At 37.2% G+C, this 288358-nt stretch overlaps 2 protein-coding genes across 2 annotated transcripts; one reads left to right on the forward strand and one right to left on the reverse strand.

The window, feature by feature from the left end:
- Positions 1-50238: 50238 nt before the first annotated feature.
- Positions 50239-211864, reverse strand: NBAS (NBAS subunit of NRZ tethering complex). Its single transcript, XM_005521850.3, has 52 exons — positions 211413-211864; positions 207024-207078; positions 206356-206392; positions 204547-204624; positions 203577-203624; positions 202437-202480; positions 201894-202027; positions 201114-201247; positions 200892-200990; positions 196498-196636; positions 195055-195120; positions 191470-191598; positions 189567-189630; positions 188085-188278; positions 186720-186977; positions 185827-185952; positions 184406-184557; positions 183521-183655; positions 183165-183243; positions 182376-182480; positions 181957-182093; positions 167348-167431; positions 166770-166923; positions 165257-165442; positions 164118-164291; positions 163032-163165; positions 162228-162290; positions 161449-161571; positions 159886-159988; positions 157413-157636; positions 154964-155076; positions 151658-151771; positions 144549-144662; positions 143497-143654; positions 142058-142156; positions 134973-135140; positions 134270-134383; positions 133911-134034; positions 128847-128923; positions 128172-128309; positions 113841-114070; positions 110755-110865; positions 107572-107822; positions 105226-105560; positions 95514-95732; positions 95062-95264; positions 88232-88321; positions 85806-86001; positions 70873-71012; positions 65761-65905; positions 59807-59935; positions 50239-51004 (listed from the first exon to the last, which is right to left on the reverse strand). Exons 1-52 carry the CDS (start codon positions 211554-211556, stop codon positions 50729-50731), a joined length of 7146 nt encoding a protein of 2381 aa, XP_005521907.3. The 5' UTR covers positions 211557-211864; the 3' UTR covers positions 50239-50728.
- Positions 211865-213641: 1777 nt separating this feature from the next.
- On the forward strand, positions 213642-233468 carry DDX1 (DEAD-box helicase 1). Its single transcript, XM_005521849.3, has 26 exons — positions 213642-213702; positions 215637-215688; positions 216559-216622; positions 217147-217176; positions 217409-217505; positions 219010-219057; positions 219175-219258; positions 220512-220595; positions 221032-221108; positions 222346-222418; positions 222527-222603; positions 223287-223401; positions 223900-224038; positions 225073-225133; positions 226282-226380; positions 227020-227109; positions 227710-227898; positions 228920-228971; positions 229404-229550; positions 230226-230317; positions 230851-230923; positions 231371-231443; positions 231569-231611; positions 231839-231934; positions 232692-232812; positions 233141-233468. Exons 1-26 carry the CDS (start codon positions 213687-213689, stop codon positions 233269-233271), a joined length of 2223 nt encoding a protein of 740 aa, XP_005521906.1. The 5' UTR covers positions 213642-213686; the 3' UTR covers positions 233272-233468.
- Positions 233469-288358: the final 54890 nt, after the last annotated feature.

Consider the following 288358-nt stretch of genomic DNA (forward strand, 5'->3'; position numbering starts at 1 on the left):
ATATGTTGCCCATGTTAGCACACAGTGGAAAGATGGACAGGGGTAATATTAGAGAAAACTGAGAATTTATATTCACATCCTAACAGAAGTTCCAACAGGACAGAAATCATAGGGTAAATTACAGCTTCTGCTCCTTGGATGGAATGCAGTTGCCATGCTCATAATCTATTCCATGGTGATTCCCTACACCCAAAATCTGCATCCACAGCACCTGCTATAGGGGATGGAACAGAGGGTGAAGCAGAGTGGAGACCTGTCTGTTCTGGAAGTGAGCTGTTGTGATTTGACAAAGTAACAAAATTATAAAACTAAAACCTCTGGTTTCCATCTTCATATCTTAATTATCTTTTTCTTCTCCTTCTCCCTGCATGCTCTTTCTCAGTTCAAAATAAACTTTTTCTTAATCGTGGCAGATTGATTAAATTGATTGCTGTGTTTTCCTTTACCCTGTTTCTAGTGGAAAGGAGATCACACTCTTTATGTGCTTGTAAACAATAAGTTCTACTTTTTCCTTACTTTCCCCTCATAAAAGCTTATTTTCTCATTCCTTCAGCTTGTGCACGATAGTGCAATATAGAAAAACAGGGCACAACACAGGAAGTCTTCTCTGTAAGAAAATATTTTGTGCATTTACCATCTCCATTCCTGGCTTAACTAATGCCTACTAAAGATGCAAAAATAAAAGTTCATTTTCAGAGCTTCTTTCGGATTAATGAGTACTCCTTATAGGAATGCTTTTTCTGTAAGCATCTACATATGGACCAAGTCTGATGCCACAGAAAGGTAAATTAGAGGCAAACTCTGTTTCACTTCCCACGGCCTGCAATAACTTGCTTTAAGGGAACATCTGCCAGAGGATGGAGTCATGCCTCCTTCATGGGCTAAGCTTGCTGCATTTACCACAGACACAGACTAACAATCCCTGCCACTACCACCACACCATTCTATTTCAGGGTACCACACCACTGTTACCTGTAAAACAACAGGAAAATGCAGACTTACTGTGATAACATCATCTTTGCATTTAGGTTTTTGTAAATTGTGAAAACTAAGGGTTTCCAAATGTTGAAGTTTTACACTCTTCAAGTGATACCTGCATTTTCTTTAAAAAACAAAACAAAACTACATTTTCCACAGTTTTCTATCTTTTGCTGTAATTTAAGAGGTCTGTTTCAGACTGATAAAATTGGAACATTGCTAAGTGTGAGTAAACATTTCTGTTCAAAATTATCAAATACTCATAGCATATCTTCTGGAACTTTTGACATTTTCTATGTAGGGTAGACTGAGATCAGGAATCAGGAAAGCATTTCTTTGGCTCAGATCTAAGCCAAATAAGTATAGAACTTTGTTAGTTTTGATTAGGGTTCTATAATGACAGAAAAAATATTCCTGGCAGACAAAAAAACTATTTTTTCTGGTTTTTTCTCCTACTCAAAAATGGATCAAATTATTATGAAAAATGAAAACTAAGTTATTGATTCATCAAGCAAATTTGGCTCATGAGCAGAGTCTTGAGCTAATAATTCTGAATTGTCATTTATAGAAATATATTAGAAAGTTGATTCACTTGAGTAGCAAGAAGATGGGTTGTGAGGTTAATAGTACATAACAATATGTAACTATATATAAGTACATGTAAAATAATTCCTGGCAACATCTAATGTGAAGAAAGGGCAGAATTAGGAGGAACAAGTTTACCTTATTCAATGCCAACATCTCATTTCAAGATTACTGCATTTTCAGATAAACTATAGGTCAATGAAAACACAGTCAAAAAAAAAAGAGTTCCTGATTTGAAACTTTTCGAAGTGACTCCACCTCAAGAAATGAACATGAAACAACACACTGTTAAAGTCTGAATACATGTATGAAGAAGAATTTGAATAGGTAGTCAACAACTGCTATTGATTAAATTGTATGCAAAAAACAAACAAGAATAAAAAAATAAGATAAAAAAAAATTTGTCCTTGAAAACCTGAAACCCAGCACACTGTGTAACGACAGATGAAATATATCAAGACCCCTGACAAAATGTTATGTGTATTCAACCCGTTTTTTTATATAAGGCCAGGAAAGCAGTGAGCTGAATCTCATATGGCTCCTGTCTGAGCTTCTCTTCAAAAGCATCTTTAAACATTTGCTTAGCTTCAAATACTTTTATAGAATTCATTATATTGTGTGACTCATGCATGTGCTTAAGAGTCTGAATAAAAATCACTTTAAATATGTGCTGTGTTTGACTAAACTGGACTGTAAATGTATCTGGTGTGACTGTAAATGTATCCCAGTGGGAAATAGAACCTGGCAAGATTGTTAATTAAGGTCTAAATTAAACTAGTCATCTATGTTTCCTTGTTGCTGGAGACATGATTGCTCTCCAGAGGTGATTTTTTATCTCAGCACAGAGCTGTTCCATCTGGACAGGTTTAGACAGACACATAATTTTGAGAGGGCTCCCATGAAGACAGTGCAGAGCCAGGACTGATTTAAACACGCTGCCTCAGGGTCCAGCAGGAGACTGCCAATACCAACATGGACAATGTCCCTGCTTGTCGTGTCACACTGCTCCTGCTCCCTCAGCAAGACCAGGAATGTCTCCCGTCTGCTTGCATACACGAAAACCAAGCAGTACAATATTATTGTCCCTCCCAAAAATACATATTCTGAATTGCTTCTTTTTAGCACAGGTTGATTCTCTGAAATATTTTGAAAAAGAGGACAGTAGGCAGCACTTCATGACTAGAAAGAAGTTGGAAATAAGAAATTATGGAATCATTTAAATGCAAAAAGGATGACTTGGGAGTCATCTTCATCCCCAGCAGGCTGCCAGCTCAGTCTGCCACTTTTCATGGAACTCAGTCTGAAAAGTAAATTTTCCTCCTAGTCATAGTTTTGACAAACCAAGTCTCTTGTTTCTCAGTGTCAAGAAATAGTAATTTTTTTCAAATACTCAAATACATAAATAATTACAACTTCTTAAATAAAATATAATTTAATATATAAAGTTCTTGGTTTTGAATATGGACAGTGTAAGATACAAAACTTAAGATAATTCAAAAACATTTTTACTACTTTCAGTTCAGATAGTACCATAGAAAAACTGATGCATCATTTTTCAAAGAGCCTATTTTTCTAAGAATTAATGGACGTGAACCTTTTCTCAGATGTAGCAAAGTTTCCTTCAAAACAACAATCATGCTAACAGGAAAGGTCACCTTCACTTCAGCCAGAGATTAAGTATAATTTATTTCTTTTTTCTTTCATTACATCCTGATTAATTTATATAAGCTGATGTTGAGGAGTTATGGTTTGGCGTCTGCATGAGCATGAATTTGTCTCTCAAAATATACAGGATAGTCAGAAATTTTTCTTTTTAACAACTACCTGTTAGCACTTAACAGCTTTTAACCTTTAAACAAGGAAAGAACCTCAAATTAAAATTAATTACTTCTATCCTACAATTTTTTTTTCAACTCCAAGCCTCCATTTCTCTCTTCCTCCTCTGCCTTAGTTGTTTCAGTACAGCTATTTACTTAGCAAGGAATATAAGATTTCATTCTATTTGTCCAGTCTACATGCCTTTGAAAACAAGGAGCCAGGGTCAAGGTATAGATCACTGAAGGAGAAAGCTGGATTCTCGTCTTAGCTTTGCCTTGACAGTTTGTGAAATCTGTGTAGGATTCACTGAAGTTTATTTTCTGAAGGTATAAATGGAAGAAAAATAACCCTGATTATTTTCTCAAGTGCTTTTGGGACTTAGAAATGTGAAACGGAATGTTAGACTGTGACATCCACAAAAAATATTCTTGATATTTCTGTAATCTCTGTAGATACAATAAAAAAGATATAGTTTGATATGAACAAATATCAACAGATCAGAAACATTTTGCATTATATGCATATAACTTAACAAAGCAAGTAATATTTCATGCTGATAAATATTGAAGACATTTTGAAAATTTGAGTTATCGTTAATTTGAGATTCTTCCACTAACCAGAAATTGTGAATTTGTTTAGTCATTAATGGAATTAAATTTTAAAAAATATTTCTAGGTTTTACTTTGCTGAGATGCTTTCATTTTGTCATATTTTCTTTTAATACTGCAGGCTGATAAATATCATGTTACCTTGTTAACCATCATATGCTCATTACACAGATAATTATTTCAAATGTTCATGTCAAACTCTAGATTTCTTATTTTTCAAAACATAGGAAAGGGAATGTAGCATGCCTAAAAAAATTATTCCCCAATCTGGACTCTGTGTAGCTCAAACAGTCCTGATTGTCCTAGGCTATGATATCTGGCCTTTCATCTCTTATAAAAATATGGTCTAAATTCTTGAACTGGGACATGATTCTTCTCCAAACTGTAAGAAACCTCAGGAATTCTCCATCCAACATTCATTTATGCTCTTTTCTATTTCAAATCTCTCTCATTGGATCACTCTGTTTGCTGGAAATTTTCCACTTGTGACTTTCTACTGTGACTTCCATAGGAAGAGCCCATTATTTAAAGATAGCAGACACTGGGACAAGGATGTGAGTAGGGACTAAAACAGCTCAAATTAATCACCATCTCCTCCATCCCACCTGCTACAGTGAGATGAGAAGACATCAAAAATATTATTTCTCTTTTTCTGGTGTAACCAGTTCCAAGTTCCTTGGCTAGGAGAAAACAGTTTTGGTGCAAGGCTGCAAGAAGCGGCAGAGTCAGGGGAATTGCTGGAAACAGGCTGCAGAGGAGGTGTACGTAATAGAGTCCTTGAAGAAAAATTCTCATCCTCCCCAAACATAAAGTGAAGTTGCTGTGGATGAAGTTTGAGTGGGAGAATGGAAAGTAACCTCATTGATGGGAAAGTAGAGGAAACACTGGGAGTTGGACTGTGAGAATTCTCAGAGGACTGTACTGCACTGAGGCCACGGTGTGCCTGAGGTCAGGCCCAGGTCAGTTCTGTGAGGGAACAGGGAGCAGTGGCCATCACTCCAGAGGAGGCTGGATGTCAGCCCAAGGCATGCTGAGGTCCAGGGAGAGGCAGGTGGGAGGATGACCAGGGCAAAAACATGCAAGACGCCCAACAGAGACATTTGAGAAGAAGGGCCCTGAGAGAAGCTTCTCTGTTGGAAAAATTCATTAACCTTCACCACAAATTATTCACTTAGCCCTGAATTTAATCAGTAACCTTTTACTACACCATAATATAGGAACAATAATGTTTAAATTCTGTTATGAAGCCATATTCTGGTGTGACCCTAAGCAAAGTAGAGTGGATATTTAGGAATATCACCAGGTAAAAATTCACAGATATTTCAAGACACACGCTTTAAATAGTTGACACTCATTAAAAATATGTATCTGTATATTTCCATTTTGAAAAAGATAAAAGCATCAAACAAGTTACTGATTTAATGTTCATTCAAGTAATTTGTTAACAGAATCACAGAATACCAGGTTGGAATAGGTCCTCAAGAATTGTCTGGTCCAAGCTTTCTTGGTAACAGCATGGTAAAATCTTGGATTAGACAAGATGGCCCAGCACCATGTCCAGCTAAATCTTAAAGGTGTCCAATATGGGAGAATCCACCACTTCCCTGGAGAGATTATGACAAGGGCTGGTTGTTCTCACTGTGAAAACTTTTCCCCTTATGTCCAATCAGAATCTCCTCGGGGTTAACTTGTACCCATTACCCCTAATCTTTTCCATGTGACTCCTTCTAAAAAGAAGTCTCCATCTTCTTTGTAGCCACCTTTTAAACAGTGGAACATGGTGCCAAGGCCTGCTCTAAGTCTTCGCCCTTCAGGGGTGAGCACAGCCAGATCTCAGTCTTTCCTCATGCATCAGGCTTCCCAGTCCTTGGATCATCTCTGGACCCCTTCTCTGGACCCTCTGCATTCTGTTCACATCATTTTTGTACAGGGGGAACAAAAACTGAACATAGAGTTCCAGATGTGGCCTGACAAGCACTGAGTAGAGTGGGATAATGCCTTCATTTCTGCTGGTGATGTCACTGTTGATACATCTTGTTGACTTTCTTTGCTGCAGCAAAAAATAGGTTTTTTTGCACTTATTTTCCAAAGTTTGTTAGGTACTAAGATGATGTTTTCAAGACATAAAACTTCCTCTCTGTGATATAATCAGATATTTACCTCCTTCTCCTTCCAGCTGATAATGAGAAGTCCTAGCCTCTTGTTTATAAGACCATCAAGGCAATTACATGACAAAACTTGCAGCCACTAGTAATCATACTCTTTGTAAACTGTAAAGCATTCAACTATATGTAGAATTGGCTTTAATTAAATATTGTCAAAGGAATAGATTTTTAAATCACAAACCCCACAGCATGCAAGGAAATACAATCATGCTTTTCTAAACAAAGGCACTTCATGTCAAATTAATTTCTTTCTAAATAGATTAATAACTGCCCCTTCTGTACCCAATTATATATACCAGACTATGCATAGGGGAAATACATACAGAACAACACAAAGAAAAAAAAACAACAGCAACAAACAAAAGCAAACAAACAAACAAAAAAAACCCCAAGAAAACAGAGAGAGATAAGGCTAACCAACTACTTACATAAAAATGAATGATTATAAAAACTGAACAAAACTCCCATTGTGCCAAGATGGATATACTATCAAGAGATTAATGAGACATAAAGCCTTTCTCTATGAAATCTCTTTCAGAGCTGGTTGTCATGACACTGGACCATCTAAAAAGCAACTAAAAATCTTTATTAAAGGCATCAGATTACTTATGTGAATAGAGTTGGAGCCTCAGTTCATTCCCTAATGGACTTGTTACTCACAATATGTAGAAAATATCTGAAAAATCAGGTGGAATTCCCTCTCATCCAAAAGCACATCTCATACTATTCTTAACTTTAAACAGTTCCTCTTTTTCCATCAGTAGCTTACTGTCTGATTTTATTCGAGATGCGTCAAACTCAAAACAAGAGTGTTTATTACATATATAAATATTTATGTCATGATTCACACAAACTCCCCAATTTCTTCTTTATGCTGTTCTTTTACACTGTACATGAGACAGGAAAACAAACCTAGTCCCAAAGCTGTCCAAGCTAAAGGCAAAGAACTATAAAACTTAAGTAGGGTGGAGACCTTCTACAACACAGTTGCAATCTGCAGTTCTCTTCTTTAGGAACAGGGCAAAGAAACAGGAAAGAAAAATATGCTTCACTTTGGGGAACACAGGAAGTCTCATAGAAGTCTACAGCAGCTATCTAAAGTAGTTCATAAATCCCTGGCAAATTATTGTGTTCTCTGCACAGATTTCTTCCTGTATACAGTCACTCCTTTCTTTATGACTATATGCTTGTTTACATAGCTAAAACTAATATTAATGAAAAACAGTTGTTCATGTTCTCAAGTGACTAAAAAGAAATGTCAGATTTGTGCTAATCTGCACAATCTCAGCTCTTTCCCTTTACATTTTTATTCTTTTCACTGAGTGAGGCAGGTATTTTGTTAGGGAGAAAAGACTGGTGAGTGTATATGTAGAGTTCATAACATACTCTATACTCACACAGATTCTGAACTGAAACTGGGAAAGGTCCAAGTAGATGTGTTCATTTTCTAGTTTTTGACTGCTTGTCTTTACAAGCCTTCCATCAGTGGCAAGGAGGCTCTTTCCCTAAAAGAGAGGGTGTGGTTCTGGTGCCAGTTATAAAAGAACCCAACCCAGTTTTAAGGAGCTTCTGATGTGATGAAGATCATTCCCAGGGAACTCCTGTAAGAGAAGCTGAAGCTGAAGCTCTCCTGATATGAACATCAGGAACAGATTCAATCTTGTATTCACTTTGTCCACTCAAACCTCAGTCCCATGACAACTGTTTTGACAAAGTTCTGGTGCAATAAATTTTGTTACTACTGCTTTTGAAGTGGTCTGTTTCAGGCCTATAAATGTGTCTTTCTTCACTATTGTTCCATTAAACTGCTAAACCTTTCCTAGAAAATGCAACTGAAGAGGGAAAGGTAAATTTCTAAAGTTGCATAATTGAATGAATACAAGGCAGTGAAAATACATATGAAAGAAACCACAAAATAAAGCTTGAGATCTTTCTCCCTTACAAATGTCAGAAGTTCAAAAAAATCTCTTAAGAGATGTCAAGTTCTATAGAGGCACAAGAATATATTCAGGAACTATTAATAAAAACACACAAAAATCTAATGTAAATTATTCAATTAAAATTAAGTAGATGAATGTATAAATTTTCCTCATTTCTGCTCTAGAGCTTCAAAGCAGATTTCAATTTCATTATAAAATTCAGGTTTTCTGCCTTACCTAATGATGGATTGCATTACATGTGATGAGGCACTGAGCAGCTGTATCATTCACAGATAGACAAGAAAACATCTGATGACCATCTAGAAAAGATTTATTAACATTTTAAGAATATATAAAAGCATAGAAGATAGTCAGGACTTCAAGTCTTCATCCAAGGTGGATCAACATCTTTCTTCATTACAAATCCATAGGAAAAATAAAAACATACTAAAAACATCCCAGTTTTTGGTGGGTTTTTTACCCCCACACACACTCACACAAAAGCAAACACCACCACCTCCCACCCACCCCATCCTTTTACAACCTATATTTAATTCAAATAGGTGCAAATAGCTGCTACTGACCATCTCAGATGCAAAGGAAAAGAGCAGGATCCTATACTGGAACCAAGGTCTGTAGGCCTGCTGAGGATCTGTGTGAGGGGCTAGTAAGGATTTACCAGTGAGCAAATGAGCACTTGTGAAATATCTTAAAGAAATGTGCTTTGACTCTTTAATAGATAGATCCTGCTTATCCAGTAAAATATGTCATATATAATTTATTTTTTAAAAAACTTTTAGCCGTATTTCTTTCATCCTGTATTCTTCATATTTCATTTTATTTACTCCCTGTGCTAGTGAAGCAGCAAAAATATTATTAGGTAAAAAAAATGCTAAGAGAAACATTCACTCTCACTGAAAATAACATTGAATTATAGGTTATTTTCAGCCTACAAGAAGCTGATAAAAAATATTGTATTAGGGAAGATAGCAGCATATAAGCAATGATCCTAAAATTTAAAATGCTAAAAAAATCTGGTAAAAAGTCAACCACCTACTACCTTGTAAACAACAAATGAGCATTTTTAAAACCCAGCTTGTTATTCAACTAATGTAAATTATTGGCTTGGACCAGGAAACATATTCCAATTAAGAACTGTCACATGGGATTTCCAGCCACTCTTTATTTTTTTTTCAATATTACTTATGAAAACAAAAGGATCATGTATTTTTAGAGAAAGCACATATCCACAGCTCTTTCTACCTAGTCTTTTCTATGGAAATAAGGAGTGAAAATTGGTCAATGCTAAAAGTTATGTTCATTCAGTAATGAATCCAAGAAATTCATACTCAGCATATCTTCAAGTTATGCTTCCCACAGAAAACACAATCCACCAAATTCACAGACTTTAGTTAAAATGGTGCAAAAACAGACCTGAAAAACTTATCTAAGCCAACAACTCTCAAATGTTTTCTTTTTTTAAAATAATTCAGTGGCAGGAAATCTTCAAAGTTCCCAGGAGATTTATTCCACTATTAGATTATGGTTACAGTTCAAATATTTTTCCAAAAGTGTAAACTGATTTCTTTCTTGCTGCAACTCAAACAGATTATTTCTTGTCTTATCTACCCTGAATCTGTAGAAAAGGTCACCTCCCCTGCTTTACAACAATTCTGTGTAGCTGTGGGCATTAACTGCATCCCCATTCACAGTCTCAGTCATTCCTGCACATATCAAATGTCCTTAACCACCTCCTGCTGGTCTGTATCTTCCCTGAATTCCATTCCTACCCAGAAAAGAACCATTCCTGGGAAAGGCTTTTGAGTAACAGCCAGTGCAGTTATATCACTTTACAGATCCATATCTGCAGCTAGTTGTTCCCATTAATTTACAGTACCTTGTGCTGTCTTGAAAAGCTTTGTCTTATTTTCATATCATATCTCCAGTCTCTTAAGACCTGTTGAATTCTAATCTGTACTTCAAAATAATTTCATTATCTCCCAATTTCAGGTAGTCTGAAACAATAATTGAAGTGGTTAATAGAAGTACTTAACAAGACAAGAGCTAGATGACTTACATTTCCATTAAAAAAAATCACAAAAAACAACAACTAAACAAAAAAACACACCAGCATGAAATTTCTCTTTCTTTATAATTGTACAATCCCTTTTTCACCCACGCTATACTACTTTCCTCAGCAATGTCTCAACAGCTTTTCTTGTAAGTAAGATGGGTGAAACAGTGCCAAAACCTTTTCTGAAGCTAAGATGTATCATATCTACAATTTATTTCTGTAGAAAGGCCTCTTACCTTCCAGAATTATTGAGGAAAGTGAAGATAAGTGTCAGGTTTATAATCCCCCTTTCCTTTTCCATTTCCTACTTCTTCAAACTTGCACACTATATTTATCTGGTTTCAGTTTTCTGGCATTTCATAAACCTTTCAGACATTATCAGTGAGAACACTTCTGAAACTACCTCAGACAGTGCTTTACAAATACTCAAATGAAAGAGTTTTCCAAGGGATTAATTATTTTTTAGGGTCAATATGAGAAATTACACTTTAACAAAAAAAACACTGCAACATTAGCTCCCATTCTGTTTCTCTGTGTTCCAGGACAGATGGGTTTAATGCCCACTTTATGACAGTCAGGCACTGATCACAACAGCATGTCAGGACCATGGTAGCTCATAGAGACCTCTCTCTTGCAATTTGGGTTACACAGAAAATGCGATGGAATACAGGAAAAACTCAGGGAAAAATTATGTTAAATGAAACGTCACGTTCATAAAATCATATATTTTTCTATTCCAAACATGCTGGTAGGGCTGAATAAGAACATTTTAAACCATGATATTGAATTTTCAACACTTCATTTTCAGTTCACCTCAATCATAGACTTTTCTTAATAAAACAAATAGTTCCATGATCACACAGGTGCCAACTAAATCTGATTTATCTGGATTCATGCCTGTTGTTCACTGATTACACCTTTTATAAAATTGGGAGTACTTAAAAAGGTTGCCTCACATATGAATTCTCTACTGCCTGTGCTGGAGAGCAGCCCCACAGAAAGGGACCTGGGGGTCCTTGGGGCTGATGGCAAGTTGAACAGGAGCCAGCAGTGCCCTGGCAGCCAGGAGGATCAACCCAGCCCTGGGGGCATCAGGCCCAGCATCACCAGCCAGGCCAGGGAGGGGATTGTCCTGCTCTGCTCTGGGCTGGGGCAGCCTCACCTCCAGTGCTGGGGCAGTTTTGGGTGCCACAATGTAAAAAGGACATTAAACTGTTAGAGAGTGTCCAAGGGAGGCCGTGAGGATGGTGAAGGGGGAGCCAAATGAGGAGCAGCTCAGGTCACTTGGTCTGTTCAGCCTGGAGGAGGCTGATGCAAGACCTCAGCTGTTAAAACTTCCTCCTGAGGGGAAGAGGAGGGGCAGACACTGATCTCTGCTCTGTGGTGACCAGAGACAGGACCTGAGGGAATGGCCTGAAGTTGTGTCAGGGGAGTTTTAGATTAAATACCAGGAAAAGATTCTTCACCCAAAGGGTGGTTGGGCACTGGAACAGGCTACCCAGGGAAGTGGTCACAGCACCAGCCTGACAAGAGTTTAAGAAGTGTTCAAGTGATGGTCAGAAGTTAGACTTTGGTGATCCTTGCGGGTCCCTTAGTATATTCTGTGATTCTATGATCAAGAAGTCCATGCTGCAGCCTCTGCAGCAGACAAGATCCTTAGGGAGTTATTCTTTCTCCTGTCCACAGCTTTCACATCATTTTTATGACTTTATGAATTCTTTTCCTGCTGAAAGTCTAAATCAGATCATCTTGCCCTCAATAACTAAAACGAGAACATGGAGAGAGTGAATTCTGCAATAAAATATCTTAAGTCAGAGGAGACGATGCCACCTTTAGAATATTCTTATAATGGACATGGATAGTTTAATATTTTTCTGAACCATCCTTTGCTTTTCTACCTAAATCACTAAGTGTCATTTAATAGGAAAAGTCTTCCTGGCACAAAACTTCAAGACACTCAAAAAGTAAAAATGTTACATCCTGGCAGTGAATTTTCCTTGCCCTAGATTTCACCTTCAGCATCAGGAAACACAGAGAGAGAAAGAAAAGGTTTGGACACCTGAGGACTTGTCAGCTCAAAATCTTCAAACTAAATTCAATCTGCTCCTTCTGTGAGTTAATAACAAGAGCTGTGGGAAATACAAGGAACAAGGTTTTGTAGACAAGAGGTAACCCTGGGATGACACAGCAGTGAGTTAGCACAGCAAGACAAGACATTCAGCAGATTCTTTTAGTGAGTACAAGATTCAGAAGTGCAAGACAGAGGGTTAGAAAATCAGCCCACAGCTCACAAATGTTTTCAGGATATCATGTGCAGAAGTGTGCACATCAGATTTGTGTTCATGGGAAATGGCCTTTCTACTTAATTATTCCAGAAATGGAAACTCAACAGAAATGTATCTGCATAATCAAAATAGTGACTGACCAAGTCTTCAAGTTTAGAAACAACAACAAAAACTACAATAAAGCAGTGAAATGCAGGACTTGTGCTGCCTATAAAAGGAAGTATTCATCGATTATCACTACTCATTGGACCTTTTTATCAAAATGTCTCAATTAAAAAGTAAATTATTCCTTTTAATTTTCTAAATAAATAGCCTGTTTACACTAAGAAAATTGTTCCTGACTTTTACCTCATAAGGGCTTGTCTTCACCTAACAGCTCTTTTGCAGAAATTTGGAATGTCAGCTTTACAGTGGAGTCACTACACTGTTCTACTGTCTCCTGCAAATACGTCTGATGCCTCAAAGTGTTTTTAAAAAATACATTTTTTCTTTAAAAGTGAAGGAAGGTAGTAGACATTATGAGAGAAGGTGTATGTACACAAGGAAATAAAAAAAATAAGCCTCCATTCTTAAGCCCTGAGGATGAGAGGGCAGATGTGAATTTGTTCCCATCCAAATGAGGGGGCCACACACAGACTGGCAGTAAGAATCACCCCTTAAAACTGCTATATCATGACCACCAAAGCAAAAAGCACACTAGGGATCATGATAATAGTTCATCAATATGATCAAAGTGCTCACACTGTTCCCTGGTTGTGCTTGGTTTGCTGCTATGGAGCCAGGCAGAGTCTGATGGGGAGCTACTGAAGACTAACCCAATACCGGGATTACATAGCTTGCCTTTCTGGAAACTAATTTCTCTTTTAAAGAAGCCTCAGCCAAGGAATGGTGCCAAAATCTGTTTTATGGGAGATAAGTAACACTGCTGAATTTTCTGACACAGAAGCTATGATAAAATTGACTAATGACACAGAACAAAACCTGAGTGTTACATTCAGAACTGACAAAGCTTCAAATCAAAATCTATCTCTGACATGTCTTTGTTCTGACTAGGTCTGAAGGTTTTAATAATTTACTCATGTAAAATGGCTTTATTAATATTTAAGCTCGAAGATGGGTAGGCATGTAGAAAATAACATTAAAACCACCGGGTATTTTTTTCTTTATTTCCACTTTAGTCATGTTTTACAGCTGTAAATATCAATGCAAAATGTATTACATTCTGTATTTATATTCTGCCTGGCATACTGGAGAAAACCTAAGTGACATATTGTACATGCTATATCATACAAACCACTGCCTAGCTAGTTCCTCTTAAAATGTGTCTGCTCAAATCCATGTGCAGACAGAGACACAGGATTGATATTTCCTTACCATATGCATATTAACTTTCTCTATATGCAAAATCAAAAAAGTTCTACAAATTCCTTAACATTTGAAATGAGATTTATTTATTCTTTAGCATAATTATAATCTAAGGAAAGATTTCCTTTTTTTTTCCTCAAGAGGTAATTTAAAATCAGAAACATTCACAAGAGCTAATTAGCGATTCTTTCACGGCTTTCCATTTCTTTGTTGAGACAGACACACAACTCCCAATCACAGGCATTCTTTTAGCACCAGCCTCTGCAGGACTGGCTTTCAATCACAGAGACAGCTAGGCAACAGAGCTAGATATTTTGGGTTTTTTCCAATGTCTAATTCAGAAACCGACATAGCTGTCCTCTTCCCTGAGAGAGCGATGAAGGCAGCCTCACTGAGCTTAAATGCACCTGTTAGCTGAACTCACTCAGGTGGACTAATTGGCAAAGATAACTGTCATACTATGTTAGGAATTCATTATTTCTGCAGACTGGCTGGTAATAGGTTCAAGCTTTTCTTGGGGGAAGAATTGCATGTTTTTTCATAAAATACAAGGAAGGAAGACAAATTCTGGTGAAAAGATATTCTTTTAATGAATTTAATCCTTAAACTAAGATTGAATCATTACAGTTTTAATTATGCAACATCTTAAAGTGAAAAGGAAGTATTTGGGGTGAAATGGGAATAATCATCCAAATTAGCCGTATCTATTTGAGAAAATAAAAGGATGAGAGCACAGGCTGAAGGAATGGCATGCAATTGTCTTTTCTTTTTGACATTTAGTGAGCTCTCTGTCACAACATAAGCACAGGCTTCTCCCCAGTGCCTGCATATAGTTCAGGGGTTGGCTGAGCCCCTCAGACAATTTTTGTGCAGTCATCCTGTTCTGGGGGTGTCAGAGAATCCAGCTGGATGGATATATCTTTGCCATGCCAGTTGCAGAGAAAGTAGCCCCTCTATCATTTCATTTATCAGCCTGGCTGTAGCTGTTTGTTTACAGAGGAAAGCACATGAGAAAATGTGATAAATAATGGGATTCCTCCATGTTTCTTCCTTGGGACACAGAAAAGTCTTGACATCCTTAACAGAAGTAAACCAACCTAGAATTAGACCTAACAAGATTCTTTGGGAAATCAGGACCATCAAGCTGTGTACTTTATATTTTGAACTACAGGATAGAACTGAATTCTTCCTTTCAGATTGTCACATCCCACCTGCTTTATCTCAAGAGCACTGTGTCTTTCTGTTTACTTCATACTCGGGAAATTGCTGTGGAAATGTACTTAATCTTAAATCAGTTGAGCGTTACCTGGAAAGTTTCTTTCCTCAAATAGTCTGAAAAATCCCAAGAGATTTAATTCTTTATACCACTGGTGAAGGTATGGAGGGGATGAAGTCTTTCTTCTGAGCCACTGAACTAGCAGAGGTACAAGGGTAATTTGCTGTATTCTATAAAGATGCAAGGCATTACCATAGCAAAAATCCTGTAAAATTACAAACAACACGTATAAATGTAGAAGAGCCCATCTACCCATGAGTGAGGTATGAAAGCAATGGTCATAACTGTAAAGTAAGGTAGGAGCTGGCATTTGAAGGGGGGAAGGTGCCACACTGCACCTGGTCCTTCAGGATTGGTCTCTGGTGCAGCAGTCACCGGGCACATGGAGCTGCCCTGCTGCCACCTGTGGATGTGCAGACTGTGTGACAAAGTCTGCAACCACTGAAAGAGGTAAGGGCTCTGCAAAAACACCTAGGAGCTGTATCACCAGCCCAGGACTTAATGACTTGTGAACGACCCCAGCATTTTCTCAGCAGTGTAAAAGCACAGGCAATAAAGAGCAGACGTGTCAAGAACCAGTTAAACCAGGAGATTCATTTTCAGATATAAAGGTTTTTATGTCAAGGTCATCAGCTCAAATCCAGCTAATAGTGGGTTATCCATCTACAGCAGTTCTTGTAGGCACTCATGGGAGGTGAGGTTTCCCCAGTTACTACCGAGGAAATACCTAACACTGATATCCTCAAAGCGGAGCACACTTTGCCATCCTCTTGCAGACCCCCTGAGCTTTAAGGATGACATCATGACGCACACATTTGTGTATAAATGGAGACTGTTTCACACAGCTGACATGGGAGATCTTACCTATATTCCATTTGTCTTAGAAACAAAATATGTGCAAGTTTATGTAAAGCCCATCCCAGGCATCAGGAGCTTGGAAGCTGTTCAAACTGTGATAGCAGAGTTCTGTGATGGAAGTCCACAAGGAAATAGATATGCAAACATGGTGGTGTGTGCACTGTTGTGGAAGATGAGAACTACGCAGCCTTAAGCTGCACATGAAATTCATCCTAGACTGCAGAAAGGCCCTTTTATTTACCTGCATATTGAAATGTTTAATAATGTCTGAGTCTCTTTTTCTCCAGGCTAAACACCCCCAGCTGCCTCTGCTGCTCCTCACACAATTCCTCTCATCAAAATATGAAGCTAATTTCATGAAGGCCTTGTTTCATACCAGATAAAGATCAACTCGATGATGGTGTCAACAACTGAAGCTCTCTGAGCTGTAACTATAGTAGTTTGAGCATTTAGAAAACCAACATATGGAGCACAATAAGAGCACAGTTTGATCTGCTCTCTTCAAAGTACATATAGGATGGTCAGATATACATGGGAAAAATATCTTCTAATGAGTTCTGGACTACCACTTGTAAAGTTTCACTTGTAGAAGCCCATATTCAATCATTCCTTGAGAAAAAAAGGTAGTGAAACAAAGTCTGCAGACTCTGAAATGTCCCCTTAGGAATTAGATTATCTGAGCCTGCTTATTGAGATATCTTTTGTGATTATGATTTATGCTGACAGTTTTAAATTGGAGGGTGCAGCTGACTGAAATGAGCTAATTCAATTTATAAATTCAGACTGCAGGAAATAAATAGCTTTTTTTCAGGTCCAAAATGAATTTTATTTTACCTTAACTAGGTGAATATGTAAAGCAAATGTGGGGAAACAGCTTCAAATTTACAGTAAAAAAGTAAAAACAAGTCGTTTTTAAGAACAGACTTTAAAACAAGAAATAGACAGTTTGAGACTATTGTTCATTATTCAATACATATGCTTCTGTATTTAGCATGCAAATTCTCTGGAATTAGATTAGAAAGCTCAGTACATTTTCAAATGCTTAAGCAGCATAAAAAAAAGCTAAACTAAGGTAAATTCATATGACATGGGCATGAAATATTTTTTTACACTTTAATATTTTTTAATATTTTGGGAAATATTAATCCTCATGGCAAGATCCAGTCTAGCGGATTATATCTCAGCAAGTAGAAAAAATCTTGCACAGAAAAGAAACATTAAATCCTCTTAAATACTAGTAAATGATACTGTTTATGAGATGATCCCTGCTTCACTGACAAAAGTCTTTGAAAGGAGAGAACATGAGCATTCAGAGTTAACAAATCAGGCTGTACATGCAGAATATGCAGAAGATTTATATTCTCTGTGATGGGAAGAAGAAGGACACATTTCACATATACTAACTTGCAAATTATACCCAGCCTTTGGCATAGCTGTGGTAATAGATTCAACCTCCATCAACAAATCTATGACCAGAGGAGGTCTACGTGCACTAATAGAAATAATGCAGATGCTGGCTAGAAACAGCAATTTATGTCCTAGAAGCAACATTAAATTAGAGGGTGTTGTTCTCCTGACACCCAGTCTGGAGTTCTGCAGCCACCTCTGGGGTTCCCAGCACAGGAAGGACATGGACCTCTTGGAGAAAGTCCAGAGGAGGCCACCAAGATGATCAGAGGGATGGAGCACTTCTACTATGAGGAAACACTGAGAGAACTAGGATTGTTCAGCCTGTAGAAGAGAGGACTTCGGGGTGACCTAGTTCCACCTTCATTCACCTGAAGGGAACCTACAAGATGGTAGAGAGGCTTTTTACAAGAGCCTGTAGTCACAGGGCAAGGGGGAATGTCTTCAAACAGCAATAGAGTAGGTTTAGGCCAGCTGTTAGGAGCAAAGTCTTTACTGTGAGGGTGGTGAGGCACTAGAGTAGGTTGCCCAAACAAGTTGTAGATGCCCCAGAAGTGTTCAAGGCAAGGCTAGATGGGGCTCTGAGAAACCTGTCTAGTGAAAGATGTCCCTGTCCATGGCAGGGGAGTTGGAGCTAGAACATATTTAAGGTCCCTTCCAAACCAAGCCATTCTATGATTCTATGACATCATACTTTCAACAGCTTTCCTATTTCACTATAACCTATATAGAGGAACAACGCTAAACTGGGCTTAATTCCTTAAAGTCATAGGAATTGGAATGGCACTCTGCTTAAGCCAGATGCTTTGACTGTTGAAGGGGTTTCTTTAGTAACAGATTTATTTTTTTTTTTTATTTTTTTAAATTTCAGCTCAAACAGCATCACAAGTACAAAAAATTAAATCAACATGGATATGTTGAGTGTGCCTCAATCCCAGGAAGAAGAGATTTCCTTCCATCAGCCTGGTGAAGGCAGTACATAGTATTAAATAATAAAAGAGATTTCTCAAAATACGTAATAAAATAAAAAAAATAGCTATGATGCAATATTAGGTCTTTGAAGAAGATTAAGAAAAGGCAGTGAACCTGAAATTGCCATAGTGAGGCACCATGATTTCAAAACATGCTACATGGAAACCTGGAGCCTTGCCCTTCCTCCACTGAGCTGAGACACATCCATTGGTTTGGTTCACTTTGCCCTGACGCTGCTGGAATTGAGGAGCAGTCAAGCTGAGATTCACAAGGAAAACAGAATAAATATAAAAGTCTGCACTATATAAAAATATTCAGCTATGTCTACAAGAGTTCATACTGAAAACCACACTTTGTGCTGGTGTTACCAATGGCTTTTTGACCTCTTTTGAAGTTGTTCTTTCGACTTGGTCATGGCAGTTTGGGGCTGGAGGCAAACTGGAAGTCTACAGCCGAGGACAGGATAAACCATAACTTTGTTGTTATTCTGACTTTGTCATCAGCAGATTTTTTTCATTAAAAACATTTTTTAGTTCAAGGCAACAGCAAGGATGAATGTCATGCATCTGTGTGCATACAGCTCTCTGACAAACTCTCTCTCTCTGCTTGCTCCTGAAGCTCATACCTTTCCCAATCACATAGGAACAAAGATAGCAATTCTTTTCTTAAAAAGACAATGGCAATAGCTGCTAAAAAATTACTATAGGAAGATGATTACCATGAGAAGAAGAAAGCATTCCTGTTATCATAGCATTTCATAGGAGAAATAACAATCTCAGAAGTAATACAGATCAAAAAAATCAGGTTATTTATCTGCCATTATTATAAAGAAATGCAAGTTTTACAGCATTACCCCACAGCTAGAGGTTATTAGAAGGTTGCTAAATTATAAAAACCCTCTGGAATTCCCACCACTTCCCTCTACCTTAATGAAAACGTGTACCAACGCTTCCAGGGCAAGAGGTAAGGTTACACTTCTTCCCCCAGGGACTCTGTGAGGGAACCTGAAGAGGTGCCAGAGTGAACAGAGCAGAAGAAACCCAATATTGCACATTCTGGGACTTTGCAATGCCAATATATGCTCTTCTAAATATACATTTCAAAAATGCACCTGGGCCCACTTTAAACCACAATAAAAGCAGGACCAAAGCCAGGCAGCAGCAATACCTGAATGAAGCTAGAATGTGACATACAGAGCCCTGAGAAACAACCATCCAGAGCTGATACACATTGCAGAAAGTTCACTCTTGGCCTGGGAAAGAGGAGGAAGAGAAGTTTGTTGGGGCTCTGCAGCATCTCTCTGTAACTATGGGGCTTTCCTGCACTGTTTGGTGCTCATATTTTTCAGAATTCACATTTTTTCATGCACAATGCAGTCAGTGGCAGTTGCAGAAGTGCATATATTTGTCATCATGACTGCTGAACACAAGTATGTCAGTCTCCATTATATTGTCACCGACAGGTAGGTTCAGGTCAAATAACACAGCATTTCACATTTTTGTGCAGGAAGACAAAAGTGTACTCTGAGACCACCAAAAATAAGGAACTTTCATTATCAAACTCTTTTGGCAGCTGTAAGTCATTCATTTGGCCTTACACTGACATTACATAAAAAAAAAACCCAAACCAAAGAAAAAAACAATCCCACCACCCCTAAGAAACCCAACCCAACCACATACTTGGGAAGGTGCATGAATTGGCAGTCATAGATTGTTGCCAGACCCAAGATCACAACCACCCTTCTTCTCAGTCAGAGAAATAATGATGTATAGACAAGAGGAAAAACAGGCTCAGCCATCTGGGGGCATTCAACAACATTTTTCTAGAGTTTGCTTTTACAGTAGTTGCAGACTTCCTGTTTATTAATCCCCTTTTTATTCATATTGCATCCTTCCTTTTAAAATTAAAGTCAGAAATAAACATATCAAATTTATTATTGAAACATGTAAACTTATGGAAAAGCTTCCAGTGCCCATTATTTATTAGCATATCCCCACATTATCAGTGAGTTTAGTTTTATTCTTTGATATTTTTCAAAGAAAAAAAGACAGACAAAAGCATTGCAACGGGCACAGGAGACAAGAGGATAGCCACTATTCTGCCATCACAGATTTCTTTAATATGTTTCTTTAATATGTGTGTATAAGCTATAATAAAGAACTATTTTAATAATATATAATAAAGATAATAATAATTTTAATAATATATAATAAAGAACTATTTTAATGCCGGATTACCAAGTACAGTGCAGTTTTCTGTTTGCACAAGCTCTCATGGAACCATGCCACTATTTGCAATGTAAATTTTTTACTCACAGAATGTTCAGCATGAAATATTTAAGATTCCTGGTAAGTTAGTATTTTGACAAAACTCCTCTTATGTTTTCTCATTTTCCAGTAATTATTCCTGTATTTTCTACAGTTTTAGAACTTTAAGATTTCTACCTTTTCTTCTCCAGCTGATTCTGAGGATCAACCTTTGCTGCAGTTACCAGGCAAGGTGGAACCCATTTTAGTCTAGAACAGTACAGAACTTCCCCAAGAGTTTCCAGTAGCAAATGCTCCAAAAACAAAAACATACAACATCATTAAGACTTTGTGCTTAACAGATCAAAATCTGATTTAGGCAACCAGGTAAAGGGAGACCACAATTATAACTCTTTTGAATTTTGTATGTCCCTGGACTATTGGTATTGATATGATATGCTAAGTTTCCTAATATCCGTAGCATGGGCAAGTTTGTAGGAAGATAGCATTTGAGAATGTTATTTTATTTTTTTAAAAGATGGAAAGAAAATCAAATATTTAGTAAGATTCTAGATATTATGTCATCTTAAGAATGAAAAAGCTCACTATTGCCTGCAGAGTCCTTAAAAACAATGTTTCCAGATATTTGTAGGTTACTTATTAACCAAAATTATTGAATACTCATTTACAAATAAATTGAAATGAACTGCAAATTGGAATTAATTTGCTACAGTATTAAATAAGTGTTTTTCAAGTCTATCTTAATCAAAAGTTTAAAGATGAAATGTAAATTACTACAATAAAAATACTGAGATCTTACAGTATTTCTCAACCACAGTTCTGAAAGTATTTGAAAAGATGCTTTTTAACAGCTTCAATTTATCAAGCAACTTACTAGAACCAAGACCTTAAATTTAATTCACTTGAGTCTAAATAATGCCTACACAGATATCATATATTTGAGATATATATACGTAGTATTTATTATTGATCCACAAAATTGAATACAGTAATTTTACCAGGGAGCCCACATTATTCTTATTAATTATACAAAACAAAACAGCATCAGCCAAGCTGGGGGAGGCAAACACCAACTGCTTTTCCCTCCAAACTCTCAACTCCTCTGATACTGCATTTTAAACACCAGTTCCTCTATCATTTTTTAAATACTGCCAAAAAAATTCTTTAGTATGCAAAGACTTTGCTTATATCCAAATAAAATCATAATAGTTACGCTAACTGGTTTTACTGAAGTGCCTTTCATCAGAAAAGGGACATTTTACTTTATTTTCAGGAGGCTGATACACATTTGGTTAAGCACATATGAAATGGATAATACAATTTCCTTCTGACCACAGAATAAATTTCCAAAAGCAGAAACCTCATGTTTTCTTTCTTATTCTTCTTTAATGCTTCTAAGGTTTTTAAAAGCATAAAACTAATTTTGAAGGTACCATGAAGATGTTCCTCACCTCAGAAGTGAACAAATTGTTGACACAAGTAACAAAGATCCAAAAATTAGTTAGGGGTTAAAACACAGACCAAGATCCATTATCTATTCTGCTAGGTTTGTCTTGTCAGTGCCAGTGCTCAGTCACCCTCCTTGTGAAAAGTGTTTCCTGATGTTCAGGTGAGCTGTCCTGTGTTTCAGTTTGTGTCTCTTGGCTGCTGTTCTGCCAGTGGGCACTACTGAAAAGAATCTTACTCCATCTTCTTTGGGCTGTTTCTTCTGGTATGTATAAACCCTCCACCGCACTCTCTCTTGTCATTATCTCCCTGTGACTGGAGAACCTGGGCACGGTGCTCTGGGTCTTGGCACATCAGTGCTGAGTCCAGGGGAAGGTCAGCTCCCTCATCCCACCAGCAGCACTCCTGAGTGCAGCCAGAGGCACTGTTTGCTGCCTTTGCTGTCGGCTCATGTTCCATCTGGGATCCATGAACGCTCCAAAGTCCTTTGCTGCAAAGTTGCTTTCCAGATGGTCACCTTTCGTGCCGGCACACAGGCCGTGCCAACAATTCCCAGTTCTCATTTCTAGGATTTTCTACTTAAACAAAGAGAAAAATGGAGGATTATCTGTACATCATCTTTTGAATTTTGCAAACAGGCATTTAAATTCTTAAGAAAGGCAAAGCAGAGAAGATGACAACACAACTCTGCAGCAAACTGTAAATCCAAAGAAATTCAAGAGGCAAAGATGGCTAATGACACAAAATTGACCACTTCAGATAAAACCTGCTTCTTATTCTGGTAATGTTTACTGATATAACAATGAGGATTACCCCAACTCAGTTTTACCCTATGATATTTACCCAAGTCTAAGTCATTGTAATGTTGATGCCTGGCACCAGGGCTGGAGCAGGGGATGCGTGGGAGGCTCTGCTGCTGAGGCAGACAGGTCTGAGGCTGTGCTGCCAGCCAGCTCACACTGCAGCCAGCTTGGGTTCAGCCTGCTGGGACTCCTCTCACAGAAACCCAGAAGCACTTTTAATTCCTTTAGAAGGCATGATATTACCTACAAGATTCACACACTGAATGCCACAAAAACCCATTTTTCTGAATAGATTCCTTCTCTTTCATTTGAAACAATCTTTATGCATTTTGCCTGTGTGCTCTTCTCTCCAAGGCTCCTGCCTTGCTGGGCAGGCATGCATACACACACTAGATGACTTTTAAAAGTTTTACCCAACATGTTTGCAATTAATACAGCTCTCTCCTGTTTACAACATAGCTTTTTTAACAGAAACAGACACCAGTGTTATAAAACAGACATGCAAATCAAAGTGGTCATACCTTCTCACTCCCAGACAGATGCCAGGATAGTGCTGATAACCTTCTGCCTCTGCTCCTGCCTTGGGAGCAGGGGAAAGGCAGCATCCCTCCTCTGTCAGGTGTCAGAGCAGGTGAATCATTTCATCTCTCCTTGCAATTACATCTTTCTTCTCCTTTCTCCTGCCTACTTAACCTCTGGACAATGATTGCTTTTGTGACTTACAAGACACATTACACACTATGTCTGGACCTCAAGTACAGGAAATGGAAGGAGCCATCAGGACCTTCAATATTCTCCTTTTTCAATTTCTCAGGGTTGCTCACGATGCTTACAACGACTTTCCTGTTACAGGTAGGAATTTTTTTCCAGGACACTCTTATTGGGTGACTGCAGAATCACAATTGTGAAGAACAGAATAGGATTCAGCCTTAAGGGACAGTAAAACCTTTTCTAAATAGATCTCCTGTATGGGGGGGCTCCAAATTGGCTTTAATTTAATGCTACAGGATTGCTGCAGTATCAAAGTAAAGGGTTATTTCTACTAAATGTTAATCAGTGCATTTCTTGAAGTTATGGTGATAATAATATTTTTCAATATCTTAGCTCATGTCTCAAAGTAAACCTTATATTCTTGACCTCTCAGTTATAAAACTTCAACAACACATCCCAATTTTAGTGTGAAATGAAATCTCTAAATAAAAACAATTATGTAAATAAATCACACAAGTACAAGAAATATAATCTGAAAGCAAAATAAGGCTTTTTTCAGCTGATAAAATCATAGGAAGTGGACAAAATAATTTAAAAAGTAGCCTTGAAAATTGTCCATATAAATTAATATAGAAGAGATACTGAAGAATGAACACCTTCTAACTGACTTTATGGGTGAGTAACAGTACCTGGTAGGGTAGAATGGTATCTACATGCCTTAATCTACATCAATCTAATCTATATCTATGTGCAGAAGGGCACTAAGATGAGAATAAATTAGCTGCGTTCTAAAGAAAAGAATTTTGGAGATCAACTCACCTGACAAGATGTTACTCCATGCATTTACTGCAGAAACTTTTAAATGAGTTTTACTAAAGGTTGGTCATCTGAGAGAAAATACCAGTAAAAATAGTAAAAGGTTAAAGAAATTTTAAAAAAAATATTTTTTCAAGTGTTTAATTATATCTACTGTTAAAAAAAAAAAAAAATCTCTGACTAAGCCAAAGCTTTTGATGTATCAATAGTTCTACACTTACCTGTAAAAATAAAACCTTTGCAGTCCTCCATTTGCTCCACTTAGGAGAGTCTTATCCCCAAATATCAAAACACCTCACAGTCTTCCTTTGCATAACTTTTGTCTGCCTAAGCTTCTCACTGTAAGACAGCTATGAATCAGTTCTAAATTTTCAGTAATTTTATTGTATTTGTGAAACCTAAAATGACTAATCCACTGACTCAACAGTGTTAGATGAAAATTACCTTCTTATCCTACTCTCTACTATCCTTATCCGGCACCCAAGGATCAAGCTTACCTTTACCACCAGGGCAGAAAAACTAGGAACACTTCATCTAGTGAAAAACTGGACATTCCATGTGAAAAACACGTTATTAAAAACTTGAAAAATTAAAGATTTCTAAATACATTTCATATTTATTATAACCATAGCAAATATATATTCTAACTAGGTAGAAACAGCACTCTTGTCTCGCTTGACTTCATTGCACAAAACACCTTAGCTAGCCCTGGAAACAAGAACTTCCAGCCAAATGATTCCTTGTTCAGCTTATCCATGGAAGACTGAATTTGTCTAACACTCACTTTGTCTCCTTTCAAGCTGCTGTTCTAAGACACTTGTGGCTGTCCCAGATAGTTGCTGGATGACAGAATTAGTGCCCTCAAGGGAAGATGAACAATTTCAATTTTACATCCATTTTTGGCTGAAACACCAGGCCAGGGTACTGCCATTTTTCAGAAACAAGACCTTTAGTTTTAAATCATTCACATAACCAATGGCTGAGCTCCAGGATTTTATTTTCTTCACCTACTTTGATTTTTGAGAAAGAATAGATCGCCAAGAGGATCCTCTGGATATTCTTTTTGTAAGATCCCTAAAGTCATGTAATTAGTTCCAGCATAAGATTCTTTTTCTTACTACAGACGGTAACTTGAGCTTACAAAGGTCCCTTGTCTCATTTCATTTGCTCTGCACTTATGTTGAATACAAGAGTAAATCAGGTCCTTGCTGCATACTTTACCACTGGGTTCACTTTATTTGGCATAGACTTTCACTTCCTGCTCTTTCAAGAGAATCTTTATTTAGATATGTCTGTGCCTGGTCCTCTTTACAAAAATACCAGGGATAGTTTTGAGGCAGACTCAATGGTAGTTTGGAATGGTGTCAGATGCCTGGGGAATTTTATTATCATGCATGTATTGGGCATTCAAAACATAAACAGTGCAAAATGTGCTATCTGATTCATGGTAAAGTCATGATGACCTTTTACTAAAAAGCAGTGTGCTTAGTGGCTATTAAATCCATTTTAAGTCTTGAGTCACAGATAAGGTCTGTGTCTTATCATTTTAATGGGCCCTTTCCCACCCTGATTGTACTGAGGGGTTGTCCCACATTGCTTCTGACTTTGTTTATCAGTCAAGCACACTTGCTGCTGTCACTAGTAAATATTAATAAGAAGTAAATGGTACGTGATTAGTGCACATCTCTGATCCAAACATTTTCTCTCCAAAAGAACCCTTGGGACTGACACCCCTTCTCTGTCATCGTGGTACAGACACCAGCAGACAATGCATTTGTGCATAAACCAGTGGAACTGACCTTCAGGCTCTGCTGGGACCTCCTGCCACAGCCACAGGAGGGTCGTTAATCAGAAGTCCCTGCAAGCCTGTCTTACATGGTAGGACTGAAAGGGAGTTTGAGGCAGCACAGGCTCATTTACACATAGCTTACACTTCATTTTAAAAGAAGTCCAATTCTCTTAAACCTTTCTGAACTGGTAATTCTAAACTGTTGACAACAAAAGTAATTGCTATATGTAGATTAACCCCAACTGTTTGTAAAATTCAACTCCATTTCCAGCTCCGTTTTCCACAATGTAAGCATTCCAGCAGATCTGCATTTCATTGCACAGATGGTCTCTCAAAAAAACCACCACAACAAAAACTATTCATTGTTAATATGTTTCTGGTGCCAAGACACACAGAAGGTTTATATCCCACTATGGAAAGGTAAGACCGAAGTAAAGCTGTTTCTCAGATAATAAAATCATCTTTTATTTCATCTTCTCTATCACAAGGGTAACTGTTACCCTGGATCTCACTAGGTGTTCAATGGACAATATAAAGGAACTTTCTTTCCAGAAGAATCAGCACTTCTAACTAGGTTGTTAAGCCAAACACGTTTCTCATGACCATTCTTGACTTCCCTAACAACCTGTCCGAATTCATGTAAATCACAGCCACAGCAATCTGATGAGAAACATAGCTGCTAGCCCTGTATTCAGAGAGATGAGTCAGGTTATTCCCTCCATGGGGCATTGCCCTGTGCTGGGGGACAGGCAGGGTCTAGTCTCAGATATTAAAAGCTCTGGTTTTAAACACAATCCTGTCAAGACAGCGCACACTTTTATAAATCTAATCCTCATCAAGTCTGGAATCAAGTGTCACCTGCTCACTGCAGCACTCTTATCTATTGGGACAGGTGACTTGTCCCAGTAAGTCTGAAAAGGTTTGTGTGAATACAAATAAACTTTTGTTTCAGCCAAGACTGGGGAGAGGTTTAAAAGAGTGCTAAATCAAGGAAATCTCGTTTCTGCCTGGACAGCATGCATGAGCATGGATGTTCACTACACAGCAACTCTCTTCGTTAATGTTGGCAGCCGCAGTAGAAGTTTTTGAAAGTGTTTTAGAATCAAAGGAGCACAAAGCCAAGCTACCCATTGTGCTGAGGTGTCAGGCAGAAGGGAGACAAAGGATGGAGTGCCATTTCAAGGTGACAGACAGCTGTGACCAGCTGAAGTTATTTTCTCCTCACCCCCAGTGGTGCAGGCACTGCTGGCAGCCTCTCACCATGCTACCCAGCATCTCCTTTCTGTTTCACCAAACCAGTTAAACCAGTTAACTTGTAATTACTTTTGTTCCTTGCACATCATGCTTATGGCACCTATTCCTTAGTGCTCAGTGAGTAATTGGGGATTTCTGTTTTAGTGTCAGTGTGATTTGCTGTCTTGGTCTGCCTGTGACAAGACCCATCACCACGCTGGCCACGCGATGTCTCCTTACTGTGTGAAGAGAGCACATCGGATACACAGCATCATTCTCCCCTTGGCGAGTGTGATCCTCTGTGCACACAGCAGGGGACACTTACAGCACCATCATAAAAAAAAACCAAAACAAAACAAACAAAAACCAGAAAACTTTTGTAGGCAAATTTTGCAGGCAAATCCAGAGTGCAGGCACAAGACACGGTTGCATAAGACAGTCACAAATATCACAGAAGATGCCAGTGGCCTTTCTTAGCTGCTCTCATCTCTAACAATAGCTGTTCTCATCTCATGTCAGAATCCAAATATTTCTTGTGACATTTTTAATACTATACACGTTTAAGAAAAAAAAAATCAGTAGATGTTCACATAAAGTAGAAGCATGTTCACATAAAGTAGAAGCTTGACTATTTCAGAGCCTACCTTGTCAGCTTAAAACTATTATTTCTCACACTCCTATCAGATGGTCTGAATTCTGCAAGTGCCATAGACAGGATCCTTTTTCATTCATCAAGAAAAATTCAGCAGTAAGAAGCCAAATGCTGAACTGTGACTTCTTTGCCACAAAAATTCTATCTGCTACCTGGAAGAGGGAGTTCAGTCACAAAAAGTGTGCTGAAATTGCAGGGGCAGCTGGGTCAAGGTAGTGTTTGTGGATGGTTAATCCACACTCATTTTCTCTGTCTGCTGTGACTCCTGGCAGACAAGGAAAAAAAAAAAAAATAAAACAAAATTAAATGGAATTCCCACCCTCCCTACCTCCATAATATAATCTAATGTTTATGGATTTTGTGTCTGAAAATACGGATATTCAATACAGGTAACATTTATTTTTCTTTCAAGTACTTAACTTTTGAATCCTGTATCTATCATAGTGTGTGGACTTGTACAGATAGATAAACCATTGTACTCCACATAGGAACATATACATAAATCACCACATTCCACAATTAGCAAGTTCATTTTGGCCTGAAAAATGTTCCAAATCATTAACTAAATGGTTTTCAATACATTCCAGCTATACTGTTCTGAGTTTGCTGGGGCTGAAATAGAGCAATATATTAAAACCTGCAGAATTTCTCCTTTATAAAGCAAGATTTAGAATTAATTTTAGAATAATTAATTAATTACTCATCCAGATCTTGTGTCCACTCTACTGGGAAATCCTTAAAAAAAAAAAATAAGATGTTGAAGCAGAAGAAGTTTTAGTGAATGGAAGCAGATTTTTTTTAGCCCAAACCACACACTGCATCTTTCTGAAAACAAAATTAATTTCAGTGATTAAATAATGACTCAAAAAGCAGATAGCTCCATTTATTTAGAACAGCACACAGCTCTGACTTTTCACTCAAACTGAAGTTCACAGAATAGCAGTGCAGACCTGAGAAACACAAGATCCAGGCTTAAAATTCAGTCTTCTCCTGCTCTACCTGTGATCACTCTTCCTGGGGTCCTGAACACCCTTGTTGGCTGCAGAGATCTGAGCTTTGTTGTGCTCATGTCCTCAGCCCTGGCTGCAGCAGCCCTTCAGTAGTTAGAGAGGGCTGATATGAAAGGTTTTATTTTAATAGAGTCTGTAGTGACAAGACAAGGGTTATAGTGTTTCAAACTGAAGGAGGGTAGGTATGGATCAGATAAAAGGAATATGTTTTTTACTGTGAGGGGGTGAGACACTGGCACAGGTTGTCCAGAAAGTGATGGATGCCCCATCCCTGGAAGTGTTCAAGGTCAGGCTGGACAGGGCTCTGAGTGACCTGACCTAGCTGAAGATGTCCTTGCTTACTGCAGAAGGCTTGGACTAGGTGACCTTCTAAAGTTCCCTCCTACCCAAACTATTCCATGATTCTACCATCCTGACCCATATGCTCAGGACTAACACTAAACCTACCAAGACACTCAGCTGTGCAGGGGAACCTCCCTCCAGGGTCACTGCAGGCTCATGGAGGGCAGTGCATGTCTCTCAGCACTCCACAGAAACTCTGACCTGTGCTTGTTGATCACCAGTTCTATAGTAAGTGTGTACATATGTACATCTACAAAACACAGAATAAAGACTTCCAATCAATTGAATATCTGCTGCATACCCAAGAACTGTAAAACTCCTATATTGCCCATATTCAGTAGACAGTTTTCAGGGTTTTTTTTAACTCCCCTCCACTACAAGGTTCATAGGATATCTGCATTAACACTTGCTCAGAACAGAGACATACTGTAACTTTTCTTTTAAAAATCCTTTTTCTGCTTCTCTGTTTCTGCTCTATCTCTTCTGTATTTTTCTTTTTATTCTTGGATTTCTCAGCCTCCTTTGGACTGAATACTTTTGGGATCCTCCCTCGTGGGGAGCCCTGCTTATCTCAGTTCTTATGATTCGAAGAAAACTCCTGAGCTCGTTAGAATCTTGTTTCTCGTGTTTATTAACAGGTGATCACAAAACTTAACAGGTCTTTCTAGGCTGGCTACACAAGGTTATATCTTTGTAATCTGGTACATTTCTTTCTTCTGATGGTACAAACAAGGCCTTGTGGCACACTTCGTGTCTGATGCACAAAATGGCCCCAAAATATGCAGTTCTTTTATCTTTATACCTATTTTCACCCAATTAACAATGGACACGTATATTATTTTTCTTAATGACCCAATGACCCATCACCTCTGTGATGCACTGTGGCATTCTTTATCCAATCACTTACTACTACCCAAAAACCTCTAGGAGAAGAACATGAAGAAGAAAGAAGAAAGGACAAGAGATAACACCCTAAATCCTCTATCTTGTCTCCTGTTCTCTAAACTAACTTTTTCACCCAGTGATTTAAGAAAATTTTCTAATCTACACACTTACACTTTCAGCTTTTTCCATCTAACTTTAATATTTGTTTTCATGTATCATCATGAAAACATGCTCATGAATTTCATATTATATGAAATTCAGTGTTTTTCTGGATCTTATAACTAAGTATCAGAAACAAGGGCACACACTCTGTATTCCAGACTCCAACACATACACAAGAATTCACTTGAAGAGGCATGACTACAGAACAGTCTGTGGGGTGAGAATACACCCCCAAACTCATGAGATCCCTCAGTTATTCTGTGCTTGAAGTGCTGAATCTTTTTACAGGTCACCAAGCCACATGACAGGAGAACCCAGCTTCATCGGCATATCCCAGGCTGGAGTTAGAAGAGAGCAGTGCCTTTTTTTCCTATTTGCTTAATGAAAACTAAGAAAGAGGATGGAAACAGTCCTTCATTCAAAATCATATCATTATTCCAACATGTAGAGAAAAGCTAACTGGAAAGTACCTACGATTTTACTAATTCTTCCCTTCACATTAGGAATGCAATTGATGCTCCAGTTTCCCCTCTAGTTTTTTTTCTTTAGAGTACATAAAATATAATTTCTTCATGTAAAATACAAAAGAAATTGATCTATTTAACAATTTAGAAGAAAAAAAATAAAATCTAGAAATTCATAAATATATCTAAAATCAGGACACTGAATTTCTGGTCTATTTCAAATAATTATGTGGAGCTAAACATAAGAGAAATTCTAAAGGAAAAAAAAAATAACAAAATGCAATAAAGTCATTTATTTCATTGATGATATCACACTTGAATAATTCTTACCATTTAATGTTGATATAAAAGCAGCCAAAATAATTTTCAGTGAAGTAGTTTAAAAATAAAGATTACATTAACTTTTAAACTATGTTGAATACTTTTTTGAAAGAGTTATCAAAATAACACCTTTCAATTATGTTTTTATTTCAATAAATTTGTATTTTATCAACCAGATACAAATGTGGCTCAGCTAGTTGGCTTTATCCAGCATCTGTCTGGATTTCAAAAAAACTTCTATTTGGCCATCTTAAAATTCCCATTTTCACAGACAGTTCATCTCTGTTGCTTTCTCTTATAACTTTGTTCAAAGTCTCACATAAGGGGTTTAATGTGTGAGTTTTTCCTTCTTGTTTGACTGTCAAAAGTATTCCTCTTTTAGCTAAACCATATCTTTCATGTTACTGTATTTCAAATTGGGTTTTTTTGTCTTTGTTTAACCCATTATATATATATATATATATATAATTTTATTAGGTTCAGTTACAAAAAAACCAGAATAGGTTATTTATATTTTTTCATGGTATATATTTTGCATTTTGTTCTGTGGGAATAATAAAACAAATATGAAGACAGTCTCCTTAAGATAACATGACTTTTATTGGCAATAATACAACAGGTGTTAATTCACTACATATTTATTAGTAGATGCTAGGTAAGACCTAAGTAAAATAAGATTGATTTTCTCCTTGAATCCTCACCCATCATTTCTCTTCATTATACATTCAAATTCCACTGTGATGAGAGGCATAAAACTAAGACAGATTTGCAGATGGAAAGATCATTATATTCTTTCAATATAATCTCTGCTCAAGACCCCATCACAAAGTAATAAGGACTTTACTTTCAGGGACATGATGGAGGCATTTTTGTGACAGTACTTAGGAGGTTTGACAGCCCAGCTTCTGCTTGTCTACAGTAAGCTTTTTAAACATTTCATTTAAAGGAATGCAGTTATTTTTCAGGTTTCCTGAAAGACATAGGAAAAAGGAGAGCAAGCTGAACATGCTTAGATCATATGAAATAATTGGATTGAGTATGAGCTATCAACTTAAGCATAAAGTAGGTATGCAAAGATTACAAGGAAGCACAACTAATGAGGCGAGATTGTGAAATAGTCATAGCTGACTTGTGTTTCAGCTCAGGTAAAGTGACTGGACTTACAACCAGACAAGTAGTTTCAAAGTAATTAAATGCTCATGCTCTCAGCTGCAAGGTTGTCTGTCCAAACCCACAGCATTTTTACCAGCATCCAGCAAACCACTAATAAGAATGAGGAATGAAACAGCTGGGGGCTGCAGAATCATGTTGCCATGGAAACCACTGCAGGTGCATGGTCCAAGGAATAATAAACCCCAGATTTCTGGAGTTTATAAAAAAAATAAGGAAGAAATGAAAAGAAGACAGAGAGAAATAAATAATGTAAACCAAGGACATTGCAAACACTTTAGAGAAAAGGACAGACTAGTATTGTTAAATGGGACCTGTCAGAAAGAACAGTGCAGGCGACAAAGGGACTGAGCTGAAAGACATCTCAGTGCATAAGTGTGCCAGAAAAGGGAAGTAGAAATCAGAATTAAACAAAAAACAAAAAATACAAACACCAGAGGGCACTGAAACAGAAATAAAATCTATTACAGGTCACTGTGTTTAGAAAAAACAACAGAAGAGAAGAACAGTTCAGAAATTGATGTGGGAATCAGGACCTCCTGGACTGCCTAACATAGTTCTAGTTCTCTTATGCCAAAAATCCTTTGTACATCAAGTCTCCCACTCATATAACTCATGCACCAGCCTTTCCCAAAATAACAGCTCATTCATCTATGTACAGCACATTGCAAATCTGATGGATCTGATTTTCAAAGGTATTTAGAGTCCCTGTACTGTAGCTGGTGGGATTTGCTCAGCTCCTGAACAGGCTGAGCACTTAATTCACATTCACGTCAGTGAATCAGTGGAGCTGATGTTCCTCATGTTCACCTTGCCTGTCTGAGGACTACTGGCACACCAAAGTTCCTCCACAGTGAGGGGGATGTGCAGCTCCAGGATTTACTGAACCAACCAAGATTTTAATTGGTTTCTCTCTCTCAAGTGGCTCTATAGGACAAGTTATCAATAACATTTTTATCAAGATTACATTTGTCTATGCAGCTTCCTTTTTGTAGAGTTTATGAGCAAAAGGAGGAGTGCTGTCTGGAGATGCCATGGAGTGATTTCATTGCAGGCTCACAATACTCATGGTGCAGAAGTCCCAGAAGACCACGATGTCCCCAGCCCCATCTGTGGTGATGGCTCCTCCATACAATGGCAACATGCTGCCCTTCACAGAGCAAGGAAAGGTGCTTGTGCAGGTGAGGGGTTCAGTCACCAAGACCATCAGTGACAGGAGTTTTGATGCTAGAAAGCCTCCTGGTGACTTTTCTGACTGGGAGGAAACCATGTGCTGTTTTAAACAGCACCTTAACAGCAAATCCAGGGACAACAGCTATGGTACAGTGATGTGCCATAATCCAGAGAACAGCAAGAGAGGGGTTCTGGAGGCAATGTGCAAGTTGCTACATAGAACACTAAAGAATTCCTTGATGGCACCCCCTGCATTCACCACTTAGTGGAAAAGAAGACAGAAGGTGAAATCATAGTGCAAAAATGACAAATTAGTCATTATAAAAGTCATGAGACCTGTGTACCTTCAAATACAGAATAGAACAGAGGATGTCAACACTCAAACAGCAAAATATTTTGACCAGACTTGATCAAAGAGAGCAGGAAACTTAAAAACAAAACAAAGCACCAAAAAAAAAACCAAACAAAAAAACCCAAAAAGAAAACCCCAAAAATAATCAAAAAACAAACCAGTAAAACCCCAACAACTAAACAAAACAAGAACAAAAAAACCAAAAACAAACAAAAAACAAACAAACCAAAAAAACCCCACCAAAACCAAACCACAGCTATATTAGGCAGCATACTTGGTTTTCATACATTCATTCAGTTACTCAGCATGTTAAAAACTGAATGAATGTATGAAAACCAAGTATGCTGCCTAATATAGCTGTGGTTTGGTTTTGGTGGGTTTTTTTTGGTTTGTTTGTTTTTTGTTTGTTTTTGGTTTTTTTGTTCTTGTTTTGTTTAGTTGTTGGGGTTTTACTGGTTTGTTTTTTGATTGTTTTTGGGGTTTTCTTAAAAAACGCAATGTCCTCTCCCCAAAAGCTTTAATGAAGTGGTTTATCTCAAAAGAGACATCACATAAAAATAAAATTGGGGAAAAAAGACTTATTTTCAGATAAACACATGAAATCCAAAAGATACAAAATTTGAAGCTATGACAGAAATGGTTTAAGTATGCCATCCTAACAGCTGAAAATTTAACCAGCCATTCCCGAAACACAAACTAAGACTAGATTGTCCACAGGGATGAAGCATGAAGTTAGAGAAGCTGCTAGAAATAAGATGGTCTTTTGAGTCATGTCCAAATAAAGAGAACAGAACTCAAAGAAAAATTAAGGTAAGTAAAAGAAATTGAGGAAAATTGTTAAAGGCATAAAAACAAATAGAAACTGCTAGTTCATGAAAGTAGAAAGCCTGACAAGAGTGTCTCTAGGGCTACCAGATGATCAAGGTGTAAAAGAAGTGCTCAGAACAGATATAACGTCAGCAGAAAATCTAAACAAGGGTTTTATGACTGTGTTTATCAGGAAGGAATCACAGTATCATAGAACATCCTGAGTTTGAAGAACCAGCAAGGACCACTGAAGTCCAGCTCCTGGCTCTGCACGAGTCACATCCTGTGCCTGAGAGCATCGTCCAAGAGCTCCTTGGGCTCTGTCAGGCTGCTGCTGTGACCACTGCCCTGGGAAGCCTGTTCAGTGCCCAGCCACCCTCTGGGGGAAGAACCTTTTCCTGATATCCAACCTAAACCTCCCTAACACATCTCCATACCGAGATATCAATGGAGACAGATTTAAGGAGAAATAGAGGTCAGTAAAGTCAGTGTTTGTATTGCCCAGACTGAATAACTGAAACTGCTAAAAATGATGCAGTTAGCAGATATACAGATAACTATCATTATCACCTGAATAAATGCCAGAAACATGCCAAACAACCTCCAAATCATTAATGGTTTCATGCAAGAACTCAAGGAAGGTAAGATACATTCCAGTATAAAAAGGTACTTACCTTTAGACAAAAAGAAATAAAAATACATCAGTCACTAGGGAACTGAGGATCAAACACTGATACCTGAAAGTGGAAAAAATTTGAAACAATTATTTTAGCTAGGTCACTATATTAACATGAGAATAAATATAAAAATGGATTTTCTAAAGAACATGATACCACAGTAGTGAAATTTACTTCCTGACGGGGTGAGATGAGTTGACTTTGGCTTGACCAGGAGCCCACTAAAGCTGCTCCAGTGCAGACTTCCCATGAGGTCACAGCCCCTTTCAGACATCTACCTGTTCTCATGTGGGTCCACCATGAGCTGCATGTGGATCTCTGCTTCCCCATGGACCTTCCTGGGCTGCAGGGACACAGCTGCCTCACCATGGGCTGCTCCATGGCATGCAGGGGAATCTCCACTGGCACCTGGAACATCTCCTGCCCCTCCTTCTGCACTGACCTTGGTGTCTGTGGGCTCACTCCACTCATATATTCTCCCTCTTCTCTTCTCTGAACACAATTTCTTCTGCTCCATTACTTGTTTTCCCTGACCTCTGTTATCCCAGAGGTGTCACCACGACTGCTGATGGGCTCAGCCTTGGCAGGGCTGGGTGAATCTCGGAGCTGGGTGCCACTGGCTCTGCTGGACATGGGGCTGCTTCTCACAGAAGCCACCCCTGTGGGCCCCCCCAGCCACCAACAAATTGCCACACAAACCCAATACAGGGCTATCAGGCTAGGGGGAAGAATTTTAACTTAGAATCTAGAAATTGGTATTTACATAGGAAAATTAAGGATGTATGGTTTAGGCAAAGTTAATATTAACTGCTTGCACAACCAAGTGACAATAATAAGAAAACAACATGTTCATAGGGTAGTTATTAATAGTTACTTTTAGCCTGGAATGGGAGATGAAACAGGAGATTTGTCATAAGTTTTGAATTATATTCTGGATTTTCTGTAGTGATACAGTTGAACACAAAAACGATTTGTGGATGCTGAAAACACCTTAAAGATACTCAAGGACATGGCTACAGCCCCTAATCAAAGAAATGCCATGAAATTTAACCAAAAAATGGTACACCTGAGAAAGAAGAATTAAAGTAGTAAATATAAAAATAAGACGGTTTACACAGCAGAACCACTGCAGAATCATAGCTGAGGCTACAATAAACCACAAATAAAATGAGTTGAGAGCATGAGTACACAGCAAAAGTAATTCTCTAATGAAGGTAGAGAAGTATTTCATGAAGACCATGAAAAGTAGCTGTTCCATTCTGCAAAGTATTGACAAGATCATAACTATGGTACAGCAATTCAAATAAAATTTGGCAACTCAAGGAGAAACCAAAGAAAGTGTTCCAAAAGTAACGTGAAAAAAAATGAAGAAAGAAAAACCAAAGAATTATATTTGTTGAAACTAAAGGCAGTGTTTTAAAAAGCCTTTCAAAATATAAAACTCATAATAATGAAGGAGGCAAAAATGAGGTATTCACCAATATGCAAACAGTTAATTGGAGAAAGGGATGTTTTTCTACTACAGTTTTAGGAAAATTAAACAAAACAAAGCTTTTCAACATGATGCCAGTTAAGTGCTATGAGTAATTAAGCATGGAAAGTACCTAGCACAGCTTTTAATTTGGCCTCTGTTATTGTCACACCACTGCTCGAAACAGAGTGGCAAGGTAAATACCCACCAGGGCAGAGCTCAGCTCCTGTCTGTTGTCCCTGAGGTGGCTTTCTTACTGTTGAAGATGTTTGACCTGGTTTCTCTTTGGTTAATGACTGGGATGAAAAAGGATCTGCAGGGAATTTATTTGTACTATATATTTGCAATTGCTTGCTTACAAGAGGCTGGGAGTGCTATTTTTAAAATGACAGACTTTAAGGGCAAATTAGCTATTTGCTAAATGCACCAGACTTTAAGTTCTGATGTTAACATTGAAAATAGCACAGCAGCAGAGTGGTAGTAGATACAGCTACTTCCTTCTGACTTATCAAGGGCATTGTTTTTTTCAAGGTTTTTCATTCTAGATAGCAGATTTCATTACCTTAACTACACATTTATGTGTAGTTAATGCACATTTATGCACTGTTATGTCAAATAAAATACCAGAATATCCATGAAAACATGAATTTGAAGTCAGAGAAAATAATATCTCCAAGACAAGAATAGGGAAAAGGCTCAACTAGAAAAGACAGATGCATCTTACAGTTCAGGATAGAGATCATACTCAAGGATAAAGTGATACTTGACAAAACTTAGGCTGAGCTAGAATTTTTTTAAGATATTCAATTTTGCAAAAAATACCAAATCCAAGGCTTGGTAGTATGAATTGGGCTAGGGTTTCTAGAAGGATGATGAATATGGGGGTGGGAAGGTAGGACAGCTTAACAGGATTACAGGAATGGAAATGCACACATCTGAAAGCAAGGCAAAACCCCAGGAAACTCCCTGCCCACAGGACAAGGGACTTCATATTCTATAGTACAGAAAAGTGACAGGATGACAATATGGACTTGTATGTTCAATATTAAGGTTTTATAAGAAGTCTCCCCTACATAAATTTATTCCCTGTAAGGAATAAGCTTTTGTATCTGGTGCATATAAGACAAGAATTGGTAGGGGGTAAAAAAAAAAAAAAACAACAAAAAACTATTTTGGCTTAATAATATTTTAAAGGATTTTATAATATTTTCCAATGGGGCACACGCTGACACGGGGTGTCCTTTCTGTTTGCATTTTGGGAAACAAACCAGAAACTGGTTAGGCAGTTAGAAACTGCCTAATCAAAATATTGTGGGGCAAAACTCGGAAGGACATTAGCCAAGAAGCCACATTAGTAGCCCTAAATTAAAAAACTAAACCTAAAGGATGGGCTGATCCTCTGTTCAATAAACCCAGACGGAAAATTTCAGAGAAGAAATCTTTTGTCAGTCAACCTGTTCCTGCCTAGGACCATTCAGACCTGGAGATTCAGAGTCCCAGGAATCACCAGATCTAGGTGGGGATGCAGATGTCACACCAGTGTTTTGTTAAACTCAGCCTAGCCACAGGAACAGCTGATACTACATCCACCCTTTTATGAGTAAGAGCTTTCACCCATCTTTTTGCTGGCAGCTACAGACAGAAGGTTGGGCAAGCCCTGTTCCTTCCAACAGGTTAATAAGAAGCACCATATGGCGTTAATTCCAGGCCAGAGAAATCATTGCTAAATCAAAGTAGAGACCTAACACATCTGTGCAACATCATCTGGTTATTGGCAGATGGATTATTTCACAGTGCCCTCCCAGGACGAGCCATAAACTACTCACAAACACACTTTAGGATACAAGCCATGAATTCATAACCCTGGGGTCTGAAGATCGTCTCATTCTAAACATCTGTAAAAGAGATTTCTGCTGTTAGACACAGGGATACCTATGGAATTTACATAACACAGATTCTAATGGACTTCCAGCACCAAAAACTAAAAGAGCTTTAGCTAAGTATTCCAGGAGTGAAACAATGGTGTGTATTGGGCTTTAAAATCCTCTTAGCCAAATGAACATCAAATAAAAATCCTAGAAGCTCACAAAAATAACAAGTTGTGGTAAGCAATCTGGAGAGTAAAACTCATATAAAAATAGGTACTTGAATATTCAGAAAATCTAAAATAAAGGAAAAATCTAAGCTTGTCTGCAAGAAACTCTAACAGGAAAGTAAGGTTACATTCATTCATTTTATTTTCCATCACAAATGTCTGGAATAGCTCTAAAAAGAGCAAATTTTTTCCATTTGTTCAATAGAAAGATAAGCCAAAGGACCTGCTCTTTCTTCTGGTGCATCTCTAGAAGAAGCATCCATGATCTGAATGAGTGTGTATTTCCTAGTGGCTGCTCTAAAAGAGAGGAACAGGCTAGACAAGCAACAAAAGTTTCTGGACGCCTCTAGAAAACCACCTTCTTCTCACTCATAAACTCTACAAATTAGAAGCTGAATACATAAATAGCATCCAATTTATAAAATTACACTGGTAATGTAATTTGAGAAGTCTTAATAAAAATTTCATTGATAAGATACCCTAGAGAGTCACTGGAAAGAGAGAAGACAATTCGAATTTTTGTTGGTTCAGTCAGTCTTGAAGATACATATCCTCTTTGCTAGTGTCTACAATTAAATTACTCCTCAGAGGATGTTTTAAAAAGTGACTACCAAAAAAATGTTAATAAAATTACTGTCAAAGTTTTGATACACAGACATTAGCTTACTTCAGGCTGTCTAATTTTTGGTAATGCCAGAAGCTGTGACTGTACATCACTCCGTCAGTGGCCACAGCAGTCGTAACAGCTGCTAAAATTCTCCAGGCCAATAAGGAAAAATCTTGGCATATTTCAAGAGAAGAAGCAAACAGAAAGCCCTCCTTCATCTGCCCCACAGTTCACATTTTATAGCTCACATGCAAGTCAGTAGCTGCAAAGAACAGGAAGGACAATTTCATCCCAAAAGGTCAAAGTTACAAACGTATACAGCAATGCAAACTGATCCACAGCTCTTCAGAGCTGGAAAAGCTGCCAGCTCCCAGCACTGAAAGCTAACACCCTTGACATCAAACACCCCCAAAAAGCTTTTTTCCACAGCAGTGCTAAATACTAGCTCTTAATCGAGGGGAGAACTCTCAGGCTTAGTGTTAAGCCAAACTCATCAGTAAAACAGGGCTTTGAGATGTTGGCTGTCAACCACCCCTTCCCATGTGTGGCTGTGAGACACTTCTCAGTAATCTTCAGTGGCAGCTCTGTAAACACAGGGAGTTGTGTTGTTCAAGCTTAATCTAGGAATGCCAGGAATTATTCCACTCTTGCCCACAGTTACAATATTCCTCTGGTTTAGTCTTTGCAGGTTTGAAATTTGATCTGGTGGAGCGTAGAGCTGCTGTTGGATTACAAAATCCAGCTTGCTGATTTCTGTTCACCTGCAGATGCAATCCTTAATTTTTGAACCGTAATCAAAACCAGGAGCTGAAACTAGCAGCTGCAATAAGTAATATGGCAATGAAAGAAGATCTTTGCAACTAATTTTAGCTGTTATTACCAGTTGGTTTTCTCTTGGGACACATTACATCCATGGGACAATAGATCAGATCAGAAAGACCATTTACTCTGTGCTGTCAGTGGAAATTCTCAACAGCACAGAACAGCATGAAATTCTTGCTGAAAATCTCAAATGTCACAAAATGCTGTGAAAAACAAATGAAATATGCAGAACATTGCCAGTGCTTCAGTCACAGCAATAGCAGGGAATTTAACATAGAGAGATGATTTTGCTCCCTGTTTTATTCCACTGTTAATAGTCCTGGAGACCTTGGGGCTTTTCCAGTAGTTGTTAGATACACCGAGATCAGTGAGAAACTGAGTGAGAAGGGAAACACCTTCAAAGATGCTCCCTGCATTTCAGGTCTGAAATTTAAGAGATGGAGCTGCAGCTGCTCACTGTTTGCTGTGTGTATACGGCAGCGCTCTTTGATAAAGCTAAAACTAAGACACTGGCATAAACATGACATGTACTCTCTTTCCTTACTTCTCTGACTTTTCAGCTTACAGGACAGAAAACCCAGATTTTAAAGTCAATAATAATTCACCACATTTAAAGCAGAATACAGAGAAGTTATCAAAATACCAACTATTTTTAGAGGTCTCATGTAGGCAACTGAAAAGTATTTTAGTGGTATTTCATGGAATTAATTATAAATGTGTTCAAATGCTGCTGTAGCTAGTAAAATTCTAAGTGCAAAAGTTACTTGCTTTACCCTATCTTTTTTCACTGCTGACAATTTGATACATAAATATGATTATGGAATGTTAAGAAAAGCAGTCCTCTGGCTTCAGAAAGCTGATGGCTGTACCAAGACTTCAGTAAACTAACCTTATGAATCAAAATCAAGTATCTTTCTGTTTTGGCTCCTAAAACATTGTTTGATACATAATGAAATCTAAAGAAATATCCTGTTTTTCACATGTCCTCCTGAAAACCACTAGAATAGTTCCAAAATAACTTCCTTGTTCTTTTCTAAATAGATAGAGATGTTCTTAAAGCTGTCACTGATATTCCTTCATTTCCTCTGAAAGAAATAGAGAGCCAGATTGCCCAGATCCAGGGCATAAACAGAATGCTGACATTAACCAGAGGCAGCATATCCTTCCTAGTCAACATATTTCTCCCTGATATAAGACCAAACTTCAGTTCAAACTAAGAATCCTTGGATAAGGTGGTGAAAGAAACAAATCCAATTTGGTGGACAAAACCAAAAAGACATCTTCAACCTGGTAAGGTTCATGTTGGCAAAGCCAAGCAGATGCTGAGCAGAATCTGTAAAAAGATCATTGTCATGATGCCTTCACTGTTTGCTTTCTCTGAGCACATGATTTCTAACACATAATGTAAATATTCTGTTGCATGTAGGTGCAGAGCTTTCTCAGTATGAGTCTTTACTGGGGCATCCTGGGAATACTACCATAATAAACACTGCCATCTAAAAGCAAAATAACCTGAAGGAATCAACAAGTAATTAAAATACCTAGACCTCTAATTACAAATGGTAGCTTGTAGTCCCCTTCATTCATTTACCTTTGCTCATGGCTCATTTCTATGAGCAAGATATAATACTGTCATTCCTCTCTAGACCAAGACCCTCTGACTCCTGAATGTTGTAGATGTTTTAGAATCCCACAATTAAGCTGAACTGCTTGGAGTGGTCATTCCAGGTGTTTCTCCATCATTATGTTCAATAAAAAAAGCAAAAAGCAACCACAGCACTTAAACACTTACCTAGGTGTTTTGTTCCTATGGAGACCTATCAAATAATTGAAGAGATATAGATTATACTGGAATATGAAGCTAACAATAACCCAAAACTTATAACTTTAAATATCTTGAATCTTGAACCATCTCAAACTGAAGTTACTTCATATGGAAAGAATTATCTCACAATCACTTCTATATTTTCATCCACTCATGTCCATAAATTTTGAACAGTCTAAGAAAGTGTCAAAGACTGAAAAAAATCATACCTTACAAATATTTTTGTTACAGAACAGGTGTGTTATTTTATAGCTCCAAAGTCCAAAATCACCAAGAATTGCTTTCACTCTACTTTTCTCTGCGATGTCTTTATCAGAAATAACAGAATCACAGAATCATTTAGGTTGGAAAAGACCTCCAAAATCGTCAAGTCCAACAGACCATCATCACCAGGGCAACTAGACCATAGTCTTAAGTGCAACTTTCAGTCATTTCTTGAACACTCCCAGGGATGGTAACTCCACCAACTCCCTGGGCAGCCCATTCCAAAGCTTAACCACCTTTTCAGTGAAGACATTTTTCCTGATGTCAAATCTGAACCTCTCCTGCTGCAGCTTGAGTCCATGCCCTCTTGCCCTGTTGCTTGTGGATTGGTAGAAAAGACCAACCCCACCTGGCTACAACCTCCTTCCAGGTTGTTGTAGGGAGATCACGCAGTTTTCTCCCCTGATCCTCCTTTTCTTCAGGCTAAACACCCCCAGATCCCTCAGCCACTGCTCAGAAGTCACTCTCTAGACCTGTCACATTCTCCTTCTGTGGACACACTCCAGCACCTCAACATCTTTCTGGAGGGGCCCAGCACTGGACAAAAGGACTTGCGGTGTGACCTCACCAGTGCAACACTTAAATCATCACTTTGACAAAATAGTCTTCAAGTGTTTAATTGAATGGAAAAGGTCACAAAAGAAACATCCCAGGACTGGATCTTAAATTGCACTTCCATTCCCTTTTCAAGATTATATAGGATACTGCATGTATTCACATACATATTACTGAAATTTAAATTCAGATACATACATATTCTTGAAAGTTACGTTTGTGTCCTTGTTCCTCTCTAGCCAGAGCCAGTGCAGATGGTACTATCAGAATAATTAAAATCACCCCCGTTTCATTCACAGCTTGCATTCTTTATTGTTCTTCCATTTAGTCTAAACTCCTTCTGTTTATCTGTTCTCAAGCATTACTTTTTTCTTTTTTTTTTATTGTGAACAGCATAGATCTGTTTTGCTCATTAGAATGATTATTTTACATGCACATTAGGCAGATAAAGATTGTCAAGGAAAAAGGCTGTTGTGAATGTTTTTGTACCTGGATTATAAAGGCCATTTGACTATAAATCACAGCTCTGTGTGGAGTTGGTTTTCCCATTACTGAGCCCTGAAAGTACAGGAAGCTTAGGAGGACATTCAGAGACATTCAGTGTGCCAGCACAGTTGTTGGCAGAAGATGTTGATGTCAGAGCAAGAGGAACACATGTTGAGCAGAAAATTCAGTTTCAGTGGTAATCACATTCTTTATGCTAAATTTTATTTACAATGAATTTTCACTTTCTTCATTCCCCCTGCACCACCACGGATGAGGAAGGAGAGAAAATCAGGAGTGAAACTCAGCATGGGAAGAGGGGAGAGGTGGGTGGAAGGTGTTTTGATATTTTGTTTCTATTTCCCATTACCCTGTTCTGGTCTGATTTGCAGTAAATTGATCTGATTTCCTCAGGTGGAGTCTGTTTTGCTTGTGATAGTCAATGAAGGGTGATCTCTCCCTGCCCTTGTCTTGACCCAAGAGCCTTTTCCTATTTTCTCTCCCTGCACAGCTGAGGAGGGCAGTGACAGAGCAGATGTGGTGGGCACCTGCCACCCAGCCAGGGTCAACCCACAACATACACCAAAAATTTCCACTAACTGTCATGTATCTGGTACTGAGAAGTGGTACAGAAAGCTGGGATATGGAAATGACATGGGTCTGCAACAGGGATGCTGTCAGGTTCTCTTCCATCTGCTCCCAGGTAGCTTCAGAAAGCAGAGTCTCTATTTTAGGTAGAAATGCTGACCAGGTTTTCAGATCCAGCTATGATTGAGCTGGACATAATGTCAGACTTTATCTTCTGTTTGCACAGCTTAGTGCATCCCATGGAGGTTCAATTAACATGATAAAATAGCCTGCTTTGTTCAACAGTAGAGTCATTAGCATGAGCACCAAGCCATCCCCTTTGTTAGCCAGTCTCAAAGCAAGTGAAGAAAAATGACAGATGAAATTTATCACTATTAGAAGAAATCAAAGTAAATAACATTTTCATGTTTCTGATTGTCATGGTAGAAAGAAAGGCTGGGAGAGAGATTTATTTTTTATAAAGTTTTAGCTGTCATTATTACCTACTGAAAGTTGTAGTTAAACACCAACTTTGCTAAGCACTATGGAAAGATGAGGCTCTGTCCTTTTATTGCTAAAATCTTCCTATACTACAATGGGATGCTCATTCACTCACAAAACTCAATACTCCATCTCCACCCAGTGCAACAGAGCATTGCTGAGGACAAACAAAAAGTTTAAGGCACTGAGCTCTTTTGGAGAATAGAACGACATCATCAGATGTTTTAGCCAAGCTAAAGGAAAGAGCCTGTTTCTGACCATCCAGAGGACCTTTATACTTTTGCTTTTATTGTGTGCCTCATCTACAGCAAAATGAGCTGGCTGTTTTCAAGTGCAGGCAGCTGCCAAAGAGATTCAGGTTTACTATTTTCCATGTATACAAAAGGGGACTAATTATAAAGGCATCAAAGTGCTGTTGCATTAAGGGTATAGGAATTTATCAGAACATTCCAGCAGGACCTCAGAGATCAGAGTGGGTTAATGAAGACAAGTTTTTGAGAACTATGGCTTGATGAAAAACTGTTGAAAGTCTTCATGGAACATTGTTTGGGTGATCAACTCCCACTGAGTCACAAGGTCCAGAGTGGGCACCCTTGCCAAACTTAGCCCCCTATGTCACCAAGGGTTTAGGTCCAAAGTTTTTAACAGCATTTAAACTTAATAGCACTTAAGCAATAGCTTAATTTAAACATTTGAATGAAAGATTCTTTTGGAATTTACCATAGCACAATGGTAACTCACTAATAGACCTAATTTACTTATTAATCTAATGTGTGTAAGAATTAAAGAAATATTCAGAAGACTTTGATGTGTTCATAGTCATACACACAGATTTAAATGAGTATGTACAAAGTATGTATGTCCCTGTGAAAATTCCCCGTAATTTCAGGGAAGTACTTGCATTGGACACCTTTGGATCTTGTTGTTGGGTGAAGGGTTGATCCCTGAGGAGTGGGGGTATCACCCCAGGCTCTGGCAGCTTCTGGCAGCAGTCCTCCAAGTAAACTTGAGAGTTCTGTGGCTCACAGTGGTGTCTCACTCAGAGGGAGATGCTGTCACAGCCCACTGCAGTCCAGGAGAGCTCAGTGGGTCTCATTTGGGACCATGGTCACAAAAGAAGTGGGCCTTAGTCAGTAATTTCCCATCCTGACCACAATTTGGGTCAGTAACTTTCAAAGAAAGCTCAACAACAAAATGTTGTTCAATTCGGGTTGTTATTGAGGCAGGAAAAACAAGTTTCTAAGGCAGTTCATTAAATCCAGGAGCTCATCAGCCAGTGCAAGTTCCAGGGAGCAGAGTGTTTCTGATACACTCAAGACGAGCTGAGCCAGCTGCTGCTCATCAAGGCTGAGGCCTAATGAGCATTTCTGAGATCACAGTGTGGCCCAAGGAGGAGAGGGCAGTTTTACCACCACAGATGCACAAGAGAAATATAATCATAAATGAACTGTAACAAACAGAGCAATTTCAGATTACCTCTGCCACTGTGGAAAGTTAGCTCAGTGTCAAATGAAATAATCCTATGCAAACACTATCTCAAGTGCTCTCTAATAGTTAAATAATCAAACTGAGAAACATTTGTAGGCCATTAGAACTTTTGGTGTGTCTGCAACATTTGATACAAGGCACGGCTCTGCTTCTGCCTTCCATGTCTCAAAAAATACACTAAAAATACAAAAAATTATTGTGTTTTTGCAAGTGTAGGAATTCTTACCCCTATGATGCAGGTATCCATATTCATAGAATAGTTTGGTTTGGATGGGACCTTTGACAGTCATCAATGAGCAGGGATATTTCTAGGCAGATATCAGAGCCCCATCCAACCTGACCCTGAATGTTTCCAGGGATGGGACAGCTACCAACTCTCCAGGCAACCTGTGCCAGTGTTTATTCATCCTTGTAAAAATCTTCTTTCCTGATCTAAATTGACCCTCTTGTAAATTATCGTCCTCTGTCCTATCACAACAGACTCTACTAAAAACCTTATCCACATATTTAAGTACTGGAAGGTGTTCTGAGGTGTCCCTGAAGCCTTCTATTCTCCAGGCTGAACCACCCCAGCTCTCTCAGCCTGTCCTCATGGGACAGGTGCTTCAGCTGCCTGATCATCTTTGTGACCTTCTCTGGACTCTCTTCTACAGGTCCACGTCCTTCCTGTGCTGGGAATGGGCATACTCTGGCACCAGATGGCCACTTTCAAAGCATCTTCTCACCATGCAGGATGTCACACAAAATCAGTGTGTAAATCACAAAAACTATCATTATGCAAGGAAAGCACCCAAATCATACGTAGCCACCCTACTCACTGAATTGCATTTTTTTGTTTATAAATAGAAGTGTGTACTCTGCATGTAGTGCAATATCACACTGGCTGTACTTTGTATTTCCAGCAGAAAAAGAAATTCTGAGTTATGATCTTTCTTCCCTAATCTCTGGTTCTAATTATTCGAAAGAAAGGTAATATATTTTGCTGCTTTGCTCTGCCTCCCAAGCAGCTAAAAGCTCCTTAAAGATCCAAACGCTATCAGTGTCTTTCAGACAAAAGAGGATTAATTGCCCTAGGAAGCACTGCTCTTAGAGACACAACTCAACTCTTTATTTGCCTGCTTTTGGGAGCAGAAATATCTCCAGAACGTGGAATTGTTTGAGGTTAAAAAAAAAAAAAAAAAATCCGCTTATGCTGTATTATGAGCAAATCCCAACTGCAAATCAAATAAACTGACAGAACTGAACTGTTCAGTGTTCAGTGTATCAATACCCTGGCTAAAAGTAAGACCAAGGTGAGTTTCTTAACCTTTAAAAAGAACAAAAGAAAACAAAAACCAAAATCCAAGCCCAACTCAATAGCACCTGCTAGTGTATCTCGTTCAATCCCAGAGTATTAAAGGTTACTCTACAATGCAGAAGATACTAAAAGGCTGGCACTGAGATACAGGTCCTTGGTATGTGCCTCTTCCTTCCTTAAATTTTCTTTGAAACATACACTAATATAGGCTGATCGTTTTGGATATATATACTGAAGTAATACTTTTTCTTACAGGTGAAAATTTTGAATACAAAATAAATCAAGAATAATCCAGGCTGCAAGGAAAACATTTATCATGGATTTGTAATGCCAGCGAAGCAGAAAATGGACAGGAGATCAATAACACTCATTAGAGGTTTATCTATAGCTCAGTTTTAGAGTGACACTAAACACAAACTTCTCATGATCCTGAATGAGAATGGTCAGAAAGTCTAGCACTGGATTTACCAACCTGAAAACAAAGCCTGCAGACCAAAATGCTTCACTGTGAAGTATTGAAATATCTTCTATAAAATAAATCAAGTTTTTCTTGCTGGAGGTGTACGTGTTGTTTGTCCACATCTACTGATTGCCACTTATATTACCTTTTTTAAATCTTTCCTTTCTTTCCTCTGCAATTCCAATATACTTGCTTTACTAGTCTGAGCTCTTGGGACTGCTAACATAAGAAAACAGAATTAAAGCAATATAGCTGAATGATAGAAATTGGAATCTGGAACGTATGCTAAGCCATGGATGATATAACCTTCTATAAACACTGAAGGACAGCTGGGACTAGCAAACACAAAAGATAAATTAACAATCTGAAGAATTAAAGCATTGCCTAAAGTCTCATTACAAATCCTGTGCAAAGGGGGAAGTAAGGCTGACATCTGAGCCATTTTCACAGTCAGTAAAAGCTGATAAAACAAAGGAGATCCCAAGAGGACAAACAAGAAACTTTTCAACATGGTAACAGCCAACACAGTCATCCTTGGAGGTTTTCCAGACCCAACAGAATGTAGGCTGGAGCAACGTACTCCAGCCACACCAGCATCCTGCCTTAAGCAGGTTACATTACATTACCCTAGAGATTGATTCCAACGTGTATCATGTCCTCTGGATCTTACAGCATATATTGTTTCTGGACATTACTACATCAAAATTAGAACACAAGATTAGGCAAAAGATTACAGACTAATTTTAAGAAGTGTCTATAAACACAAAACATCAAACCCTTTGGGTAAAGAAGTGTAATAAACAGACTGCACCCTTGTTAAAAAAACCTCTGAAAATAATTTTAAAAAATTGTCTTAATAAGACAGAAAGGCACTTGGAATCCATGCCTGGTAAAGTTATAGAGCTTATTCTGGGAAATATTTGAGAACATCTAAAAGACAATGCAGTCACTGCTCACAGACAGCATGGCTTCATGAGAGCCAAGTCCTGCTTATCCAACCCAATTTCCTTTAATGACAGGGTAACCCACCTACTTGATGAAAGGATAAGCATTATAATCTTTTTGAATTTCAGTGAAGTTTTTGGTACTGTCTCTCCTACAGTAGATCTCTACAGGATCCTTCTGGACAAAATGTCCATCATTCAGCTGGATAAACACAGCATGTGATGGGTAAGCAACTGGCTCATCTGTCAGTCACAAAGGTGACAGTGACTAGTCACCTATCACTAGTGGGGTTCCACAGGGCTCCATCCTCAGCCCTGTGCTCTTCATAAATGACCTGGATGAAAGATTGGGATATTGGGCAAGTTCACAGATGATACAAAACTGGGAGGAGCTGCTGATTCCCTTGAAGGCAGAGATCTTGACAACTCAAGAGGGATGGGCAGTCACCAACCATCTGAAGTTCAACAAGGAAAGTTGATGGATTCTGCACCTGGCACAGGGCAACCCTGGATTTACAGACAGACTGGAATGAGGTGCTGGAGAGCAGCCCCACAGAAAGGGACCTGGGGGTCCTTGGGGCCGATGGCAAGTTGAACAGGAGCCAGCAGTGCCCTGGCAGCCAGGAGGATCAACCCAGCCCTGGGGGCATCAGGCCCAGCATCACCAGCCAGGCCAGGGAGGGGATTGTCCTGCTCTGCTCTGCTCTGGGCTGGGGCAGCCTCATCCCCAGTGCTGGGGCATTTTGGGTATCACAGTGTAAGGAAAGACATTAAACTGCTTCAGAGTGTCCAAAGGAGGCCACAACAGTGAAGGGCTTTGAGGGGAAACCATATGAGGAGTGACTGAGGTTACTTGGTCTGTTCAGCCTGGAGGAGACCTCACTGCAGTCACAACTTCCTTGTGATGGGGAGAGGAGGGGCAGACACTGATCTCTGCTCTGTGGTGACAGTGACAGGACCTGAGGGAATGGCCTGAAGTTGTGTCAGGGAGGTTTAGGCTGGATATCAGAAAAAGGTTCTTCCCCCAGAGGGTGGCTGGGCACTGAATACACTCCCCAGGGCAGTGGTCACAGCACCAGCCTGACAGAGCTCATGGAGCTTTTGGACAACACTCTGGCAACACGGTGTGATTCCTGGGGATGGTGCTGCACAGGGCCAGGCATTGGACTCGATGCTCATTGGTCCCTTCCAAATCAGCATATTCTATGATTTCGCAAATAGACACATTTATGCAATTTTTCAGAACTCAGGAAAAATGTAAGTAAATACTTTGAAAGTACATTCACAAAAGGTATCAACAAAAGTTCAGGATTTGAGATGGGGCTTCCCAAACAGTGCAGAAAAATATCTCATAGACTTTAGCTTGTCCTCATGAATAAACACCATTAAGGGGAGATAGGAATTTCAGCAAAAGGGGCTGAAGAAAGAAAATATTCATATGTCTAAAGGCTGAAAGAAGAGACAGTACATTAAATGCAAAATATTTTATTTATTGCAAACAAAAACTGTGATAACATTGCACAATACTGAATTTTAAGGTTTTTAAATTCTCAAAAATCACTCTTGTGACCTTTTCTGCTCCATATATATCTTTATAATTATATTTTTACATTAGTTTTACATTATGACAAGAGTAAATTACTTACAGAAATTATGACAAATAGTATATAGCCTGCCACCTTACTAGTGTTTCATTTATATGTAACCGAGCGTACCCATTTAACTTTGATCTGCAAGGATGATCAGATTCAATGCTTTGCTAATTATATAACAGAATGATACAGTCTGCACCAATAGTTTTTTGGAACAATTAGAAGTATATGGGAATTTACTGTGTGCTGTGTGTTTTCTATGAAATGTAGGTAATAACTCACTTTGCTACTTTACAAGATCAACAATTTCTCCCTTTTGTGTAAGATCTCCAGCAAAAATGCAGACAAATGCATAAACCCAGCATTTTCAGATCCAGTGCTGAACAGCCTGGAGGGCAGTAGTGAAAGTCCTGAGTGCAGGATGGGTCCCTCGATGAGCCATCAGGAGGGACCCGGCCTCTGCACTGAACCCTGCTTCCTTAAGCTGTTGTGCGATTTCCTCCACATTCCAGCCTCCCTGTCCCTGGTTAGCCAGGAGGTGGTCAATAAGGCGTGGGCAGAAGGCAGTGGACATGCACTGCACCACCAACTTGGCGTTGAGGAGCAAGGAAAGTATTTCAGCATCACAAGTGGAATCATCAACCTACAAAGAAAGAAAAATTCGAAGTAATTAAAAATTAATTACCAGATACAGCCATCAGCCAGAACATGTCACGATGGTTCTGACTGAACAGAGTGACCTTCAAAGTAAGAGGTGTATTCCCCATGGATTAACCACAGGGATAAATGCTTTGCATATGTCAGAATATGTAAAAGTTATGTCTTTAACAGTCTACCACATTAATATAAATATTTGACCTGCACAAAGTTAAGGAATAAGAATGCTTAACAGCCTGGGATTACACCACCAGCTTTATAGACTTTTCACAGGTTTTCAGTCCCAGTGCAGCACAGATCACACCATTTAGCTCCATATCAAGAATGACACTGAGGAAGGTCAGAGCAGAGTATATTAAATTTTGGTCACTTTATATTAATATATTACATTACATTTTACATGTTAATATGACAGGTGACATTCACAGACTCAATCAGCACCCACAGCAAGGATGAGATTTTCAAAAGAATATAACATATTAAAAGATGTGAAACACAGAGCTGCTACCTCTGAGAGACACCCTGGATGCCTCAAAAAATCTGGTTACTTGATATATGAAAGCATAATACTCTCTTGAGAATCTTGTCTGTTGTAAAGACATTTGTATTTGTAAAGACAAATAACACTATAAAATAGTTTAAATTCTATTTCAGTTAATTTTGTTATGTTCTTCCTGGGTTCTTTGAAATACAGTGCTGTGTTAACTTACCACTTAACAAAGTACAATTGAACAACTACATATAACCAAAAAAGGTTAGGGGACCCCCCCCACAGAGGGACCCTGACAAGCTTAAGATGTGGCCCTGAGAAATCTTCATGAAATTCAGCGAGTCCCAGTGCAAGGACTTGGATCTGGGTTGGTGCAATCCCAAGCAAAAGTACAGGCTGAGCAGAGAATGGATTGAGTGCAGCCCTGAGGAGAAGCACTTGGGGATGTTGGTGGACTAGAATTTCAACATGACCCAATCCATGTGCTCTCACATCCCAGAAAGCCTATCCATCCCAGAAATCATATCCTACGCTGCATCCCATGCTGTGTGGGCAGCATGGGAGAGGTTTCTGTCCCTCTGCTCTCCCAACCTGGAGTGCTGCATTCAGCTCTGAGATCCCCAGCACAAAGACATGGGCATTTTCAGTAGAGTGCAGAGGAGGCCATCAGGATGATCAGAGGGCTGGAGCACCTCTCCTATGAAGACAGAGGGAGACACTAAGTCTGGAGAGTCTGGAGACATTAAGGCCCCAGAGACACCTCACAGCACCTTCCAGCACCTAAAAGTGGCTACAAGAGAGCTGGAGAGGGACTTTTTACAAGGACATGGGGTTACAGGACAAGGATGAATGATGAAACTGTAAAAAGGACAGGTTTAGATTAGGTATTAGTAATAAATTCTTTACTGTGAGGTTGGCGAGGCACTGACACAGACTGTCCAGAGAAGCTATAGGTGTTCCATTCCTGGGAGTGCTTCAAGGTCAGGCTGGATGGGGCTTTGAGCTACCTGATCTAGTGGAAGGTGTCCCTGTCCATGGCAGGGGGATTGGAACAAGACAATCTCTAAGGTCCCTTCCAACCCAAACCATTTGGTGGTTCCACGATAAAAAAGGACCAAAGGAGGGCTAGATGATGATTAGTTTTCATTCGGCACTGGTGAGGCTGCACCTCAAATCCTGTGTCCAGTTCTGGGCTTCACACTTGCAAGAAAGACACTGAGGTGCCAGAGAAGGGCAATGGGCTGGGGAAGGGTCGAAAGACTGAGTCGTATGAGGAGCTGCTGAGGGATCCAGGAGTGTTTATTCTGGAGAAAAGGAGGCTCAAGGGAAACATTATCGCTCTCTACAACCACCTGAAAGGAGGCTACAGGAGGTCAGCCTACCCTCCTAATTAACATGTCCATGATGGGACAGGAGGAAGCATCCTCAGGCTGTGCCAGGGGAGGTTTAGACTGGGTATTAGGAAAGAATTTCTTTATGGAAAGAGTTGTCAGGCATTGGAACAAGCTGTCCAGGAAGTGGATGAAACTTGGTTTAGAGAGGACTTTGCAGTGCTGGGTTAACAGCTGGACTTGGTGAGACTTCTTAAGTATTTTCTAACCTAAAGAATTCTGATTCCAAAATTTCTAGTGTTGGCATCTTGCAGCACACCATGCAGCATAATAAGCCATTATCCAAACAGCTGCCATCTCGTCTGAAATGGGACTGAAGGGATATTCTCTCCTGCCTCGAAGCTCTGTGTGCTCTGTTCTTAACTTGTATGTAGGATGGAACTTTACACAGGGCTTCGCTGTTTGATTTTATGAACATAAAATGCAAATAGTAATTACAGTAGTGAGATTGACAGCAGATGCAAGGTTTAATTTAAATGTTTTCAGGCTAGGAAAAGTGCTATAGATTAGTGTGATTCCATATACCAAAAATCTACAAAATTGAGAAAAACAAATCTGAAAGAAAACCTTTCCTAGCATAAACCATTTACCACCTAAGCTATACTACAGGGATGAAGATGCCCATGCAACACACAAGCAGAGTAACCTGTCTGCACTCAAAAAGAAATAAGATTAGTTTGGTTTCACACATAACAAAACAGCTCACAAAAAGGCTCCTGGGTTGTGCCCCACAGCTCATCCTTAGGCCCAAATAGACGAAATTAACATTTCCCATTTTCTTGCAAACTGTCTGAAGACCTGGTAAGGAAGAGGAACTTTTGTAATTCAGTTGTCTCCAGGCAACTGGACAGAGACACGTGATGGCAACTAGACCCTGTGAATGCATTTCATGCAGTTAAGGCCACTGGCCAGTTAATGGTCTGTTCCACCATTCTTCAGTCAGTCTATGCAGAGTCCAGCAGGTGCGGAAAGAACACAGAGAAACCGAGGTTTAATGAGAATTGCTTTTAAAAATAGGCAAGTTCAATTGACTATCAGTTTTACAGCTCCAAATCATGTCAATTTGTTTGGTATCAATTGCACATTTCTAGTCATTAGTTTAAATAAAAATAACAGCCTACATAGATTGTCACTGAATTGATACATGTTTAGAAACCTTAATTAAGACAACTTATACACTGAACAGCTCTGTTTAAATAGAACTGTAAGATTTTTTAAAATTAAATCAGTGTAAATGTAGCTTGAGACTACATTTATTTAAAATTAATTTTAAATCAGAACAACAAGCCTTTAAGTAAAAAAAAAACCTACTAAAACAATACAAAAGACAAACACACAAAGCATGTATTTTTAAAAAAATACACCATAGAGAATAAAGTGAGTTTTTTATGCAGGAAATTGCTCAGCAAAACTATGACTCTCCAATCTAAAAAAGAGATTGCTTAGAGGGTATAGGGCAGATAGAAACACCACTAAAATTATAAAAGGCCTAATTAAAAAAAATATTACGAAAGTAAAAAAATATGAAGCATCAAATAAATCTAGTGGGATGAGATTACAAGAAAATAAAAAAATATATAGGTTTTTTCACTTTTGAATCCTCTGTTAAACAATACTGCAGAATGTAAAAGCTCATCCAAGTTTCTCCTTAAACTGCACAAAACCAAGAAAGAAAACCACTGGCAATTACTTAGCAGATACATACAGCTGTAAATAACCAAAAGTTTGGAAAGTAATATTTCAGAGAAAGAGCCTGTACACATCTGAGCCAGGATGCTTTTGATGAAATCAAAATTTGATTTCCATTAATATTTTTTAAAGTGTAAAAGTTATTTTTGGTTGCCATACGTACCAAATATTAGTCTACAGTAGATACAAACTCCTAAACATACTACATTTTCATTTTCAAAATCACTCTTGAGTCTAAGACAGTAAAAGTCAGCAAGTAAAAAACAATCTTACTATCCAAGTTTTAAAAACAGCTGTTTTTTCTGGGCAGACAGCTAATTCAAGATCTTACTCATCAAGCACTTCTGATCTGCCTGCAGATGCACAGCCCTTGCTATCCTAAGACCCTAGCTAGGCCATAAAACTAAGGCTATTGCTAATACCAGAATCACTGTTCCAGTGATATGGAATGCAGCTGACTGCAGTTTAAGCAGGTCTCAGAGGTGTAGGTATCTTCAAATTAACACCCAACCATTTTCCATATTGTCTGAGTCAACTACGACCCACAATAATGACAGAATCAGAGTGCATATGTTAGAGAAAAATCATTATGCCTATCTAGAACTCCATGCTAAGGGTGATAAATTTTTCATTTGAGTAAAATCTGGAAGGTTTAAATGGGAGCAGCTTTCATTTTTCATATCCACCTCTCCTTCAGCAGAATTTGACAGTGTAGATTTAGCATGATGCCCACACACAATGTCCATGGTTACAAGCAAAAGATCTGATGGGGATAATTACATTAAGGAGAACTGTTGGCTTTCCTATTTAAGTATTGGCTAATACCTGCTTTCAAACATTGAAGCGTAGGCATTCAAGTGGTACCTTTGCTCTTATGAGAGCACTTGGGAGTACTGTGTCCAGGTTTGGGGCCTCCAGCACAACAAAGACATAGACTTGTTGGAATGGGTCCAGAGGTCATGAAGACAATCTCAGGAGGGCTGGGGCACCTCTCCTATGAAGACCAGCTGATAGAGTTGGTGTTTTCAGCCTGGAGAAGAAAAGGCTCAAGGGAGATCATACAACAGCCTTTCACTACAAGAGAGCTGGAGAGGGATGTTTTATGAGAGCATGGAGTAATAGGACAAGAGGAAATATCCGATCTAAACCAACCTTCTTACTTTTAAATGGTTTTGATTGGATATTAGGGAGAAATTCTTCACTGCGAGGTTGGAACAGGTTGTCCAGAAAAGTTGTGGATGCCCCAAACCTGGAAGTGTTCAAGGCCAGGATGGGCTTTGAGCAGCCTGGTCTAGCGGAAGGTGTCCCTGCCCACGCAGGGTTTGGAACTAGATCAATTCCCCATCAGCACTATTTGTGCAGGTATCCAGAGGTTCTGGTATTACCAACAGGCAATATGTCACCAATAACTTCTGCAATAGAAAATCCTCAAGTTATGAAAGGTAAGAGCTACTGATGACCTAACAGCAGTAAAGAACTGAAACTGCTGTTTCCCAGAGTATTCCCTTTTCCAATACTATATGTGATAAATAGGCTTTCTGTTTTATTCCTTCCTGGAGTATGTATCTATAGAAGAAATAAATAAGGGGAAAAGAAACCAGTGACATAATAAATCCTGGAAAAATAAACTAGAGAAAGACATTTTATCATAATCACCACTGGTTTATAATTTACCTATTTCTTTTAAAGATTAACACCCATTAAGTGAGTAGCCATAAATGCTATACACTGGAGAACAGCAGAAATTCCATTATTCCACACAAAAATTGTGATTTTTCATAGTACATTTTTCAGTAAAACATGTTATAAAGGTAGATTCAGTACTTCATCACTGAAATTATAACATGTAAATGGAGCCAAGGTATTTTTTCGGACTACAAAATTTTTCTTGTTCCAGTTTCTATAAAAGTATTGATTGAACGAGTATTTGTACTGCTTATATTAAGCCCCCACTTGTTAGCTGTTTTAACATTATGGGTTCCAACAGGCAATAGAGTATTTACTTGTTCTCTCAGATGTATAAAAATCAGTTTTCATCTATGAAAGATAATGCTGAAATCCCTCTCAAAACCCATCTGACTTTTAAGGACTCTATTGGCAATAATAGGGTTATTTAGGCAAACTGTTTTTTTAAATTACTCACACAGTACACAACATAGGGGAAGAACAGTTATTTCTGTTACTCAGAAAACACAAGTGGCAGTTCATTAAAAGACATACAATAAAAAGAGGGGTCTGCAATTTCCAAAAAGCTTACACAAAAACTTGGCTGGTTTATTACAGGCAAAAGCTGTACAACTTCTAGTATCAGCACTTCAGCATCATCCTTAACTGTAAGCATCCATAAAGCTGTCAGCAACACACAACAAATGGCTAACTAATACATCCTATCAGCAAGCAAGTGCTGTATTTTTCTTGCAGCCATGTTTGTGAGCTGTGTTAGCACTGGATCAGGGAATCAATAGCTATGATTCCCCTCTGCCAGATGTTATTTGTCTGTTTCCTGTTTAATGTAAGCAGAAATGGCCTTCCTATGAAAAATTAATTCAGAATTTAACAAAAAGCATTAACAGTCTGAATACTGTTTTTTAAAAAGCAAAAAGTAGGCATAGAAAATTATACTGAATGAACAACAGAACCATATGCACTTTCAGTACAATAGCAAATAATGTAATCATAAGAGATGCATATAAAACAAGGAGTAAGAGGTATTTCTTACACAATATAAGAACAGCTTTTATATTTAGCACAGCACTCTTATATACTTGCTGCTTTTCTAACACTGTCATATTCAAGATACTGGCTAAGCTCTATGCCTGATGTAATAAAGTCAACAGTTAAATCTTCATTGACTTAAAACATTAGACCAAAGCTAACTGCTTTGAAAATTCTAGGTTATTCGGCACTCTTACAGAACTTTAATTAATATTGAATTTAAAAGGAAAAATTAGAAACAGCTTATCAATCTACCATCTGTATAAGAAAGCCAAAATAATATTATTTTGGGCATGCACAGGTAGAAAAAGTACTTTATACTATCAAGAAGTTAATAAGGTTCCTGGCCCTGAAACTCCTATATAATGTAATCAGCCTAGAGTGTAGAAAACTAAAGGCTAGAGCACACTAGGAAGAAATGGCCAGTTTAAAGAGCAACACAATTAGTAACCATTCAGAAAGTGCTACCTCACAGCATTACGCTTTAAAAATTTAAATAAAATGTACTCGAACACTTATTCCTGCTGACAAGCTTCAGAATTAGTCATTTATACAGCAGCTTTCATCTGTTAACAAAAAAGTCAATTTTAAAAGGCTAACAAGAACACAGAGATGAGAAAGTGCATGCATATATCAGATTATCATATTTGTGCTTGCTTTCAATGAGATAATATTATTTAAAAGTTACCAAAAAGCCTTGCTTTGCAGAAATAAAATCTAAAATTGCAGGTGGTAGAAGAAAACAATGTACTATTGTTTTGGTGGTTAATATTTCTACAATTATTTTGTAAAAAACAGAACTTTTTTTGTTTATTGGTATAAAAAAAGGGAACAGGAATACCTATGTGTTCTTAGCTTAGGTACCAAACTCAAGTAGCAAACAAAATTCAAACTGGGTGCAAACAATGGCATTAGAATTTTGGTAGAAGCACATATATGTTACATATAATATGTCCTGCTACCTTCCATTCTACTGTTTCAAATCTTCATAGAGAACACATTAAAAAAGCTGGTGCTTCTTCCATTTTGGTAACAAAGTCTTTTTGAAAGAAAATCAGCAATATGTGAAATGGAGCCTATGCTTCCAGATCCATTGCTTCTCTGGCTTCATAAGTTCTGGAAGGGAGATGGATCATTTCTCACTTTTCAAAGGATGCTAAAAGAGAAAGCTTCCAGAATAAAACATGCATAAGAAAGAAAAACACAGCTCATGAGGAAGAGAGACTTAAGGGAGAATTCTGGGAAGAGCAAGATGGAGACTATCTTTCCTAGGTAAAAGAGAATGGTGTAAAAGTAGGGGATAGGATTTGTACGTTTTGTTACAACCAAAGAACCTTAAAACTTTGTGACAATCAGTATAGAGGGTATCCCTAGAAGGCAGTTATAATTTCAATCTAAATTCCTACAAATCACATTTTTAAAGCTTTTATATTTAAAAAGGGAATATTTATTTAACAAGACACATGGTTTCATTTGTTTCCATGTGGGCAGTTTCATTGTGTAGCACCACATGAAAAATATAACAAATTATTATTTTGTATCGTAATACACAACCAAAAGCTCCCTAAGTTTGGTGCAGAATTGGGAAATACTGAAGATGAAGTTTTCCTACCTAAGTATTGTAATTCTGAAAATTATCAGTGCAGTTAATTCAGTCAGAGGAAAAAAACATTCTCTTCCATGAATAGGTCAGAGACAATTGGTTCCTTCTCTTTTGCAACAGAATGTTAGACTTCAGACCACAGCTAACATAAAACCCAAGGAAGTTAGGTTGCACATGCACAAGTTCAGAGCTTCAAAAAAATTTTAAACTCAGCTAAGTTTTCAACTAAAAGATAAAATATATATGATATAATGTTTTTGCCTAGGAGACTAACTTTCCTCTTTTTAGGTGTTCCTTCGTATTTGCTGAAAAGCAATACAGAGGGAAAAGGCCGTAATGTAGTGTTATATAGCAGCTGACAAATATGCATTAATGTCTTTCAGTTCTTGTCCGAATTAAAAACAGTATTTAAGCTTCTTCTCCAGAAACTTTGCTACAGTATGGAATCAAGTTTGTTTAGAATGGCATGAAAGCCCCCAAAGATACCATCAAAACAAACACAGTGACCTAACAGCTCTCCAAGTGTATATAAACAGATACCACATTTGTCAGAAACAAGTCAAGTCATCTGATATACTATTATCACTTAAAAAACCCCAAAGCAAGGGAATATGAACACAGAGGTAACAACCTACTTCATATGTCAGAATAGTTTCTGTTCCACCACACTGACATAAAACAGCATACCGAGTAATTTAAAGGAAGTGCTATGAGGCTTAATCACCTCGAGTATGTATAAAAGCTCGTACCAGCCCTGTGTTAATGGTCACCGTGGACACAATAGCTGTGGAAAACCTTAATAATGGTAAGTGTCTCAGTAATCTCTGCTTACTACATGAAGATGAAAGAGCTAACTTATTATCTCAGCCTCTGAAAGGTGGTTCATTCAACTGTTCCTACCTTAGCAACAGCTGTTATCTGCTCCAGTGCCACAGCGTGAAGGTCTTGGTCTTTGCTTTCTACCAGCAGTTTCAGGGATGGCAGCAGGAGGGACTGGTTAAGCAGCAGCAAACATAATTCTTTTATACACTGAAATAAAAAGCAAATTCTCTCAGTGTGATCTCTGAAGATACTAACATCATCATTCACAATAAAATTTATGAAAATTTTATGTCAAATGCAAAATGAAAACCACACTTCCATAACAAATGAATTCCCTGTTGGAAACACCCCCTTGAAAACTTGAAAGAACAAATTTTAAAAATGTGGAATACTGGTTAAAATGCAACATTTGTTAGACAGGGCAGGTACTGAATCACCATTACAACCAGGAGCTTTACTGAAAAAATAACAGAGCAATGACAGCTCTCTGTGGGACTAATATATTTGTGCTTACTGAAATACTGCAAAACAAAGGAAGAAATGTTGACAGACACCTCTGACAATTCTGTAACTCAATAATGCAATCAGAAAAGTAGAACAAAATGAAGAGGAAGTAACAGTACATACCAGACTTGAACAATGCTTCTGTTGCTTCTGTTGCAAAAAGCTTCAAAATTTTATACAATATTTTATACACAATTAAAGTTTAGCAAATTAACTTTCTGGTTAATTCATCTGGTTTCCTATATTTGATAATACAGCATAAATTTAGCATCACACAATTTCAAAACAAAACTGGCCAGAAAATACCTTCTAAAATAAAAACAAAAACATCCCTCAACAAATCTACTGTGCACTTCCAAACCTTTACATTGTCCCTTAGTTAAACAACCAAACAACATGTCCCACATGCGAGCTATTTTCCTCAATGTTGTTCATTTTCTTCATTTATACATCAAAAAGTATTTTAACCTATAGATTCTATTATAAATTAAATCATAATTTCCCTTTCCCTTTCTGTCATTTCTGAGAATTTAGGCTGCTTGTCACAACCACTTCCCAGCAAGGCCCATCCAAGATGGAACATTTTCCAAGGCACTTTACACTAGGGACTCTGGATATTGTATGGTAGTTACACTGAAAATGGTATCCATCTTTTAAGAGCTTCTCTCTGTTTCACTCCAACAATTTGAAAGTAATTGTCAAAGGAGCACATCAGCTAAATACTAAACGGAGAGAATGCAAGTAATGTTTTTTTTTTGTGTTTTGAACTTTAATGATAACTGTAACAATTTAATAACTAAGATGATCCACATATTTAGTAGCATAGTTTCAGCAGCTGTGAGCCTAAAAGCCTAAATATTATCTGAAGATGAGGAGACATTAAATACTCCAAATGTGATGTACTGCACAGACACCTGTCTTTGCTTGGGACAAGGAGCTCCCGGGCTGTACTCGCTCAGTCTTTTCTAAATTTACCCCTTAAAGAAAAACAGCCTAGAAGAATATATTCCATCACACTAAGCTTTGAGTCACTAAGGCAAGCCTTGTTCTCCGATTCAGACTTCTTCCTTTATACTTGTATTCAGTAATGCTACTGATGGTCAATGCTTAGACTCACACAATATGGTGAGTTGGAAGAGACTCACAAGGATCACCGAGTCCAACTTGTGTCCCTGCCCAGGACCATCCCCAGGAGTCACACCATGTACCTGAGAGCATTGGACAAATGCTTTGCAAACTCTGTTTACTTGCTGCTGTGACCACTGCCCTGCGGAGCCTTGTCCCAGTGCCAAACATCCTCTGGGGGAAGAACCTTTTCCTAATATCCAACCTAAATCTACCTGACAATGGCCAACTTCAGGCCATTCCCTCAGATCCTGTCACTGTCACCAAAGAGCAGAGATCAGTGTCTGCCCCTGCTTTCCCGATCACAACGAGGTTGTAACTGCAGTGAGGTCTCCCCTCAGTCTCCTCCAGACTGGACAGACCGAGTGACCTCAGCCACTCCTCACATGGCTCCCCCTCAGGACCCTTCATCATCCTCACGGCCTCCCCTGGACAGTCTCTAACAGTTTAATGTCTTGTATTGTGGCACCCAAAACTGCCCCAGCCCAGAGCAGAGCAGGACAATCCCCTCCCTGTCCTGAGCCTGATGCCCCCAGGGCTGGGTTGATCCTCCTGGCTGCCAGGGCACTGCTGGCTCCTGTTCAACTTGCCATCGGCCCCAAGGACCCCCAGGTCCCTTTCTGTGGGGCTGCTCTCCAGCACCTCATTCCCAGTCTGTCTGTAAATCCAGGGTTGCCCCAGGTACAGAATCCAGAACATTCCCTTTTTTAACTCCATGCAGCTGGTGATTGCCCATCCCTGTGACTGGTCCCGGTCTCTCTGCAGGGCCTCTCTATCCCTGAGGGAGTCAACAGCTCCACCCAATTTAGCAGCATGGGCATGCTTGTTGTGAATGGCATGACATGGATCAAGGAATAAGATGACTAAATACATTAAGCTTTATGTGATCATTCAAATGCTTATTAAACTTCTGGTAGTTTCATATTCCACTGGATTTCTTTTGAGATGCATACCTGCCATTCCAGCAAATTTACTGAATGGAAAGTCTGCACGTCTTCTTCTCTTGAAAATGCGTATTCATAGCAAGAGATGTGACTTATATTCAGAAAACAAATTCTGAATCATAAAATACATAATGCGAGCAAAACAGCAATTTTATCACACTTGGTAACATTTCCCTCTCAAAACCAGATGGACAAGTTGAATAACTTTCTGCCTGATAGTAGCATGTCCAGCAGATATACTCAGTCTTAACTACCATGCCCAAGTACAGAAGAAGCCATAATCTCTTTTGAAGAAGAAATACACATTCCAACTACTGCATTTCTTTTTCCACAGAAAGCAACTGGTCAGCACGCCAGCCAGATGTGTGCAGGGCTGCTTTGGACAGGAATTAAAAACCCAAGCTCAGGAAGGAAGTCATTAGCCACAGCACTTCTCAGAGCAACATAAGTGGGTTTCTGGTCTGCAGTGAGCACTTGAAAGCATTCAAGTGTCTGCTGCCTGCCATGAGAGGCTCTGCTTAGAGGGGGTTTGATGTAACCTGTGAGAGGGTTGAGGGAAGGCCCAATTCAAAATCAAATTACCATGATTTAGTTGAAACTTTTGTAAGACAACTTTTGTCTTCTATCTAGTTACACATCTGTCAGTGGTTCACTGTGACATCAGCACAGCTAATAAACCACATGCCATAGGAGTCCGTTTTGGGTCCACTATTATTCAGTATTTTCATGGATGACTTGAAGGGCTGGATAATGAATACAAACAGCATTATGTCTGAAGAGGCTAAAAACAGACTGAAAAGCAGCACTTAAATTCAACATTATCTGAAGAGAATGAGCAGACACAACTGTGTATGAACAAAATCACATCATCTAAAATCATATATAAACCCCAGGAAAAACTAGCTACAACAATTAGGAAAAAAGGAGACCAACTGTCTGCTGTATTATTCTAGGAGGTATCTCATAGCCACTAGGACCCCAGGGTGATTACAGAAAAGGGACCAGATGCATTCTCTCATGTTAACTGACACATGACCCATAGGCTGAGAGAAGAACGTAAGATATTCAGAGGAGTCACATTTTTAACAATTACCAAGGGGAGAAGTTTTTATCCCTTTCTAAAGAGATTAATCAGGCAGAGCAGATATTGGACAATCCAAGCATGTGTCTTCCAGGCAAAAAAAAAAACAAAACCAATGCTTTCTTTTGCTAAAAGGAATGGAGCTATCTATCCACTGAATGATGCAAATTAAAACCCAAAACAAACAAACAACCCCACAAAAACAGCCCTCCAAAGAAAACACAGACACAGATACAAAGATTAAAGCTATGTAACTATCCAAAAGACATTTAAAAAGTACTTGGCTTAAAAAACTAGATGGACCAGTAGGATATGGAATGAAAAAAAAGAGTTAAATCCTTCATGACTATATCCAAAGATGGCTCTTCTAGACCACATGACTTTGAAGTTACACGTGCTTTCCATTACAACCTTTGCACTTAGCAAGGTTACTATGGGAGAGAACTTGAATAGCAAATGTTTTTCATGACAGTTAACTGGTTTCAGTTTTTAGAATTCCATCATTCCAAATTTGTCATCTTAATCAAGTGGATTTAATGAAATGTGAAATCACCTAAACAGGTTAATTGTCAGTGATCACATTTTCATCTTATTCAGCCACACGACTGCAAATCTGTCATTTGAGCACTTAAGTACTGTAGCTATACATACAAATAAACTACGTAAATTCCTGCAAGTCATTTCTGCTCTTCCCAAGTAGTGACTTAGAGGAATGCAGCCTGTGTTTGTAGGTAACTGTACAGCTACATATTTCAGTGCAACTCCTTCTTACTGCACAGCGTTCTAGCGTAAAAAAAAACGTATTTTACATCAGTAAGCCTGTTTAAACCTTGAAGATGAAAGTAACTTCATATCCTTACCTGTACAGTCATACTTTACGTGATGGGCTCTTTCAATATGCTGTACCATTACAAAAAAAAAGAAAGGAAAGCATCTCCAACCAAAGCTGTCTACCAATACCAAAACCGTATGTAAACTTTACTTGTCATGGAGATCGTGGAAAGGTTTACTCAACTAAGAGAAATGCATGACCCTTCTTGAGCGGAACTCTTGGTGAACTGATTGCTGTCTGACAGTGACACTCAGAGGGATTTGTCTCCCTGGATCACCAAGGTGAGGCAGAATATTCTACTTTGACAAAGTTCAGCTACTCCCATCAGATATAACTGTGAGTTTACAAACTACAATGCATCATTTCAGCACCTTCCAAAGAAAAGCTGCATATAATTATACCAGTCCCAGGGATACATAGACCTGCCTTCCACCAAAGAGTTTTGGTGGGATGAATAAATTTATAAATGCACTTATCACTTCAGCTTACTGCCACCTTCTGGAATCATGTTTTACATAGATTTCTGAATTTTATTCAGATCAGTGTGTTGGGCTAGGGAAAAAAAACAAACAACAAACAAAAACCCACACACCCACCTGTCTGTATTTTAAACATAATGTGTTGTTTTTATTCTGCTTCTCTTCCTAACATCAGCTGTTTTCTATAAAAGACAGTGACTGAATAAAGATAACAAGAGATTTATCAGCCTGCTAAAAATATGCATGACTACTCTGAAATTGTGTGAAGTTTATTAAGAACTTCTCCAGTCTGTCTTCATTAATATACAGTGTTTACATACAAAACACTTTAATAATTCTATACATAAGAGATGTTTGTATTGAAGTATGCACAGATAGGGAAGACAAGTTAGAGTATCATAGTCGCTACTTAGCAATTACTTGTATATTAAGGTTTTTTCCAATCACCATGTTTTTCAGGGATTCCTCACTACATCTTTATGCATTTATTAGTAAGAGAATTACTGATAATTTAAGTAACAGTTTTTGCAACACTGATCTAAATGATAACAGATTATTAAAGCCTTTCTACAAATACATTAAAGAATAATTTATACTGGAACAGACTTAAAAAGATCAGCTAATCCAACTAGCCTCCAACTCAAAACAAGTCCAACAATATCAAACTGCCTGTGACATAATCCAGTCAAGTCCTAAATACCTAAAAAGATAGATTCCCCATATCTCTTCTAGGCATCTAACTGTTCTAATTCTAATGTTTCACAACTTTAAGGATGAAAAATTCAATGCAATGATGATGTAACACATCTCTATTGCCTCTTGTCCTTTAACTGAGCATATCTGAAAAGAGACTGACTCTAATTCCTCTCCTTGTTTCCTTATTGGACTACTTAAAGACATGATCTCCGATAACCATCTCTTCTCAGGACAGACTGAACCCAGATCTCAACCTCTCTGTTACATCTCCTTACATCTCCACTACACTTGATCCAGTATGGCAACATCTTACTTGTAGCTGGAACCTTGAGACAGAGCTCATAAACATGATACCCAAAGTTAAAACTTACCTTGGCAGGGAGCATGTGCTTTGTCTCATACAAAGAACGACAGATTTTCAAAATTTCATTTCCTGTGTTCTCCTTTTCCTCAGGTGGGCACCTCTGCAGCATGAAAGTCCCCAGTTTCACCCAGGGATTATCATCTGTGCACAATCTGCCCAGTAAAAAAAGAGATGAATATAGAATATAAATATACATATGCCATCTTCTATAGGTTGTTTCTCATGTGTGACTTGAAAGTACAACCTCATGAAAGAAAGAAGAAAGTTTTGAGACAAGTTACTCTCCATAATGCCATCGCTCTTTCAATGCAATAAAGAATTTTAAATTACTTGGAATTATGACATGCTTATTACAAACCCTGAGGAACTGTACATCAGATAGACTGATCAAATTGGAATAGCACAGGATCTTCTCCTGGCTTTACACCAGCTGATTTCCCAAGGAGAGTGGTATCAAGGGAGGGGTGACAGGAATCCAGCATTCCTAATTTTGTTTGCTTTGATCACATTCTAACAGCTTCTGTTTCTCAAGTTTCCTCTTGCTTCTGAGAGGAAAATATATAGTCAGATTCACATTTTAATTTTCAGGTCCAGTAAGTACAAACACAAATAAACTTTTCTCCACAGCCCATCCAAAAAGGGTAAGAAAGTAAAATTACATGCATCTGAACTCTGCTAGTAGATACGGATAGGGTTACATTTGTTTTACACATTTAAAACGTTCTTTTAATTCCACATGAAACCTCATGCTATGTTACCATTACAGTCAGACAAACAGATGGGAGACAGTGTATACAAGTAAATTTCATCATGCAGGATGGCAAAGGCAGTGTTTGCTGTAAAGTTGTTTTTTTTTTGTAGCCATTATTTGGTAGATCATGGAGATATCTGGATACTTTTGTTAGAAATAGGTATACTGACTAGGAGTGGATGCAGTGACAGAAATGGGTAACAAGCCACTTTTAACTGATAGCACAAAGCACAACACTGAAACACACCTACACTGCCATTTTTCTAATGTAAATTAAGTTGATGCAATTCCCACCTACAGTGGGCTAAAATCATGTGCAATTACAGCTTATATAATGATTGTATTAAGTCACAATAACACAATGTCTATGTTTATCTGCACATAAACTTAAGAAGGCACAAGAGGCATTTTAAAAATCACCCCATCAATTTCTCTGGTCAGTAATCAGCATCCCAAAGACATGGTAAACTTTCCACTTTAGCTTAAAAAAACAAAAACAAGAACAAAAAAATAACTCTCACAGCAGGACCAAAAGTGACAGTGGTATTACAATTTAGTGAAAATTAAGATACTCATTTAGTACATGTAGAAGAAGAACAAGAAGAAGAAGCAAAGTACTGTCAAAATCCTGCTTTTCAAAGTTATTATTTTGCAGCAATTATTAAAGCAACACATTAATATAATTGTAAATGGAGTCTGTTAAGAGTCTGTTGGATTGACACACCAAGTGTCTGACAGCTCTGGAGCGAACAACTACCAATATCTACTATTTCATACATAAAAGGTATCTTCTGCTCATTGTCCACTTTTAAAAGTACACAGTGTAAACAAGTGAAAGCAGCTCCACATGCAGCTGTCATTACAGTCCGACATGAAAACCAGACAGAGAAGCTAGGAGTGGGCAATTTTGAATGTAAATTAAACAGAAGTCATTGTCTTTCTTCCTTCTGACAACTTAATTGAGCCTTTCCATCCGTCACAGGCACTGAGCACAGAGCTGTCAGAAGTGTGGCTGCCAACAGCAGAGTTCCTCCACTCCGCTCCTTTCAACGTGATGGGTCGAACCCCAAGACACCAGATTATTCAACAAACAGAACACGAGGCACTCTGTCTGAATCCCCAGTAAGGGCATGAGAAGGAAAAAATCCCTGCAACTCTACCTTGTCACTGATTAAAGGGATAGCTCCTGCTCTGTGAGCCACTTCTCACTTACAGACTCAGAGCCAAAATGCATTTCCATTTCTACAGCTGCTGCCCCCAGAGTACATTAAGAAAATCTAAGAATTTTCCATCAGAAAAAGGAAACAAAAATCACACTACAAAAAAAACCCAAAAACAACAACAAAAACCAAACAAACCAGAAAGATGCAAGGCCATCAAGGCTTGCCATATGCAAATTTAAGTATCAGATTATATAGTTTATATACATAAAGCTTTTCTCATCACAATTCCTTGTAACTATTTCAAATACTCCTGTACACTATTAACAACTATCGGCTATCCCTAATTAAAACCAAAATTAAGTTACCAGAATCTGACACCTACAGGCAGAATTCAGTTTTCTTCTCTCTTGAATTTTACTTCAGTTCAGCTGTGCTTATAAAAAATTATTTCTCATAATGAAAAAAAGTATTACTTCAAAATCACAGCAGAAACACCTTAATTTTTTTTTTCCCAAAGCCAAAAGCAGAAAATCTGGGATTAAGATTTAAAAAGTGAACTAAAGTACTGGGTCTCAAACACCAGGGTTATTTCAGTTCCAAAGCATCTTATCAATATTTATAATAAATATAAAAAATGCCTTTTGAATGTAGGCAGCAAGTTCCAAAGGACTGTAGAGCTTCAGGTACTATCAATAATTTTTTTAAGAAACACCTTTATGAAATGTTTAAAATGACATCTGCCTATGAGCCATCTGGGTGGAAAAGCATGCATGCATAACATGGGTATGAAAATAAAATTTTAAGAAGTGTACAGCTTTGAGTGCTGACTGAAATAACCAAGCTACATCTCTGTTTCCCTCACAGTAAAGACAGCATATAATGACAAGAAGAGAATCACACTTGTGATAATAAGTATTATTTTAACTGGAATGTTTTAGAAAACAAGAACTCAAAAAATACATTAAGTATGGACTTACTACCATAGAGGTTACAAAAATTAAAAGCCTACCAAAAACCCCCTCAAACTTTAGCTCTTTTATTTCTCCTTCCTTTTAAACCTTTACAGAATGTAAACTGTGTTTTCCAGCTTTTTATTCAATTGTAAGTATTAGACATTTATTGCTAGATTGAAAACCTAAATTCTAAGCATTCACATAACTCACACTTAAATTCCCCAGTTCCTGTAAGGTTCATTACATTGGCTGTAAACAAAAAGTGATAATGACCTTCTGAAGGAGGAAAAAGAGTAAAGAGTAAACAAACAGACCAATGCATTTAGTTTTAACTTCTTGATGTTTTCCTCTTTGCTCAAAAATTTGTTAATACAACTTGCTTTAAAATGAAATTGTTGAAAATACCAAAACAGTTCCATGTTTTACTCCCAAGCATCCTTAAGATAGACTTTTCCAGGAACACATATACACATATATAAACCCCTAGGGTGCTCAGCATAGCTGAATGCTGTGGAATTATGGAATGAAGGAGAAGAGGAAAGAATTGTGACTACGTAATTGCCTAGGAGCCAGAGTAACAACTTTAGACTCTTAGTTTTAGTACAGGTGACCTAAGTATTTGCAGAACTTTTCACTTCCAAGATCACTGGAGTCAAAGAAATTTGATCCACAGTTGTGACAGCATCTTTTTTTTTTTTTTATTCTTCACTTTAGGAAGTCAGACTAAAGGACTAGAACACCAAGAGGGAGATACAATTATGTAATTTTTTATGTCCTCTGTAACTGAACAGTAGACAAGAACTGCCCATATACAAGAAGGGTTCTCCTTTCACAGAACTCTTTAGTCTTTCTGTTCAACACAAATAAAAAGGATTTTGCAAATTGCAGCAGTATTTCCTTTGAAATTGACATTTTACTCTTTAAATTTTTTTTTTTTGTTAAAGGTAATGTGTAGATGAAAAAAAGTTTGAAAGCTCCCCCACAATGTTAGGGATCCATTTTTCAATTACAATCAAAACCAAAACTTAAAATGAAAGTTGAAACATGCATTTGTGACAGATCCCACAGCAGTCCTTGTAATTCTTAATGTACTCAAGAATTTTTGGCTTTTAAAGCTGTCAGTAAAGAATTTAGGTCAATGCTTATCCAGAAATTCCAAATAAACTGCAAGCTTGAATGTGAAAAACCACTACAGATTACCTTGTAACCCACCAGTTCTCTACACATGCATAAGATAGCTAGTTTTCAGAAAAAGATAAGCCTTAACTTTTCTGAAAAATCAATGCACATAAACACTTTGTTATGTTATGTCTTTGTGAATGTAGTCCCCAAGTTAAAATAGATTGTATTGATTACAACCTATTTTAAGGTAATCCAAAAGTAATTCAAAATAAACACCATCCAATGACTCTAATCTAACTGCTGTCAGACATGGCTAGCCAAAAATGTATTAGTATTACTGCTCTCTGAAAGATATGTGACCCTTGCCTCTCCACACGAGTTTATTTGAATCCTTGTATCTTAAAAGTGATTAGCAGTTATAGAATACAACAGCTAATTTTTTTACTTTCAAATGTATTCAGAAAGTCAAAGACAAAAATCAAAGAACTGATAAAATATAATCTCCAGTAGTCCAGTAGACTGGATGTTCCAAATTACTACTTCCAGTTAATATCCACTTTGATGGCTGCAATTCTGAAGTCTTATAATTATTTTAATCTTAAATTGGTTTGGATTCTTTATTCAGAAAGAGAAGTAATTGGTAGTGGATCTAGACAAGAGAAGTGCCATTTTGTGGTACCATTACTCTCCCAGACCTCCTGCAGACTGTCTGCCACATCCATCTGAACATCACCTTTCGAAGGCCTTTCTGCAAAGTGTAACTTTGAATACAGAGAACAGTCAACTTTCTGTTCTTTTTTTATGGACTCTGTTTATACTGCTAAAAACAAGAGCAAAATACGTAGTTTGAAATTTAAGTAGATAGAGCACTCTCCTGTTCAAGAGTTCAAGCAATAAAACACTCCTCTGCCCTCCTCCATGACACAGATACATATGTGTACATACACGTTTTACAGGAAACTGATTTATTCAACTCTGCTTTAAACAAACCATTTATTCCCCCAATAGGATCTTTTTCAAAGAACACACTCCTACCAGCCATGTTTAAATTATTTGACTGAAAACAACATTATATCAAGCAAGAAGACTTTGAACTCTTTTATTACATGGTTGTTTGAAGAAACACTCACCCATTGCTCCTGTCCATCGGTGGCCAAGCCTGAAGCAGCAAGACCAAGTGCTGAAATTCACACAGACTCTGACTGGACTCCAGAAGTCCCAGGAACAAATGGTATCTTTTTTCTTCATTTTCTATATCTGTTATTTCTACCTGAAGGAGACAAAAACCAAACAAACTAACTAAGCCACTTTTTTTTTTTTCCCCAGAAATCAATGATTTAAAAATTTAAAAGCAATCAACAAACTATCTGGGAAGAACATCACTGTTCCAAAACAATGCCGGAAACACAGTGAATGTAATTTTCCCAGAAATCCATTTTCTTATTTACCATTTTCAACTACAAGCAAATGAGATGGGAGAACACAGATGATGTGGAATGACTTAGGTGCACATTCCTAGAACAATGTAATCCCACACAAGAATATTCTTTGATTAGTTCAGAGGATCAGATATGTCATCTTCAAACAACCAAAAATTTCTGTATTTTTTTTTTCTCAATGTATAGACATATATACACACACACATATTTTCAAAGAATGACTATGTCCAGTGCTTTCCTAATATATACTACTCTCCCTCACCCACGAAAATTCAATAGTTTGATCTGGATTTATAGCACCTCATCTTTTCTCACCTAGAAAAGAGCCTTGAAAGAGGCTTCTCAATTAATCTACACAGCAAAGGACATCTGCTAACAAGTAATACAGTATTTCTCTGCACAGGTGTTTGAACCCAAGAAAAACAAAGCCCCACTGTCCTATCAGCTCCCAGACAATTCTGTCTTGGGACAAGTGCCTATCTCTGTTGAAAACCTGCAGCTTTTGCCTGGACTTGAATTCACTCCAGTTGATGACAGGTTCTTTTAAAAATAATTACTGCCTGCAGTTTCATGGTAAAAATGTGCAAGGTAAAAGGTCTGACAGTCGAAGGAAGGTTGCTGTAAATAAGAACCAACTTGCTGCCAAATGAGAAGCAACTTCTGTTTAAAAGTTTGGGTATCACACCAGGAGGGCTTTCACAAATAGAATAGCAATTGGAGGCTAACCTGACATACACAAGTTTTTGGAGTTTAACAATTCTTTGTTACAATAACAAAGTAGCTCCCTCGGTATTATTAACACATTCTAACACTGAATTTTTTTTCCAGAGTCCACAAACTCCCAGAACATCAAACACTTCAGTTTCATCTTATAATTCTGCTGAAGATACACAGCATTAAATGTTAACTTTTCTGTTTCAGCCCAAATAGTTCTAAGACATCAAACATGGACAAAGTTTTCCTTAGTTCTACAGCTACTCTGAAGGATTAAAGATCGCATCCAATCTCTTCAAAGTGGCTCTGATACATCAAGGGCATATTTTCAAAAGAGGCTGGAAAACAAACATTACTGATGCATTTATTGAGTTGCCTACATAATCTGTGACTTTAAAATATTTAGTGTTGAAAAACTGTTTGCTTCTGTCTCCAGAGTATATCTGAAAGCACCATACACTAAAACACTTCAGACAGAGAAAAACATGTTTCCTAGATCTGGGCACTTGAACTATTTTTCTTTACTGCAAATGTCACATAGCAGACATCAGTTACCCACCTGTAATAGATATACTTGATATATATAATATATAATACTATAATACTAGATGCTGAAATGACAAGGCTGAAAAGAGAACAGAGATAAACAAGAAAGGAAAAAAGAGACAGAAGACGTTAACAGCTAAGGTTCCAAAATATTTACCATCTTAGCAAATTAAGTACTAGCTAGACAATAGAAGCTCTCACACTGCTTACCCATCCCCAAACCCTTTTCTCAGAAAACTAGCTCCTTATATATTGAAACCAAGTGCATGCCATTCTGCATGGTCCACTGAGTACATTTTAGTAGATCTGCACAAACTGCGCATTACTTCAAAACACAGACTAAATGTTAAGATCTTTCTAATGATAGACATAAAAATGGTAATAAATGGCAAAGACAACATCAATACATGAGAAAAGCTGCCAGAGAAGGTCCCATACGAGTAGTAGAGAATAGATCAGACATCCTTTCATTCAACATGAACTGAATTCCAATAATTCTGCCTAATAATGCATCTTTATAGACTTTGGTTTACATATTTTAATGTTAATTAATCTAGCACCATAATTTTGTTTTGGGCAGCTGGATCCTTGCAACATGATTGCCCATGACATAACACACAGTAATTAATCTCTAGTCATTCACAGGAATTACCTTCCTGTTCTCAAACACAGAGAGCATTTCTGCAGCATTTCACTCTACAATGGCTTTTTTCAAATCACCTATGTTTCTCACTAAGAGTAATAAAGTGAACTTTCTGCAGTGTTAATGATTTGTGGTTTTTAAGAAGACTAGTGAAAATTCACTCTTTATATGGCATTTTAGATGCATGTCACTTCCATTTAATGTGAAACTAGATTTCTGTGATAGCTCCTTGCTAGAAGGAAGCAATACCTTGAAACAGCACATAGGAATGAGATTTTAATTTATATTTGCTCTGTGTGTGTATGTATACACATACATATGTCTTGACAGATAGACAGATTGATCTATATACAACACACAGAGAGAACTTAAGTTTTGCTCTGTATCAGTCTTCGCTGACTCTGAGAGAGAGCACAATGAGGAAGCAGACACCTCATGCAGCAGAAACACAGCATGCTCTGTGTAAAAAGGTAGAAATTTCACCTTTACAAAGTGAAAGCTAGCTGAGATGAGCTGCTGCAGTTAAGCCTCTTGTTTTATTGTAGTAACAGATTAAAAAAAAAATCCACTTTTAATTGAACACTCTCCTTGTAGCAATTTTGGATGATCTAATTCAGATGTCTCTGAATGTTAGATAACAGAGGGTTAATATCATTCTGCTTCCCCTTCCTTTTTTTAAAAAAAAAACCCAAAACATCTTTCTAAACCACTCTGAGGTTAACCATGCAAAGATAACCCCCACGAACTGCTCAGAGTCATCTAAACACAAGTCCCTGTAAAGAACCTGTCAATAAACAGAATAATGAGGCTCAAAGCCAGGCATGAACTTCAGATGACCCCAAAGAAATATGAAAAACAAGTGGAAAAAAAAAAATCAAAAAAACCACAAAACAACAAAAGCAAGGAAAAGGAAAGCATGGGCTTCCAGTTTTAACAACAGATTTGCTCAGTTCTGCCTTGATTCTCTTCAGTTTCAGGCAGTCTCTTTGGCAGTAGAACACAGTTGGCATCATGTTTCTCATTAAAAGGCTGCACAAATATTTACCACAATGGGAAAGTCAATTAGGGGAATTAATTGTAGAAATTATGCTCATGATAGATTATAAAACAAAATACAAGTTAAGTAAAGCCAAACCTTATGTTAAACTGTTAAAACACAATTTCATTACTGAGGGACTACATATGTTCAGAATCAAGAATATACAAACATCTGCATACATTAATGTTCCTTCAAAAAATCGTACAGGAAATTCACAAAGCAAAATACTGGCTACACTAACAGCATGTGCTTGTCATAGCCCATGCGAGATTGATTCAGTGCTTAATTAAAAACTCTGTGCACTTAAAATTTCTCCTCAAATAAATCCAACTTTTCTGCCTTATGATCAAATCTTTCAGACTTAAGTGATTTTAGACTCTTTCCTCACAGATTAGATCCTATTAGATGCCCAAAATGGAAAGCACTCAGTTTACTGACTTTCAATGCACAAAGTTTTGATTCATCATGTTGTTCTACAGATTTGTTATTGCTTCATGCTCGTCACATGTAACATGGATGAAGGAATCCAAATATGAAAAGTTGCCTCACAAATTAGTTACGTAGCTTCTGGAAACATACTGTTTCACAAAAACTGTAAGATGATACAGTGAAGAATGATAAAGTTAAATCAAACTCTGGAAATCACACATGACTGATAAAAAAAAGCCTTTAGCATGGCAGACCACAGAACCAGTGGTTTAGTTTAGTACATTATCTCACTCCTGTAATAAAAGTTAGCTTAAAAACAGTATTTACAGCAACTGTGGAATGTTACTTTATCTGAATTGCATCCTTAAGTTATAGATATCCATTAATGTAAGGGCTTCCTGATTCTACAGGAAAGACACATCTGATAGACTTGTACATGCTTTATTGCTAAAGTCATTTAACTTGACAATCTGGTACTGACTGACTTGGCTGATGAGAGTGCCTTTTGTTTGAAAAAAAAAAGGAAATGCCAATAAAAAGATCCAGCCAATTCAACCCTCTCCTACCTCTGAGATAAAAGAAAAATGCTATTTTTGTATGAGAATGGTGAGCAGGAAAACTAATGCAGACAGACCTCGACCTCCCTCTGCTCACTGGTATCTATTCTGCAAATTCCATTTTTACTCTATGTTAGTGTGACAAAGCCACAGCTTTCATCATCAGATTTTGCTGTCTTCAAAGGAAATAAATGATAAGGATGTTTATAAATTAAACCAGAAAAGTATTTTCCTTCACTATAATTGCTTGTTTATTGAGAAAAGCAATATCCATACTTAAAATCAACTCCCTGTACTAAAAGCAGAAAAGTTTGCTGTTACCAAGGAATGCAACCAAAAACTTACTATTTTACATGATTATAAAATTAATTTTATTACATCTAGCAGATGGTAAATTTAAACATTTCAAAATGTGTTCATGTTCGACATTGCAGCATAAATTTGAATTAATATGGCACTGAATACAGAAACACTCAGCAGGCATTTGACTGGTCCCTTATTGCTACAACAGACTTGCAATTTGTCAGAACTTCCTTATAAAATGCACTGGTTTTATGCGTCTTCCCATGCCCCTGCCCAAACTGCAGTGGTAGAGAATTCATCTGTGCTGCATCTCAAAATAATAGGCAGATGTGACATCAAAGATTTTATTCAGATTTGAGATAGGAACGCTGATGCTAAAATTTCCTTCCAGTCATTAGACAGGGCTTACCATTGTTTATAAACAATGACTAAAAGGATTGGTAGCAATTTGACTGCATTCCTGTAATTGCCATCCTGGTGTGCTGTTCATGGCTCAAAAATAAAACAGCCTTGTCCCAAGGAGTCTACAATCTAATTAAGTAAACCAGCAAAGAAAATACTGCCCTTCCTATACAACAGGTCAGTAGGATTGGTCACTGAAGGAAGTATTTCCACTTTGCAGGTCAGCCTGTGAATCTGTCATTTCTCTTCTGCTGAGCTACTGAAAGTCTGCACAAATATGAGTTACTGAAACTTACCTCCAGAACAAGGCTGCAAAGTTCAACACTTGTTACAAAGGACATATAAAATTGCAAGTTAAATAGAAATTTTAAGGTCAATTATTCCCAATAAGAACACAAACATCAAAAATCTGTCCAAAAAACCCCAAACACAATCTGCAACACTTTACAACTGTTCCTGAAATTGCATAGCTACAGACTCTGTACATGTAAGATTAGGAGCTTCTAAAGGCTATTTATTTCATTCTCTTCAAACTGTTTCAAGATGCTAGGAATCCTATCAGCCTTGATGTTAGACACATTATACTTGTGAAACAATGCAAAACCACGAGCACATATTAAACATCTTATTTAAGATCTTCATATGCCAGAGCAACAGAAAACCCTTTTTAAAGTGCTATACTCAGCAACACACTACTGGCATCCCATTATATCTAAACTAGGGTTTCTTTAAAAAAAATCCAAATTAAACAACTTGTAAATTGTGATTGAGGGGAAAATCCTCCAGGACACAAGGTCAGGCTGGTGAGAATAGTAACAGGCTTGGAAGAACAAACCACCATATCATTTAGCCACTGGTTTACCAGCATATGGGCAGGGGCACACAGCATGGAGAAAGTCAAGGGCAAAGGAACCTGCCAGCTTTAAATAGGCCATTTTGATCTTACTCTCTCCATCTATCCTAGTTCACATTTTGCTAACTCTAATTTCAGCCCATTTTGGTAAATGGAAACTTATGTGGTATTAAGTCATAGTTGAGAGATGGCAACTTTTACAAAACAGTTCCACTGGCTTCACAAAATGCTCCTGTATATTAACAGGATTTAGCTCTTGTTTAATGAAAACACACAACAGCTAAAATATGATCCAGTTTGCTGCAGTTTTAATTCCCTTGCTTGAAAGCAGCTTTTTTGAATCTATGCTTATGGAGTTATCCCAGTTAGTGCAAAACAATAATTTTATTAAGGAATAGTCACTTAAGAACAACACACCAAAACAAACAAAAAATAAAGTGGTCATAGCACCAGCCTGACAGAATTCAAGAAGTGTTTGAACAATGCTCTCAGACACAGGGTGTGACTCTTGGGGGTGCTCTGTGCCCACAGAGTTGGACTTACTGATCAGGGGCTGCTCTGACTTGGGACTGGAAGACACAAACACCATCTAATGGACCAAAAGGAAGCGTCTGCTATCAAAACTACAATCTTAGAGCAATCAATTCAAAATTAAAATTGAAGTCAAGGGTCTTGCATGAGTAAACTCAGTGTTTACAACTCGTGCCTTATATCTCAGAGGAAGAAAACCTCTGACATCAGGCTTTCTTGCACTTTCCCAAGAGCTGGGCTTCACATATTAAAACTAGTATTAAATTCTGAGCACATATGCAAGCCTGCTGCATTCAGAAACTAAAGAGATGCACATAATAGCACAGGTAAAATCCTGCTCGAATTAAAGCCAGCGTACAAGATAAGCAAGTTATGGGATTCAAGTTAAAAAAAAAAATCAACAAGAAGCCTACTGGTGATGAATCAAACTGAGGCTCAGCCACATGTTGAGTTCTTACAGAAATACCCAAGAACTTTTTTTTTCAGAAGTGATTTATATATTGTTTAATTGCTTATCTGCTTCATATGCAGCTCACGAAGAAATGCATATAGATTCAATAAACACAAAATGTGTTGCCTAATGCATAAAAATGAATAACTCATGCAGAAAATAAAATCCATTCATTTGTAGTCTGCAGGAGACTATGTCCTAATCTGCAAATACTTTTCAGCACAGAGAAAACCTCTGAGGACTGTACATAGATATTGGTAGGGAGAATAAGAGCAAATAATGAAAAAAAAAAACCGAGATGCATTTGAAAGACTCCTATACTTAGCTAGCTGGAACTGAAAGAAACAGGACTAACATATGTTATTTAAATTGCATATTGATGTTAATATGTAAAAATTTGGATGCTGTATGGTTAAAACTAACACCTATGCAACATGAGGGGGTCACAAACATGAGTAATCTTCTGTGTATGCACCAACTACTAACCACTATTATGTAATTCAGAATTTATGTATTATATAAATAATCTAACATAGAGCAGACAGCACTGGAAGATATGGCCTAGAAATGACAAGATTTTAATCTTTAAATATTTTTTTGAGCTGTTAACTCAGCATCAGCCATTTCCACTCCATACACAAGTGGTTTTTAATTTACCCTTCTAATCATTACTGCCATCAAGCAGCACTGCATCCTCAGTATTTACCCCTATGTATCACTGCTGTCTCGATAACCAAAGTCTGCAATTCTTGCTAATAACGCAAAATTTTTTTAAAAGCTGTTAACATGTAAATGAAACGTTGTCAAAATTAGTACTGCCAAAATATCATCCTGCAGAAAGGCAAGACTAGCAAAGTCAAAAATATATTTCTGAAAACAAAGGCTCACACTAAAGATACTGTCCTACAGGAACAAGAGGTTGTTGATGTTGATTCCAATCTTAAATAATATTTCAGTATTACTCTTTTCAGTTAAAAAAAGGAAATGTGTATTTTTCATGAAAAATTCCTTGTTTATTCCATATTTATGACCTAGGCCAGGAGCAATTAAAATACCAGGTGCATAGTTATCACAAAATTATTTAAGCTGTAAAAACTGAAATAAGTGAATAGCTCTGTTGCAGCCATAAAAATAATCCAAATAGGGTAGGCAGCATCATGCACCTGTCACACCAAATGGCGCTACAGAAGCACTGCAGTTGGTGGTTTTCTTTTTGATTTGGTGTAGTTGATGTCCTAGCAGTCATAGTCTTTATAGATGGGTCCCTGGGTAACAATAGCAGCAATGTGGAAAAAGAACTCCTCATTCTCTCAATCAACATGAAGTATCACAAACTACTATAAAATAAAAACTATTTTAAGAATACCTGAGTGAGGCCCCTCTGATGATGCAGAGTTTGCAGACCTCTAAATAAGAACTGTCAACTTAGCACGATGGCTGATGGAATAAGAAAACTGTTTGGAAAAAAGGACAGCATCTACTGTCACAGTTATTACTAAAAAAATACTCATTTAAGATACTAACACAATAATGCCTAAAAACTAGTTTTACAATTTACATATATTTTCAAAGGGCTTAGAACAATATTCCTGACTAGAAACCACTGAAGAACTTGATCTACTAAGAGGAAAAAAACCCAAAAAATGTAAACAAAAAAATCCCCAGTTTATGACCAAATAGTAAAGCTAAAAAGTAGAATTTCTCATGGGTTTATGGGTGCTTCCTTGTCTATATAAATTGTTTTGGGGAGACTGCAAGCATTGAACAGACAAAAATACAGACAAATGATTGGCAAGGCTAGTTTATGTCAAAAGAAACCTCCAATGGACTAAAAAAAAATAGTCTAGGATATGTATACGATGACAAATAAAATGTAACAATAGTAAAACTACTGCATTTTAAAATATGTTAAATTAGCCTAATCAAGTCAAAACAGTAACCTGAGCCTCACTGAATGAAATTCAGAGACTTCTGGTTGATGTATGGATGAAGTCAAGAGCAATCAAAATGCTGGGATGCAAAACCATGGACTGTTAATTTCCACAAGGACAGCATATTCACTTCTCAGGAGTTATACTACACATCACAGTGGGCTCTGAGACAGAGCAGAGGATACCTACAGAGAGAAAAGGCTGTGGAGGTGGTGTGACTGGGATTGGTTACTGAGAGTAAGCAACAGAACAAGGGAAAAAGTGTAGTGAATAGAGAATTTGGGGTTTTTTTTTGATTTTAATATCCTAAAAAGCCACAGAATTTAACAAATCACATAAAAAGGTTAAGTCATAGAAACAGAATGGTTTGGATTGGAAGGGACCTTAGAGATCATCCAGTTCCAACACTCCTGCCATGGGAAGGGACACCTTCCACTAGACCAGGTTGGTAAAACCCCCTTCCAACCTGGCCTTGAAACACTCCCAGGGATGGAGTGTCCACAACTACTATAGGCAACCTGTTCCAGTGCCTCACCACCCTCACAGTAAAGATTTTTTTCTACCACCTAGTTTAAACCTACTCTCTTCCAGTTTGAAGCCATTCCCCCTTGTCCTGTCACTTCAAGCTCTTGTAAAAAGTCCTTCTCCATCTAATTTGGTGGCTCATTTCAGGAAGACTACATTTAGGTCACTCCAAAGCCTTCTCTTTTCCAGGCTGAACAATCCCAATTCTCTCAGCCTTTCCTCACAAAGAGAGGTGCTCCATCCCTCTCATCATCTCGGTGAACTCCTCTGGACTCACTCCAGCAGGTTCATGTCCTTCCTGTGCTGGGATCCCAGGGCTGGATGCAGCACTGCAGGTGGGGTCTCACCAGGGCAGAGCAGAGGGGCAGAATCCCCTCCCTCACCTGCTGCCAACGCTGCTTTGGGTGCAGCCCAGGGCACATTTGGCTTTCTGGGCTGCAAGGGCACATGGCTGGGTCATGTCCAGCCTCTCACCCACAGCACCCCCAGGTCCTTCTCAGCAGGGCTGCTGTGGCTCTGTTCATCCCCCAGCCTGGAGTGATACTGGGGGTTGCTCCAGTCCAGGTGCAGCACCAGCACTTGGTCTTGTTGAACCTTATGAGATTCCCATGGGCCCACTTTTTGAGCTTGTCCAGGTCCCTCTGGATGGTATCTCTCCTTCACAAAGTTTCAGCATGTTTAGTGCTTGGTGATGCACAGTGTGTACTAATGCTGAAAATTTAGCAAGAGATACCCAAGGCTCAATCACAGTTTATCCACTGATTTCTCTGAAACGTAATAACAGAAGTCTGATTATATTGCTAATAAGCCCTTAATTTTTCTGAATCTGGGATCAAAACTGAGTACACACCACTGCAACTATTCTGAACTTAGACCTTCATTACAAAGGATTACTAGAGAAAGTGAATGATCCCCCATGAATCCACTTCAGAGCATTCTTATTTTCCTCTGAAGCAACTGCTACTGGTCACAGAGCACTGCAGTGCCCAGGGCTCAATTCAAAACTTGTGTGCACTCACACTACACTGCTTTTCTCTCCACTTTGTCTTATCTGCTATACTTGTGTAGTTAATGGAAAATATTTCATTTGCATCTAAAAGTATTTAATTAATCATACACACTACAATTTATGTTCCTTGAAAAAAAAAAATCACATGTTTTCATATGGATAAATTGTATCTTCAAGGAATGGAAATTAGTGTTTTAAAATATTAATTAAAACTTAAATTAAATTTCTTAAGCTTAATTTTTATGCATTACCAGCAGAGAAACAATGTCTCTAGAATTATAAACAACATCATAACAAATTTACTCAGAGTTGATAGGAACATAAATCTTTCTTCTAATTAAGCATTTTTCATAAATAAAAGACAACTAAAGATGAAACAGATACAGCTCCTTCACTTGCATTTTGTCAGATCAAGCTAAATACAGGTCACTGTTACCTGATAAATGGCTTCAGCAAAATGACTTCTCATGTTTAAATCTCTGACATGAGAAGAGGAAATGGGAAAAAGCTGAAAATCAGTGGACATGGACATTCCCATTGAGACCATTCTTAACTAGTACAAAGAAACACCATGGAAATAATAACAGGGAGAAGAGGAACAGAGCAGCAATGGAGTCTTGACAGCCACCCCAAGTTCTCAGAAAGTCAATGCAGACATTACTAAAGTTGCTGAGACACAAGTTTGCACATGCCATACATTAACTGCCATATAGGCAGGAAGGAAGGAAAATGTATTCTGCACATCCCATACACATACCAATTAATTTGTCAATTTTTTCAAAGCTAAACTTTAGAAAAGAAAAAAATATGAGAAGTGCCCAAAGTTACAATTTTAAATCCTTAATAGACATCTCTTCCAATTTTCAAAAACATTTAGCCCTCAGCAGCTCTCTATACCCAAAGATCATGAAAAAAACATAATATAACAATATGAGGAGGAAGGCTAAATGAGATTACCTTCTCTAAATGACAAAGCTATTTGCATTTAAGTGGCATGCAAGTAGTAATTACATTTTGCATTTGCATAATAATGAAACAATCCTTTTAAGAAAAGGTGTGTCTTGTAGAAGCTTCACAATGAGTAACTTCACATCTTAAAGTAAGCCTTGCTTCACTTACAGAAGCTTTGCTAGTGCCACTCTAACTTCCTGGGGCAAACCCTAACTCACTTCTGTAACCTGCGCCTTGTAACTGCTCACTGATCTGAACAGCTAAGTACACACACACAAAAACACACATAACCTGTTAGCTGACACTTTAGGCTTGTTAGACACTACTGAGTTATTACAGACTATATTATATTTATTATTTGAAAAGAAATGGATTTCCCATCTAAGATGAATAAAGATAAATTTTGATACCAACATTCTAAACTATGTCTTTCTTCCCACTCCAACATTTTTTAATATATAAAAAGTCAGTATTTTGACCCATATTTTTCATGCACCAGTTAACTAGAAAATTACAGAACCTGAAGAGCTCAGATAAAATTCATCACGGGGATTAAAACAAGGCATTCCTCCTCCTCCTCCATAGCGTGGGATGCTACTGGAATGTGAATTAAAGCCTCTCAAGCCTTTGAAAAATGAGGACCCCTGAATTTTTAATTTTGTTAACTAATCATTAGAGAACTGGAAATCACTGTGTTTCTGAGTGTTTGATAGGTAGCTGCTTCCATAAAGTACATTTTTAATTTTGTAAGAGCTGGCCTGTTTCCCAGCACATTGATTTGTGGGACCACTACTTACAGCACCTAGAGCATAATTAAATATTAAGTCCCTCCTTGATGTATGCAAAGTCTGTCTAAGAGGATTAGTAGACACACTGAGGGTGGCTTTCACACGTTTTCTGGTAATTGAACACTGCAATATCATTAAAATTATCTTTATTAAATATAAATCCACAACCATACTTTATAATATCTGCTGTCCCTTTATGTGCCAAGGAATGGTATAGGGAAAGAGGGATCCCCTAAAAGCAGGTAAGAAATGCCAAGCAAGTAATAATACAACAATCTGGAGGTAAGATAATGAATACATTTTTTTCCCTATTTGCAATTTAAAGTTTGTTAAAAAATCCTGAAAACCAACAACCATTAAACACATCCCTGTAAAATCTAAAACCAGCATTTAATCCATAGCCCCTTCCCCCTCCCACTTATTTTAAAATGTGTTTTGTTGGGTTTTTTTTCAATTATTTTGCTGGATGAGAAAGGATGACCAAGATTAATAAACATCTAGTGATACTAGAGAAAGTGATGTCTACAGACAAGGTGGGCAGACTGACATAATTTGAAAGATGCGATTCCTCCTGTCTACTTCTTCATCCACGATTACTCAGCAATCTGATTAAACTTTTAAGCTGTCCTTCAATACTCCTTTCTGTAAAACAGGGTTGCTTTTAAAGGTCTTTGCCCCTGAAGTGTGAACTTGCACAAGAAAACTGCAACTTAACTACAATGCTCTGCCAAAACTCATATAGAAATCTCTCCCTGCTTTTCAGCAGCCATGTAAGAACTGACTTCTGCAGGGTTCTTGTTCCACTAACACACCTGAAGGACTGGGAAACATCTAGTTTTCAATCTGCTATTTTATGATGATATTATCCTTGTCTGTTAATTCACAAAATATGCAAACTTAGTAAGATCTCAAACAAGGCCATCACTTGCTTTTCTAGTATCAGTTTGCAGACTAGCTATTTGACATCAGGTGACTAAAAGAGGAAAAAAAATGCAAAATAAATAGTCTGCTTACTTAAGACCACTTATTTGTTTTCTTGGACATTTGAATTTCAGTGACAGGAATCTAAAGGACAAACCAATATGACTCTTGTGTCTAAACAACACATCAGTTACCTAGCACAAAATATTTGAAGAAAAGAAAGGGTTCTTATCAACCACACTGAGCTTGAGCTGACATGAAAATGAGAATAGTTTTTAATATATTCCAACAGGATTCTTACAATTGCACTCTGTAGCAGAAATTGGGGTGCATAAACAATGATTTTTATGTATGTACATTTAAACACCGCTTTCACTTTTTACTGTTAAGCCTGAAAGCTATTTCTACCTTTAGCCAAATAATAAACAATATATACAGAGAAATGAGTATTTCGGTGCTGTGTACATATTTTTCATAGTTAACTCTGAAAGGTTTGATCTTATCTAGTGAATTATTCAAGCTTTATTACATGTCTTGTACTACTTGCTTACTCATCAGCAAAAGTGTAAAGCACTGAAGTGATCAGCAACCTGTTATGAGCAGATGAACTGTTGCTCAGCCAGTACAAACTTCCCTCAAAAAAGAAAACCACATTTTCCTGCTGGAAATGAGGAGAATTCTAAAAATCCCTTCAGGAAACAGGAAGTAACTGATTATATGGAGAGGCCTGAACAGGCTGGAAGACTGAGCCAGCAAAATTTGCACAAGGTTTAGCAGCTGTGCTGCACCTGAACAGCACAGGTGGGGACAGCACAGCTGTGGCTGTCTCAGCTCTGCTGAGGGGGCCCTGGGGCTTCTGGTGGGCAGTGAGCTACACATGAGCCAGGAGAACATGAAATGCATTCAAGTAAGTCCTAAAATTTGGTTTTGTGACTAAATGGATGGGTTTTTCCTTTTACAAAGTTGTATACATTCTGACTTACAAGATTATGGGAGAAAATAAATTTTGATAAATATTTAAGGTAAAATCACAAGTGTAATGAGTCTCATAAGGCTTCTGTCAAATACAGGTTATTTTTCTGTCTTCTACAAGCATGGCTGAAAGCTATTATCTACCTCTAGCTTTTTTCTTAAGACATACTCTAGTTGAATGTTTTATAATTGGAACTGATTTTGAATTGGAAAGCAGGTCACAGGCAACACAAATGCTGACAAAGGACTGAACTGAAGATGAAGAATCCAATCACAGACACCTGAATAGTAGTTGAGGAGTTAAATGCTGGTATTACTGTAAATAGGAAAGAAAAAGTCATTTCCAAAGAAACCAAGAGATAAGTACTTTCTTTTCCTTTTAAGATTTTTATTAGGATTGTTCCCTTGGATGAATCTAGCACAGCAAGTCAAAACTGAGATATTGCTTTTGTTTTATATGAATATAAAGTGGGTTTGTTCATAGATTTTTTTGGGAACTATTAGAAATATTCTATTTTTGTTCTGTAAGATCTTGGCATGGGGGGAGGCACTTAGAAAATGAACAAAAAATAACTGCTTCTGAAGAATTCTACATGCAGCAAGAGCTATTCACATGATTTCAAAACTGCTACATATTCATGCAGTAATATTTAAAGGCATAAGAAAAAAAGACAGTGGCCAGCAATTATCATTCTAATTCTGAATAAAATGTGACACCAAGTGGAAGATAAAGAGGGAAGTAAAACTGACAGAAAAAAAAAAATGGTCAGAAAAGAAAGTTACAAAAACATCAATGTTTAACATGGAAGAAAATCACTAGTGCTCAATCAAGTTCAGTATTATATACTCCTGATCCTAAACAAACATCAGAGAAGTCCCTTACCTTTATATAACTTTGTTTTTCAAAGAATCAGAATGTATCAGAAACTTGATTTAAAAAGGACAGTAGGATTAGTTTCCAGACAGCAGGATGCATCACAAGTATATACAGTGATTCATTATGTAATTCTCACATAAAAGGAGTCTAATGCTGTAATTTGCAGCAATCAGTGTTAATACCTTTGTTTCAGGCCAGCAAGCTCTGAGAACAGCTTGTGTCCTGAAGTACACAAGTAGCTTGCTATCCTCATCACTGAGATGGAAGGCTTGCTCCAGAATTTGCAATACCCTGATGCGAGGCTTTACTGCAACGGAGTCGTCCCCACAGAAAGGTCTCAACCACTCCAGGAGGTCATCTGAAGAAACTATTTTCTCCCTGTAATGAAACAGTACCGTGTTAAACAGTTTCAGGAAATAATCCTAATGAAAATACTACATGCATTTTTAAAACTTAACAAGCACATTCAATATGTAAGAAATATGTTACACCAGGAAATGGAAGACCAAACCATGTCAGGCTGCAGAGAAACCAGTCCTTGTAAATCAGGAGCTGACGGTTTAAGAACTTTTTCTGGACTTCAAATAACCATGTAATACCATAGGAATCCACCTGTACACTTCCATATTCTCCCACAAACTACCCTGGTACCATACAATGGTGCTGGGTTTCAGCATCTGGAAATCCAAGTCTTTTCATGGTGCCTAGGCCTCACTGATTCCTGTACTACCAGACCATCTGACTTCATGGAAAACCAGCTTGAATACTTGCATTTTTAGTATGACATTTTTATCTCTGAATGCTTATTCACACTGTCACCCTGCACTCTTTTTCTTCCTTTACAAGCCCTTTCTTTCCATTCCACACACACAAATTTATTTTCTCCCAGTTGCAGCTCTAGCCCTATCTCTTTTTTTTCTATACCATCTCTAACCAGCTTTATCATTCTAAGTTCTTAGCATGATAATGATTGCAAAATGCCCAAAATCCTTAGAAAGAAAAAAAGAGAACTGTTAAAACCACTAAACTTTGGGGTCAGGCTTTGTTAATTATAAAAACTCTTTAAGTATATAATTTGATTCAGAAAGTGAAATTATATCAAGTACATTCTAACTGTGTGGAAGCATTCACAGTTCACAGAGCACCATGAACTGACCAACCAGTTCACAACTGGAGACAGAATAATCTGTGATGTCCCTTGGAGGCTACAGACTAACAGGTACCGAATCAGTAAATGCTGTTTTAACTTTCAGTAATATTTTAAACTCAAGCAAACTTTTTTATTAAAAAAAGAAGCCAAGCAAGTGACTCCTGGTAGAGTGTGATTTGTAACTAATGTTTCCTTATTTGTCTTAACAAGACAGATGGGAAAGTAATACGAGACAGAAAATACCAAGTTAACCTGTCTTGCAGCTATGAAATAATAAACATTGACATCTGAGGTTTTCATATTACAAGGATTTCAATTTTACTTAGGCTTTATATTGTCTGAATGATGCTGTTAGCCCAGAACTCCAGCTGAATTAGACATTCCTTTGCTGAAGAGGTGGCATTCAAACTGTAAATTGGAAGTCTGGGAACTAAAGGAACTTGCTGGAATATTTGAAGAGTTTGTAGAGCTTGCACTTGATGCTCATATATGTTTTCCTGAGGAAAATATTTCTGTTTTGTAAATTGATTAGCTGAGATTTAAGGTAGTAAGTATTTCAAGGAATATAAACAATCTCTTGCAATCATAATTACGTTCACTCCAGGTTATTGTTTCAGCAGTTAAATGTTGATGAAGTATACAAATAAAAGACTCCAGAAACTGCATCTCAAAACAGGCATCGACTCATCCATTGTATCTTAGAATACTGCACACTATATTTACTGCAAATTTTTACATCAATCTACTTCAGTATCCAACATTCAACTAATTTACTTTCATTGAAGAAGCCTCAAAAAATAGTATAGCTGTTTTTGTGTGGCTACCAGAAAGAACAAGATTTTATTGTCATTATTATACATAAATTCTTTGTTTGTACATCTAGGGAAGAAAAAAAGCTGTTTGGGTTTTTTTTGTTTGTTTGTTTCTTCCCTGTCTTTACAGGGAGTGAAATGCAAAATGTCAGTGAGACATACAGGCCATTATATGATTGGAAGTAAGGATATTCCCAAAAGAGGAGAAACAATGTGGTTTCTGCACTATACCTTATAAATATGGACAAACTTAGATATCTAAATTCAGATATCTGAAAGTGAATCATTATTATTTGCAACTTATCAACTAAATTGAAAATAAAACAGTGACACATTTCTGTTAGATACACAATCTGCAGTAGTCACAGATGAAAAGCTGTTTTCTCATTTCACTATAATACAAAGTTACCTAAATTTTAGGTTCAGTGCTTTCTTCCACATGACCAAGTGAAGGTCTTTCAGGATTCAGATTTTGAATACGAAAAATGATAGCCCATTCCAGAATAAAGTCTTAGAAAATTAAGTGCATACCCATTATATATATCCACAAAGAAAAATCATCCATATTCAGTATTGCACCTTCAAAGCTTTCATGAGAAGCATCTTTCAAAGTCTTACCCAAAGAATCCATAGAGGAAGCTCTTACCCTTTTTCAACACTTGCATGCACTGCAGAAATTATACCTTCGAGGACTCCAAGTGGATCTTTCTCTGTTGTAGATGAGTTACCATTTCCACTGTTAAGGGAAGACAAAGTTACCATTAAAATTGTCCTTAATATTTTATCTCACGCACCTGTATGATTTATATCAGTTGTTCAATAAGAATTTTCCAGTTTTGCTTCTTAACTAGTACCTTTATTTTTGTGTCAGAGTAATGCAAAAACTGACAAGAAAGAGTGGGGAAAAAATACTAAAACTTTTAAATGAAGCTTGAAAGAAAAAGCATAGTTAAAGTTTAATGCTTCTAACACAGATTAGTTAGGCTAGCAGAATATTCACTTGTAATCCAGCTACTTTAAAGATCAATATGAACTAACCAGACCTAAAGTTATACATAAATGTCACTATCTTTTCTGTCTGAATCTTTTTGCAGTATCACTGTTGGCTTAAATGAGCTCAAATGTAACCTGAGTCAGTAGCATCCTATCTGCTGATTTCTCTGGGGTCAAGCAATCATGGAACAGCAGCCTCTGTGCACGTATGGAATAGAAAAATGTCCGTCACTCCTATCAGATGTTTCAATTAAAAATACAGTTTTCTTCTGGAGGTTAAAAGGTTGTGAAAATTGGGTCAAACAAACAACCAAACAACCAGCCCAAAGCCCCTTTGTAGGAAAGTACACTTTCAGCTAAGATTTCCATTAAACAGACTCAGTGCTGACAGAGGGAGAAATTTTGCCCTGGTGCTCCAACAAAACACACAGTGTCTCCCCATGGAAACCACTGCTGCAGAAATGATGCCTGGATGAACTGGAAAGACAGCTTTGCCTGTCTTAAATTTGTCAAAGCTGCATTAAAGAAAGCAAAAAAAAGGCAAAGTTATCAAGTTACCTGACTGCAGATGATTCAAAAAAACCCAGAGAAAAAGTGCATTTTCCCTACAGTTCATCATCATATCAAAGCTCTTCTACTACTAAAAATGTCAGCCTCTTCCTAGATCTGCTCTTACCAATAACAAACACATGCCCAGACTACTTTGATTGTTCTAAAGCAAAAATACTACACAGCTGATAGTAACATGCAGAAATAACCATGATATTGCAAAATAATTTTTGTAAAGAGAGAATATTGACAATTTTGTCATTTACTGCATCAGTAAGATATGTTTCCTATAAATTATACATATCGTATATATAATATATATATATATTTTAGAGACCTTAATCTTTATAATCTTAAATGCCTTCTGGCACTCAGAATTTTCACTGTTCATATTTTTATCTTAGTAAGTGGCCAGCACTCCAGTGAACAGTGGATTAAAAATCAATAGGACTCTATTCGGAACAGATGCAAGATGATTTGTTGCATAATGAAAATTTAGCATACTCATTTTATATTATTATATTGTATTCCTAAAGTTTGAATAGGGGTAGAAGACTGTTGACACTAGTCTTTTTCTCAAAAGATACTGTACATATGACTGATAGAAAAGCTGTACTTAGCACCAGTATTAGCATATGGTAACTAAATAACTTTTTTAAGAGTGAAGCTTAAATCTAGATATTTTTCTAAACATCTTCAGAATACTTGGAAACAATCAAATTATAATTTGTAGTACAGAATAGAAATATTCAGGGTTTTAAATTCTCAGAGACATGGTATGTCAAAAGATAAAATCCACTTTTACCAAAACACAAAAAAAATTCATTCTCAGAAGAAAAAAAAAAAGAAAAGTGTATTTTCTCAGAAAGGAGACATAAAGGAACTGAACACTCTGCTTAGGAAAAAGAAAAAAAAAACAAAACACACCATATGGCAGAAGTGTGGTAATGGTAAAAAAGCAGACCAGTACTCAAATAATCATTTTATGCAACTGGCTATGTGCATTAGGAGATGGTTGCAATTTCCTTTAAAAACAAAAAGCTGAAAAAAATTTATTTATGTCCCTGGAGTGAAGACAGATACAAGGCACTTCATTAATGCTCTTTTTATAAGCCACATTGCTAGTGATTTGTTTACAGGCCAGATTTAAACTTTCCATTTTTTTGTGCCTTTTTTTCAATTAAGTTTGTAATGAAAACACATCTACAAAGGGCATTAACAAGGCACATCAAAAGATAACTGGAATACTTATAAAACTTGCATGCTAAGAAGAGAATGAGTATTTAAACAGAAACAAAGAGGACGTTTGCAGCCCATCAGTACTTCAAGGGGGATTATAAGAAAAATGGTGACAGGAATTTTTTACACTGAGGCTGGTGAGATACTGCAAGAGATTGTCAGGAGATGTGGTGGATGCCCCTTTGCTGGAAATATTCATGAACAGACTGGACAGGCTCTGAGTACCCTGATCTAGGTGAAGATGTCCCTGCTCACTGTAGGGGGCGTTGCCCAAGATAATAAAAGTTCCTTCCAACCCAAAGTATTATATGATTGTACAGTGTACAGAAAGTGAGTTCTTACTGCTCTACTTGCACTTACTTATGTTTAGTGTACATGAACAACTATCATATCAAAGAACACCCCAATTTAGAGATCAGTTCCGGATAGTCCTAGCCCTTTCTCTTCAGAAAACCTTCACCTCTCTAATCAGAAATGAAAGTTATTAGCTCCTGTCACAAGCAGGCTCTGAGCTCCTCAAAAAAACCCTAAAACAAAACAAAAAACAAACAAACAAACAAACCCAACCCAACAGGGGTCAAAAGAAATGTATATGCAGAAGTTAATGGGCATTTCTGCAAACAAAAATATCACTGTTTCTGACAATACATCTGCAAAGCCTATTTTCAAGAACAGATGTATGAACATTTACAGGAAGCTTCAAGTTTGTCAGACACAGATAAAGGTCTTTTACTAAGCACAAGGAAAGGAGAAAGAAGGTTAATCTAAACAGTAAGCTACAGTTATCTAGAATAAGGAAATATTTTAAAAAATCTAGTAAGATTGAAAGCTAGCCATTTGTTAAGCTTAGTACTGCCTTTACTGCCTAGTGGTTAGAAGAACTAAAAAGAGATGACAGCTCATGAGATAAATAATCCTGTCAAGTTTCCACAGATTGCTGCCTTGTTCTTTTCTTAATAATTAATGTTTAAAAATAAGCAGCTACTAACAGAAACAAATATAATTAATGAAGGATTAGTCTTCCACACAGATTATATGCTATTTTATCAATGTTTTAAACAACAGAACATGATTCAGTGCTCACCTCAAAACTCCTAGGTATGAGCTTGGTGTAATTACACAGATAAAGGCTTATTTTGATTTCAGTTCAATGTCAGAAAAAGTTATGTATATTTAATCACATTCCGCAAACAGAATAAAGCACAAAGAACGCTTGGAAGAATGAATTAACTTAATCTAAATTTTTTAACCTAATTACTGTATTCATTGAAAATACTCCAGCTTTATTTTCCTCTTTCTGATTCTGCTTTGTCATATTAAAATATGAGGAAAATAAGGAAATAACATACTGATGGGTGTGATCATTCAAAGGTGGGGAAAAATGTTTTAATGGCAAACCAACATTGCCATCCAAAGTACCATAAAATCATTATATACAAGTTACAAAATTACTCTGTATGACCCCTGCTCAAATAAGATAAGGTAATAAAAAATCTGACTTTTTCATCCTGTTAATGTAGCTATTCTTTCTAACAAAGCTGGATTTCAGAAAACACTGGGCATTAAATAAGGAACTCAAAAATTCACCAAAGCTTTCCTGCTCACTGCCTAATGAATGCTTTCAAAATTCCATGAAACACTATATCTCTGTGGACATCAAAGAGAAGAACTCTAGGAGCAGCAGGTGAAGGGGACCATAAAGCCTTCAACAAACAAAGTGTCTTTCCTGACTGACCAACCACAGACATGCCTGCAGTCAGGGATCATGGAACGTTTCCCATCCATCATGTGAGTGATCTTCAGCAAGGATTAAATGGAGTCTTAGGTAAGACTAATTCAGCAACCATTGTTGCTAAAATATTTTCTTTTGCTTTCCACAAGTTCACAGTTTCTACTGAAGAAAGAGGCAACTGATTTTTATTTATAATAGCTGTTTCTACAGGCAAACAAGGAAGTACATAAGTCATACATAAGTCATCAAAATATGCTCTGCTAGAGAGCTTTTACAGATAGCAGTGCAAGAGTTTCTATTTTGAATTTTGGGTGCCAGAACTAGAAAGTTGAGACGAAAGTAATTAAAAGAACTGGAGGCCAATACTACTCTTAAAACTGTAATTTAATGATTTACAGATTTATAAATCACAGAATCTTGAATTAGGCAAATAACTATGTTATATTTAACAAAAAATCTGTTTCTGAGAAGGTATCAAAGTTGTTAAGCGTGTCATATCATACACTGCTATAAAATGAAGCCAAAAAGTAACTTAAGCTTTCATGAAGGCTTTACTTTCTAAAAGGTTCTTCTGCAAGAATGACTATATATGCTAATAACAAAAGGTATTTTACAGTGTTTGAAGGGTGGTTATAGTTAATGCAACTGAAAGAAAGGATGTGTATTTTCAGTCACAGAAGTGGTTGACTGTTGCTTAATTTTCAGGCAGATCACTGACAGTACCGTAATTTTTCATATCCATACAGGCCTCTTTCACTTGTGTTTCCAATACCTTAATTATATTCCTTGTCACCACAGCTAGAGAAAATCCAAGTTCACTGTTACAGCCTTACAACTGCTACTTTGAAGGTTAATTGTCAAAGAAGGAATTTTCCAACACAATCTCTTTCAAAACTAATGTATAAAATAACCACTGTGTAACATATGTTGCATTTATTGAGTAAAAGTCTGCTTTTCCAAGCTACACTGGCAAGACTACTTCTTTAATTGCAGAAATGCAAGTATTGAACGAAATGTTGTAATTTGTGTAGTATCTTGAAAGTGAACATCTGAGAATAGGACAGAGATGAATCCAATTTTACTCAAAGAAACAACATGAATACCAGCAGGCTTAAGAGATACCAAGCAACAGTATTTCTTTTAATTTCTCCCTGTATTTAGATTATATTTATTGCTTTCTAATATTAACTCTTTCTAAACTGCATGATAGGGAGGATATTATCTTAAGTATTTTTCTATTTTATGCTAGGTTTTCACTTCATGCTCCTTATTATTGTAGTAGATAAACTTTCCATAGTTCATAATGATATGAAATTATCCTTCCCTTCAGAAAAAAACAGCTGAGTAGGAGTGGAATATTTCTACTGACCACATTAGGTCACATCACACACCGAACAAGTTTAATTGAAACTTCAAACTCATCTGCCCATCTTTGCCACTACAGTTTTCTCGAGACAGTCATTCCCCTCTTTCCAGTGAAGTGCTGCATAGGAGTTACTTGGGATGATCACTGTCCCCGAACATTAAATCAACTTACAGTTATTCCAGCCTTGCAATGCATATAAAGAACAAGTAATTCAGTTCACAGAAAAGTGTTGATAAGAAGCAGAGTAGAAAGGAGAATTTTGATAGGTTTCTCATACTCTGCATGTTAATGAGACTCATTATAGTCAAAATAACTGGACTTAGTGAGCTTTGTATCCAGATACATCACATTGCTAGTCAGGAACAGCAGGACAGTTATTACCTAAAGCTAAATTATTCTTCAAATGGACAAACCCAGAGAAGAAACACTGCATTACTTATGTTGCTCTGCAAAAGCTCTATCATCATTGAGGATGCTGTGAACACTCTTAAACTGAGTGACAGGAGAAATCAATTTTCTGCCAAAGAGGACTGCAAACAATTTGACAGGCTGCCTTCTTTTCATCTGTGGCACTTCAATCTGCTGTAATATATACATGCTGAAGAAAAAGTAGAGCCATAGAAAATTTTCCATGCTAGACTCGTTTTCCAGTTCCTGGTGTGTGCATTCAGATCATCCTGCCCATATAATTTTTCTGCATGCAGAACAACAGGATAAATTCTCAAAGTTGTATCTCTCTAAACTGGTCTTAGAAGTGCTAAACAGTGTTTACCAGATATCTAACAGCAGAATACTCTTTCATACTTGTCACATGTATCTCTTTAAAACAGAAATACTTCAGAAGAGAGTTTTGTATGAATAGTTAAATGAGAAGGAACTGTTCAATTTATAATGGATAATTTATAAAATTATCCTCCCCTGCTTCCCTGTACTCCCTTAAAAAAATGAGGGGGAATAAAATATTTCTAATGAACCAAACCAACCAGCACAAAAAACCCCCAGCTCCCAGAAAAGGCTCAGAAAGGCTTTCCAAAGATGGAAACTGTACAACTTCTGGTAGGACACACTGTTGTGTAGAAGCTATTACTAGGCCTCTGCTGCCCAAATGCCTGCATGAGTTACCATTTCCAATAAACATTCCTTTTAACTCTGTTTAAGAGGGAAGAATTATGTGCAGTTGTAAATGTTACAAAAATTCACAAGGGCACATACACATAATGGAACAATGCTGTAAAGCAAATGCTTTTAACTAAAAAGCACCAGTGCTTTTTAACACTGGTTAGAAACAAAACACTGCTCTTAAAACTTTAAGAACAGGATAGGATAAGCTCTTACTTTGTTCAAATTGTTCAGACTTCCCCAACTCGTAAAAATATAACTAAATATGAAATTATCGGTAAACAAACATAATCAAAGAACTCTCATGCTACTGCAAAATCCAGGCATTAAAAGCAAACAAGTATTCACTGCAAATAACAAAACAAACCAACCAACCAAAAACCATAACAAACTAACACACCAACTCAACCATCCATAAAAAAACCCTTCAAAAATCCAGAAGAAATATTTTTGTGCTTAATTGAGGAAGTGTGCTTACCTTAATAAACCTACAATTTTTTTAATAGCACATTGGACAATATCCTGGGGAGAAAAGCCCAGCTCTCCAACAGCCACCTGTAACAACTGCTGCACCATGTCCAGGGGCTGACCGTCTATACACATAGTTACTGCTTGCTCATGGATTTTTTCCTTCTCCGACCTTGACAGATCATATAAATAGCCATACTTCTGTAGTGTATCCTGTGAACAGATAGTTTTTGGAACACTAATCAGTGTACTACTTATTTACAGGGCTGTATTAGTCTTCCTTTCTGTTAGGAATTAACACATACTGAGAAAAAGAAAAGATTGATGGAACTTTCAAATTTTCAAACCCCAGGTCAACAAAAGCAAAGGTAGAAAACATTAATAAAATATGACAGAAGACTGATGTCTATCCCTACTAGTCATGGTAATACTCAAAGCAAGTACTTGATCAGTAATCATTACCTGTTCGCTGCTTTTCAAGTAAGTGATAAAACTGTGAGTGAGTGTTTCCAGATGAGCAAGAGATTGTTGCAAATGATTCAGAGTTTCTTCATAAGCAGCAGATGGGTTTTCAGCATCTTTCATATCATGATCTGAAGTTTTTTTCCTTGATTTCTCCGAAAGATGTTTGACTGCCTTAATAGCTTTCTTAGTCACTTCTATTCTGACTTCAACTGGCAGCTGAAAAAGATTGCTCAATTATTTATTCATTCATTACCTGTATACTAATATCTGTATTACAGCATTGCCAAGAGGTCAGGTGGCCCCACAACACAGCATAAAACTAAATGAAGTATTTAATAGGGAACAACTTTGTTTCTAACATGTCATTCATTAAAAAAATGATCAGTATTCCAGTACTTTCTTCTGCTGTCCTTCTTTTTACTGATCTTTTTACTAACTCATGTTCACTTTAAACCATATGAAGTTCTTTTCCTAATAATATTTAATTTTTTTGTAGACTGACACCTTATAATCTTTGATTTTTAACTCTTCATTGAGAGATATCTGAGAAATATTTTACAAGGCTGACTGATAACTCACTTAAGGTTAGTTCTGCCAGGTTTAGACTGCTATTTAAAATATATCTCTAAGACCATAACCATAAGCAAGAGCCCCAGAATGACTGAGATTTTTTAAATCAATCTATTTAAAGCCCAAGTTATAGAAAATAACAGTAACTATACAGTACTTTAAAAAACCTGTATAACTAGCTGTATCTATGCATTAAACTGAAACAAAGTCTAACTTTCCTGTTTCAGGAAAGACACAGCTTCAGCTCAAAGTCCAAAATAAAGTCTAATGTATGATTTTAGACATTCACATATGATTTATTCATTTGTAACTGCAAGTGCAGTTTTAACAGTGCTTGCAATATACTTTCTAATGGATGGGAATGTCCCCTGCCTGAGCTCTAGACCCAAAGCATTAGGTACTTTTACCATCAGGTGTTTTAGTGACGGGAATACTGAACAAAGACATAAGCAAATTTAACTTTCAAGTTGAAATACACAAGAAATGAAAAAAAAATTCTTGAATTTGCATGACACAGTGAATAGGAAATAAGAAGAATTATCATAGAAGAGGGCAAATAAACTGCTACAGCATTATTCATACAAAGTCCAAGAGATGTTCACATCATGAATTAAACAAGCTACTTGCAAAGCCATAAAAGGTTTGATAAGGAGATTTTAGTGGAAAGTTTTACAGTTTACATGCTTCCCCTGCCTCTCGCCTAGATAAAAAGTCACAAGTTAAAGATCTAGAATTTACTCCTGTATTTTTGTGCTTTAGTGTGCTGTGTATTAGTGTGAACCACAATAATGGTCTAATGGATATTTTTTTATGGACGAAAGCAAAATAAATGCATTATTATTAGAGCTAAGAAAGTTTGCCAGTTTTAACACAATACAAAGGGAATTTTACTGTACAGTTTCAAATGCAACAGAGTTCCATTCCCACTCAAAGTAATTGAGTTTGTTACTGCAAACAAGGCCTCAATATCAGGTTTTACTCTACACAAGGAAAAATTCATAGTCCCCACATCATATTAAAATCTAACAACTACAGCTGGATTTATATATCATTTTGTAAACATGATAAAAGAAGGAAACAGCTACATATTTCATTTTTTCCTCTTCTGTGTACATTCAAATGTTCAAAATGCAATTAAGAGATATGTAATAGGCAAACAATTTAAGTATTCCATCTAACTTACATCCTAGAGAACGGTGTCAACATACTGCCAGTTTAGAAGTCATTTTGCCATAAGCACAATCAGAATAAAGTATTCAGACTTAAAAAAAAAAAAAGAAAGAAAATTCAGGCTTTTCCCAAGCCTGCTTTAATTTTGCATTCAGATTTGCATAGTGCCAAAATTCAGCACTGTGAACATATCACTTCTCTGGTTACTTTATTCCAAACCGTGAATAGCTCTCCTCTGTACTTCTAGTCAGTTGCAGTAACGAGTTTTGGTATCAGAGCCAGTGATAAAAATGTAGCTTTGGGGCTAGTTCAAGCTTTGTTTGTATGTGAAGTGAAGTTTTATATTTAAAAAGCTTTTACAGTTTAAGAAGATTTTTAAATCTATAGTCTATAATGTGTAATAAAAAAATCCTAAAAATCTCTTTTCAAACCAAAGAATATCACATACTATTTCACCTCAACAAATTTTACTCCTCAGGGTAAAACCTCACCTCATAAGCCTATTCTCCTCAGAGTATATAAGTACTTCTTAATAAAGTATAGTACAAGTAACATTTACTTCTATGTGAAGATGCTGACCCTGCTACTCTTATTGTCAGTGATTAACATGCAAGTGTGAGATTATGGAAGCAGCTCCACTCCTTTTAATGGCACAGGAACCTGGGATCCCAGCAACACTGAAACACACAAAAGCTGGAAGGGGCCTCCAAAGCGTATCTGCTTAATCAGAGCCACCTAGACCTAGTGGCCGAGAACCATGTTCGGGTGGCTCTTGAGTATCTCCCATGTGGGATGACTCAACAACCCCTCTGTGCAACTTGTACCAGTGTTCACCCACCCTCATAATGAAAAATGGGTTTTCATGTTCAGATGGAACAGCTGGGCACAGTTCCTGTATCTGCTGCCAGATCACAGTATGGCCTGGGTTGGAAGGGACCTTAGGGATCACTTAGGTCCAACCCCCTTGCCTTGGACAGGGACACCTTCCACTAGACCGGATTGAAAGCCCCACCCAGCCTGGCCTTGAACACTTCCAGGAATGGGGCATCCACAGCTGGGCAACCATTTTTCCTAATGTCTAATTTAAACCTACTCTCCAGTTTGAAGCCATTCACTCCTCCTTGTCCTGTCAATACATGCTCTTGTCTGCCTCCATCTTCCTTGCAGGCTCCCTTCAGGTACTGGAAGGCCACAATTAGGTCACCCCAAAGCCTTCTCTTCTGCAGGCTAAACAATCCCAGTTGTCTCAGTCTTTCCTCACAAGAGAGGTGCTCCATCCCTCTAATCTTACCCAGCTCTTTGTTTGCTACCACTGAGCATGACATTAGATGTCACTGAGCACACCTTTGGTCAGTTGTCCTGGCTGTCCCTTAACCACTTTTTGCCTTCCTGCAGCCTACTCAGGGCTGAGGCATTGAGATAAAAATTAAACCTCGACACCATACATGCAGCACGCAGCAAGTCAAAATCCTAGTGTGGTATCAACACTGCTTCAGTCACAATCCAAAGCACAGCCCCATTAAGGCTGCTATATGAAAGTTACCTTCATTCCTATCAGACCCTGTAAAATACATCTGGAAAAAGTTAAAAATATGTAAGGAACCAGTTAAAGAAAATATATTAGTGAAGTTTCCTATTATGCACTCTTGAAGCAGATTTAATTAAAGTAGCTATATAAATGAAAGGCACAAGAAAGTACCTTGCACTGAAACTAGAAAAAGAAGTACTGCCAATACCCCTGAACAAAAAAAAAAACAAGGTCAGGCAAGGCAAACCGACTTGAATGGAGCACAGTGATAAAAAGTGATAAAATGAAGCCAAGTAATTTCAAAAAGTAACATCTGAATGCAGTCACGCTATATAAGAACATTTCTTGAACACCTTCAGTGAATGTCATGCCCTGTCTTTTTCCTTAGTGTATTATACAGCATTAAGTCAATAAGCCAGACAAAAGACAGTGAACAATATTCTGGGCTTTTTTTTTTAAAACTAATCTTTTTTTATACAGTTATTTTAAACAGAATTTAGTGTCTTTAAAATCAAGTCGATGCAGGTCAATATCCAGTTGTAACAGGTTCCCATTCCTGACCTGTCTGGTATGTGGTCAAAATGAGGACATTGTATTCCTGCTTGAAGAAGCAAAAAGGGGAAAAAAATGATCAAAAGAGTATTGCTGACTCAGAGGAAATAAGTCAACATTTTGCTGCAAGAGAAGTTCTTTTAAATATTTTATATCAGAATTTGGGAAAGAATTTAGAAAAGATGGAATGTTAAACAAAAAACATCATCAGCTGTAGTCCGAAATAATGTGGCTCAGCCCATGGAAGGTTGCAAGGGAGTACCTATGTAAGGAAACTTTCAGCTTCTCTTTCTCTCCAGAAGACTTGACTGATGACACCACTGCTTTTTATTTTGCTTTTCCTATCTAAAGCTGTAGCCTTTTCTTCCTAAACAACATATATTGTGCCAATCTCCATTTGTAGTGAGTGTTCAATAATGAAAACACAGTGATTAAAAAGGATTGTTTTCAGTTGTGTTTTTGTTGTTGCTAGCTTTTTTCCCAGGGTACTGTTAATCAAAGAACCATCAGGGCAATGACCTATGAGCTCTGAAACAGATGGTTCTTCAAAGACATAACCAACACTCTAGCACAATGACCAAAATGCTAGCAACGAACGACTTTTTAAAAAAATCCCCTATCTTAAATGCTTTGCAAAGATCACAGAAACAGGAACAAATGGGAAATCATCACAATAAGAAGTTGATATGCTCATTGCTATAATTAAGAAACTATGACATCAGTATTATTTAAAAGCAAAGAGCTGCTAGAAAAAAAGATGACAGATTCAAAATGCATGCAAAAATATAAGCAGTCATTCCAATGAATATTTGGAATATCTCCCATTTAGAAAGAAATCTGTTCCACAGATGCAAATAGCCTATTCTTAACATTACAGAGATCAAATAATTTATTATTTAGTCAGAAAAACTGAAATAGTTATAGCGCTAAAAGCATATCTGAGTAGAAGCGCCAGAAGGAGGAATCTTCTCAACTGCTAGCAGCAGTGAGCTTCTGTGGTTAAGGGATCAGTACTTCAGTCCTTCAATGTGTGAGGAAGGCACTGACAAAGCAGTAAGGTCCTTGCCTGTTTAATTTACCACAAACACAAAAAACATTGCATCAATCTTGACCTTCTTCACCTACATTAACCATGTTACTTTAGTTCTATGGTTTACTGAAGTCCCACTATGATGCATCTCTGCTCACACAGTTCCTATCACACAATGTCACCACTTCATGAACCCTTAAGGCCTGGGACCTGAATCTCATCTTCCAGATGGTAAGTCCTTTCTACTTATTTTAAGAAACATGGGAGAAAAGAATCTCTGGCCTCTTAGAGCTAGAAGTACCTAAAACCATCACATCCTGAACTATAGTGAGTATAACAATGTTAGTTGCCTTTTCATAAATGCAACCTCCTCATTCATTTCTCCAATTCAGACATTCTATCAATCCCTCTGTCCAGTCAAGCACTGCTCAGTCAGTCACTGCTGGCCCAATTAATGAGAAAACTAAAACAGAGAGTTTTTGGAAGGGAACAGGTGAATTAAAGGGCCCCTTGTAAAAGCCCATCACATTCCTGTCTTTGTCAGGAAGAACAAGGAGTTGCAGAAGCCAGCACTAAACCCCTGTGTTTTCATTCCCTTTTGCACAATTACACATTCTGCTCCCAGTTTTTTTCCAAATCCAAGTGGCACACAAATAGAAGCAGCTGCCTATTGCTTTGCTGGTCCACCACTGCAGCTCCTTACTGATACACTGGAACAGCAGGAGACATTCTGATGGCTATTTGCTAAGTTCCCACAGAGTGACAATAGCAATGCTATCTCTGAAGCTGAACTCATGTAGCCTACACTGCTATGTAACCAATGTCCCACTACCCCTTAGCACTCGAGACTTTTCTCCATTGTTTCTGACCAAAAGGGGTTTTTCAATGGAGATACTATTCCACAAGAATAACAGTGGAGTGCATCTCATCATTATGGAATATTCTCCCTTCTCTCCTTTCCACCCTCCTCTTCTGACATTTTGAAGGAGTGGGAGAGACCTGAGAGAGTATGCAACATTTGGGGTTTTTCTGTTTTTTTTGACAAAAATTCACCTTTCATCACTCCTAAAAACCTTACTGCACTATCTCGTAGTAAGCTCCCTCTCAAATTTCCATGAGAGGAAGCTCAGTTGTCTCAGTGACAGTACAGTTTATTTCATAACAACCATGGTTTTTTTTGCATTTTGACTAAGTATGAACACTTCCATGAAATACCTAAATGTGCATCTGTTGTGGGAATAGGAAATGGATACAGTAAAGTATTTGGCCGCAGAACTAGGCTGGAAGAAAGTACTGAATTAGAGAGTGAGCACATGACCATGGTAGCCTCAAAACACATAAAATTTAAGTAACTGGTTCAAACCAAAAGGCTGCTTTTAAGTACGAAGCAATTTTCAGATGAAAGGTAGAGGAAAGAGACCTCAGAGATAAGTTTCCAGGGTCTATAATGATAATTTCTCATTGTACAATTCTTCTTGAGAACTGAACAGGATCCTGAGGCAAAACTAGTTGCAAGCTGGTTAAACAGCTGTTTCAATACCAAACCCAGTGCATGGCACATTAGATGATTTGACCAACTGTTTCAAGCACCTCTTGAGCATCTTTCCTGGCCAAAAAAGCTAACAGATCTCGACTACGAAATTCTGCCTGACCACAAACCACAATCATCTTGCCTTTAGTGTTTCTTTCATGCTATTTCTACTCCCTACTCTCAAGAGAGTAGAGAAAATGTATTAGAAGCCTGAAAAGAAACAAAGAAAAATAATAAATGGGTTCTAAAACAGACACACAGTGTAGGATATCCACTCTCTCCCTGCACCATTCATCTGGAAAAAATGAGAAATAACTTGGAAGTGCTCAAGAAACATTAACAGCAAGAGTATTAAGTAGTCAGCTGCAGTGACTATATTTAAAGACAGTATTTCATCAGACAAGCCATGCCCTTGCTACCTCAGTTCAGAGTCAAATCTGGCAATTAAGATCTCAGGATGAGTCTGAATCATTGTTCATAAGCATGAAAAAGTACCTTTATGAGATAAAAGGGATCAAAACACCTAAGCCAAGACAGTAGTTCTGCTAAAAAGGCTTCAGAGACAGCTGACACAATAGTGATAAAATGTGCTGGTCTACCATGACAGTCAGATCACAGCACAAATTCTGTGCTGACAAAGTTTCTTATTATCCCAGCTAGCAATTTTTTTCACCAAATTCTGATACAGACAGAGGTTAGATGGGTTCTAGTAAAGCTGATATTGTGGGAATATTAAAATAGCATTCAGAGAGGGAACAAACTGAAATACACCTCATTAAATACGGTGTATAAATCCCTCAGAAAAATTGCCACAAACCAAAATAAAGATACAAAGAACCCCTGGACACTTTATTGCCTTTTCATTTCAGATAAAGTTAGTGAAGACATCTCTAGATCTTTTAATAAAGTAAAACCTAAGAAATCTCATTTCTCTTTTGTGCGTCACAGTAAAGCTATGTAAGAAAGCATGGGTGAAACTTTATGCTAGAAACATCCTTGCAAGTAGGTTTCACTGGGCAAAAAGAAACTCCACATCTAGTAATATATGTTACACACATCAAAGTGCATTATTTCAAAACCAGGCTTTCAGCCAGATGGAGATTACAATAGTTTATAATTTACATTATTACAATGCTTAGAAACCACATGCATTAGGCCAGAATACTTTCTCTGTGGAACATCTTAGTCTGAATGCAAAAGCCTGGTACTAAGCACAAGCTTGTGGCGCAATGAATTTTAGGACGAGCACAAGCAAATAAATACAACCACCCCAGTAACTAGTGGAGTAACAACACAACAGGACACAGGCAAACCAGGAAGTTCCTGGAATGCACTGATGACAACGTCCTTCTCCAAGTCATACAGGAACCAACTAGGAGAGGTGCTGTGCTGGAACTTGTTTTCATCAACAAAGAAGGACTGGGGTGGGGAATGTGATATTCAAGAGCAGCCTGGGCTGCAATAGCCACAAAGACTGCAATAGTGCAATGAGGAGAGTGCACAGAAAATTCACTACTCTGGACTTAAGGGATTTGCCTGGTAGAGTACTATGGGATAAAGCAAAGAGAGATCCAAAAAGGCTGGCTGCTATTGAAGGATAGCCTCCTCCAAGAGCAGGGGCAATGTGTCCCAACAAAGATGTCATCAGGAAAAAAAACCTCTAGGAGGCCTGCAGGGATGCACAAGGAGCGCTTGGAAAAAATTTAAACACCAAAATGAAAGCCTACAGAGGGTGGAAGCAAGGACAGGTACCCTGTGAGGCATACAGAGGAACTGTCCCAGCAGCCAGGGATCAAGTTAGGAAAGCTAAAACACTGTTAGAACTAAATCTTGCCAGGGACACCAAGCACTATAAGAAAAGCTTCTGGTGATAGAAGAAAGACTAGGGAAAATGGGAGTCCTCTCTGGAAGGAAATAACAGACATGGTTACCTGAGACAAAGAAAATAACAGTCACTCAATAACAGTTCTGCATCAGTCTTCACCAGCAAGTGTTCCAGCCATGCTACCAAAGTTGCAGAAAGCAAATGCAGGGACTGGCAGAGTGAAGAAAATCCCCCTGCAGAAAGATTGTGCTCAAGACCATCTAAGGAACCTGAAGGTGTACAAGTCCTGGGTCCTTATGAGATACTTCTGTGGGTTCTGAGGGAGCTGGTAAATGAATTTGCTAGGCCCCTGTCCATCCATTTGAGAAGCTGTGGCAATCTGGTGAAATTCCCACTGACTGGAGAAGGGGAAACAGCCCCCATTTCTTAAAAAAGCATGACCTAGGTACCTGTAGGCTGGTTAGCTTCACCTTGGTACCTGGCAAGATCATGGTGCAGGATCCTCCTGGAAACTATGGTATGGCATAGAAAATCGAAAGATGGCTGGTGACAGCCAGCATGGCTTCACTAAGGGCATACCGTGCCTGACAAAGCTGGTGGACTTCTCTGACAGGGTTACAGAATTGGTGCATGAAGAAAGAGGAACTGCAACTGGCATCATCTACCTGGACTGGTGCAAAGCATTTGACACTGTTCCACATGACATACAAACTGGAGAGATGGATATGACAGATGGACCACTTGGTGGATAAAGAATTGGCTGGGTTGGCTGCATACAAGGAGTTGCATTAAGAGCTAAGTCCAAATGGAGAGCACAGACAAGTGGCACTCCTCAGAAGTTAGTATTGTGACTGGCACTGTTTAACATCTATGACAAAGACAGGGACAGTGGGACTGACTGAGCCCAGAGGAGGCCACAAAGATGCTCAGAGGAATGGAGCACCTTTCCTAGGAGGACACGCTGAGAGGGTTGGGGTTATTCAGAAAGCAGAAGGCACTGGGAAGATGCTAGACCAGCCCTCAAGCACCTAAAGGAGGCCGCACAAGAGTTTCCAAATGGCATGTAGTGATAGGACAAGAGGAATGGCTTTAATGAAACAGGGCAGTTTTATAATAGATTAGATATATGGAAGAAATGCACAAACCCTCCATGGCAGGAAGGTTGCAATTAGATGTTTTTAAGGTCTCTTCCAACCCAAACCACTCTATGAAATACACAGTAACTTATTCTCTGCTGAATGAGCACACAGAGACTTTGGGGTTCTATCAAAACTCTCATATCCACAGATCTAACTCCCCTAACTGAATAAAAATCCCTTCTTTTCATAGTGGCAGTCATAAAAAGAAAAAGTAGGCAGAGCAAGGTAGGTTTACAAATTTATCTTTAAATACTGCAAAATGGAAACTGTAATATTTACTGAGACTTTGTTCTTGATACTATATTGAACTCATATACTATATGCTTCACCTGAGGACTAAAATTCTTTAAAAATATCTGCTTACCTTTGTGACAGCTTTGGAAGAAAAAGTTATTTCATCAATGAAAGTAACAATGTCATCTGGATCAAGTCTATCAAAGTATTTTGAACACATATCGTATGCATGTAGCCACTCATCCATGGTTTCTGGTATTTTTTTAATGAGATGGTGATCACCATTCCAGAAAAGTTTTTGTAACCACACAGCATAAACAGAGCTTTGTGACAGCATGCTGCCATCTTTTTTAGGAATTTTGGGAGCCAGTTTGGAAATAGATAAGATATTTTGACTTGTAAGGGTGGGCTCCAGTGTTTCCAGAGGGTTTTCATTTTCATCTGTTAGTTTTTTGTAATTAAGACCTAGCGACAGAAGGAGAAAGAGGTAAAAGTTATTCATAATTAAATCTTCTAACACTCCACAATTACATGTAAAACAATGAATACACTAGCATCTGCATAAGTAAAAAGACTCTAGCCCATACCCTCTTACAAACATATGTACTGACAGACGTAGATTTGCTGATATCCCAGTGCACGTGAAATTTCTCAGTCCATGGGACAGATTTTAACATTATATATTGCTCCAACAAGGGGGAATGGGTTCAGACTGAAAGGGGGTAGATTTAGACTAGATACATGGAAGAAATCTTTCACTGCGAGGGTGGTGAGGCACTGGCACAGGCTTCCCAGAGACGCTGTGGATGCTCCATTGCAGACAGTGCTCAAGGCCAGGTTGGGTGAGGCTCTAAGCAACCTGGTCTAGTGGAAGGTGTCCCTGCCCATGGCAGGGGGTTTGGAACTGGCTGATTTCTAAGGTCCTTTCCAACCCTCAATCAGTCTGTGATTCTATGATACAACCCAAAAAAGCAGTTTCTCAAAGAACCGAGAACGTATATATAGTATACAGAATCACGCTAGAACTTAAATGTAAACCCTAGGAAACCTCATGCAAGTCAAGGCATAAGTCTCCATTAATTTAAATTATGTATTCTGATCATGTAATAACTGGTCCTTACCACTTAGCAAAAGTTGTAAGGCACTAACCATAAGTAAACTGAATAAGGTCAGCAAGAGATAGGACATGCAGATCCATTTACATCAATATTTCTATAATCAACACTCATGTTACTACTCTGCTTCCTAGAGGAAGAACCTCCTTACAAATTAATTTACCAACAACAGAAATATTTCCAGCAATGATACTATTATATTTTCCTTGTATATAATTTCTAAGATAACTGATTTCTATTGTCATGTTCTTGTTCATATACTTTGGGCCTGCAACCTCTGTAAATACTCAGCTGTTGCTCCTTAACTCCTATCTCTAAACTATGCTGAACACTGAGAATTTTGACTGGGGGTATAATACAAGATTTAATTTTTTACCAAACAAACTGACTAATTTATGTCTGATATATGGTCCTTGGACATCTTTTTTTTTTGTCTTTTCTTTTAATAGCTTTGAAGGTAAACAGTAATTGCTTGGCAGAATTTTCTTGGGCAAGCATCACAAAGCTTGAGGCATCACGGGACTTGAGTGCTGAATAATGTCAGTAAGAACTAAAGGTTATCCCTTCTCTCCAAAAAAAATTATTGACTTTTTCCTTCCTGCAACACATGAATTCATATGCACCATCTTTTCAAACTCTGCAGCACAGTTAGTGTCCAATACACATTAGGTTCCAATATTGGTCAATTAATTCATCCTCACAGAAGGTAATGACATACAGTGTGTATTTTTCATTCTGAAACTGGATTTGGAGTTGTGTAATGAAAATTCAAGACAGTACCCAACTAACAAGCAAATTGAAAGTAGTAGTCAAAACTTCAGAGTCCTTAGCAGCAGTGTATTTTACAGTAATTTTCTCAAAATGTAGGGCTACAGACACCGCTGTAATTCTGGGGAAGCAGAAGGCAACATCAAGTGGAAAATGTAACAAAAAATTATCCTCTTTCAGATGAACAAACGCAAAATGCACGAAGTCCCTAATATGTTCTGTAATTCAGACTCTTGAAAGGTAAACTTTCTTAAGTCCTTTGAGAATATTCATGTTAAACTTGTAGTGTTAGAAATGATACTCTAGGAACTTGCTATTTTTCATTAAAAATTTCATTATGAAATATTGCCAATAATTTTACTTGCATCACTAACAGAAACCTGTTCTTAACTAGTTTTTTCTTGCTGTGATCAAATAAATTTCCAGTAAAACAAAGAGAAGAAACTTATGTCTATATTAGTTTTATTCATCTCCTTTGCTCACAGAAAAAAGCTATTACCTTGAAAACAAACTAGCTAAGTATAATCATGCCAATACTTATATAACAAAAAAATAAATACAGTTATAAAGAAAACAAAAAGGTACTCTCCTACCTGGTGCAACTGCTTTGAATTTTTTCAGGAGTCGGATGTGAGTTTCAGGTTTAAGAGTGCGGTTCACAACTTCTGAGCAGCCACAGTTTTCCAGGAGCGTAAAATAGTAAAGCAACCGCTGGTGATCTTGGCCTTCAATACTTGGGTAAACATATTTAGCCATGTGTTCATGAAAGGTTTCAGGACTGGTTTTCAAAACCTCAAACAGACCAAGACTTTGTGCTCTTTCTTCAATTTCCAGTGTTGATAACCTGTGTTTAGAAATAACTTTTTGCTTAAAGGCCTGGATGTGCCATGAAAAACTCATACAACTGTACACCTGGGAGACAGGACAATCCTTTCCTCTCTTTAGGGTCTCACAAACATTTAGATAACTGTACACTCTATAAACAAAAGCTAAGCAACTCTTTTATTTCCCAGTCCAGTTACCTGTTAACTTGGACATGCAGACTAAGGATTATGAATACTGAAGTGGAATTCAACGCAGAATTTCATATCTGTGAGTATAGCTATATCTAAAAGGAAAAATACATCCAGTGTAAAGGAAGACTTTATTAAACAAAAGAACCAACCACTTGTGGCTGAATCCTGCTCGAAGATCCTACTGCCCAGTTAGAAGCTTTCCCAATCCATTATATTCTGTTTCTCTAGCTGATGAGTACCTGTGCACACCCTGAGAGATATTATCACTGAAAATTGGTTCTTGCCCAGCAATTAATCTATTTGGCACTAATATTCACATTTAGGAAAGTTTACCAAGACTTTGACAGTTTAACAAGTTGTTTCTCAAACTGTCATCCATGAAAGCTTATGAAAATATCAGTAAGCCTTGGGTTGACCTCAGTCAGTCTCACTGCTTCAGGAAATTCTTTCCTGAATCTTTTGAAAAGAACACATTAGCTCTTTCACAGCATGAATTCAGACACCTCCAGCTGACTACAGAAAAGATAATCACTCCTTTTTCCCTTAGCTGGGAGAAAAATGAGTACATACCATCTTAAGTTTATATCTTTCTCAACTGAAAGTTTTTCCTAAATCTGAGGAAGGAAGTAACCTACAGACGATTCCTACCTCAAGTCCCCCCCAGAGTTCAATCATATGGCGCATTAGATAGTACATTTCATTTGGAAATCTGATGTCTTCTAATACCATTTGATTCTCCTTTACCTTTAAAACTGATTAAATTAGAATTTCATCATTTCCCTCCCCAAATATATATGCTGTTAGTGTTTCTCTTTAACATCCAAGTAAAATGTCTCAGTTTATTTTTTAAGATTATTTTGTTACAGCAAATACCACAAACACAACCTTAATTAAACTAAATTATATTATTAAATTGTATGAACAAGATTGGCAGATGTTTGCAGTGTGTTTTTAGGGCAGGGCTAATTGTGTATAGGAAGAGTTTATGGTGTTCCAGTTGTTCCAGAACAAGAGGTTCTGTGATAGATAAACAAAATTTCATGTTGCTGAAATAGTAAGTTGCATTTTATAGAGTTTTGATAATCAAATGTGATCTGATTCCTCAAAAGAAGTAACTAAATTTCCACTTAATTTTTATAAAATGCCATTCTGAACAATTTTCAGACTCATATTCCACAAAAAAAGTCATAATTCTTTGTCATCAGTAATCAAAGAAATAGTTAATACAAACTATGTTAATACAAACTGAAGCTCTTCTGAGCTTCTCCCTATGTAATGTGGCTTATAGAAATACTGCATATTTGGTAAAAGAGATTAAGTCTTAGAATAAACTTCATTTCAGTTCAGAACGAATGCATAATGAAACATGTATTATTAATGCCATAATCCCAAGACTCAAATATACTGTAATGATCATTTGCTGTCAATCATTTTTAAAATGAGATTACAATACAATGAAAACATGCTCAGCAGCATATTATGCTATTATACATCAACTTTTAAGACTTCTTTTGATTTTAACTAGGGAAAATATGGTTACTCTGTACTTCTGTGATTTCAGAATTCTATGAATACTAACTCAAGGAGGACAAGAACAAAGAAAACGATTGAAAACTGTTTCGAAACACCTTAGATAATATTCTAGTCACAGAGAAGACAGCTGACTCTTTCACCCCAGTGCTGCCGCGTTTATATCCTGACTGTTTTGTTTAAAGCAGTAAATAATTTAGCAGCATCAAAATTTAGAGAGTATAACTTCTGTTTTCTGGAGGAAGTGAAGAAAATCTCAGAACATTACTTCATCTTCTCCAGACAATTCACCAGGCTTTGTTTTTTATCCCTCATATTTTATACAATGTTCTAATGCTTTTTAATAGTTAATGTTAAGAGAGGTATAAACACTGCAAGCTAAAGGTGGTTTAAGAATTTAACACTTGAAACAAACCAAATTAGTTTGATCATGTCTGTCAGAACAGCAGGTAAGAGCTGCTGCATTACACAGGGAGTTCTACATCACTGTCATCTGCACGTGCTATTCAGGCAAGTAGCTTGGTCTTCCATCAAATGAGTTTATTCCTCTTTCAGTAGGAAAAAATTGCCTAACATGATGTAAGAAGTTAAAATAAATTAACTAAAAAATAAAGGCCCTGAAGCCACCTTGGAATAGAGACTATAAGCACCCCTCCCCTTATGCCACGGCAGCTCCAGGTTTGGTTGGCTATAATCCTGTAGGCTAGAACAGCTTCAGTAAAACATAGTTAATAGAAGGAGTGTGCTTCTATCAAAAACTGAAACTGAAATTAAGAGATGTGTGATATGAATAGGGAGCTCAAATATATTTATTTCCTCTATTATGTAGAATAGATATCAATAAAGAACAAAAAGCAAAAAGATTGAGAAACTATCATATTTCAGGATATATTACAGGGACTGTAAGAGTAACTACAGGATAAGTTGGTACTGGAAGAGAGAACTAAACATTCAAAGTTGTGGAAATCTGAACACTGAAACAAAAGTCCTGGAATACTCTGAAGAACAGTAAGACGTATATGGACTTTTAACCTTGGCTGCAACACCAGTTTTCAAGGCCGATTGCAGAAGCATTACGTGGAAAAGACAAAAATTCCCATACTATCCCAACACAAGACAAATGAACACACAATCCAAACTCCACCCCTAATATAATGCAATTCTGTCATAAATTACCATTTATTTCTATGTAACAGAATTGTATGTGCATTTGCAGAGGAGAAAACTTACCCACTGTCAGTGAATAAAAATTCCAGATGGGTCATGTAAACTTCCCAAAGTGGAACACTGTATCGCTGAGCCAAAGAAATAGCAATTTTATAGACATTTTCTTCAAGTGTCCTGGTAGAGGACAGACATGAGAGAAAATACGGAAAAGTTATGTTAAGCTCTATGAGACATAACATGAAAAAAAACCCTTACATTAGAAAACTAATTATTTGTTTTTATTATTATTTTTTCATAAAAAAAGAACACAGCAAAAATTTTAAAATAAAAATACATTAAGTGTGTCTTCCTGCATTTACTTATACTTGGCACTCCATTTGGGAAAAAAAAAATACAAGAAAATAACTACACAGTTATTTCCAAGATAGGAACCTACTCCACAAACACTGGTTCTCAATGGCAACTTCTACTCAACCCTGTGCAAAAGGCAAAAACCTCAGCTTTCATTTAATTTAAATTACAAAGTGATGAAGTATGTAACTTGACACTGTTAGCATTTATTTGATTTAGTTGCAGCACCTACATTGTTTTAGCACAACTGGTATATAAATCCTCAAAAGCTCTTCCTAGTAGTTCACAGACAGAAAGTCCTAGTATTTGTACACTAAAAGGTGTGTAGATGTCCAGCTCACTCTGTCCTAAGATATTTAAAACTGCTCTTCTGTTAGTGCCTAATCCGTTTGACACAACAATAGATGGAGAATATGGTAATATATGAAAGGCTATAGTTAATGTCATACTAATCTTTACTAATCCAGTCTAGTATGGTTCAAATAGAGACAGCTGGTTCCTAGGCTGGCATAGAAGCAATACTATTAAGGCAAATGCTGGGATTTTTAGTTTTACTTTGCTTGGGTTGCATCTTTTCTATTCAGGATAATTCCACACAAAACACAATCTAAGTGTAATTATTTCCTAACAGGCCTGTCATGAACAAGTTTTTTCAAATGTATTTAATGTGAATACTTGAGTGGATCTGCCTGAGCAGGGAGGTTGGGCAAGATGACCTCCAGAGGCCCCTTCCAAGCTCAGCCATTCTATGATTGAGTGAAAGAGGAAGATGGTATGAATGCTTTAGTTGCAAAATGATCCAGTCAATCATACAAAAAAGGAGTGGCTCCTGGAACCAGTGGGATCCATTCCTCCTGGAACTTTAGAAGCTATACCACAATCCTCCCTTCCTGTCTAAGAGTAGCATGCAGCAGCAGCCTAAGGCAATGGTGGTTTAAGGAAATGATACCATCTAAATTAAGAACAGTACAATCAATTTATTAATTGTCAAGATAACAACAAAAACAAGCAGCTGTTGCACAATGAAAAGCTGAAAAAAAAAGGTCCATTACCTTGCAAAGAATCTTAACTTACTTTTACACACCCCTTTTCTTGCCCAGCCCTGACTGCATGTCAGTGTGAGCCCAAAAGAATCCTCACTGAAGGCTCCAGCAGAGGCACACTTTTAATGGATTTTGGTGTTGTTTCACCAAGACTGGTGCAAACCCAATAAACAACAGCCCCCAAAGATATATACCAAATACAGAAGGTAAGAACAGACAACTACTGGTTAGGTAGTTTTAGCAAATTGCTCCTTCTAGTACAAAGCTGTTTTGTAAATAAGATGCAATCTTTTCCAGGTGTTCTTCCTTCAAACAGCACTTCATAAAAGATTAGAAAACATGAGGCATTTAATTAAAACGTAAGAACAAATATACTACACAACTACATTGAATTTGTGCATCTTTTTCATTAGAAAATGCAGATTAAGACTCCACTGAGAAGATTAAAGCAAGAAATTGCAAGCTGAACAAGTAATTAACTAGATCTTTGCAACTGCCCAATATGGAAGTGCCACTCTCATTCATACACTTCTTCTAACCCTTTCATATTATGTTTCTACCTCTACTTATTGTAAGGAACTTTCTCTTCATAATTACTTTATTTTACAAGAGACAGTATCTATGAACTCTTGGGTGACAATGTAACTAACCCTGCTATAATCAAAGTAAGTATCTGTAATAACAGAAGACTGCTTGTATTGAAGTTGCTGTAGGTAGTCATTGAGATGTAACCAAGTGACACACTAGATATACGTGCTTAATAACAATATATATGAAGCAGGTAATTCTAATGGAAACATTAACAGATGATTACATGCCATTTTTATGAATCCAGTGACAAAATCTGTGCAGGTACAGATTTCACAGATGTAAAGCATCAGCTTAGTGTTCAAAACCTGACCTTATACAACTACTCTAGTATAGCAATTCCGTTTAGTAGCAAATTTCTATTGGAACTGTAGCTATGAGTAGCTACACATGTGGAAAACTGAAAATATTGAAATATGCTCTTCAAAAGCTTTATGAAAACATCAGTTTAAAGTCTGAGATTATATTTAAAGCTTCTTATGGCAGAGAACTCTTCCTTGGACAGTCTGTCAACTATTCAGCTGTGACTGTCCCTAAAACGTAAGTCACAACTTGCTCACAGCTTGAAGTACCTGCATGCAGATATTAATTAGAGTGGGTTTTTTTTAAATTAAAAGTACTATCCTATATCTTTCTATTTTTCTATTCTGGATTTCTGAAAGGTGAGATAAAAGCATGCTAAATATCAGAACATATGGAGTGAAGTACTTCCAAATGACTACAAGAAAAAAAATATAGTGATATACAGTAGTTCTAACTATAACAGAGTTTAATAACTTTTTTTTTTTTTTAAAATATAGTTCATTCCAAACTTTGATGCATGGGCATACCCTAATAGATTGCTAGGACAGATTTACAGGAGATAAAAGAGACAAACCTTCACCTATGCTCTGCTTTCATTAATCCCTTATTAACTTTAATATTAGCAGTTAGTAAATGAAGAGTTATAGATTCAATTATAAATACATTTATTTGAGCAACATTTCATTTAAGTAGAGCAGTTACATAGAAAAAGCTCCAACTGTAGTAGCATTACAGTGCAAATCTCCAAAGGAAGTAAATTAGCTCTCTAAAGGTCAGCAGTACTTTCAATTTACTCTCCTAATTTAAAGCTTAAAGCTATTCCATTCTAAAACAGAGAAAACAAACCTAAGAGACATTACTTACTCTGCCAATCCTAGTATTGTTTCTCTCTTGTACTGTGCATCAGCTGTAAATCTCTGCACATCCACTCCTTTACCAAGTCCTTGCAGAGTCTGAGCTTGAGTGAAGTCAAGCAGTCTTTCATTGTAGTAATGCAGCAGATTTATCAAAGTGGTGATTTCTTCAGGCCAGTCTGCATGGGCATACTGAGTAACATGCTTTGTGACCATCTGAATCAGCTCTTTTGGATCAGCCTGCAAAAATAATTGACAACAAACTAAAAAAAACCAAATCCCTGTTAATGCTGAACAAAAAATTATCAATATATAACTGATCCCTGTGTTTGGAACTTGGGAGATTTGTTTCCATTTCTGAGAAATTTTAAGTAAATAGAATTTAAAATTTTCTGTAAGGCCTATTTGCTCTGATGTTATCTCTGTGGAATGTTTTAGACTACTCCATATGATACAAGTATTAAAAAATACAACCAAACTTACCAAATTAATAGTAAAAAGTGTTTCACTGTGACTGAATTTACTTCTTTTTGAATTCCTCATTTTCTTTACACTGAACTAGTCAACTGATTGGTCAAACACTAAACTCTAAGAAAAGTTACTGAATTTCTGATACCCTTCTATTACACAGAACTGAAAAGAGGAATAGCTATTAAGGGTTGAGCACTTCTGAAGAGGTACTGCAGGATCCACAAATTGCATGAGTCATTGCCTACACCTTGAAGCTTCAAAGAATTAAATAATGCTCATCTATGGACTACAGCAACCTTAGTTTTCAAACTACATTAATCACAAATAAGACTTACTTTTCTGTGTTAGAAATTACACACCAAGTGTATCAATTCTAAACAATTAACTTCTGTAGTCAAAAACCCTCATAGCAAAGCTACAATTTAGAACACAAAGCATGAAAAACGAATGCATGTACTGTGGAGTGTTCCAAATTATTTTGAGATCTGGACAGTGGCTATGCCGAGGCATATCCACTTGAACAGAGCTCTGTGTAATATGTAAACTCCTGGCTTACTCAATACTTTGATTTCTCTCTTCCATGAAAAATGAGGGCACCAGCAGCTCAGTGCCAAATAGAAGCACTGTGACTTCTGTGTGGCATCCACTAAGGAAAGAATACTTCCAAAAGAGCCACCAAAAAATACCTTGGGATTCCAGTGTAGTTGAAATATTTCCTAAGAGAAACAGCTGTTGTAACTGCTGTGTTCTCAGAAATGCTGAGTGTACCAGAGCAATATACTTTGGTTTTCTACTACAGGATTATTCTGCTACATTAGAAGATAAACTTGTGAAGATTGACTAGAGCACACAGCTGGATAAAACATGCACCAAGAGTTTAAACCTTGAGGCGTGCTTTATTTTTTCCGTGACTTGCTGGTCATTCTAAATTGATTTTTTTTCAACTCTTAATTGACAGGCTGCTCACCAAGTCACATTAAATGCTACAGGGCATCCTTTTTCCACTCCACAATACACTTCTGAAGCCCTCCAAACACTGCAAACTCATTGGTTTTATAAACAACAGCAGTACTTCTTTCAAGGCTGCTTAGGAGATTGGTACTAGAATAATAAAACCTCACAAAAAGAGACAGGCAAGCAGAGCAGTGCCTCTACAACACAATTATATCAGCTGGAAACCCATCCACAGCTTATTATGTACCCTGGTATCTCATTCTATGTGATACACTAGAAAACAGAGCATGGAGACAGGGAAAGTCAGAGCAAGAGAATGAAACGTTTAACATAACTGCCTAAAACCTCCAGTCTGCTGAGAAAGGCAGGTTCCTTTGACAACCTATGGGAGTAAATTTGCTCTCTTTTGTTAGATTTCCCCTCTCTCCATTAAGGCCCCATTTGTTATATTTCTGTAAAAGCACCTGTGTGTAAAAGCTTCCATGCTACCCGTTTATGGTCCCAAGGACTTTATTTGGAAATAATGTCTTGGGGTCTATTGGTCCTACCAGTGTCAAGTTTAGAATAAAAGAATCCAATGCTATGTGAATACCCATGGATATATACCCACACATATAAACGGCAAAATAAAATGCAAACTCTTCAATCTAGAAGATAAAAATTATACATTTAAATTAAGAAAATGCAACTGAAGTTTTTTTTACTGAAAGTAGTTGCCAGAGATTGTCTTATTTTCTTCACCACCAGAAATCTTTCAATCAAGTGATACCCTCTTACCTCTTAAAAAACCTACAGCCCAAACTATTGCAGCATATGAATCCAAAATTAGTTTAGAGAACTCTTGACAGTCTCCTGTTTGGTATCAAGATGCAGAGAACTTGTATTTCATAATTTTAAGTATTAATTTTTTTACATCTCTACATTTTATTAATACATATCTTTTAGAAGAAAAACAAAATTATTTCTATATCCATTAGATACCTAATCAATTAGACATGCTTGTTCTAATGAACAGTGAGAGAAGTCACTACAGCTGTATCGTCAGCTTTCAAAAAATGTTTTAACAAATTTAAACTGAAAAAACCGTAACAACTAGCTAGTAACAGTACCTGGCCATGAAGAAAATCAGCAAAATCAGCAAAGTCTGAATCTTACTGCAGCATTCACAGAGTTTATAAATTCTTGGATTTTCTTCAAATTGTATCAGACAGCAATTTGTGTGAATACAAATTAATTTTGACAAGTAAGACCAATAAGATGCCATATTCAACTTGTTCCCTTTCTAACATCACCTGTCAAAAACCATACCAACACCCCCCAACAGCTGCTACACAATTCTCTGTTGGTTTTTGAGTCCTTTGGCCAGTTAAAAATTGTGCTTAGGTGTCCAACTCCCTGATTTACCAGATTATCTTCTCCAATACTTATAGATAGATGTTTGAAAAAGATCCTTCTCTCTGGTAATCATGCAGGAAGGTTATTTTACATGTATACACTGTTAACATATGGTAAGTTTCCAGAGAAGCCACCAGAGCTGACCCAAATATATTACACCCTTAACTCAGAAGCCTCCTCAGCATTGCCAGGGGAAATCCCTCAGGAACCACCTGCCAATGCATTTTACTTGGGCAAACACTGTATTTGTGTGGACACAGGTCTTACTCAGGAATTAAGAAAAAAACAAAATGGAGGGAAAAGAAAAAGCACACATCACTTTAGCATAACATTAATGTAATTTCATGCTATTAGATGTGATTTACTCAGCACAGGTCAGGTTTCCACCCCTGTTGCCCCACTGGTCATTACCAATAAGCCCCAGCAGGAATTCAGGGTCCATCTGAATAAATGTTTTGAAGCAGCTCTTCTTTTTTGACCACCCTCTGGAAGGGACATCGGTGAAGCCCTTCAATGTATATGCCACTGTAATAGTATAAAGGCAACACTGGTTTTAAGAGTAAATAGGAGATTTTGATTTTGGAATGCCTTCATTCTTATGCCTGAATTAATCTTCAATTTTTGGGGCTTTTTTCCTGGCAAGCTGGTATGTCTTTTTCCTCTTCCAATATATTTAAGACTTAATTCAGTCATTACACAGTCTACACGTTAGAAACAAATAAACAAAACAAAAAAATGTGTGAGCTGTAATGCTGTTCCTCTCCTGCTCAGGAAGTGGCAATAATTTTACAACTATGGCAATACTAATAAGAAAATAGTAATAAAATAAAAAAAATATAAAATAAAACATTCTACTGTGAATACTTTATCACTGATGTAGTATTAGATCACTGTAAGGCTGTATGGCTTGCTTACTTCTTTTAAGACCAAGAATCCATCCAATTGTTCTTAAAAACATATTATTCTTTTGATTCTGTTTTTAATGTAAATAATCTACAGCCTGCAATACAGAAATAAGCAGAAAAACTGAGTAGAAAAACTGCTTCGATCACCAGAGGCCAATCTGTTCATAATCAGCTCAAAGACAAAACTGACACTGGACCTTTCTGGATTGAGGTTGCAAAGCACTTCCATCACCTTTTGGACTGCACTCTTTTGGCAATGGTCAAAAGCTGACACTGTGGTCAGCCACAGAGATCCAAAGGGGGAGGCAGAGGACATGTTCCCTTGTGCCCAGATCCCTGTAACTTCTCGTTTGTTTTACACCATTTTAAGCAATCCTAAGAAAGAAATCATGCACCAGAGAGTCACATACACCAAGCAAAATCCTCATGGTTAGCAAAACAAGGAGATGACAGCACATGAGAAAGGGTGACCAGGGAGGAGGGTGTAACATTCCTGCTGCAGACACACTTGTACTTGGCCCATTTCCCTGCCTCTGCAGTTGCTGCCCATTACCAGTGCAGCTAGGAAACAAACCTCACCTCTAAAACACATTTATAATTCAGAAATGAGAGCTGTAGCAACTTGTAGCAACTGCCACAGTCCCTGCTGCAAGAGATTCAACGTGCTACAAATTTGATGGAAGGGAAGGCAAGAAAAAAAGAATGAAGTGAAGCACCTAAGACAATAATTTTCCTCACATACTGAAGCAGGATAAAAGATTTACAGGAATGAAACAGCTCACTCAGGAACTAAAATCGTGAACGTGCCTGTTCACTAAGGAAATATACTCCATCTCTCCACAGGACAGCTTATTTCATTAATTAAATTAATGACACTTGGCTTCAACTTAGAAGTTGAAGCTGCTACACTGTGAATCAAGAGTACTTTAACTTAGATACACCACCACATTTAGGGTGGCCAACCTTCTGTATCACAGCTGTCTCACATCTGATCTGCCCAAAGCAAAACATAAAATGTATGGCTAAAATGGAAGACCAGAACATCTCAGAAATGAACCTTTACTGTCACATCACTCAACTGCGAGGACACCTCAACACTACTGCGCTTCCACTGCTACAGCTACATGTATTGTGTGACAACAGTTTTGTTCAGGATCAGCTTTCACAACCATTTTTCAAATGGGTATAGGAAGCAGCAGAGCTCATCATTCACCAGTGAAACCACACCAGGTCAATATAAAATAATACCTACCAGAATATCTTCCATAAGCTACAAGATGCATCAAGTTGTACAAACTTATTTAGAAAATGAAGTAGACAATCAAAGGTGACCAACAGCTTTTTGAAGCAGTCTTACCCTAGCCAAGCGGCTTTATACTCTTTTACATTCCTTTTCCAAACTTCTGTACCTGTTTTCTCCAGCCAGTGAGCAACATGGATTTTACAGGCAGCCTGCTTAAAATTTGCTAATCATCTATTACTAAACCTATAAGACTTACATAATTAGCCATTAAAAAAATATTCTATTTTAGATTTAAAATCTTAAATCATCTATCAGAAGATTTTGTAACATACTCTAATATCTCAGCTACATTTAAGTATAATGGTTTTAAAGCCTGTCCATACACTTAAAAAATGTTTCTGACCACAGTATGGTACATAGTACTGCAAACAAGATATTTCTTACTGTATTCAAAAATTTATATCTGGATTATGTAGATCCAGGAATGCAGCTGTGGACTTAAAATTACCCAGCCTCTCTTCCTACCTTTACCACAGATTTCATGCAGATGTCTCTTTTATTCCAAGGACTGAATGTTTTACAGTTTCATTCCAGATGTATAACTGTATAAAAAAAAAAAAAAAAGCTACTCCTGGATTACAGCACTGCTGCAGGAATTAAAAAAAAATAAAATAAAAAAAATGCAAGAAGCTGGTATTCAGTAATAAAACAAAAGTAACTGGAAATACTGTCCAGGCAGTTGTTTCTATAGTTAAGTGACTTGTGTTTCAAGAGTTGAACAAATTGCTCTAGTGATCTATTTTCACAGAATCGCAGAATGGTTTGGGTCGGAATGGACCTTAGAGATCATCTTGTTCCAAGCCCCTGGCCATGGGCAGAGACAGCTTAAACTAAACCAGGTTGCTCAGAACCCCATCCAAACTGGCTTTGAAGACTTCCAGGGATGGGGCATCCACAGCTTTTCTAGGCAACCTGTTCCAGTGCCTCACCACCCTCACACTGAAGAAGTTCGTCTTCATATCTAATCTAAACCTACCCTCTCTTTCAGTTTAAACCTGATCTAAACCTGCCCTCTTTCAGTTTACAGCCATTTTACCTTGCCCAGTCACTACATGCCCTTGCGAAGAGTCCCTCTCTTGTAGCCCCTTCAGGTACTGGAAGGAGCCATGAGGTCGCTACACATCCCTCTCTTCTCCAGGCTGAACAACCTCAATCCTCTCAAACTCTCCTTGTAAGAGAGGTGCTCCAGCCCTCTGAGCATCTCTGTGGCCTCCTCCAGACCTTTTTCAACAGGTCCATGTCCATTTTGAGGCTGTGGGCCCCAGGGCTTGATGCAGCACTGCAGGTAGGGGCCCACAAGAGTGAAGGGGCAGAATCACCTCCTTGCCCTGCTGCCCACGCTGCTTTTAATGCAGCCCAGGACACAACTGGTTTTCTCAGCTGAGAGAACATGTCACCAGCTCAATTTGAGTTTCTCCTCAGAAAAACATTTCTTTGCTTTGATTTCTATCAACTATTCCAACAAAAACGAGAAATAACATGACCCAGGAGTAAATGTTTTCATAGGTTTTTTCCTGCCTTGTGTTCTCTTACAGATTTTCTGATTGATAAGTCAGGTTTAGGTAGAAAAGTCTCATCATTTCATCTGACAGCTCTTTTAGTGAAAATAACACATATAAAAGGTTAACATGTCAACAGAAAGAATATCTCTGAAAATAGAAAATTACTGCATGGTTTTGAGTGAAATGCCTACTAAATTCATAGCATGTAATTCATTTCCATTTGCACTTAGCATTATGCTCAGTAAATAAGTGCCATATTTTTGTTAATTATCCTAACCTTCTGTCTATCTCCCTTTTGTCTAAAAAAAATAAAAATCATTGTGCTTTCTTTTTAAATAAATGATGCCATTGGCTATTCTTTCAGAAGATCTCTTTAATCTTGACCTATATGGTAGCAACCGTAGTCATATACAGACTCTGGGACAAGCATACACTCTTACTGTAAAACTTTACTGCAGTATTATGCAATTTCAGTTTAAGTACAATACTGTTTTTTTTTTTAATTTGCACAGTTACTTGACTGGATATATGCCAATATTTCTGTATCTTACGCCTTTAAATTAGTAAGATATCCCATGAGGTTCAAAAACACTTAACTTTCTCTTCTCTGACAGCTATTTTACTGCCAGTAGTCAGACATCTTTCATCCTAACCCAAGAGCACTTCTGAGAAGTTCAGGTTTCTGACTGACCACCTTATGTTATTGGGATGTATATTTTCATTAGTAGCTTCCTCAGCTAAATACAGAGGCTAGCATTTAAAATCTAGCATTTAGCCTCAATTCTCCAAGATAAAAAAAAAACAAACCACCAACCCAAACAAACCAACCAAATCCAACTAACACAACCAACCAACAAACCCACCAGTAAGGAGTCAACTTAAAAAACAAAAAGGGATGGAGAAGCCTACTCTCACACCTGATGGAACTTCAGCAGTTGAAAAGTAACCTATATTGCCAACCCAGATAAGTACAATTTTGCTAAAATATTCTTTGCTATTAGATGATTAGCAAATTTCAAGCAGGCTGCCTGCAAAATCCATGTTGCTCACTGACTGGAGTAAACAGGTACAGAAGTTTGGAAAAGGAATGTAAAAGAGAATATAAAACCGCTTGGCTAGGGTAAGACTGCTTCAAAAAGCTGTTGGTCACCTTTGTACTGTTTCCCAGAGAGGAACAAAACCCTTCACGAGAAGGAAAAGCATTAGCACTTATCACAGCTATCTCCCTTGCATGAAAAATCACAACTGTCTCCAGAGAAACATGGGCAAGCTAAACCTCAACCCTCTGCTGAAATGAAAGGCTAGTTTGAAGATCCTCTTTTCTAAAAGAAAATTTCTGAATATCTGTCTAAAGAACAACACTTGCTCTGCTTTCAGAAGTAGGATTTGACAGAACAGTTCATATGACCCTTGAGAAACAGAAATAAGACTAAGCAACACATTTCATAAGTACACTTTATCCTGAAGAAACAAAACAGGGGAATGGGCGCAACAACTATTTAATAGGTCTTTTCTGTGTCACCTAAATATTATTTGGTCCCAACTAAGAATGGCAATACTTTGTCATGCTTTGTGCTTAACAAAGAAAGATGAGGATCTGTGAAACACTGGCTTATCTATATCAAACATATCACAAACAAAAGGAACTACTTGTCAGAATCTGGCTTCAATGTCCCTAATTGCTGTATTAGTTTTTCAGGTTTCATACCACATGTTCAAAACTAGCTACAACGGCTGGTACTTCAGGAGAGCTTACTTGAGCTGTAAGACTTTCAACACACCACAGTTTAGTAGTTCTCAATTTCTGTTAGCTCAGATATTCATTGATTTACAAAATGTGTGATTATGTGTTGAGACATCACTGAACAATAAGCAACTCAATGAGGAAAACTCACAAAATATGACAACCTAGAAAGGAAATTATAAGTCCTAAAAAAGCATGAGGAACATGGTTTTATAAAGAATAGTAAAGCTGATAGAAAAAGTTCTGAAAAGTGCTCAAAATCAGGAAGCCAGCAACAGAAGTGGCAGGATCCCACAGAGAAAAGGTGTGGAAGAAGCACTCATGGGTATGTCCATAGCAGTAGAAATCATGGGATTTTTGTGTCAGCCCTCACTGCTGAAGGTGTGGGGAGAGAGTTCAGAGGAGCATGCGAGTTAGATGAATCTGGAAGGTGTCAGTTATGCACTTGCACACCATGACCAGCTGGCATTCATACCTCTGAAAGAACACAAATGTGTTAAATGTTAAAATGTTAAATGGCAGGCCAAAGTGCATCAACAAACATTTGTAAAAATAACATGCCAGAGTACAAATTCCATCTGAAAAAAATAAGATGTAAAAAGGATCTTCATAGGGATTGTAGCCCAGCAAGTCAAATGTCCATCCCCAGTAAGACAGCAAATTATATAATAAATATAGCACTGAGCATTAAGAGATTGATGGGAAAAAATCAGCATGGGCTCTGTTCACTGGCTGGAGGGCTATGAGGCTATCAAAGAGCACACGGACAAAGGGAATCAAATACACAGAAATCTTGCAAAATACTTTCACAAGTTTTCACACTGAAGTCTAGCCAGAAAGCTTAACTTATTAATGGATTGGAAGAATTGTTCTTTCACTAACTGAAATCTGGTGAAACAGGAGATAGAAGCCTGGAGATCACTTTTCAGAGAGGAAAGTCAACAGCAAGTCCTGCAGAGGCAGGTTTTGAGATCACTTTTATACAGAATCCATTACTGATGATCTAGAGAATGATACTAGGGTTTTGAATTCTCCCCAAATCAGCTGTTAGTCTGCCTTGTAGTCCCATTCATGGTGCCTTCTGCCACTGCCCTCCTTTTCCCTGGTCTTCCTCTCCATCACGGACTCTACACACATGAAGGAAGACCAATGGTAGAGAGAATAGCAAAACATAAATTCAAGTAATTATACACTCATTTCGTCCGGTTTTGCTTTTCTAACTATGCATTTGACTTGGAAAAAAGCATACCTCAAATTAAACAGATTCACCCACCAAGTGTTAATGAGTACCAGTACCTGAACATGTGTAAGCAAGCAGTGTAGGATATGAAATAATAAGAAGTATTAGGCAAAACAGCAGCATGAAAGAGAAGTGGAGCAACCCAAAGACCAGCAAAGAAAGTTAACTTGATGTAGAACATACAACAGAAATTTCCAACAGTGAAAGAACAGGGGAAAATTATACTGCCAAATGCAACTTGTTAGTTTTCAGCGTCACAAATAAAAAAGAAAGAGGGGCAGAAGATGAGGGCTTGAATCAGGACTTTAAAACCCCAAGTTTTAAGTCCATCATAGGCCAAAAATAAAGTGCACTACCATTTTACCATCTGCAGCTATCCATTGCATTTATGAATGGAAAGCTGAATGTCCAGACAAAACAAAACAAGACTGCAAAAATGTAAAAAACATCATGTACATAAATCCAAGTTGAGATTAAAAATGTGTATGTTATCTCTAGTAAGCTGAAGTCATAATTTAGGAATGTGACAGGATATGAAAACCAACATGCAACCATTTAATGGGCATTCCAATAAGAGATTTTTAGAGATTACTTCACATGTAGAGACTCAATCTTTAGCTGCACTAGGGTGCCAGATTAAAGCCATTAAGTCCTCATGTAGTGTGAGTAATACATCTGTTATCAGATGCAGTAGATCTGCCTCCCTGCCTTTTTCCTGTATGCAGCCTTTATTTCAATTTCAATTTCAAATTAAGTCTTTATTTTCAACATCCTGTATTTGGAATACTACATAAAGCTGTAGCATACGGACAATTGCTGGGAGTTGTAGTTGTCTGGATTCATATTTATAATTTATACCAACCTCATAAAAACAAGCAACAAAACATCTTGGGAGCCAGGTCAAGCCAGCAGAATGAAATCCTGACAGACCAACAGAAATTTCTACACATTTCATCCCAAGTTCAGAGTACTCCCCTTTTGACCTAATTCTGACTCTTAGAGATGTTGATAGAGACCTTCCAAAGCAGCAAGGAACAGAAAAGGGAAGTAGATTAAGTGCACAGAGCACAAGTTCAGTGCATAAAAGTGCCCTGTCATATAGTGGCTAAATACGTAACAGGCTATTTAACTGTGTGGAGCTGAACTCCCAGCTTCTTCACCAATTCCAGGCAACAAAACAAGAGAAACATCATTAAGGAGAATCTCTGAGCTTACCAGTTCAACTTATCATCAGTTGCAATGCAGGAAAGGACAGGAATCAAACTCACCTTCTTGAATGAAAAGTAACATACAAGGGAAGAAAACAAAAAAACTAATAATTTTCTCCTAACAGCAACTTTCCTCATCTGCTATTGAGTGCAAAATTCTTGTTCCCCTATGCTACTTAGCAGTATTTGTTGAGGCTGTTATTTGATGCTCCAAGAAAAAGCTTGCCCCCTCAGCTGAGGTCAGGAAAATAATCATCTTCAAAACAACAGAAACACCTCAGCAACAGAGTATTAGCATGAGGACAGGAACGTAACATTTTAATTAACCTCAAGATAATTAAGCATTTTCACTCCCTTCTAGAGTAAATAATTTATTCTGGTCAACTATCAGATCACCAGGATAGGACAAATGAGCAGATAAGCTGCTAAGAAAAAGAATTACCCAACAAAATTCTTGATCAGTTGTACAGCCTTTCTTCTTGTTCATCAAGACTAGGAATTAGTGAAAGGTGAATCAGAGTGGTAGTGGGGCAACAGCCTTGATGCTGTGCAAGCAAGGCTCAGCAAGACCTGAAGCAGGCACGTTACCAATCCTTCTAGCCACAAATGCAAAAGCACAGCACCACAGGGGCTGCAATGAAAAGTCAATCCCATCCTGTTACAGACCTAAACCAAAAATAAATATAGGTCCTCAAAGGGTAGTCTTCTCATACCAGTACATTCCACACACAGTCCATTTCTGGAAATTTCGTTCTGTTCTTCTGACCTTTATCTGCAGTTTTCTTAGGCTGGAGAGCTCCTTTAACACAATTCTCAGGACATGAAAGCAATATAGCTCAGATGCCTTCAACTGTGACTGTTATGTTTATGTTATTATAACGACTAAAATTTGAAATTGTCTTGGGCACAAAATTTAAGCAATATTTTACAGCCAAATCCCTTTATTTGTTCTTAAAGCAAAGGAGTAATTTCACCAAGAACTGAAATTATCAAGAATATCTCCTTTTGGGCATCAACAGTACAAAAAATGATACTGAGACTTTCTGACAATTTATGATTCTGGTTTGATGCACAGATATTAGCTGTCAGTATTTCACATCACAACCAAACAAAAAAATAAACAAGCCTTCATACAACGGACCCAATCATTCCTTCAAAATATCTTTCTTGACTAACTAGCAAGTCTTGAAAGTATATCCTATCCAATGGAAGAGGAGCTCTCCTCCTGTTCCCCATTATCTTTGTAACATTATGCTCTGACATTTCCATTCTACCAACATTTCTCCTGTTCTGCCACAGGTACTTATGAACTCTTTTCAAACAATGTCATTTTAAAATGAGAAATCCAGGCTGTGCAGACTTTTCTACTATACAGTTTCCTTTAAATTCAGATAGTTTTCCAACTATATACTTGATTTACTGGACTAGAAAAATCACAGCTACTGTGACTCAGATGCTAGTAGACTGAAATAAATGCTCTATGATCTTGAGGATTCACCTTCTGAGCATGTAGCTGAAGTGTCTGATTTACATCATTACTGACCATGTAAAGAGTGAGAATGGGGGAAAACAGGGATTGGCTATACACCTTCACCCACAAAAATGCACTCACACACCTTCTAAGAATGATGTACAGCTTTGAGGCAGGTAAAGGACCTAGGGGTGCACTTCTCCTTTCACAAAGAGCCACGAGATAAAGGTGATACAAGCCTCCAGTGACATGAGTAGGAAAACAATCTACTATGGAATGACACCTCCAGCTGAGTGTAACATGTTCATAAAGGTTTGAGATCCATTTTCTTTTCCTCCCACACAACTCTTAGGGAACACAAAAATAAGCCTCAAAACCCATGGCTAGATCTATTCCCATGGACAGAATGGTATTGATGAAACCAATTTGCAGGTGGACCCATTCTTTACTACCAGCATTTAAGATGTAAATTTAAACAGATATCTGATTCACCATATAAATTAGCCATTTAAGTCTAGGGTTTTGGCTTGGGTTTTTGGAAAAAAAAAATTGCATTTATTTTGGTGAAAAGTATCTGTTTCTATTTCTTGTTTTCTATTTCAATGACATTCCTTCACTCAATACTCTTGGAATTAGTAATAATGAATTATAAATTAGTATTTGCCAATGTTGTTTTCTTACTAGACTTTCGGTGGGTTTTTTCCTTTTTTTGTTGCGCTCTTCACTCAATCTTCTTATATAATTGTTTTCAAAAGCCATTGTTTAAGAGTAGCTTAAACACAGAACCTACTCTTTCTAGCAAACAACTTGAAATCCAGTATTTATCACAGTCACATACAGCATTTTACCAAGATGGAACTAAAGATCAGCCAAAGATCAAATCACAGTTATGAGAAAAACTACATGGTGCCACTGCTAAGACTTTCCTTAAGAAATGACAATGGGAGTACAAATAGTTCTAACATCTCTGTCCTCATTCTTGTAACTTATGCTTTCCAAAGGTTTCTTAGTTCTTCCTGTAAAATAGGACTGCTTAAAAATGCTAAAGTAAAAAAATCACAAAAACCCACAAACTTTTTTTCATACAAGTTGTCTTGCAGCAGGAAAATGTACAGGACCAAAGAAAGCTTTTTAACAAACATGACTTAATTCTTCACAACCAATATATTTTGCAAGCCCTAAAGTTGTGGGCTACATTTTCGTTTAGCATCTAAGCAGAAGACAGTAAAATGAACATCTCAGCAGGAAGATTAAAGGCTTCCTAATTGCAGAATTGGGAGAATATTAAAACAGGCTTTCTGCTGTAAATCAGGAGTCATTCTTAACACAGAAAAAAACAATTCTCTCATGCCACAGTGGTGATTACTTCATTTTCAAAAACTTGTGACCAGAAGTGTTCCTTTAGCTGCAGTTTAGCGACATGCTGAAACCCAAACGGCCCAAAGAGTTTCTGAACAGAAAGAAAGAGCTGGTATAAATTCAGAAATGCTTTCTTGGAGCAAATGGGAGTTTTTATGCAGGTACCTCAGTAAGAATGACAACTGGTGCCCTATTAAACTTTTGTATGTTACCTCTTCCATTTAGTACAGACTTCACCATCAAACTGCTTTAACTACTGGCAATGGAGAATGGGGAAAGTAGCACCATTCCAAAACCAGAAACTCATCAAAGGAAATAAAAAAATTCCTCAGTGAATGAGGATGAATTTTCAAAACACCATACATAAACTGAAATACAATCCAACACACCTTAGGGGAGGCTATGGAAACTTTCTAAAAAGCACTGTTCTTGTTGAAATTGACTCTTCACTTTTCCTGGGAAGTACTACATTGCCTTGTACATAGTATTGCAAGGTAACAGAATAGGTTATACTCATTACTGCTCAATGCCTATAAGCCACGCTGAAGACTGATAGTGCTGTTACCTAAAAATGACACTTGATGTCGTGCTTCAAAAATTCTTCCACATATTGTCAAATACTTGTTTGTTTACAGCACTGTGGAAGAATAATTATGCATAACCCAACAGGCTGCTCACAGTGTAAGTCAGATCAGCTCCTTAACAGGCTTAACTCATGTACTAGCTTTATAGAATAGCTTTTATGCTGAACATTAATGAATGTGGCTTTAAAAAGAAAAGAGTACTAACCCTGTAGAGAGGGTGGCATTTGTCCTTGAAACATGGTGCCAAACGAGCATAGATCTGCAGGCTATAGTAATAACTTGCCAGCTGGAGAGATAATGCAGAATGTAATTGCTTTTCAAAGCATTTGTTGGCATCTACCACCTAGAAGAAAGAAAGCATTAATTTGCATGAAAGAATTAGCAAGCATACAACATTAAGTGTACAAACTTTCTAAAAAGCTACTTGCTGTCATTTAGAAATAGCTCTGACTATGATTTTCTGGCACAGATGTAAATCAGTAACCCACACACATAAAGATAATTCTACATTATGGTAGTTTTTTCCCCTTGCACAATCACTAACCAAAATGTTTTTCCAACTACACTACTGCTGCTTCTATACCACAAGGTTATTATCCACATTTCTGAATTAGAATTGTCAGTCTGGTGGCCCAACTTCTATTTTAAGTAAGAAAATGTGTCTTTTCACCAGTGCCATGCTCAATGGACCAGCCAATGGCATTTGTTCAGTTTCCTTTACATGCACCAGCCCAATCTGTAAAAATGTGTATTAAAATGAATTCAAACACTTAAGATTTTAAAATCTTAAGGAAATTAAATTTTCTAGTAGAATTCTGAATGTTACGAATAGTCTTTTCTGGCAAACTTGCCTGGCAATACAAAGCCCCTATCAACGTACCTGTGGTAATGCAAGGAGGTAAGCAAGAGACAAGGCTGCATCCTTTGGTAAAGCATCACTTGCCAGCTGTAGCAGAACTGCAACACAGAGGGAGCAGACACAAAGTTTGGATTACTGACCATTTGGCCTTGAGAGCTAGCAAATGAAATGTTTTCAGGGCAACTATATTTTATTAGACACTAGCTTGAAGCACTCCAGACACACTTAATTAAACACTTTATCAGCACAATCCAGAAAGAGATAATGTATAATTAAACTGCAGCACAGCTTCACCTTAACTTCCAGGCAAAGTGTTTGATGCATTAACCAAAGCAGAATGAGATTATGCAGCAACAGATGCTAAACAAAGCCACCTGTACTGATTTCCAAGAACTAAATATTTTGCTTGCAATATCAAGGAAGTAATGTAATGCTGTAAGGGTTTGAAGATACCAAGAAGAGGAATGGTACAAAATGTCTTCTCTTCAAGCCTGAGCTCAAATTCCCTTATCACTGAACAAAATAAACCATATAGAAAAATTCTGCCTTAATTAAAAATAGAAACAAAAAGCCACAAGTGTCATAAGAAACACCAAAACCAGGTTCTGCGAAATACTGAAGACAAATTATCAGTACTACAGCAACTGAAATAAATTCATCAAAGGATAAGTATTCTGATTATAAACACATATACTTCTGGTAAAAGTGACACAAAAACCACCTGCTTTTACTATATTATAAATATCAAACTTGAGGAGGGATTGTTTCCATAATTGTAGATTACATTATTGCTAATGTTATCAATATTATTTCAATAGGAAGAAGCTATCTTCTAGCAACTTAACTCTTGGTTTATTTCAAGGAAGTCTCAAACACCTGTATTTCCACATTATGTAATGTCCGAATATCAAAACAGGCTTTCTGCTGAAAAAAGTCATTCTCAACACGGAAAAAACAATTCTCTCAGGGGCATTCTGGTAAAAACCCAATTACTTTACACACACTCCCCCAGTGAATTCTTTGTTCCAAAGAATGACTTACAAAAGGCTTGAATGACCAATTACAATTTTCAGATTATCATTAATTTGCCATCAGCCTGAAGTGGATTTACATGCTGGCCCTCAGCCAGATACAAACACTAAATTTCCATGTGACAAGTCATCACAGAGGCTGCCACATAAGCCTATCCAACAGCACCTATCCTTTATGCTTCAGATGGCTTTTACTGTGCTTCAGACAGCTTCTTGCTGCTGACAGATTGTTTCTGCTACACTCTAAATAACCTGTATGCTGTCCAAGCAAAGACAGTAAGAATTCTAGAAATATCTAATATTAAAATCTTGATGAAGATTGCTGGTTCCTCCTCTAATGACAAGTACAACAACCACCTCTAGTTAAACAGAAAAATAAAAAAGATAAGGGAAGGAAGAATTTCAGCTTTGCTCTCTTTTCCCTGTCTTTGGAGAGTTAATATTAGTAAAGCCTCTTGAATACACAATAAATTATGGGTTCTCTTCCAACTTAACATCCTCAACATGACAATTGGCACACTTGCAAAAACTGATCTTCACCATTAGGACAATAATTACAAAGAATGCAGCACCAATACAGGGTCAGAAAACAATGATTTTCATCACAGTTTTGCATCAAGAGTGACACAATGGCATCCCAAGTGCCAGAACATACCTAAGAAGAAAGAACTGCCTCTACTCTCATAACTTCTGAGAAAAAAAAAATTCCTCTGTACTGATTCAATAAATTTTCTGCATGCTAGTGTGTTCATGAGAGAGTTTTATGTATCCATACTCAGATGTCCACTTTACATATCCACATATTAACAAATAATTTCATACAGCTTTCTGCCTCCCAGTGAAGCCCTACAAGAATCCTCTGCAGTATAACAGGGCTGAATTCAAATCACAGGCTCCAGATATTAGCAGGATGACATTGTCTTGTCATGTATCTTCACAAAATTTACAGAAACCTAATGTCATTTCAGACCACTGCCAAATCTGGAATTTGCCAGAGGGATTAGACATTACAGGGTTGGCAAACCAGGGAGGGCAGGCAGTGACAAGCAAAATGCCAATGCTGCTGTCTCCCCCTACTGTCCCACAAGCACAACTTTCTCAGGAAAACACAAAAATATTTTTATTTTACAAATATTTTCATTTCCTCTGCAGGTCTTTATGCCACAAGCTTGTTTGAGAGGCTAAGTATTGAAAAAATGGTTTATTTGTGAAAACTGGAATTTCTCAATACCTAGAAAGTTTCATTTCATGTACCATGGATTTTCCTCTGAAAAAAATGTAAAAACTGCTTTGAGTCCTCAATTGTTCATTTAGTCCATGATGAAATCCTAATAAACTTAGAAGTGTATACTGCAGTAAAACAGCCATATGTACAAGTAAATACAAAATCACGGGGAACATTAAGGTATTATTTGCTCTAAAACCCCAGAGGATTAATAGGTATGCCCAACTGTCTTGAGATTACTCTGAGTTTAATCTGGTTACAAGGACATACAGCCATCGTTTCAAATCACATCTTCAACCTCCTGACCAATGGCCTCCCTAAGGCCTATAGAGAATGAAAACCCCAATTAAACAGAGATGCACAACACAGCCTCAGCCCAACAAGTCTGGGTGCACTATCAGCCCACAGCTGAGGAAGGAGTGCTTTACGGGACCCAGGGAGATGAGTGTTACCATTTCACCTGCAAATACTCAGTTTATCACCTACATCCAGATAGCAAGGACAAGAAAAGTCAAGGTCCAAGGCTTGTAACACTACCAAATCCACAAAAGCTGAAAAATATCTTGAGTTTTATTACAGAGGTTTTCAAAGCCAGACTGAATGGGGCTCTGGGTAACGTGGTCTAGTGGAAGGCGTCCCTGCTCATGGCAGGGCTGAAACAAGAGGATTTTTGAAGTTTTTTCCAACCCAAACCATTCTAACTCAAGGATGATGCACACTGTCTGTGGGGTAAGTGCTTAGCCAGTCTCTCACACTGCACATGGCACTGTCATAGTAAACAGACTGATGCCTACTCCAAGGTCTCCCAAGACAAGGTGCCAAGTACAATGAAGATTTCTTTGCTAAACTGTATCTCCCGTCAGGTTCTTCAGTTCTTTTGATGGAGCTGAAACCTGCTGCTGTAGCTGTCCCAGAAGACAGCTAGAAGCAAACAGCTGGGACTCAAAATTGTCAGAAAAATCAACTGAAATACGCTATGCTTGCAGTTACTAGACCAGCACAGTAGCTGACACCTCATATTAGCATTCAAGTTTTGTATGGCAAAATCCTCCAAAAAACATGCAGGAAGTCAGAAAATGATAAAAATGCAGAGTAATAAGTGGGATTCATATCTGTGTGGTTTCTTAAACTTCAGCAGTGTGCTATCAACATGCACATTTTCAAGCTACACAATCCTGAACATGTTAACTCATTATAAAGACTTTCATGAGAATTGACAAAGCAAAGCTTTAAGAAGGGGGAACAGGTGGGATCCAATACTATTAATCCAGGGCAAAACACATCACGAATAGCAAATTATTAATCCAATTATTTACAGAAAGCTCTGTTACACTTATGTGTAAGAACAGTTCACTGGCTACCAAAAGGTGTAGTACACAGCAGTCCAGAATAAAACACCCCATTTTTCCAGAAGAAAACAAAGAACTCTGTTTCAGAGCACAGCTGGAGGGATTCCTAAGTAAAACTCTGACTATAGAAGTGGTGGAAGAGAAGCATTAAATGGCAAAAACATTAAGCTGCGCACTTAAGAGGAAGGAGACAGATGCTCAAAAACTGAAGTTAAAATCTAAAATTTCTTTTCTTCTTCAAGCAAAAGTCTCCAGCACTGAAATTTCCATTTCAAAAGCAGCCACTGAATTGTAAATAATCAGTTCCAATCACTCAAGTTTGAGCAGGAACTATTACCACAGATCTGCCAATTAAATCATTTTCCTAAGAAAGCAATGAATACTTTTTAATCCTTCCCCCCTGCCCTTTAAGACACAGGAATTAAAGCTAAAAGCCTATGGACATTCAGCATGTAACAAATAAGATTTTAAGTACTGATTTTAAAGGATTTTTCTGCATTAAGACAGCATGTAAAGAACAAAACATACACACCCCCAATTTATACAAGCTGCTGCTAACGTTTTCTGATTCACAATGTTGTTCTATTAGAATTACACAGGTTATCTGCACAAATACCACATATCTCAAACTACTGAATCATATACTTGTAAAACAAATATGCTGGTTTTCATGAAACAGTTTAAGTAAATGTGTGGCTTATGAAGAAAACCTGTCTTGAAACTTCTCATAAAGCAAGTGATTTAATATGCTCATTTTTCATTATAGAATTTACCACAAGTCAAGTGTAATACACATAACTTCCTTCAAAAGACACTAGCGTGTAAATATTTAAACAGTTAATTTCTTAAACCAGTAGGAGACATCCAAAAGGAAAGGTAAACAACCACAGGTGGTTTTTTGTCATTTGTCTTTTTTTAAAAAGAGAAATTGCTTCAGTTAAGAAAGTATTAAATATAACCTCAACATGTAGACATTTGGGAAGAAGACAAGAAGTTCTGATGATTCCAGAAGCTGTAGTTAAGCATTAATTGGCAAATAAAATACTACAATGAACCTGCAATACTGAAACCTGGATACACAGTGGCACAGAATCTGACCAACAGAATACGCAGGCATACAGAGAAATAACTCACACTGGCTTGCAAATTCCCATTACCTGTACATGGTAATATTCACAAAACCTTCAATTCCTCCTATGATTGCCAACCCCCAAATAATACTTTCTGCTTATTTAAAGACAACTTTCATTTTTCTAGTCTTTGCTGAGCAACTCCTCTTAAAATCACCGATTCCTTTGAAAACTGCAGGTACTTCTAACAAGACTTCTTATCAACAAGAACTGTTGAACCAGATCACAATTCATGCAGAACACCCAAACAATACTTCAGATCATTCTGTGCAATTCTCCACACTTAAACCCACCCACAGACACTTCTGTATTTACTATATATGGAGTGAATATATGCAATATGTCCATACCTTCTGTAGTTGGAAGGAGGTCTTTTCCTTTACTCTTTGTTTCTGCAAGTTTCCCTGTTCTCAGCAACACCTCAGCAAAGGTTTCCAAGGAATTGTTCTGGTATGTTCCATAGCTGACTTCAGACTGGAAGTAAAAAGACACATGACATATGCACTCCACACCTGCATTGTCATTTGGATCACTTGCATCACATGCTATTGCCTACCTCAGCTCCTCCATTTGCTTTCCTTTGTTAAATTCAGGATTTTTTCCTACTATGGCACAGAATTTCAAGTCACACATATAATCAAAAACTCTGTACTTTTACTTGATTATAAGATCTCAACAAAAACTGCAGAGTTCTGCAACTGTAACTTACTTCTGCAACATATGGATCATCAATTAGAGATTCATAAAATGGATGACAGCCTTGTTTTTCCACAGAAGCATTTTCTCCAGGCCCACTTTTTAATACACCTCCAAATTCTTGGCCCTAGGAAAAATAAGTATAGTTGAGCCTAGTTGTAAAAAAGCTCATAAAAATTCTGTAAACACTGTGCAGAAGGGAAACAACTGTAAATGAAAAGATCATTGAATTCAGTGGAGAGTAGGAAAAGAGTACATAAACGAGTCTTACATAAACGAGTTCTGAATGAAGTCCAGTATTCTTAAAAAAGGAAAGAGAATCATGTTCAAAAGCAGCATCAGAAAAAACAGTATCACAAACAGAAAATTCACTGAAATAGAGTAAGTAGAAAAGACAAACTGAAAAGGAACAGTTTTGAATACAAGATGACAGTATTTAAAGAGTGGGATTTACTCTTCTTTGTTTCTCCAAAGTTTTAGAGTTCCACCAAATTTCAATTAGGGTTTCTTACACTATGGTAAGAAAACAGGACAAAATGGACTAGAAAACAGCTTTAGACCCCTTCCTTCACTGGGATTTCAAACAGTTCTGTGATGTCTTTAGTTCATTTACTGATTTGAGGCCTTCAGTTATCAGGTCCCACAAAGGAGCTGAGTTTTTACATTAATGTATCACAACTGTGTAAACATTTGGAGCCACATCAGCAATCCCTTACATGTAATGGCCGCAGATAAGTTAATGATCTCTTCCACCACTGCCCATCACTGACAGCATGCAGCATGGCTTTGGTAGTCAGAGTTGTGTTGGACAACACCTTCATGGTTTTGGATGTCGTCCAGTACAACAAATCGGCAGACTGGCCAGAGGAGACGTCAGTTTCATCCTGTGATATATCCAACACACAATGCAAGGGTTAGACTCTGGCTATAATTAGGTTAATGCCCTAAAGCCAAACAAATGCATTAAGAGTTCAGGCACACTATATTAAAAATACATTTGAATGATCATTAATTCAGATAGCAGCTGCCAAAAATAAAGACAAACTAAAAGTGATTTAGGAGTTTCACTGTGAAGTAAGCGGTGTGATCAGTAGAACATTTGGCCCCTTACTCATTTATCACCCCTTGTTTCCACAGACAGAACTGGTTTTAATTCCAAAGTTTATAATGACAATGTTCTGCATAAATGAACTAATTTATTATTAGTTCCACTTTTCCACTAAAATAATCACCTTTCTACAAATCAGAGGATGGAGTTATTGCAGTGTGTTTCTTGTTAATGGTATGCTCTGTTATTACGTAAGTTGATGGTTTGGTCCGACTGAGACCCTCCCACCCCACATTGTCAATCTACCCCGAGTCTCTGTCTTAGGCCCACCACATGCTTGGAATTCCACTTTGGAAATCCCCTAAACTTCAATGCTTGATTAGTCCACGTGACCCAACCTTCCCCCATTACCTCCCTCACTGGATGATGATTTTGTGAACCCTGCCTTTTACCCTCCCCAGGATATCTCTGATTAGCTGATGCTTTGTACCCTCCCTTTGAACCGCCTCCATATTTCAGCTGTTGCACACTTGCATTTTCTGTCTTTTACCCCCAAGATTCCCCAGAGCAATAAATCCTCTGTTATCCCATGCAAAAGACCTCCCTCTCGTCCTTGTCTCCTCAGAGCACAGACTGACAGCCAAAAAGCCGTAGAGCGAGTGCTTTAGTCACACCTGGGGTCATCCTGCTCCTGGGGTGTGACTCACTCCTGGCGCAGGCCCAAGTGATAGGGACAGATAAGCTCTGGCAAGATGCCATATCAAGTATATAAACTTAATCTTCAGTAATTCAAGAAAGCTGATAGTAGAGACAGTTTTGTATTTTTACAGAAGTAGCATTAATTAAGTTGAATTCCTAATAGGGGGAATTGGTAGAGATGCAAATATACATCTCTAGACCAAGTGATAAATTATCATCAAGCTTTGAAATTCTGCAGCTGGCACACAAAACACTGAGAACAGCCAGTCTGAAAGACTACCAAGAACCCCAACCTCTTCTCAGTCAAAAACTGCTTCTGCAATACATGGACATATACCTTAACTTAGTATGAACTCACACATAACTCCATTCTTTAAAGTAGAGACAAATGGGGCTCTCTGTACCAGCTCTTCCTCATATAAAGTATTTCAATAATACCCATGTTGTCTGATCTGTGCTGTTCCAGCTCTCAAAGGCTGGTGTTAATTGCATGCTTTACAATGCGTGCATATTAGTCATAAACATATAATTAGTGTACTAAGATAAACACACTGTTTTTGCAATAAAAACAAGTGTTTTCCTCCATATAGCAAACTTTAACTGCCATATGTTTATCCCAAACGACTCTACTATTATTTTCCCCGTACACTGAAGAATATTGAAAAATTCTACCTGTATAACTGCATGGGAAGTATTACTTTACAACTTATTAATTCATGACAAAATTTAAATATGAGAGCCAAAGGATGCCAAGTTATGCTAAAGAGAAATACATCCCACTGTAATCTCAGAGGAAAAATGTATCAGCTTCAATAAGGTGGAATTTCATGTAGAAAACCTTATTTTTAGTACCTTTTACTATAATGTACAATAAGTTACTGCCTCAAGCTGACCATTTAAGCAGCAGGTTCATCTTAAGTCCTTCAGCATTTGTTTTAATCTTTTATGAAATCATACTGTATATTTCACAGATGTACCACTACTGAACCAACTGGCTAAACTGAGAATTTCGGCTCTTACTTCACCAAATGAAGAAAGTGCATGCCAAGTGCAACCTGTCAGAATTTTTGCTGCTCTGAAAAATTAAAACCAACTGAAAATCCTAGGTCTGGTGGCCTGAGGTGAGAATTTCTTGTTCATGTGTTTTTTAAAGAAACCACTTTAAGTACTCAGTAAGACAGTTTTTTATAATTTATTTTAAATGTTACATACTAATATTAATTCCTCTCTGCCACCATTTTCAAGTAGATGCTGCAAAACACCTAGCTGAATTTTCATGGAGAAAAAATAAACTAAAACTAAACCAAACCAAAACAGAATGAGAAAAAAAAAAAAAATCCCATCCAAGCTGTCAACTACATTTGAGCAAAACAATTTCTTTAAATCAACCTCCTTCAGCAGTGTGAAAATTAATGAGCTAACTTGTATGCGGGCGTGAATGCTTATGGCACTACTGCTATCAGATAAACTCTACTAACTTTTGTTTTAAAATAATTTCAACTCTTACAAGTAATTATAGTTTTTTCAGCCCAAACAGAGATTCTGTTTTCTGAGAAAGCCATTTTACTCTGTACCTGGAGCCAGGTTACAACTTTTTGCTATCCCAAATCTATCTCTCACAAAAGAAGTTAAGTAAGGTTGGAGAACTCATCTCAAGAAGACAACTTTAAAGGTATAGTTTTATTGTATCTTTAGGGAGAAGTTACAGTTTGGGGGAAATTATTTTCTTCTATTAATTCTTCCTGACATCCTTTATAAAGTAAGCACTTCTGATTAAAATCAAAATAATAAAGCAAGAACAACTTATTAAACAGCAGCCAAATTAGTAGATTGAAAATCTGCTTCAATCTAAATGGTATAAAAAAGACAACCAAATTCTGAATTATCAAGTTGCTCTAAACAGATATTTTTGAACATATATATATATATACAGCATGTATTTATATACATATACCTTTGCTCCCACATATGCTTTTATAACTCCAAACAGTCTAACGGGAGGACAAATAACAAAGCCAATTGTTTTTGTGACAAGCCACACAAAAGACAGTAATAAACTAGAATAGCAGCACAGATTTTAGGATTGCTTTTGGTCTTTAATGACAATTAATTAAAGTGCAAGGATTAAAACAGGCAAAAACTATACACTGCATACACTTTTATATGTTAAGAATCATTATATGTCAAGACTATGAAGGAAATGCAATGACATAGAACAGTCTGCTCAAAAACAGAGCATCACACATTAGGTCTTCCTTTTCCCTTTTCGGTACTTCCATTGCCAAACAGGAATTTAAAATAGTCTCTTACATAAGTATTAATGTAGAATCTACATTTTTCTGAATTCTACATTTGTGTAGAGTCTACGTTTTTGTGCCTTGGAGGGTTTTATATTGGGTATTTTGTATTTTTTTTTCAATGTCTGTTTCAGCTATGAACCAGTCAAAGTGAAAACTCCAGTTATGCAATGATGAAACAACCACACCCTAAATGAGAGACTATGGAAAAGATTCAGCTCAAGATGACAACACTAATATTCAGGAGTCACTGAATGTTCAGGCTCTTATTAGGGCCATAACATCACTGGAAACAAAGAAGTAACCCAGCCTTAAGCAGACACAATGCATTTGATTCAGCTGCTGAAACACAGCCTTTGATGACTGCCTGAGATATACAGCAGTAATTAAGACAGCTGCTTTAACATCTGCAGGTCTGACAGAGGACTCGACATTTTGGGGCAGCAGCTAAAGGACAATAGGATGACTGATCATGATTCTCTAATAATTTCTAATGAACTGTGATAAAAATGTATGACCTACCAATTTAATGTAAACAAATGTTCTAAGAGATCCTGTCTTTTCCCAGATATAGTGCTTGGGAGAACTGGAAAAGCAAAGGCACTAATGCTCTGTTAATCAGAAATTTTCTTTTCCTTAAGAAGCCTTTAAGAAAATCATTCTTATAATTTGAATATATTCTCCTCTAGAAAATACATCTGCTTTTCTATAGAGTTAATTTTCAAAAAACTTCAAACTTAATTTCTCTTGGGTTGATGTGCCACTTTACAGTAATTATGCTTTCATATTCAGATATGTAAAAAATAATGATTTATAACAGATGTAAACATATTTTAAGTATTATGCAGATTTAACAAAGTCACAGCTCACTTACAAGGCAACTGATTAATACTGTTTTGTGCTTACACACAACACAGCATCTCATGACTAAGCATTTCATTTGAATTTAATATTTTATCATTAATATTCTGAAAGGCTTTTCCTTAATCAAGACCATAATCTTCTCACCAAGATATTTTAGTTGAGAAGCACAAGATTAGTTGTGTAGGCATTTTGTAGCACACACAAGTAAAAAGGATGAGGCAGTAAAAAGGATGGGGATTGGTGAAACTTAACATTTTGCTTAAAAACAATCTGGTACACTGGAATCATCACAGCTTCCAAAAAATAACTTCTCAAATGGATTCCAGGAGTTCAAACAACAGTGACAAGCTGACACAAAGCTTGTGCAAATGCATTAGCTCCTACAGAATAGTGACGTGCATCTTTATCTCAGCATTCATGCATTTCTTTTAGAGTAGGACCACCAAAAATTTGGACAAAAGTTATGCTGAAGCCAACATGACAGCAACTTTAAATGAACTATTTCTAAGCAGTGTATGTATATATATATAGCCAGCTCCTATCAACATTTCTATGAGTTTTAGGGGAAAAAATTTAGAGGAAAAATTTAATAAAAATGAAATTTTATTAGAAATTTCTAGGGAAGAGCTCACCAAGAAAAAACTGATAAAGAAGTATAACCAGCTAGTGATGCTGGTTGGCATATAGGCATGGTAATGGAGACTAATAATTCAATGCTAGGTGAAAGTAAGAGGGACAGAATAAGGTCACTAAAGGTTTAAAAAGCAAACCTGATATGCTTACAGATTGGTATTTTGAATGCAATAGAAAAAGTGATGCCCAAACACATGTATGCCAGACTTTAATCAAGTCAAGATAAGAAAACTTAGAGCACCAATTTGAAAAGGTATCAGTAAGTGAGGAAGAACAACATTTTTCAATTTCCTCAAATAAGGATTCTATAAATTAATCAGGATATAAGTAAAAATGAAAGGAATACAAGAAAAATCTTCCAGTTTGTTGTTTTTTTTTCTTTAAAGAAACTAAAATTCTGTGACAATGAAGGTGAAGCACAAGGAATTAGATGAAGTGTAACTACATGGATTGCAGTTATGGGATTCAGTGAGGTCAGAGAAACGGAGTTATTGAATATATTGCTTTTCTAACACTGCAGATGTCTGTAACAAAGGATAAGTTATACAGTGAGTAACTTTTTGGCTATGGTTCCTCCTGTGTCATTCCAAGAAATGAAAAAAGCTATAAATCCCTATTAAGTCAACTGGGAGAGAACAAAAAGAAAGAATTAGCAAATATACAGAACTTCATTTCCTAGTGTAACAGTCTGAAACACAACATGCCAAGGAGCCATATTAAACAAAAAGAAAACACCCCCCAGTGCAGCAACATATAAACTTGCCAGGTCAACCTACTTCCAATTCTAAAGAGACAATCAACCACAACTAAGAAGGAGGGGGAATGAAAGCTATGTTGGAGAAATTTCTGAATGTCAATTCTCCAGCATAATGAAAATTGCTTCCAATATGCAAACTGAAATGATAGCGAAGTTAATTAGTGAGTTTACTCAACTCTGATAAACCTTTGAATAAATTTCTTAATCATTTATATGCATGCCTAATTGTTCTGCCACAATATAATACTACAGCACATGAAAGGTGATGCATGACAAATTTTTATAGACATTAAAATATTGTAAACATATGCATCCACACCCATATCAATTTTATTAACATCTACTTAACCTCCCACTCAGAGAGATGCATCTACAGATTTCCAGAAAATAAAAAGCATTTGTTCCAGGGAAGCAGACCTGTTCTTAATATTGATGATTCTGGCAGACACCAAATGTTTGGCCCTCTTCCTCTGAATACTGCTTACAGTGCTATTTTACTTTCCTGCCATTAATTTCATATATACGCAAATACATATGTGTACATGTATGTCTACGTATTCATGCACATATATATTTATATACACATATGTACATAAAAACCACACACAAAATATGGACATATTCTCCATGGAGGCTGGAAATCACAACTGCTCAAAAACCCACCCTATGTAACATGAACCTTCTCTTCTTTCTTTGCTTCCCTCTTTCACCACGCCCTTTTCACCTCTTCTTTTCTTTATTTCTTTAAGGTTTCTAACCACCTCTCCTCACCCCTAGATTTATTTATTTCTCACTTATTTGATTAAATAGAAAAAAGAATAAATTAAATATAGAATTTTCCACTTCAAAGAGTGTGAAAAACGTTCCTGTTTTCATAAATAGGTAAATAATTACATCTTTAAAGGGAGAAAAGTACTTGAAATTGTACAGATACAGACATAAAATAATAGACATAAACACAGAAAGAAAAATAGAAGACTTGTTTCCTGTTGTTCTGCCTGTGGAACACTCAATATTCCTTCTGATCTTACACATAAAACCAATTTCACATGCAATATATGAACATTACAAAATAACAAATCATAAACTTCATGACGCACAGAACTAAGGGGAAAAAAGTTAAATTCAAAGCACTTTTTGGTTAAATATGCATTTCAGGTTTAAAATGTTTTGTTTTGCAACTGGGACAGATTAAAATATACATATATATATACATAAATGTCTACTTTAACATAAGTTTTGTTGCACTTTTCCTGCCTCTGAGTTTATAATTTTTTTTCAATGGTGCTAAGACTGTGTAGGAAGAAGCAACTAAAAATCAGAATCAAGTATAAATACATAAGCAAAACCTCGAACTTAACCTAACAACAGAAAGTAGTAAATGTCTAATGTTGCTCATTTTATCTAGTAAGCAGACAGATGTTGCTAAAAACTCAAATTTGGTTCTTCAGAGTAATGTAGAACAAAGTCATGATTACTTTTAAAATTCACATTAAAACTTACCTCTGTATCTTTACTCATCAACAAAGAAGTCCCAGAGATATCTGAATTCTCACCTCCTTCAGAAGGAAGAAACTGGTAATTCACGGCCTCATAAAGAATCTATAAACATGAAATAAATATTATCTCTTGCCAGCCAAATAAGCCAATGAAAGAATTATGACTGATTTTGTGGGAAACCCAAGAAACGGTGATGTAAAGGCTTCCATGAAAGAAAAGAGTGCTGGAGAAGATGCAAAGAAACCACAGCATCTCTGACATCATCTCACTGCTGTAGTCTCTAGACAAAACTACCTTCCCTTCTCTGTGAATTTTGTGCAATATTTTTCCCATAATCTAAGAAATTTTTTATTTTTTTTTTTTAATTTTATGTTCCATGCTGTACAATGTAGGGTAAAGAAATGTCATGAAAACATCCACAATCTGAACTGAGACTGGGCACTGGGCAACTCCACAAAGACAGGTGTTCCACATGACAGAGGCTTTGTGAGCAGAAGTTCTGCACTGAAATTCCATCTTCACATGTTGCCTGTATTATCATAGACACTGCTATTCAGGGGATTTTTTAAGGAAAAGGCTACAAACTTGCAGCTGTCAACCAGGCTGCACATGTGCTGTAGCTATGACTCCCTTCTTCCACATTCTCACATTCTGTATCCAAAGACCTCTAAGATGTTTCTATTACACAATTATAAATCTAAGAACATTGTGGACTCTTAGACAACTAAGACAATTATGAACTCAAACAAGTCCTAGTATGTAGGCCATGCCACAATTACAGTGAACAAAAATTTAACATTTTGACAATCTAAATTACTGCCCTTCAGTTTCAAATAAAACTTTTGCTATGTCACCTTGACGTAAGTTGTATTTAAATACCACAATTATGTGTTCTTACATATATACTGCGATCAGCTCAACACCTAAGATGTGATTCTATCAAGTCAGTCACTGCAGAGTTAATAAAGATTGCTCAGGCACAAAACCTCTTGTAGTTGTTAAAACCATTACATCACTGAGATTTCTGAGAAAATAATTTCATTGCATATCGGGTAATGATCATAACAACCATAGAATAAACCCTTAATAGATATTTGTGTGGGCATTTAATGAAGTTGCATTACAAAGTATAAATAAGAAAAATATTTTAAAATATCATCAGTTAAATTTGCAAATAAAATGTTTGAATCAGGCCATCAATTAAGAAATTAAAGGTATTAGAGAACACAACTGCACTTCTACTTGAGAAACTCATCACACAAAACTGCTTAGAAAGAGACCTCATTTGCTGAAAAATAACAGTGAAAGTAGAAGAGTGGAGTAGAACAAATATAAATATACTGGAAGGTAGAAATTAAGGGAATAAACTTGAAAATGAGTCCAAGTCCCTTTTACTTTAGCAGGCATTGAACTTTGATGAAAGAAGCCCCAGAAAGAGGTACCTGGGTTTGCAATGAGCTGCTGACTGCCAGCAGTGCCTCTATGGCACTGGGGGGACAGTGTGTCAGAGCAAAGGCCATGAGCTCCTGGCGCATCCCCAGGTCCTGGAAGCCCTCGGATTGCCCAAGCTGACTGCACACTTCCCAGCTTTTAGAGTAACCTACAAGGGAACACAAAACACACTTCCTATCACAAGTAAAAGGAGGATGCTACCCAATTATTATTGGATGAGACAAAGGAGGGTATGTGGTATTCCTGTCAAGGCTTAGCATCCCCTGTGAAAGGAACCATAAAGGCTCCTTTTATAAAACAGAGATGGAGCTCAATTTTAGATTGACCAAATACATAAAAGACTAATCTTTAAAATATTGTAGATAACAATAAAATAGCCACCTGTAAGCTTATAGCCTATATTTCTACATATTACAATAAGAAAATAATAATTTATTTCAGAGCATGATACTGAACATTTTACTGGAGTAGCTGTAAAAAACAAAGTATAAAATATATCACTTGATATATTAAAAAAATCTCAATAAATCTTGATTTTTTCCCCCCTCATTCTCAAAGAGGAAAAAAAGGCCCAAGGAAACAAATCCCATCCTCCTTAGTATTTTGACAAATGTATTTCATTTACCTCCACTCATACTGTCACATACACAAATCATATAAATAGCACAAATATAAAAATATCTTAAGAGTTCTGACAGAAAGGTAGGCTTCTAAAAGAGCTGTATTTTCCTGCTAGCTGCAGTCACATGGTTTTACCTGTCTGAGAGGGCTACAGTATAGAAAGAAGTAGAAAATGTGGTTCCCAGAGGCATACAGAAAAGCTCCCTGAGGTTACACATCCAATAGTTCAGTACACACTTATTCCAAGCAGTATTTGCTTTATGTGCCTCTATTCAATGTCAGTGCACTTGCACTAATGAGATGTAACTGCTATTCTAACAAAATGGAACAGTCTGAAACACCACACCTCACAGAAAGACAGAAGTCAGAACTCAGATTTCCACCACCATCACCTCATGCATCCCCTGTTTATTCACTTCACCTGTGGCCATGAGCTCCTGGCAATGCATACTAGCTGCTTTGTAGTCCTGGAAACTGAGAGCCTGTTCCACTAAAAGGATTAAAACTTGACCTTTTCTCTCCATCTGATCATCTCCTATAAGAAAAAAATCAAACTTTTTATTAGTTGATTGGAATTAATGGTCAACTTAAGCTTGCTACTTCATTTCTTAAGAATTAACTATATACCACAACATGAAAAGCCCCTCTTGAAACTGAAACAGAAATAAAATTATCTGCTTTTTCCTGAAGGAAACAATAAAAAGAGTTAGTATTTAAAAAAAAAACATTGGCACCATAGCTTGTAAAAAATCCCAAGCCAATTAGCATGTTATGTCAAGGTTAAGAAAAAGGTTTTGAAAATTGAATTTATGTGATGGCCAAAGCATAGATCAAAACTGATATTTAAGCTAAGTGATATACAAATCAAAATCCTGACACTGAAAAAAATAAAGTCTATGTACTGTAATAGAAGAAAAAAATTGAAATGTTTGTTTTCTTATAATATATAAAGACCCATTTTAAACTGCCACTTCATGGCTCCAAATGGCATGAGATGCAGAAAATGTAAGCATTTAAAAATCCCTAACCTCATAAACTAAGTGAGTAGAACTGAAACTAATTTTTCCACACCATACATCTGTCTCAGTCACCAGACCTTCTGGACAAGGCCTCTTCCACTAGTTAGGAATCTAAAGTTCCACTTCAGATACTATTGAAGCCTTCTGACTAAATTTTCATCAAGAAACTTTGTAGAAAAATGTCCTGACCTCAATTTTAATACATCAGCATTCACAGATGAAAATCTAATGAGACAGCTCATCTACTTTCCAAAGCCAGTTACAGTCAATACAAATAACATTTATACCTTCACTAGTCATCTATATTTTTTTTAAGCTTTTTTCAATTTAGAATGAACAATTTGCTGGCAGTAGCTTGTCCAATCTTTTGCTCAAAATACTATGTCTGTCCATGCACTGTATGAGAAGGTGACAAACCATACACAGGAAAAATACCCTATTAATTTAGGAAAGAATTTTTAGAATAAAAAGAAGCAGATTTTTTTTAAATGGAAGCTTCTTGCTCATGCTTCTCCTCTATTATTAAAAGCAATTTTATGCAGCCAGTGTTGTTACAGTCATTTGAAAAGGGCACTGGTTTATGAAACTGTATTACTACAATTTGTGAAATGCAAATATTTCAGAAGGTTAAACAGATCCAGTTTCCAAAACCATTTAAAGAGTACATGTTCTTAAATTGCATAGCTGTTATTTTTAGCTCCACTTTGCAGATCCATCACCACAGACAAAGCAAATTTTAAAGCTTTCTCAAAAAGAAAGCTGTAGCAGTTGCACTACAATGACATTCAAGCAAGTGAAGTACCCTAATTACTGAACTCAATCAAGCCTCCCCTAATCCCCGCACATCACGACTAACTCAGCTGGGAGAACAGGTTAGCTTCCCATCATTTTATCTTCCTGTCTCCTACTCAATATACTGCCAGCATTCCAAGTTGCAAATTAATCACATTCAAAGCTCTCCGGTTGCAAAATTTTGCCCTCTGGAACCTGGGAACCTCTCATTAGGGCAAAAGCAATTATAGATGCCAAAGATGTGCTTCTATCCTCACAAGATAAATCTGAACTGCCATTTCTCTAAGCAAGGGACACGTACTTGCCACACACCTCTTGATGCCCACTTCACCCTGACAGCTCGACTTCTTATACAGAGATCTGACTAAGCAGCAGACACGAAAGTCAAGAGAAACAATCAAACTGTTACTCCTGAGATTTCAGGCAAAATAATCACTGCTATTTATGCCCACTTAAAAATCAGTGGGCTTGCAAGAAAGAAAGGAAGAGCATTTGGACCAAGGAATGCTTGAGCAGCTGTATGTTATCAAGTCCCCCATCCCCAGTGTTCCAGCCAAAGACTTCTGGTGCAGCAGGATACACCTCTGCACATTTTACAAAAGCACAAGACGACAAGATAAAGATAACTTTCCTTCCAGTTCATGGCTATACCTGCTCATCATATCTCCACTCACTGACACTTCTGATACCTTGGCATTCACTGCTATGGCACAGAACAAACTGGCTCCAGTGTTACTCAGTGAAACCCTGAGTGAAGCCCTTTTTCACACACCTTATACTAACCATGCAGTGACTGATAATGCTCACTGCTGCAGTTTAGTCGTTGTCTTCTATTCAGACATAGAAAAACTCACTGCTTCATCTTTTTAACACATCATTTGATGGCATTTTAATAATTAAGTCTTATAAAAGGAAAAGTTTTGAATTCTAAACTGTCTCCCTTGCCACTTTTGACAGCTATCTGTGACTTAAAACCAAGATAGGAGTGACAAAATTCTTCAAATGGTGACCTGATTATATAACATACTAATTCTGCTTCAAGTCTCTAACACCTGACGTACAGACTCAAATCAAATCCAGAAGCTGGAAAGTGTTAGGGGATAACCTAAATGATTCTGGGGTTCTAATAAAAATAATGAGAAAAAACATGGAAGCTCAGAAAAAATTGAAATTTTTTCCTGAGAAATAAAGGATATTCAAATATTTTTTAAAAGCTTGGATCCAATCTGGATGATATAAAGAAAAAAGCTTATTGATATACCTTGGGTAAGATGCATGCTATTTTGTGAGTGGATAAAGTAACATTATCCTGAATGAAATCATACCATTAAAACTTAGAAGTCAAATGATATCAGCTTTGTACATACACTTCAGAATTTCAATGTCACCTAGATTTAGAAGATCTAGGATATTAGAAGCCATCTACATGGTTAATTCCAAATGAAGAAAGTCAGTGTTAAGAAGATGGATTTAAAAAATAAGCTTTAAGGAATCTGAGCAAAGTTTAAAGCTACTACATTCACTTACTGATATTAAAATTAAATAAATTCTCATAGAAAGTTTTGAGAAAAGAGAATAATGGAAACATTTCCAAAGAGCCTGACAAAGGAAATAATGACCAACACTCAGTAGATCTTTTTGATATACTGTAAGAATAGAGAAGATGCTACTGATTTCTGATACAGAAGTTTTTTTTCCTACTTTTATTTTTGCACACATCTACTCAAGTAATTGCATGAAGTGAATTTTTACAACCATTCTTAACAAAGAGCATGAATTAAGTGAGGATTACAAGACACAGGGCAGCTTCAGCTCCCTGAGCATGTGCTGATTTTCTGGCTGTCATGCTGAGCACATTCTCCCTCACTCTACCCATCTGTGAAATTAAGATAACAGTTGTGGGCTTACCTTACAGAAGTAGATATGAGGCTTAAGTAGAGTTCACTGTAATTAATCAAATACTTAAAAGCAATTAAGGAGCTGGCTGATATATCATTACCTGAGCAAGATTTTAACTTTGATAAGTATGAATATAAATTCTATTACTCACTTTCAGTGCTGCTCTGTAAGCAAACTGCATTCAGAATACATAGTTCACAAAGGTCCTTAATAATGACTCTGCAATCTACCCTTGCATCCACAACAAATGTATTATTTTAAAATTTTAATTAAAATATGTACGTTCTTAGTATTTTATAGGCTATTGCATACAATAAAACATAGCATATGCTTTATATATAGACACACACATAAAAAATTTCCATAGACATGGACAAATGTAGCAAGCAGATCTTTCCCTATCAGTAATTATACAGGGTGAAGTGGCAGGGGAAGCAAAGAGGGGAAAATACTGAAACAAATTCCTCCACTGAGCAGACAACACAACACTCTACAAAGGGGATTTGAAACAGAAGGTACCACAACTTCAAACATGCACAACCAATAAACCAGTAAGTATGTTCCAGAGGACAAAATCAGAATTTCTTACACAGCAAAGATGGCTTATAGATCAGGGTAATTGTGTAAGCAGTGAAAACCAATTAAGAACAAAAATCCAATCTTTCTTCTGGCAGCATTTTATATAACTCTTCATTAAGTCCATAAAGTTCAATCCCCTTTTTCAATATCCAGACCCATCCCAAAATATCTCAATAAAACCATTTGTTTTCATTGTAAGCTGTTAGAAATCATTGTACCCCTTCCCAGCAGTTTTACACCTGCAAATAAAGACTATCTGTACTAAAACTGCAGGGAAGGTTTTCCTTTCCTAATATTAAGTTTAAAATAAAATATACTAATTAAAAAATTTTAGAATCTGTATGCATGATCTGCCTTTTTGTCTATAAACTTAGTTATGGAATTATAGTAATGCTTGTTATCTCACAACAGGGCTACCAAGTCCTAATATAACTCTTCATCATATTAAAAATAGTATTAATAATATTAATAATTAATTGTAACTCGGTAAGTTAAATTACAAGTTCACAGGTATATAAATACCATTTCTACATGTCTGGTTTCAATTTATGTTCTTAATCTCTACCATCAAATTATACAGCGCTCCTCATTACAGACTGTGATTAAGGCTACACCAGCATTACACTTTTCAAAGATAATAACCTAGCTATTCTAATTGTAAGACTCTTTAAACTCAGTGCAAGGTTACCTATTCTACCACTCAGCACAGGTACATAGAAGACCTAAGAGTAACACTCTACAGCCTTTCTTAAGTAATTTGGAAAAATATTGTATTTACATGCATGATTTGAAATTATGACAATCATGTTTCCTTTGTATGCTACTTGGCAGTAGGCATACAAAGGAAATGCCTATTTGCTTATCATATGGGCTAGATACTTGTCCATGGCCTAGAGAGCCAGGCACAAAAAAATTTGCAGTAACAGTGGTATGCTGTTTACAGCTTCCAAATACAGAAAAACAAGCAAACAAGAACATTTTAAAAATACTGAGTTCCTTAAAATTAAATAAATCCGTTTTCAATAGACCATCTCCTACAACAATTAAGTTTAGATAAAATTCACAACTACAGCATTCTCATACCAAATCCGTATCTTACTCATAAATGAATGTTCTCTAGAGATAATAGCTTTCCAATATAAGCATACAACTAGTCATCCTTCAGTGACAGTGAAATGTTTTTTAATCACAAAAGCTTAGAACTACTTACGTAAAACAAAATTTAAAAAACACCACATCACATCCCCCACCACAGAAATTCACTACTGAAAATGTTATCTTGCTGTATTTTCCTTTCAGATAAATAAATGTTATTCTATAAGTGAAAGTTTACTTTGAAAGTGCCCAAGTTGCTTGTATATTTAGCGTAAGAGAAAAGTGTCTAAGTATTGTATTCCTTACCAAGACTCACTCTTGACATATAATTTTACTGCTAAAATTCCCTACTTACCATAAGAGCAACCATCAGCATTACTCCCAAGGTTAACCACTGAAGTCAGAGAGCCCAACAGTCACAAGATAAATATGTAGCGTAAGTAGGAGTTTTTAAATCATTCACCTGTTTAAAAATTAACCACCTCACACATTCATCTTGTGCTTTTCTCTAGCCTGGTAAGTGCATGGAAGAATTGGGGGGTCATTTCATTATCTGTCTTTAAATATCTCTTAAATCTCTTTTCGGTGGTGACTCAGGAAGTGTCACTGTGATTATAACACTAGCACACTGATTATACACTAGTACTGTATCAATGAACTCTATACAAACTCCCTGAAGTCTGGAGATGGGAGCCACAAGTTTGATCCCTTTGCAAAGTACATACCAGGGCATTGTAAATCCTATGGCTAAGACTAAGGATAACACTACTGGACAAAGCTTTTTAGAATCTCTCTGGATCTTGGTTTCCCTTCTTTCACACAAAGAGAATGCCTTAGATTCATAAAGAAGGTGAAACAAAAATCAGTAGCATTAGCCAAAAGAGCCCAGAATATTAAGAAAAATTCACATATTTTAACTTGATGTGAGTGAAACAAAACAGAGAAGGAAAGAGCTGTACAGTAATCCTGTCTTATGAACCAGTAAGGGAGACTTCTTTTTCCTCCAAATAGCCTTATAAGCAAAGAAAAAGAAGTTACAACTACCATTCATAGTTTTTGATGGATTACATATTAAATATGTAGACTGGATCCAGCTACCCAACAGGGTACATCCCACGCCCTCTTCCACCTTTCATGTAGCAGCACTGTGCTGACCAGAGTAAGGATGTGTCCTGTGACTACTTCCCTTAGGACCAAGGTATCTTGGGAGGTCAAGAGCCTAATTTCCACACCACTGTTCTCAACCTCACACAACTGTCTTGAGTATCTCCCCCTCTATTTATAATACTATGCAAAAAATTGTCAGTACTAAGCGTCCTGAAAATGTAAGAAAAATATCTTAAACGATTTCACAAATAGAGAGGGAGAAAAGAATTAGCCAGGCATGTTCAGCGACAAAGCTGGAATGCACTGATTTTATACGCTATGCTGCATAAAATATAAGTATTTTATATTTCTGTATTCTATTTCTACATCATAAAAATACAGCAGTATTGTGTTTACAGCTGCATTGATTAAGTATTTTTCAAAAATGAAAAAAATCAAAAGGCAGATACTTTAAGTAGGCTATTAAAAAAACCTGTAAAAAAATCCCCCAAATATCCTCAGGATTCAATTTTTGAAGATGCTCAGCTCCTCAAATGAATACTCAACTTAATGCATTATTTTCAGTGCCCAAAGGACATACATGCAGCATAGACTGAAGTCTAACAGCTGAAATTCATGCTTTACAGATTATTTTTCCCTCTGTACCTTAAATGCAACCATTATATAGCCATCAGGCTACCTTATCTGACAGAGGTAATAACATTCACAGTAATTTGAATACTACAAATTAACTGTAAAACAAGATATTCTCAGCCACAACTCCTCCGATCTGAAATCAGCCTTTACTCCAACTCTAGACTGGACAGGGCATATTTTTATTTCAGGTATTAGCAGAACATAGCAACTGACCGTTTCAGCTGTTTTACAGATGAAATATTTGACCCATGTGAAATGCCTCATACCTCCCCAATGACTGCTCTTCCAGGACATGTTTTAGTGGTATCTTTGAATGCATATTCTGACAATGAACTTAAATGTCCTAAAGCATAACATAAATGCTCACTGCACTGCAGCTCAGTGTCTTACTAACACAGCTTACCTGCAACCCTTAGCAGGTTTGCCAGTCCCAGGAGCTTCGCGGGCTGTTTATAGTTTGTTGACATCTGAGCCAGACAGTCCTTGATGAGACTGAGTCGATCGGAACACAAACGCACTGTTGAAAGCAGAACTGGTTTAGAGACTGTACAAATGAACTTGACTGCTGTGCTCCTGCTTAAACAACACAGGACAGAAGGAGTGCTGGGGAATATAAGAATGCAAACACAATCTGAAAACCAGCTCAAAGCTGCTTGCATGCAGATCCTCAATTACACCTATAAACAGAAAGTTAAAATAACACCACAGGATATCCAGCTCAAATCATTAGCAAGTCAGGCTGTGAAGGGAGCAAAAGGAGGAAAACTGACCTGAATAAAAACTCTTTTGTTTCATGTTTTCACATTCACTCTTCTTAAATGTGTACAATTAACTGATACACCTTTGTTCAATATTTTTTAATTCTAATTTTTGCAAGAAAATCGCATAAGACTTCTAACACAGTTAGCAGTCTTTTAACTTTTCTTAAGAACGTTGTAACTAAATTTAATTTATTTAGCACAGACAAGATACATCACAAATGTATCTGAGATCTGTCATCAGCAAATGCTTCAGCTTTAATTTACTTTAAAATTTCCTGAGGAAGTGGAAGGATAGTCTGCAAATCACCAGGTTCTGTCAACCATATCCTGAGCAGCTGATAATTAGTACTGTGTTTCAAAATAGATTTTACCAAGAATTAAACAATTGTTTTAATTGCATAATTTAATATCATGAACTGATTCCAATGTTCTATTTAGCTAGTTAATGGGTGGCTAACTTCAGGCTGCTGTTTTAAAAGGCAATGCTTTCATACTATGCAAGTTTTCAGAACACAGAGGAACAGCATGCAGATTATTCCACTTAACACTGAGTAAGAGTGAATGGCTGCATGGGAATAAACTCTGCACTAGCATATTTGGCCTAAAACAGGATATCAGGCCTCTTAGTAAGAGAAAAGACATATTAGCATAATGAAAACTATTAATTCTGGAATTAGACTAAAATGAGTAAGAACTGAAGAGCAGGAAAAGGTCACATTTTTAGTTTCACTTTTAAAATTCTATCACAGGCATATATTAGTATATAACAATAAAATGTTTTCAGTCACTAATTATTTAAGCAGGAATTTTTCATACATAATATAACTAAAAGTAATCTGATATAATACCATGGGTCAAACACTTAAAGATGAACTTGACTTCACATTTTATTTTAGCAAGGAGTCCTCAAGCCAGATTTTATTACAATATAGCATAATGGTAGTTCATAAACTTAAACTATTACGTTTGTTAAAAAGAGAAGTGGGGGAAAATCTACAGAAAATTAAACACAAAACTGCAAATAAAAGTCTATTGCTAAGAGTAGTGCTGTGGGAACAGCTGATCCTTAGTGCTATTTTAATGACATTCTATCAAAATAACAGATCATTTAAAGGCTTTCATTAAAACTTGAAAACATCATTTTAATCTTATTAGATTAATGTGACTTACATGAAAGATACTGAGGCAAGGATAATCAGAATCATTAATGAAATTACATGCATGATTTCACACATTCTAATTAATCTAGATCAGTTGTATTACACATACTGTTAATGCTTTTTTTAAATGTCACTGCTTTTTTAAAGTGATACCTCCATGTCCACATCAAGGAAAGTTGAGGAAAATACATGCACTTTTTTGCAGCCTGAACAAATGGACTGAAAAATAATTTTACTTTAGAAACCAACAGGCCAGTACTGCAAGATCTAGAAATCAGACATTCTCAGCCTAGAAACTTTAAGATTTCTGAATATAACACTTGGAGCATCAATTCACTTGAACAAATACTTGGAAAAAAAGAGAACAAAAAGAGAACACCAAAGTAAAGTAACAACAGCCGCTGAGAACATCTGAGAACATCTACTTCATTTTCCATGAAGTGGAAAGCACCAGAAGAGCGTGCCATAAATTCTAATATTTCTATACACAATGCCAGAAGTAAAACACTATCATCAGCACATCTCATGGCTCAGTGCTTGTCTCAGGCAGTTCCATGAGTAGTGTTCATGCAATTTCATTGTACATAATCGTAACGTCTTTCCAACTTCTGCCCAACAACTTTCTGTTCCACTGGACTCAGAGCTCTGAAAGATTTAGTTTTCAGCATGTCATCAGAAGAAAGACCTTGTAAAAGTTCACTTCCACTGTCATTGGGTTTTATATACCTCACAATGAAAACCCAGTGGAGACATGAAAACTGTGCCTCTGCATGAAGTACCTCTCTCCTACCTGTTATTTTAAAGCACACAGAGAAGTGCAGATTATTTGGCAAATAAAAGATGAGCTCAATTTCTGTTCAAGTCACCAGGAGTTTCATATACTTGATTCTCCACTTTAAAGTCCTGATAAAAGTAAAAAAAAAAAAAAATACCATACACAACTATCGTTCTTACCTCACAAGCTAAAATATTCTGTTAAAAAAATTACTTTTTTCTATGTGTCTGTGTCCTGGGGTGACTTTATGATACTGGTATCCCCAATCGTCTGGTTTATGTTATATATTAAGTTCTGCACCTTTAAGACTGGCTTTGAGAGCAAGAGAGGGGGAAGAAGAAGCCGCAGTTTGTGTTAAGGAAAAACATCACTCCCACACATCCCGCTCCTGGACTGTGGTGTCTGCAGCACGGACAGACAGCGGGACAGAGCTTCTCTCTGGCTTTTAGTTAGTTTTAGCTAGCTGAGGCAGAGGAGTTCCCTGGACCTTTGTTTTTTTCTTTTTTCCCTTTTTTTCTTGGATCTGTGCAAGCCTGCTCTGGACTGAACACCCAGCCAAACCCCGGGAGCTCACGCCTGTGGCCCACCGGGGCCTGGGCCTCGGCACTTTCCAGCGACGGAGGGACTGATAAGAACCTGAGCGAGCCGAGCTACACCACATGAAAAGGACTTTTCTTCCTAGACTTGCCATCCCATCAAACAGCAAGAGGTTTTATTATTTAATATTACTCAATTTCTGTTAAATAAACAGCTTTTTCCACTTCTCTCCAAAGAATTTTTTTTTTTCCTTTTCCCGGACCAGTTAGTGGAGAGGGGCATTTCCCTGGGGAAATCCCCATTTGGAGTTTTCCTTCTTAATTTGCCCTAAACTAGGACAGTCTGTAAACCGCCTGGAGGCAGTATATGTGCTCTTTAGTTTAATCACATCACACTTATGTAAACAGTAACTATTTCTCATGCACATTTATGCCTGTGATTCAAGTAGTCAAATAAAGAATAAGATTATGCAGTACCTTGCAGTGGTAATATTTTCACACCAAACTCTTCCAGATAACCCAGAGCACGAATGAGGTCCAACTCCTCCTGAACAGCACTCGGACTGTCTTCAATAAGTTGCAGACAGCACCTAAATGAGAATGAAACACATTTTTCTGAAATTTGATGAAAACATTCAAAATTGAACTTATGGGAAAAGTTTACCAGTGAGTAAAACAAAACAAACCACCAGCAGCAATTCACTGTGCTTATGAAATGTCAGAATACTCGCTATTTTTGTATTGCACACGGGAGGTGTTTGGCACAGTCTATATCTTAGAGACGGCTAAGTATCATAACAAATTTCTGTTTTTGCATTGCCTTCAACTGGTTGTTATATGCACATTACCTAAACCCTCCTGAGCTTAGATCTGCAATTAATTTAATAGACGACACTGAAGGTGTATGTACTTTAATACATAATAATTTTGGGAAATATTTCTCCTACCACTATTCTGTTCTGTTATTGCCATATAATAGAAGATAAAAGCAAAATACTGCAAAAACTTGACTGGAAGTATAACATTTAGAGTCATTGTCACAAATTCAGTTTCCTCAACTAGGTACAGTAAACAAAACAAAGCTTATAAAAAACAAAAAAAACCCCATTAAATTCCTCTGAAGATGAATTCATGCATGCAATTATTAAGAGAACATTATTCTAAAAATGTTTTTAAAATCATTAGAATATTATTGTAATAAGTTTTAGATATTTTTTTTTAAATACAAGCTGCATTCTGGTACAGTGTATTCATATGTAGTTTTACTAATACACATTCAACATAGAAAATCAACATGCAAAATCACAGAATCATAGAGTGGCCATAGGCTGGAAGAGACCTTACACATCACCTAGTTCCAAATCCCCTGGCACAGGCAGGGACACCTCCCACTAGACCTCAAGAGCTCCATCTAGCCTGGCCTTGAAACACTTCCTGGCATGGGGCAGCCACAATTTCTGGGAACAACCTGTTCCAGCACCTCACCACCCTCACAGTAAAGGGTTTTTTTTAAAACATCTAATCTAAACCTACTCTCCTCCAGTTTGAAGCCATTTCCCTAGGTCCCACTATATGCCCTTGTAAAAAGTTCTCTTTCTTACAGGCTCCCTTCAGGTGCTGCAGTACTGGAAGTATACACTGAGGTCATCCCAGAGCCTTCTCTTGTCCAGGCTGAACAATCCCAAATCCCTCAGACCTTCCTCACACGAGAGATGTTTCATCCTTCTGAACTCACTCCAACAGGCCCACATCCTTCTTGTTCTGGGGACCCCAGGGCTGGATGCAGCACTGCAGGTGGGGTCTCACCAGGGCAGAGCAGAGCAGAGGGGCAGAATCCCCTCCCTCACCTGCTGCCCACGCTGCTTTGGGCGCAGCCCAGGGCACATTTGGCTTTCTGCCCTGCAAGGGCACATGGCTGGGTCATGTCCAGCCTCTCACCCACAGCACCCCCAGGTCCTTCTCAGCAGGGCTGCTGTGGCTCTGTTCATCCCCCAGCCTGGAGTGATACTGGGGGTATCCCAATCCAGATGTAGCACCAGCACTTGGTCTTGCTGAAACTCATGAGCCTTATGAGCTTCACGTCTTGAGCTTGTCCAGATGGTAACTCATCTCAGTGATTTTAAATGGCTTAATTCACCATACACATTAAATCAGCAAAGTATTTGATTTGCCCAGTCTGTCATATTTTTTCTCCACATGTTAATTAAGAATACACATTTTAAGTTAAAACCAAAACTGTATGTTATCTGAACATCTCATCTGACCCCATCAGATTTTTCAGGCACACTGACAAATATTTCAGGGTGAAGATGAAAACAGGAGTGGAATAAAGGAGCAAAAGAGAAGCTGAAATTGTCTGCCCAGGGAGGTGGCAAAGTCATCATCCCTGGATGTGTTTAAGAACAGACCAGATGTGGCACTCAGTGGCATGGTTTAGTTGAGGTGTTAGGGCTGGGCTGGACTTGATGATCTTGGAGGTCTCTTCCAACCTAGTGATTCTGTGAAGATATTCTACATAAACCAATGTATACATGAAGGCTACTAGGAGACCTACACATGGTAATCACTCTGAGAAACTCAAGTTACCACAAAACAAATGATTGATGGTAAATCAGGACCAAAACATATTACTAAACAGAATGAACACACAGTCACATTTTCATAGCAAGTATTTGAGCTATAAACCACATATTTTGAAATATCACCATAAAACCCTAAGAGAAAAGCTGGTCACAGAACCCTTATGCATTAAAAGGGTCTTTAAACTCCTCGCATTAAAAGCAACACTACTCTGTATTTCCAGAGCCTGCTTATGAAAAAGATTGTCAATAGAAAAGGGGGGGGGGGGGGGAAGAGATACTAACAAATAAATGCAGTGACAACATTAAACCAGTTGTATTTATATATATGATAGCTGTAAATGTACCTGGCCAGTTCCATACAGCTATCAGTCAAACTTGCTGAAGAATTGAAATATTCTCTACCAGCAGCCAAAACTAGTTCAATGCTTCTCGCATAGCTGACTCGGTACTGTGGCTTCCCTTTTGATGAACTTGGGGGATCCACTGACCAAACACTGCAATGCATCATTTGCCCAGCCAGGTGGATATTGTCTATACTGCTTGAGCATAAAAGACTTTCGGTGAATATCTAAAAGAAAGAACAGTAATTTAATAACCTGCATGAGCAGCAGCTTTAAATACACTTATCTGCATTATATGGCATTAACCCCTTTGAATACAAGGATGTCTGAAACCAAAAGAATATATTCAGTCCAAGCAGAAAATCTAACTTCTACCAAGGGAATTATTTCTACAATGCACTTGAGTAAAGCTAAAATTAACTAGTAGCTAGTTTCTATTTACTGGAAGTTTAGAAAAAAGCATATTAATTGTCTTTTTACAGTATGACTTAAGACACCAAAATATACCTACATTCTGAGGTGTTAATACGCTGTAAGAATCTGAAATGGCAGTTCAGTATTAAGACCTTAAAACCAACAATGTAAGAGAAAAATTTTGTATACCTAAAGTAACTAAAAATATTTGGAACTGAGTATGTAAGATGTTCTTTAAATTTCAATCAAGACTACCTTCAAAGAATGCAAACTCATATAATGCTGCATCTGCCACAAAACACCTAATCAATTTCAAGGTTAAAGTTTTGCCCAATTTAAGACATTCAAAATAATCTCAACTCCTTACAAAAACAATTTGCTTTTTTTTTTTAAGTGCAGTCATTACAGTCCTAATGAAAATGAACATAAAAATTTAATCATTTCAGAAATATCACAGCTGCAACAATACGGCCTTTAAGAAAGGTTTAAAAGTTCATAACAAATTCAAGAGGATCAATGAATCATAGAAGAGCCCAGGTCGGAAGGGATCTCAAAAGATCATCTGGTCCAACCTTTCATGGGAAAGAAGACATAAATGAGATTATTTAGCACTCTATCCAATCATATTTTATTTCAAGATATTTCTTTTATAGGAAGAACCTCTCCAAACCATCTCATTCTCTGGAAAGGAAAACAGCTCAGTGCTTCTTAAAGAACATCACAGAGTTAGATCATTTTCCATTTCACAACATATTAACCCCTCAAGGAACAGCAAAAGATGCAAAGTATCAGAGCTGACCCTTCCTCCTCTAAGATCACACACAGAACATTTACCTCTCAAAATTTATGAAGTCAAGAGGACAATTAGAATTCACTGTGCATGGAAGAAGAGAGTAAGCGTCATGCTAAGAAACATCCAAACCTCACAGGGGATTGCAAATCCTTACTGCCTCATCAATTTATCAATTTTGAAGTTATCGAAGTATAGTTGTATATGACAGCACTACATTTCAAAGCATTTTTAGCACTCCTACATAATTCTTTCCAAAACCTTGTCGTGTTTCTTTTTTAATCATATAGTTTAGAGTTTAAAAAAATAACAGAAAACTTACATTAAGATCTAAGTAAAGCAAATTCCTTATTTGCAGAGTACTCTAGTATTACAATTTCTTAACATGCACTTAAAAAATATTTCAAGTATACCAAGTTGCAGCATAACACAAAACCATGACTATTAAACATGTTGCAGGTTTTCTAGCTGTACAACTACAGAGTGATATTTCTCGTAAGTTGAATAGCATTGTCTTTTTCCTTGTTTTTTTCTAAATTGCTCTTAAAACTTCTCCTAAGCGCAAATCAGAGGGGAAGCCATAAGCAATTGTGTAAATTGCAATAAAACCTGCCTCTAATTCTAATATAATTTATATTAGATATAAACACTAATTACAGGGGACATAGTAATGCATCTGTATTAAACTGCAGTTAACTGAAGTGAAAATGTAAATAAACAATATATGTCACAGCAAATGCCACATCTGTGTAACACCTATCTTTTGTAAATACTAATGACATGGGTTTGGACTTTATGCACATACAAAGGGTTTTTTACCTTCAATGAAATTAGATTTCTCATCTCACATAATTTTACTCCAATTGCAAGCAGTAGAATGTCTATAATCCTATAATGATCTTGGATAATATTATCAAACCAGAATTCCATGTTTAAGAAATGCTTGAGTGAAGATAACATTTTATTTTCATTAGTCTGGAGTGTTTATTACTAAACACATTTGACAGTGTCTACATAAGAAAATCTCACAAAACTGACTCAATTTCTAAAAAGTTGAATTTTAATGGTAGATATACAGGGTATTTATTAGAGAAGCATTAGATAAAATGAATAAACACCAGAAATTTTTTACTTAAATAAAATATTGTAAAAAAAAAGCAGTAAACAACCAAGTAACAACACAGAAAAATGTATTTACACCTGTGAGCAACAATATGAAATAAGAATGTGTAGCTTAGTTGGGAAAGAAGTCAGCAAGAAGACAAAACTCACCTCATAGCAAGTATCTGAATGTAAGCACCTATACACTTTCTGCTGCACGTCCAACATATCCTGGAGCAATTCCTTCCACTGTGTCTCACCAACGGACGGTTGCCTACAAATATTTTTTAAAATTAAATATTCTCTTCTCCAACAATTTTAAAGAAAAGCAGTAGATTTCCATCACCAAAAATATGAGTTTTCTCAAATGCTATTTCAATATTTAATTAGGTTTTTAACTGGAAGTGATTCAAAGACAGAAGACTTTTAATATTAATTAAGATTAAAACAGTGTCTGTTGGATAAAAAAGTTTGACAACAATGCAGTACCCAAAGTGCTTTTTCTGTGGGATAAGACAGGGATTTAAGCAATCTTTCTCAAGATCCCCAAGTAGGTTTTGATAGCTTTCTATAGTACTTCAGGAAGTTGGAAATGCTATCTTCCTGCTGATCTGGAACTGCAGGGCAAAACCCAGTCTGTAACAGCAACTGAGGATCATTAAAATGCTGTTCATTGTAGGCAATCTCAAAGGACTAATCAATGGCATGCAATCACAAGAGAATAAAGCTGCAACTTTATTTTGTTTCTTAAAATTAAGTGTATTCAGACTCTTGACTCTCTGGATCTATGGATCTCTATTTATCCACAAAACTTCGACTTCTTTTGCTCTACCAAAACTTTTACTAGGAAAAACACTATGAAGGTTTCTTGGCATTATCTTGAGCCTTTCAGATTAAAAAAAAGACCTTTTTAAATGACATGAGCCAGTTCTAGCTAACAGTGATTTTCTCATGTGGCATTAGCTTTTACTGTGGCAAAACAAAGAGTCTCCAACACAAGTGGAAAAATCAACATTTTTCCTACAGAGGTATTGTCTTGATCTTGCTAAAGAGAGGTTTCTAAAAGTCTTAAAAAGCTTTCAGACTACTAAAAATATAAATACCACTCTACCATCATGGATAAACTGTTGTGTATATTTGCTTCAAATAAGAAAGAAAAATCACCCACAATTATGGCTGGTTCTCCCAGGATTCAAAATTTTTATCTGATTATACCAAGAGCTATTTAATAATTCATATACAGTTGAAAGATGAGTTAAATGAAAGATGAGTTAAACTAGAAAAATTGAAATATTATACTGGGACTGTAAGTGGTAAAATCAATACCTAAAATCAATAAATTACCCAATTACAAGGGTTCCAAGAAAACACACCAAAAAAACCAAAGAATTATTTTATAAATCCTACTCTCTCAATAAAATTTAATAGGCCTTAAAGGATCTCTTTTACAATATGTTAACTTTCACAGTTCATCATCCTGCAGTATTTTGCAGCCAGTATGCATTTTAAGCTTGTTTACTTGAACATGAACATACCAAAGCAGGTTTGAAAGCAGGCAAAGATTTTTGACTGTGGAAACACTAATGACATTAATCATCAGTTCAACAAAAGTGTTTATGTACACTGTCTTCAGGGTGAACAGCACAGCTCCCTGCTGCCATAAAGCAGGCAGGCAGGCTCTTGTTACCTCACTGCCCTTCCCCTCTTCTCCCCCACTCCCCCTGGAATACTAACTTGCGACCTGTGTGTCTTGTCAGCCTAATCATCAGCTTCCGTGCCTCCTCTGCATTGTCCTTGGTGTCCTTCACAAAGGAAACCGGCTTCTGCAGGCCGTGCTTCTCCAGCAGCTCCGACACACTGCAAACACAGGCAGCGTTTTGGAATCCTGCACAACTGTACAACTACTGCTGCAGCACCAGAACTCTTAAAGCTCTCTCAAAATATGCACTGCAAATGTGAACAGCCTCCATAAAATCTCTTACAGTATAGATTAGCCAGAGTAACATTACCTACATTTTTTTAAACATATGTATATTAATAATACAGTAGGGTAAACACATACCACCAATACCTGATGACATACCTTCACAGATTTAGTCTTTGATCACTCAAAGCATTATAGAGTATCAAGATCAAAACAAATTCCTCAGGTTAACCCTCTTTCCCCCTCCCCCAAAAAGCCCCACCAAAAACAAGACAAACAAAACAAAAAATCCCCAAACAAATCTCCAACAAAGACCCCTACAAAAAAAAAAAAACAAAGAAAACCGAAAAAAAAAAATCCACAAAGCCTCAAAGTTTTATTCCAAGAGAAATATCTCTAGAGATTTATAATACTCAAATAGATAAAACCATTCAAAATTTCTGTGTTCTGAATATAAAAATTATACAAATAATCTTGTTGACGGCATTAAAAAGAAATATTTTTGCTGGCTTCTTATCATAAAAACTTTTTGGCTATGCCTATGTGATTTCTGTAAAAATACACTATTTATTTTAGCAAAATTGAATACCTTAGAATTTGTTCCAGTTCATCTACTTCATCATGAAGAGTGTTAGTTTTATCTGTTTCAGGCCTGCAATGATATCACACGATTAAACATATACATACACATACATACTCCTTAAAATTTCCTCTCATAATTCATATTATATAGATGCAAAGATAAGCAGTCTGACACACACTCCTTGATTAAAATCAAATATATGTTTACTTGGAAATATTAAAATTGTTGAGCTTCTTGCTGTAAAGACAGTTAAAATTTAGAAGGTCCTTCAGTTTCCCAAGAGCAGAGGTTATCCTTCTTCCTTAGACTTTTCTCAGGCTCTCTCCTTCCTTCATGTAAAAGATACTGGAAGAATAGTTTGCACCTCACAGATCACAGGATATCTCCTCTTCAAGTTTTCACTGTCTTGAGCATTACCTGTCCCTCAAAAGGTTTTCTATCTTCCCTCTCTCACAGGGACATATTGCTGCTTTTAAGTTAAGTGCAAGATGCCACTATTATAACAAAACCAGTAAGACAGCACTAACACTTGGTCTCAATTCATCAGATTATAAAAGTCTAAGAAACAATACAGAAGCCTTGGTCTGGGCTGCTCCTTTAACTCTTGTTTTACTGCATTAACTGCTAGAGGATGTACACAGCAGAAATACATAGACATACAAATTACAGTCACAGCAGCTCAGAGGTGAATAGAATATCCCAGTAACTCTGTCTGCCCTTAGTAACTTAACAAGCCTTTTTAAAGCATTAATTCACAACTATATTTAATATTTCTAAAATATTCCCAAATACCCAGTTGAAAATTTTTACCCATATCCTCTTTGTGGAAGGCATTCCAAAATATCATAACAGAGAGAGAGCTGGTCATCTCGCTCACAGCTATAAATACACTCCAGCGCCGTAATCATAAGCTGGTCCTGATCAGGAATAATTTTTTGCTGACACTAATAAGAAAAGAAAGTACAGTGATTTTTATTTCTTGTTTCTAATTCAACAGTTAACTTTCTTTTGAATGTAAAAAAATGTGTACTCCAAATAACTAAGTTGTCTTCAGGTGCCATTAGACTGTCTCTTGCTAACAGCCTGGTAAAGTCACAACCCGAAACCTATCTTGGCTAGTTTTCTTCAGTGCAGACACTTGAAAGAACAGGGGTATGCCATTATATCCTTTCTGATTTTGAGAAGTGGAAAGGGTGCAGGACAGAGCAAGGCAACTGCTGCAAACATTTGTCGGACGTATTTAATAATTACAACAGTACCAACATACATAAAAGAGCTGTGGTTGTGCTTTGCTGGTTGATTTCTGTCTGTACACTCAGAGCATGCAAATATGTGCCTGTGTGCTCTGGAATAATTATTTAAGCCATAGAAGCATCATGAAACACACACAGGAGGCAACTTCAACCCTTACTCATTGAACTCTCACCTCAATCCTAATGGCCCCCACTTTATTCTCAACATTTGCTGTGGAAGGCAGGAGAGGGGGAAGTAACTTGAAATCTACTCCTAGTAAAATTGCTCAAGAAAAAACAGGGATATCATTAAACTCTTTCACGTCCACTTTTTGTAAGGGAAATATGTCAGGAATTTATTTTAAACTGTCACCCAGAAATTACTTCAAAGAGGAATCCATTCAATAATTTTTATTCTACTAGGCTAGAATCATTATTACATTAATTTGACAGTCTCATCAAGGACAGTTTAGCTGCATTATAATTTGTGGTAAAAAACTTTTTCGTTAACATTTCCTAAAATGTAACAAATCCTGGGCCCAAGAAAACAAGAAAGATCAGAAGGATGATCTGACTTAGATGAACTAACTCTATTTCTGAATTAATCTCTTCAGGACAAGAATGTCCAAAGAAACCAGTAGAGTTAACAGAGCTCTTTACTTACAGCAGGTTTTGAATTCTGAAATATCTTCAGAGGTAGAGTCAAGTCCTCCTTTGCCAGTGTTACTAAATATTCTTTAAAAAGGGCATTTGCAAGACCGGGGGACTGGTTTTCACAGCGGTGGAGAAAAGGGATCATCCACTGATAAACATTCTTCACGTATTTTTCATCTGAGGACTGAAAAGCACAAAGGGAAATCTAAGAACAGGTTCAGCTTCACTGTCCTAAACAAGCAGGAAAAGCAAAAAAAATAGAACCTTTTTTGATCAAAGTAACTGAAACAGTTATCTTCACCTATCACAAACAGATCACTACATCATGAAGCACTGAAAAAAATCTTTCTGCTGCTCAAAGGCAGAACAGGAGTAAATCCCATTACATGAGGAAAGCCTGTCTTCCTCCTGCAGTTTCAGAATGAGTGAAGGACCATGCAAGCATGTCGGACTAGCATTACTATCAGTATTTCAGCAAGAATGAAAGATAGAAAAACAAGTGATGAGTGGCTATATAAATCCAAAAACAAACAAACCCACCCACCCTCCCAAAAAAAAAAATTAAATTTAATTTCTGAGTATTTTCCTATTCTCCTCAGGTGCTTATGTGTTCTTCAACTGAATTTAAGGTTCCTGTTCCATCTGTAGCTATTTTTCAGCCCTTCCAAGAGATCTTTCTCTACTCTGAAATGCCATGCTCAAGCTCAATACAGAGACAAAAACACACATCTGGTAGAGAGGCAAATACTATAATTGCCTGACAACATTTAAAGACACCAAAAAAATCCAAGGAACACATTCAATATTGTATCTGCAGCATCATCAAGAGCTACACTGAAGATCCTTAAAAAAAGGCTAACGAAAAGGCAATTCACAGCTTTCAAACTAAGATTTATTAACATTGAGTCCTCAGCCAGGGATAAAGTGGGTCTTTGAGAAAACTGACCAAATTTAGTTTTGTTAGAAAGAAAGAAAAAGAAATAAACCCTACCACAACAACAAAAACAAAAGAACAGTAAAAACGTAGAATTTTTATTGAATTAAAGATGGAGGTTCATCAGAAGAATAACAGTGTCTTTATATAGGAACCAGGGTAACCTGAGTTACTGGATTTCAAGGTATACTTATTGATTTATTCAAAATACTTACATTCTTCATCAACAGTCTCAGCTTCTCAATGTCTTTCATCTCTAAAAGTTCCTTCAAAGTCAAAGTTCGATCACCATCAGTCTCATAAACCACTGTCTCAAGAGTGATCAGATTGTCACAAAGCACCTGCAGACCAGGAATGCTCCTCTCCATGCCAAGACGAACTAGGGACAGAGCACAGTCAACCTAAAAATAATTAAAAAAACACTAAAAACACTGCTGTACAAATGTTTGCCAAACACCAACATCAATCTGTGTCCTGTCTGTGTCCCTGTTGCTTACTAGCAAGTTCCTAGAAGTTTTCCTGGACTGTATTGATAAATCCATTGCCCTTCTCAGCCTTTTGAAGAACACATAAAACGCTTAATCTTAGGGGATGATATATGTTCTTAACCAAGATGCATTGTATAGACACACGTATAGATAATATTAGTCCTTCTGGAGATGACACACAGCTCATCTCAGTATGTGGAATATGAAGGATTGCTTTAAACTAAGCCAATTAGGTAACTGACATGCAATATGACTTTTCTAGCGGACTGTGATTTAATAATTTTATTAGTTGCATATTCTGTCACAAAAACCAATGACAGTCCCTAGTGACTGCAACTACCTTTATATGAAAGATTCTGTTTTGATTTCAAAGAACACAATACTGGCTGTAAATATTAAGCAAGGCAGACATAAGTCTTGAAGAGCAGAATGCAACTTAATTTATATGTTATGTAATTTAACTCATCCTTGGAAGCTGCTTTTATTTCCGTAACTACTGACTGGTTGTTAAGATCACAAGCAAGTATGATTAAAAAGAGCCCTGGAGGAGTGCAAGCTCGTACAATAGAAGAACTCACTCATCAGAACTAATCTATAGTGATACTTCCAGTCACCCGACTTTTCATGCAGCTAAATTGGCTTGAGAAGCAATAAAATACCAGAGCACACAAGTGATGAGCTCTCTTCTTACGTGCAGTGCTTATCTTTGACTCAGAGTTTCAAACACTTCTAACATATAAAGAAAATCAAGCAGAAATAAGCTGCATGGTTGTCCAACAGACACACACTAAAACTGCCAGGAAGAAATCATGACAGTACCGTTTCTTGGCATGACAGTTGACACGTGTGACTGGCACATATCAATACACATAATACAGTAGCCTGTGACATTCCCAACATGCTGTGCACAACTTTCCCTCCCTTTACAAACATAAAATGCAATGGTAAACACTTTTCATGGATTACAAAAGAGCTACTATCTGCTATAGTAAACCAAATGAAACAGAATCCACTGGCTTCCTTATTCATTTCTATGGATTAATTATATGGCTGAGTAAACTTTAGAGCAAGCCTAAGTACACTGCGAAAGAAAAAACAAGTACTTCCAAAGCCATAATGAAGTTGAGACAGAGTGAACATTACTGAGGGAAAAGTGTCCTATTAATATGCATTAAGACTGTTAAGGATTCTGTTGAAGAAGGCTGCTCAGCCATCATAATTTCATCACTGCTATTCTCACCTGCATTGCATATTCTTCAATTTCCTTTGCTCTGCTCAAATACCAGTCAGTGGCAAGATCTACAGAAAGGTCAGTAGTCCTGTACTTCAGTAACTCAGGTTGTATTTCATACAGAAACTGGCCTTCCTCTTGCAAAGTTGGTTCAATAACCATCCTTTAGAAAAAGATAAGTATATGTTTAAGTATATATTTGTTTACTGATTATTTTTTTTAACATCAGTCTTTTTCCTAAAACATCAGAAAGAAAATTATACGATCAACCTACCACAGTGAGTGTTAGATTTTGTCAGCAAAGGAACTACTAAGAGATTTTGAACAGGAGATAGATCATGAAAGAAAGAATCCTCTCTACTGAACTAGTAAGAGATTTCAAACATGTGACAGATCATGAAAGAACACTCTCTACTGAAGATCCAGGTTTGCACAATTTCTGCTTTCCATTTGCTCATTCTCCCCAAGAAAGCTGAAAACACAAGTTAGTGTGTACAAAAATAATAAGTGAATCTTACTGAGTCTATTACCACATTTTAAGAATTAGTAAATAAATTCTTTGTATTTTTGCTTTTATATATACTTACCTGCATTCCGGTTTTTCACACCAATCTTCTTCACGATGTTTCTGCTCATTCCAAGGAAGAATTTTCAATGTCCCTTTCTTGTAGCTAATATGACAAAAAAAGAGAAGCTTTACGTAACTTTATGTCTTTTTAATTTGTTATGGTAGTCAATTAATGGAATACAAAGCATACAAAATATTTCAGTGAATTCACAAAAAGTATGTCAGTCAATTATAGTATCAATTATTTCAGATTCATTACTTCTTAGTGCAGCTTTACAAGTGTGGTTTTGCCTATATGTTATCCATACAAACCTATTTTCTACCTATACCATTAAAGGGTAAATAAAAAAGATTAATAGATTTTTCTTACCGACCACGCTTTAAACCAAGGAAAAAACTCATTATATGCTTTCAGAGTTGTTACCATTTCACACTAAGTATTCTGACTTCATATGCCATCACAAAAGACTGAAATAAGTAAAAACCTATGATATTCACAGCTTGAAAAAAAATACAGTTGTTCAAATTTTAGCACAAATCCTCATACTGAAACTACATATGCCCTGCTGTACTGATTTTCTCAATTTTAATATGAGTTTCTGACTACAACCTTCTACAGTGAAACATCCTATAAATACTAAGGCTGAACAAAGAAAAGCCTTTTTAAGTTGCAGGTTAAGAACATCATGGATTATTACTAGAATGATTAGTTATGGCTTGGTGTAGAAGGCTAGCTGTGTATGCAGCATATAACACTAGAAAACCATGTGAAGCTATGCAGAACATAAACCAGTGAGGAAAAGAAGAACTTTATAGGTTCTGGCACCTGTAGAAATAAGAAACAAACCATGTACAAAGCAGAGACATTAGAGTTGCAGCATACCAGAAAAATAAGCTGGTTTAAATTTAATTCATTTTCTCCTGACCCTGAAAATAAACAGCAACACCAATACCACAGACAATCCCTATTTATAAACTAACAACTGACATAATCTTGTCATCCCTTGAAAAGCAGCCTTGTAACTCAGTTGCTTAAAAATAAACACAGCCAACAAATCAATTTCACAATATAGTAAGAGTTGAAACAATAAGCTAACATTCAGCAACTCCATCTCAATTAGCAACAGCCATTAAACTCACTGAACAAAGCAAGGCATGTTCATAGAGTGCCCTGTCCCATACACATCTCACCCAGAAGGCTGGTCAGTCTTTTCTTTCCCTCCTCTGTGCATTAGCAAACAATACCTTGTGTTTTAACATAGTCATTCCAACCCTCCATATTATACATGCTGTAGTAATCCAGCCAGAAAATGGCAGAGATAGGTTTGCAGATTATAGAAGTCAAGCAAATGAAGGGGTGAGGATTGGAAAACTGCTAATTCCTGGATCAGAGCTATAACAACATCTGCTTTCAATTTAGCTCGCCTGAACAACATACTCTATGGCTGTCTTTATTATTTATATATTATCTTATAATTATAAAATAATACATAAATAATTATATATTATCATATATAATTATGTAGTAATATCATTAAAGAGAAATTCATAAAGAAAACTCCAAACTAACATTTTGCATTTAAGCCAAAATCAGCCCATACCATACATTTTGGGGATAAGGGGTGCTGTAGTTCTTTGAATCTTAAATAACATTATCAATAATTTAATGTTTTAAAGTGACTTCACAAACTGAATTAATATAGTAATATTTCAAATACCATACATGAGAATTTTATTATGGAAGGCCCACTTTGTAGTGAAAAAATTTTCCTTTTCAGCTGAAATGCCATATACCAGAAAAGGCAAAGTGCAATTAATACTTTCTTCCAAAATATAAAATCAAGATAGTACAAGCAGGACTTGATAATTCAATTGATAATGCTCTCCTTTTCTGCATTCAACAGAAAAGAAAGCAGAACAAAAATTGTCTAAGACAATTTCATCTCTTAGCAAATTTTTCCCATTCATTTCTCAGTAGGCTTAAGAAGACATTTCAAGGGGACGCTGATTACTTGGTTATTTTGTTTGGGGAAGCAGTGGGGTGTGAAGGCAGGGTAAAGACAGGGGGTAAAATTAAAGTGGAAAGTTATGGACACAGCTGTAACAGCATTGAAATTATAGAGGAAAATTGCAGTTGCTCCTCCCTGCATGGAATGAGGTCAGTGTGTCTGACTTCCTCCACACAATACGTCCCAAGGGGGACTAAATGAAGGGTGGAGCAGAGCTGAGACACCATGGCCAGGAGGTGCTGAAATCCTTGCAGAGGAGGGAATTCAGCAGTACTTTTTAGCTGGCAAATCACAGAGCAGTTAAAAGCCAAAGGAGATAAAGGAAGATGTCTTGCTGTTGAATCATCAACCGTGGCAAAAACACTAGGACTAGTGCATATTCCCATCCCAATGTTGTATCAGATACTATATCAACGTTCCCTGCCTCCATGGTACCTCCAAACCCTCAGTGAATTAGGTTTAAAAGTACATACTTGTAAATTAATTTCTTCACTTAAATGTAAAGAAATAATATAAAAGTTAAGAATGGGGAGAAGTCAGGAAAGACTCCATCGTAACTTCCAGGATCAGCTGATGGGCTGAACCTATCTTCACCCCCACAGGGATGTCCATTGGGTAAGAATCATGTTCCACACACACTGAATGAGTATCTCCAGCTAACTTTTGTTAGGGAGTAGAGCTTGTTATATTATGTAAGTAAAGTATTGCTTTGAATACATTTTTGCAATCAGATACTATTACCAGCAATCCTTGAACCTTAACCTGTCGCATTTTTATTAATAAAGAGTGTTATTCCATAAACTGTAAGCCCGAGTCCTTCCAAGGGGCTAGCAGCCACTGACAGTGGGAGGAACAAACTTCAATAAAGATGTGGAGACCCAGGAGGGGTCTCTGTTTCCCACAGAACTGCTCTCCAACCTAGAATGCTGACTGAAGAGTCCTCATAATGGTACACTGACAGACTGGTCTGGCACAAGGGTCTCAAACTAATCAAACATGAAGGGTTTGAGGAAACCTCCTGTTTTCATTTGACAGAGGGCTTGTTTGGTTTTTCAGTTGGCTGGCTGGGTTTGGGGGTTTTTTTGTCGATGTTGCTCTTTTGGGAGAAATTACTTGGGGTTTTTTAATATTAACATACCTTCTTACCTTCTTAATGGAAAAAAAAAAAGGAGCTTTTATACAGCAAGGGACAGACAAGGGTTTCATTTCAGAAGCTGTTTCAAATGTCTGAAAAACTGTAGCAGAACTACTATGACAGAATAACATTAAGATTTTCAGGTAAGTCCAATTTCACACTACAGATAGCTTTTTCCTCCAACATCAGGTCACATACTAATGTCTTAACTATTATTCTGTCTCCAAAATTTGTAATGCACTTTGTTAAAATTATTTGATGCTGTCAAGTCCTACAGGCCCATTTGAAATTATTTCCTTATTAGTAAAACAATAAAATAACAATTTTTTTTATAAACTACTGGGGTAAGAAGATATTCAGTTGTTGGCAAGGACCAGCTGGCAACAGAAGCTGTAAAAGCAGCCTGAGGGCCTGTGCAGTTTCAGAGGCTGAAGAATTAGAATGCAAAGAACATGCACTAGAACCTGCCCTTCCCTCAGTCTCTTTCCTTCCCACAGCTCCACTAAGAACAGCCCAAAGAGTACCAAGGAACCTGTTAAACAAGGTCTGATCCTCTCTATCAATTTCTCTCACTTACCTCTTGGCTGAGTCTCCATCCCTGGAAGGTATTTAAAAGATGTGGAGGTGTTGCACTAAAGGATATAGTTCAGAGGTCAACTTGGCAGCATTAGATTTGAAGCTGGATTCGATCTTAGGGGTCTTTTCCAACATAAACTATTCCATTATTCTACTAAAGAGAACGCAAACTCTGCCCCTACCCCTCTCTTTTACAATCAGGCTTTTGCAAGAGTCTCTGATGCATTTACCTGACAGTGGAGCAATAGGGGAGACATAGAGTAAGTAAATAATTACAGCAAGACCTCTTAGGAAAACTGCAGCAGATGTATTTATACTGTATTTACTCTGAAAGCAAAGTCTTGCTCCCAGTAGTTACCTGCTCTTTCATGACTCTCTTAAGAGCTTCCCACCTGAATAAATCTTCCTATCTCAGAAGCCCAAAAGAAACTTTATTTTCTTTGGTTTGGCTGCTCCTACAGTGGTTGCTTTGGTTGTTTTTGAGAGAAAGAAGTCTTGCAAAATAGTAAGGAAAGAGGTGCACATATTTAATGGAAATTTAAACTTCAGCATTCTCCTCTTTGGATTAACAAATCATTAAAAGATAAAATTACTACAAATAAACAACTACAGATGTTTAGAATGCAAATTTAAAACCACCCCTGTATGAATGAGATCTGATGACAAGGAACCAAGATATCTCAAAATGCACACAACACAATCCTAATGCTATGATCCCTCCATATGAGATTGGAAGAGAAAAAAAAAAATGTAATGAAAAGAAAAAAGTTACTCAAGCCCATACTGCCAAGTACCACACTGAACACATTCTTCATAGTTTTGCTGTCATATCCAGCATACTTGCTATAGATGTGATGAAGTTACAGCCAGGACATATAGTTACAATTAAGAAGTCATTTCTTTACAGATTCAGTAGCACTACAGATTTACAATTAAAGTTAGAAAAAATTGCCTATTTTTAACTGACTTATGCATCAATACAAATTACATGTTTCTAGCCTCCAATTATCTTTAACACAGTTGAGTTACTTTACTGACTCTGATAAACAATTATTAGAGACTAAAAAGTTTAATTTTTATGCAAGCGTTACTTCCTCCGGCCTAAAGCCAACAGTTCCTAGCAAATGTTTCTTTTTGCAGACATGAAGTCACCCGATCGACCTAACTACTTTCAGAAAATAATTTGCATTTCCCTCTTCCCACCTAAAAATTGATACTTTCTTCCCTATCCCTATAACACAAAAGCCACTTGGGTTTGCCCTTAAATCCCAACTGCTTCAAATATTTATTTTTTTAAAATAGACTTTAAAATGGAATCCTTTCCAAACAGCAGAAGTCATGAATCACATGCAGACTAAATTAAAAATAATTACCCTGACATCGCAGGTTTATAATGTCAACTGAAGCTGAAAGTCTACTGCTTAAAAAACGTAATGGTTAAGAAAGATCTCACTCAATTCAAGTTCCCAGTCTTGGCCCTCTGTGAAAGTTGCTTTCCTTCCCCCTCTCCCTGCAACTCCAAAATCCATCAAGTGACAAAGTAATGTGCAACTCTGCCTCTGCCTGTTTTCTCAAAAGGGTACAATAAAAATAAAGGTGAAAAGTACAGAGACAAGCAATATGAATGACTAGAGGCAAGAAGTGTATGATGTCCCTTTTCTAAATGCCAGAGCAGATTGAAGAATCCCAGAAGAAAGAAACAATATACCAAGATTGTTCACGTTATCATTCCAGTTAAATAGGAAATGGTATTTCACTGTTCTTACTTCCTATAATAGTGTAAATACTGATAAGAGTGGGCCTCATTTATAATAAAAAGCAGATACTGCTTTACACAATACTTAGCTATGCTGCTAACTACCTGCTGCATGGCATAGAAGATAAACCACCATGTATTTGGGTTCAAAAACAAAATGAATTCCTGGAATAAATTCTTTTGCAAGTTTACTACATCTAGCTGATATTTAAGCCGTATTAGAGATGTATGCTATTTCTCACTTGAGAAACTTGAAACAAATGTTGCAGTGTGCTTGCCTGTACCTATTTTCCTCTCCTGAAAACTACTGTTGGCCATTTACCTTCTGACAAATCTACCAAGATCAATCTCATGTTTCAGCACAAGGTTCTGCAGCAGTGAAACCTACAGTTGTCCAGACATGTAAATTCCAGAAGTGCTAAAAGCATACTTCAGAAGTCTTTCATAAAAGCTTATTAAGAGAACTCACTGTGAAACACTAAAGAGGAAAAGATTTTTCATTTTGTGGGGAAGAATCATCATGCAGTGTAATCTTGACCACAAAATGTCCGTCTCTATCTTTTTTCCCTTCTCACAGCAGAAAAAGTTAAATATTTTGTCAGGTGTATGGATAATACTTTTTAAAGTATTTTCTGCTCTGGGTCCATTTGCCCCTTTAAAAGTATTCAGGTTCACCATTGGAATAAGTTGAGAGAGGAATTCTAAATTTTTTAATTCTTACCAAGAGTCAAGCAGAATTCAGAAACCACCTTCTCTAAATGCTTAAAGAAAACACCACCAAAAACAGCTGCAGTATTTTTCATCCTAGTAGAAATCAGCATTTATGTAAAGTCACTATTAAGAGGTAAGTTTCTTGGTGAGCTCAGAACACACACAAAAAACCCTAGCCAAACCCACAGCACTCAGATCTGACTCCTAACTCCATTCGCGTACTAATAAAATATGTAACTCCCTCTTTCCTCCTACATGACTGTATCCAACTGTCCTTACTATCTATCCTCATTCTGAAGAGTTAATAAAAACTCTTGAATTTGAAATCAAATACAAGGAATGGAATAAACCAGTCTTGACACAAGCAAAGGATACAAAGATTACAACACTGTATTTATCTCAATATTTATCACAAGGTTTGTCCTTAACTGATACTTAGCTTTAGCACAGACTATTTTTTTTTCCCTCAGGTTTCTACTGTCAGTAATTTCAGTGACTCATGCCGAGACAGAGAGCAACAAAACTCTGGAAAAGTAGCTGTTAAGATGGAAGCAAGTCAGTTGACAAAGACTTCAGGTGTCAAAATACCACTGCAGTCTGAAAATTCGAAAACGTGCATACAGATGAGATACAGACTTGAACACATATCTGAGAAGAAGCAGAACTCCCGTTTTCCTACCATGCTTTTGTTTACAAAACCTGTACAGCAAATCCAGCTGAATGGAGGCACATCCATACATGCCCTGCATTCCAGACGGAGATCTAGGTGGGCTGAAGTGCTGAATTCAGTATGCACAAACAGCCTATTGTATATACAGTGTACACTGTGCTACTGGATCCAGAGTTCACTCTCCTTGTACTACACAACTCTGCAGCTTTGCTCTTGCAGGTGAAATCCCACAGAGGTCAGAGACACGTGCAGGTTAAGTCTGCATTCTTGTGCACTTGGAATTCCAGACACAGCCATCGACAGATCACTGTAGTCACTAAGGCAGGTGGCTTTCTTTTCCAACTGAAGAAACTATCAACCATGCCATAGTATAACTGTATGCAAATATTAGCATGGCTTCGAGGTTTTTGGGTTTTTTTCCTGAGCCACTGCTTCTCCCCCACCCTTTACCCTTCTCTCTTTTCTTTTCAACAGTAGAATAAATATGATTGGAATCCAGTAAAGTGACTGATTATGAAGGTATTCAACTCTATTTCTTCAAAAGGAGCTGACTTTTCCTGTATTGCTCTTTTCACTCTAGTGTTTACACTGGCTTGGCAATTCTCCCCATTCTTTTCTTTGACAAAAGAAGTCCATGCTATTGTGGTTTCTGTATCCTACCCAACTGCCATTTATTGAAACCTGCAGATTCTTTTTCTCTCCAAGGACAGGCTTTCAAAAGAGGAAGGTCTAACTTAGTTTTAAGGTCAGACTCCAATTCTCTCCATTACAAATACCAACTGGGGTTTGCTTTTTCCCCCCCTTTTAAGCGTTTAATAAAACAGGCCTGTCTCCAGGACTACTCAAGCTGAATATCCAGAATATTTTTTTCTTTAAATACTTTCCCTTGTAAACTCATCCACATTGAATGTAAAGTGCAATTTGCCCCAACACATTTATGAAACAGTATATTTCTGGTGAAAGACATTGACGCTTTAGAAGTAGGTTTGGGGCATTTTGGAAGTAGATTAAGCTTTGCTTTGTCTTTTTTAATCATGTCTCCCTGTCTGAAAAATATTGTTAGAAACACTCATTAATGTTGTCCTGACAAATAAAGTCTTCTGGTAATGTTTTCTTAGTTTTAGTTACTTTCCCATAAAAGTTCTATAAACATAAGTTATTTGTCACATTCCTTCTAAGAAACGTCTTTTGATGGATGTTTCACATGACCAGTGTGCTTGGGAAGGTGGTAACTTAACCAATCCCTGGTCATTGTCGAGAATCTATAATACAGGAGTCAGAGAATGAAGGTTGGTTCTTTCCTGTTCTAATGCTGAAAGGTATTCCTGTGAATCATTTTGTGTCCTTTAGCAACACATTAATTCCTAACATGGAAGTCTGTGTGTTTCATACATAAAATAATTAAAATAGTTTTTTTTAATTTAATTTAGAAACTCTTTTGTCCAAAGTCTGTATCTTCTCAGATAGCAATGGGGAAATCAACACCACTTTCCGTTTCTCTGCAATTATTACGTCTCTGAAACAGTTTTGTTATGTCTGAATTATTCCACAGCTGAGGATGAAATATAAGAAATGCATCCCATATATATAGTCTCACACAGCTGTGATATGTACTGCATTGTTCATATTGCATGCAAATATTCTTTTCTTTCATTATAGTATCTAAACAGTGAATTAGCAAATGCAGCTACAGATCTGATTACATGTATTTTTAGGTTTCCAATTGTTCAATATACAACAGGATACAGAAGTGGTGAGCAGAGAGAGAAATGCTTCATTTTCCATAAATATCCATAGGACATGACAAATTTATCAAGACTGAAGTACAGCTGCTGCCTAAAACATCATGCATTTTGGGAAACCTGACCTGCATAAACCTGTGGAAAAGGTATCCCACTGCTTTTGGCCACCAGTTAACTAACCTTCAGAATCCCTGCTGGGCACACTGCAATGACAGGTCTTCTGAAGCAGCTCTGCCACCAGAGGAGAAAGTTATAACTGATTCCATATAAACAAATCAAGCTATGTTTTAATGATATGGTTAACCTCTAATAAAATCTGGGGAGAGGGAAACTTTCTTCCTTCCTAAACAACCTAGAATGAATAATCTAAACATCAGAAAAGCCAACTAATATAACACAAGCACAATTCAGAAGCTCACTGAGGTTTTTTTTTCTTCAGATACACAATTAAAATTTGAGGAAATAGCCCATTTTGATTTTGTGAAAGCTATTTTAAAGACAAAGCTGAACTCCAAGATCAAAGCCATCTGCCACCAAATCATGAAAATACTACTTCAGAAGTGTACATTTATAAAGCATAATGAATGTTCCTGTGAGAAATTTTATTCTAAACCCTGTAAATGAACAACAAACAGATGAAATAACGACAGCAGTACACTTCATTAGAAGATTGGACAAGGCAAGCCAAACTCCAGTTCAGAACTCTCCAGGCAAAAGACACACATGGTATATGAAGTCAGGGCAGGTCCAGCATTAACTAGCCAGAAATACAAATTCTGTCAGTGTTCTGTGGATGAGCAGCACAGCCACAGTTCACTTCACATGCTACAGGCAGTTACATGACGGCTGCTACAGGTCTGTCTGAAACCTTCTCCATGCTGAACATACTCATCTCTCTCAGCTGAACAACAGCTCAGCTCCAGCAGGCTCTGTGAAACTTCCCTCCTTCCTCCCTGGCAGTTCGTGTTCTCCACATCTCCCCCATGGCTTCAAGTCTCAATCACTTCTTCAAAAACTCCTCACAATCAACATTTGTGATACTTTCACCAGCTCACTGTCTGCAGCAGCCTCCTGGCTACAATGAGCAATTCCTACTGTTATCACAGATTTGCACACAAGCAGTTTGCAGAAGAGTCTCTCCTCCTCCAAACCACTGCTCTATTTTTCACATGGACAAGAACATTCCCTGCTCCTACCAGAAGTCAATCGAGACAAGAGCATGAGTGTCATCATGATAATTTAATCTTTTTCTCCAAAATTATTTTTTCTACTTTATGTAGAAGGTAAGATCTGGTATTTTTTTCTACCTAATACATCCTTGAAATAATATTAATCACATTTCTTCCTCTGAACTGTTTTTTTCTTCCTGTTAGTGCAGAGAAAAAAGACATGCACATAAAACATAGGCCCTTATTATTTTCACTGTAGCACTATACAAAGGAATTCAAGCAAATTCAAAACCAGAACTCACCATGGGATTCATTCTTTTAATGTGAACACCACTGAATTACACTAAAAACAAAGGCAGTTCAGCTTTACAAGAAAAAAAATAGTATGAAGAAGAGGGGACTATATATTAGACGGTTCTGCAGACATTCTGTTACCAAAACTACTTACATACACACATAAGGAAAGGAAGAGATGAAACTCTAAGAGCTTTATTGAAACTGCAGTGCCACAGGCAATAACCAAAAACCTAATTCAGGAGAAGGTATCATTATGGAAAGACGAAGTTACTGCTTATGAACTCTTAGCAGTACTTATTCATAGATGAAAGTCAACTACATGGAAATCTTCAGGTTTTAAAACCTTCACTAAGTTTTTAGGAGATACTTCCACATTCCCATCCCAGTCCATCAGGCAAATGGAGTTCATCCACAATTCTCCAATAAAAATTCAGTTTATGTCACAAGTGAACACCAGTATTTGGGAAAGTTAAGAAGCAAAAACACAGCAACATATAAAAAGTTGCTGTCTTAAGGGAAAGATTTTTACCATAGCATAATGTGCTATATAGCAGACTTATGGCTGCTGAGGGAACCATACATTTGAAGTTCCAGACTTGTGTGAGTTGAAAATGTGAGCAGTAATGTTACAATACAGCAGTTAAGCCTAGTACAAAGGATAAGAAACTTTAAAAAATGGAAAAATACTCTGGTTATGTATTTATAACGGTGGTAAAACACTATTTTCCTGGATCACATTTAAAAACCTCAGGGCAACAGTCTTAACTACAGATTAAGAACACTAGCTACAGCTATTAAAACAGAGATTAAAAAGAGCTATCAGCTCCTCTGAGTTCCTACCACCTTCATTCAAGTTGTCCTAACAGATACAGTCTGTGCTTCTGATGGATCTTTGAGAAGGTGCATGAATCCCAACAAGAGAAAGCAGAGACACAGGAGCCATCATTATAAAAGAAGCTGAGAAATAATATGAATAAATTCCCTGCTTAGAAAGAGAACTTCTGAACTGTTCTGAGTTACCCCAGAAGATGCTAAGCTATAAAATATGTGCCAAAAATGAGAAACAAAAGGATATCTACCATTTGAGACTTATTACAAGGAGATACAGGAAAAAAATATGTATTACCCAATAACCTGTCACAAAAGGGAAAAAGAAACCAACATTTTTTTCTTTTTTTGTTATGCCTTCTGTTATGTCTTCCTTGACTGACAAGATCTCAAATTTTTGTGATAATGCCCTTTAAATGCCATCTTAATGTAAATAACATGTCCAAGTACAAGAAAAACACCTGCTTTATGCCTATAGAATGCACTAAACAAAGGAGCTTTTCTTTCAGTAGGTACTTAGAATTTACTATCAGCAGTTGAACTGGAGGATGCAGATGAACAGTTATAAGACAACCTTTACAAAAACATTTCTTAAAGGTTAGGAAATTCTTCATATATAGAACTTGTACGTGTATTCCCATTGGTGGTGGTGCACAGCAAGCAACTGTTTCAATGTTCTTACCCTGGCTGTAGATGGAGGTGCCTATTTACCCACCTCACCTGCTCCATGCACTAACAAGGCAGCACCCGCTATACAATCTCATGTTTTACCTCTGCCAGATTCCCCTAGAGATGGAAGAACTAAGTGAGCATAGAGCAATGCAGTGAATTCCCACAGGGATAAGTGTCACCTCACAGAGCTCCAGCTGGGAATCAAACCCCTCACTGTTCTAAGTGTTCCATGTACACAGACACAATACTGTAAATTCAAAACAGGGTTTCATCCTACACACAGCCATATACGAAGACGTAGAAGACACCTCCACCAAAATAGTTTCTGATCAGCAGGGGGTCTGGGCTGCAGAAAACTGAGCAACAAAGGCATATCAACAAGGCGTTCTTTAAGCAAGGCCACTGGGTCAGGCTGCACTCTTAAACAGGGGCAGAGCAATCAGCCGATCTCTGTCAGTGGTCTCATCACACGCAGCACAGCAACCAAATACCCTGTTGAAATCAGCTGCTACAGACATTGCAACCAAGAACTGTCAGAAAAAACAAGGATCTAAAAGAAATCACAAGAAAGAAGCCTTTTTTGCAACTGAAAGAAAAAAAAAAAAAAAACCCACACCTTCTGAAGGCTACACCTTATTTCCCAACTGCAACTGTGTGAAATTTCAAAAGGAAAACCAGACAGTCATTTCCTGATTCAAATCTATTTGTCTAAATTAAAAGTTCATCAACACAGATTGATTCACTCTCACTTGTCCTGAAACGCTTGTCTAGAAGCTACATAAGCTAAAGAGACTGTGTAGTAATGCTGCAATATTTTTTCTACCAATTACAACACTGGGGTTTATAATTTTGTAATGTTTTTCTTTTGTTCAGAAGCATATTAATTACAGGCACTACTTACAACTTTTTAATGTTCTGTGGGAATGAATAAATTTTATCATAATCTTGCTCAATCTGTTCATTTACAGCAAATTACTTACTGTCTTCTAATACAAAGAATAACTAGACAGCACACTTATCACTTATTTACATATTTCATAACAATGACAACATATCTACATAATGTCAGTAATTTTATCCATACTAATAAACTCCTTAAAAAACAAATGCCAGACTAAAAGGACAATAAACTCACAGAAAATGACTAAGAACTTCAATTCTCTTTGATTCATATGAAATAAAAATTGCAAGAAACCTCCTTAAAATAGGAAGAAAATTTTACTTTATACAACTTAAATCTCTTTCATCAGCATGTTATTCTCTATTAATAAATATTGTCATCAGTACATATTTAATTTATTTACATTAATAAAATATATTTTAGGGAGTATATTTAATGATATTATGTGAGCAATCAGTTTTGTAACAGAGAAACGGTTTTAGAAAAAGGTTATGTAAAATATACAGTGTATTTTTATATGTTTTATGTTTTTATAAGTATATGGGATTTGTGTATATAGGGGTTAATCTCATCCTCATTTTGTAGTTGTCCAAAGACAAAAACTTCAAAAGACACACAGTATTGTCTATGCTGCAGTCTGGGGGATATAAAGTGTGAACCTGCACATACCTACTCCTAGCACTGGAAAGTTCTGTCTGCTATGAGAATAAAGATTAAAAATATATACTTTTCAATAGCAGACAAAACTAAGTTCTTACCCCATAACTTCACATCTTTACTACTAGATCACTAGTGAAATGCTGTATTTTAGCTGTCATCTTGCCACTTGGCACGTAAGTCAGTTTTGTAAACAAACCAAACAACAATATAAAATAAAAACCAAAACCAAGAACAAATAACCCTTCAGAAACATGAGAAGCCTGTTTATGACCAACAATAGATCAGAGCCACGTTTAAGATGACCATTCTTCTGTGTTTCTCACGTTCTAAACCTTAACAAAAGGGAAAAACTGGAATACATTTTACCAATTTTGTAAACACTCCAATAATACCTCTCCATGGTCCTAACTTCTACCTTATAGAAAAGGATAATACAGGTGTTTTCACACCTTAACTAAATCACTAAATGTATTCCCAATACTACCAACAAATAAAAAGGGAAGCATTAGCTATCATGAAATAAAGACAGCTCTTTTTCTTCAGAGATGACAAAACTGGTATTTTAAGTTAGGAAAAGTTTCAGGAGAATAACTTGATTAATTGAAAAACCCTATTCTAAAAGGAGAATTGCCCAAATGGGACTAGTAAAACCTTGAAGTGAAAAGCTTAACTATAATAATGGAAGACTACAAAAAAAAAATTTCCATTAGCTCCTCCAAAATGTTTCCCTCTCAAGTAAGGCTTCAAAGTCCTACTGTAAAATACCAAATAATAAAATCTGTCCATCTCATTATGAGCACTGAACAGTAGGCTTCAAAACTAATTTAATAATTGAAGTGTCTAAAAGAAACACTCTAAAAGCAAAAAATTCTTCTAATTAATATACAGGACATAATTATGATGTTCAAGGAAGACTCTCTTACAAAAATTTAGGTGAAATTTACAGTAAATTAACTTTTTATGCTGAAGTTAAACAGTAGGAAAGTCTGTACTTAAAGCTTTTCATAATGCTACCTTACCAAGTTGAACAACAATCAGTATCAAGAAAATTAATGATTCTGAAGTTACTGACTGCTTAAGTGTTAATGACTTCACAAAACAAATCCAGAAAAATGTATTTGCTTCCAGAGACCTAAACTCTTGTAATATTCATTTCCTAACACTGGCTATTACCACAAACCAATTAAAGACCTGTACTATGTGAAAATCTGGGCAGCTGCAGGTCAGAAAAGTCCATGTTCCCTCTTAGCTATGTAACAGAGCAAAGAACCTGTAAAATCCCTACTTTCCTGTTAACGACCAAAAGGATTCCACAAATGGCACAAAGTAAAGCAGAAAATGATGACTGGTCAAGTCAAGACCCATATGGACAAACGTGCTCTCAATTCCAGATAATAACCAATGGCAGACTGCCATACATGGAAACTAATTCATAATGTAAATTTATAATTTAATCTAAAAATCATCTGTCTTTGAGCTAGTAGCTACTGATGCATCCTTACCAAGCTTCAGGTAACAGCAAAGCATACTCATGTGGTGAGGTAGTCTCTGGAAAATTGGAGAGAATCGCCTGTCTGTGTGGAAGTAAAGCTGATCCATGGAAAGTAAACAAAATTTCCAGGGCTCTGACGTTGCTTTCCTAAAGAACAGAACAGTAAGTTGCAGAGCTTAAGATTGATTTTGACTAAAAATGAGCAAGAAAGCTTAGGTCATACAATGAATAGTTCATTTTTATATTTTCTTTAGCAACAAAGAAGATAAGGTCAGGGTCACAGCATTTAATATTTAAAATCAAACAAAGACACCACCTCTTCAATTTCCACTGAGATGCAAGCAAGTTCAAAGGGAGGAGGAAAAAGCATTTTAGTGCAAAGAGCAACACCAAAATGACACTGCATTCTAGCAACATAAATATTAATACCCGAGCATAAGTTCTTGCTGAAAGTACGATATTCTGATTTCTGAACTTCTTAAAGAATTCTCCATCATAATGCTGCTCAGCTGCATGAGGCCCTCCAAGGATTTCCTTTAAAAAAAAAAAGACTGCTTTTTATACAAGATTTACAAAAGCATCAAAAAGTCTACACATCTTTCCATCCTAGGATGAGTAAGTATGAGATATATGCTGAAAAGTATGCTGGGTTTTTTGTTTCAGTATGAAAAAACCAGATGCATTTTTGGTTGATAAGCTAAGACGATTTTCTGCCTTATTTTAATTAAGGCTTAGACATCATTAGTTACATAGACATGGTAAAAGCCAAAATGGGAGTGGTGTGCATTGCGAACTGCAAATTTAAAATTTAAAAACTTAGCAAAATATAGTCTGACATTCCAAAAACTTTCACACTGGTAAGCTCAAGAAGAAAAAGATCTGTTAGAGAAACTGCACAGAACTTGCCAATTTGACTGACAGAGAAATCACAGCAATCCTGCCTGAGCTCCACATCCCATGTAATTGCATAATTCAGTTCCCTGCAGCCACAGGATGTTCAAAGCAGGCTTTTGCCCAACTGCACCGCTCAAAACTAGAAGCCATCCTTTTGAAACAGCGAACAGAAGAAACAGTCACTTGAACAGAAAACCGTGACAGACTGTAGCCTTTCAGCAAGGCCATAAACATTAATACCACAATAAATAACAAAAAAGGATAAGATTATGTGACGCAGAAGGTGCAGGAATAGTTTTGGTGTGAGAACTCAGAAGAACTCACCTCATAGGTCTCAAGGCGATCAAGGTAAGTTAACAGCTTCAGCCTGCTACGGCAGAGCTCCTTCTGTTCCAGTGTCAGCCTGTGTTCAGAACAGGGATTTTCACATTTGCCATCAATATTTTATATCATGTGCATATGAATACAAAGATTACACATTTTAATTACTTTGTGCACTGGGATATATCAATAAATAAAGTAAACTAAGAACCTGGACAAAATATAATGTCAATGATAATTTAGACCACTTTTCTCATAGGAATAATACATATAGAAGAGTAATTAATTATGTTTTTGCAACTGTCTAGTTGTTATAAACCTGTAATTCTGAATAAGACATGGCCTAGCATTTCATTTACTTTGAGAAGTTTACTGATAATAGCAGCTCTTTACGCTTCTTGGCCTCTTTTTCCTTTCTAGTATCCATTTCTTCATCTGGTGACAGAAAGTCTTCATAGGGAATTTCAATGTCCACTTCCCCTGGTAAGATAAATCTGGAAGACAAAATCAACAATGTAAACAATGAAGGGAGAAAAAAAAAAAGTGAACTGATTTTTGAAGAGACATATTAAAACAGCTTTTTGTCTATGTTTTGACTAAAAATCTGGATATTTATTAAAAAATACTGAATTTTTGTGTTATAAACAAGCAGGGATTCTTCCCAAGTCAACAAGAGACATGAACTCTTGTTTCCACTCCCTAAAACAAACCAAAACCAAACTGGTTAAGTTTCTAAATTCCATAGCCAGCAGTGGGATTGGCAGCAGCTCGACAGTATGCAATGGTAATAGAGGACTGCACAAAGAAAGAACAGCCTCTTTCTACCATCAGAAACTGAACACTGAGGAGAATTGTCTCTAGTGTGTCTTGCTTCTGCTTGATCAATACAATTAAGACATGTAACAAAACACATTTATAGGGTTAATTGCAGCTTTGAAAAGTATCAAGAGAAGAAGAGTCTCGTAGTAAAATACTGACATCATAAATTCCCTCTGATGAAGAAATTACAGGGCTTATATTTGCAATGAACACTGTATTTTTTGTACATACAGAGGAAAATTTATAGGTACTTTGTGGACATCTACAGAATAGTCTGAGTCAAAGCATGACCTATCTTTATGTCTTGCCAAAGCTTCTCAATATTTTCACTAGCGGTTAATAAGAAAAAATTTTTACCAAATCACTATAAAATAGTTTATATACCATTCTTTAAAAAGAAAACAAAAAAAATACTCTTCCCAAACCTGCCACCATCTTCTCCTTTTCCTATGGCCACAAGAGCCTCCAAGTCCGTGCCTTTCAAGCCATACTGAAGCAGCTTCTTAGCAGCATCTGCATTTTCTGGAACTCTTTCCAAGCACTCATGAAGAACCCATGCACGTTTCTTGATTTTGCTCTGTCCAAGAACAAGAGCACAGACACCATGTTACATGGTCCAATCCAAAGCAATGGAACCAGAACTTATGTTTAAGTTTCCTCACATATTTCTTCCACTTAAGAAAATGTCAAGCTCCTCTGGTGACTGGCAATGTAAACCAACAAAAGAGATGAGAGCACAATAAACACAATTCCTTCAGAGCATGTGTGGCAGAAAAGGGCACAGAAATACCAAATGATTTAGGAGAACTTCCACAAGAACTGGAGCAGAAGTTATTTGTCTTTTCTAATTAACATCACTCCTTTTTACACTAAATAAAATGTGCTGGCTTGGGGTAAAATATGTGTTTTATAAACCAAGTATATATATGGTACAATAGCACTAGAATAATTTTCAATAATATCTTCTTCATATGCCAGTAACATTCTGTGACAGGAGAGGCAGCAGAATTACAAACACATTTGCCTTAACTGCTGATCTTTGGTTGAAATTACAGCTCACATAGAGAAAGGCTAAATTTTGACACTCAGTCAATATCTGACTTGAAAAATAAAAATTACATTTATCTTGATCTCTTGTAATATTTTAGCCTAGACTAACATACCTATCTCTATACTACTATATATATACTAATTTACCTATATTATTAATACTGTATCGACTAGACTAATACTAAACTTTATATTCCTATTCTATACTAATAGTATATTTCTATTACTAATACTTTACCACAACCATGAGGTTGTACAACTTCAACACCATTTTTCTGCTGACTTAGAAGTCTTTCTTCCAAGACAAAAATCTCCCATGTCAATTCTACTGAAAAGCTCAGTTACAGTTCACAGAGTTCTCTGTAAATTTTGTTATTCAAACTCTGTGATATACCTACTGGTACCAACTTCACCTACCCAATTTATTTTCTGTAATAACTGGAAGTTTAAACAGTTGATATTTCCAATTGTTATTCTCCATTTGCCAAGCAATAATCTACTGCTGCATGTGGGGGAAGAGATTACACACAGAAAGCGTGTTACTATTAACAGAAGTTAGAAGATATTCCAAAAGAAATCTCATTAACTGCCAAGGTTTATAGATCAGGCCTTCAGTTAAACTGTTCTCTTACACATGACATGAAATAGAATTTGCAGGACAATTCTTCAAACTGCCACCAATTTACATTGCATAAATTAGAATAAAATTAAGAATTCCATTTCTGTAAAGATAACACAGTCTGATAAGAAAGCCTAAAAAAAACCAAAAAAAAAAAATCACAAAACACAAACGCACCAAGTAGTCTTGAATTGAAGCAACATTAACAGCGGACTTCCTCCACTGTCTTTGGTACACAAGATCAGAATCAAGGCCATACGTTTGAGCTAAAGACAAAGCTTCCCCATATTCTTCATTATCAATCTAAAAAGCAAACATATTAAAATTGAAGTCATTTGATTTCCATATTGAATAATGAACTGTTAATTCTGTGAGTTTAAAGAGGCAGAGGGATAATTACTGAGTATGCATAAGCAGGTAGGAAAGAGACTGGTTCAAGATACAAGTAAGATTCAGACCTAATGGACACCTCTAGAAAATCAGAGATTTTCCCCTCATATGAAAGGAAGACATTATTTAGGTAACATCATATTAGCTATGCATCTTATTTAGTTTGACATCAGCATTCCCTGGGAACTGCAGTAGTTAGAGTGGGCTTGTTGACCAACAGAATAACTAGAACGGCTTAAGACAAAGCAGTCTGATCAAAAGCCCTGAAAACGAAGCACAATCTGTTTGGGAAGAATGAGTCAGAGGCCTAATCTGTACATATATCTGAGAAAACATTCACAGAAGACTCTAAGTTAACCCACTCCTGGGCCAACAAATTAAACTGATTTCATTCAATATATTTGCAAAGTGTTTCACTACATGCAAACACATGAGTACATATTCAAGTCTAGCCAAGCCAATGACGCACAGCGTCTCCCAGGGAAAACATCACCTCATTTCAGTTATTATAACGCTAGTTTAAAAAAAAGGATCCCTTTGATCAGGTGACACAGCACACTGAGAGTTAAGAGACTGTCAGAAATATGTGCCTAAGTCCTTTTGTCAGAACAGCAGGAATTAAAAAGCTCCTTCTAAATAAAGGTGATTAAGAGAAATGTGATATTTCCATCTACACTTACTTTTCTCTGGTACAATTCCTCTGGAGTTGTGGATCTTAAGCTGACAAGGCGAAAATTCTTTGTAATAGTACGCGGTCGTTTCCGAGGAGGAGCGAATCGTTCCATTTCTGTCACAAAGTACAGTCCTTGCTTTAGGTAGCTGAAGTATCTGTCCTTAGCAGAAGTTTCATCATCTGAGTCCGAGTCATCTTCTCCCTCATCTTCATCACCAGGCCTGCTGTCCAAGCGCAGTCTTTTTGGGACAAGTTTCACCTCACACTGCACAGAAAACATCAACAAGAAGCATCCACCTAGTACACCTAAACTACTTTAGTAAGAACTGAGTACATCTCCACTTCCAGGACTTCAAATTTCAGAATCAACATCCTTCCTCCCTCTCTCCTTTAAAACCTTTGTTTCTCAGTTTGCTTAACCTGTTCCACAAACTCTGACTGCACTGCACGCGTCTTCTGGATCTGAGGCTTCATCCCTCACCTACCAAAGTGAAGGCTTGTTAATAACCTGCCTTTACACTGCAACCCCTGCACCAGTCAAGATGGGGCAGAACAGTGGAGACACCTTCCTATGCTCTTCTATAGCTCACTGCAGCATAAAGGAGTGTTTTCAACTCTCAGCTATTCAAAGCAAGGTCTTCTGTTCAACACAATCTCAGACTATATCCTTAGGCTATAGTATGCCAGTCACTGGCTGCATATATTATTTCCAGAATAACACAACTTTCCAAAAACATATGCTCAAGCTTTGGTGTGTACTGAGATTTTCTGATTCTAATGTTAAACTTTTGATTATGATGTTTAAGATCTATTTCCATATAAGCTTTAGAAGAGAGTAATTTTCTCCATTTCAAAGAAAATTACTGATTAACCTTATTATATTCTGGAATCCTACTAAAAATAAACAAAAAATGTGGCTTTTATATGCAGCTTTTACATGCCTCTGCCTTCATCTTCTTCCTCATGTCTAACTGAAATGTGTTCACTCTTTCTTTATGAGCCATGTACTTCAAAGTGGAAGAAGTATGGCTGCAGTGTTCTTCAGATGCACTGACATATAGGGCAAGGTTACTGTCAACACAAATCCTTTTCTATTGCAAGTTTGCTCTCATTGAGACTCAGCCTTCCAGGAGGTTTTGCTTCTACTCTCCACAAGTTATCTATTTATTTTATCAAGTTTTTCTTGGAACAGTTAAGCTGCAGCAAATTCAGAATATCTCTGCAATGCCTATCTACAGAAAAGGAAGCAGAATCACTTTTCCTATTAGTAGTAACATCTTCTATTTCAGCCCCCCTAACTTAGGATCACATATAAAAAAGCAAACTGTTACACTGCATTCCAGAAGGACACCTGCTCGTGCACATTCCTCACCTCCAGACTTAGAAATCCTCCATCATGAGCCGAAGTGACCTGAGGAGAGCTCTCAAACCATTCACACGCCTTTCCCAGCAGGTTTCTTAATGTCTTGACTGATGACACAGTCAGTGCACCAGAGCAGCGAGCAAGGATGACAGAATTATCTGCCCACCAATTTACATCTATCAGTGGGTAATAGGATTCTTTATCTAAAATAAGAAAGTGCCATATACAGAAATATAATGTTAAACCTCAGGTACGAACAGAAAAGACTTCCATTATGAAGAAATACATTCTAATCTAACAGATATTTACTGCCTATTTGCAACCTTGCTTCACTAAGTTTATATTTTATATCAATTTTATACTTTAAATCAATGGCTTTACTAAATCATTTTTATATTAAATAAAGCTGTTAAAAACAAAAAAAATCACCTAACTACAAATATAATATAAATTATTTGGAAAAAATTCACCGTAAACTGATGCACTTGCACAAAATGTGACAGATTTTAGATCTTTGATAAAGATCTACTTCATTACCTATCAAGCCATCTTCAACATGATAACAAACCTAATACTCATGAAAATCAGAAAAGGCTACACTTCTTTTGAAGACAAGTAAACATACCAACATATTTCAAAAAGACATTGTTAGGAATATTAAACTAAAAAAACAAATAAACAAAAAAATCTCTAAGACTGAGGATGGAAGCTGTGGCATTTCTAGTCACTGTCTTGATTATGATAACTGGGTGTTGGGATAAAATGCTCACCAGAGAGCAGGCTCATTTTGCTCCCCACACATCACTTTCCACTCCTCTGATGAAAACAACCTTACCCCAAACAGCTCTAAGAAACAGGTCAGATTATTCCTTTTTTAACAGTGCTTAATCAGCAGCCTACCTACAAAGGTCAGATGAATTAATCCAAAAACAGAATCACCAAGAAAAATTATGCAAAAAACAGCAATCTTTTAATAATATTTAATATTAGTTTAATAATATATACACAATATAGATGTGTACAAGCAGCAGCAAATGGATCATGGAATAGCTATTCATCTCTGCACTCTTGAAACAGCCATAATAACCAGGTGCTAAATGGCTGCATAGATTGGCCTGAAAACAATAGAGAGTGATGAGGTAAATCCAGTCAGAGGAAATTTGTTTTAGAATTGTTTTTAGAATTTTAAACTGATATGTTTAAATTACAGTAGCTTTCAAGATTTATTAGACATTCACTGGAAGAAAAGATGAAATCCTATGCCAACTGAAATATCAACTTCTTTATGGCTATAAAAGCATTCCTAAGAAAGAATCTGAAAAAAAAAAACCTATTATGACACTCATTTAGCTCTGCCATGCTACAAATTCAAATCATGCAATTTTGGCAACCTGACTGAGGTCTAATTAAGCCATTTCAGTCTTCATATATTTGCATTACTATTTTTAACTACACAGTGATATAAAATAATGATCTAACTGTACTGCATACCTTTTATTTTCTTTCTTTTTTCACTAGAAAGTCTCCAGTCTGGGTTAAGCTCATCATAGCCTGGCTAAACAAAATAGAAAAAAAAATTATATGCAAGTAAATCTTTGTAACACAGAATCTGTTTATTTACTCTGTTGCTGACCCACTCATTTTTCAAACTATAAATTCAAACTCTTCTAAAGGATAAACATACAACTGTTGCAGTTCCATTGTACCTTTCTACAGACAATTCAAAAAACAAAACAAAACCGTAAGTCGTGGTCTGACTAGCTTTAAACAGTAATCATACTCTAAAGATCTCTGAAATAAAGGTTCTCCAGCAATCAAAAGCCAAGTCTTTGCTTTTCATGTCTATACATAGCACTGCAGGCACAAAAAATACTCTCCGAAGCAGTCTGTGTAGTGGTCTTGTGACAGTCTAGCACAGTTGTGTATTTTCCCCAGCTATTTTCAGAATCATGAAGCCCCTTTCAAGACTAGTGCAAGAAAAGGAGCAGTATTATTAACTGATGCACTGCAAGGTTTAGAATTATATTGTAGTGCTGCTGTTTCAAACCTGATTTAGCAGTGACAGAAATCCCGTCCCCAAGTGCAACGCAGTGGAAGTACAGGAAGCCGAAATAACTAAAGCACATGTGGGTCAAGCAGAAGGTGTTCTTTAGACTTCATTTTTCAGTAGAAAGAGGAAAGTATACTACTTAAAAGTAAACATGAGGCCACTCTAAGTTAATTTCACACATATTATGAAAATACACATTATACTTGGACACCAGTTTGACCTATAAAAGAAATTCTGAGAAAAATCAAGCACTAAACCTTTTTATCACCCTCACTAAACTATTAACACTGAAGTCCCAAATGCTCCTTCAGTATACATATTCATTATTGCTAAAAAGAAAGAAGTAGTACAACTCACTGTAAACATCCTTGAGCAAAATTTGTCTAAAGTGTATATTATAAATATAGATAGATATGCATAAGATATGCATATATAGACACACAGCACTTAGCCCAATACTAGAGCAGAATTTCTTTGAGATTTTATTTGTTTGTTTTGGTTGCTGTTTAAAAATGCTTTTCTAAATAAGCTTGAAATTACATTTTGATCCCATTTGTTTACCCTGTTTGGAACTAATACTGGTTTATGTCTCATAGGTTTGGAACATAACACACAGTACTTCAAGTGAAAAGACTCTCTTTGTCTATTAGTCAAGAAATTAATGGGAGGAAAATCAGAACACTTCACATACTAGTGTGCATAGTTTCAGATTTTTCACTTTTCAGAATGTATTTCCTCATTAAAATATAGTCTTATTTTTTTCTTTAAAAATTAGCTTTAAATTCCCAGCGTTTAAATTCACCCAAGTCCCATAAAAGTTTTCCAGTGTCTGAGTAATTCTTAATGTAAGTTCCCCTACTTAGTTTTGCAAACAATTCCTGTAGAAAGCATTAAACTTAATAGCAAACTGATTAAGAAAATATTCTAGAGCATCATCTGGAACCAGGTATGCTAAATTTTGAAGGAGGAATAGAATACATTAAGACATCCAGCAGAATTTGGTTTCAACCACTGAAACAAATTTACCTATGTCAGCCTGTTCTTCTGTAACAGCATTTCAGTCTAATGGTATTGTAGTCTAATTCTAACAGGGTTACCTGCTTGGCACCAAAATGCTTCATGAAAAATTCACTGTAACATAATTGTTTCAGGTTTACAGTTTATGGGGATAACACAGAAAGATTATTATAAAAGCATACGGCTCTTGACAAACATGGAGCTGACCGGGAAGTTAGTATGTAACTAGCACACCCTTACCCAAACTCCTCTCATCTCCTACAAAAACACACTTTCAGAAGAGTAAGATATATAATTCAAGTTTTTAAACATGCACATTCTTCTTACCTGAGCAGTTTGGTCCCATTCTCCCTGTTGTCTGAGAGATGGAATAGACCAGATTGTCAGTTTTCCTGAGAAATGAATAGCTGCCAAAAGAGCTCCATCAGGAGAAAGATTCATCTTGAAAACTCCATCCTGCAAATAAACAAACAAATGTAATAAAAATATACACCAAGGAATATCCCAAAATATTCCTCCAAATATATTTTTTCCTATTTTAGGGAAACAAAAAAAATTGTACAATCTTCCACTCTGAAAAGTTAACATGCCTTAAATTAAAAGCAAACAGAAAACCCCTTGTTCTAAAAAGAAGAGATAAAATATCAGTTGTGGCATGGAAGAGTAAAAACAACCTGCATCAAGGAAGAACACTATCTTAGCATGAACAAATCCTTAGGAATGTAAATTTCTGTATCACGTTATTATATGGCAAATAAAACCTGGAAGTGCAGCATTCCTTAGAGAACACCCTGACAGCAATGTAGAGCCACTTGAACAGAAAACTGCGCGGAAGAAAATTCAGCAGCCTCACTTTCTACTATCCTGACTCCCTGGTCCACCCAAGGAAGACCATTACTAAACCACAGCTTACTACAGCTTTCCTCCCTGGGAGCAGACTTCTGGGTGGCATTATTGCAAAACAAATTCTTAAACTAAAGGAAAAAAAAAAAAGATACAAGAAATACAGAAATTAAGAGATCTAGGGGGACCACATTGTTCATTTCAGGACACTAAATCAGAATCCAAGAGCGTCTTAAGTGACAACGGACCAAGCAGTAACATAGGGAATATCAGATTAAGTCCATACAGATAAAGTAATTCAATATTTGCAAATTAAATTCATCAAGGCTACAAAAATTCTCCTGGATTAAGTTTTCCTTCAGCTCTGGATACCTTAAGAGGCAAAATACACTTCTAACAAAATACCTTCTTACGGATTCATGAAATCTTGCACATTTACAATTGGATCTCTACACTATTTCCACAAGACACTCTAATTGCACACTTAAATTTTAAAGTCAGATTTAGTGCCACTAGCAATGAATAACGATTTCTGAAAATACATTTTACATTTATTCACCCCTCTCCCAACAAAACTGTGTATTTTCAGAAACACCGTTCAGTTTTAAAGTGTCTCGTTTTCCCCAAAAAACAGCAGGATGCAGATTCCCAAAAACTACATTGTACATAAAATTCCATTTTGTTATTTCATTTAAAAAAAAATTTAATAAGGATTTGCAGTTAAAATTGTCTAAGTTTGCAGCTAACCAATTTTTAGGCAAGCACCTCCCCTCTCAGAAAATACCCCAACATAAATGAAGCACAGAAAGCTTAGCTGACATCCATCAATTAAGAAGTTTTAATAACTTTTCTACAGAACACTACTAGTAGGTATTATTTGAAGATAAAAGTATTATTTTCAGGTCAGTGTGTTTGTTTGGACTCAGGGGGTTTTTTTATTATCATTTTTATTTCTTAGGCTTTTTAAAGCTCTAGGTATGTTACAGAAACAATGACAATCAAGAAATCTGTTTACTGTTGGCAGAGTGGTTTGCAGCTGTTGAGAGCACTCCTTAAATCCATGCCTAAAATCTGTTTTTAATCGAAAAAGAGAGCATTAAGGGGTTTTTTTAAACCTATTAAGAAGTATTTACATTAGAAAAAATTCATATTCTCTGACTATATTCTTAGGTAGCTAGAGTACTGCACTTTCAACTGTAGTTTGTCCAGGAATTGTACATGGCTTCTAATGGCAATGCTCTCTTTACAAGTAAATCTGCATGCACAAAGGACAAAGAACAAAAGACTGTTAAAGGACCTAGAAACACAGAGCTAAAATATGCAAGCCATTCAGATAACTGAAGAGTGAACTGAACATCACAGATCTTGAAAGGAGGTAAATGTTTACTCAGCTGTTGGTAATAATTCGCTGGCTGTGAGACTTACATATTGGGTGGCCATTTACACACTCAAATTTATAACCCAAGCCTTGTTATCTATAAAAATTAATCAGTCCTTTGCCAAAGCAGGCAATGCTGCCTCCATAAACAGCTTGCCAGCAAAACAAAATGTTGAGAAACTCAGCAGGCTGGCACTACACATTTTTTAAGTTTCATTTAACACTTAGAATAAAATCCCAGTATAGCCAGTTCTACTATACAAGTCCTCTAGCTGCTTTGTCTGTCATATTTTAACCCTGGCATTAATTTCACACGAAGAATACAAACTATACCTTACATATTTAAGCCATAATCTCTGAAAACTGATCAAACATTCAAGGATGAATAAGTTTCCACATTTCTTCATTAATTTAGTACTGGCAAGTACGATGAAGTTGAAGTTTAATACAGCTACATGCAGTACAAGCTTTTCAGCAAAAAAAGCTTAAGTAAGCTTTACCTTTAGCATTTTCAGTAAAGGAAATAAAATCTCCCTGTTCCACCCTTAAGAAAGACTCAGAAAGATTTGTTTTCTCTTTCCAATCAAACCAGCAACTTCTTTTAACCAGTCACCCAAAACATCCCAAAAATCTATTAAGGTCATTTCCAACTCAGATCAGGCATTTTTTTCTCTCAGGAGGACACAGACTGAAGGTGGTAGACAGATTCTTTACTGTTCTTTCTTTGTAAAGCAAAAGAAGGGAAAACGAACTTTTTTACAAGATGAATAAGTGGTATAGAAAAAGGAATCAAACCAAGGCTACACACGATGGAAAGATTAGAAAAGGAGGTGCAGTACTGCATGGCAAGTTCCTAAGGCATGTAGAAGAAAGCCGTAAGCACTGTACAACACTTTAGAAATACAGAAAGCACACCCCTACACCTCAGAACGACATTCAAGATTTAACATTCATTCAGGGCAGAGGAGAACACAAGCTCCATACCCAGAGTTTGTTAAGAATAAATTGATTCTGATCACCAGTTTCATTAGGTTCACATCCATCCCCGGAGTAGAAGTCTGACCTGTAATAAATTTCTGAAGCTACTTAGCAAAATGTTTCCATACGATCTCAGACTGTAAAAATAAAGTCCTTGTGTCTGTCCTATTTGAGCCATGAATAATTAGTTTGAATCCATCCATTTTTTCTTCCCCACATGGCATGAAAACTGTGGGCTGACGATTTTTTGTTGTTTTCTAGTGGGATAGGTGTAGTGCAGAAAGCTGTGCTTTGTTCTCTTTCTTTATCTCCTGGGTATATATTTGAGAAACATCACCACAATCTACATTCTTCTTGTAGAATATATAACACATCCAACATGATCTGATTATCACATTCATTAACAAATAATTAGGTGGCTTCTTATACCTTCTCTTTTGAATAAGGGTTTACATTTAATACTTAACTTTACATCTCTAGACCTGTTCCTGAAACCCATTGATTTGAGCTTCAGCAAATGAACTGGATCTTTAAGAAAGTCAAGTAAGTGGCAAGCTACTCCATTTAATGCTAAAGCTTTTCAATTCATTTAATAGAATGTTAATTCCTAAGTTGCATAAATTAAAACCTACTTTCAGTCAGTCTCTCAGTAGTCATTAATGGACAGTTATGTTAGTAAAATACATTGCTGAGGTAGACCTAGATCTTAATACCTGTTCTGTTCCTCGCCTGCTGTAAAATCTTAAATTCATAATCCTTAATAATCCTCTTCTCTGTGCCTGTAAGAACAGAAACAAATCACACAATGAAAAAACAATCTCATATACTGTTTTATGCACCAAAAATTAAGTAATAATTAAAACACTTAAACAACTCTGAAAGATTCTTTAAAGGCTCTGCAGAAAGACCTTGACAAAACAGAGATGGGCAATCACCAACCATAGGAAGTTTAACAAGGCCAAGTGACAAATTGTGTATCTGGGGCAACCTGGCAACCATGGCTGTGTGCACAGAGTGGGGAATGAGAGCAGCGCTGGGAAAAGGGACTTATGAGTTGAATGAGTCAGCAGTGCTACAATACATGAAAGAGATTAAGCCATTAGAGTGTCCAAAGAAGGCCATGAGGATGGTGAAGGGCCTTGAGAGGAAGGAACTGAGGTCATTTGGCCTGTTCAGCCTGGAGAGACTGAGGAGAGACTTCACCGCAGTTACAACTTCATCATGAGAGGGAGAGGAGGGGCAGACACCGATTTCTGCTGAGTGGTGACCACGGACAGGACCCAAGGGAATGGCCTGAAGTTGCACCAGGGGGTGTTTAGGTGGATATCTGGAAAAAGCTTCTTCACCCAGCAGGTGGCTGGGCACTGGAACAGGTAGAACAGCAATCTTAGGCACATGATGTGACTCAGGGTGTCTTGTGCAGTGCCAGGAGTTGGAGTCAATACTTTTTGTGGGTCTCCTCCAACTGTGGCATATTCTATGATGTTACTATTTTTAAACTTCCATAAGACTACCTACTTTAAAACAATGCAAACATAATAAAATCCTGTTTGTATAATTCTGTCCACTTCAGTGGGTATATAACATGTCAGAGAAAAGCACTACTCATTTGCAATTAAATTAACAACTCACTTGAAATACTAAGAAACACCTATATAAGAGTAAACACTGGAATTTATCCTGGTATATTGTAAATTGATTTCAGTATAACCAAGTTGTTACCAAATCAAACATTTACTTCTAATAGAAGCAAAACAAATCAAGAGACAGAATTAAACTGAAACATTTATTTCAGGTGTGCTGCCTTTTGTTCTGAAGTAATAGAAGAACAAACTGATTTTTTTCCAGCAAAGATAGGTAACATATCCCAACGTACAACCAAGAGAAAAAAAATATTGTGGCTTGGAAATTTACAGATTTCTTTCTTCTTGTTTTTGGTTTTAAAACCACAAGTGACAATTAAGAACTTAAAGTTCAAATCATACTACAGAAAAAGCAAAAACAGTCAGATGCTGTGGGGAAAAAGAACTGTTTAGATATACAGATCATAGCTTAAAAAATAGCAAAACATCACATTAAATTCATCTTTCATAAAGAGATACTTATTGAGCTTCCAGTGACAATATTCATCCAGTAAAATGAGGACACATACTTACTGTTCTAACATCATCTTCGTAACTAGTGACCTGTTTGTAATGGGGAGAGCCTGACAGAATTCTCCAAGCAGATATCCCACAACCAGCTGCTTTAGATACTCCATCTTCATCTGTTTCACAGCCTCCTACAAGGAGAAGTCTGTAAAATATATAAAGATATATTATGATTTCACATACTGACACACTTTTTTTTGACTTTTCTAAGTCTATAGCAGTTTGCTTAGAGTAACAAAAGGCTAAATATACCAAGACACTTAACAGTCACAAGAAACTTTGTGAATAAATACCCTGAAATCCAAAAACTTCAATATTATTCAATATTATTCAATATTTTTTATTACTAGCATGTATACTATTCATTTTCATCTCTAGCTTTCAAGGTAAGTCACAATTCCCAACATCTAAAAAAAATAAGTCTGGCCACAAGTATGTGTTTCCCCCTTACCTCCAAAAATGATAAATTATCACTTAAGCATATGACAAGGTCTCATCATTCTGCTTAAGTATTAGATTTCCATTTTTTCAGATGTGATACAAAAGCTACTTCTCTTTCACTGAAGGACTGAACACCTTAAGGTTTGTCAATTCTATTTTCTAAAGCCACAATTATACATGTGCATGTAATAATTTCGTTACACACCACAGGTGGCATTTTAAGAACTTTTAGGCAAACCTTATAATTATTGCTGATGACCACTAAACTGTATCAAAGTATTTGCCCTTGAAGCCCTTTCACCTTATTAACAAGCACTTCTATATTTAACTGATGACTACTTTGATGAAAACTTGGAGAATAATGTCTAAGTTTGTTTGCTAGCATCATTATAATCAAAAGGTAAAGTATCTACCAAAAGGCACAACCGTAGGAGCTCAAAGCTCTACCCATTATCCCTTTCCAAAGGCTGCACCATTCCCTAAGTGCTCTGCCCCCGGTAGCAGCTGCCATTCACGCAGCACAGCTCTGGCTGCAGGGAATGCCAAAACTATAAATGCAAAAGTCAAAGAAAGAATAAACGGAAAAAAAATTCCTTCCACATTTAATCCTTTTTAAGACATCAGTAAAACTTATTTAGTATTGCCATGTCTCCAGCTAGTCACAAATGTACAGCTGGATGATTTTGTACCATGGATGAATGAGAGAACTGCATCATCTCAGGCTGGAAAAGAACCTCTGAGATCAAGTCCGACCTATGACCATACACTACCATGTCAACTAGACCAGATCAAGGGATGGTGACCCTACCACTTCCCTGGGCAGCCCATTCCAAAGCCTAATCACTCTTAATGTGAAGAAGTTCCTCCTGATGTCCAACCTAAAATTCCCCTGGCACAGCTTAAGTGTCATCTTCTATGTCTTCCTGGCTCCTTGGGAGAGGAGGTTGACCCCCACCTGGCTACAACCATCTTTAAGGTGGTTGTAGAAAGTGGTAAAATCTCTCTCGAGAGTGATGCTTAAAGTTCTTAAGCTTTGGCTATTCTGCAGTGTAAAGAATAGCCTAAGGCAGTAAAACAGAAGTCACTTCGGACATGATCATGAAGCAACCTAATTTTTTTTTCTCGCAGAGGTGCTCTACACAGAGCACAGCCAACATGCACCAGGTTTGTGCAGCTGTTTCCAGGCTTCATTTCTATGTCCTTAAACATCTACATACTTCTGGGACCATCTGAGGACTCCTGAGAATACCAGACAACTCCTGGGAAGCCTTTGAGGAACTTCACAATGCCTGTCACTGCCAGGAAGAGCTAGTTAGCAAGTTTTGGAAGCTTTGAGCTAGGTTTGCCAGCTGTTCCTAATCAAAGGGTGCTTTGAGCTTTTGTTCCAGTTGGACACCTGATTAATGGGCCAGGAACCCTTTCAACAAGTCATAGAAAAAGACCTGTGTAAATGCCAGGCCTAGAGTGCAGCATTCTGCAGAAGATGATGACCAGAAGCTGTCTCTGTGTGTCCTAAACAATCAGAGTGATGTGCTGCCAGGCTCAGTCTCCAGAACCTTAGAGACCTTGACACAGATGTGCAGGTCTTGGACTGCAGTGACATGGCTCCAAGCAACCTGCTCCAACTGACCCTGAGGTGAAAGGGAAAGGACTGGATGATCTCCAAGAGTTCCTCCAGTCTCAAACAGGCTGCTCTTGCAGTACCTCAATTGCACGCCACTCCACACGTTTGTACAAAGCTGAATTGAAGATAACCAGTGTAACGCTGGTCTCAAGAACAAGCTCAGCTGAGGCATCCAAGCAAAACTCGACATGCTCTTCCTTACTTAGCAATTTTGATACAAAAAAATTAAATAAATCTAAAATCCTTTAACTCCATCACAAGCCCTTCATTGCAAACTTCAGCCTTTCATATCAAATATTTTCTATAGCAATTGCAGATAACCCAGAAATAAGACATTCAGCTCCAGATTAAGATACCAAAACAAAAGCAGCTGTTGAACTTTGGATCTGAGTTTACAAAAATCTCACACTGAAGCAGACAATTAAGTTTTGTTAACTAAAATGCACCATAAATTCTATCCCAGATGACAGTGGGATCATGTGAGAACACCAACATTAGGTATCTAAATTAAGGTATATATATAATACTTCTCTAAAACCGTAAAAGGCATTATTAGATTTTTTTCCCAAAGCTACTGCTTCAAGTTTTCCTACAGATTCAGAAACATTCCCTATTGACATATCCTCTTTGCAATTATCATACATCTAGTTGAAAAAACTAAGTAAATTAAGTTCTTAACTGCTATTTTATTGCACTATAATGGGCTATGAGCAAATACATAGTAATACAGTAATGCAGTAAGTCAAGCCTTACAAGCAGTGAAGGGACATCAGTATAATTTCATCATCTGAGATTAAATGAAATGCAAGAAAGCACAAAATGACAAAGTTTAACTCGTGTTATGTGATCAAAGTTCACATTATTGAAAATTAAAGGTTCAGTATGTATCAATCATTTTCTTTAATGCACAACTTTGAAGTAGTTGAGTTCAGGCCCTTCTAGGATTTTTTCAGGTAACAAGGAAATTTCAACAAGAGACTCTAATTGCAAATTTAGAATTTTCCAATGCCAAATTTACAAGCTTTCTACCACAGACTAAATTCAAAACAGAAGACTTTCCTCCAACAGGGGCAAAACACTGGTTCTTTTGTTTTCCATCCATTCCATCCAATTTTGTTTCTTTCACATGTCAATTTTTATACTTTCAACTTTTCAACCTTTCAGCTTTACTAAGCCACTCAACTAGCTGCACATAGCAGGAAATACAACAACCATTAACCCTGATCTGATCAAAGAAAATAATGGGTTGGTTCTGTTGTCTGGTCATGTAGTGCTACCAAAGCTCCATAACCCACAGCTATTACCTAAAAACTGTAAATTTAGTATACTGAGTATTAATTATGTGAAATCACTAAATATTAATTAGGTGGAAAGAAAAAGCCATACACAAAATTAATCTCTCAAAATAAGCTAGAAGAACATTATATCTCATTAATAATAATTTTTTTCCCAAGATAGATATGACAGCTTACTTTAAACTGAAGAATGAGAACAAGTTCTTTCAACATTGAGTTTCTTCTGGTATTCTACAGCCAAGCCTAATTTCTGTTTAAAACAATACAGTGATATAACACTGAAAGATTCAATCCTAACAAATCTAATCGAAGAAAAATATCTAGAACAAAGTTTAGTTCCTACAATGGAAGGGAGAGAGAAACAGTTGCTGAGTTTATCTTGCAACGTAACAAATTGATATTAAAAAATTAGACACATTTTTATGGTAAATAATAGGCTAACGAGGACCTATTCCAACTACACTGAGTTCTAGAGCAGGCAGGCAGTCATTTCAAGTCCAGTTTCTGTACCAAACAGGTTACTAATAAAGAAAACGCATCACAAGACAACTTCAAATACCAAAGCCTGGCAGGTCCAGTCATAACAGTAAGGAAAATGGGCTGGCCAACAAGTCCAGCAATCAACTCCAGATAGAGAGAGGAAAAAAACAAAAAAAAAACAGAAAAACCCACACAAAACCAAAAAACACCCATCACCTAAACTTCTACTTCAGCCTTTACCCATCTTTCATCACATTCAGAAGCTTCTTTTAAAGCTATTCCTGACATTCTAAAATATGCATGGTGCTTACACAAGGTACACTAACACAGAAGGACATAATTTTACCAATGGAATAGCGAAAGTCAAGTGAGATGAACTTCATAGCACCTCTTTTATAGTAGAAAGAGACATGACTTGTTATTACTGATGCCATTTTAGAACAGATTTTTCTCCCCCTCCCTATCCAACTCACTTTAATGTTTATTTTGCCATGTTTTGTTCATCATTTACATTCCAATGCCAGATAGCTTACACTGTAAGCTACAAACAGAATGCTTACCTGTGACCAGGATGATAAATGACAGTTGTTATCCCATGGGCATAGTGGCTACTAAAGCTGAAACTATGACTTTCTTGAAAGCTTTGATTTGTTCCAACACTAAGTATGCGGGAGAAAAAAAAAAATATATGCATTTGTTCAGATTTATTTTCTTTAAAGAGTAGAAAGAATTCCTTTGAAATTCACTGTGCCTTCTCAAAGCAAGTCAAAATTTATGCTTACCTTACCAGGTAACTTCTCAGTTCTCCACGATAATTAACAACAAGGAGTTCAGCTGACCACTGGGCACTTGCTTTGTATTCTAGAAAGATCAATCCAGCTATAGCGTAACTCAGATCGCCTGGAAAACTTGCTGTCTTTACCCAAAAATGGAGGCAGGCATTGGGAGAGAAGGGGGATTTTAAAAAAATGTCTTTGTTAGTGAAAGAACTAAAAAGTTAAATTACCATCGTTTGTATTACAAATGAAATACATTTTCTTTTATCTTGATTTTAAAGAAATATTTTTACTATAAAGTTTGCAAAGACAATCTATTGAGGAAATACACTTGAGCCACCTTCACAGACCTGTTCAATACACCCTCTGAACACATAAAATAGAAAATATAATGTGTGTGGCCTTTCAACAGCAATTATCTAATACTGTACCAAGCAAAGTAAGCAATATTTATTGATTTTAAATTTGACTCTGCATATAAAATGCAGATTTGTAATCTATTACTACAAATTGTGGTGATTCCATAGTTTCATTATCTGATGCACCTACAGATCTACCACAATTCCAAAACAGATGTAAAATGTTTGTGCTGTTGTAAGGGCTGCACATGACTTTTTTTAATCGTATGATGGATGTATTACACTGGCACTTTTTATGGTCCATTTCTGCACAGTATTCATTTATAACAAACAAGCCATGACTTGAAAAAGCTCAAAGAGTGGAAATTATGCATGATCCTTAAAAAAAGTTCTACTATATTTGTATTTAACCCAAGAGAGCACATACCGGTGAAATGACCAAAAGCTCACTACCCATCAGATCAAACACTCTGACTGTTCCACTGCTTTCAGCATAAGCAAGTAATGTACAATCATGACTCCATGCCACTCTCCTCCACTGAGGGTTAGGATCCTTTGGCACTATGAAAAACAAATAGAATTGTTGATAAGAGCAAAAAATAAATATAATCCTTTAAATAGAACAAAAAGGCAATTGCATTAAAAAGAAAAAAAAATGCAGGGGCCCCTACCAGCATAACAAGCATATCTCAGAGGAGGGTAAAAAAGAAAAACCCCATATTGTCTCCCAGAGGCATTAAATCTAACTATCATTTCATTTCAGATTCAGGTTTCATGTATTAATCATCATGGAGAGAAGTGGCAGAGGGAGAGTAACAGAGCTAGTCAAAAAGCAAAACTATTAGGAGATTCTTTCCAATGATTTTAACATATTATATCACTATTGTTAAAGTAAACCAACACCACCATTTAGCAATGTATGCATAACAAACAATGATGACACTAAGTAATGATGAAGAGGTTGCCATACCTTGACATTTTCCAACTATGGATACAAAGTCATCCTTTGCAGACCTGCAAAAAAAAAAAGATTCATATGAATTTAGATATGAAAAAACCCATTATTCAATTTTCTGCAACAGAACACTAGAAAAATATTCCAAGTGCACAATTCAAAGGCCTGCATGCCTCTACTTGTTCAAAAAAGCAGATAGTACCTTTCACCCTTGGGCAGCTACAGTAACTAAAATAGTATTTTAGAGGATCTCCTCCAACTGTATAAATAGCAACATCCCTCATTTATTTGTAATGCCATACGAAATAGGACAGCATCATTTTAGTGCTTCGTATAACTTTAGAATTAAAAAAAAAAACTAGTCAGTATTCTCTAGGTTACAATTTTAGAAACAATGCAAGAATATAGTTACATTAATACAGTTGAAACACAAGATTTATTTTATAGTCTTTAAGCTGACGTTTATGGTGCTCACACCACTTTTGATTGAACAATTTTCATACACTTGCTTCTTTTACATATAAATGGAAGGTCTGACCTTCTAGCAAATGGATTTTTGTGAAGCAAGTAAACACACTCAATCAAGATCTGTTCTACAGCTAAATGTGCTCTTGAACTGGTAAAGGAGAGCTTGCTGTTAAGAGAGCACAAGAAAAGGGAAAGCATCAGTCTCTACAGCAATCCACACCACTTGTAAAATAAGGTGAAGTATTATACATGCCAGCTACTCCACAGAGAACACTAGATATCAGCTCCTTGTCCCATTTATTAGGGGGGAATTTCTAGAGGGGGCAGAAAGGCAAAGTTTAGAAAGACTGTAATTTGTGCTGAGTATTTTTTAGGATCTTGATTGTTTTTCTTTTGCATCTTGAAAACGAAGAGAGATACAGATATATAAACACGTCTATTATAATTGGGGGAGGGCAGGTCAAGGTCGGTTTATGTTGGTTTTGGTTTTTTTTTTTAAAAGGGGGATAGCTGAGAACTAAAAAGAAACAGAAGGCTTCTGCTTTTATGATCATTCTATAGATAAATTTCACAATATTTAACATTGCAAAACAAACAAAAAAAACATCTTTTAACATATTGCTAGCAAATGACCAGAGACGCTTTCTCAGAACTCCACAGCTGAAGTAAAAGATAATGCCAAGTTACCTGATTTCTACACATTGGTCTTGAACAACTGCCAACAATTTACCATTGCTGAAAGAAAACACAGATGTGAAAGTTCATGTAAAGTCCACTCCTTACAGAATGTGCATCAGAGTCCTAGGTGCTTTTCTCCATGGTTAGATATAAATTGCCTCATTCACAAATATTTTAAGAAAAATGGGCGACATCAGTTTTTATTAAAAATAAAATATCCATGCTATGATATTCATTTCACAGAAAACTATCTGCCACTCTTTTCCAGCAGCACCAAGAAAACATAATGTTTAATATCCCACTGCGGAAGTCAGAGCCAGATGTTGATTACAGGTAATTTTAAACAGCAATGTGCAAAACTATGTATTGTTTTATCTGGTATAAACAACTATCATAACTCAGTAAGTAATGTGTCTTTGCATACAACAAACTAAAACCTCCCCTACTACCTTCATGTAATCATGTCACTGAATCTTTTTTTTGTGCATATTTGTGCTTACTTTTAAAAGCCAGTAATCTCACTGAAGTTGCCAAAATTCCTCCCGAACAGCCCTGGAATTCTCACTTCTCTGTGTATGCAACAGCAGACAAGTCTTGAGGATATGCATTCACTTTCCACAAATATAAATTGCTTCTTTTAAAACTATATATCCTGCCAAGTTGTAAGTCTTTAATGAACCACATTCAGGACTTGAATTTGAAAATGACTGCCCTGCAAGCCACTTTGCCTCAAAAGCTAGACAGACATTCAGCCCTGAGTGAGAGGTGAACTAACTTAAGGGAAGCAGGTGGAAGCCCCTAGGTAGCACACTGAGGCCACCTGTGACAGCAGAGAGTATTTCTCTTGGCCAGAAAGAATAACACATCTTTAGCACAATACCAACTCAGCACAGCTATCAGTGAGGATGGTGGGGGGAAGCAGAGGAAGCGTTAATATATTCACTCCTGTCAGAAATGGCAAAGCATGGGAGCTGGTTACCTTGCAAGTACGAGGTGCCAGTTGATCTGCTTACTAACCAGACGAACCAGTCCAGCGGGCAGAGAAAACTTTGCGGGGCTGAAATACCAAATCCATTAGGCTGAATCAGAACACACAGTGGACAAATGCAGTACCTGATATACACATGCCAGACAACTCAGCTTCAAGGCAACCATCTATTACCTGAGAGGGTTTGTGACTGAACATGAATCAACACTGCACCCTGCCAACGACAAAGGCTAACAACAGCCTTGTTTTTACTAACAGAACATAACTGCATATTAAGGGAATTGTTCATTTATTTATCACTCTTTATATGCTGGTCACCAGCCAGTTTTGGGACACCCATTAAAACCAGACCACCAGTAAACAGGGTGGGTACCAAGATGATCAGGGGACTGGATGACTTGCCCTACAATGAATCAGATACAGTGGGAATTGTACTTGTTTAGCCTGAAGAAGGGAAGGTTTCAGGATAACAGCAGCATTCTGACTGATACCTAGGAGATTACCAGGAAGATGGGAGCAACAGAGGTGCACGGCAGAAACACAACAAACTATGATCAAGCCTTTGGAATACTTAGGAATGCTGGGGTAACAGTTGGACTCAATGACTTTAAAGGTTCTTTCCAACCTAAATGTTCCTGTAATTCCAAAACCAAGGAGGGTCCAAGCTGACATTATGAGATTTTTTCACCATGAAGGCAGTCAGGCACCTGAACCGGCTGACCAGAGAGTCTGGGTTCTCCATCCTTTCATCTTTTCCAAGACCTAGCTGGACAGAGCCCCAAGGAACCAGCTGGAATTAAGATTTCTGTTTTTAGTGGGACTTTAGAGGTTTCCCAAGCTCTCTTCAAAACTCTTTCATCAAATACATGAAAACAGCAACTAGAAAAAATTATAAAAGCTTGAAACTAGCTCTTAAATATGACTACTGGAGGGAGTGGAGAAAAGTAAGTGAATTCTGTGTACAACTGAATCCCTTCAACTAGATTTACATGACAGTATGGTGCCGATAAACATCACCCCCTCACAAGAAAAGGGTTGGGGGGGGGGGGGGGAAATAGGTGCACAAAAATAAAGTAGAACACCAGTAATAGGGAAAACAGCATTCCCTGCCAAATTCAAGTACAGTACTGTTTCACAGGAAGTCACATTAATATCTCTTTCAATATAACTCAAAACCAACAGATTATCTTTTAAAAGGGGTAACTGGTACCTTCAAACCTGCTAAGTGGTATAACCACAGCACTGAAATTTTCCAGAAACGTTGTACTTACCCCAATATATTTCTGGGACCATTTAATGACTTTTTGAATCAAAGCTTAAATTTATAAATGGCATGAGTGCTGCTCAAGAAGTTATCAAGCTTTTTGTATGAGTCTGAATTGTCAAAGAAAAAAAATTTTAAGTTATTACTCTAAAGGAAGCAAACTGTGTCGCACCATCATATCTGTCTCTGACGCTTAAGAAAAACCCAACAACAGCTTCCCTTGCACTGTCTCAGCTGGGAGTAGAGAGGATGGATAGGTGTTTGGAAAAACCTGTTCCAACTGCAAGGTTACTTCAACTTCTGATAAATGCACGAAGTCAAACTAGTATATACCAGTCTTTTTCTGTTTAGGCTTCAGATGCAACTTAAGCAGCTACAACTCAATTTATGAAAAGAGGCCAATCTAAGCATTGCTTGGACAATATTCTAAACAAGTGTTCAGTTTTACTCCTCTTAAGAATTACTTTCCATCAAATCAAAAAGCTATAAAAATATTAGCAAATAGGAAAATTAAGCAGTACTCTCATAAAACCTACCTGTACCAGATGTACCGAAGCAAAATCAATGCAGGACCTACAATGGGAAAAGGTAAAAATTACATCTCTATCCCAGTCTTAAAACACCCTCCAGTTTACTGGACAGGGAACCTCAAAAGCTCAGTAAAGAAAAAGGTATTGAGGCAAAAACCCTCTATTACTTGGCCAAGGAATTCTTATGTTAAATGCAAACAGCAAATCAAAAACAAATGAAGAAAACCAAACAAACAAAATAAAAAATCACTAATTCCTACAGGATGAAAATCCAGTTCAGTTACTGTCATTCAACACTTGGTTTATATAAAGTAATATCATCGGGATGTAAAACTCCCTCACAGAGCTAACTAGCAAACAGCCCAGTGCAAGAGATGTTCAGCTAGGGGGAAAAAAAAATGGTTTAAGTAGAGTTTGCAAAACACAAAGCTTGTTAACTTCTTAGATGTATGGTTTATTAGTTTGTCCCAACAAACTAATTGAGACAAGAACGCTTACAAAATTGACATAAAAATAACATGGACATGTTCACAATTAGAAAACATCTTCCGGAAAACACATCTTACACCCTATCTCTATTACATTAGGCAATCTATAAAGGGCAGATATTGTAAAACTTACATGTAATCCACACAGTGTTAGAAGTCATGAATGTGAGAACAAGTCATATTTACCTGCAATTGCTCTAGTGATGACAAATGATGCACCATGTTTTCTGTTGCCTCTTGGCTGCAATTATGATATAAATCATCAGACAGCATGTCACACATTTTAACCTAAATACAATATTCATACATACATTCACTGATTAAATCAGGTTAGCTACAATTTCTTTATGTATTTGCTATTACTCACTACTTCATGTAATGTCTATTTTAACTGCATAAGCTAGAACAGGCTATAACGCCAAATAATTTAAATACCAAGATGCAATAAACAAAATGCGCTACAGATTGTCTATTGATCCATCTTTGCCTCAATCTTTGGGTAGTAACAAAAGACACTGACTTCTGATTATGTTCTCCTGTAAGTTATTATAAATCATTCTTTTTATGTCAAATAAATCCCACAACGATCTGCAGTGCCCAGCAGTCAAAACACTTCACGTGCAACATATTATGCTAATATCCAAAGTGCTAAGCTACATAAAGATTGTTTATGAAAGTTTCAGAAACATCAAGAAAACCAAACAATTTCTGAAAAAAATCCAACTCTTTTTACATCAATTTGCACTATGTAACATGGCCACTCAGATAACCACCTCTACTCCATACCATCTTACATAACATTTCCACCCGGCCTGCTCTACTTAAGGCAGGAGCAAGTCATTATACAAATGCAAGTACTCTCCAAACACAGAAAAAAGGAATACGAAACAACTCAGGATGTATATTCTTATCTGTAAGAGGAGATAAAAGTATTTGTCAGTAAGAAACAGAAAAAAGATATAATACTGAGAAGAGAACAAGGATAACTAATAAGGAAAGATCCAGAAACAAATCCTCAAACTAAGCAATCATGCTCATATCTTTAAGAAATATAGAGTATGACATACTGAGCATTAATTAGAGTAGGCAATGACTGAATTTTCTCTTCCATTCAATATAAAATACATAGAGCAAATTTCTCTTTAACTGAAATATTCAGACCTCACCAAGTTACAAAACAGTAAGCACTGAAAGACATACAAATTTATCAACATTTTGGAATAAGTCTATGCTTAAAAAATAATATTTGGGCTCCCAAATTTAAATTATTGAAGATTAGTTTTCTAGGTAAAGTTTGCAATCCATAAACAGTCTTTCAAATAACCAGGCTGTCATCTCACAGCATGTAAGAAGCAAACACAGCTGTACTAATAGATAACATTCCACATTCAGGTTGATCAGCCAGGAAATAACAAGGCATTACAGTAAAATAAGTGAGAGCATAAATTATTTCTTATTGCTACCCTAGTACCTCAGGGAGAACTGCAATTTCCTAGGGACCTTAAAAGCAGAGCTTGTTAAAAGTTTTTGGATTATGAGGAAGTTCCCAGTAAAAAACATTTCCTAAAATTGCTTGTATCTCTTTAGAATTTTTTTAATATTTTAGGTGTCTGCTCCTAAGCCTAAACTATAGGCTCTTATTCCATACATCTTAAACTCATCGCAAAACTGATTTACTAGTATATCCTGAAGACCTGAATTTTACTTTTTATAATATATTCATTCTTATCATTTCAGCAAAAGCAATGGTTACCAGATATGCTGTATTTCTTTTTAAATTCATTCATTCTTGGGAAAACAACTTCAACAACTCCTTCCCTACAGCAGTCCAGAAATAAAATCTAAGTAACTTTCTTGCTGGCAAGACACCCACTTAGTTTCAGATGTTTTGCACACCCTGCAAGCTTACTTGGGGGAACAGGAGCTGGTGGGTGTTGGGGAAATCTCAAAGCATTAGACTGTAATGAAAAAAAAACAAAAACACAATAACAGATGATACATTTTGGAAAATAAATTGAAGACAATAGTTCAATCTGCCTATACTTCCATAAATCACTTCACAAGTCCTCGCTTGCAACCTTGTCCACAACCACTGCCTCATTCACTATTTTCATGGATCTACTACTCAGTAATTCCTTTTATTCTCATTATGTATTTCAGCATTCTCAAACAGTGCACTATATACAATGGCATCACTATCCTGAATACAGATTGCTTGATTTCCACACCACTCTCCTCTCTGGCACAGTCAATTCCTTGTGTGTTTCCTTCACAAATAACTGCTATAACTGTCCTGCCCCTCCTCTTCTTCCCACAAAAAATCTTACTGGAAAGTTCAGTACAGGTGAACAATGACAGTACAATGTACAGTTCAGTACAATGACAATTCTGACAAGAACTAAAAGCATATTTGGGAATTCAATATAAGAGATCTGTGCCATTTTTATCACTGTCTTGAATTTAACATGATTTTACGTCTTCATCACAAGACTCATCTTCCAATAGCTAGAGCTGTAAGTTCTAGTACTCTGCAATTAAAAATTAATCATCTCAAATAACAGAAAAATAAAGTCCATAAAGACCTGTGAAAGCTTAGCTTTGTAGTCTAGAGTACTGCATAAGAAAACATTTAATTTTGTTTCCCAGTGCAGCATTCACCCTTTCTACCATTCCTTACCTCACTTATTCCAAAAAATTAAATTCTACAAGAAAGTAGGGTGCAATTTTTTTCTGAAAAGTGTGAAAAAAATAGGATTAAAAGAGACAGATGTTCCAAAGGGAAAGTCACAATCACCTAAGTAATATCACTGTTAAGGCACCTTAAGGCAAAAACTGACTCATACAGACAAAATAATCTGTTTGCCTATGATTGTCAGTGTAAAATCAATGTCCCACTAAAATGGTAAAAAGACTATCAGAAGTGCCCTTGAGTACTGACAGTTTCCAAGAAGAAAGTAAATCCAAGCAAACTATACAGCATAATATTTTCAAACCTTCCAACTTCTACTACTGAAAACAGGTATTAAAAATAAATAGGCAAGAGAGAGATACCAAGTTTAAAATAACCAGCACCATCTACTTAAGCTGACAAGCAGAATTCAACGATGCTTAGAAATTCTGACTACCAGGGCAGATGAGGACCCTCAGACTGTAGTTACAGTCAGTTTAAATTGGCATCCTCATGTGCTACCACTAAAGGCAGGTATCACCTCACTGACGTACTATCCACAGCTCCCTTGGTACCTACAGGGGTACTAGAGGGACCTCTTAACAAAAGGATATGAAACAATATGATTGTTTCTCAGACTAATCAGTTCTTTAATCAACTTACCACACAACTTCAAGAACACTAATGGCAGCAGAAAAGACGCTTCTCAGAAATGTGCCCCCTTAACACGGCTATAGAAGAACCAGTCTTGTGTCATCATGCCTAAGTCCTCCTCATGGTTTGCAATAGGAAAATTGTTTCCATATGTTACTAAAAACAAAGACTATTTACTATCTCTCAAAACACAGTTAAATTTAAATAGGTGCAACTATACATTCATCTATACAAACAGCCTATTAAGTCAGTAACTGGCAACACTGCAATTTTATTTTCCAAACACCCCTACCTGTTGCTGCAACTGAGGATTTACAGATCAAGAGCAACAACAAAAATATCTTTCTGATAAATAAAAATCTACTTTCTTGAGTATGGCTCTAGTAATTTTTAATAGGTACATTCTTCCTTGTGATGTTTTTACATCTTCTTTGTACAGTCGTTTTCATTAAGTGTAAAACTTTGCTAAAATGCTTCCATTAACAACTTTCAGTGGGAAATGCATTAAAAACTTCAGTGGACTTAAAAGCCACTACCAGAAAGAAATAAAACCACATTGCTTGCACCTTTTACATCCAAGTCAGACAAGAGCAGGCATAGAGGCAGCAAGCTCAACACACTGCAAAGGAAAACATGAAAAAGGAAAGATGAAAAAGCTTTTCAGCTTTTCCAATAACCCGGGAAGAAGAACAGCCAGAAATAACTAAAAACCTGCAGTGCGAGAACAAGAACAGTGTTTTCTGATTTCTTAAGCGCTGGCATCCATTTGTGTGTGTTACAGACATAAAGTGAAATACTTTTGCCTTCTACCCCACTCCTGCAAATACAGACACAACTATACTAATATAGCAGTCCAAAGAGAGGATCTCATTTTCATCATAAAAGGTCTTATTTTCACCAGGCCAGATTCACCGCTCTCAATACATCAGTTTCTGGAGATGAGACACGGACTTCATTCACCATAGCTTCGCTTGTGTCAGCTCCACAGTAAAACCTGATATACATTGTTCAATAAGCAAGAAACACTTCAGGGCATCCCAGGCGGCACAAGCCAGGTGGGGAATTAAGTGACACGAAGGCAAAAGGGGACAATAGCCGTACGGACACCCCCTGTGCCTGCCAGGAACAGCGCGGGCATCCCTCTGAGCCTCCCTGGAGGCACCAGCTCATCCCCGCGGCGCCTCCGCGTCCCCGCCCGCGCCAACGTGGCCGGTCCCCTCCCCCGCCCGCGGCCGTGCCGCGGCCACACGCACCTGCACCTCCGTCTCCGGAGGCCACTCGGTGTTAACCAGCAAGTCGTACAGGATGTTCTCCTCCCCGTCCTCCGCCTGCTCTTCGGAGCCGGCCATGCCGCACTGCCGGGGCGCCCCTTCGCTGTCCCCGCCAGCGGCGGCCATGCCGGGCCGTCCCGCCCTCCCAGCTCCGCCACGGCGACGGCGCCCGGCAGGGGCCAAACGGCTCCGCCTTTAACTCGTGCGGCGCCGGCCCGGAGCGTGCGGGCGGTCGGGACAGAGACCGCCCGGTGCAGGAGAGACCTCGGGCTGGGGATTGAGTCTTTACCGAGTAGGGGCAAAAATGGAGGGAAAAGTAAAAGGTGGATTTCTCGCAATTTGTTCTTTCAACTTTAATGGTGCTACATAGGACTTCTAAATATTTCAGTCCTACGAGTCTGAGTTCCTAGCGTTCAGCTCTCAAGCAGATAAAATGAGCTTGTTTGTAAGTTCTGGGCCCCTCACCTCAGGAAGGACATTGAGCGTGTCCAGAGAAGGGCAGGGAGCTGGGGCAGGGTCTGGGGCACAAGTCTGATGAGGAGCAGCTGAGAGAGCCTGGGGTGTTTGTCCTGGAGAAAAGGAGGCTCAGGGGAGATCTTCTCACTCCCTACAACCACCTGAAGGGAGGCTGTCGCCAGGTGGGGTCAATCTTCTCCCAGGCAACTGGCAATAGAATGAGAAGACAGTTGTAAGCAGTGCCAGCGGAGATTCAGGTTGGACACCAGGAAGGATTTCTTCACAAAAAGAGTTGTTAAACATTGAAATGGGCTGCCCATAGAGTTGGTGGAACCACCATCCATGGAGTTGTTTAAGGGAAGACCGGACATGGCACTCAGTGCCATGGTCTGGTTGACAAGGTGGTATTCCCTCACAGGTTAAACTCAGTGACCTCAGAGGTCTTTCCCAACCTAATTGGTTCTGTGATGTAATTATTTTAAAAATGATGTTTCAGCCTATTTCCTGCAACTTTATAAAGCATTTGTAAAAGAGAAATAAAATTGCTTCACATCCTGACACTTCTGCTCCTGCAGTCTAATTTTTGCTTGTGTTTAGTAAGCTCTTGTAGGCAACTGTGCTGCCTAGAATTAGGTTTAAAAAAAATTGAAATTCTGGAACTAGGGATTCAGGGCCATATCAAAGCTCTGATGGATACTTGGGAAAAAAATGAAGAAGAAAAAACTACTGAGAAAAAATGTCATTTTACTGTTTGTGTATTTTTTAGCTATATTTGACAATGTAGCTTGTAAAGCAATAGTAAATAGTATAATATTGTGTTTGTAAGTTTCAAAGAATTGTGGGAGATTTATAGTAAATTACACTCCATGTTCACACCAACAAGCAGCACTATGTGTTGATATCAAGGTCTGCCTACAAACAGGTTTCCTTAGAGTCATGGTTGAATCTGTACATTATTCATATCTGTGCCTTTAAAGAATCACTAGTTCTGTCATTTCTCTGAAAGCAAGCAAAATAATGATTGACAGATATAGTGAATAATACTGAAAGAAAAGAGGCACATCAAAGGAAGATACTCCCAAAGGAATTATTAATACATGAGAAACCATTGCAATGCAAACAACCTGGTATGAAGGGTATAAAATACACTGCTGTATTTTTCTCTGCATGACACCAGTTTCTAGAGCATAAGTTAACAGCCAGTAGGGCTCAGCAAGTTTTAAAAAAAGATCTTGAAACAAACCACCAGGACAAAACCAGTATTCAAATTGCAACACAGTAATCAAGAGAACTACATTGTCAGAGGTGCTTGTTTTTTTGGCTTTTGAGCCAGAGATGTCTCTATGTCATGCTGCCTTTGCAAAGATTGAAGCTGTTTCACAATGGAAAGCAGTAGGCAGTAGTTCATACTGTGCCTTCCACTGAGCAGACCATGCACCATTGGCTCCCAGTGATGTAACTGTGTAAGCTGCATTTCTGCACTTGCAATCTCATTTTATTTTTTACAAAACCCCGAAGTTTCTCGCGTTTAATCCCACTAGAAGTTACCCTAGAACAAGACGGTGCAGAATTCAGGGAAACTTCTGTAAAAACTGGGGCATAAAGTATCCCTATTAGGGTCTGTCTAACATATCTGGTGCGTTTTTCTCTGGGGTGCTTTTGGTCATCAGTACCGGGGGGCGGCCCCGGGCCGGGGCGGAACGCGCGGCGCGGCGGCTCCTGCGCCCACCCGGCCCCATAAAGCGGCGGCCGGGCCTCGCGCCTGCGCTCTGCGCTGTTCGCGGCGCTCCCGGGGCCAAGATGGCGGCGTTCTCGGGTACGTGGCGCGGGGGTCGCGGGGTCTCGGCCCTAAGGGAGCCTCTCGCCTCTGCCCGCCGGTTCCCGGGTTCCCTGCAGTGCCGGGGGAGCTCCTCGGGTCGCCGTCCCAGCTTGGCCCGCGGTGGCTGACCATGCATCAGGCCGCATGTTGCGAGGCCTGCGGGGGATATAGGTGCCTCTCCCCGTGTCCTCGGGCTTCTTTAGGCTGGGAGAAGTGGTTATCGGAATGGTTTTGCAGGTTTTATTGCACATGTGGATCTAGAAAAGGGGCTGCTTAAAAGTTAGGCTCGTTCCTTATGCTGACTGGTTTCAGTAAAAGGAGGTTTATTGTACCTGTTGTCTGTATAGCAATGGATAATCACTGGCTTTTTATAAGAGAAGCTCTGCTTCGTGATACAGTTTAGCAAAACATGTATATTATATAAACTATATAATGTTTTTATTACTGTATGTAATAGTAAACTGGAATCCAAAAGAATATTATGAAAGGAGGAAACATCACTGTTGTGTCCCCTTCCCCATGCAGATACTGTACAAATAAGCAACCAGCTAAGATCAGAGTTCTGTAAAGTTTTAATGTGTATGGGGTTTTTCATTTGTTCATTTTAACTGAACTTTTTTGCATCTTAATCATGGGGGGAAAATGCTGAAGCTTCTCCCCGAGATCTAGGGATCAGTTTGGACGCATGCAGCAGGATTAACTTGGATGTAGTTGAGGAGAATGTCACGGTGTCATTCTTTGATTAAATTCTTGTATTTTTATGTTGAATTAAACTTTGCGAGTTGGAAGTATATGGGAAAAAAATATGTACGGGTTTGTTTCTAACCTGCAATCAGTAGGAAGTGATTTTAATTGCTATTGACTTTGTTGCTTGTGTGGATTGCCTACTTTTGTAGGTGTAAAGGCCAGCACTTGAAAACATTAAAGCTTCCTGAAATCACATTACAAATGAAATGCGTTTCTTACAGCATTTGTATTATAGCAAATGGAAGAATAATTTTTGGCTGCACGCATCCATCTGCACCAGCCCAGCTTAGTGTGTGTGCTTCTGCACGCTGTGTCTGAAGCCCAGCATGTGGCAGTGCAGAGGCCAGTGTGTAAAACTTCTGCTTGGAATGGTGCATGTTTATAGTTGAGGGAATTGTTGTAGTGTAACCTTATGTACCCAAAGAGATGACCAACAGATAAATTGTTATTTTGATTGTATGTTGCCGTCATTTGGGGTGCTTAGGATCTGCTTTCCTCATGCCTGTATTGAATAACTGCAGGTTTCTTTTGTTTTCCTTTTTAAATATGGAGGATTTGTTTATCAACATAAAAGCATGTTGCTCCATATTTAACTTGTATCTGAGGTACAACCATTAGACCTTGATATGAGTTTGCCAGAAGGGGTATCCAAGGAAAAAAGCTTTTCAAAGGTAGATGTAATTAGTAACTTCATAAAAATCAAAGCATTGTCTTTTTATTGTACATGCTATCAAGTGGGTCAGGCAAGATTTGGTGAACTAAAGTCCTTATGGGATAGGTTTTTTTCTGCTGTTTGCACCTCAAGTGTAGAGAAAGTTGGGTATTTATGATTGAGTCTTCCCTGTTGTCTGCATAGGCAGTTTCCTTAAAGGTGCAAAAATAAGTACCTTGCGCTTGAAGAGGTGCTCTGTTTCCAGCTTGGTTTTTTTGCTGCTATGTCTGTAGCTGCCCCCGTGCCCTGTGTATGCCTGACTTACTCTGCTCTAAGCTGGGACAGCTCTCAAAGCTGCCTGTGAGGAAGGGAGAGCCTTTCTATCAGTGGGTGCTGGAGTGAAGGCTGCACATGCTGTTGCCAAAAAGCGTGGTTTTCCATGTGTCTGTAGCTGGAAGTGTTGATGCTTGGCAATCTTGTGGGCAATGTAAGGTTAATAACACTGCTGGATCTTTTTTTGCTTGTCTTACAGAGATGGGTGTTATGCCTGAGATAGCTCAAGCAGTGGAGGAGATGGACTGGCTGTAAGTAGGAGTGTGACAAACGCTAATTTTCCTTTCGTCAATGTATGACATGCTCCTTAAAACTCCTCTGCTGTCACATTAAAGCAAAGTGGATGTGTGTTTTCCTTTAACTGTCTTTGCATATCATGTGCTTTTCTGTAGTGTGGAAGACTTAAGAACACAAACTGTGACTGCAGCAGTAACATTTAAACTTGGACAAGCAGAGCATGACTTCTTACACTTCACTCCTTTTGTTTCACAAAAGGCTCTGTGCTTTTGGTTTATTTATTATGTATCATGGGGTTATTGGATTAAGTACTGTCACATAATTGATGCTAGTTTAGTACATGTTTTCCAGACTGTGGTCTGTGATTGTGTTTTTCAAACTTAATGCTTGTGTGTCAGTCTTCTAAAAAAGTTATTCTTGTGTTTGGTTACTTGTTTGGCCAAAATGTTTTAACTTCAGAGTTTGTTTTGAATTGTCATTCAGAATGTTGTCAATATGGACAAACTTAATGTATGTATTTCTTCTTATATAAATGGTACTAATTAGCTTCAGTTGTCTGAAAATGCTGGTTATGTTTAGTTATTTTTATTTCCTTTTCTGGTTTTGAACAAGAATCATGTAAGGGCTGCACAAGTGGCTTTAAAGAAAAACTCAAGAAAGGAAGACAAGGAATATATAGTTAATAAGTTTCTTTTATAGTTTAGCATAGTGATGTGAGATGGAGTCTCTTATCAAGGTGCAGTTGAATCTGCTGCAAACCAGGGGGAATAGCAGTTACCTGCTTTATATTGCAGATGACCATGGTTTCTGTGAATATATAAGTAAAAAATTATTTTTCCACTTACATGGAACATTACCGTGTGTTAATGTGTTCTTTCCTGTAGTCTCCCTACGGATATCCAAGCAGAATCCATCCCGTTGATCTTGGGAGGTGGTGATGTACTTATGGTATGTCTGCAGGATAACCCTATTCATATAAATCCTCTGTATTTTAATCGTTAGTAGTGTGGTCAGTTTTGTTCTTTCCACATGGGTCCATAGTTAGACTAGCTCTCCTGTCCTAATTCAAAAGTATATTCTTAGGTAAAATCCTCTTTGAGTTCCTGGTGTGTTTCCAGCTGTTCTTGCAGATGAAATCTGGGGGAATTAGGCTTTTATTTTTTGACTTCTTGACAGGCACTGCCACACGAATGAGGGCTGTCTGATCTCATCTACTCTCCTTTTGGCTGTTTATACCTGACATAGCTCTGTATGGAACATGGTTGATACTGCCTAAGCCAATGCTGCAGTATCAATAACCTCAAAAGTATCAGATTAGTATGCCCTGTTCATCATGTCTTTTATGGATCTCTATGCTCTTCATTCCATAAAACAAAATAATACTTCCTAAAAAATAAACTTAGTTTATCAAAATAGAATTCTAGAAGAGTCCTTACATTCCTGGTTAAACTCTTGTATTTTTCTTCTTATAGGCTGCTGAAACTGGGAGTGGAAAAACTGGTGTAAGTAATAAAATTTAAATTAACAGAAAGTAAAAGTCTTTAAGTGGTGAGAGGTGTTGTGTATGCATATATGCAGAGAATGTGTATATGTGTTTAAGCATTGTTGGTAATAGTCTTTAGCAGCATATATGTAAGAATGTATTTCAGTCTTTCTGGCTGTGGGTATTGCACCTGAAAACAAGGCTGGAAATAAGTGTATAACTTGTGGAATGAAAGTAACTTTTCATTATAGGCTTTCAGCATTCCAGTTATCCAGATTGTTTATGAAACACTGAAAGACCAAATGGAAGGCAAGAAAGGAAAAGCCACTATTAAAACTGGAGGGGCAGGTAAGTTTTTATATGTCACACTCCTTAAATTCAAAACTCTGCTAACTAGTGTTGATTTTGTCACTTTTAGGGGTAAGGTTAACCTGCCATTAGATAAGTATTTTTTCCATAATTCAGGATAATATAAACAGAATATCATCTTTCAATGTTATATTAAACAGTGAATATAAGTTTACTGGTGGAATCATGGGAAGAACTGGTGTGCATTTCTTAGTAATGCTCTTGTTTTCAGCTTGAGGCTGGCTGATCCACACCTTGCTTTCCAGTGTTCTTCTGAAAGCCGTACTAGGTTATTGCCTTGCAAGATATGAAGTGGTGGTGTTGTCCACCTTAAAAGAAGGAGTTAAAAAACATCTTTCTGTTGCAGGAATAGGTGAGACCATCTATGACACCATGGAGTTGGTTTGGGCCTCTTAAGTGAGCTTGAGCAGAAAGTTCTAGCTTCTAGCTCTTCTAGGCTCAAACATATTTTTGTGTGGCTGAGGTAACAGTGTAGGGTTTTTCAATTCTGCTATGCCGAGTAGAGCTGTTGTGTTCCTTTTGGCACCTGCCTAGGTTTTGGAATTGAGTAACAACATCTTGGGTTGCTACAATTTGTTCTGGTAAACATTGAATTGAGCAGGAAATGCACAAGGCCAGAACTCAGCTGTATAGAATGGATTGTAACTATGATAATATCCTCACAGTATTTGAGAGTCTGTTGTGCATCCATATAATTTAGCTTGGAACTGTAAAGCCAGTACCTATGTCCAGTCTGTGGTATTGATGGATTTTATGTAAGTGAACAATATTTACACAAACAACACTCTGAGGATGTTATAGAAGTTGTCATCATTATAATTAGTGCTACACTGGTGGCAGTAAAGTCAACTTAAAAAAAATAAAAAGTTAAAATAAAATCCTCCTTTAGAGAATATAATATGAATATGCAAATATACTCAGTAAGCCTGATTGAAATGACATCTGGGGTTTTTTTAAATCAGGTATAGATTTTATTGCAGCATGTTGCTGAGCACATGAAAAATGAAGTCTTAAATTCTATGTGTGTATGTATCTTAGCTCCTTAGTAACAGCATTTTAACTTACCACTTGGAAAACAATCTTAATGTAAGTTTGGAACAGAAATCGCAAGTAACACATTTTGAATTTGTCGTTCTTAATACAGTTTTGGATATTTACTATCTGAATTTGGTTGTGATTGTTTGAAACTGCCTTATTTTATAAAAGTCTTCATTGTTTTCAGTTGCATTTTTAAATAACTTAATCTGTGTTCTCCTTAGTGGAATAATCTAAACTTCCATAGAATACCTTTGCGTTAAGCATTTGTGCCCCTCCTTCAGATTGTAGGCCTTCATTTTGAGCTGATACGGATTTCATTGGAACAAAGCTATTTCTCCACAAAATTAAGCCAAACATTGTAGAAACAATTTGAGCTTCTAATTTGAGTTTTTCAGGCTTGCTTTGTTGATTTAATGCTTTTTCTGTTACTGTCTTTCAAACTTAGTGCTCAATAAATGGCAAATGAACCCCTATGACAGAGGATCAGCTTTTGGTGAGTTGTCCTGTTGTTCACTTACGAACATTTTAAACTAGAGGAAAGCAGGCATGAAATTTTCTTTTAAAAGCAATTAGGCAATTTCTTCAACTAAAACTGTCTTGTAATTTTCAGCAATTGGATCGGATGGTTTGTGTTGTCAAAGCAGAGAGATTAAAGAATGGCATGGATGCAGAGCAACTAGAGGTGTGACTAAAGGTAAATATAAAGTGATGTGTTTTGAGTACTCTTCTAGAAAATTTTCAGCTGAAATGCCTGCTTGTCAGCCATTATTAATGTAGATGGTTACATTAAAAGCTTTCTATCCATCTGACCAAATTTAGTAGCTTAAGACTTGGAAATGACAAATATCTCTGTTTTGTTCTCCTTGTGTTGTAAATTACTTTTTCCCTGACAGTGATGTCTGAAAGTAGAATAAAACCTTCCCAAACTACGTTAAAATGATAATAGAAAGGCAAACCTTTACTTGAAAGCCTGCAGGTACACAACATCAGGAAAACCATGCCCCAAATTAGATTCATAGAATTCTATAAGATTGGGCTGTTAAAATAGAGCTCTACCTTATTATGTCTATGATATGTGGTACAAAATAAAATGTCCTTGGTAAGCTAACAAGCAAGACTAAACAAAACTTTAAGAATGCATCAAGGAGTTTGTTCACTGTGGGAAAGAAAGTTGGAAAAGTACAGGAAGTTATATCTAGGCATTTAACACTACTAGCTACAAATCAGTGAAGTATACATGGAAAGCTAAAAATCTTCAGGTATCAATAGCAGACTGAGTTGAAGGAGGCAGAATCCTAACTAATATTCATCAGAATGTGGTTTTGTTGGGAAATGGCTATGCACACAGTACTTCAAGTTGTTTCCTTGCAGCCTTCACACAGATAGATGTGTGCATGCAAAAATTTCACGGTTCTGTGGTTGTAGCAATAGTTGAGAGGCCAGCCCTAACGTTTGACTAAGAAGTCATCCTCATACTCCAGTGGTTCTGGGGTGTGTTCAGAAAGACCCTAAACAGTCTGCTTTCATGGGGTGTGCAGATAATTCTGTAGTCTGTGTGTACATAACAGCCAGCTGGATGTGCTTCAAGCAGCAAAAGCAGTGTTGGTATTGGGGCATGCTGGTGGTCTGGTACTAATTCTGCAGAACCCTGTGTCCTGAGTTTATCGGTTCCTGTGCATTCAGTAGGAGCACTCTTCTGTCTTGCGTGTCACTCCTTTGGAGCCTTTCACACGCTACTTCTCAGTGTGTACTTTGTCTCTTTTGCCTGCTCATTCTTCATTCCATACAAAGGTACACATAAACTTTTTCACACAAACACAGTAGGGGATTTTATGACATGCTTAGCAGGACTGGGAATGTTAGATCTGTATGGACTTGGAAGTAGCAAGATGGAACCACCTTAATGAATTTGGGTATTGTATTAGATCATTTATTTTTCTTTTAAAGGGAAATACTACTATGAAGTTTCCTGTCATGACCAAGGCTTGTGCAGAGTTGGTTGGTCAACTATGCAGGCTTCATTAGATCTGGGTGAGTTTCCTTCTGAAGAACCTATAGCTAGTTCTTACATTGACGTGGAACGGAGGGAGTCCTGTTTAGTGTTGCAGAGAATAAACTCCTTAGGAAGGTTCCCAATATTGGCAAGTTGATAACATGTTCCATTTTACTTCCCTTCTATTTAAGGGGAAGTCTTCGGTGGTGACAGTGTTTTGTTGTCTTCAGTGACTTTCTGCTTTTTATGGTTTTTTTGTTTTGTTTCTTTTTGATGAAGATGACTAGAGACTAGTAAAATTGAAAAATGTACTGCTGCAAAAGTACTAGTTTGGTGCATCTGGGTCAGAAATCTGTAGTTAGCAGTGTGTATTACTTGTTTATGCAGTAGTGTTGGAGATTTCAGTTGCTAATACCAGGAGGAAAAGGTATAACCTGTCAACCAAAAGATAAAAGCCTATTGTCTTGTCTTCAGGCACTGATAAATTTGGCTTTGGCTTTGGTGGCACTGGTAAGAAATCTCACAACAAGCAATTTGACAGCTATGGTGAGGTAAGCTTGAATTGTTTTTGGCAGAGATATAATTAAAAGTTTTGCGTGTTAGTTTTGTGCTGTTACAATAAAATGTCTTTTGAAATAGTGCTCACTGCTAAGGGAGACTTACTGGACAAAAGTACTATGGAACACTGAAGCATTCTTGAATAAAAGCTTATTAAAAGATCCAACAAAAGCAGTTATAAGCTTGAGACATGATAGTGGTTAAACTGCAATTATATCAACTCCTACTTAGAAGTTAAAATTTTGCTGTGTGTCACAGGTTAAAAGTTAATTGACCTCTCGAGACTTGTCTTGACTTACTTCAGTTGTAGCTTGAATAAATCAACCCATCTGTATACACTGTGAACATCAAGTCTGGGCATTGTATTCTGTTTACTATAAATTAAAATAGAAGTAATTGGACAACTCTAATCTGTCAAAATGCATTGTTAAGTGCTAGTAAGACATAGTTGGAGTGCACTACCTCTTTTGAGTTGAGTTTGCCACTACCTTAATGTACACTTCTGAAATGCCTGCTAGGAATAGCTGTAGTGTTTTTTGTGTAGTGTAGCAGTAGAATTGAGATGTTAAACATAATTTATATAAATTAGTATTACAGCAGAAAATCAAGCCTTTTTGTGCTAATAATGAACTCAATGTCATAAAACTTGCAACTTTTAGGACTACTGTAGCTTGTTTAATAGTGATTCTTGAGCTGTTGTTTAGAAGCACTTCATAATACATAAATGTTATTGAATACCTTTAAAATGAACAGATCTCAAGATACTTAAAACATTCAAGTATTTATAAAATGCATATAGCGTCATCTTCAGGAGTTAGTCTTTTATTATAGTAAAAATACAGGTTTCTGATGCAATGTTTGCTGTTCTAAGCTTAGATTTACATTGCATGACTAATGTGCTTTTCCATAGTGCAGAATACTTCCAGGTAAATGACTTGAATGTATTATTGTCATTGTGTTTGGTTTTTGAAGTAAATTTAAAGCAGTAATAAATGCTTAAATATCTAAGATCGATTGGACAGTTTACTGAAGACTTGTAGTCAAATAAAAATATCTGTTCTATTTACAATGGTCTTACTGAAACAAATTGAGCTTGCTTGACTTCTCAATAATCAACATTTATTAGGGAGAGGTAAGAAAACTGAAAGCTGACAGAATATAAGCACTAAGTCTTCTTAATACACTGCAAATGTCTTAGCTTCACAAACTTTTTTTGTTTTTGTTTTGCAGGAATTCACTATGCATGATACGATTGGGTGTTATCTAGACACAGAAAAAGGACAAATAAAATTTTCCAAAAATGGTAAGTTTTATTCTCTTTCTTTGGAGTTTTATTTGGATGCTTTCATGGGGGTGGAAGGAGAGGAAAGCACACACTTGCAGAGTCTGACTGAACTAACCCTACTTTCAGGGAAGGACCTTGGCCTTGCATTTGATATCCCACCACATATAAGGAACCAAGCACTTTTTGCAGCTTGTGTACTGAAGGTAATAGGAATATTACAGATGTCCAAGATAATTATAATTTTTATGGGTTTGTTAATGAACTACTTAAGTATAAAATTTGCATAGCCACCTACAGTTACTGCAGCTGTGCATGTAAAGTCAGGTTTCTTTGGTTTTCCAGTAGACACTACTGAAGTAATAACATGTGTGTGTTAGCTTTGAGTACCATTTAAGCTAAATGTTAAATCCAAATTTTAATCTTGAATTTATAGGTAGAGCAGCATGGATAACTAATTCCTAATAACAGTGCTGTGTTTTGTGTGCTAAACTTTGGTTTACTGCCATTTGACTGATGCAAGCAAATAGCTTGAAAATAAGATAATTCGTTCTGAACTCTAACATTACTGTAATGTAGTACTATTTTTCTGTGTTAGTCTTTTTGAGTCTGTCTCTCAAGCAGTAAAGATTTTAGCAAAACCTTTCAGTGATTAGAGAAATGTACAACTTCAGAAAAAATGCTTCGTTTTTTTTATTGGCTTCTTTCTGTTTGTTTGTTTGGGATGACTTTTAGTTCCAGCAACTTGGGGAAGAAGAATGTATAAGATGTGAGAAGAAAAGACCTTCCCAATCTCCTTTTTTCTTCTTTTTTTTTCATTATTGAGTTGTTTCTCATTTTTTGTGGTCTCTTGAATCTGTGTGTATGACACAACTTTGTTGAAACCTAGAATGCTGAATTGAAATTCAATTTTGGAGAAGAAGATTTCAAGTTTCCACCAAAAGATGGCTATGTTGGTCTTTGCAAGGCTCCTGAGAGCAGTGTTGTAAAATCACAGCACTCAGGTAGGTTAGATTTCTACAAACATCTCTTGTTTCTATATTCAGGTTGTGTTACAGAGCATCTTTTGATCCCTTTAATTGCAGTCAGAAAGATCTTTAATACAGCAGTTACAAAGAAATATTTGTGCTTTTTTGAAAGTGTACCAGATTTTCTTGCTCTTAAACCACGTCTTCAATATTTTGAATTTAGTAGTACATCAGGTAAAAGAAGTCCAGCTAAGTTTTCCAGCAGTGTTATCATAAAAACATGTGTGACCCACAATAGAATGGGTTATCATCCATGACCAGTACACCCACTTGTAAGTTCTGAGCATTTTTCTGAAGTTATTCATAATTGAGAGAGCAATCACATCACCTTTTAATGGAGCATTTAGAATTACTAGGTTTTAATTACTAACAAAAAATCCAAATCTGTTTCCTGTAAAAAAATTCCAGAATAAGAATGTAGTTTGTCTTAATGGTGATTTTTTTTTTTTTTTTTTTTTTTTTTTTTCCACTTAGGAAATGCACAAGTGGTTCAAGCACAGAACCTTCCAAATGCTCCAAAAGCATTGATTGTAGAACCATCAAGAGAGCTGGCAGAACAAACTTTGAACAATGTGAAGCAGTTCAAAAAATACGTTGATAATCCCAAGTTAAGGTAATAGTGAATTCGGTAGTTGCATTTATGGTATTTTCCATGGATGTAACTTCATGGGGAGATTGGGTGGAGGGGAGGTTTCCACTTTGTAGCTAAGTGAACCATAATGTGCAGTGCTGCTGATACTATTACCAGCAATAATCTGCTACTAACTGAACTTCTGACTTTGCAACTGCAGTTAAACCGCTTAGGGTGTTTTTGGTGTTTTATCTGTGGACTGCCTTTTTCTCATATAACAAATTTGTTGGGTAGGTTTGTTTTTTTTTAATTAGCAGTGATAACTAGTATGATACTTCACATGCTTTTCTTGACTAAAAACATTATCGGCTTACTGCCCTTCTTTCCTAAACATTTTCCTATGTCCCCATCTCCTGCCTCCTCATTTTGTTTGTTTTTCATCAAGTAGTTACATACAGCGTCTGCTCTCTTTAATTAATGTGTTTACAGGACAAGTCATCGTGGAGATGCAATTCTGAAAAGTGAATCATCTATAAGTTGCTTTGGTTTTAAGTTGCCTCTGCTTTGACTGTACTTCTAAAACTTAAACATATCCCAATTCTAAACTGCAATCTGTTTGTAAGAGTGCATTTACTAGAATTGCTGGAACTAAGCAATAGGAATGGGCAAGCTACAATGAAAGATTCATTTAGTTTACTGTTATTTGTATTTCTAACTTTCAAGGACACGAGAAATTTCATTGAGTTAAGTTACAATTTTTTCTTGATTTTTAAGAAACTTTTTTTGTAAGATGACATTGGTTAAGGTGCTAATTTGTTTAATGAAGCAGTGATAAAGTAATCACGTTCAAATACAGTTTGGTAAAAAAGCTTTCACTTGAATTAAATGCAATACACTACTACACTGTATGAAAGGATGAATTTCAAAATTAATTTTTTCTATTATTTTGTTCTTGAAGTTACTGTTCAAAGCTGTTAATTGTCAGCTATCAATAAAAGAATCAGTCTTCACACAAATTAGTATATCTTCTGAATATAACAAATGGGTAAATGTCAAATATATTGATGTAATTTTAGGGAACTGCTAATCATTGGTGGAGTTGCTGCAAGAGATCAACTCTCTGTACTGGAACAAGGTGTAAGTTGTCTTTTTTTTCATATGATTTATTCATTTGGGTTCCAAGTAATTTATGATGTTGCTAGAGGATATTAGTGGTGCTAACTGATGTAATAAGAATAAGAAACATGTGAAAAAGGAAATGTACAGTTGATAGCAAGCTCATGTTGCACCAGTCTAGCAGTTGTTCCTTTGCTTTCATGTCAATACAAGAACTAAGAGTACTCAAATTACAGTGGTCAAATTCTGTTGAAGCATGAGTACTCCTGAAAATCTTAACGGTGTAATTGTTTGCCATTTGTCCTTGACCAACAAGACAGTTTTCCTATTAACTTCTGTTCCATGTATTTGTGAATAAAAATAGTCTGCAGTTATCAAGACGAACCTACACTAAAAACCAGTCCTTTGTAGAAGGAAGTGGTCTGGTTTCAGCAGCATGGAATGTACAATGGATTCAATCATACTGTAAGGAGAAGAGTCACAGGGTCTTGTTTTTATTTAAGACTCACTTTTGGAAGTGAAAACACATCACTATTGATAAATATTCTAGTGGTTCTAGCTGCCAAAATACAAATATTCTGTTAAGCCTACTTAAACTGGAAGATTATTTGACTTCCATGTGAATGATAAATTCTTGATTGTGAGCCCTTCTGTTTGGTAAAATCTTAAGTTATTTCTATAGTTGATAGACTTTGTATCCGTCCACCGTGAAAAAAAATTATCCCCGTTTAAAAACAAATATGTTTGTTGACTTTAGATAACAAAATTACACAGCTTGGGGTTCAGGGAAGGAAAAAAAGGGGCACAGCACTTCCCAAATAAGGGAAGGCTTCATCCCTGAGGTAGGTTGTGCTAGTGAAATGACCGTAGAACAAAAATGCAGGTTGCCCAGAGAGGAGGTTGTAAGATCGCTTTCAAAAACAGTACTGAAAATTGTATTAGGCAGCTACCTAGAGTAACTTGGAAATTGTCCTTGATTTGCATGTGAAGGTGGGGAGTGGAGACCAGATGATCTCAAGAGATCCCTCCAACTCAGATTATTCTAGGATTTTATGAAGTTATAATTAGTAGAAGACAAAGCGTTATGCTGATAATTGTCTTGTAATGTTAAGCTTAGATAACACTTTCAATACCTCTAGTTAGTTACATACTCTTTATGCACTTCATAGGTGGATATTGTTGTTGGAACTCCTGGAAGGCTGGATGACCTGGTCTCAACAGGGAAGATTAATTTATCTCAAGTTAGATTCCTGGTTCTGGACGAAGCTGTATGTAGAGAACTAAGTGCTATTTAAATTCTATTCTAAAATACAATATTTGCAAAAAAAAGTGAAGCATGATTGTTCTGTAGTATTTGATAATAAAGTGGATCAGATACTATAGACTGTTCCAGCTTAATCCTGTCATTGTTTTCAGCCTTAATAACCTATTTTTTTTTCCCACCTGTCCTCACAGCTCCTCTGTTAAATCTGTTTGGAATTTTTCTGATAGAAAAATATATTTCAAACTATATTTAAAAAGTACTGAAGTCTTTCCCTGTCACTGCAGGGAATTCAAAAGACAAATACAAAATAAAAGTGTTGGTTAACCTGGCAGGTCTTGAAGCCAGTGAATGTTGTACTCAATATGCTGTGAAATAAGGGCATCTCTCTGATCTGTTTTAGTACAACTGAATATTCAAAAAGTTCAAATGCCTTGGGTATTAGCTAGGAGTAGCTGCTGAGCTTCTTATGAAGCTCTTTACTGGGCTTTTTCTCCTTAGTAGTAACATCCCTGCCATGCATTGACCTGTCCAGCTAATTAAAAGCAAGAACTTCTAAGAGCATATTACTTATCTAACTCAAGTATAAATACTGAGAAAAGAGAGAGATTTGCAGCTTCGCCTCTTTTATTTCATCCCCTTGTAGGATGGCCTTCTCCTCCAAGGCTATTCAGATTTCATAAACAGGATCCACAGTCAAATTCCTCAGATAACCTCAGATGGAAAGAGACTTCAGGTATAGAATGTTTGTGATTGGTTTGTTTTTTTTGTTGTGGGGTGGTTTTTTTGTTTGTTTATTTTGTTTGCTTGGCTATTTTTTTGAGTATGTGGTATGCTCCGCTTTCAGTTGTTGACTATTATTTGGCATGGAGCATGATTCTTTGAAGTGGAGTTTGCTAAAGCTCTTGTCCATAACTAACACATGGTCAGTAATTGCCTGTGGATATGTATTTTTAGTATTCTAGATGTTGAAGTGTAGTGTTCAGAAGTTTTCAATTTAATTTGAATTATTTAGATATAAATACAGCAAAACATGACTGAATACATACATTATGATTTCTGATGTGTTAATAATCTTGATTCATCAGCTTTCAATAGTTTTTTATTCTTCCTTCTAATTTTTTGGATCTTTGTAAGAGAACAGTTAAGCAATTTATTTTGTGTACTGACTCTTGCCAACTGAGTGGCTTTCGGACTGATGATGAGGAAATCCAGACTCTTTCTGTTGTCTTCTATTATGCTGTTCAACTACATAACTTTTATCCAGTTCTACTCCCACCTTTTTGGATTGGGAGGATCTTATCTTCAGTAGTATTCATATGACTCTCTTTCTCAGGTGATTGTGTGCTCTGCAACACTGCATTCTTTTGATGTGAAAAAACTATCCGAAAAAATCATGCATTTTCCCACCTGGGTTGATTTGAAAGGAGAAGATTCTGTCCCTGAAACTGTACACCATGTAGTTGTGCCTGTAAATCCAAAAGCAGATAAACTCTGGGAAAGGCTCGGCAAGAATCATATCAGAGTAAGTGAAAATTGATGTTACTTGTCCATGTTTACTTACTTAACCTTCAGAACAGGGGCCTAACATTGAAGGATCTTTGCTGACTATCGAAACAGCTTAATCTGTAATGGTTTGTTCCATGGTAGTCAGCATCTTATCAGTGATGTCATAAAACTGTTTCTGAACAGCTCTATTACAAACATGACTGTGGAAAAGCTTGATAGAGTGACAGTCTGATTTGCACTAGAGAACAATGGCACTGTCCTTTTTTACTCATTTCACAGCTGATGGTCTGTGGCCTTACTGTTCTTTGTACCTCTTTCCTGACTTGGCAGGAGGAAATAAACCTGCCAAGATGGATCATTCTGTAAGGTAGTTCTGTCTCCAGGCCATGTGAGATGAGCAGTTTTTACAGGAAGGGTTTCATATCAGACTGCATTTGAGACTCCAGATTCTACGTTCACCTGACACCTATTCATGTGTGAAGGTGTTGGATGTTCAGGTCTTCAGTCTTCAAGTTCTGAATAACTTGGAACCATATTTTTTTCTTCGCAAATCTGATGCAGTTACAATAGGTTTTCTTAATCCTTCTTTGTCTTTGGAACCTCTGTTTGTCACATGTTAGTACCTTTCCATTAAGTCTTAGTATGAGTTTACTTCTTTTGGATTTTAAGTTTATATCTGATTCAGCCTATCATAGGGGAAAAAACAAGGAACCACTGTTTATGTGATTTAACCATATTTTACAATATTTTATTCAGGTTTGTTTGGGTGTTTTTAATTCTTCACGTTATTCAAAGGTGTTCCCTATCCAGTGTCTACATAAATAGTTTTATTGCCCTTTTTTATGAGTAAGTTTTGTGTTCTTAAACACAAGATTTGCCTTTAGGTAAAGGTAGGTAAACATGGCTGGTGGGAAAACAAAATGCTAAAATTACTTTTAAATTTTAATTTCTTCCTAGTTACAAGTTAATGGATTTAAGTATTTTTCTGTGAAGTGCACTACTGACTTGGGGGGCTTTTTTGTTTGTGTTTTTCCTAGACTGATGAAGTACATGCAAAAGACAATACAAGACCTGGCGCTAACACTCCAGGTAATGAGCGACACTAAAATTTGTTCATGAAATTTTTGTAAATCTTTTGAAGTAAACGTAAATTGTGGTGGACACTGGCCTTGAGTCATGTTCCTCGAAAATTTTATTTCTACATTCTCATTGTCTTGAAGAGAAATGTGTTTCTGTAACTGGGGAATGGGAAAGAGACTTGAATATATACTTTGCAGATTTGTGGACAAGTGTTTTTTGGTGTGTATAAGAAACCTGAAACTTCTGAGTGGTTTTGTTCTTTCGGTATTGCATCACCTTGGAGCATGGAGGGGAGAGGTAGAAACTGAAGGTTTAGCTTGCTTGCTCCAATAATAAAAGTTTAACTGTCTACTCGAAGGCTAGAGAACTCAAGGTATGCATTTCAAAGTTCCTCATGTTTTTAAACAATTTGAGTGAAATAGCTTCTTTATTTTTATTTAGAAATGTGGTCTGAAGCTATTAAAATTCTTAAAGGAGAATACACTGTTCGGGCAATCAAAGAGCACAAGATGGACCAAGCCATTATTTTCTGCAGGACTAAAATAGACTGTGATAATATGGAGCAGTACTTCATCCAACAGGGCGGAGGTAATGTTTCATATCAACCTTACTCAGCTCACTTTTCCCACTTCCTGTGTTTTCTTAACACCAAATTTGTATGATGGAGATCACTGATACTGGGACACAGCACAAATAAAATTGTGCTTCAGGTTTTTTACATACTTAACTGGGCGTAAAATTCAGGAGTTTTTTTGTAGCAGGTGGCTGCAGGGGTGCCCTGTGTGAAAAAAAGCAATGAATTCTCTTGTACCTGTTTCAGACCTGAAATGGCTGGAAACCCATGGTGCATCAACATTTGAAGCAGTGAGAAGATAAATGGTACCTCTGCTGTAACACACTAGTAAAATTGATAGTTGGTGAGGGCAAGAGACCTGGGAAGAAATGTTCACACCTAAGAAGAGAAGAACATAGAAGGAGAAATGTGAAAGAAAGCACAGGAACAGTGAAAGGGGATGTGTGAGGAGAAAGGTGAAGACAGGCATTTGAATAAATGGGGAAATTCAGAGCAGGAAGGAGTAAGGAGAAATGGCTACACACATGTGCTCTGGGGAAGAGGGAGAAAGGGTGTTCAACTACTTGTCTTGTGTATTTTTTCCAGTTCAATGCCTGTGAAAATTCTTTACCCATTAGATTTTTTTTCAGTTCTGTATGATTGTGTCATATCTTAAATGTGATGTTATTAATACATATAAATTCTTTCAGGTCCTGATAGGAAGGGGCATCAATTCTCATGTGTCTGCCTGCATGGTGATAGAAAACCTCAGGAAAGAAAGCAAAATCTGGAAAGATTTAAGGTGATGCAGCAGATTCTTGAAGGCTTTTTCCTCACCTCCTGTTATCCAAATTCATATGTTTTGTTCCTAGTTCTCCATTTAAATTAAATTGCTCTCAAATGCTCTATGTTCCACTTCCTGAAATTTTGAGGCACATTTCCTGTAGATGGATGTCTACTGGTAATCAATATGACCTTTGTGAGTTTGAATTGAGAAGATAGTGGGCTTATTTTGAATTAAAAACCTAACTTTAAACTCTGTAGTAATTACTTTTTGTTTTTAAAGTGTTTAGCACTTGATTACTTTAAGAAAAAAGTTATTAAAATATTACAGTTTACTTCTGATTAAGCCATTTGTTGATTTTTGCTTGCTTTATGTGTTGGGGGAAGAAACAAGGATGTAAATTGACCAAGCTATTCATGCTTTATTTGAAGTGTTCTTAAATGTAGAGAGGCACTTTAAGGTGAAGTAAGTGCAGAGGACTATGGTTTCATTGCTTGGGATTTTGCTTCCTATATTTAGCACAACACTTCCTTACAACTCTGTTTTTGCAGAGAGGAGATGTCCGTTTCTTGATCTGCACAGATGTTGCTGCTAGAGGAATTGATATTCACGGCGTTCCATATGGTAAGATAAAATTTTTTAAAATGAATGAATTGCACTCGAGTTTCAATATATTCGTAGTCTTGTCCACTAGTTAAAATAAATATATGACCTTTAGCATAAATTTAAGAGATGTAGATGTTGAAGGCTTAAATTAGGCAATATTTAATTTGGTTGTTAACCATAAGTTCTCAAAAATCTGATGATGTTCTGCATTTTTGTAAATTGTTCATTTGGTTTTCCATTCTTTCCAAAAAGTAATCAGGGAGAAATCAGTTTGAGAGTGAGAGCCTTTATTGCGGGTATTGCTGGTTACACCTGGAACTGTTGTAATAGACTATAAAAGTATATACATAGATTAAGGAGAGGAGTTGCAGCAATCAAAATCATATTTTAGGTGTCTGATCTCTGACCTTACCTCTTACATTAAAAAAAATCTTGCGTTCTCTGTGGACTGTATCTATCTTACAGTTATCAACGTGACACTCCCTGATGAAAAACAGAACTATGTTCATCGAATCGGGAGAGTTGGCAGAGCTGAGAGGTAGGTGTGTGTTCAGAGCAGTCACCAGGCTTTCTTGGTATTTTTTGTTGTTGTTTCACAAGTTGGCAATAGTTACTGAAATACATTAAATACATTTCTCTTTTCCTTCTCCCCTAATATTTCAGGATGGGTTTGGCAATCTCCCTTGTGGCAAAGGAGAAAGAAAAGGTAATTATACTCCAAAGCAAAGGTGAACAGACACTATTTACTGAAGTTCTATCCACAGCTGCTATCTGACTTTGTTATCCTGCATTGAAAAACTGCTTGTTTGTCCATGCTTAATTGAAGGAGAACTTAAACAGATTCCTGAATTCCTTTTCATTCTATAATTAGTTGAAATAAATATATTAAACTCTGTTTCACAAAGTTTAGAAGTCATTTCCCATTATTTCTAGGTTTGGTATCATGTATGCAGTAGTCGTGGAAAAGGATGCTATAACACCCGACTGAAGGAAGAAGGAGGTTGTACCATATGGTACAATGAGATGCAGGTAAGGATTTTGCTTAAATGTTCCCTAATTCCTCTAAAAGACTCAGGAATAAAGTTCTTGTTTGACCTGTGTACTTGACGTACAAAGCTAGTCTTAGGGTGTTCATAACCTGTGATACCATTTAAAGAATAAATTGGAAAACTCTTCAAGTTCTGTGTTCTGTAAGTTGTAATTATAAAATCTTATTTTAATATTCCCAGCCAATTTTGTTGGAGTCATACCTTCAGCTTCCTTACAGTCTTCCTAATCAAAATCTGTTAAGATTTAGAGTGTGTTAGTTACACACTTCAGTTTAGATGGTTTGTTGAAAACCAATGCTTGAGACTGTTGTTTCTCTAACCTGGAAATAGTTTGTCACTTAAGTAGGTTTTTCATAGGGATTTGTATACCAGCTGTGAATGTATGTTAGAAAGCAATACTTCCCTTCTTTCTCTAATTAAGAAGGGCAAATACACCCCATCTGTGGTAAAATAAGCTTGGACTATGAGCTCTTTATTGTAAAGTAGCCTCATTCATACAGGTAGGATAGCGTATGAAATAAAGACTTCTAGTTAGGGTAAAACCCTGCTGAAATTGGAAATGAACTTGCATAGTCTGAGCTAATAAAAATGTGTTAGTCTTCTTTATCTGTGACCAAATAGTTTTCTGTGTACCATTCTTGTTCAAACTACTCAAATGTGACTGTTCAGAAGACTAGTTTGACTAGTCTTGGACTATAAGAGTACTTAAAAGATTTCTTGGTTTTTTTTCCTCTTAGTTGCTGGGGGAGATTGAAGAACACTTGAACTGCACTATTGCCCAAGTTGAACCAGATATAAAAGTACCAGTGGATGATTTTGATGGGAAAGTTACATATGGGCAGAAAAGAGCTTTGGGTGGTAAGAATGAACTACTCTCGAGTTCCCTTGCTATACAGTGTTTAGTTTCCTGGTTGCCTCCTGTATAACTACAGAATAATAGATTATAAATAAATCATAGATTATAAATAAATTAATTATAAAAAGCTGCTAGTTCTTTGCTATCTTCTGCATTTGTCGCATGCAGCCTACGGGTTGGAAGTGACAAGAGTATGTGCATACCTGTTTTTGTTGGTTTGTGCTTTTTGTTTAACAAAGTAATTAACTTTGTGAATTACTGTTTGGGCATTGTTAGTTCTGCTGAAAAATTACTTTGAACACATAATTTAGATTGTGTCTCTTTTGGCAGGTGGACTCTATAAAGGCCATGTGGATATTCTGGCACCTACAGTACAAGAGTTGGCTGCCCTTGAAAAGGAGGCTCAGACATCTTTCTTGCATCTTGGCTATCTTCCTAACCAGCTGTTCAGAACATTCTGATTGTGCCACACTGGAAAGAAGGCTTGAGTTAATAAATACTCTGCCCTACAAATACAAAAATCCCACACTGTCTCTGAGTAGAAGTAGTTAGAAAGCAGTTAAAACTAAATACACTTCTTGCATGAGGAACAAGAGTGTTTAACACTGTTAACTTTGAGTTAGCTGTTCTAATAAAATAAAACAACTCAAAGATGAAATGGTTTTGTTTTTTTTTTCTTTAAAGGATTAATTTTGCAGTATCCTTCTTTGCATGGTGTGTTGATTTATCAAAAATTCAAGAGTAGTTAGGCAAATATGAGAGTTTTATATTTCTATTTAAAATAATTGTGTACTGTAAATTTTTAATGCTGGGCTGACTGAAGATAGATTCATATTCAGACAGCTGTTTATATTTAAGATATTAAATAAGAAAAAAACCCAGATTTGAAGTATGTATTTGAAGCTGTTGTTATCCTAAACGCCTGTATCTAGGCTGAAAACTGCATTTTGATTCTGTAGTTCTAGTCTTCTCAAAGTTAATGGTTCTTAAATTTCTGAAATGGATTTTACAGTATTGTAGCAATATTGTTACGAATATTTCTATAATACTCTTGAATTCATAGGGAAGTACCATATGAGTATCGAAGCACTTCATAAATCTGGAGGAAAAGCATTTCAAAACTGCAGGAAAAGATTTTCATGCAGCAGTGTAGGTTGAAGTATTTAATGCCTCTTGTGCTGCTTTCAGACAGGTTGAATTTATTCAGATGAAGTTACTGCTATCAGGTTTAGAATTTATTTTTAGCTTTTGTTTCTTTAGTGACTCTTCTAAATGTTAATTAGAAAGTTCCTGCAAATTGCCATCCAAATATCTCAGGTCATTGGGAATGCCAGACAACCCCAAATCCAAGTAAATTTTTGCTTTCTTTGTGAAGTCTTCTTTTCCCAGAACATTCCACCCCCTTGCAAAAATCAGTGACAATCAATTTAAACTCAGGTTGAGCAAATAATTATTTGTAGTGTTACCTGGAGAAGGCAGACTGAGAGACCCAGGGATTTGTAATAAAAACCAGATTTCTCATTAATTTAAAAAAAGTATTGCATTTACAGTAATTTGTGATACTACTTGATCCCAAGGAGAGGAGGGGAGGTTACATGGGATGCTTATCATTAGAACTTGGGAAGGAAAGTTTTATCACGTTTTTTTGGTCTTGTCAGACAAAAGTCATGAAATCTGTCAACTGTAAGTCAATCAAAATTAATTGATAGCAATGCCTGAAATCATTTAGATGCAGAAGAAATCAAATCATTCATGTTTGCCAGTTGAAGCTGAGATTAACATCAGTTTCATTTAGTTTAAACATACATATCTTGGGAAATATTTGTAAATCAGAGGGAAATGGATAGATGGAATCAAAGTTTTAGTAGCATCGATCTTTTTGTTGAAATGTGACATTCTAAATTTGCCGCATGTTCCCAAAGTGCTGATATCTTTCAAGATTTGCTGTTGAGTATCCAAACTTCGGTGAATAATTACAAATCATGACTAAGGGATGAAAAAAAATGATGCTGAAAATGAAAAATACTTTAGGCATATAACCTAGGCATGCCAATTCTTACCTAAAATTTGTATTTTCTTGGTGCTAGAGCTGAAATTACTACACTGGTTTGATGTATACTTGCTTTCAGAAGGGTTTTGCTGATACACCTTCAAATGCAGTAGCAGGAAAGAGGTACAGGGCAGTTTCTGGTTGAGAGACTTCAAAGGTTACGTGAGATGTCAAGAACTTAACTGTATCTTGTGTTAAATGGCAGAAAATCTCTGCTGCCATTAGTGGTAATCTCTAGGAAAAGTATTTAGATCAGATGGCGTATAAACTAGCAATTGTTTTGAGGTATGTGGTCTGGATTTTTTATATTACTTTGAGTTACTGCTGTCTTAAACCACTAAGATGGACTTACTGAAAATCTGACTTTTTTTTCAGAAAGCAAGTATAGCTATGTAACAAAAAACCAATAAAACCCCAAAACTTAAAAACCGAAATAAAATAAAAGTTGAATGGAATTACACCAAATTAAGTTAAGACCATTTTCCCTGATGTTCCCTGCCTCTTGGTTTTTTTTATTTGGGAATGAAAGTGCCTTTACACCTAGTTATGATGATAAGCCGTATCTAGATCGACTGGCATGATTCCAGTTAAGAGCTTTAACTGCCTCTCTTGAACCAAGCACTGACTTGCTTTCACACCCATCAAGCTATGAACATATTTTTTGTACTGCATGTTAAAAGTCAACAGCTACCTAAGGAAAAAAATATTTCAGAACCAGGTGATGTTGTACATCGCATGGGAATGTTCCAAGTGATTGGAAAAAAATAAATGTCTCGTAGAAATGAAGTTACCTAATTTTGGTCGGTATGTAACCCTAGGCGTGCGGGTGTGCTCCGTGCGGGTGCAGCTCTGCTGGGGCTGCCCGCAGCTCGCTGAGCCGTGCTCGCCTCGCGGTGGTGCTCATGTCTCACGTATGCCCCTTCCTACCCCAGCCTGCTGCTTCCAACTGGGTCAATTACATTCTCCCTATTTTTATTTTTATTTTTTTCTCTTTAGAAACAAACGAACTCCTAAGCAAAAAAGAATTTAAAGCTGTTAGAGCTGTTTGCATGGAACACAAACTCACAATGAAGGGCCCTTGCTTCACTGCCTGACTTCTTGTCGCAGCTTGAATAAACACGCAGTGTGAGCTGTTCCGATTGTTAATCCACTAACTTCTGCTTTAAAGGGCTTGCGCCTTTTCTGGCTACAAGGCTAATTCTTGCTACTGTACATATCAAAACCGTATTTCTTTTTCTTCTCAGTGCTGATTTCTAGGGCTCACGAACTGAAAACAGAACCAAAACATAGGCTTTCAAAAATGCCCCTGTCAATATCTGTTGCAAAAAGTGAACAAAATATAAATTCTAGTTTTAACCTTTTTTTTTTTTTCAGTTATATTCTAATCATAGCTATAAGGTTGGCTTAGGGAGATATTTTTCTTTAGTGTTTTGAGTTTATCACTTGTTTATTGGAGTAGCCTTGTTCAATAGCTTTGTATTTTTGACTAATTTGCTTTAGCACAATGTCTTTGAGAGAACTTGCATTCTTATTGGATGATTAACTATTCATTTATAACTACTGGTAGTAATCTTTCTTTGTTTTCCTTTACACTCCTATAAAGGTTCCTTTTATGGAAGGGAAAAGGATACAGATGGTGTTTGCCACTCAGTGTCCAAACTGCTGAGCTGGGGCCCCCTTTTAGCAAGCTCTAAAGGCAGGAGGAGTTTGCTGGTCTCTTACGCTTTAAGTATGGTTCTGTTTTGCTACTGTGAAAGCAGACAAAATTGCTGCTGGCAACACAGACTTGTACTTCAGTCTTCTCATGTTTATGGAATCACACATACAAATAAATGTGCCTGGTCTGTTTGAAGAGGTAATTGGCCTATGGTCACTACCATATGTGAATATCCATATAATGCAGTAAGCTGGGCTTCTGCTTAAGCCAGTTAGCAAAATATCTGCATCTCAAGTACATTAGATATATGTAAGAGACAGCAAAAATGTGTGGAAGATTCAAAGGATGAACTTTACAAAGAAATGTGTACCACTCTGCCTTGCACCTCTATTTGTAGGTAGGGAAAAGTGTAACAGCTAGGGACACTTTGATAAACCCTTTATCACTACAATTACACTATCACTTGCCTGTTGATAAAATAAAGTTTTACACAGGGCAAGGGAGATCAAAACCTGTCTTGTGTAAGGAATTCTCTACTAATAATATTAATAATACTTTTTCCAGATTTTGCTTAAAAGCAAAAAGTTGATACTTTTCGGAGTTGCTACTTGTTGCAGTAACTAATGCATTTAGTGAATGATGAACAGGGTCTTTATCACTTTCCTTATGAAAATTTGCTTCTTGCAGTGATTTTTGTCTCTGTCTCTTGTTTACTCACAAATGTGTCCAGATCCACAGATGGAAAAACGGAGGTAAAGAGACATAGCAATCTGCTGAATGTCAGCCAAGACTGGCAAGAATTGTCATAATATCTTTGCAGCAGTAATATGTTAAATGCTGTTTCAAGATATTCAGCACATGAATGAATTAGTCTTTTTCATAATGGTTTTTATTATAGAGAATATAAAGGTACATTCATGAGGCATATCCCATGACTGCTGGGCACTGCTGCTTACTGGAGTGCCTAGGGTGTATAGCAGAAAATTTCTCTTGTCTTGAAGGGATTTTCTTGATTTAATATTTAGCAGAAAGATTAAAAATACAAACAGCTAACTTAATACATGGAGAACAGATTGCTGGAATTCAGATTGTAGCTAACATTGAGCTAACACTGTTGTGGGTCACAGGATAATCTTGCTGCTCCAGAAATTATTGGTCTCCTTTCTGAGAGCTGGACCTGCCAGTGTTGGACAGAAAATTCAGGTACCTTGTCTAAATAACACGAAGAGCTTGTGTTTAGACAACTTAAGCTATCCTCTGTGTAATACAGAATTGAATTTTAAAATTCTGACACATACGGAAACGTCATAGTACTTGTATTTCCTAAACTGCATTGCCTCTTCAGTTCGCTGGTTTTGGAGAGCACTAAATTGTTGTGGAATTGTCCAGTGTAACTTTCTTCTGTTTGTTGATTGTTGCAATGCACAAAACTCAGAGAGGATTTGGATTGTATCAATTAAAACCATCCTTCTACAGATGCCTTGTTGGGAACCAGCATCCTTTTAACCAGAACTGTACTTGTGTTAGAATTAGTTCAACTTATTGTATGAGTAATGAAAAATATAATGTGGGATAACAAAGTAATAGTGGAAATTACATCCAAGTTGCTTTAGGTGGCATTTCTGACTCTTTGGTATGTATCAGTATTATGAGTAGCTGCTCTGTTATTTAGGTTTTAAGCAATGTGTTCTATTCTATTCTACTAAAAAACTTTTGTGATTGTTTTTTGATTATTGCAGTTCCACTGAACAATAATGGTATTTTTAATGAAGTGATTCAAAATAGGAAGTAGAGAATTGTTAGTATGCAGCATATGCAGTTATGATTTAACCAGCCCTGTACAGAATACAGTAATAGGTTTGGGAGGTTTTTATTGAGTCTTAACCTTTTTTGGAAAAAAAAAAGAAAAAAAAGCAAACTTGCATTGCTCTTCCTTACAACAAGAGTTTAAGCCGTGTTTGGCTGAAATGGTTAAAAAGAAGTAAGTAGTACAAAAAGTCTATTCAGCTCTAAGCACTGATCTTTTGTGGTAATTCTAATGGCCTAAAACAGTGACAATAGAATTTACATTCAGTTTAAAATCTGTAAAACAGTATGAAGTCATCTGTAGTTTTCTGTCAGCAGCCCAAACTTTGGTTAGGAGTTTTGCCAACAGCCATTGTTGTCAGGTAATGCATTTAACTACTGACTGCATTAGGCCAAGTTTCTAAAACTAAATAGTACTTAGTATATGGTAAATATATCTATTTTTTCTGTATTTTCTTGCTAAGGTTTAACTTTTTTTGTATGTATGTTCAAACAGCTTTTCCTGATGGGTTAAAAATAGTCTTTATATCAAAAGGAGGAAAAAGTTTGTTGTTAATCTTTCCATATTAAACTTGGGGTTTTCTCCTGAATAATGCCTGTGGTATCAGAGGCTTCCTCCATGTGTTTTACTTATCTCATTTATCGTGTAGGTAACTTATGTAAATGCTGTGCTTCAGGATGCGGTCTCCTTAAAAAAGCAGGAAATCCCTGGGAAACTGTCCAAGTAAACACTGCACAGGCTACTGAAACAATCAGAAATATGGGTTTGTATATGAAATATTTTCATCAAGCCTATAAAATACACCCTTACAGTTGTATTTTTTTTTTTTTGTAAGGCATCCAGTAAAGTGACCTTTCTACTCATTAGATCCTGTGTGCATCCAGTTGTCTCTCTAAGTTGTTACCCTTTTGATGAAAAGTGAGTTAACTTTTACTCCTGTATCAACAGGATTGTTTCTATGCTGGCTTTTACCTTACAGATCTTGAAAATTAACCATGGGCTGGGGAGAAAATGTATCAGGGTAAGATAAGAAAGAAATGAAAGCTCCATAAATTAAAGAAGGGATGCAGATCAAATCCTGATTGAGACCTAAATTGCCAGCTTGAAAATAATCTTCTACATAAGTGTTTCCATAAGTGACATGATTTGGAGTAATTAGGTTTGTGGTGCCCAAATACACTGTGGTTTTAGGGTTATGATCTTCAGAGATCAGTGTCTCACAATCTTAAATCTATGTGATAATCTTGACTATGCAAATCAATATGCAGCAAATACAAATTCTCTTTACTCTCTTGCATACTACTATTTTCGAAGGCAAATTCAAATGTGGTTTGACATGCCCTGATGAAAAATCCTCTCACTGAAGCATCTGTGTTTCAACAAGATGTCAATCTCTGCAGCTCATTCACAAATCCCAACCCCAACTACATTCTGGTTCACATTAGGTTTGTACTGAACAAAATAGAGAGTAACAAAAGTAAGCAGGAAGCAATTCCACCCTCAAATGAGGCTATTCCAACGTTTTTAAGTGTTTAATAAAAAACTTAACAAATTGCCAACTCAGGTAGAACTTGTGGAATGCTATTGTTTCTCTTTTGTATAGTGATGCTCTTTTGTTCAGAGCGCCACATCCAACAGCCACAATTTCTCAGGCAATACTTACCAAACTCAAGCCTCTAAATCATTTATTTGAAGAAGAAATCGCCAACTCCACTAGACTATTTCCTGCATTAAACTAATTAACCTTCAGACAGAAATTAGGTCTTGCAGAGATGGTTGTTTCCTAAGAGAGCCACAGAACTCCGACCAAGTGTTTGATGTGGAGAAAGAAAGTTTTAAGGAAGGAGTTAATTTCCAGAGGTGCTGCTGCTATGAGAAACAATTTCCCCTACTACATGTGTTCTTGGCTTATCTTAGATAGATTGTTAAATGGGGATTTTTAATTGTGTCAGAAGCAAGTACTTTGTTTTGTTTGCCATACAGAAAACTTTATAAGGTTTTATTTTGCAAAGTTTTTATATTATATATATATATAATATAATTTTATAGGACCAATGTCAGGAATTTGCCTTAGTTTTCATAATTTAATCTGTTCCTTTAACAAGAAAAAAGCTGACGAGTGAAGATAGCAGTGGGCAAGGATAGCACATCCAAGGCTTGGTCTGACACAGTGATGTGAAAAACCTTTACCTGGAGTTGTGCTTACACCATCTGTGTGTCATGAATAAGCACTGTCTTTTTTTATGAACTGACCCCATTTCAGCCTTCCCTTTGCATGACACATCCCATTCTTGGTTCATCTGTGCTGTGTTATTGCTTCCCTTACCTGTGGTTTAGAGAATGTGGACAAGGGAAGACCAAAGATGTCTGCCGGGTAAGGAGGGAGGGTACAACAGAACAAAATTCCTCACAGAACTCTTGTTAGCATGAGGCCTAAGATGAACCAAAATTAGGAGCAGCAGTAGAATGGTACTGTAAATCATTCTACACTTGACTGGGGGAAAAATAGTGAATCACATGGCCCAATTTGCTTTATTCTTATTTTGCCACTGTGGTCAATGAGAGCTTTCCTAAAGAGATGCCTTCTGATACCTGTCAAGAATGGCTCATTTTCCTCACTGCTCTCCCAGAAGGGAATGAGCTCTTGGGCTCAAAAACATTCTCATGAAGGAACAAACAGGAAGGTTGAGAAATAATGAGCATAATGAAGAAATGATCAAGTTTAAGATGATCCTGGATTTCTCTGAGCATCCGCTCTATCCACCACAAAACCCATTTCCTATGCCAGCGAAAATTAATTTGTTTTGTAAGTTCTGCTGTGTCAGAAGAAATGTGCTTTTCTTTCTGTGCCAAACAAACTGTCCTTTAGATACACTGGTTTCTTTGAGAAACCAAGGTGTGGTTCAAGATACTGTTTCCTGGAGAACAGCACTTCATGTAATGAATGCGATTGTTATGGTTGGTTGAACCCATGTAACTGAGCAAACACGTGAAGGCTGAAAGTGTTGGAAGTGAGTATAAACAGATTCCATGCCCTCAGAGGTAATTCCTGAATGGTGGCAAAGATGTGTAATTATTGCTAAATTTACCAGCATAATTGAAGTCCTCTAGTCAATTATAGGTGATAACACTACTTGTGCTCACTGACAAGAACCTATGGGAATACCTAAATTGCAGGTTAGTTGGCTGGCTCTGTGTGTGGTTTTGCTGTTTGAAATATTCACTAAATTCCCTCTTGTGAGGAGTGGTCTGTCACACAGCCAAAGACTAGGCCAGGAACATTTTGGTTTATACTTTCTCTTATATCAAAGATTGGCATGGTTTGTAGTTTGTAAAGGTCTAGAAAAATGTTGCAAGGTTGATCTACTTATTTGTTTATTTTCTGTTTTGCATACTTTCACATATCGATAGAAAGATTTGGGTTGGAAGGGACCTTAAAAACCATCTAGTTCTAATGCCCTGCCTTGGGGAGGGGGACACCTTCCACTAGACCAGGTTGCTCAGAGCTACATCCAGCCTGCCCTTGAAAACTGCCAGGGACAGGGCATCCACAGCTTCTCTGGGAAACCTGTGCCAGTGCCTTGCCACCTTCACCGTGAAGAATTTCTTCCTGGTATGTAAGCTAAACCTTCCCTCTTTTGGTTTAATGTCATTTTATTTTGTCCTATCAGTACACATCTCTGTAAAAAGTCCCTTTCCAGCTTTTCCTTTTCCTTTGCTCTCTGGTTCAGAAGTAGCCGTTGAGGGCAGAGTGAGCAAGTTGTGTTTTATTGTGTATCCAGACTGACACGTCAGGAACAAGAGGTCAGCCTGGATGGGTCTGACCAGGACCAATCATGCTTCATGCCAAGTGAAATCTCCTGGGAGGGTGGGGTGAATATGAGGTTTATTAACAAAGTAAGCATTTATACACCCTTGAAGAAGAGTGGGAGGATGCAGCCTCTTTTATTGCCACTAAGACTCCCAGACAGATCACATGCTTGACTGCTCCCATGTGTGCTGGGGATGACATTGCAGCCTGTCTGTGAGAGGGAGCTTCACACAGAATTATAGCTCCTGCTCTTCTTTAGGCATCATTTTCTGCTGTTGTACTGGATGTGACTTTTAATTATACACATATATACTTGCAAGTGTTTTCAAAATGGAAAATTTTAAAAATTGCCTTTGGATAGTTTAGTGTGCCTCAACATTCCTTTGATGTCATTTTATTTGATCAAAATCAACTAAGGAACACTTAGCTAAGGATTTGTAGACAAATAAAGCTGTACTCTTGCTGACATGCTGAAAGCAGTGGAGCAACATGACTACTGGAATCCAGCTGACTTTCTACATAAGTATTGGAGAAAAATTCAGAAATGGCTATTCAAAAATGTTTCAAAATTGAGAAGCAGTCTGGATGGTCACATTTTCAGAGGTCTTTGTGTGCCACTGTGCCTTATAGATAGGTGGCATCAGGATCATGGAGGTACCCCAAAAGGGCTGTGTGATAATTGGGCTACATACTGTTGTTTTTTTTCTAAAAATACATAGGATTTACTGAAAGATGATAATGATAATAACTTTTAAATGCTTTTGCCTTTAGCAGCACATCTTTTCGTGGAAATTTTGAGTCATACAAGTCTAGAAGATACTGATTTGCTGGTGACAAAAATGGTCATCCTTTAGCTTACATTGCTTTCTATCTTGCTAAACGGTTTTAAAAAAAGCTTTTTACTGTAACATGCACTGCAACTTAGTTTTCTGAAGCAAGAGAGAAAATACCAAACTCTCATGTGCTAAATAAAATTGTAGCATATTTTGTATATTTTCTATACATATAGAGATATATGTATATTCTCTAATGAGCTCCATCTTGAAATTTAATTTGCAAAGGTGATTGTAGGAGCACACATCTCTCATGTTTCTATGTTAAGCTTCTATGAAGTTCAAACTGGATGAGGGATTCTCTCCACCTATAAATTTGGTGTTTCCATGAAATGTGAGTTCATAGACCACAGAAAAATTCAATTCATACACATTAATCCTCCTGTGTGTCAAGGAAGATGTTACATTCATATGCTTTTATGCTTTTCACAATGTAAGATAATGATGCTGCATATATTAAACTTCAATATTTTATAGATGCAATCAAAAATACCTATTTAAATAAAGCTAAGGCTCTAACTAAAATGTAAAAGCAAAGAATTGTGAAGCTCAGGTAGGAAATTCTGGTCTATATGATATTCTTCAGGATTTTCAAGACCCCTGCTGAGTGTTACTGGATTGTCTGCTCTGTCTAAACTTGCACTGATGTAGGAAGAACCACATGTGAGTTCTGTTTGTGAAATTGAATTTTTTTTAAAAGAGAAAAGTGAAAATATAGATTTAAAATTTTCATTTTCAGATTTACTGGAAGTTACCTACTGGACATGAGTATATTTATGTAAAGATTAATAATTATAGATCATTGTATTAATGCACATGTATTTTATTATATGCTCCTTTTTTTTGAAAATAATGATGATCAGAGAGGACAATGTTCGAATCTGTATGAAAAGAAATATTTGTTTATTATATTAAGTTTTTTTCTTCCAAGTGCATTTTTTAATTGATTACAAGGTAAAACTTCCACCCATGATGGCACATAAGACATTCTGAACAAGACCTAGAACAGCAGTGAAGTGCATCTTGATTTTGAAGCTGAATTCCTGATGTCCTGAAAATTATTTTTCACATATTAAGTCCAAAGTTTTCTCAGTTCTGCAAAAAATTTCCTTACTGAACTGCACAGTTTTCAGGAGCCTGAAGTCTTCCTTCAGAAAGTAACCAAAAGTGGACCAATAAGACAGGGAGAAGCTTGAACCTGTTCAGTGTGTATTGAAGGACTACAAGCTAAATATTTCTGCTTTCTCTGTCTAAATTGCCAGCAAGTAATTTTAGAACATGGCTGATGGGGGTATTCTCAGATAACTGTGTTCCACATCAAATGTAGCAACATTCTTTCCTTTCTCATCAAAATCGTGGTATCATCACCAGTGATAACTTTTGCCCTGTAGATGGGTTAGAGCATTACCCGAGGTACAGAAGAATGAAAAGCACATTCTCTGTTCTGCCGATGGGCTTTAAAATCCTTTTCTCCCATGTCACAAGAGATTACACCACCTAATCAGTTTTAAACCAGTTTTGGGAGAGAACATGTTCACCTCCCAGCACAACTGTGCAGAGTAGAGTTAAAGGTTCATTGGTCTAAGGGCGAGACCAGAGAGGAAAGGAAAGAATCCATAAACAATAAGTTGTTCTAAGTTATTTTTTTTGAGTTTTATCTGATTGCTGGTCTAATCTTTCTAGCCTAAGATCATAGAAATGGAAACTTCATCTGGACTGAAAAGTTGTCTATAATGAAATTTTGTCCTAAGTACCTAAGGAATATGGTATGTACATGTCTGATTTCTTTGATAAAAGTTACTTTACTGAGTGCTCAATTACCTCACAAAGAAGCAAGTTTTCTAATCCTCACATCATTCCTGTGACTTCTACTCAAACTCTAAGTCTCCAGGGCTGTTCTTTGTGTACCAGGACCAGCAGTGCTCCAAATTCAGCAGCACCATTTCCAAGCACGGAGTTAATGCAACCTCCCTTGCTTCTGTGCCCAGTGATGGTATTTGGCCTTTAAAGTAGAGAAAGTGATTTTTCTCAGAGGTAATACTATATATGTGGCCATATTTAGGATCAAAGTACTTGTTTATGGTTGGATTATGAGGTGGCTTGTACTGCTCTGTTTTTTTTTTTCTGTTTTTTGATACAAATAACTTGTGGAGATCCAAAAACCCCCTACATTCTTAGTGATCTCTGTCCATTTGCAGTGTGTTTGGAGACCTGTCAGTCACATAATTTTACTGATATGAGCTATGCTACATTTTTGTCACCATAGATTCTTATTTAATAAATGAATAATAAATAAGGCAGTGCCAAATCAATGCCATAAAGAGATCTAAAATGTGATTTTTCTGTGATTCTATTTTTAACTAAACTTGTTATTTCATCATAAAACCTACCAGGTTAACTTGATGTAAACACATGTCGATTTGCATTAATTACATTTTCCTCCTTTAATTTATTAATCAAGTCCTGCACCAGCCAGCTCTTTTGCTTAGGATCAATGTCAGTGTGACAGGCCTATAATTACCCAGGTTATCTTATTTGTCCTTTTAAAATATCCTCAATTTCTCTATTGTTTCATGACGTATAGAAAATATGCATTAATTGTCCAAAGGGTTCTTTCACAAGCTGTCTCTGAAACCTTTAAAGAAAGTTATTTGGACACTCCAAACTCTAGGTTTAGGAGTTACTTTTTAGTACCTTTCTGAGTTACTATTAAAATGGAAATTATTTTTGACGTCATCACCGACTGAACATGGAGGGGAAACTTTATGCATTAATGCATTTTGGAAGTCTTTGGGAAATTCTTCTATATTTTCACTACTGGTATTGAGGTTTTTTGATTGCAGGTCTTAATCTTTTAATAATGGCATTCAGGTTCCCTACCTTGCTTTCTCACAGGATCAAGTAAAACCCTGGTCCTGTGTTTGATGTCTATTCACCATGGCAGTCACTGTAACATCCAAGACTAGTGCTGCATAGTCAGGGGACACAAGTGGAAGAGAGTGAGGTACACATTATATTTCTGGTGTTACAGGCTCACCTGGAGGCCACACGTAAGCCTTGTCTCTCTGTACGGTTTCAGCATCAGATATTATGCCATGAAAGTATAAGATAAGGGACCCTTAGCAGAGCTGAAAGGGGACACAAAGAGCTCAGTGACACAACAGCTTTAGTTAGTGTAATGGGGAGACAAACATGTTTGACAGCCTGTGCTGAAGCATTGGATAAGCCTTGTAGCATTGTTTTAAGATAAACGTAACCCATGAACCCTTAGACCCACTGATGTCTGTCAAACCCGATGTTCATTTGCTGAATAGGAAAAACAGCAGAAAAGCGTATATATCAGTTAAATTGTGCAGGATAAAAAAGCCCCTTTAAAGCTGAATAAAGAGCAATAAAAGTGATAGAGGGATGCTTGGTGGGCTTGCAGCCCTGGTGCCGTGAACAGCTCCATTGTCAATTGTACGCTTTCTCTGAACATCACTTCTGGTGCTCCAGAGCTGCGGGTCTCCTCGCTGGTGGGGTCCTGCCATGCATAAACACCATCAAATTGCTTCTCAGTAGTGGTAAAATCAGGGAAAGCTTCCTGTGCTGCTGCTGCAGCTGATGGCCTGGAAAAGGAATGCTTTTGAAATGGGCTGTGGTGTTTGCAGCTCCCCTTGATTGTTTCCATCTCTTCATCAATCCCCGATTCAATGCAGTGTGAGCTGCCTGTGAGTGAAGGTGGGTGTCCATCTGGCAAACAACAAAAGGAAAATCTTACACCACCTTTTATAGATGTTTCTATTTTGTAGAAAATGCTGTCTGTATCTTAATTTCTAAAGCAAGAGTCCATGGTGAGTGTACCTAGCTGCAGAGAGAAGATATGTACATCCCTTATCTCTTTGTGGCAGTACATTTCTCTCTCTTTTGGGTACATCTGCCCCGCTGGATTAACAGCTTCTTTTCAGTATTTCACCCCAGTGCCTTTTTGTTGAGACTGGAGGCACATTCAGTTAAAGATAAACCTAAGAAGCCGATGCATACTAATGGTCAACATCTGATGGTAATCCTTGTATAAACCACTATGAAATGTCACGTTAAAACATGTAATAAAAGGTTCATGTTTTTACCAGAAATGCATGACCAGAAAATGCAGAAATCAATATCTGGCTTTGGTAACTTCACAATGAAAATAATCTCCAATATTTCATTACTATGTGCTTTCTATTTCCTGAGGGGCTAGATCTAAAATTTGTTACAGGAAAGATCAGAGGAGACATTCCTTATTCTGGCAATAAAATCTCCAAAGGCTTCTGTTCATGTTAATCATGATGGAAAGCTTGATTTCAGAACAGCAGACAAACAAATTGATAAATAAATACCATAATCAGTGATTTTCATGAGCTCAAAGAATATTACCAGGGAAAGACCCTGTATGGGAATATACACTCCTTTTACAGAACTGTTAAAGCCACTTTTTAAGATTTGAATCTCCCACTGCTTGCATGCTATTCTGTCTCCCACAAATATGTAAAAGACATATAAATTAAATATAGAAATCACAGATCACAACCTTTTTCTTCCCATGTCTTCTAACACAGGAATAAAATAACTTTCACCAAAAATCAAATGAGCTTGCAGCTTGTAACTCTGTATAGTGCTAACAGATAAAGCTTCTTGTCCCAGGTAGTGTGCTGGTAGTGTCAGCCCCAGGTACACAAACTTTGATTTAATTGTAATACAGGACAACAGAGAACATGTGAGACAGAAAAATCAGAGGAACAGTGATGGAATGTTGTAGAGTTAAAGGTGAAGGGGGATTCTAAATGTTGCTGCTGGCCTTGTGGAATTCATCACTATAGAAAACAAGAAAATTCAAAATTATGTAGAGTATAAGGATATATAGTGTTATATCTGGGTATGGATATCTGTATATAGATAATAAACATATATCCAAGGATGTAATTGTTAATGCTAACAAAAACATTGTGATGGACACAAAATTTTCTGTATTCTCTTGGATTAGGAGAATCTTCAGTTTGATCACATAATGCTATAGCTGTGTTCATACCATCATGAGAAAGAGACTGATCATTCTGGGAAACTGACCATGGGACTGTTTCTTGAGAAGGCTTTAAAGGAAAGGTAAAGACAGGTAAAGGAAACACAGGAAAAAATACAGGAAAAGCATCAGACTACCAATAAAATTCTTACACATTTAAGGTTGCTGCTTTTTATTGATGAAGTTCTAAATCTAGTCTTTCCCTCCAGTTTCTCTCTCTCTCTCTCTCTCTCTCTCTCTCTCTCGTTATCACCACATTTCCAAATGCCACTGAGGCTTGAATTGTATCCTTAATATAAAAGAGAGTAAATTTCCAAAGCTTTGTACTCAATAGTCTGTTATCATTTAAATATCAGGGCATGTTACAGAGCACATCTGTTTTTCTGGACATCTGTGGAGGAGGGATTATAGAGCATGGGATAGGCAGAATCCAGGATATATTGGACCACTGTTATTAACTAATGACAGATAATATTTAAGCATTCAAATTGACAGAATGTAACACTAACCTTTATATTTTTTATTGAAATAAATATTAATAATCATTGTCAAATTTTTGTCTTGCTGCTATGGTTGCCACTAATAAATCCTGACAGTTGCTCAGCCAACTTTCTCCCCATATTTCCTAAAAATTACTGATACTTACGTATTTTCTTCCATATTCTTGAGTTCAACAATAAATTAGCAATTTTCATGTGCTTTCACTAGTTTGTTAACTGTACAAGTATGGTGAGCACTTTGCTAGTTTAAAACCAGTCATTTGGTTTATAAAGATATCATAAAGCACTAAATTTAATTCTTCATTAACAGAATATCCCTTTTCTGTAGGAGAGTGCAGAGACAGTGCACTGTGCTTGCATGGGAACTCCCTGCTGCAACTCTGGATGATGCTTTCCAAAACTGTGTGCTGCTAATATATCAAAATTTCCCACCAATAAAAAGAATAATTTTAAGTTCATATTGTTCTATGATTCTGACTTTAACTTTGTTTAAAAACAGTATCAACTCTTTGACTTGATCAAATTCCTCCCCCCACTCTGAACAGACAAACAGGTGACAGTAACCAGAGACCCATTAATCTGGAATATTTTAAAAGTGCAACTGCTTGCCCTGCATTTACTGTCTCATTAAACAGGATTGTAATGCTCAAATTTCTAGCTTATGGCTGGATATGTAATTAAATAATGAATTTAATTAAATTCGTGCTCTTTGGTTACTGGTATACTTTGTGCTGCCAGAATTCACATATTGTGATGACCATTTTTGAATGGCTCAAATTGTAAACCTCAGTTCTGTTTTCTACACTGTCTAAAACATAAAATCAAGGAAATGGGAAGCATATTCTCTCTAACAGCATGATTGGTGTTTCCTGGGCTGGTAAATAATGATCCCCATTAACAATTTTTTCCTCCTATTCTTCCCTCTTTAAAGCATCCAAATGCACAAACAGGAGTCATGCCAGGTTAAGCGATTGGCTGTTAATGAAACCTCTGTGTGAAGACCCTCCCTAATCTACTGAACCCTCCAGAGATCAAACAGAGAGTTAACAGAGCAGAGCAGGTTATATGTGATGGATGTGTGTGTATAAATCACTTCCTCAAAGCCAAATTGTTCTAATTCACTCAGTGGCAACAAACTGCAAAGATTCTCACAGAAATGTAACACTCCCTCCCTCCTCCTCCTCCTTGGAGAGGATTATTGGCTGAGAGCTAGAAAACCCTTGGGAATCCAGGTAATGTAGTAACAGTGCAGGAAGCAGCAAGGCAAGTAGGGAATAAAAGCAAGCACATGAGAGAAATAATCATGATTATTGTCTCCTGGTAAGCATTTTGTTGGTCCTGAGGAAGTCCATACTGTTACTTTGGCTTTTGATATTGTGCATGTAACTTTCCTTAGATATTCTTAAAGATGGTAACATTAAATGAGATGTATTGGCAGAAGAACAAGTGATGAATCTTTAAGGAATTACTTTTAAAATAATGGAATAAAATCAATCTGTAAATCACAAGCTCCTAAAGGACATTTCTGACAACTGCTTCCCAATACAAATTTTTTTCCTGGTTTGCTTTAGTTATTCTTATAAAGCAAGATTTTGGAATCTGCTTAAATGAAGAACAGTTGTCTTTGTATTTTTTAATGTCTTTCCTGTGCTTTCCTTCTCTTTTTATGAACTAATCTTAGAGCTCCTAGACAAGAAAAGTTCACTGGTTGCAGATTGTGCTGACACTACAACCATCTCCTTTAGTTTAAGAGAGAAAATCTGCCCTTCATTATTATCCCACTGGTTTCAGCAGATCCTATTAATATATCCAAAAGCTGAATTGCATCTGAGGAAAATTTTAAATGATTGCACAAATAAAACTCAGTTAAATGTGTTTCCATATTCTTTATGTTTCCTATTTAAAATTATTCTTCATATGTTTACTACTTGTGTTTCTCCCTCTGTGTTTTACCCTGCTCTATTTCCAATGTGTGCATTTTCTTCCTTTTCCTAATAACCCACTCCACTTATTTTTAGCTTTCTCCAGGCTCCAGAAAAGAACTTCTGATAGAAAAAATAATCTGCTTATCACTTCTGTTTATTGAATCATTGATATTCATGGAGAGATGTTGTTCATTAGGAGTTTCTGCTGAATACACACTATAGAGTAAAGGAAGTTTCAATACATCATGACTGTAACTATGTGAAGAGTTAGGTTGGAAAGAAAAATAAAAGAGGAGTGACAGGTTCAGAGACTTTTGCCTGGTTTTTATTTTAAATTTATTTTCATAATGAAGCTGAATATGCACATTTCTTGACCATGGTCGTAGGTCCAACTATGGTAATTTACATCTTCGTCCAGAGACAAAATATTTATTTGTGAGATTACTTGAAAATACGTTCCTTGACGACAAAAAGTCATTAACAATGGAGGAAAAAAATCTAGACAGGTAATCCCTTGGATAAAAGACACCCTTCCAAGCATTGAATCACAGGTCATTCCTGTGAAATTAGTTTCATTTTATATTACTGCAACTTGGTCACCTTTAATTCCCTTCTTACAGGTACTCTTGGATGTGCCTATGACATCTGACTTTATAGTTGATGTCTTTGGATTAAATTGAATCACACTTCTCTTCTTTGGTTATGTAGAGTCTGTGATTAGTTGAAATACTGACATCTACATATGGACATCTACATAAGTCTATGATATAGACAGCTGCATATGTCTGTATTGATGTATAGACACATATATTTTGTCAGATAAATCCTGCCCAAAGCAATATATTCAGCAGCCCCATGTTTTTCCTTAAGCCCCTCTACATGTACACTTTTAAAGACATTCAAAGTGTAAGGTTTCAATTTCGGAGCGTCATGTACAAGCAGGAAAGCTTTGAGGCTTCAGTCAAATATCATTTGTAACAGATGAGCTTGACAACAAAAAAGCCCCAGTCCTGGCTGGTTTTTTTTAGTGAACATACTGACAAATCCTCTATTATAATAAGCATCTGGATGAATACAATAAATTAGCACTGAAAGCCAACTGATGTCACTTCCCTCCATACATTGTGGAAAACATAAATGTGCCTTTGTACCTGACAAAAATTAGTTTGGTTCAATTTATTGTGTGGGTAACTCCAAATCTTTAATCAAATCCCTGCTTAGTCTTCATGCCAACTTTTGCTTCTAACTTTGAAGATTTCATTCCAGAGGTTCAGATAGGTCAGTGCAGAGAACTATGTACTTCTCACACTTGATCAGCTGGGTCATCTGTATCTAGGGGACAGGGTGGTGGTGGTGGGAAGTCAAACAACAGTGCAAAATAATTGCTTTTTCTTCTTTTACACAGAAAAAAGGAATTTTGTTGAAATGGCTAAGTCTTCAAAAGGCCATTTTGCAAAACAGAAATACACTTAAAAGCATATAATCTTTAGCTGGAGGCCAGACTGAGTATGTTTCTGATTATACTGGTGACCCTCACCCTAAAATCCCTTTGTAGAAATGCCTTTATTCTAGACAACATACTGACTAGCAAATGATCTAACAGATTTCACAGCACATAAATTAAGACCTAATAAATTATTTCAAATTCAGGCTCCCTAATTACTGAATCAGTGAAGCATTCCATTTACAATTGCAATTATATAAACAATTAATAACTACAACTGAGTAATCACAGAAAAAATATTTGATACTTACTATGGAAGACAAGCTAAAATTTTAAGCACTAGCTAAAACTGGTAAGGACTGGTTTAATAGGTTAAAGCCTATTAATCATGGTTGGTCTAGATACTGGGGTAGGAACACATTATGTTAGCTTATCTGAGTGTCTCAGTGTAAATTATATTAACCTCTCGCACTGATTAATTTTTATACTTATTTAGAAATTCCTGTTCCTTTGTAGACTAGTAGTATGCTAACTTTAGCAGAAAAGAGTTTTGTAGACTGTGATATATATATATATATATATATATATATATATATATATATAATCCCTATGTATTTATTGGAATTCATACATATGGAAAGAATAAATGTACAGTTAGGAAATATACTTTTTTTATAAGTGTGGCTATGGCTGTAAGAAGGTGGCTTCTACACAGATCATTTTAAAATAAATACATTTTTATTCTCTCATCCCCCAAATAAATCTAATAGAGGGAATGCACATCACCTATAAAATATAAAGCAGCCCACCCTATGCACATAATGCTGCTTCTAAAATACCCTCCTTTTGCCTAGTATTTTCTTCAAACCCAGTAACAAAGCTCAAACAAAGATAAAAAAAAGAAAACGTAAGTTGCTGACATCAATTAATGTATTTGAGGTTTTGGGATATCTTCAATGAGAAATTAAGATGGCTTTCAACAGAAAGAAGTCAGTATTGTGTCAAGGTAAAGGGTACTTCTGTCCCAGTACTTTGCATTTCCTCAAGCACTGTTAGTGAACAATAATAACACTGCTGTCCCAGGGCTCCACATCTCCGTGATTTCTAAGGATTACATTGGATCAAGTGCAGTAGGATGCCGTCTATTTCTGCACTGCCATCTGAACAAAATACTTGAAGATGTTGAAATGTAGTACTGAGCTTGTAGCAAAGGTCCTCATTGCTTCTCGTGACCCTGAGCAGCAGAAGGTTGTTTATTGGAGATGGAACTCTAATGCTGAACATGCCAAAAAGCAGGGAAAATGGAAACAGGAATGTGACTGTTGATGTTTATTGGCTGCCACGTGTAGGTGACTTTCTACGTCAGAGGATGCATTAGAAGACATGCTGGGACCTGGAGAGCTCATTTCAGAGTGTTCAGACTGTCTCAAGAGTGTTTCAGAGTGTTTCACGACTTCCATGACTTCTGTTCAAGCAATGGGTTCAAACTCTGTGAGGGGACCACTGGAATCATCCTCTAATGGCTCTGAATTACTCTGTAGGAGAAAGCTTTTCAAACAGCCAGTTCTTTCCAGAAACTGTCACTTAGGTCTGATATATCACAATGAGATTATGAGTCAATTATGAGCTTGTTAACAGAGTTTCAGGGTCTAGTTGCAGAACTAGGACTGGTGAGGAAGGTGCTGAGAAAGCTTTCCCTTGCAATTGCTCCTTGTAGGTCTAAAAGAGCTCTTGCCATTGCTCTTTCCCAGATTCTTCAGATTTTCTGAGATCATGAACTGCTGGTAGAGGAGTGATAAAATAATCCATTCAGATGACTGAAATACTGAAAATTAATCTCTGTTTTGAATTGTTGGTGGTCTAGTAGTGTAATCTTTCATATCTCAAATACAGGCTTCTTCATACGCAGTCTGCCTGTTTCGGTAGGCACAGATTGCTCCATAAAAAACCTGAAACAACAAATATCCTTAGTACCACAAATAGCTTATTAAACTTTGCACATTCATCCTTGACGTGGTCCCTAGCTGTGTTAAACCTTGCTATTTACCGATCACATCTGAAATATTCTATAGGAATGTAAGAAATCTCATGCTGTTCAGACTGATGACCAACACGATCTCGTGCTCTGCTTCTGGCAGTGGGAACAGGACACTGAACATCAGCCGTGTCCACCCATCTTCTTTTCATCAGTCACCCCATATTCTCTCTGTCCCACTTTCCTTTTGTAACAGTAGGTGGTAGGTTTTTCTTACTTGTGAATTTATCATTGCTTGTTTCACAGACAGAAAAAGTTCTATGGAGCATTTATCAGGAAAGGACTTGGAAATGTGAATTTTACAGCACAACATCTTTCTGATGGAAAAATCCTTCCACTTAATTAACAGCCCTGCAATAGCAAACCCTAATCATATCAGACCTTTCTAGTCAGCTCCTGTGATCCTTACTGAGTCAAAGCTTCTTTCCAGAGTAGATGGAAGTTCAGCCTTAGTAATAACAGAGTAGGTACAAGGTTTTCCCCTTTGTAAAATAATTTGTAGTTTTCCACATATTGCTGTAATCTATGTTCATTTCCCTTTTCACTCTTAGTCTACACAGAAAGCTGTTTATGTATTTTCTGGAATGCCAAGAAAACAATTGCAAATCATCTATTAGCAGTTGGATTACAGAGTCTCCTAAAGCTGGTTAACTTTTCTTTGCCAAATACATTCTACTTCTTTTAATTCAACTTAGTAGGAAAAATCCCCGTCAAGCTGCTATACATGTTGTCTTTTCATTTTAATTGCTGTCATTTTATAAGGAATACACATAGGTCCCAATATGCACAAAGAACTTACTGTACATTTATTTGCAATGTCAAATTCCATGTCTTGGAGTAAATTTTATTTGTAATACTGTTTTATGCCATAAAACTCTGGTATATTATTTATTGTGCAGTAGTAAACTTATTACATTCAGTTCTTGGACTCAATTTTACCAGACTGAAACAGCAAGAGAAGGATTCATGCTAAAATTCAGCTAAAATTCATGCTAAATTCATGCTAAATCGCTGTGAGTTGGGGATGATTCACTTATGTCCAGTTTAGAAGGTGCTTATTCTCCTGAGCAGCTTCTGAGGAAAGGGAACAAAAACCTCATCTTCAACTGAATTAAAAAAGACTTTATTGAATAAACTAGTATCAGTAGGCACAGCAGCTGTTCAACACCCCTAAGAACGGATTCTTCCAAATTTCTAGTAAGGAAGCACCAAAAAATTGATTGCCAAATCAGACAGCCTAGGCCTTGGGAAATAATTTGTGCTGTGTGGATATCACAATCAATGAATATCTGAAACAGGTAAAATTGCAACACAAACTTCTCTTTTTGAAGACAGCAGTTTCTCTGGAAGCCTGATCATTGCTATTTTGATTGATGATCATTTGTAAAAAGGTAGTGAAGATGCAATGGCTTTATTTCTTCTTGTTAGAAAACTACGAGTAGTACATGTTATTACCTTCTTTTCCATACCAGTTAGAACCTTAAGATTTGTTCTTGCTACATCACCTAGTCAGTTCCTCCTAGGAGCAGAATTTGGTTTTCAGCAAATTTTCAGAAAGGCTATAAAATCAAAATTGATTTCAAGAGTCTCTTCTGCTTGAATTACAAAGCAATCTGGTGCCATGATTGAATAACAAAATGAAACTATGAACCTAGAAGTCAAACTGCTGACCTCAGTTCCTCTGCATTTTCCATTACAGAACCTGCTTGAATTTTGTGTCTCAGTTCCATTCCAATAGCCTGTGCTGTGAACCAGATACTGTCTCTGAACCCCAAGCATTTGTAGGATGGCTGGGGGAAACTATTTATAAATGTTTAATCAAGCACAGGAGCAGACTAAGGTGTAAAATGTAGAGCTATATTTGCTTTGAAAAAGTAACAGCTAAATCTGTTTTGCCACTCTTGCATAACAATGTAATTGAGCAGTAAATTCTGCCCATTAGAAACCAATGCCTCCACTGGAAAACTTGTGTGTCCTTAGGTTGACTGTGCCTCTAACAGCCTGTGACTGGCAGAGTGTGCTTCCTTGTTTTCAGCTGGCACCACAGGCATGATTGTCATCTTGGTTTGAAGGATTCCATAATACATTCCTCACACATCTGAAATGAAAGTGAAAACAGGGTTTTCATTTGCAAGAAATGCAGGAAATAAGGCTTTGTAGCTGTTGCTCTACTCTTTTTTTTTTTTTTTTAGTATCTAAAATATTTTCTAATCAGTCTGCTTTACCATCAGCTGTCTTTATGATTTACATATATTCTTTTTCACTGAAAAAAAAAAAAGGAATGGATGCTTACACTCTGTGCATTAATTTCACTGTCCCTAACAGCGTTAAACAAGGAGGAAAACTGAGCGTACATTTTCTTTGTAATCAGACTTTGATGTAACTGCAAAAGATAAAAGCAATCCTAACCCCTCAAAAATCTACCAGAAATGTCAGTCTAATTGATCTTCTGCCTGTGCTATTTTGCTTAAATTCACAATAAATTAACATTTCTGCTTCATTAGTATGTGTACCATTGTAAATGAGTGCATATAGCAGCCTAGGTGCCTTGAGAAAATGAAAATATACTGTTCAGAACATACAAACAACTACATTTGAATTTATGGATATCATAATTCCTTTTGAAAAATGTGGACTATATAAACAAAAAATCCTTTTGAAAGTGTTTATTCTAGAAAGCTGTATTTTCTTTCCCAGAAAATTACATGCAGCAAGGGCTGATGGTTCCAGCAATTTGTCAACCACGACATTCAAAGAGATGAGAGCTTTGAGTTTTTCCGTAGAAACTGGAAAAAAAAGAGACTCTGGTAGTCAACTAGAAAGTGCTTATGAAAACAGTCTGAGAAGAAATAAACAAACACCTTCTGCAGTGCAGAGTTTAAGGTTAACCTCAAACACACATGAGGCATGTGATTTTTGCCTTCACCCACTCTTGTGTTGAGACACCAGGAATAGACAAGTTCATATCTACATTTGGACCCCTGAGTATCTCAGTGCCTCAGAATGCTGTGTATAAAGTCCTAACAAGAAAGAGGTTTTCCTGCAGCCCCCTGTGCTGCTGGGAGCCCCCATCCCTGCAAGGGATGAGTGGTGGCTTGGAACACACTGCAGCAGGGTGGATGGAGAAGGAATTTGCTCAACCTACTTGTGTTCCTCAAAGTCCTGTCTGTGTGGGCTTTAGGCTCACTGCTGTTTCCCAGTTTGCCTCACAGAGGACCTGTGATGGAACTTTTGCCTTTGAGAAAGAAAAGAGCTAGAGCGTGATCAGCCTGAGAATATCCCTTCAGGCATGCCATTGCCTATTGCTGTCACTCCTGATGGGTGCTGGCTCCAGGAGTATGATTGACCACCCAGACTCAGACACCATAGTTCAAAGTGCATTGAATAGGAGGAGACAAATAGGTTTGAGCATCCAGCACTGGATTATTGAACATTAAACATTATACATTAAACTGGACAGTGTCCTGTGAAACAGCTGTTCTGCTGGCAGTGGAATTACTGACAAGGCATCCAAGAATTGCAAGAAAGAGGGATGCCTGTGAAATTTGCTATTTCATCTTGAGCTTTGATGCCTACCTGCAGCTCTGACTTAAATGTCTCCGAAGGCTAAATTAAAAAAAAACAACAAAGTAAGTCTTACAAGAAGATCTCTCAGAGTGCAAGCAGCTATTTCATAGATATTTTAAGCACAGCCAGAGGAAGGAGAGCTGCATGCCTTTCACATGAGCTTAGTGGCAGCAGAACTTGCTGAGGCTCGGAGATGACTGGCTTTTACCTCTTATGTATGTAAGGAGAGGAAGATAGAAGTGGGCTAGCTCTGCAAGCAAAGGATAAGGTTACTTTGCTGTGGGAAAAAAGTTCTGAGGTTCCAGTCATTCCCTCGGTATTTCTGTTTTTATCCAATACTTTCCTATTGTGCAATATTTAAACACCTGATGTACACTGCAGGTTCCTGTGTGACCAGGTGGTTACGTGGGGATTTTGCATGTCACTCATCTAAACTGTTTTCAGGTTTCACAGCCTGAAAGAGAGCTCTTGTAGTGTGCATCTGGCTCCAACTTACTGTGCATAAGGACAAGAACATCTTCGTAGCACTTCTGTGTGGGATATTCAGCTCATAGAGGTAATACCAGTGATTTCAGGCATGGTTATAACAACCAACAAACAACCTCAAAACTAAACACACGAGTAGGTCTATTTTTCGCTTGGCTGTTTTTTCCAGCAAGGCTTTCCTGGGCTGTGAGCACCGGCCCTGTGGAACTTCTGCTGCTTGCTTCAGAAGTGATTTGAGACAAGCAGGGTATTCTGCTGCACCCATTTGCTGTGGACAGATCACCTCTTGAGAGAGAGGAGGTTCATTTCTCATAACACTCAGGCTTCCATAAGACTTCAGGAAAACCCAATCTGTTCTGTGCTCCAAAAAAGATCCATAGCACCTTTCAAAGTCCGTGATGTGGCTGGGTACCTCTGGGCTACCCACACTGGCTCTTTTTATAGTCCACAGAGACAGGCATTTCCAGCAAGCAATTCATCCCTTCCTAACCTTCGGGTCATTCACACCCTATTTTATTACCTGAGTCACTCAGGTGCAAATGTCTGTGTTTGGCCAGAGGGTTCCCATCCTTTTGTGCCTAACAAAGTGACAGCTTTAAATGAGCAAATGGTCCCTATCACTCCGTGCACATTTGTAGGGAGAGGTGATAAAAAGGAGTTGTGTGCTCTTTCCATCAGCACCCTAAGTTCCTACAAGTATGCTCAGGATCATCTGAAAACAGTAAAGACAGTGCTGCCATCCCAGACAGATATCAGCAAAATTTACATCTGATATATTGTGTTAGTTACTATTGTCTTATGAAAACCAAGCATAACTTTTTTATTTTAGAAGATTTTATGCCATCTGCATATTTAGAACTCCTGATGTTCACTGATCACCCTTCACAGATCTGCCTTATTCTGTAACCAGTTTCAGAGTTGCTTTTGTTATTTTTTTTTTATCAAAAATCTGTGATGGCTAAAAATATGGCAAATTTTGCCAAAAAAAGGAGAAAATTGGAGAGAAAATCAAATAAAAACTTTCTGAGGTACCAAATGGCTCCAAAGTTTTATCTAAATATGTTCTCTGTTTTGCAGTATTGAAATAACTTATAAAATGCAGAGGAATGTCTTATCCAATACCAGCTGGTGTATGCAGTGCTCATATGTGTACTCATATGTGTAAAATATTTAGATGGTTCTGGAATGGCATTAGTTAAAACAGTTGATTTCTCTATTTGCCTGGGGTTTTTTGAGTGCAGTGCAATATTGATGCTGTCACTTAATCCAGAATGTCACATCAGCAGCTGGATAAGAGTTCATCACAAATAACAGCATTGTTAAAGGATGACCTTTGTAATCGATACAGATTGTTTTCTTCTTTGATATATTTTTATTACAAAACCAAATAATTTTCCCTCAGCATTTGTTAAAGAATAGAATACTCCTAACATAAAATTACCACAAGGGAATTATTTCTATATTGCCAGTCTTTAAAATCACATAACTAATGGTTAAAAAGGCAACTTTATACAAACCGTTTTTTCCAAATCAAACCAGAAATACAAGCACACAATTTGAAGCACTCTATTTATAATGCAGCTTTTTACCTATCTTCTGTAATGAAATATTTTTAATTTATAATAATTCAGTCCTTTTAAATCTGATACTCTCCACTCTGCTAGCACTACAGCTCCATGCTAGATGTCAGTGGCATTCCATGCAGGCACAGGCATCTCCATTAATGAACCTGAAGCAGATGAGGGTCATCATTAATGTTTGACTGTGTATTTACAGAGGGAGATTTGATGGAGAGTATGGCAAAAAGTAATAGATCTCCCACCTTGCTTCCTTATCCATAAACACTGCTTGAGAACAAGTGGCTTGTGTTTGACTATACACTTAAATGGATTTCAGTCAAGTTAATGACCAAATATCACTGAATTTCCACAGGCACGTGAAATTTTAAAACCTTTTTTTTCTTTTTTTTTTTTTCCTGAATGAAATGAAACTTTGTTTGGACCTGATGCAACACAAATTTCACCACAAGCATGTCACTTACCAGCAGCAGAAAAGGAGTACCTTTCACAGGCTGGTAAATGAGAGTGCAAATTCACATGAATTCTGCAGGAGAGAAGTGCCCCTGAGCAGCCACCCCACCTCAGTGACACCTGATTGTAAAGCTACCTGTGACCACACCACCTGCTTTCAAAGGGAGGGGATTGGGCAGGGAATCAGCCCACTGACTTCAGCTGGCTTTAGATAAATGCCACCTCTTTGCTACAAATCCATGAAACCACTATGATAGGCTTTAAAATGTATTCCTGGATATCCCATTCCCACATCTTGAAGAAGGGCAATTATATAGTAAAGTAACAGTAAAAACACAGTTCTCCTTAGCTTTAGTACCCTTTATGACCTCTCTAATATCATATTTGTACTAAGGGTGATGCAAAAATGATCTGTGGAGCTGTTGCTAAAGCTTCTGGCAGCATGCCATTCTAAAGACACTGGATTTGTGGTTTTTTCATGCTCAATATTTTGACTTCTGGAATTAGACTGGTGTTTATGCTGGATAAAATCAAACATGCCATAGAGCACAGGGCTGGACAAGAAGGTGGTAAATACACTTGAATCCTACCTACATTTTATTGTTCATCATGAATGCCAGCAGCCAGTTGGGTGATGAACTGTGTTTGTGCAGGCAGTGGCAGAGGAACTCAGAAATAAATGCTCTTGGTTTTGTGTGGTGGCAGCGAGCGCTGAGCTGGGGCCGAGTGGGCAGAACATGACTGTGTGTTCATGGGGTTGGAAGGGCCATCATGTTTCACAGACTCCCGACAACAAATTCCGACAAGTGAAAAATGTTTGATTTTAAAATGTCACGCAGCTTGCCTTTTTTAAACACTTTCTGTATTTATTTAACCTAGTAAATAGGTTTATTAGCAAGGTTCCATTCTTTGTAGTTTAGGTAATGGATTTACCATATGTTTATGCTTTAAGGACTTGTGTAAGACTGCTAACACCTATTTCTCCACCTCCTGTCTCAGGGGTTAAGACCTTGGTATGTTGCCAGTTTACTGCTGTGGTCCCTTCCCCTTGTATAATTGCAGTTCTTCCCAGAGTGAAGGAAATTCCCTGAGCTTTTGCTCTAACTAGCCACAATGTTTCCCTACAAAAAGGCACTTCTTTAAAAGAATAAAAGTAATAAAACTTTCACATTATTAACTTTTTCCCTTTTAAAAGAGGCTGAAAAATGCCATTGTACCACATTAAAGACCTTTACATAAGACTCACCATTGGCTAATGAGCCTTGTTGTACAATCTGCCACATGCAACTGCCTTCAAGTGCTGCTTTTAACTTAACCTTGATGTAGTGCCAGGAATGTGCAAAGGATATACTTTGATGGCAAGGGCAGTCCCCTCCCTGCTCCCTCCCCCAACCTTTTCCATATTGATACTCTTCAAAACCTCTCTAACATTTAAATTTTACTGTTGTTTAACAGAGCAGCTACTTTATATCCTGTAAAGGAGGAATAAGTAATCATCTGCCCTATAGAAACAGGCAAGTAATCAGCTGTTTATAGTAGAAATGATAAAATTGTTGATACTTTGTACTCGTGCAGTGACTTTCTTCCTGGAGATACAGAGCACTTCATAGGTATCCTCACAACTCCCCTGTGAAGAAGGTGTCATAATCTCTGCTTTATCATTAATAAAACCAGTTCAGTGAATTTCCAGAAGATGACACAGAATATCAGCACCAGTAACAGGATCTGAAGAATTTTTGCTTGCAGTTCCCTCTTTGATTATGACTCATTTCCTTCCATTTCTGGAGTGAATTATTTTGGTAGCAGCACTACTGGAATCAGTTTAAATTCCATGTTATGGTCAGATGTGTTCTCTGTAGAAACACATATTTAATTTATATGATAATGTTTATAACACAGGTAATATTCTGAAGTAACATTACTCTTCCCTTGAATAAAATGAGTATGATATTGAAAATGAATCTTAAACTTTCCATGAAGACTATTTAATGCTAATTTTTTTGAGCTTAATAGACTTAATTGTTTGTCTGTTATTTCCTAGGCTGCCTACTCAAAACATAAGAGCTGTTACCTAAATGTTTTACATTTCCATAATTTAAGAATTTTGTGAATAGGAAGAGTGGCAGATATTCTTGAAACCAGACATGGGAAGTCATTCACAAAGAGTATATTCAAGGGTGAAATAGATGACATAGAGCATGGGGAAATGAATAGTCAAGGGACAAAAATAAGTTTTGCTATATGCAAACATGAACATTTTAACAGGATCAAGGCAGGAGGGGGCTTTAAGCAGCCTGGTCAAGTGGAAGGTGTCCCTGCCCAGGGCAGAAGGGGATAGGATTAAATGGTCTTTAATTTCCATTCTAACCCCAAACAACCCAAACTGTGAATCCATTATTCTTCAGAAGTAGCTCATGAATTTTCAATTTACCAGGACAGTGTAACTGATAGAGTAACTAAAAGTGAGTATGAATTTAAGTAAAGACTGAATTAAACCTTTCAAGAGATCATTTGAAAGATCATTTAAAATGAGGCTTCTTTCCATTCCATCGTCTTCAAAGTCAGGAAGGAAAGTATTTTCCATATGCCAGCTTCTGTCATATCAGGAGAAAAACTGGTGCTCAATTACACAATTTACCAGGTGGCATGGCTGCAATAACATATTTGAAACAAAGTAAGTGAAAAATAAAAAAATACAAAAGGGCATTTGTATCTCTTTTTTCCTCCTTTCTATTACTGCATGTTAACCACTCACTGTGATTGTCTTGCATTTTTGTCAATTCAGTTGTCTGTGTCCCTTTCTACAATAGTTTTCTAGGTCAGTCTTCTAGTAGAGAAAATTTAATTTTTCTAATGTAATTTCAATTTTTTCTTTAAAATATTGCTAGGAGTTAGGAGGAATTTTGGTGATTTCACCATATGGAGGAGTAGCTATAATTGGTTGAGATGCATTAAGATTTTTTAAATATATATTTGAGTGTTTTTTTATTTTTTAAATTGAACATAAATCTATCAAGATTTGAAGGCACTTCTGAAATATTTTCTAAATAATTTAAGGTACATCTTTTTAGTGAAAATCCTGTGGTTCTGGTTTTATTCCCCAGTCAATCAGAAGCTTTGCTTCATTTTAAAAATTTAAGAAATATAAAAAAGACACACAATTTTAGAAATAGTAATTTTTCAAAACCAGTCTGGTTTAGTGCATATTTTGAAAGGAAAAAAGAACCATCAGCTTTAAAACATCAAAAAGCCCTGCTATGGGTATGTTGAGACTCAAAGTGAGTATTCTCTGACCGATGGACAACCACAGTAGTCATGATGTGAAAGTTAAGATGATGGTAGAGGCAGGAGAGAAGCACATATATGTTGAAGAGAGAGCTGGAGGGATAAAATAAAAACTTATAAGATTGAAACTGTGATAGAGCAGGACTTAAAAAGTGTAAAATGAAGTTTACCTGACCAATTTGTCCTCACACTCCATTGAACTCCATATAGTTATTATAAACACCTGGACAATATGGATAATTACAGAAAAGAGTTATGTTGAAACAAAATAGAAACCCTTACAGGACAGAAATACATAAATATATAAACACAGCACTTTAATTTCCTGAAAAATTACCTGTATGTATATGGAATGTGATTTTTGATGGGGGTTTGGATAAGAATCCATATGAGCAGTGCCATTCCATACAGTCTCCTTAAACAGGCAGAATTGTTTTGTTTTCTCTGTGAGTGCCCCTGAGTGGTATTAAATCTTGTACCATTCCTCCTTACACCATGTTTGTTAATTAACTCTTCAAACACTGGCATGTGTTAGATATTAGTCAGACATTATTTGCTTTGTTAATAACTTCAAGGAGAAAGGATCAGACATTTCCATTAATCATGTTACTTTTTTGAGAGAGAGTTTCATGTAATTCGATCTATGATATACTTTAAATAAAGATATTTTCTTACTGGTTGAGAAATTCTGGGATTTCCCAGAATCCCGTGATATTTGTGGACTTCTGTTAAAAATAAAATTGCTGATTTTGCTTTGCAAGGCTCAACTTGCTTTTCAAGAAAAAAAAAATCACACACATCTGCTGTTCTTCTCTCCACCTAAGGGAAGAGACACCTCCACTGAAGTGCAAGCAGTTTATTTGAGCTGCAGACACTTAGGGACAAGTGTCTGGGTCTGCATGAGGAGAATCCTATACAGTGGTCAGCCAATTACCATTTCTGTGAGGAAAAAAATAAAAAAAATTGATTACTGTCTAATAGCTTACATAGATCTTATCCTTCAGCCAACCAGGAAAGTAAATTTATGGGTTACAGGAACTTTACAAAATCAGATCCTCCATACTGCTGGGGATTATAGTAGTGTGTCTAACTCCACAGTTTTCTACAGCTCTCAATTCCTTATTAGGATCTTGCAGCTGTGTTGTTCTGAACTTGCTGAAGTTGTTTCAGTGAATTTTGGAAATAATTTGCTTGGAAAGCATGTGTTTTCTAAAAGAATGGAAACTCTGGAGACTAGTGAATAATAACCAGACTCATTTCTAATCATAATCCTATTAAAATAGACATTAAAAGATGACACCACTTTATGATCTGCCTCGGTGTTTGATGGGCTGCTACCACTGTCACACATCTTTGTGAGTGTAATGCTGAGTGGTGCTGTACTACAGAGCACACTGCTGGTGCTCAATGGTAGCTGTGGCCGGCAGGGTGAAGAGGAAAACTGGAAATTAGCTGAAGCCCCTGGTGGGCAGCAAATGCCTCATGATGGGTGATGTAGGAGGAGACTAAAAAGAATTGGAATGAGAAGAGACATCTGGAGATCAAGTTCAAGCTCTCTGCTCAAATCAGGGTCAACTGGAGCAGTTTGCTGAGGGCCATGTTCTGTTGGCTTCTGCATACCTCCAGGAACCAAGATTTCATAACCTCTCTTGACAATCTGTTCCACTGCTTGACCACCCTCATCATAAAAATGGTTTTACTAATGTTTAGTTATAAACCATGCCTTTCTGCTGTTGCTTGTCCTTCTACTGAGCACCACTGAGAAGAGTCTGTCTCCTTCTTCTTACTCCCCTCATCAGGTATTCCTACACCTCAATGGCACTTCCCCAGAGCTCTCATTCTCCAGGCTGAACATTCCCAGCTCTCCCAGACTTTACCCACTGGAGAGATGCTATAGTTCCTTAAGCATCTCAGTGGCCTTTCACTGACTGTCTCCAATATGTTCATGATTCTCTTGCTCTCTGGAGCTCAGAACTGGACAGAGCTCTCCAGGTGTGTCTCATCAGTGTGGAGCAGAGGAGAAGGATCACCCCCCTCCACCTGCTGGCAACACTTCATGCAATCCAAGATGTTCTGGTGCAAGGGCACATTTCTGGGTCATGTCCAGCTTACTGTTCACCAGGGCTCCCAGGTCCTTCTCTGCAAATCTGCTTTCCATCCAGTTAGTCCCCACTTTGGTGAACATGATTATTCTTCTCCAGGTGGAGGACTCGCATTTCTTTTTCTCAGACTTCATCGTGCTCCTGTTTGCCCATTTCTCCAGCCTGCAGTGATACACAGAGCGTATCAGGCATTTGCCCCAGATTTCTATTGTCTGAATGCTCTGTCCCACCTTCCAGATCATTAATGAGAATATTAAACCACATTGACCCCAGTATTTTCCCCTGGAGCATGCCACTGGTGACTGGTCCCCAGCTCAACATTGCACCACAGATCACAGCTTTAAACAGTATTTGAAACATGCCCTGTAAAAAGCAAATTTGAAAGAAAGAATCCTTGTACAAGGGGCACAGACAAAAAAAGGGAGAAAGATGAGCTAAAAATGCCAGCCTTCCTATCTGCAATGACAGTCTGATGCTGAAATATTTTGACAGCATCCTGAAAGTGTGTTCATGATCTATAGGCAATCACAGAAATCTTTGGCGTTAATGGGTGTGCTTACCACACTAAGTAGGAATAAATCATAGCAAAATTAAATATGCATTGGACTGTAAGGGAAGTTGTGATTGGGAAAAAAACAAGAGAGGACGGAGGAGATGTCCTTGATCGCTCCTGGACATGCATTGGTGGAGCTGTGCATGACTGCCTGTGACAGGAGGATGTGACCAGAGCCATGGGTCACAGGAGAAAAGGACAGCACACCTGGAACTACAAGGAATTCAAGGCAGATTTTTTTTTTCTCCTTCGTGAGAAAAAGGTAGCGTGAGCCTGACTGTCAAGAAAGCAAGTGTGGGTTTGGAACATGCAAATGGTACAATTCTAATTGCTCCTGTTATTTTCAAGGATTTAGGAAAGATCTATAAGATCTATTTGTAACCTAGCATTAAATATTATGATCTTGCCTTGGACAAAAATGGCAACTGTATGCTTCCTGCAGTGGATCATTCACTCCCACTGTGTTGTACAGACAGAATTCTGTCCTTGCTAAATGAAGTGTAAATGCACACACCCCTTTCACCAAGAAGTGTCTTGGTCTCACAATTTCTTTGTGGTTACATCTCCAGGATGGGTTAGGCAGAAAGGAAATATAGGAAGATCAGTGCAGCAATGGTTGCCTGGTGTCTTCCAAAGCCAATTTTCACTCCTCTCTTTATATTACATTACAAAAAATTCTGGCAGAAGTGGAGGAAATGCTGTGTAAAAACAAAAAGGCTCATGAAATGGAATTTTACTCAGTGTTCTTGGTAATTTTGCTGATTGCTTGCACTGTCAAGGGCCACCCCTGGTCAGAACAGAAGGGATGGGGTTCTCTTTCCAGTCCTGCATATATACTGTGCATAATCTCACCAGATTTTGCCTCCTCCAGTTGACTTTCAACTTTGTCACAAATAAGGATCATCCTCTGCTGATAGAAAGTTACCAGGGTTCAGAGGGAAATGAGGTCCAGTCTGTGTGCTCCAAACTGGAACAGAGCACAAAGGTTGGCAGGACCTGTCTTTTATAGTGTGTTTTACAACTAAGGGAATACTACTGAGAACCCCCAAACATCCACAAATCTTTAAAACTCTTGGGATGAGAATTTACATTAAAAACTGTATCAGTGCATTGTCTGCAATGTCAGGATTACTTCAATAATTCATCTCCTTACACTGTATTGTGTTTTAATATGAAAAGAATTCCATTTAATCTTGTGTTTACTTTTTGCTTAGTTCTTTCCTTTTGTGCACCATTCTGTGGATTAGCTCTCACACAGTTGTGTGCACAAGCTCCCCGGATTTTCTTGTATACACAGGATAACTTGTTTACAGAGAGTTTCCAAATCACTTTTACTCCATGTTAGCAGAGTTGGGATCACTTGGCTCATGCCAGCAGAACAGGAATTTAATTATCAGACAGAAGGTAAAGGTGCAGTGATTTTCTTTACTTTTGAGGCCCCCAAGGAGATGAAAAAGACACACTTTTTCAGTTAGTTGGAGCTCTCAAATGTGAGTTTTCAGGTAATGACAGTATAGCTTACACAGAATATTTGCATCTATGTTTTAAAGCTGTGTAAAGCAGCTTGGCTGTTACACAATGCCAAATACCTCCCTTAACCCACAGTTTGCCCCATCCTAATCAATGTCTTCAGGTTCTTGCAGTTACAGGGCAAAAAAGGCTTTGACTGAGGAGAGACCAGTGCAGCAGGGATTGCTCTCTTATGTGCTGAAGGTAAATTAGGCAGAGAAATTATACCCTTTTTGGTTTTGTTGTTGTCTAAGTGTCAGACTTTGTTGTCAGCCAAGTTTCCTTGAATTGCAATCACTTTGCAATTCACTGGAAAGTGATGTTCAGTCTAGGGCATGTCCCTGACTTTCCCTTATAGATGTCCCTTGCACAGAGCACTTTGTGCCCTGTGGGATATAGGTATAATTTCTGTCTCAATACTTTAGCTTATAATATCAGACAGCAGCAGAGCTTTTGAGACTCATCATGATAAAACAGTTTCTGAGATGTTGAACACTGTGACTCCAGGCAGCTCGCTGAAGAGCTCAGTGTAAAGAATGCTTCAGAAATTTTGAAATTCTGTTCAAAAATGTATTTTTCTGGGAAACTGGTTTGCAGTATCTACTCCTGACTTAAATAGGTGGTACATAATGGGTCTTGTAGCTGAATCCTCTTTCTTCTTTGTACAAGACTCAACTCCATTTTTATATGAAAGTGCATTCCCATAAAGCAGATGGTGGGAGACAGAATTAGTGCATAGGAATTTTGAAAGAGATTTTACTTCAGGGGGTCATACCTCTCTCTCAGCTCACTGAGGGGTTTGAAATCATCTTGTAGGTATAATATTAATAGTAAGCATTGTTCTAATGTTCTAACAAAATATAGATTTTGATGTTCCACTTCATGCTTTCTAACTATTGTGCTACTTAAAGCATTATGGGTGAACAGTAGTTTGAAATACTTTAAATAACAGCTATTTCACACCATTTTCAACTGACAAGCAAAGAAAAACGTCTTGCAAAAGTATCCTGGCAACAGGGCTTATAGCATCAGTGTAATTCTTGTACATGTATTAGGATGCTGCAGAACAGCTCTGTGTTCAGAAAGGAGAGTTGCAAATACATTTTTTATCCTGAAGTGACAGTTTTCCTGAACTATAAGGGTAACTAACCACCCAGACTGAGATAAATGTGTAGAAAAGACAATGAAAGTCAAATAAAGTCAGGTTGTATAAGCATTTTATAAGACTTTGCCATTATTTGAATCAAAAAGCTCATCCTGTTTTAGAATCAGCAGTCCTTGATGTCACAGGTCTTTAAAATGCTTATGAGTGATTTAGAAGTATTGATAGAAAACACTAAGCATTGAAGCCTACAGTGAGAAAGGTGGCATTTTTCACAAAGCCTTTCCATTGGGAAAGAATAGTAGTTTAAGCCCAATCAGCAGGGCTTATTTAATCACAGGCAAAGTAAACAGTAGCCTACAGTGACAGACTAGCTGAGATGGCAGATGAGGACAGGCATTGCTTGAGTAGCCAGTCTCTGCCTCCTACCTGCACAGCCTTCTGCTCTTTCGCTGCTGTTGCCGAGCAAGGGATAATGTTTGTGCAGCAACAAGAAAGAAGCAGTGGGAGTAGGAAGCTTAAATTGCTTGGGTTCTTTGCAGCTTTCTGGCCTGGCACTGCTCCTGCCCCTCCAAAGTGCCTGGTCCTCATTTCTGTAAAAAAATGTCAGTGTTGTGTATACTGTCAGGAAGGCTTGAAACCAAGGAAAGAAATGCCCCAGGTAACCCCAATATCAAATCAGTTCCAAATTGCACCAGGGAGTCTCATGGGGTCTGCTAAGGACTCTACTGATTTTAAGCAAAGGAGTTTCAACTGCAATGGGTAGTGATATGGAGCATAAAAAGATATCAGATGTATCCAAACATGTCTTAAATGTGTCTGTAGACTACAAAACTTCAAAGGCCCCAATATGTGACATAATTCAGAACAGAAGGTAAAAAGAAAAAAGAGAAGGAAAAAAGAGTATGTGATATGCAAGTGCTGTAACAATGTGAAACACTTGAAATAAAACTTTTAGAGGTGTTGAACAATTTATGTGTGTGTGTATTCTGTGTCAGCAATACAGTTAAAAACATCCCTTACTCCAGCCATGACAGGTATCATCTGTTTTCACATACCCAAAGTAAAACAATAACAACATTACATCATACATGCCATGTAATTCAGCAGGAGTGTGCTTCTGTGTCCATGTACGATTCAAGATGAGTCAAGGAAGGCCTAGGTTGGATATCAGGAAAAGGTTTTTCACCCAGAGGTTTTACCCAGACTGCAAAAAGTCAGAAACTTTAGTTAAGTGTTAGGTTCTGACTGATGTTCTCCGTAGCTTAATCATCTCTGGGAATGTCTTCTTTTTCTCAGTTAAGAAGGGATAGTTAAATATCATTTAGCAGTTGAAAAGGAAGGTGTCTAGGATTGTATTGGTATGCAGAGAGCATCAGAATCTTTGCATTTTCACTACAAGTAAGAATAATGGAATTTACTGAGAAAAAAGTAATTTATATAAGGCTAATTGGCAGCTGTTGGTGCAACCAACAGAATGAAAACTCTGAGCTCTTGTAACTAATTAGCCCCAAGTATTTTATTTGTAATAAACTTGTAAAGTTTAAATGGGGTAAATATGTTTTAGATCTTAAAATCCCTGTGAGTGCAGAAAGCTCTTTTTCCTACTCTTCTGTATAATAATCTGTAAATTTGAGCAGAAGCAGCGCAGCGTACTGCAGGTGGTGACAGTATTCCAGTGGCAGATAAATGTCTCCCAGCTGAACAGGATTCTCAGGTGAAACAGCTTTTTCTGACTTGAGGTTTTTGGTCTTTCAAGACTGCATTTTGTCAAGATTCTTGTATGTGAGGAGTGCTTGAAGAAAAAACAGATAGCAAAGGGTAGACCATGCTGGCTTTTTGCACTGATTCACCAGGCATTTCTACACTGCAGATATGAATGAGGAATTGCAGCAATATTATAGACTTGAGGATCTAATTTCAATGATCTTTCTCTCCTACTGCAGAACATTAATTTCATATAAAATAACTTGGTTTAGACATATTTTCTTGCTTTAGTCTTTAAAAATAACAACTAAAATTGCATTTTGTGTAAAAAATTAAGATGATTTAAACCAGTTCTGTCTAGCTCAATCTAATATTAAAAGAAGAAACTACAGATATTGGGATAAAAATATGATAGGCAGTGGGAATTAGGTATACAAGTACACATCTATACTTCTGAAAATGTTTGCTTTTCTGTTTTCTTTATCGTTAAAGAGCCAATGTGGGAAAGAGTGCTAATAACATAATGAAAGCAACGATTAGCAAGCTGAACAATTCTATTGCCACCATCCATCTGCCTGTGGCATCACATTTTCATGACACAGTGGAAAGAGACAAAAAAACCTGTCAACCAAGAGAAATATTCCACTAAACACCTCAAATCCTTTTTATGGATGACAAAGACAGATGAAAAAGGGAGACAAGTGAAAAGGAAGGCTAAGAAAACTTCTGCTGAGAGCATGCTCAAAAAGTGTGTGTGAGAGAAGGATCGGAGGGTCAGACAGAAAACGAGAATTGCAATCAGCAGGTCGACTTGCTGCAAGACACGGTGTATTCTAAACAGGACCACAGGAAATTTCCTGAGGGCAGAGGCAGCAAAATATTGGAAGGCAATTATAGCTGTTTTAAGTGGATAGAGCTCTGCCAGGCCTACACAAATTACATCCTTAAGTCTGAAGAGGAAGCAATGAGGGAAGAAATAGGAAAAACCTTGGCAAGGGTTTTGAAACCTTGCCAAGGATGGCAGTGACCCCAGAGAAAGGGACAGATGGCTAACTCAGCTCCTGATGCTAAGAAATTAGTAGGAGCAACATGACCACAAAGTTGACTTCTGCTATGAGAAAGATTTTGGGATAATCAGCAAGGTTTTTAAATAATTTTCATCTCTTATGCTTCCAAGAAAACAGGATGGACTACGTGGTCTCTCGACATCTTCTGAAGTCTTGCATTTTTAATTTCTCTGATTGAAGCTAACTTGTCAATGTCAGCTTTTTTATTACAAGAAAATTAATTTTAAAATGAAGAAAATTTTCTTACATCCTGCTATAGATGCAAACCTGTAACCAACTCCATTATGAGAAAAGACTGGAAAAACAAATATGCTATAAAATATAGGAGTTATCATGTTCTATATAAGACATATATATAAGCAAAGACAGAAAAAATAGTGTATTTGAAATAATTTGTATGGACTCTGAAGCATGGTGGGAGGCTGGAGGCAGAAAGGACCAGCAGTGTCATATTTTCTACATATTCTATAAGCTGTTGCTTCCTTTATGTTTCTGTTTTTAAACACCTCTACCAAGGTACAGAAATTGCTACTCTCTCAGACCCAGCAGAAAATACATTCAATTTACATTCTGGTATTTAGCATCACTGAACTGAACAATATTCTGGGTAGGGTAGGAGAACTTTGTAAATGCTCTTCTTGTCAAAGGAATTGCTCTCAAGTATCAATTAAGATTCCTTTCACTTAAGGAATGAAATGTTCCATTCATTGTGCTTGACAAATCATCCTGCAAAACTGCTTCTGAAGATGGGGTTTGATCACTTTTTCTCATGTTCCCTCTCTAATAAAAGAAAAAATGGATGTTAAAAAGAGTAACAGGTAAAGATGTATAAAAATCAGCTTTTATTGACTGGACAAATATAACTGCCACAAGTCACACATAATTAAATTCCCCCAAATACCTTTACATGTACAGTCCCCTAGTCCTATTATTGACAATTAATGTTCAGTAATTATTTTTATAAGTTTAGTAGTAATGACCTCAAAAATATGAGAAAACATGAAAACATATTTATCTTTCTGCATTAATGTATAGGGAGGTTTATTACCACTGATAAATAGAATACAAAGGAAATTCTTTCAGAAGAGAAAGTGATAGCACAAAATGTGGATTTTTTTTTCTACATATTTTGTCTTTTTTTGACCTCTATCTTAGCAATGGTGTTTTATCAGTTCTTAAGATGTTCATTTCCAGATTGTTTACTTTGCTAAGGCAAAACCCAGCTCTGCTAAGAGTACCATCTTTCCTAGAAAATGGCCAATCTTCACCAAGAAAGTTGCAGAATTTCAGAAGAAAGTGTTAGAACTGTTTCTTTCCAGAAGGAAACAGCCTAGTGAGGTAAAGATTATAAATTTGAACACCATCAAACAGAGAAGAACAGATTCTGGTTCTTGTACTTCCTCTGGTCTGAATACTGCAATCACCTTTTTGTCACAGAAAAACTGGGTAGCAACACCTATTCTGGGAATGTTTGAAGACAAGCTGTATCTGTGATCAATTATCTTAGATGGTACTTGGTATTTTTCTGTAGGGTATCTTTGGATTCTTTGAATTTGAATCTTTGGATTCAGATACACCAAGAGGTCTCTTGGAGCTGGCCTAAGGATCTCAAAGCAGGCTGCAATTTCACAAATTGAGGATTCTAAGTAGCTTCTTAGTCGGTGTATGAGGTTTCTCACTGCCTTTCTGAGCTCTGTGACTCTTCTGTCATCATATAAAGAAGGGAGAAAATCCAGACCTGTGGCCTTAATTCAGCAAATGAGATGGTGTAATGCCCAGTTTGTGTCATTCTGAGTTTCTTTTATTCAAATTGTTCCTTAGGTGTAGAAACCAATACTTGAAATCTATGAGCAAAAACTCTATGAAATTGTTGGATCATTAATGAGATAATCAGTGCTCCAGGCTTTGCAACACTCCAGGCTCTGTAATTCTGACAGCAGCCTGCCTGTGTCCATCAGTCTTACTTGTAACTGTTCTCTAAGTATAGAACTGGCAGGGACTTATTTTCCTTTGCCTTCTCATGCTTCCATCTTTGTGAGATTTTTGTTTGCTTCCCTGCATATATTTACGCATAGAATCTGATTGATAGGCAATAAAATTACTCAGTGAAAATAAAAAAAACCTCCACATGCCATTAAAAATAAAAAACCTTTTGAAATCTTAGTGAAATCACTGGTGCAAAGCTGTTACATTAACAACAACTCTCCCTTGAAAATAAGCAAATGTTGAATGCAAGTAATTTATTCTTCAGATTCTTTATCTGGTTCTTGCAGCCTTGAGATCACTTGCCTGTTCCCAGTTAGGCAGAAATCAAATCCAGTTTGTAAAAATAAACTGTGACTTTGAATGGATCAATCACAACTGGTCCTCTTTATTACTTTAATTGAACCACCTTATAATTACTGAAGTATTTCTTCTTAATTATCAGTACTCATTTGTTCTGAATGACTATATTCTGCTTCATTCCTTCAAGGACAATTTAGAAATATACCATAGAAACCTCAATAGGTTCCATTGTGGAAAAAAACCCCTGAATTTAAGAAGTGAATAAAGGATAATGATCATCCCAGAGATAGAGCAGTTAAAATATCAGGGAAAATTATATTTCCAAAGTAAAGCATTACTTTTCACCCTTTAATAAAAGTGTCACTATCACATCATGAATATCCCTAATGGTATTAATGGTATTAATTCACCAAGGCTCTTCTTCAACTTTATCTGTCCTTCTGGGCTTAAACAGTCAAATGTACTTCTCTGTTCCCAACCTGACATCAAAGCTTTCTTATTCCTCTGAATATATAGGTCAGCCACTGTTCCAGAAATGTCTCAGTTACCTATTTCCTGTACGTTCCCCCAACATTGTTACTGATAATTTAATGAAATGGGAAAAATAGACTGGCTGGGCACAATAGTAAAATTCCAAGGTATGTGCTTAGCTGAATTTACAGAGAGGAAAACTTGTCGCTTTTACCACAGCTCAAGATCTGTTCCTCACTAACCACTGCTGAAGCAGAGTAAGAACTCTGAAAGATACAACTCCTCCCAAAGATGGAGGTAGTGACATATGCACTTCCTCCACCTCTGCTTTTTTGGGAATGCCTGACTCCAGACAGAATAATTCATTGCTCTGAAAGGCGTTCACAGTTAATAGACAAACAAATATTTGCTGTGAGGAGTATCTTTTCCATGGTCACTCCAGAGTCTGTCATCTGCATCAGAGTGTCCAGTTTCCCAGTGCTGTGTGTCGGTGTCCATTGGCTGCTTGTTTGCACTGATAACATCACTGATACAGTGCTGGGAAGGCACCAGCAGCTGCAGTGCTCCAGCTGCTTAACTGTTCTGCCATGGTTTAAATGAGACATCAAGGGTCACCAATTGAAATGTTAGAAGGGCTGGAATGGGAGGGGAAAGTACTGCTTTGTGTCATCTAACTTTCTCTCTAGGGAAGAGATCCAAGCATATTTAAGTATCTCAGATTTGATTGTTCCACTGCTTACACCAATACTGAACTTCCTGTGACTCAGTACTCATTGTTTCTTTGCTTATTTGGGATTTTTGGAGACAATGAACTTAGCAACATATATTCTTTCACTATGAGATGGACTTCTTTATTCTTGATCTCCTTTCATAGGGACACAAATTAAAGCAAAGCTGTGTTTTTTGTAATGCTTCAGACTTCTTCACTGTGGGCATTCTGAAACCGGCTGATCTGCAAGGAGGTACTTCTTCTGGGAGCATCCTGATGAAGCTTATAGGTCCTTTTCCATTTGAGATATTCTGTGATCACTTAGTCCTACCTCTTTGCTTTCTCTGTCACAGTTAACTACACAAATAACTTGCCATGTATTTTCCAAGCTGAGGAAGCAGTTCTCTTTCTAAAGTTGCACATCAGGAAAACATTTCTTGATACTCATGGTAATTAGTTGACAGTGAAAAGGTTCTGAAGTAATTTGCTTCACTGTCACTGGTGGTCTCCAAGAGTAGATAATGTACAAGGAGAGACAAACATAGATACAATCCCTTTTCTGCAGAGGGCAATGATCCAAGTCCATCAGATCTTTTCCATTTCTATTAGATAAAATTAATTCAGGAAAATAATTTCCCCCTCTTTCCACAGCTAACTGGATTTCAGGGGGCCCTATGTTTCCCTTTCTCCCACTTAGATCATTAACTGTTTGTTTTCCCTTCCCTATGCACACGTTTAAATTCCATTGATGTTAATGGGAAATTAACATGTGCAGAGAATAATAAACATATAAATATTTGGATTCTGCTAACACTCCTCCCTGGGGCATAATAGTAAAAATGTTCTAAGAGAATACATTTGTGCAAAAGATCCAGAAGCACAGAAGGAGTAAATTTTATCTCTCTTTTTTCCCACTGCAGTGAGAAAAAGAAGCAATGGAAAGTATCTTTTCATTCTCTTCAGATAAATCTGTTCACATAAAAAATAATAGACAGTCTAGTATTACTCCAATTACTGTGTTTGAGGAACATGGCTTATTTCTGCCTAGCAGAAAGGGCCAGAAAGGACACTGGTGTACTTGTCAACTTTTTGGAAGAAGGAAAGGCTGATCATTAGAGGCCTGGAAGAGGCAGCATACAGAGAAATGTTTACTCAAATATCTTACTGAGATGATTAAATTAAGAGCATGGCCAACTTTTGCTTCATCTGTCATCAGTGATGAATGAGCTAACAGTGACTTCAGAGGATCCCAGGTGAGAGGAATCCTCTTGAAGTGGCAATGTCTTAAAAGCCATTAACAATGTATGCTGTGTCTCTCTAGCATGTCTGCTACTTTACCACATTAATGGTATCACCAATACTCCATATTTGGCTGTTTTTCTACTTTTATTACACTAGGACTGGAAAGTATAATCTGTGTCAGCAAGGCCAAAACATAAAAACTATTGGCATCCATGCCTGTGTCAAGGGGGTTGGAATTAGATGATCTTTACTGTCCTTTCCAACCCCAAAGCATTCTTTGATTCTGTAATTCTATGAACTGTAGGAAACCATGCATGAGATGGCTTAGTTAGGAAGCTCTTATTCTGTATGTCTCTGCAAACCCCTCTCCACCACCCCATGAAGTTACTGAAGATCTGCAGTATGGGACCAAAAGCTGCAATGACAGAGTGGCACAGAAAGTGGAGACTGGCAGTGCCTGAGAAGATTCTGGGACCCATTAAACTCTCAAAAATAATCTTAGGGACCATGTCCCATGGCACAAAGGGGTGAAAAATAATCACGGAAACATTCTTGCCAGTATTATTCAGGGATTGCAATGCCCAGCCAGGTCTGTTGATCTGAGTGTGTAAACAAGCTGCACAAATTTTCCCACAGAAATAAACCACTGGAGAGAATGTAATGTTCCAGGGACATCAGGGCAACTTGACTAGTTCTGGCCAATATTCTGCATCTTGGGAGAAGGTGAATGTATCCTCACCACTCATCACTGTCTCTGAAGCCAAATCAGGAGATCATCAGAACTCACAAGAGCAGAAAGAGAAGAGCATAAATAAATTGACAGCAAGACCTGTTTTCAGACTACTGTGTATACAGCAAAACACCAGAGAGACCAGATTTCATTCCAGGAGTCATCCCAAAGGCAGGTGCTTCCCTGGTTGCTTTGGAAAAGGGTTTGTCTGTGTGTGTCAGGGAGTGGAGGGGATTTGTTGGAGCAGGGAGGTGAGTGGCAGTGCTGGCACACTGCTCTCCCAACAGGGGAGCCCACTGAGGAGCCTGTGCCGCTTGGATCCATCCGGGAGCTGCTCCTGGGTGCCCTCGGGCCCAGGGAACACGGAGCACGGGAGAGCCCCGGCTCCCGCATCCCGCCGCAGGAGCAGAGCGGAGCCCGACATCCCTCCCTAGCTCCTTCCCACCGCCACCATCTGCCGCCGGGACAGTTGTGCTTTTTTAAAAATAAAGTAAGGAGTAAGATGCTTTTTTTTAGAAATCCTGTAGGACCGCATTTTTTTCAGGGGAAGTTCAAGCTAGCATGAATGTAAAAATTTGTAGCAGCATGTAGCACGTTTGTTTCGTGTCCACCGAAGCCTCCGGGGTGCCTGGCTGAGGGAAGAACAAGCGCTTTTCTTTAAATTCAGAAGTCTCTGCGGTGGTAAAGCTCTAACTACCAATATGCTGGTCTCCCCTAGGGATAGCTACTGGCAGCAAACCTATGAAAACAGAGTAACATTTCACTCTCTTTTGTCATTTCCATAAACCCACCCTCCTACAAACCAGCCAGTGGGGAGAGGAAGGTCCTGACACTCCTTTTCCTGAAGGGGCAAAACCAGTAGGAAATAGCTGAGCAACTCTGCAGCCCGTAGGCAACTGTAATTCCCCAGAACACACCTGGTTATTATAGTGATGATTAGCAAGCAATGAATGTTCCTATTTCACATTTTTACTTTGTATTGAATTTGTAGATATTTTCCTCCCTTAGGAAAGTCAGAGATGTGTGAGCAAACACTGAAAGTTGCAGAACACTTTCATCACCAAGGACATTCAGATAACTACAGAAATAATAAACAGCTTTCTGGACAGCATTATTTATCCCTTTGGCATTGTCCCACCCCTTTTGAAGGGGGGTCACAGGCTTCCTTGAGTGTGCTGAAGTATTACTGCAACTATCACTCTCCTTATGAACTTGCATATTTTCAAAACAATCCCAGAGGCATCCCACATAATCTAAGTCATGGCCAACCTTAAGAAAATGATGACTAGTACTGACCACAATTCCAGAGAAAGAAAAAAGTCAGGGGAAAAGAACAGAGTTGAATATTCATGGCCAGACTCCTAATGATTAAAAGTGGTAATTTTCAGTTTTCTTTCCAGTGGTCTCTTCAGTGAGTGTTTTAAGGAACTATCTACTTAAAAAAAAAAAACAACAACAAAAAACAAAAAAACAACAACAAAAAACCCCAAAAAAACCCACAAAAAACCAGTCACTTGATAATGCTCCCCCAGAAGCTGTGCCCTGTTTCCTTGAAATAAAAATTCAGCTGATCTTTAAGATCCATTCCAACCCCTTAACATTTTACGATTCTGTGGTTTTACAGGGCTAGAACTAGAGGCAAACAGGAACTCTGCATACAAGCTACTTGACCTAGTATATCCAGGGACTGAGGACATAGCTGGTTATTTATTTCTCCTGAAAAAGTTCACTGGCAAACCAAGCAAATTAGAAACACTTTTTGTCAGTATTTTCTAGCAAAAAGCCCCCACACCACCTGTTCCATGTCCATTCCTTGCTCTTTTCTGACAAAGTTGTTTCTTGGTTGTGGGAAAGGGAATTAAGAGGGTAGAAAAAGATTGGCAAAACTAAATAAAAGTCAGATAAAATGGGTACTTCTAGAATGGAAAACAAAATCTAGCCAAAATATTTTCTTCCCCAAATCACTTCTATGGCAAGTTTTGAGCTTTCCTAGTTATAATAGTACATAAAGACAAACTACTTGTGCATGTGGATCCCTCTTCCAAGTTGTTCTTGTTTAGTTTAATTCTTCCTGACTTTTGGCAACCATAATCTCCTTTAATTGTGAGCCTTTCTTAATGAAGACTATTCTTGAAACTGTCATTTAAAATAAGCCATTAACTGTTTTCCACTCCCCATTAAATATCATAGGAAGCTATACCATTAATTCTATCGCTGCAAAATCCCCACATTGCCAGATGCTGAAGCAGAATGGGACTATGGATTACAAAACATATGGATTTATTTACACTAGGTAACTTCTTTATTAAAATATCTTAACACAGTCATTACAGAGACTTCTTTCCCAAGCCCCTGCTGTCACACTTTGCTCTGCTCAGGAACATACACCACATCTGCTTTTCACATATGCTTTCCAGCCCCAGTCCACCCACATGGGCCCCTCTCACAGCAGTGTGTGCCTCTCCTCCCCAGCCTCGGATGCAAACACACAAAGGGGCTGTAGCACTCACTGCAGTGCAGGCAGTTTAAATGGCCCTGGCTGGCTTGGAGGATGCCATCCCTGCTCTAGTATCCCTGCTCTTCAGCAAGAGGCTCTCTGGCTCATGCTGACTGTGCAGGGTCCTCGCTGATATCAGTGCTCCCCAGAAGAAGTGCAGCTTCTCCATCATAAAACTTCCAAGGCAGATTTTTCACTGGTGACATATGACCAGGGTTTTCTAACTCATTAAAAAGAAGTTTAAAAAGCAAGCCCACACCTTCTGCTCTCCTTTTCTGTTAGCCACAAGTGCCTGAACTGTAGACTAATGCTAAACACAGTCCCTTGGTATTGTGGAGTAAGAAAAGAGAAACACTCTGGGATGAACTGCCTGCTTCCTTTTCCTTGAAAACTGCTCAGACACCTTTCTGAGCAGTGTAAGAAAGATGCCCTCTGGAACAGATAGATGGATTTTTCTGAAGCTTTCCTTAGTTTGCAGAGGTCTGGTTTTCTGACTGCAAGAGCAGGCTTGCCCTTCCCCTCCCCATGAAGTTTGTTCTCATTCTGCAAATAGATAACCAGTAAAAAGTAGAAACTATTCTTAAAACGTACACTCTTTGTTTCCTACCTGTCTCCTCTTTCCTTAGTTACAAAATGTCTTTTCCCTATGAGCAGCATGCTTTTGCCTGACTTTCTGATTCTCTACCCCTTCAGTGATATATTTTATATTTTTTATTTCTGGGTTATCAACTTTGAGCCAAAAATGTGTGACCTCTTTTTTTTTCTTTTTTCTTAGCAGAAAACACATATTGTAACAAAGGACTTTTGAAACTGCCTCCATAGCAACCAAGGATTCTTTATAAAAGAGGATGTTCAAGATCTCCTCATTGCTTAACAATGTGTTTCAAACCACAGCCCCCCTTCTGATGAACTATATCTGAGTGCATATCTCACCACTATCCCCCCACATTAAAATACTAAAGATGCAAGGTAATGCCCTCTAAAATTAGGAAAGGAATTTCTCCCTAGTGCACCTCTTTTAAATCCCTTTAGTCCTGCCATTCTCAGGGTCAGAGTACACTGGTTCTTGCCTTCTGCTCACAAAGTCTTTGCTTAACCTCATCCCAGTCTGGAAGTCTTCTCTCACCTGGTTTCCAGCCTGACCTGAGATTCAAGCCAGGTCCTACTCCTTCCTCCACTCACAGTTCAGTTTCTTACTTTGCCCCTCATCTAACTTCTTATATCCACTCCTAATTTCCTCTGGCCCCCACTCCCTGACTCTTGCTCCCATTCTCTGCTCCCACTTGTCTGGCTTCATGAGCTTTTTTGCCTCCTTATCCACTAAAATCCAAATGTCCAGATGGAAAATTGTACTAGTGTAATTACTCTTAATCTGAATTCTTCCTTCCCTTGTTGCTCTATCTAAGGGTCCCATTTGATCTAACAGGCTCTTCATGCTGACACCTTTTTTCTCAAGCTGTGCAATTCTTCAGTTTAATTGATTAAGTTCATTATTGCCTGAACTGCCAGAACATTCTTATTAATTTTTATAATTTGTAATATTACTAGCATGGGTTCCAATATACTCTTACTTACAAATACCTGGTAGATGGCAGCTCCTTCCTTACTATCAAATAAGTATAAAATGTATTTTGCTATTTTATAAAAACAATTTATCAGAACAACCAGCAACAGTTCGCATTCAGCTGTTGATGCAACTACCTTCCAAATATGGGCATTGTGGGCAAGTATTTAAACTTCAACAGCCTGGATATTTCTTGTCTCCAGTCCCTTTACTCCTATAATTACTGAGGCTTAGTTTCATAATGTTATTTTGGATGTGGAGAAGTCTTCTTTATACATACTTCTATTACCACATCTTGGCAGATTTGAGCACAGAACACACAACTGAACAGTGGTTCTTCAAATGGAAACATGTAAGAGAACCAAAGGGGGCTTAAACAAGAATGTAGGTATTAATGATGCATGTCTTTACAAACCCAAACAACATGACAATATAAGTTGAAGTAATATTAATAAATTATTACAAAATAAATGTGCTTTACGTACATCAAAACAGCTTTGCAGAACACCCAGGTAATACCAATAAATTACCAACAATAGCAGTGTCCAAAAATATTGACTGAGAATTAGAATTAGCATCTAACACAGACCAGATGTTTGCTCACAGGAGCGTTGGCCCTATGGACATCAATGGGTTTCCGTGTGGAACAGTAACCATTTTTCATTAACAACAAAGTTGTCACTGAGCTGTGCTTATGTTGCTAACTGATACTTCCATGTTGGGCCTTCTTCATAGGGGGTTAAAGTGAAATGCAGGATACAACAGATTTCCAGAGGAAATTAATTAATTCAAACCATTTACAGCATGTTGATGAGGTTAGGTTTCCAATGCTGTCACTCAACTTAAAAAAAAAAAACACATACAGGTTTGGCTGATCCAGGATTTAGTAAGGAAGGGAGGAAAAACAAGAATTTAAAACCTTCTAGTGTGAAGAGTTGTTTGTGGTTTTTTCCTCCCTAGCAAACAAACATATTGTTCTGCATGCACAGATAGTTGAATTTTACTAAGTTTCAGAGTAGTTTTACAAATTTTCTTGAGAACACTTGTCTCAAAATGTCCCAAATTATAATTTATGGTAATAACAGGTACTTATATAATTCCCAAAAGATTTAAATCTTCAAATTTTAAAGATCATAATCTTTGAATTCTGCTTCCTACATTCAAGTTCTTAAACAAATCTCAGTGAAGACAATCTCATGTCATTTGTAAAGTCATTTCAGCTAATGGAAAGAAGATGCAAAGAAGACAACTGAACCATCACATCACCTTTTCCAGATTAAATTGTCTAATGAGAGTGCAGGAAGGAGAGAAGTGGATTGTCCTTTTTGGTGTCTTAGGGATCTTTCAAGGGGATATTTTTGATGGCAGAAACAGAAATTAAGTGTTCGCTGAATGATACAAGCTGTCTGAACAGAAAAAAAACAAATTACATGTACAAGGAGGTACCCATTCTGCCATTTTGATACACCTTTGGTACATCTTCTGTTAGTCCAGTATCACAGGCATCCCTGACATCACCTGAGCAGTGGCTACAAAGCCACACTGGCACAGTTAAAAACTCATGTTTCTTCTCTTAATTTGTCTGTGGAGCTTTGGAGTGGATTTACACACAGTAACAAAGCTGCTTATTTTTTCCTCTGACCCTTTTTCACCACACAACTGTTCCTATTTTTTACCAACTGTGTATCTATATATTCATATAGTTGAGTTGTCTTTCATTACTCTTACACCTAAACAAATAAAAATCTTGAAATGATTACTTCAGTTTTTACAGACCATGTTCAAACTGGAGAAAGGGACTTTGGGGTGAGAGAAAATTCATTAATTACTTGTTCTATCAAGTAAAAGATGTTAAGAAATGAAGTCTTGGATGTGTTTTCAGTTCTTCATCTCCCAGCCAAACCAGAAATGTGAAAGAAATCTTCCTTATTCCCAGAACTCTGCCAGCTGGGGTACAGGAGCAAAGAAATGATCCACTTTGAGGACCAAGACCATCATTTTGATGTGAAACCTAGGAGCTGGTGAGCTTGCATCAATCTGTAGCAGCTGAGTCATGAAAAAAAACAAGCTACTGTTTAAAGCTACAAGACTCCATTCATTGTTTCCACAAGGAGATTTAGAGAACAGGAGGCGCAGTACACCAGTCTGGATGGCTTTAATTGCAATCACTGGCTGTCAAGTCTAATTAGAAGAAACATGGCCCCATAGGAAGCCAGGGGAAGTGGAAAAGAGGAAAGGAGTTTTTGAAGTTGACTACAGCTGGTTGCTCGTTAGAGTCTGATGTTCTCTGGTTCAGGAAGAGCCTACCTCCATAATACCAGCATGGTGGTACTGAGAGCGTGTGGTTTATCATTCCAGTAGCAAAGAAGCAAGAGGCCGTGAGATGCAGTGCAGAACTGTAGCAATGTTACAGTTACAAAAGACAATTTGTAACTTTGTTATGAAAGACAATTATTTAGCAGGTGTGTCCTAAGACAGTGGAAGTGATGCATGTGAGTACTGGCCTTGACCTTCCGTGAGCTGTGTACCCTGACAGGACTCTTAACCCAAGACGGTATGAAGAATTTGCTGAGGGTCATCTGCACCACTGGCTACTGTTTCATGCTGATGTTCGTCCATGTAGGAACTTGTAATAATGCTGGGAATAATGCTGGTGAGTTATCATATATCTCTGGGAAGGACAGTGAAAGACCTGGACCTGGATGGTATTTCTATTAGATCTTCTGGGAGAGGATAAAAGTCTCAGATCTATCCTGAAGAAGAAGGCACTGGTTAACATATGGTGTCATTGGGAGGGCTTCAGACCTCGTACACTTATGTCTAACTTGTGTTGGGCAGGGAGAATCACTACTGTTACATGGCACTTACCACGCTTCATGAGTATTTTAGCAGTGGTTCATAGTCAATCTGTAAGAATATATACAATTTTGGAATAAAGAGTCTGTCCTGGATTAAAAACTATGCAAAGTTTTTTTGTGATAATCAAAAAGCAAGGACAACATCATTTTATTAAAGTTGCAAATGACACAAGATGGACATACTTTAAGTATGTAGTAGGATAGAATTCAAGTACAAAGTTATCTCAGAAAGTCAGAGAACTGTAGAATTTTTCAGGTTGAGAGGTTTTCAAGGATGTCACCTGTCCAGTCTCTGGCTCATTGCAGACTATATCATTAGGTCAAGCTGATCACAGTCTTTCAAAACTTCCACAGAGAAAACAGACACAGTTCTAAAGGGACACACAGAGAATTCTTCACTGTTAGTAAAAACTGAAAAATATCTGGCTAAACAAAAAGATCTGAGAGTTACTGTGGCTCACAAATTGGACAAGAGTCAAGAATGTTATGCCTTTCTGAAAAAAAAAAAAGTAAATAGGAGAGCTATCTCTAATTCAGCTGAAATATTTGCTGTATTTGGCACCAGTAAGGTGTCAGCTGGAGCACTAATGTCTGATTTTGTGCACAGTTCAGGAGGGATGAATAATGTATTGTGATTACAACAAGGGCTTCCAATTAGCACAAAGGAGATTAGATCAGATGACAGGAAAAACCTCCTAACAGAAAGGTTAGTGCAGCACTGGAATGCATTGACTGGGCAGTGAAGTTTCCATCACTGGAGGTTATTGAAAAACAAGTTGGACGAGAACTTGTCAGGAATGACATAGAAATATGGAGATATAAAGGGATGAGGTTGCCTCTTAAGGTCTCTTTCAGGCCTCCTCCTAGCTGAAATTTCTAAACTTCTCATGCAGATTTGGTGAAGAATAAAATTCTGTGACAATGTGTTGTTAAGAAATATCGCTTGGAAACAACAGCCAGGTTATTTCTTTCTGATCTGGATACCGTCATTGCTCATATGTGTCTGGTGCCTGTTCTGCTTAAGTACTAATGAGCTGAATCTGCCAAGATCCATTAGACAAAATATTTCAGCTCACTTATTTCAGAAGATACAAAGTGCTCGTGTGAGCATCTCTGTAAGTAAATTTAAGTGTGAGTAATAAATTCTGCCAAAGATGCAGTAATGACTAGCTGGACGTGAGTAAATGGCAACCTTTTTTATGGGCATACCTGTTTGAGTAGTCCACATCTGCACACACTTTTAATGATGGCTTGCAGATTTTATGTACACTTTAGCACACTGCTACAAAGCAATTTGGTATCCTGTAATGGAAAAAGTACTCATCCTTTTGCAATAGTGGGCCCTTTTTTATTCACTAAAAATCAAACAACACAAAAGTATTATAACATTCACTGCCTAAGAACTGGAATTAGAAATGCATTAAAAAGTTGCAGCATACCTCCTCAGAGTTAGAAGACAAAGTAAAAGCTTTTCTTTCTGGAATTTGGAATCTTGGTTCTTATTCTTAGTTACTTTCCTTTAAATCAACTCTGAAGAAATGATGCTTCCCAGAGGCTGGTATGGCTCCTTGAGAGCTGGGAATTCTGGGTTCTCTTCTAGGGGCAGTGGTTGACTTAATCTGGGATTTGGGCCAAGTGACCTAACATCTTTTTGCTTTTTCCACAGCTTTTAAATCTTCAGTACCCTTTATTATTTCAGAGAAAGAGTGATAGGAGTTATCTGAGAAAGCAGATGTTGCTTGTAGTATTTTTCTGCTCAAACACAGAAGTAAGCACCACTGCTTACTAAAATCCTAATTTTACTTAGTGCCATACTCCAACTCCAGCCATACTGCTAGCCCAGTCTTCTAGAGCAGTACTAAAACAATTTTATTATTTGTGTAGGACCCTGTCCTCAATGAGATGAATATAAATTAAACTCATGTTTGTTCCACTGATTTCCCCTTTTTCACCATTTAATTTCTGGGACCTGAAGCCAGGTCTGCATAGACTGAATTTGGAATACACACGGGGAAACAAAAGCTAACTGGAAAGAAAAAGAAAGAGAAAATCAAAGTAGAAGGTAGGGTATAAATAAGACTGTGTTAATAGATATCACTAATTACTAATTTGTTGTTATTATAATATTTTCATTAATATTGAAAAAATTAACAACACTTCATGGCTATTACTCTTAACATCTGTAACCAGACCTGGAAAACATATTGACTGACAGTAGCAACGAAAGGATTTTTACTTATGTTTTTTTAAGAGGCTGTTAAAATGACTTCTATAGTAATAAATAACCTACATGAGTTTCCTGATATTATCAATTTTAATAAAAATTAACTTCATTCTTCATTAAACATAAATAAGCAAAATGATGTTGACAAAAATTGCCTTAAGCAAAACACACAGAATGAATTACATGGCATACTACAGATGTTTAATACTTACAAATGTAGCTTATCAATTTTGGAGGGCTTTGTTCCTTTTCTCAGGAACAAAGGTGGAACATTATCATGCAGTGAATAAAACCATATTTCAACAAACAGCAACATAGGAAAAGCCAAAGGGCAAGCAAAAATAAAACAAAACCAAAAAACCAAACCAACTACCTAATCTTCTCTCCTTTCTCTTTTATCTTATTATGAATACATATATGAATAATAAGAACGCTGACACCCAAGCCACATATAGCCCAACTATAAAAGAAAACAACTAATTTTACTGGTATAATTAAAAATAATGTTAAAGTATAATAAGAGGTTGTCAAAACAACAGTGACCAAAGAGTGTAGTCATTTAACACCATGAAAGTAAACATATTACCAGTGTTCATACCTATAAAAGTTTTGTGAAAACTTCCCATTTAAATGAACAAGCAGAATTTCTTTTAGCAGTGCCTTTTGCATCTTTGGGCATAAGGCTGGAAAAACTTAGTGGGTCATAAAGCCCTGCTCCCTGTTGTTATAGGCAACTGAAACCTGTTTATAAATGCTGCAAGACTCATTATAAAATTGGCTAAGATTTCTCACCCTCCTGTTTCTGGTTGAAAGCTGTTCCTGGTATTAGAAATTTCCTAACTTGCAGTTTAAGGATTCATTACTGCTTTACACCATTTTGCTACTGTGCCAACAGTACCTATTAACCTAATAGCTCTTTTTTTCTCTCTGGTGGTTTTCACCGTGTGTGCTTACAGATATTTATGATATTTCATATATATTATCTCCACTTTTATTTTATAGATCTGTATTGAGGTTATTCTCCAGGTTTGTTCTAGTTTAAATTCACAGTCTTTGAACATGGACTGGATCCAGTATTTCAGAGGAGAATGTTCTAGCACCTTATATAATGGCATCAACATGTCTCTATTTCTATCACTTTGCCTGAAGCATACTAGGATTATTTTTGCTACTTAGAGTCACATGACACTATTTGACAGAATAAGGATATTCAGGTCTTTCTTGCCTTCTGCTATTTCAAGATGATGAAGACTTATTTTATAGAAAATTCTATTTAGAATGTAACTTGTGATGATTAAATTACATCCCCTACTTGTTCTTCTCTGGTCCTTCTGAGGTGACTAATAGAAAAGACAGTGGTGATGGATGCATTAACTTGGAATATCTGGACCTGGAAGGGACTGACAAGGATCATCAAATCCAACTCCTGGACTTTACTCCTGTTCTCAGTGATGGAAGTGCCTTAGATAACAGAGTTGGCCCATGTGACAGATTTCCTCTTTGCTGTGTCATGAAGAACCACCTGCAGTACAGTGTGGTTTTCACAGAGAGGCCCTGTTAGTCTCTTAATCATGTGCACAGTTTGTTTTTATATAAAATGAATAAAATCAGGCACAGAATAGAGCCTTGACAAATTTTGTTACAAATCTCATTTCATCCCAAATTTTTAACCAGTGCTTCTTTCTCTGTCTGTCCAGCTTTGTTCACATTCAATTCTTCTAACTGTTCTTCTATTATAGTTTCAAATACTATGTGTAGATATGATTTCCCCCCTAATTTTAGAAATAACTGAAAATTGGGTTCTTTTTGTTGCTTGAGTACAGGGGTAATTCTTTGAGATCTGTAGTGTGGGAGACATAGCAACTAGTTTTAGTTATCTAGGATGTAGATATTTATGTGTCATCTAGTAATCCTTACTCCCTTCATAGTTACTGGGAAAAAAAATTGGCACACTTAATGCATTTAATTTCAGTATAAACTAGACCAGATGAGTCTTGCCCTTACATCCCTCTAATGACAAGCTCAAAGAGAATGACTACCTGAGGCATAGATGAAGTCTCCAGTTTATATTTTAAGCTAGTGGAGAAAATTCTTACCGTACACTTTTAGGATATCTCATTTTTCTAAACAGGCAGGGTTTACTCAAATTGGTCTTCTGAAGAGTCCCATAATTTCATCCAGAACAATGCATAAAATATTGTTTTAGAAAGAGTTCTTCTGAAGCCAATGTTTAATAAGAAATCTTGGATAAATTCAATGTGATTTATACAAATTATTTCCACAATTGATTCTATCCTTAGTTCAACACTAAAATTGACTGCCCTTGCACACAACACAGCTGACATATCTGCTCAACTGATCTTTTAGTAATATACAGGTTTATATGTATAAGTACATCAAATAAGAGTGTATTAGCTCCTAATCAATTAGGTGTCTCCTAATCAATTTAGGTGAAA

The sequence above is a fragment of the Pseudopodoces humilis genome, chromosome 3 (genome assembly GCF_049639895.1).
Source record: "Pseudopodoces humilis isolate 2021_Gansu_Grassland_sample_001 chromosome 3, ASM4963989v1, whole genome shotgun sequence".
NCBI classification, from domain to species: Eukaryota; Metazoa; Chordata; class Aves; order Passeriformes; family Paridae; genus Pseudopodoces; species Pseudopodoces humilis.

What these genes read in the sequence shown, in the direction of transcription:
- NBAS (XM_005521850.3), bottom strand. Translation starts at nt 211,556, where the DNA reads ATGGCCGCCGCTGGCGGGGACAGCGAAGGGGCGCCCCGGCAGTGCGGC. An exon ending in CATCACTAGAGCAATTGCAG is followed by an intron (nt 206,393 to 207,023) that starts GTAAATATGACT and finishes TTCCCATTGTAG; the next exon opens with GTCCTGCATTGATTTTGCTT. An exon ending in AATGGGACCAAACTGCTCAG is followed by an intron (nt 189,631 to 191,469) that starts GTAAGAAGAATG and finishes TATTTTGTTTAG; the next exon opens with CCAGGCTATGATGAGCTTAA.
- DDX1 (XM_005521849.3), top strand. An exon ending in TATTAAAACTGGAGGGGCAG is followed by an intron (nt 217,506 to 219,009) that starts GTAAGTTTTTAT and finishes TTTCAAACTTAG; the next exon opens with TGCTCAATAAATGGCAAATG. An exon ending in TCTCTGTACTGGAACAAGGT is followed by an intron (nt 225,134 to 226,281) that starts GTAAGTTGTCTT and finishes TGCACTTCATAG; the next exon opens with GTGGATATTGTTGTTGGAAC.